Below are 288,358 nucleotides of genomic sequence, written 5' to 3'. Positions count from 1 at the left end.
TGTACACACCTAACCTCGTGCAGCACGTGGCCAATACCAAAAAAACTGACAATTAATTTAACAATTGGCCTATAAACAAGCGGGTGCATAAATAAAGGTAACATACGCTAAAAAATCTTAAATAATTTAAACAGAATAAACGCGTAATTTCAATCATCTGTTATCTGTGAATATCTCAATTTATAATAACTATCAGTGTTTAAAACATCTGCCTTCGGTTCATGTTTCTTCAGTCAAGTTAGTTACGAGCAAAGCATAAATCAAACAACCCATGTAACCATCGATTATATCAAAAGCAAGAGTTATATCGTTTATTGAGAACAATCCATCGCATGACAAAAAGAAGTGTGTTTCAAGTTCTCAAAATTGATCCTTACATTGATTTATTTTGAACTTTACAGAAAAAAATGGTTATTAGATGTGGTTCGAACTATCTAATGCGGAAAGCAAGAACTCAACAAAAAACGTTTGTTTGTGTTTGTGGGATAGGGGCAGCTTCTATTTAAAATTATCTACAGCAATAGAATTCGTATTCCGACGAAAATTCAAAACGGAAAGTCCCTAATCAAACGGCAAAATCAAAAGCTGAATTACATTAAACGAATGGACAGCAACCGAAAATATTAAGTGCCTGATGAAAAATAAGAATAATCAATTTCGTGAACCAATGCATGTATACATCATATGTCATTACTAAATCTTCTATGCACGATTTTATCATTATTTACGCATCTATAATATCGTATATTCGTCAATTTTGTTTTCGGTCTGTTTAGATATGAAAATAGTGTTTGAAGCCGAAGTTTACCGATTATCCCCACTCAGTAAACAATCAACAAAGAAGCATAGATATAAAGCTAAACACGTTTAAAAAAATGTACAATAAGGTTAAGTTTATTTCGATGACGATGATGGAGCGATGGGTATTGCGATCTCTAGATTTTTGCGAGAAAGGTCGTGCTGAGGTCACTGCATACGGAAAATAGGTCGGCTAATTATTGTCTGGTAAGCCAATAATTCAAAAAAGTAAATTTCTTCTAAATTCGGACAAATTAAACCAGAAACATATACTGCATAAGTTACTACATTCTCTGGTTCATATGTATCTTCAGTTTGTCATATGGCCTATTTAACATATAGGTATGGTCAAGTTTTATGAAAAAAATGTCCCTTGGCAATAAGCTCTGATAAGATTCACATTTAATAGGACTTTCGTGACATTAACAGGCTGCCGTTTCAATTAGAAACCTATATACATTTTATATTCATACAAAAAGGATTATATTGATCAGCAATTTGGTGTCAACAGGCCAGAACAATAAAGTTAATATTTAAAGGACTAGCAATCCATAAAAGCAATGAATTGACATTAACTGCGTGCATGACAAAAATTGGGATGTCACATAAAAGCACAATTTCTATTATATCAGAAAGCCATTTATCCAACACGTGCATGATCGTTCACTACACGTGCCAAAAGCAGCGACCAAAGCTAAGCACACGTCGTAGTTATATATTTATAGCTGAAAGCGAAATTGCAAGTCGTTGATGATTTATAACGCAGCCCTTATTCATTTGTTTTCCTTTTGCGACAGATGATAAGAATTTCTCCTTCTTTGTTCCATGTTTTGAAAGTCTTATTACTGATAAATAATTTGTAATACAAATGTTACCATCACGCTGCGTGTTCTAAAAATGTCCACAGTTAATCCTAGTAAATGTAACGAATTTTTCATTATTGTATTTTCTTTCTCTCTGCACTTGACATTTTCCGGTACATACTATGCAAGCGTAGGCCAAAGTCATAAGTAATATTGGTCAAGCTAGGAGCCAGTTCTGCGGTTAAACCGGTACTAATCAACATTATCTGACTATGAGGTGAAACACACTCATGTCTTATATAAACCGTTGTATGATTGATAAAATTGAGAAAAAAATCAAAATTTAAATCAAACGATTTTGAAATCTGTTGGTATAAATCAACTTCATATGATAAAAAGAAGAGAAATAATAACATGGACCAATGATCACACTGAGTACGTCTATCAGGTGACGTTATTTCTTCATCTCGACATAATTGTCACTTATCAGCTGACAGGAAACGATGCGAAAATAATAGTAAATTGATTTTCTTTTAGCGATAAAATGAATACGCGGCTGACTCTACATGTATTTATTTCTGCATTAACGGTACAAACAATAATTATGTTTTATGCACTTGAATAAACAATTGCTTGCTGGTAAAGATAATTGTAGATGCCGAGGTGAATTTATTTGGCAGAAAATCATCTTGTGTTTTCTTCTGTCTTTATAAATGACAGATGTCCAGGTATCTTCCATCAATCAACACATTTGTTTGTTTAAAATGAAGGAGCAGGAAATAGATGCAAATGCTAGTATTTATGGCAATCGATGTTTTTATTTAAAAACACATTATGTTTGAGTTTATGCACAATGGAGCTTCCAATGAATTCGAAATCATGAATACAAAATCACTCAGTTGATAAAGTTGATGCATCAGAGGCGCTTTTCTGGATCTACCTTCATCTGGAGCAAGATGAGAACACTGGTAACCCTGATAGGCAACAGTAAAAGTTTCTTCAGGACGACAAAAACTTAACGAGGGAATTAAATAGTACCAATGATCAAACATATTGGCTTGTGGTTTCACCCTTTCCCCTTTACCATTACATTGAGTTAATGTTCACTTTTAAGTTTCAAACGAAGTTTATACATATAAAATTCATAGCCAATAAACAATATTCACGAAGGGATCAATGTTTCAACAACAAAGTATATTGTTTGATATTAAACATTCAATAACTAACAATATAATAACTTCCTCAAATAAAATGTAAAAATAATGGTCCGGCATCCGAATCCCTGTCAGATGAACAATGACCGTCACATACGCATAGCCGCTTGGTGCTGGCAGTTTGGTGCAGGCCTGCATTGCAATGATAAAGTAGTGGTTTGAACTAGGTCTTACGACGTGTTAAACCGCCCACTAGTATAACAGTAAATGCGTTCAAATTTATTCATGTCCGTTCGAAAAAGTCGGACTGAGTTTATTAAGTCAATATCAATTCCCTGGTCTCAAAAGTGACAAACGGTGTTGAATTTGACATCCATATAAAGAGAGAATAAGAACACGGTAACGCAAAAATTAAATTGAATAGATTGTAATTCCAGTGAAATGAAAAATAATTTAGCTTCTATAGATAAATTGGTGGGAGATTGCCTCCACTGACAATACTTTAATATCAGATTATTCCCTTAACACAAATATTTGACTAAATTGTCAATTGTTATATGATTTGTATGTACAATATTGTCTCAATCGATACTTTTATTGATATAATAGGGCAAAGGTAATCAACCTATCATAAATTAATAGTTTTAATCAATAGAATCAGTTATACAATGTTTACTTTTTGTACCTTCAATCTGAAGAACGACCGTTATTGTTTACAAAATGATCCGATTTCCGGTATATGATATTACAGAAGCTGTATTTTATATGATAAGGGTAAATTGATTATTTTGACAGTTTTCTGATTAATTACAAACAGACAACATATAGATTAGTTGTCATAGCAGATACTTGACACAATGATCACGTTTCTGGATCAGGTGGAAATCAGGTGCTCCAAATTACTTAGTAGTTAATTACTGTATTGACCCATCAGAATTACTTTTACTTTGATCTTTTTATTTTTTTTCCAAGAAATTTAGGCGTAAAACCAGAAAACTCAAAGTCTCTGTTTACATTGTTTATTTATCTTTTTTTCTCATTGTATATAACTCCACGTATAATATAAATGTATATTGTTTTAAAACAACTGTATTGTATATAGATATTTATAAATATATGCATATTTCAAGTTGTAAATATTTTAAAATCTTCTCTGTACCTATATAGGGTCATATAAACTCATTAAAGATACCTGGCTTAAAATTTTGTACGCAAGTTTCGTCTACAAAAGACTCCTCAGTGTCTCTTAATCAAAACCAAATTACATATGCAGTTGAAGAGCATCGAGGATCCAAAATTCCGAGATGTTATGCCAAAACCAGCTTTATTTGAAAGAAAAAATTCTTTATATTATCCACATCTTCAGAGATGTGATGTTATCTTATTAATGTCTTCATATGAATTCTCCTGTTAGATATTCGGCAACCTCACAGCAAAAATTCTTTTTTTAAATGTTATGACAAAGTTGTTTTCCATTCGTTTAACAAATGTCTGACGAGTTTGAGCTTTTGATTTGCCATTTAATAAAAATTAAACTCATCATAGAAATAGATACCAGGATTAAATTTTGTATTTACGCCAGACGCGCGTTTCGTCTACAAAAAGACTAAATAAAGTACGAAGTTGAAGAGCATTGGGGCCAAAATTCTTAAAAGATTTGCCAAATTCAGCTAAGTCTAAAGAAAATATATTCCTGAGGTAAAAAAGCCTTAGTATTTTAAAGAATTAAAAAGTTTTGTAAACAGTAAATTTATAAATATGACCATATCAATGATGAAGGACTTCCATATTTTTATTTTTTTATTTTCCATGGAGTTCAGTATTTTTGTCATTTTACTTTTTTAAATTTTATATCTCCGTTCTACTACAGAAATGACCTACTGGTTATGCTCCTTCTTGTCTAAAAAAAGTATGACGATAATCACACTTGATGTTCATTGACATTAAAAGATCAATGTTCAACAGCTGCAGTTCAATTATAGGTATACATTTATTGAGATAATAATTAACTTATCTGGCATCAAGAATTTTAATGAATGCAATTAAACTGTATCAGTCACTAAAGATGTATTTATTGTTCGCTAGTTGGCAGTCCGTTGTTGATTGTAAGTTATAACTGATATTTAACATTTTCCTATAGTCAGATAGTCAGAAGTTTAATTTGAAAACTAAAAAAATAATCAAGGCAAAAGGCAAGACAAGTTTGCTTTATGTTGTTTTTTCTTTTTCTGGAAAAACATTGGATTCTTCTTTTTGTAGGATATTTAAATGTTCTTTTGAAGAAGTAGAATACATGGAGTATTTGTATATAGTTGCCTTTCTTTTTTTTTATTTAGCTTAAATAAGTTCATTGCAAGATTTTACTCTGTTCCTCTAAAGGCTGTCCATCACGGTTTATTCTTTATATACTTGGTTTTTTTCTTTTTGATATTTGAAGATGAATAGTTTTTCCCAAGACAAGATGAAAATGTAGAATATTCGGTCCTTTAAATAAACTCATCATAGATACCATGCAGGATTAATTTTTGTCTTTACGACAAACGCGCGTTTCGTCTACCAAATAAACTCACCATAGATACCAGGACTAAATATTTTATATACGCCAGACGCGCGTTTCGACTACTAAAGACTCATCAGTGACGCTCGAATCCAAAAAAGTTAAAAAGGCCAAATAAAGTACGATTTGAAGAGCATTGAGGACCAAAATTCCTAAAAGTGTTGCCAAATACAGCTAAGGTAATCTATTTCTGAGGTAGAAAAGCCTTTGTATTTCAAAAATTCAAAAGTTGTGTAAACAGATAAAATGACAGTACAAAAAAATTAAATACTATGTCCGTGAAAAAAAATCAACATGCCCCAATGTGCTCAAACCCAAATCCTTCAAAATCAAATTGCAGTTCTCATATACGTTTAAAAAGTTTGATCTTTGATTATAAACACGGGTATGAATGCCACCTTTGTCGTTTTCATGATTCAGACGACAGAGACTATTACAGTAAGTTTATTAGTTTTATCGTATTGAAAAAAATATACACTCAGTTACATTTTAAATATCTTAATGATTAACACCATCTTCATTTGCAGGAACTATCTATGCACAAAGCATTCAATTTATTGACAGTCATACCTTATGAAGACTATATTTCCAGACTTTCTACAAACTAATGATTATAATTAAATATAAAGATATGAATCATCAAAATTTCTCAAATTTCCTTGTTACTTTGATGTGCATGAACTATTACATTTTTTTCATCTTATCTTTGCTTTTTCTCCCTGCAGTTATAATCTTCTTATGTTTCTTGATGCATATGACTTGTTAATTTCTTGATAAGAAATTAATGATCTCTAGAAGAAACCTTATCAAATAATCTGTACCATTAAATCTTCTAAAATCGATTTGAAGAAATTACAATAATTATAATTGCACCGCAATAAATCCGATATTTCCATGTCTTATCATTTTACCAACTTAGAAATTGAATCCAGATTCCTTTCAGAAAACAGAAACATCAAACTTCTAATAACAGCTCCATAAAAGTATAAAGAAAATGTCATTTGATTGTATAGCATATGCAATATGATTAGCCTGGATCAGTCTTGGTACATTTAGCATAGCAAATTCCCTAAGGCATGGCAGGAATACCTATTATTTTGATTCATACGCCATTGAACAGTCTTTTATGAAGACACAATTTGTGTCGGGCGAACTAAATATAAAAACTCATCAAATATACCACATTTATAACTTGACATACAAATAAACTCGTCATAGATAACAGGACTAAACTTAGTATATACGCCAGACGCAACACGCGCGTTTCTTCTACAAGACTAATCAGTGGCGCTCAAATCAAAACAGCTATAGATGTCCATATCAAATACAAGTATGATGTTGAAGTGCATTACAAAGAAACTCCGAAAAGTTGTCCCAAATACGGCTTAGGCAATCTTTCACTTGGGTAGAAAAACCTTGTAGTTTTTCGAATAATCTAACTATCTATTAAAAGAACATTTGCAGAAAATGAAAATGTCAATGATATTTCATATCAACATGCACAAGGGTGCTGACCTGTGTTAGTCAGTTGACATACATGGATCAGCCCCAAAGCTCATCAAAGTTACCAGTCTCATATTTTCTTTTGCTTTTGGAATACATGAAACTAACTAGAGAGGCGAAAGATACCAAAGGGACATTCAAATTTTTAAGTCGAAAATAAACCGACAACGACATGACTAAAACAGACGTACAGACAAACAATAGCACACAAAACACAACAACTCAAAAACTAAAGACTTAGCAACTGGAATCTTTACAAAAAACTGATCTCAGGTGCTCTTGGTTTTGTAGCTTCCTAGTGAGCAAAAATCCTTATAAAAAAAAGCATGATAGAAAATACAAGCCTTGGAATGTTGTTTCAACTAGGACATATATACTCCGTATGCAGGCACTGTTTGAATGTTGCTACATAGAAATAGAAAGTTCATAATTGGGAATTTGAAATCATCTCTTTTGTTGTTACGTTTTGTTTTCAATCGACCCTCATTGTCAATTTCTAGATGTAAGTCAAGTTATAAGGGAGACTAAACTGTATCTGGAGTATCCTTTATCTAAGTTCGATAGGAAAGACGCGTTCAGCATAGTCACCAAATTTAGAATTATTTAGTGACAGAACATCATCTATATAGCGGAAAGTAAAGTTAAAGGATATTGCTAACTTCTTTTCTTTCTTTCTTTCACAAAAGTTCCTTTATGAATTCAGTCTCATATGAATAAAGGAGAAAGTCGGCTAGAAGAAGAACACAGTTGGTTCCATGAAAATGCTGATTATTTGGTAAAAACAGGTCCTCCAAACGTAAAAAATAAGTGGTCAATTAAAGGTCAGTTTCAGAAAAAAAATTATTTGAATCAATTATTTAAAAAAAAATGGAGTAATTTCCCCTAAGACAAGATACTTGTATCTATTCTTTGGCTATTTTTTATGACACAAAGAAGGAACAACTCTCTCAATTGTTTTTTTTAGTTTGGAATGGGGGAAACCTTTGTACAGTGCAGACTACTTGTAGTAAAATATTTTAATATTATTGCAAGATGACATAGACTTAGACTGTATGTTCTCTTTAAGATCTTTGAATTTTTTTAGTATCCGAATCTGGTTAACGTCACCTCTAGAATAGGTAGTTTCACAATAACTTTGAAGCTCGGCATTGATTGCTGATTAAACTTATGTAAATAATTTAGAAAGAGGTTTCGTGGAGCTCTTGGAATCCAGCAATTTGCAAGGATACTTGTGTAGTTTAGGTACTAATATCTAATGCAGTGATGGAAGATACATTTCTTCATCTTTGTTTGAAATCAGAGGAACATATATCATTGCGATTATCCATAATTCCTCTATGGTAAGTGTGTGGGGTTATATGCAGATTTCCAAGTGTGTTGTCAATTTCTAATTCATTTATCAAGCAGTTTATGTAACGTAATTTACATACACAATAACGATATTGTTTGGGGCTTATCTGCGGGGACAACAACACATTTTTCACGGAGGTAGGACAACTGTTTTGCAACATTTGGGTCTTTAAAGATTGACGTAGCTGGGTATTCTGATTTGTATCAACGACCTGACAGCATTATACCATAGGAAATTACGTCTTCTCTCTCGCGTTTAACCATTTGCAATGCATAATTATTGACTTAATTCATCAGTAATTTGCGTTTCATATCGATGGATTTACGATAACGATATTTCGGGCCTTTGGATAACACATATCGCAAAGAAATGTTAATGTCATTTTTTTTTTTACCAAGTCAGGAATATGACTGTTGTTATCTAATAGTTCGTATCTATGTATGTTGCATTGTCGTTTGGGTTTTGTTGCACTTCAGTGTTCTGTTGTTTCGTAGTTTTCCTCTTATAGTTGATGTGTAACCCTCATTTTAGTTTGTTACCCGGATTTGTTGTTTCTCTTAATCGATTTATGACTTTTGAACAGCGGTATTCTACTGTTGCCTTTATTTAGGTCACCAGTAATAATTTGACCAAACGGATCATATGTGAATGGGGAACAAGCGCAAGTGTAGTCTTGAGGTTTTAGACTTGAAGTCGACAATATTGAGATCCTGCAGCACGTGTGGTAATTGAATATTTTAGTTGTAAATGGTTTGATAAAGGTATGAGAAGTACGGACTGATCTTTAAAATATGTTGGCATTTTCGAGTGAACTGGTTTATGATGAAGGATATTGCACAAAGTGATAGCACGAAGACCTTTATTGGCAAAGACAAAGACAAGTTTAAGTTAAGATCTTTTCTCTTTTTCACCTTTTCCAATGCGAGCTGATTTGAAAACTCTGTGACTTGCAATATCAGAAAACATATAGATGTAAGTTTATATTGGTTTGAATGAGGGTGTGTAACATCGGTTTTCTAACAAAAGTTGTACAGAGAACGAGGTTTTAAAAGGTGTAATGAATAGAGCTTTACAGGAATGTGATGACTAGCGGCTTTTGTATAAATGGCAGCAGGTCATGAATAGAGCATAATGGGGGAAAAGGTGATGTATGATAACGATGACCATGTCGACGCCAAAGAGAAGAGTAGAGTTGAAAATGTTCTTGATATTAACAAAGCTATAAGAACTATATGCAATATACCAATACCATTCATTTTGTCATTGGAACCATATGGTGTCGCAGTTCCAGTAGTCTTCGTTGTATCTATGGAGAATTGTGGCTAGATGAAGATTATTAGTCATGTGGTATATATTTCATTCGACGATGCGAACTTGCATAGACATGATTGAATTATCAAGCTGGTTAAAATGCAAGTATAAACAAAGTCGCTAGCATTGTTGTTGATATTCTAATCTATAGCCTCAAACATTTATTTAGAGTCTTTTCGTTTCACCGACATGTACCAATAAGCAATCCGTAGAACACATTTGTGGATTTACAATTCAGATTAACCTAGCTTCTAGTTAAAGTAGACTTTATAGTTAAATTGCTAGTGAATTGAGCATTTATTAATAATATGTAACAGGTTTTGCAGGTTTCACCATACATTTCGAAATCAGACAATGTTGTTTAGAGTCATTAACAACCAAAATACCTTGTAGAAGAACTGAACACGGCTGCGTAAGTAGAGTATTGCTGTTGTCATAAGTACGATGATCTGAATGTGTCATTTTAGTCTGGTGATGACACCTGCCAAAACAGACAACATCGTGTCCATATTGACGTCTGTTTCGGACTCTTTTACATTGGGCGACGTTCCTGACAGTATTCTGTTCTCGGTTGTATTCATGCATATTATGCTACAGTGCAGATACCGGGATGAAAATGTCCAGTTTTCTGCTGTTTTTGATACAAGACTTTAAGTATTGCCGCTTTTCTTTATCTTCAAGTGTATTCGTTGTGTACCCTCACGAGTAGTCAAGGTCGTTAAACACCCCATATCCCAAATGCATGCTGTCCTAGTACCGATGTATCTGTAATGAAAGCAGTCTCTATAAGTTTTGAAGTAATTCTTTTTTTAATGGACATGCTTTTGGCAATTGCTATACTTTGCTTTAGTCGAATGAGATTGCTGTTTCCTCGTGTGCATACGGATAACAGACTGCATCTCGGACCACATTGTTGTACTGTGTTGCTGCTTCTTATCCTTCCAAAACGTGATTATTGTTTCGTCGTGTGTCAGATGTTAACGTGGATAAAATTGCGTTAGCTTAGATCTGCTGAGTATCGTAACTCTGATCAAGTTGGCGCAAACTTGTGACACAAAAATATGAGGGTTAAATCTGCAGTTTCGGGCATATCATTATTTTCAACAATGTATATGCTTATCTCAGTATCTTAATCTTTGTCGCCAGTAATAATATCAGTTTAGAAGTTTACATTTATTTCATCTTCGCCTATCAGGCGGTTTTGGAATACTAGTATCTTTTGAATACTTTTTTTTCCTCGTTAGCCTCTGCTTTTGAACATACCTTAAGGTGGTATATGAGTCTAAATTGAAAATGATAGAATTTGTTCCTACTTTGCCAATACGTAGTATCTATTGATATATGTTTAAAAATATCATAAAAATGATAGGTCACAGCGCATTTTCTCAAGCTACAGGTCGTAATAAAATGACACATTTTGTATGGATTATACAGGAAAAGGTACCATTATGTGATTAAAAGCTAAACTAAATGATAGAATTGTAAAATAAAATACGAGAAGATAGCTTTTAGAAAATGAATTGAGAATATCAAAAAAAAAAGATAGGGTCACCATGCGTTTTTTCCGGCTAAAATACAAAGTAACAAAATTCCATGTAGATTCCTTCAGAAAATGCACTAAATTTGAGTTAAAATGCCAATTTAAAAATATAAAAAATCAAGCAGAAATAATCAACATAAAATATATTAATAGTTATAAGTTGTTATCTTATAAATTTGTTCTTTTAAATGCATATTCACATTAGTTATCTGCATTCCTTCATCAAATTTTGCTCACTTAATTGAAAATCTGAACCTTAGATTATCTGTTTTTTACAATCCAAAATGGCGAAGACACCCATACCACCTTAAACCTTCAATTAGGCAGTGTCCATCATTCCTGACCATGACCCGAACGGGTTGTCATTCCTGCATATATTTTAAAAATAAGATTCTTCGTGTTGGTTAATCCTTTGTTTCTATAGATATCAAAGTTTTCATGTGATTCTTATCCGTCACGTTGCACACCTGTTTGATCATCATTTGACTCTTTTCCATTATTAACACTGTTCTACCCATTAAACAGAGTTTCGTCGTTTGGTTCTTCTCCTTGTGGTCTTGTTCCCCTGTTGGTTTCATGTCCCGTTAGTGTTGTATCAATCTGCCCCTTCATGATGTTGGTCACGTGGAGATCACACGTGAATAAACCGCGGAAGAAACTAGTTGTACTGGGATTGCATTTGATAGCACACATGAGGCCCATTGTTTAATCTTCATTCGTATATCTTGATTATTCCAATGGTAATGATATAAACAGGATAGAAATATTTCGAGCATCGTTAATTAAAGCATGCAATCTTCCGAAACCGTCAGGCAAATGCCAAGTACACCTTTGCAAATATGACGTCATTTCCCTTATTAAGGGGCTTTCCTTTCGCTGGTTCATTCAACCATAGTCTCGATCATCCAGCCGCTTTATTTTTCAAAATTATATTGGGGATAACGGAAGTGCTATTTATAGATATGTTCTATATTTAATTATTTGTTACGCCCCCTATAAATTTTTGACCAGTCCGGTTAATCACCCCAGACGCTATATCATGTATTTAAATATGCGTCTGGGTAATCGAGACTAATTCAACCAGTGCAAATTTTTCGGTCCCTTATGTTCTTGGATATCAAAAAGTATTATCAATCTACCAAAGAACGCCATTCAGATGTTTACAGACAGTATTTATCTTTTAAATGTTGTCTTACATTTTTGCAGGAACACGTGACAACTCGGATCACACACAAGTATAGTAGGACAAAGATAACCAGGCCAACGTTTAATAACAACTCGGACCGATTTGAAAGATAATTGTTGTTGGTCATGATTGTCCTTATTTGCAATTGAACCTCAAACTTCTACAATTTTGTACAAAACTCCTAACTAAAAAAACAAGAATGTGTCCGTGGAAGCGGGACACAGACACCAAAAACGCACTATTATTTTTCTATGTTCAGTGGTCTGTAAAATTGGAGGTCAAAAGCCTTATTTGAAATTAAATTCAGTAAGATCATATCAAAGAGAACACATGTGTACTTAGTTTAAAGTTGATTAAACATCGACTTCTTCAAAAACTACTTTGCCCAAAATCTTTAATCTGAAGCAAAACAAACGGACGAACGAACAGACACACATACCGAAAAACACAATATACCTCTAAGTGGGGCCTGAAAATAATATCATTTGGATCAAAATTTTGATTTACATTCAGTCACTTATTAGAGATAAGTCAAGACTTTTTCTGAAAAGATATTTTGCTACAAAATGTATATTTGTGTTTAATTATAGTCAATTGTGTAAAGATGTTAATATCAGTGAAAATACACCTACTTCATGTAATTGCAGTAATTCCGAATATATTTATGGCCCCATTTCCCATGTTATAACAGGAGATCTTAACATCGTTCAAGACCGAGAGTTAAAATCATTCCTCAGTAAAGGACCTAAATATCGTCCCCCGTCAATTATTAATTGGAATGAGTGTCGTAATATCATCCACGACTCACTCCATACTTACTGTATGAAATGGATAAAACGGGAAAAAGCTGACAAAAAATCTTTGGACTCTTTTTTTAATTCAGTAATGAAGATAGTTGATATACGTATTCAACATTTTAAAGAACATTTTACTATAAACCCTTACAACAATAAACCTATTTCTCGTATCAAACATAAACTAAAAGAACTAGCCAAGGAATTTGTTTTTGTCCCGGCAGATAAAGCTGCTAATAATATTATTATTGTTTGACGTAAATTTTACATTGAGGTTCTGAAAAAGGAAATCACCAATTCACCAACATTCCAACTGACTCCATTTTCAGAAAACGAAATCTGTAACAAACATAAACTTTTAGGCACCGCTTTACAAGCAGAGCCAAATACAATGAAAGTCCCAACTATGTATTGGCTTCCGAAGCTACACAAAACCCCTTACAAATATAGATTTATTTCGTCTTCAAGCCATTGTTCAACTACTAAATTGTCTATTCTTCTTACCAGCACACTTGGTACAATTAAAAACCTGATAATAAATTGTTCAAATAAGGCCTTCGAAAATAGTGGAATAAATTACTTTTGGAGTGTCAAGAACTCGTTGGAAGTACTTGATAAATTGCATGCTTATATTGGTGATTTTGAATCTGTTCAAAGTTTTGATTTTTCTACCCTGTATACCACATTGCCTCACATTCTCATTAAGAAAAAATTCACACACCTAATTAAATGGGCATTAAAAAAATCAGAATGTGAATATATATGTTCAAACTCTTTTAGGTCATTTTTTAGTAGCAATAAACAAAAAAACTATGTTAATTGGACATGCTTTGATACTATATATGCCCTTGAATTTTTACTAGATAACATTTTTGTTCGCTTTGGGGATTCCGTATATCGTCAGATTATCGGAATTCCAATGGGGACTAACTGTGCACCACTTATTGCGGACCTGTTTTTGTATTGTTATGAGTTACAATTTATGACAAAAATAAGCAAAGACCCATCGAAACAACATCTGATAAACAAATTTAATAATACTTTTAGATATTTGGATGATATTTTGGCTCTCAATAATGACGACTTCAGTATGTATATTAATGAAATTTATCCTGTTGAACTTACTTTAAATAAAGCTAATGCTAACAATGACCACTGCCCTTTTCTCGATCTTGATATCTATATCACTAATGGAAAGCTGAATACTAAAATTTATGATAAAAGGGATGATTTTTCATTTCCTATCGTTAATTATCCGTTTTTAGATGGTGACGTTCCCTTGTCACCATCTTACGGTGTTTATATATCTCAACTTGTACGATTCGCTCGTGTATGTAACAATGTTTTAGATTTTAACGAGAGAAATTTATGTATTACTGAAAAATTATTACACCAGGGTTTTCGATATCACAAACTAGTCAAAACATTTACTAAAGGAGTAGGTCCGGTAAGGACCGATTTTGGCCTCAAATTTCAGTTTCATCTGACGAAAGATTTTGTCCACTTTTTAAACACTTAAGTGTCTATTTCATATGATGCAATTAATTTATGTGAAAGATTTTAACTTATTTAGTCATTAAAAACGATCCGATTCTGGCTCAAATATGAGAAATCTACCAAATATGCGAAAAAATGTCACTTTTCAGATGGTTTTTGTCAAAAACGAAAGTGGCCGCATCCGTGTTCATCCTCAATCTTTAGGTGGCAGGTACCAGTTTTGGTGTACCAGAACATGTGTCCCACGCAGAAATTTTGTTATAGTTAAGTATTGAGGTATATAATTGCATCATGTGGACTGAAAAAATAAATGAATGTAAATTCTAGGCTATTGTACTACACAAGTAAGTAGTTGCATACACAGGTTGGGGATTTCCTTCACATATAGGTCCAATCAGATGTCAAAATTGTGGTCTCCTCACTTGACGGCATCCAATCAAAGTGGGGAAAAAATTCAGTTTTATGTAAACAAAAATATCTTGAGATTTTGATGGTAAGGATAGGTTCGGACAAGGCTCTATTTCACTGAATATCCTTTCTCTCTTGAATTTTGGCTAAAATTCTTGTTGGCTTTTAGCAGGATTTTGCAGGTGAGGATTAGATTGGTATCATAGCATCACATTTTTTGCCTTATTTGCAATGCATTTATAAATTTTAAAATCTCCATGCTGGACAGACACCCAAATTTAAAGGTATTCTATATATTTACATAAGCACGCACACATCTTAGTTCCTTGAAACCATACATTTTATTTGTATATAAGCTTGAATGAATTTTCAAGAAAATGAAATCATAAATCCATGAAATTCTAAAGATTTATTGTAAAATAACTGGTTTCTGCCACCTTATATATGTTATGTATTATCATTAAATACAACTTCCATTTCAATATTTTGGATGAACACGAATGCGGCCACTTTCGTTTTACACGGAAACCGTCTAAATTTTAACTAAAATGCTGGAATTGTGTAGATTTCAGTAATTTAGCATGAATTAATGGTGCCAGTTCTCAATATATGTGCATTGTATTGGCAAAAAGAGCCCATACTTATGTAGCAGAATCTTTCTACTATCCAATAAATGACTAAAAGTTTACATTTTAACAATTTTGTAAAACTGCTATATTTTGGGGCCAAAAAGGGGTCTTACTGGACCTACTCCTTTTATCATCGGTATAAAGACATTATTCGTAAATATAGCTCAACATGCAGACTTTTAATACGTTCAGGTATTTCACATCCAATTTTTTATGGTAATATTCTTTATAAAGCACAAAGGTGTCAGTATTCACCTCAGAAACTTACAAAACCTTTGAATAGACTTATTAAGAAGGGATATAATTACGATACTGTTGTCAAGTCATTAAAGATTGCATATTTTGGCGTTAATATTGAGTCATTGATAAGGTCTTTGCATCGGAACTAAACACATTTATTCTAAAAACAGTTGTTGGCATGACACGGGTTATGTTCTTCTCATATATGTTATGATGGTATGATACTAAACCCCTAACGGGAAGGATTGTGCCTGATGTTCATATGATGAAATCATAATCTTTCAGTCAGTTTAGTTGAAGTCTGGAGCTGGCATGTCAGTTAACTGCTAGTAGTCTGTTGTTATTTATGTATTATTGTCATTTTGTTTATTTTCTTTGGTTACATCTTCTGACATCAGACTCGGATTTCTCTTGAACTGAATTTTAATTTGCGTATTGTTATGCGTTTACTTTACTACATTGGTTAGAGGTATAGGGGGAGGGTTGAGATCTCACAAACATGTTTAACCCCGCCGCATTTTTGCGCCTGTCCAAAGTCAGGAGCCTCTGGCCTTTGTTAGTCTTGTGTTATTTTAATTTTAGTTTCTTGTGTACAATTTGGAAATTAGTATGGCGTTCATTATCACTGGACTAGTACATATTTGTTTAGGAGCCAGCTGAAGGACGCCTCCGGGTGCGGGAATTTCTCGCTACATTGAAGACCTGTTGGTGACCCTCTGCTGTTGTTTTTTATTTGGGCGGGTTGTTGTCTCTTTGACACATTCCCCATTTCCATTCTCAATTTTATTTGGCTAAAATATCTTTTTGAGTATCAAACCTTTAAGTTCGGTAAAATGTTTTGTCCAAAAAGTACGTGCAAATGGCAGGTTTTTTTTTTAAATGTAGATATAAGAAAATGTGATTTCAGTGCCAATGAGACAACTCTCCATCTTAGCCATAATTTGAACCATTACAGGTCAAAGTATACGGCCTTCAACACGGAGCCTTCGTTCACATCGAACATCAATCTATAAATGGCCCCAAAATTGATGAGCGTAAACCATTCAAACAGGAAAACCAACGATCTGCTTTGGCTTGTATCATATTTGCCTTCGGGTTTATATGATCTTTTCACCCTTTTTCGATTTTGAAATTCAAGAGTCTAACCTAAATGATGTAAATTATGTGGCCATCCAAATACTCAGTCTGTTTCGATTTTTAACATCACTGCATGAAGAGACATTAATTGTCGGGATCCGGATATGTGTACTCATGTTTGCACCTTTTGTTTGCGGTATACCATCTTTTCCGCAAAGTTATTGTTTTCTGTTTAGTAAATCGCTGAAGTGTTCGCTTTGTTTCTTTGTGGTATCTGGTTACTATCGCATTGATGAATATTACATAATTCAATTGGAACATATCATTAGTATTTGCTGCTTTCCTCTGTATATTGTTTCTATTATTGTTTTGTGTTTTTTTGTGTGTATATTGTACTATTAATGGTCTGTTTTAGTACCTCATGAAAGATATACATGTATGCCATTTCGTACCTCATAAAAGATTTATATTTTTGTTTTCATTTCTTTGTATAAACTGTCTAATTGATAATCGATACATAGTTAATGTATTATCGTTAAGTGCAGTTGAACCCATATGTATATAGCATATGCATGGTGTTTTTTTTTTGCAATACACACGAAAAAAGAAGATATTTCCCAAACGTTTTTGAAATTAAGATGCTAACTGAGATATAAGGGTAAAAATAAATGATAACTTGTAATATCTCAAATTGGTAAAGTCAAGTTAGTATAATTACTTTGAAAGTGTAAATATGTATGCAAACATTTTTCTTTTCCTTCTTGTGTGAATATCAGCTAGTATCCGTTTTCACTGTATTTCCAAGAAACAACTAATAATTGTTCTTTGGTCAGCCATTCCCTTTAAATAAGGATGGATTACATTGAGATAAGTTTGCTTTAATATGCATAACAAACATCCGAATGAATGATGGCACTGATTGCCAAACGAAGGAGGACCAATTCCTGTACACGTCCCTAGTGAATCAATAGTACAGAAAATTACAAGAGCATAGACTAAAATTCATGGCTTATCGAATACATACGATAAAATGAATTTAACACCGAAAAGATTTAAATTAAAGTGATAAATATAGTTTCAGTATTTCAAGCTTTTGATTTCCCTGCAGAGTTTTGTGTTTTCGTCATAAATTAAGTATTCTCGAATGGCTGTTATTATGAAGACGCGACGCGATAGTCAGTTACAATAGGTCTCTCTAGAGATATTACGAAATGCTGTAGATCTGGAATAGCGATGGGATAGATACACGCAAATCTATTGATTACTCCGTACCATCAAGCCAACAGTTTTTTGGTTAAGATTGTAAAGTAGTCATTTGTATATTTGTATGTTTGTTGCTTCATGTTATATAGAGTACACAGGACACGGAAACGGTTTCTTGCATTGCAGTCACCTTTAGCAGTGATGGATCCAGGGGAAAGGGGGGCGATGGTTAAATACCTTTTTTTTGGACGTTCAATGCATTTGATTTGGGACATAAGGTTGTAACCACCCCTTCCCCTTATCCTGGGTTTGGACTCCCTTAAATGGCTGGATACGGCCCTGTTCATGATTTATTATCCAAAGTGAGACATAGCCGGATCGAGGGAGGGGGGGGGGGTCTTTCGTGGGAATTTTTTTAATTGATTTTACATTTGGAATTACTGATGCATGAGAAGAGCGCCCCCTCCCCCTTTTGAAAAGTGCTGGATCCGTGACTGTGAGAGAGAAAACATGAATAATGGTTTAAAAAATCAAGTATTCGCGTTTAGAACGAGGCATCGTATTCCAAAACGACCTGTCTCTTTCAAAATGAATGCACATATAGCGCAGGTGTTTGCGACGGTTTTATAGGTCTGATATCATTAACCTTTTTAAAATGATACGGTATTAAGATATCGTGCATAAATTTTCATCTTTTTATTTCCGAGGGTATCTGTAAAAAATGTCATTAATGATTGTTCGTGTGTCTGTACCACCGCATTAAAACATAAATTAATTATAGAATTATTATTAAAATATGAAAATTAATTCTCATATCGTTAAAAGATTTTAAATAATACGACAATAATGTGTATGACAACCATGAAATATCTGTTTATTCTCATTTACATACTTTAGTATATTTGAAGTCCATAAAATATCTAGTTTCGTGTTAAAGTTATAACACTTATTCTACTCTCAAGTCAGTGTTTAACACCAGTAAAGTTGTCAAAGGAAATGTTTACACATTGTTATATCTGTATTATTACCATTATCTTCTTTTTTTTTCTTTTTTTTTAATAAAATAAATCTTTTATTGTACATTTAATAGTATAATAGTCCCAGTGGAAATGCATATGCAAATAATCAATACATATAGTACTTGTCAAATAAACAAAAGGTGCTAGGAATGCCCAATATAGACTTTTTTTTATATTACCAACTTATTTTACATAACACTGCATAGCTCACTTATAAATGACCAACGCGAAACCCAACTAAAGCCGGATGTGACCTAAGGTGCTACGGAAGGGAAAACAAACCCTGCTTAAACAATTGACAAAACTGTAATCAAATAGAAGTTCTTTCATAATATGAGTTCCAAGTGAAAACAATATTTTGTTATACCACTGGAACAAATATGACAGTATTTGTTCGTTATGGAAAAAGGAATGTAGAATAATCAACAGTATATTATCTATGGCATTGTTTTCAGGGGAACTTCTTTAAGATGAAACAATTATACGGAAATGTTTAAATCGAGGAAAATATTTTGCCCTCGAGTATCACTCAAGAGACATTGATTGTCGAAACGCGCATCTGGTACAATAAATTTAGTACCGTTTATGTTATTAATACCACTGGGTCGATGCCTCTGCTGTTGGACTGGGAGTCCCCGAGGGTATCACCATTATAGTAGCCAGTACTTACGTAATTTGTGTACCGTTTTTGTAAATATAGCCCTTGAAGAAAAACGCTCAGCTGCACCTGTTTGTGGCTTTTGTTTGCGGCGTGTGTGATAAACATACGCACAAACACACAAGCACACCGATATTAGATGACAAACATTCAATATCTAATAAGGGTTAGAAGGGCAGCGGGACTTCTTTTCGGATCACTTCAGTTTCATCTATTTCTAAGCATGCTTATTTTTCGATTGGCAGCTCAAAATTTTATTTGCAGTTTTGTTCTTGATTGATTCCTGCATGTCGTGTTGCAAACTACTAGTATTCTTGTTTATCTGTCTTGTGCATGGCAATTCCTTTTCAGCTTTTCAGTTTTTAAAAGGCCAGGATATTTATTTTACACCCCAACCAACCCCACCCCCTTATCCCCCAAAAATGAAATGGTCATATTTTTAAGTGCTATGATTAGGATAAAAAAAAAAAAAGACCTGAGATACTAAGTGAACCTTAAAACTCATAAGTTTAAGAGATATTGACAAGGCCATAACAAATAATAAAATTCAAAAAGTAAAAAATAATCCACACACCTCTCTATAAAACTAAAGACTGAGTAACACGAACCTAACCAAACCCGGGTGATGAACGTATGAATAAAACACTTAGTTTTATATTTTTCGTAAATTCATCACTTTCGACGTATTTAAGTGAAATTTAATGGAGCACTAAAAGATTGAAAATCCAGCGGTTTATCAATATTATTTTTGAGCTCCCATTGCAGCCTTTGTGTAGTAAAATCCGGATGTTATAAGATTAATTAAATCTTTTCTAAGAAGGTTTGGATTTATTGAAAAGTTTTGAAATATTGCCTTGTCATGAAGTAGATAAAATTTATCCAGCTTATAATAATCCATTTCGTTTATTACATGATTAAATCGGATGAAATAGTAAGCTTTATATATACTGTTGACCAAGATATATTATATACTGCTAAGAAGGATTACCCCATATTATCATTGAGTGTGTGGCTGACTCCCGGGATTGACACTATTCAAGGCAACTGATGTACCCACGTGGATCATTTGTTATGGTTGATCAAGTGTGTACCGCAGCCAATCATAATTCAAATATTCATTGATAAGCACATAAGAAATATCGCTGTGCATAATTTTCTCAGTCAGTCACTAAGAGCTGTAAAAGAAACGCCCATAATCGTTCGTAGCTTCGTATATTTAACACAAGGAACCACGCCGCCTTATCTGTCAATCATTATAATTGACAGTCGTGTTTGACAGATGTTTTATACCTAAGAGAATCATTTTATCGCTTGAGTTGGCCTGTTGTTAAGATAGGTATGTGTGTGTATCTGATATTGGCTAGATAAATAGTTGTGGTATCTTTGTGGAATTTCAGCTTATGCTGATCAGATAACCCAACATAGGCGTAAATAACATGAAAATGATGGCGTTTCTCCATATCCCATCCTATCTAATTCGATTTGTTAGATACATCAGCCTCCACAAACATTGTTGCAAATGTACGGGCACACATTTCGGTTGAAGATCTTAGAAGATAAATGTAAGAAACTACTTTGACTGCCATGTAGGTTGTTACGAGGCATACGTGAATGTATAAGCACTTGAAATGATCTGGAGATGACAGACCTTTAACACACCAAAAGATATTATACCGAAAAAGATAACACTTTAAATGTATTTTTATAGATGTCTAATTCACCCTGAACTTCAACAAGATCAGTCAAACGGCAATATTTTCCCCGGGGATCTGTTTTCTTGTGTCGGCTGAATGCGTACGTCAAATGAAAGAGACAATTTTGAAAATGTATTACTGAGATAGGGGCTCTGTAATGAAGCGTTAGCAATCTTGCTGAATATCTAATAGCAATTTTCTATAATAGCTATTGATTTGTGGTCAGACTAGCCTACGGCTGGATCGATTTTCCTGCACATTTCTAATTAACAAGGACCTATAGATCTTCAAGTACATGGAAAATGTAGTTAAAGGCAAAACTATCAATTATGACATTCTTTTTACGTTTGTGTTGTGGATGAATAATTTTAGAAACGCACTCAGTCGTTAAAAAGCTTTCGGGCCAAATCGGTGAGAGTTCTTATCAGTTTGTAGTATGATTGGAGAACATTAAGCCAGAAAATTATGGCAAAGAACGAAATATGCCCCGCCTTTTGTGCATAATTGCCTGTCATGATATTGACTGACAGTATCAGCCACATGACGATATTCTGGATTTGTAATTGAACATTACGAAAATATATCCAATATTTAAATCGGTATGTTCGCATTTTAAAGAAGTGAAACTTCATGCAAAGAATATGCGTATTGAACAGACTTTTGAAGGTCAAATCTTTTATTTATTATTCATTGAAATCAAAGTCACGACCAGAGCTTGGCATAGCAATACAATTATTGATTGGAAACCAATCAAATTACCCAAATATTGATTGCAGGACTGGCGTCTTCCGTGCGGAATTATGAAATTTAAGTGGTGTGGAAGCAGACTTTAGTTAGTAATTACTCCCCAGCACGTTACATCTTTTAAATAAACAAGAAATGAAATACAGTTTTTGTTAGAATTGTAATTTAAGTATTGCATGTTGTATGGTAGAAATTCATACTTCATGAAGATCAAAATATATGAAGGAAGCACTTTTCTTAGGCTGTCTTGTGATAGGAAGTTGGAAAATAAAAAAACTTTTACGAACGCATTTGTGCTGACAATTTTAAAATTCAAATTGACAGAAACATAGTTAATTGGGTTTTACATAAGATTGATCACAAAGACACAAGTTCATTATTTCAGGGGTATAACTTGTTCGAAGTAAGACGAACAAATATCCATTCATAATTTTACATGGCTTCATCAATTTACATTTCATATCACCACCAGTGACTTATTTCAGGGGTATAACTTGTTCGAAGTAAAACGAACAAATATCCATTCATAATTTTACATGGATTCATCAATTTACATTTCATATCACCACCAGTGACTTATTTCAGGGGTATAACTTGTTCGAAGTAAAACGAACAAATATCCATTCATAATTTTACATGGCTTCATCAATTTACATTTCATATCACCACCAGTGACTTATTTCACAAAATATCGACGAGAACAAATAATCGTAAGTCACGAGCATTTAATATATATGCGTAATACTTTTTTGAAAAAAAACCCCTGTATATGTATTGTATGATTATAGTCATCATAACTTTTGAAAGGCAAACATATGGATATTCAGTAAGTAGTACATTTCAGTGCTATGACTTTCTTAAACGGCCACGCTGAAGTTTATCTTCGAATATATACACACAGATGCAATATGTAAAAGACAGAAAATATATATATGTCATAACATGTTGATATCATTTAGTATTGTGTGTTTATTGTGTACCATTAATGGAGAAAAAAATGCAATTATACGTATTAGACATACAATGAAAAGTACCGAATACCCCAGCTTAGCGATTTATATTATACATAAAACTTATAATATAAAGAATCAAGGTTACAAAAGGAGCTTTATACAATACTGTCGATAATATCAGTAAAAGGCCTATAAAGAAATGCATGTCAAATGTGGCGTGCACCGAACATGTAAGGTGATCTGAAACATAACACTTTAGGCGTCAATTCTTTCTATTTGATTTGCTGCATTAGGTACCATTGATCGCGTTAACGTGCTTTATTGGTAATTTAGTAATCACGTGACAGGAAAATAAATGTCCATCTGGCAAAGAAGTAACGTGCTTATTACTAGACTTTTCTTTCTAATGTATACATCGAAAATTATTAACCGAGATAGGATTTTTGACAATTTGATTATCAGGGAAAAGGTATTTCTTACATAAATTACACATGTATATCTACTGATCAAATTGCCTACTCCTGCACATAAACCTAATGAGCACAATAACATTATTATACCAGGAATATGAAAATTTGCATTGTGTTGAGTTGCTTCTTAAATGCATGTAAAGTAGAACAGTTTCTCATAGTTTCGTAGAGTAATTTGCAATTTATTTATTTTTTAATATGCACAAAGTATATGAATGTCGTACATTTACACGTAAAAATGTACTAAAATTTGATTGATGCTTTTGCAACTGAAAAGTATAATCCATTGGTATTTTAGCATCGTAAGCATATTCTAACATCTCGTGCTTCAATATATTCTGTCTTATAAATGCAATCCTGCAAGTGAGGGTTAGAGAATGTTCCGGAAGAATTTAAATCAAACTATAGTTTTGCCTGTCTGAATACTATAAAGACTATATAAGCTTGGTTGTGCCAATATACTTAATGCAATAAATCTAAGAGTTTTACTTTATATCTGTCAATGAGCCATCATCATTGATTTTTTTATGGAAGCGAAAATACGTTACTGTGTCCGTAAATGACTCTGTTTATTACAGTCTTTATTGTAATGGCGGATGGCTGCAATGCTTCCCGCAAGTTTCAACCAGGAGAGGAAGTTGTTCGCACGCCATGGAATCACCCATTAATTCGTTGAATATCAATAATGAATGACCAGCAGATTCACATAAAGTAAAAGTATCAAGTTATGCTTTTTCAAGGAAATCAAACACAAAACGCCGCCATAACACGTGCAAAAATGAAGGCCTGTCAATGTTATTTCAAAATAAATAATACTGAGTGCTACCGAACATCGAAACAAACCTTTTTCATAATATCGAACACAATTAGCAAATGTATGCGACAGTAGTTTCCGGATGTTAAAATTAAGAAGACAAATCGAGATAATAAACAAAATCCGGCTGATTCGCATATACTCCAAAAGAAACAAAGCCAGTTTTTTTTGTTTTTTTTATATGAAAAAGAAGCCTATCACAAACAAAGCAATACATGTTTTCGTATACGCAATGAATGAAAATACAAAATTAAAGAAACAAAGATCCAGATGTTACGGTAAACTGAGAGCAAAAACGTACAAATGCATGCACAACTAATATAATGCGATAGAAATTATTAGAAACTATTCTGCAACAAAAAATATACATAACAAGAAACATCATAATTTAAAAGTATTTAACTTTTTTTTGCGATTTCAAGGACAAAAATATAATTTGTGTAAAGCCAAAGTGATAAGAAAAGTGGCCTTGATAATTACATCACTGACGAAAAGAATATGTTTTAGTTCATATAAGATACAGTTTCATATAAAGAGATAGATTCACTGCTATCTTATCTACAATTAAGAGCCTTAAAACAACTGAAAATTCCTAGATTACCATATAAAGTATCCAACAATCACCTGCTAACAGCTACTGATAATTTAAAGCGGATAGATATATTGCCTTATAATGTTCATCGAGTCAGACATATCAATAAACCCATGACTATTGTGTACGTTACTTATAAGTGTACACAGTCATCTGGTGCAGCATTTGCTTGAAATTTAGCCAAGACAAATCAGTCTAGAGGATTTACAAATGTCAATGGATTGCTTTGCTTTCCAAAAATAACCACAAAAACGTTTCTCATGATCGAATTATGTCTTAGAACCTTAGCTTAAGTTGAGACCAGAGATGGGTTATATTTTCTCTCTCTGAATTCTTGGCAGTAAAACGTACCACTATATTGTTGTTAAGTCCTGTGGGACTTCTTCAGCCGAAGTAAAATTGATTTGTTATATCATAAAAACATTATTATAATTTTATCACAAAATGTTCGAAGTAATGGGCAATCGGTTGGCATCCCATCCATTAATCCCTCACATGATAGCAATTCAATGGTGGATTAATAACGCCAAAGTGCGCAACTTTATTAATTTTTCTACCAAAATGTAATTATTCCATAAAGCGAAACGGAATGTGTATATATAAAATAGATTTTATTAGGTCGTTTCACGTCATAAAATTTGTACAGATCAATAGGACGAAAGATCAAAAATGCATACCTGCGATTTTATGCAGCATATGCATAACTACACAACAGAGATCATTCCGAAATAAAGAAAAGCGACATTTTAATTGCCTTCGGGTCTTCCTAATTTTTGTTGTCATGGCGGAAATGATCTGACGGAGGCAGATGGGAAACAAGAAAAGTTACTCTGATTAGAAGAAGCCATCGATTTGTATCAGAAAATATACTGTGATTAACATGTTCAGGCGTCTTGTTATTGGAAAAATTCTATGTCGGTTTTTGATAACATTATTCAAGCTTGACAAGCTTCTAAAGAATAATTATGCAAAAATAATGGATCGAATAATCCGAGAAAATCCTCTTAGAATTTCAATAGTAAATGGCTTGCAAACTAAGTACATGAACAAGATTATTGGAGGAACACGGGGAAACTAAAGCACACCCACTTCCTTTCGAAGAGCTTCGATTCGTTAGTTCTGAAGAAAATTGATTCCCGCCTACCTATTGAAGATAACGAAATCCATTGATCATCTTGGCGTGAAATTGATATTAGCCTGTTTAAAATGTATCTATTCATTAACATGGTTCGTCAAGTAGCGAGACCTGAGTTTATCAGTCAATATTCACAAGGGAACAATAACTTATCAGATAGTCGGAAAGGCGTGACGAAACATAAATGTCAGCCATTTTTATTTTGTGTTTGTATTCTTAGCGGTCACCTGATACGTGTCCCCGGCTCTTGTTATGTTATGAATCTTTTTAGAGGTGAATAAGTTGACGTCTTATGCTTTGAAGGGTTTGATAATTGTTTCTGGTCCGTGAACATGGCTTTAAGCACATAAGCGTTGAAATGTAAATAAAGACTATCTACGGATGTCGTTCAGGTCTGAAAATTTGTGCCATGAAAATAAATTAACATTCCTGAGGCCTTAACTGTAGTTTAAATTAGCTTTATCATACTCTAGTGTTTACGTTAGTCATCAATAAAGCTTTAGGTTTTTTAATCATTTTTATTCCATTTGGCAAGGCAATTAAACCGTACTAAATACAAAATTGGTGTAAAAGAACCAACATGTGCAAAGGCCATGTCACTGAAAGCGTAACTTTAAAAGGGATAATTTAAAAACACATTTATGTATCGTACTTGGTACATATTTAAACGATTTGCGGTTTATTGAAAAGGATTAATTTCCCGTAAATCCTTCACATATTGATTAGATATTACACATGCTGGAAACTCGAGAATATATATTTAACAGAAACATGACTTAATACTGAGGTTCAAATTCATTTTTACCCATCACTGTCTTAGATCAGTGGCAACTTATGTGATCTTATGTTATGCCGTCTTTCTATTTGATGACCTTGGTTGAGGGGTGTCCAGAGGAATACAATTTCTTAAACTGGCTTTTTGAGATCATGCGAGGAGACATCTGGTATAATACATTGTCAATTGATAAAGTAAATATTCGGTCATGGAAAAAACCTCAAATGATGATTAGAATTTCTTCGATCCCTGTTCGATTTGTACGGGTATTATAGTCATCTGACAATGAATTTTTGAGACGACAATTGTAATTAGGGTATACTTGTTGTAGTTGTCAGATAGTATAATAATGTTTTGTTGCCCCTTTTATAGGCCTGGAAGGCGGGGGTTTCTGCAATGCATTAGCAAAGGAACATACATTGTAATGATGTTCTTTGTGTCAAAGTCACAACGTTTTTTTTCTCCCCAGCAAATCGAGAAATAAATCTGACCTCACTGCAATTTATTTTTGATAACCAGTTTAAGCTCGATAATTAAAAAAAAAACCAAAACGATCAGAGGAAAAAAGTAAAATATCAAAAATACAGAATTCCAAGGAAAATTAAAATGGAAAGTACCTTATCAATTGGCAAAAGGAAAAGTGGGAACGCATCAAACGATGACTTGGCAAAGGCATTCACTTATGTAGAAAATGGTGGGTGAAATGATATAGCTCCTAACTCCTAAAGATACAAAGAATAAAATAAATAAATGAAAAAAAATACTCATACATCTGAATATCTATATGGTTGTCTGACAGGATATCGCTGACACCAAGCAAAGAACAATAACTCGTCGTCGACTACAGTATGAATGTCTTCTCATTTGTCTTTCTTTCGATACATCAAACAAGCTTCAAATTTGGTCAAAATGAAAAGCACAAACACATCAAACGAATAGAAACCAGCATTCATATTCCTGACTTTGCACGGGAATTTCTTCATGTGGAAAATGGTCGATGAAATGATATACCTTACTCTTTATTCATAAAAAAAACCAAACAAAACAACGAAAAAAAAAAGAAATACTCAGACATTTGAATATCTATAACCGCTCCACTTTCTACAAACTCGGGTGATTGATTGACTGGATAACGCAGACATCAAGCAAAGAAAGATAACTCATCATAGACTTCATTGTGAATGTCTTCTCAGTTGTCTTTCTTTTGATATATTTTAAATCAAACCAGACTTTTGTTCATATAGGATTCACATTGATTTTTTTTTCAAACAACACCATTTTTTCCATCAAATAGTTTCATCCAAGTCTTTGGGAAAATTACATTTGTTTCCTGATTCAGTTCCCGGTTTTCTTAGTAATCCAATTTTTCCATTTAAAATGAAAAGTAGTTTAATATTTTGCTTATACTTCAACAATGCAGTTAATATAGTATTACATTTGAATGATTAGTGAAAAGTTCATCTTTTTATATTCTTGTACATGTAATGCATTTTATGTGTATTAGTTAACCCTTATGGGTGCAATTTTGCAATAAAGATATCACTATATGTATCTTTATTTTTTTTATTGCTCTAATTCAACGTAGCTTGTTTCTGTGTTTCGAACTGTCCAATAGTTAGGTACCATTTTCATCACCTTTTACGTATTTACAATAAGTTATTTAGCTAAATTGATGCCAGCTTGAAGGAAACGGTGTTAAAGGAAAGAAGATGTAAAGCTCGAAACCTCGAAAGAACTTTGAAACACGGAAAAAAATAGTCAGTGGTATGGAGATAGATCGATTTGGATTGCACCAAAGTTCGCTCTTATGAAGAATACGAACGCTCAACCGTGTTCATTAAAAACAACTCCAAAACGTGTCAAAATGAGAACGGAATGTCTACCTTATCTAAACACTCAATCGTGTCCATATTTTGTAATGTAAAATATCGAATTTCAAGGATAAATGTCAAGCAACCCCCCCCCCTCCCAACAAAATAGGTAAACATGTAAAATATTGGGGTACAGCAAGGTAGGATGTATAAATAACGATCAACGCAAAAAATATATATAAATAATTGACTAAAAAGTAAAGGTTAAAAATATACAAAAACAAATAAAAACAACACTATAACACGTCATTAACATGGCAACGAACGAAAATACCAAGAATAATCATGCTTTATTTTTGAAGTTGATACGTAATGTTTTTCAGCAAGGTCTTTGTACCATCCGATGAAGTTTTTCAGCAAAAGGATAAGCCGTTCTTTGACATAACCCTGGTCATGAACTTTATGCCCAGACACTGATAAAGTCTGAGTAGCAGGCTAGCAGCTGCAAGCTCTTGAATAAAGAGTGAGTTGAGAAATGTTTATCCCATATGCAGGTATATAAACCTGGTGAGTTTGGTATTTTCCTGCTAAGGTTGATATTTATAATTCAAAATTAAGATCGTCTCGTTTGTTATAGATTCTGGTACTAAGATTACCAATTATGTCAAATCCGAGGTTCAAGTATAAAAATGAGGCAGAGGAAGCCGTGTCTTTTGTTTCTTTAATTTGTAGTTTTGGAGGATATATTTATGTAACCCAATCAGAACAGTTTGAATTGTTAATGGAATGAACATCATCACAAAATCTAAATGTGAAATTCTTTTTGTTTTATAAAGTGTCTAAAGGATTTCCGGCTTATATGAAAATAAGAAAAGGTCGACAATGAGTTGTACACAGTTCGTTCCCATGGGAATGCCGACGATTTGTTGCAACAAGTCTACCTTCAAATTCAATAAATATGTTGAGCATAAGAAACGCCAACGAGTGAATTCGATACTGCATAAGAGTATGTCTCAACTCAGTATTGCTGTCTTAGATATTTAGAATCCAGAATAGTCGTCTGATTTGTAGTTTTACCGATTCTGTCCTATTCCTGATTGAGACTTTTTGAATGAGTGTGGAGTCACATGTCGTATGATGCATACACAACAGATGACGATAACCATGTTGGCAAATCCCCTCTCACTCCTTGTGATGTTCATGCAATTCATGTAGTTAATGTTTTTTACCTTCAATTTTTCTTTGTAACCGATTTATAAGATTTAAACATCGGTATACTTCTGTTTCCTAAAAAGTAAAATTATCAAACATACCGAACACTAAGTAAATTCAAAACGGAAAGTTCCTAATCAAATGGCAAAATCAAAAGTGCAAACACATCAAACGAATGGATAATATACTGCTGTTGGAAATAATCATTACTGAACAAATTCCGAGCCATGTGAATTAAATGATAAATATATTTTTTATTGAACCTTAAATTTTCGATTTGACGGAAACGCCTTAAATATATTCTATCATAATAGATTCATTTTAAAACATTTTTTTTTGGAAGTATATATGTTATACTCAGATCGACGTCCGGTCTCTAATATGCGTCTGTTCCCAAAATCGACGTTCATTCTGACGTCACAATGAAATGACTTTCCAAATCGACGGCTTATTTCTTGTCGCTCTAATCCACGTCTGTTTGAAATGTGTTTCTCAAATCGGCGTTCATTTTTTTGCTTCTCTAATCGACGTCCATTTTATAGACTTGCGGCAGTGAGATTTCATCCTAATTGGTGGTTGGTTTAACATAAAACTCAAAAAAGGTGTTGAAAAATATAAGTCGAAAAAACAAAACTTTTTAACATTTTGCCAATGAACAAAAAAGGAAAACTACAACGAAAAGGTCGAAAATATGAACGTCTTTCACCAAAATATTAATACGCAAGTAGATGTTATAGTAATATGATGTCGGTTATCGTCATTGTTTTTTTTTTTAATGTTATGACATTGATTTGAGAATGATACGTCAGATTTGGACGTCGATTTGAGGAACGGACGTCGATTAGAGACCGAACACCGATCTGAGTCTAACATATATAAAAATAAGGAGATATGGTATGATTGCCAATGTATATATGTATATGAATAAACTCATCATAGATACCAGGATTAACATCTTATATTAATGCCCGACGCGTGTTTCGTCTACAAAAGAATAGCACACATTGTTTGCAACGTTTAGAGGGGGGATTTACACTGTAATTTGATTTTCAAACATTGAAATGTCAGAAACTTATTTGAATAGACTATAAGCACTATAATGCTTTTTTAATCATGTGTTTAGGGGCCAGCCGAAGTACGCCTCCGGGGTGCGGGATTTTCTCGCTGTATTAAAGACCCATTCGTGGACTTTTATAGCTGTTTTCTGCTCTTTGGTCGTGTTGTTGTATCTTTGACAGATTCTCCATTTTCATTTTCAATTTTAGTATCTCGTTTCACTCGCAAGTTTACCCTCGTTGTGAATATCCTTTGTCGACTAGTCGTGTGTTCCTCAGGCACTTCTAATTGCAAGCTGGACTATGAGGGTCTTCTGAAGTCCAAACGTAAATGACGCGAAAACGTCGGTCTTCGAGGGTATTAGTGTGTAAACATATACAATGTTTAAAACTAAATTTGATGTAATATCTAGTATATCATGATTATTGAAAGAGATTCTAGTTGTCTTTTTTATTTGCTTCTGACCTAACATTGCCATAAAAACACGTCTCACTAGTATACTAAGTCAGGAAAATAGCAGTTGTTATCTTATAGTTCGTGTCTGTGTGTGGTACATTGTCGTTTGGTTTTGAGTTGGTCTTAAATTTTTCTGTTGTTTCGTTGTTTTTCTCTTATAGTTGGTGTATTTCCCTCGGTTTTAGTTTGTAACCCGAATTTGTTTTCTCTCAATCGATTTATGACTTTCGAACAGCGGTATACTACTGTTGCCTTTATTTGACATAAAATTCAGCGAAAAAAATTGAAATATGGAAAAAAACTTTTTGTATTGCTATTTTTTGTAGTGATTGTAATTTGTTTTCCATGTCATGGTTGCTGTTTTATCATGTTCGTGGATTTTGTGCAAACTGTATTATCAGGAACATAAATAAGTACAAGTAATTATTTTAATTTTAGTTTCTTGTGTACAATTTGGAAATAAGTATGGCGTTCATTATCACTGAACTAGTATATATTTGTTTAGGGGCCAGTTGAAGGACGCCTCCGGGTGCGGGAATTTCTCGCTACATTGAAGACCTGTTGGTGACCTTCTGCTGTTGTTTGTTTTTCTATGGTCGGGTTGTTGTCTCTTTGGCACATTCCCCATTTCCATTCTCAATTTTATAAGTAAATATTATTTTTGATTAAAATTCTAGAGCGTGAGAGAAAAAGGTGCAATATATGCATTAGCTGCAGTTAAAGAAAAATATACACATGAAAATAAACTTTCCATTTCAAGATGAAAATTATTTTTGTATTGGCATATTTTTCAAATAATGACTTTCTTCTTAATAGACTATTTGTATTAAATATATGCATGGTAATATTTGCTGATTATCCATAGTTTCAGAGAATGTGTATCCATGACATAATTGGTTTGGGACAATGGTATTCAGTTTATGAAATTAAATATATAATTGTCATATAATCAATTTTCACTCATTAAAATTCACATTAAAGCTCAAACAAATTCAATGAACAGAATCAATACACCACTTTGTTTTATGTTTGTACACGTTCAGTCGGCAACTAAACAAAGTATCTGTAACACTGTAACATTGTGAGCAATACATTGGGTTGTTGTCTCTTTGACACATTCCCCATTTCCATTCTAAATTTTATTATCAAATAAGACGAAACATGTGTGTTGAAAAAGTAATTGACCTGAAGAATTTTTTATCTCATTTTCTCCTATGAATACTAGCAAATATTATCAGAAGAATTGGAATTAATAATATATTTTTTTCAAAAGAAACACTGAAGTTCGTAAAATTGGTTTGAAACTTAACTTTAAGCATTATATGTGATACCTTAATGAAAGAACAAGACTGCAGTTCTGAAGGACATCCCCGGATTTGCAGATATTCTATCATGCATAATCTTGATCGCTTTTCCTATTCTGATATTTACGTTTATAATAAAAAAAAAGTTGGTTCAGTATCTAAACATTGTGAATATTTCTGTCGTATTTAGTAGCTTAATTTACTTTTATATTTCTTGATACTACAATGGTTTTAGGTTAGAATCAGAAGATGACAGGAGTCACAGGGTGCCATTATTAACCTATTCGTTGTTAATATAATTTTATACTTCGATTGATTGCTTTATATTATTTTTGCACATGATAATGACAGTGTTATATTGATATTATAAATGAATTTCATTGTTCAACTCGTTGAGTTGTACAGAGACGAGAAACGGTTTCACACAAAATCTGGACACTAAAATGATGATTAAAATACGTAGAAACTTTATGTTCAAGCAAACTTATGAAACAATAAAAATAAATCAAAAGGTTTTATATCATATTATTACAAATATTACGCTTACTACACACTAGAGTATGGAATGACGACTATTACTCGTAGAAAGCATGGTCCGGCTGTTTGAAATAATGAACACTAATTTTGCCGTCTTTGCTACCTATCCATAAAAGACCATCCCGACTTATTGCAATCGACCATGGTTTATAAATGCCATCATTGGTTGTCAGTACCTCATGTAACTCGCTGTCGTTGTCCCGAATCTTTAGAATTCTACTGTTCATATAATCTGCTAAATACAAACTTCCATTTTGATCAGTGCAAATACCACGAGGACATATTTTATCCTTCTTGTTATCAATTCCAGCAAAGAAATACTGCTTTTCAACATAGCCTACTTTGTTTAAAATTGTCAAACAGTTTCGTTTCCAGTCAGAGACTGCTACCAATCCATCATTTTTAATCACAACTCTGGCAGGATATTCAACTGTTGGATTACCAGCATATATTTGAATATCAGGAATTTCATACCTTGCTCCTGTCGGCATGATACGAACAATTTTATTACTGTGTGTGGAATCATGATCAAAGAAAGCGTTTTTCTCCGTCAAGCATACGTATATTGAGTCATCATTCTGATCAATAGCAACACCACGACAGCAAAGCTCTGTGTTAATGGAAGCAACTTCTTTTATATCTCTGTCAAACACTTTAACCATCTTTGACGCGTTTCCACTTATGATGATGTGTTGTTCTGTTGAGATGATATCGTCGGCTTGAATTCCCACACTGACCTGCTTATGAACTCGACCAGAAGAGTCATACAGTTTCATATCCCCTTCTCCGTCTATCACCCATAACCTCTCATCTTCCAATGGAATCATTGATAAAATAGTAGTGCTTTTCTCTGTATAAAAGTCATATATTGTTAGGTTTGTTTCATCGTCGAGCCCATCACCCACATGAACATCTCCGAAAAAAGGTAGAAGTTGATCGGCCGTTGCTTTTCCTGGTTTGAATACTGGATATTCATAAATATGAGATAATTTAAACTGAGCGTCATCTTTTTGATGTTTTAAACTCTCGAGAGATCTAGTGAGGAGATCACATGTATTTACGATTTCAATATCATCTGCTTTCTCATAAAGATTGCGCGAATGAAGTAAGAGCTCGGCGAATGATAGGATGTACTTTTCAAAAACCTCCATCTTCTGCTTTAATGGTTGGATCTGTTTTTTTGTTATGTCACGTGTTCTCTTAAGAAGTATATTTTTTATTTCCTCGACTATTGCTATAACTTGGTCTGCCATTTCTGTTACTTTCTTTACGGTGCGCTTTTCGCATTTTCTATTCTTTTCTATTTCATTGTTGAACATTTCCCTCCTCTCTGCTAGCCATACGAGATAGTTCTTATGTTCTCCGTGTTCTGATTTCCTTTTAAGTTTGTTTCTTAATTTAGATGCTACTTCCGATGCGTGTTTAGATGCATGATTTTTATGAGCTGTTAAATTACAGTGTTTGCAAATAAGTTGATTACATTCAACACAGTAATATACCATTTTCTCCTCAGGGTGAACTTTACAAAATAGATCCCTTGATACTCTTCCTGGTTTGCGTTGCTTATCGAAATCAACCAGATGGTGCTCCCTAGTGGTTGTGATTCCACCATGTGATCTTATACAACTTCTACAGAAATCTTGGTCACATTCAATACAGTGAGATTTGGCAAATTCCCTCTCACCACAAATTGAGCAGTGAGTGCCAAATTTAACAGCAGAAAAGTCAATATAAATATTCTTTTTTAGATCTTTCACTTTTTTTGGTCTTTCTGTTTTTTTATCACATAATGGACATTCAATGTGTGTTTCCTCGAATGTTTCAGTATATGCTTCCAAACAATCCAAGCAAAATGAATGACAACAGTCTAACAGTCTTGGATCTTTAAACGGTTCTAGACAGAGAAAACATTTCACATTCTTCAATAACAACTCCGTTACACGATCTCTAGCAGACATGGTGCCTTCATACACAAGTTAACACAAATGACAAAATTTTCTTATTATTCATTTTCATTTTCATTTTGGTTGCTATCATCTGTAATCAATGACCATCCTCTTTCCATTTTAAAGTAGGATGGTTAAATATTTAATATTTGATCTTCAAAGTATGTAAATATGAACTCGAATTTGTTCTATTTGATGAAGGGATTGTATTTCAATTGTCCACATGAATTCTCTACGAGGAAAAAGTAAACATGGTCCGAATTTATTCATCTGCCACTGTTCCATTTTTTAAATCCATAAATTCACATATATCGTGCTACTATTTTTCGTAAACTTCCAAAAACTTCCGCTTAATTAGTCTGTAAATCATATTGACTGAAATTTTTTATCATTTATTAAACAGATTTTTCTATTTTAAATGAAATAGGCACGTTTAAATTGTTTACAATCGATGTTACCATGGACAAACAATATATCTGGAAAATAAATGCACTTTTTTATATGATATTGCAATACAATTTCGTTGAACAAATATGTCAATTATTCATTTCAATGGATTTTTCGCCGTTTTTAATTAATTGATGTTTTATTTTTCATATAAAACCCTTTCCCTTTGTTATACCTTTTCAACATCAGCGTTTGTTTCATAAAATTTGACCCAACAAATGTTTTATTGATGTTTTGATCTAATTTGAAACACATTTTAGATCGTTGTTGTGGTTAATTAATTCATTGTGATATAATTTGATTTTCATCAGGAACTATAATCAATAATCAGACCAACAGACTTTAATATACTTCCTCGTATACTTTCATTTGATAATGAGGTAGTATGTATGTTAGTTGTATTCCCTGTTCTAAGAATCTTCTGAAGGAAACGAAAGTTTTTTAAACAGTTAATTTATAAATATGACCATATCAGTGATAATAGTTATCAAAGGTACCAGGATTATAACTTAATACGCCAGACACGCGCGTTTCGTCTACATAAGACTCATCAGTGACGCTCATATCAAAATAGTTGTAAAGCCAAACAAGTAAAAAGTTGACATACGCAAGAATGAAGGACATTTAATTTTTTACATTAATCAGATCACGTGATATCTCATTGATAAATCGTGGGGCGTATGTCATTTGCGCCGATTTTATATTTATATAAATAGTTATCATTGATTTAAATGAGAAACACTTATACCCTGTTATAATTTGTAATATATCTTTTTTACCTTAAATGTGATAAAAAAAAAAAATGTCCATAGCAAATGAACATTAAGAAGGACTCCAAATATTATTCTTCAAAACAAATAATTTTAAGTCAGCGTTTACTGTTGTCAATGGCCATTTGAAAATAGCATATATATGTGTTTCTTTTTCCCCTATGTTTCCTTGTGGTTATTGTACTTTTGACTTTAAAAAAAATTATTAAAATTTCATTTTTCGTCGCAGTTAATTTTTCCATAGCAGATAAGATTGAAAAATGATGAGACAATCTGATTATCAAGACATTTCTTTTTTAAATCAATGTTTCTGTTGTCAACTGCATTTTGAAATGTATATTCCAAACCTCCGTTCGACAGATGTCGTATGTACAGTATACAAATGGATCGACATAATAGAAAGGTTGACTTTAAAAAGGTTATTTCATTGCCCACTTTCATTATTTAGAAATAAAAAGTTGTAATTGTTATTGAAAGTTCCATCGAATTTAAGAGATTTAATACAGAAAAGTGTATCAAAATGACGTATTTTGTTGATGAATTTTATATACTGTGCCGGCCATGATATATTTCGATAAATAAAATGAACAATTATTATAGAATAACACAGATCACTGAAAACCGAGGTTATGTCAATTTACCAAAATTATGCAGACTTAATTAAAATACACATACGAGATTTCATGTGTCATAATAAATTATGTCTCGGTTAGCAATTTAAAACTATCAGAGTCAACAAATCTTAAAAAACTTGGGTTATCTCGCTTGGAAATGTCCAATATTCTTGAACATGAAAGCATTGAAGACACAAAAATCCTAAAAGTTGTGCCAAATACGGCTAAGGTAATCTATTCCTGGGATAAGAAAATCCCTAGTTTTTGAAAAATTCAAAGTTTTGCAACAGGAAATTTATAAAAATGACCATATAATTGATATTCATGTCAACACCGAAGTGTTGACTATTGGGTTATTCATGTCAGCACAGAAGTATTCATCCAAGTGCACTTTCTCCTCTCGCTGTAACTTAACATTTTTTTTTTTAATTCTATAGTATTCCGTGCACAGAAAACCATAAAGAACTTTCTTTCATTATCATTGTCTATTTTCACTATACATTTGCTCAACGATTATTTTTTTTGTTAATATATCTTTCGATAAAGTAAAGCCATTTCAATTGATATATATTTCTACATGTGTTTTAGCTTTTGATTTTGCCATTAGATTAAGGACTTTCCGTTTTGAATTTTTCTCGGAGTTCGGTATTTTTGGTAATTTACTGTTTTCTATGTTGTTATATTCCATTCGTGTTTAAATTGGGTGAAGGTTGGTGCCTGTTAATAAAACTTGCTGCATTTGTTTGCACCTGTTCTACGTCAAGAACACTTGTTCAGTGGTTGTATTTTTTGTTGGTGTGGTTCATATGTGTTTCTTGTTTTTTACATAGATGTCACCTTTGGTTTTCAAATTTGAACAGTTTCTATTTCCCAAAAGTTCATCCCACCGATTTTTTTAGCAAATGACCAATAGTTCTGAGAGTATGAATCATTATTATATGACTGTAGAATCTTTTCTCTTGCATTTTTCAAATTTTGACGTGTAATATGTTTAACAAAAATCAAAATTTGGATTGACACTAATCAGACTAATCCCGAGTTTTTGAAAATCGGTGTCACATAAAACTGAAAGAGTAAAATAAAGCTACATGTTTGAGGAATGCATTTTTAAATGTTTTATTCAAACATTACGAAATGGAATTTGGAATACGGCGCGTTCCTACAATTGAAAAAATAGAATTATATAAATTTTGTTCTTTTTTTAAATGACAAAAGTGTGGAATTCCTCATCCTGTCATATTATTAAATCAAAAACTGTATCGACATTTAATTATTCTTAAGACTATCAGATTCGTATAAAGTAAAATCACAAAAATACTAAACTCAGAGGAAAATCTTATCGGAAAGTCCGTAATCACATGGCAAAATCAAATGACAAAACACATCAAAAACGAATGGACAAGAACTGTCATATTCCTGACTTGGTACAGGCAATTTCAAATGTAGAAAATGACGGATTAAACCTGGCTTTAAATCGCTAAACCTCTCACTTTGATGACAGTCTCATCAAATTCCGTTATATTTACTATGATGCGTGAACTAAACAGACATAACAAATAAAATAGTCAAAATATGGGTACAGCAGTCATCATCGTGTAACAATTTTAAAAGGAACAATTTAACAGAACACAAAAACATCTATCTTCATACACACTCATTTATTCGCGTGTCTGACGTCAGAAAGTTGTATACGTCTATTGGTGTCTGTTACCACTACACATATGTATATTTTTGAATTGCATGCACAGGAATATGTCATTAAAGTGAGAGGGTTAGCGCTATAGAACCAGGTTTAATCCACCATTTTCTACATTTGAAAATGCCTGTACCAAGTCAGGAATATGACAGTTTTTGTCCATTCGTTTTTGATGCGTTTTGTTATTTGATTTTGCCATGTGATTATGGACTTTCCCAATTGATCTTCCTCTAAGTTCAGTATTTTTGTGATTTTACTTTTTGTTTCATATTGTGCATTGAATATTTTACGTTAAATATTTAAGCCTTATCAACTATTGTAGAAGACGTACCTGAATGATTAACTCACTTTAGATTAATATATTGTTATTAGAATTAGTAAAATCATATAATAGTTATTATCCTTTTTCACTCAGAACTCATGTAAAAACCGTTAGTTATGACAATAATAATATGTTTGTTTGCTATTGAAAAATTCTAACTCGAAAACAATGAAAACAAAAATATTTTTTACCAAGTAAGGTTTGGCTAGCCACATAACCAGGTTAAACCCACCATTTTTTCTTAAAATGTCCTGTACCAAGTCTGGAAAATGGCCATTGTTATGTTATAGTTCGTTTCTGTGTGTGTTACATTTTAGTGTTGTGTTTCTGTTGTGTCGTAGTTCTCCTCTTAAATTTGATGTGTTTCCCTCAGTTTCAGTTTGTAACCCGAATTTGTTTTTTTTCTCAATCGATTAATGAATTTCGAACAGCGGTATACAACTGATGCCTTTATATATGGCAGTTGATTTGATCGATAGCATTGGTCATTGTGGACTGATTTGATCGATAGCGTTGGTCATTGTGGACTGATTTGATCGATAGCGTTGGTCATTGTGGACTGATTTGATCGATAGCATTGGTCATTGTGGACTGATTTGATCGATAACATTGGTCATTGTGGACTGATTTGATCGATAGCATTTGTCATTGTGGACTGATTTGATCGATAGCACTGGTCATTGTGGACTGATTTGATCGATAGCACTGGTCATTGTGGACTGATTTGATCGATAGCACTGGTCATTGTGGACTGATTTGATCGATAGCACTGGTCATTGTGGACTGATTTGATCGATAGCATTGGTCATTGTGGACTGATTTGATCGATAGCATTGGTCATTGTGGACTGATTTGATCGATAGCACTGGTCATTGTGGACTGATTTGATCGATAGCATTGGTCATTGTGGACTGATCACTGTGGACTGATTTGATCGATAGCATCGGTCATTGTGGACTGATTTGATCGATAGCATTGGTCATTGTGGACTGATTTGATCGATAGCGTCGGTCATTGTGGACTGATTTGATCGATAGCGTCGGTCATTGTGGACTGATTTGATCGATAGCGTTGGTCATTGTGGACTGATTTGATCGATAGCATTGGTCATTGTGGACTGATTTGATCGATAGCATTGGTCATTGTGGACTGATTTGATCGATAGCACTGGTCATTGTGGACTGATTTGATCGATAGCATTGGTCATTGTGGACTGATTTGATCGATAGCATTGGTCATTGTGGATTTCGATAGCATTGGTCATTGTGGACTGATTTGATCGATAACATTGGTCATTGTGGACTGATTTGATCGATAGCATTTGTCATTGTGGACTGATTTGATCGATAGCATTGGTCATTGTGGACTGATTTGATCGATAGCATTGGTCATTGTGGACTGATTTGATCGATAGCACTGGTCATTGTGGACTGATTTGATCGATAGCATTGGTCATTGTGGACTGGCTTTTGAGTTCAGTATTATTGTTATATTTCTAAATAGTACTCATCAAGTATAATACTAGCAAATGAATTGTTTACAAAAAATGACTTTAGTTTATACGTTTAGAAAGCTTTAATAATATAACGAACGGATATTCTATCTATAGATAAATATGTTCTATACCAAAAAAGGAAAGGAGCAGTTTTAAACATTTGTCAAAATACAAAAAATATCAGAAAAGAACTTTATTTTAACGTTTGAACCGAACATCTTAGATAGGTATCCCAAAGCTCAGGTATATATAAATGGGTTTTCAGTAGAAAGAAGCACAGACGTCTATACAACTTACATAACGCTTGCTTTCAAGTTTATCTTTTGTAAAAGTAAGGAGTAAATTTAAAGGAAACAAAAATAAAAACCTGAGAAAATCGTATGATGTTAAAAAGAAGCAAAACCATATGCGTCTACCGTTTAATTATCTCATGCTATGCATGCATTACCCTCCGACGTGAAACAACATTATGTCAAAGATATTAAAACATCAAATGTATGCAGTGTTGATTACAGTAATTCTTCATCACAACCCTGTAGGGTCAGTTTGTTTTATAGTCAGTATCTTTCTTGTTTAATATATAAAAAAAAGAAGATGTAATATAACTGCCAATGAGTCAACTCTCCACAAGAAACCATAATGACACAGACATTAACAACTATAGGTCACCGTACGGCCGTCAACAATGAGCAAAGTCCATACCGCATAGTCAGCAATAAAATCCTCGAAATGACAATGTAAAACAATTCAAACGATAAAACTAACGGCCTTATTTATGTACAAAAAATGTAAGTCTCTTTTGTAGAAATATCTATGGTATCACTGTTGGAACAAAACAACAACCAACGTGGCTCCTAACCACCATCATTAACCTTACTGAAAGAAAATTAAAATAGATGATATTACCTTAGCCGTATTAGGCACAACTTTTTTGGAATTTTGAGTCCTCAATGCTCTTCAACTTTACACTTGTTTGGCTTTTTAACTATTTTCATCTCAGCGTCACTGATGAGTCTTATGAAGACGAAACGCACGTCTGAAGTATCAAATTATAAGCTTTGTACCTTTGATTACTATGTACTCCAACACATGAAAACGTTAAAAATTTCAAGGATAAGCTTTCTTCAATACTTGCTATTATGACGAAGAGGAAAGAGAAACTTTGTGACCATGAAAATAGGAATTAACACTACACAACCTGTAAGCACAAATTACCGTATATTCATGCAAAGACACAATGCATTACTCATACTTACACTATCAATAGTAAATATTGAAATATATGGCAAGTTTACACCAATGCCACACAACTGTTCTTTCTTATAGGTTACACAACCAATGGTCGAATGCTTGTCTTTAGTAAACAACAAAACCTCACAATTTCGCTAGCTGCAGTAGACATTATCTATTGTAAAGGTCGTTCCATGTATGTCCAATACTATTTTACCAGGCGTTCACATTCATGATATTGTTGCATGTTGATGTCCTTTATTTTTCTTAGAAAAGGTTTATAAAGTGTTCAAACATTTGAATCATAGAAAGCCTTAGCCGTATCAGGCATATCTCATAGAAAATGTTGGCTATGCAAACCCCTCGCGTATATGGCAATGTTAGAATACCGCTTAAATGACAACATTACGTGACAGGAAAACAGTAAAAATAAACGAAAGAACACTCAGAAGGTAAAATTGAATAAATAAATAATATAAAAGTACATTACAACATGTAAACAACAAAATAACAACGGATACCTTCGATTAGTTTACAATAGTTATCAAAAGTACCAGGATTATAATTTTATACGCCAGACAACAGTATTCCAGTACACCAAAATAGAATTATGAACTAAATAATAAGACTGAAACTTTACAATTTATGGGATATTGAGTCCATAAAATCAAAAAAGACGCAAGAAAACAAACTGACATACCTACGTTGTTTTATATTTCTAATATTTCCAAAATTGAATAAATCTTTGATTATAGATATTCTTAGTTATGGAATAATTCCTCAGTTAGACACACGAATATCATATTACTCATGTATATATTAGATTGACATTGAAGCTTCATCTCCAGATGAAGTTAGTTTTTCAAATACTGGTCAACTAATTCGTGATGACGAATAATCGTAATGGTTTGCCTTTCTCTTCAGTTTAAAATCATTTTGAATAGTTATAAGGTGCAAAACAACATTTATATTTACTACATAGTCGACATTGTTTATACAATAAATTGAATATATCTTCCAATAACAGGATAATAAATGCTCGTAAAAATTATATACATTAAAATGTAAATAACTAACCAATACTTCTGAAATAATATTTTTAATCGTTGACGATAAATTCGGGGAGACAACTACGTTCTAATCTAAATTGGATTTCATAGTCAAAATTATAGTGTAAAAATGAGATTATGATTGATATTGTTGTAACATAATTTTTACCATTTAACTAAGGTAAATCTAGGCAAAAAACATTAAAACAATACTGCGTTCAATTTAGCAGTGCATGGTAAGCCTGTATGACTGACAGTAATTGAATATTATACTAATATGTATTTGATATATACGTACAGGAAAACGTAAAATTAAAAAAATACCGAACTCTCAGTGATATATTGCATGAAAACAAGTATACCACTGTTCAAAAGTCATAAATCGATTGAGAGAAAATGAATTCGGGATACAAACTTTCATTCATTCATTAATTAAATTTAGTTAACACTTGTTCCATAGTATGATTTCTGTTCTAAATGTTCTTCACATAATTTGCAACATACTTATATGAAAAACACATTCAAAACTTTCTATCTTTTGATATACCTTGTATACAAATCTGGGGTGATCAGATTTTTTTATTCCAATTTGCTTTAATAAGGCGGAGCTCGACAAATCTGTAAAATTTTGTAAACAATCATATGCAAAATAATGTTCATGCATATCAAAGACAGCAACTACAAAATTTGCAGAGATAAATCCAAATGAAATAGTACTGTGGAATTCAATCTGTTTGTCCAGACAACATATTCTGCTATTAAATCAAAAAATCCATATTGTATATAAACATTTAGTTCAAAATATTATCAACGGTACTGAAAAGGTTTTATGATTTCAGTCACCAATGTATTATATTGCAAATGTATGAATTATTCGAAATAATAAGGATTTTCTTATCCATGGCATAGATTACCTTAGCCGTATTTGGCACATCTTTTGGCAATTATGTGTCCTCAATGATCTTCAACTTGGTAAGTGTATTAGCTTTCTAAAAAGTAAAATCACAAAAATACTGAACTCAGAGGAAAATCTAATTGGAAAGTCCATGATCACATGGCAAAATCAAATGACAAAACACATCAAAAACGATTGGAAAAGAACTGTCATATTCCTGACTTGGTACAGGCATTTTCAAATGTAGAAAATGGTGGATTAAACCTGGTTTTATAACGCTAAACCTATCACTGTGATGACAGTCTCATCAAATTCCGTTAAATTGACAATTTAACTTATTCGATCTGAACGTCACTGATGAGTCTTATGAAGACGGAACACGCGTCTAGCGTATCAAATTATAAGCCTGGTACCTTTGACAACTATTTACACCACTAGGTCGATGCCACTGCTAATGGACGTTTCGTCCCATAGGGATCACCAACCCAGTTGTCAGCACTTCGGTGATTTTCTTATCGCAGACATACATTACCATAATCGTATTTGGCACAACGTTTTGGAATTTTGGGTCCTCAATGCTCTTCAACTTTGTACGTGTTTTAGCTTTCTAACTATTTCGATCTGAACGTCGCTGATGATGAGTGTTACGTAGATAAAACGTGCGTCTGTCGTATCAAATTATGAGCATTGTACCTTTGATAACTATTTACACCATTGGGTCGATGCCACTGCTGGTGCACGTTTCGTCCCCAATGATATCACCAGCCAAGTAGTCCGCACTTCGGTGTTGACATGAATATCAATTATATGGTCATATATGTTTTTTTTTAAATTTATAGTTTGGAAATGTATGAATTATTCGAAATGATAACGATTTTCTTATCCATGGCATAGATTACTTTAGCCGTATATGGCACATCTTTTTGCAATTTTGGGTCTTCAATGCTCTTCAACTTTAATTTGTAAGAGTATTGGCTTTCTAACTATTTCGATCTGATCGTCTCATATTCCTCTTTCCTGCAGCATTCTCCAGAATAATCTATAAGTTTTCTATTACCACTATTCCTTGTGTGTGGTCTTAGTCCAACCAATAACCAATGTCTATTTTGCTTAACACATGGACAACAAAAACATTCCTGTATCTTTGAAAGAATCAAAATGTGTATTTATTGTGTTTTCAATTATAAGAGCATATTGAGAATTTAAGTAGAAAAGAATAAGCACCTAAGTTACAAGGATAACAGAAGATTCACAACCATTCGTCCAACGAAACTGGAACAATCCTTCATCATTTGTAAATTTTTGATTAAAAATGATTAATTAATGAAGAATCAGAAAAACAATTTAGTGAACTGGTAAATGGACAATTGGTCTCACTTCATTTAACAGTGAGCACATAGCTGGTCAAGGTTTAGTTGCTCTGCTTTCTAAATTAAATTAAACACGTTTTTTATTGGTCAAGCAGTACAGTAATTTATATTGGATAAAAATTTCAATTTAAAAGTAGAACTCACTATTGATTTTCACTTTTCAGAAACACCAGAAAACAGGTAGTCAACATTTTTAATAATTTAGAATTTTTATGTTTAAATATGTCTTAGTTTGTCGTTGAAACTTCTATCAGCGTAGCCAATTTGTTAAAGAACATTGTGTTTCGTCGTTTGTTCTTTTTTCAAAGTTGTATTAAGTTTTGGAGACAAGAATTATTTGATTATAACGATCAAAAAATCTGTGATATGTTAGAATTTGGTTAGCCTTTAGGTTTTGATAGAAAATTTGAAGAATTTGGAAACAGTAAAATTGTCAAAAATCATACTGGGGCAAGACATTTTGCCAAAGAGATTGATAAATATATTAAAAAGGAGGTAGGCTATGGTGCTGTACTAGGTCCGTTTGCATCAAACCCATTTAATGATCTTTTGGTAATATCTCCTTTGAATTCTGTGCCAAAAGCAAACTCGGAAGAAAGGAGAGTTATCATGGATTTGAGTTTTCCGAAGGGTAAATCTGTCAATGATGGAATTGATAAAAATGTTTATTTAGGTAAACATATAGAACTACATTATCCTAATGTGGATAATTTTATTGAAATTATTAAAGAAAAAGGGAAATTCTGTAAATTTTTTAAAAGGGACTTGCGCAGAGCGTGTAGAAGTACAGTCCTTAATAGGAAAACTGAATTTTATTGCTAGTTGTGTTCGACCAGGTCGTATTTTTATATCAAGAATTTTAAATTTTCTTAGGGAGTTTATAAAAAATGAGGATTGTATTTTAGAGGTTTCCGTGGAATTGAAGCATGATCTTCTCTGGTGGTCAGAATTCTTGGAGATATATAATGGTGTTTCACTGTTAAATCTTCAAGAGTGGACAGAACCAGACGAGTATATGGCTTCAGATGCATGTTTGGTTGGTTGTGGAGGAGTTTCGAATGGACAGTTCTTTCACTGTGTGTTTCCAGATTTCATTGTACAGCAAAGCTTACATATAAATGCTTTGGAATTATTGTCAGTTATTGTGTGTTTGAAATTGTGGGGACAGAGAGGCAGAAAGATATGTTTTCAGTGTGACAATATGGTTTCAGTCCAAGTTATCAATCAAGGGGAATCAAGGAGTCGTTTTTTACAAGCTTGTCTTAGAGAAATATGTTTTATTTGTGCAATTAAAGAATGTGAATTAAGAGCTATTCATATAGACGGTATTGAGAATAGGTTACCAGATATGTTGTCCAGATGGAGTTTGTCAGATAGTTACTCTGTGCAGTTTTATGAAGCAATTGAAGGTAGAAATTTTCAACATGTTAATGTAGATTCAAATTTTTTCAGATTCTGTCACAATTGGTGAACTTAGTTTATCTGTAGATCTTCACTTGCTTAAAACACAAGCACAAGAATCTTTGAAATCTGCACACGCTTCAGGAACTAGAAAAAATTTAAAGATACAGTGGAAAGCCTTTTTCCTGTTTTGTCATTTTTATAATTTAAAGACATTGCCTTGCGAGTTAAATACACTTTGCTTGTTTGCACAATTTTTAAGTAGATCATTCAAAAGTGTAGACTCAATCAGAAATTATCTGAATGGAGTTAAGGTGTTACATTTACTTTTTGATCTACCTTTTATTCATTTTGAGTCATTCTATTTTAGATTGTTTATGAAGGGATTAAAACGATGCAATCCTCACACAGTTCGGGCAGCTCTTCCAATCAAACCTAGTATTTTATTAAAAATAAGGGAGGAATTAAATTTTGATGATATCAATAGTAACACTTATTGGTGCATTTTTCTTTTTGCTTTCTATTTGATTTGTAGAAAATCCAATTTGGTTGGGACAGTAGATGATAGCTCTAAATGTTTGCATAGAGAAAATATTTCAGTTTTTGAAGATTATTTACTAGTTCAGTTTCGTTGGTCTAAGACTATACAATTTGGGGAGAGAGTTTTAGAAATACCAATTGTTAAAAATTTATCCTCTCCGTTGTGTGCTTTTAGTGCATTTAAGGCCATGTGCGCAAAATTTCCTGCTTTAGCATCTTCCCCAGCTTTTCTTGTTTTATCTGGTAGAAAAACTAAGCCAGTGTCCTACAATATGTTACAGAATTTTTTGAAAAACATTGTGGAGAAAATTGGGTTAGATCCAACACAATATTCTTCTCATAGCTTCAGAAGAGGAGGTGCAACTTGGGCATTCCAATGTGGTGTATCTTCTGAACTCATTCAATTACAAGGGGATTGGAAGAGTGACGCCTATAAATTGTATCTTAGATATGGTTTAAATGATAAGATGCAAGTCTTGTCAAAAATGATGTGTCGACTGTGATATATGTTTTTTATTTGGTGTTATAATTTTATTAGTTAATAATTTAAATTATATTGTAGGTTTGAAGGCATGGGGTAAACCCAGTTTAGTTATTTCAGATTCAATTTTAAAGTATCTTCCAGAGATGAGGAATACGCAACTTCATGCCTTTGGGGGCCTGAGTTGTGAAATGCTTTTAAGGAAATTAAAAAACAGGGTATTCACCTGGTACCATTTTAATAATATAATTGTACATGTTGGTACAAATGATGTATTTAATATAAATGCTAATTTATTTGAAAAATACATTCGTGATATTATACATGAATTGAGAATTTGTAATCCAGATTGTGTTATTATTTTATCTTCTGTATTACCCAGACCATGTGATTTTAATCAGTCTGAATTGTTCGTCATTAATTTTAACAATGTACTAAAACAGTTGGCTTCCTCTCTAACTGATGTCAAATACATGCAATGTGAGAAGACTTTTTATAGTAGAGTGAGAAAGCCAATTAACACTTTGTTTACAGTTGACAAATTACATTTGTCCACCACTGGTCTTAATAAGGTTTTTAGCTTTATAGCTAATACTCTTGCACATGTTTAAATCCTTTAAGGTAGAATGAATTTTATTTGTGTTTGAAACTTGATTAAGAATTTAAAATTCAAATTTACTGGTAAATTGCAGCTTAATTTTAGGAGAAGGTTTACTCTTAATCTCCGCACGAGAGAGAGTAGACTTTTGATCCTGTTTTTTCTATTATTCTAGAAGGTTTACACTGTTGACTCTATCATGCATCCTTGTTAGTACAATGGTTAGTACACCTGTCCTTGTGATGGGGGATCGAGGTTCGAGTCCTCGACTTGGATTATAGAAGATGGTGTAGACTCACTCTCTTATTATTTTAGAATTATTATAAAAGTTGCAATTTGCAGTTTCTGTGATTTGGTTATTTTTTTGGCGGACCTTCGGTTTGGCGGGTATGAAATTTATATTTCATTTGTATTTCATAGAATTTTTAATTTGTTATGCTTCACTCTTTAAATTTATGAAGATACTACTTAGTAGTTCTTTAATTCAGTTTATTTGTCAGTTATAATCTATGATCACTTTGTATTTCATTTGTATTATATTCTTGACATATGTATATATATGATTATGACTACCTGCTAAGCCTAAATAAAAGTTTTTATTTAAACGGTATTTTCTTCTGAATTAATTTGTAAATTTTTGATTAAAAATGATTAATTAATGAAGAATCAGAAAAACAATTTAGTGAACTGGTAAATGGACAATTGGTCTCACTTCATTTAACAGTGAGCACATAGCTGGTCAAGGTTTAGTTGCTCTGCTTTCTAAATTAAATTAAACACGTTTTTTATTGGTCAAGCAGTACAGTAATTTATATTGGATAACAATTTCAATTTAAAAGTAGAACTCACTATTGATTTTCACTTTTCAGAAACACCAGAAAACAGGTAGTCAACATTTTTAATAATTTAGAATTTTTATGTTTAAATATGTCTTAGTTTGTCGTTGAAACTTCTATCAGCGTAGCCAATTTGTTAAAGAACATTGTGTTTCGTCGTTTGTTCTTTTTTCAAAACCCTCCCTCCCATTCCCTTAAGGTGGAATATGTTTGTACGAGGCGGGTATGAAATTTATATTTCATTTGTATTTCATAGAATTTTTAATTTGTTATGCTTCATTCTTTAAATTTATGAAGATACTACTTAGTAGTTCTTTAATTCAGTTTATTTGTCAGTTATAATCTATGATCACTTTGTATTTCATTTGTATTATATTCTTGACATATGTATATATATGATTATGACTACCTGCTAAGCCTAAATAAAAGTTTTTATTTAAACGGTATTTTCTTCTGAATTAATTTTAACTATTTGCTGTTTCCTTTGACATCAGTTTAGGTCCTGGCCCACCACCTGTTTGCTTTGAATATGTTTTCTTCATCACCATAATGCTTTTTGGCCAGTGTTTGTAAATTCTGCCATTAGTTTTAACCTCTTTGTCTGTTCGACAGTGTAAACTTAGAGCATTGGTTTGACATGGTATGCTCTTCCAGACCCCGTTCGTCTTTGAATTTGTCACAGAATTTGTAAACTTGTTTCTTAAGATGGATAGGTTTTCTTGAACAAGTTGCTGCAGTAAAGAAAATTCTGATGAATCCCAGTTTAATGGTATTTTTTTCTTCCGGCATCTACTTGGTTATCCATTTTGAATCTGTACAAAATTCGCCAAAATGCACGTGAATGAGAGAACGGTATAAGAATAAGTTGATTCTGGATTCAATAATACTTAAAATTGTTAAATGACACTTAATCAAAAGTGGGCGTAATCAAGCTTTGAGCAACGGATTTTAAACTTTTGTTTAACTAATTAATATTTAAGAAGTTAAGTATCATTTATCTTTTAAATAACGTTTAACTTTAATGACGTTTGTGCAACCCAGTCTTGGTGCATATCTTTATCATTGCATTAATTTCCAATACTGTGTTGGTCTGTCCCGATTTGACCATGGAGCTCAATTTTGTCGGTTGGGTTTAGGTTGGTTTTTGCATTATCATCTAAATTAAGTTTACAATAAGTATAGCAGGTACTTGGTGACGATATTTCATTAAATTCCAGATCAAAGTATATGAATATTGTATTTATTCATTAAATAATATATAAAATACTGTTTTATGCTTTAATGACCTAGTTGACTGGATTGGCGAAAGTTCTACATTCTGTAATCTTTTTTAACATTGTTGCAACTCTTTGGCCAACATTACCACCAGTTGTATATCATGTATTGAAGAATGTATAGAGTTAATGCATCAAAAACGCTTTTGTAAATTGACAAAAAAGAAATGTTTAAAACAGGCTTATAATTTTGTGCGCTCATTGAGGATCAAAAATTCAAAAGGGGTTTTAAAAACAAAATTTCCCTAAATTAGTTTAGGTATTCGTTGTTATTATGTGATTATCATGTCGGAATGTATTATTATATTATTTATTTATTATTAATTCAAATTTAATTTATTGATTTCCATATCAATGATTAAACACGTCAATACATAAGTGATGTCTGCTAAATAAAGGCAACAGTAGTATACCGCTGTTCGAATGTCATAAATCGATTGAGGGAAAACAAAATAGGGTTACAAACTAAAATCGAAGGAAACACATCAACTATAAGAGGAAAACAACGAAACAACAGAAACATTGAAGTGGAACAAAAAACGACAATGTAACATACACAAAAACGAACTTTAAGATAACACCTGCCATTTTCCTGACTTGGTACAGGACATTTTAAGAAAAAATGATGGGTTGAACTTGGTTGTGATACCCTTGGGTAGAACCTCGACAAGCAGTGGAAAGGACCCAGTGTGTATCAACAAATTAAAAGAAAATTGTAATGTTCTTTAACAAATACGTGTGTAAATACCAACTGCGAAATCAAAAATTCAAAAACTGATGGTTCTCAAATGTTCTGACACGTCATTATATAACAAAAGTATGCTTTATGCATGATAACTTTTACCAATACCATTACCATACGGAATTGTGTTAATGTATGTATACAAATATTGTTTAATATAGTGTATGGGATTGGTAATGTTTAAATGTACTTGTTTGTAATGTATGAAGAAAGCCATCAGAAGGAGACTGTCTGAAAATGTTTGTAATGGAAATAAACTCATCATAGATACCATTCAGGATTGGAATTATGCATTTGCGCCAGGCGCGCGCTTCATCTACAAAAGACTCATTATTGACGCTCGAAATGTGTTCTCTCAAAAGATATTATTATCAGTATACAGGGACAACTCGAGACACCACTTTTCTCAGAAGTTAAAACAAATGACAAAATTTTCTTATTATTCATTTTCATTTTGGTTGCTATCACTTGTAATCAATGTAGGATGGTTAAATATTTAATATTTAATCTTCAAAGTATGTAAATATGAACTCGAATTTGTTCTATTTGATGAAGGGATTGTTTTTCAATTGTCCACATGACTTCTCTACGAGGAAAAAGTAAACATGGTCTGAATTTATTCATCTGTCACTGTTCCTTTTTTCAAATCCATAAATTCACATACATCGTGCTACTACTTTTTCTAAACTTCCAAAAACCTCCGCTCAATTTGTCTGTAAATCATATTGACTGAAAATTGTTATTATTTATTAAACAGATTTCTCTATTTTAAATGAAATATGCACGTTTAAAGCCATTACAATTGTTCACAATCGATGTTACCATGGACAAACAATATATCTGGAAACTAAATTAACTTTTTTATATGATATTGCAATAAATTTTGTTGAACAAATATTTCAATTGTTCATTTCAATGGATTTTTCGCCGTTTTTAATTAATTGATGTTTTATTCTTTATATAAAACCCTTTCCCTTTGTTATACCTTTTCAACATCAGCGTTTGTTTCATAAAATTTGACCCAACCATTGTTTTATTGATGTTTTGTTCTAATTTCAAATACATTTTAGATCGTTTTGTGGTTAATTAATTCATTGTGATATAATTTGATTTTCATCAGGAACTATAATCAATGATCAGACCAATAGACTTTAATATACTTCCTCGTATACTTTCATTTGGATAATGAGGTAGTATGTATGTTAGTTGTATTCCCTGTTTTAAGAATCTTCTTAAGGAAACAAAAGTTTTGTAAACAGTTAATTTATAAATATGACCATATCAGTGATAATAGTTATCAAAGGTACCAGGATTATAATTTAATACGTCAGACGCGCGTTTCGTCTACATAAGACTCATCAGTGACGTTATAAAGCCAAACAAGTACAAAGTTGAAGAGCATTGAGGACCCAAAATTCCAAAAAGTTGTGCCAAATACGGCTAAGGTAATCTATTCCTCGGATAAGAAAATCCTTAGTTTTTCGAAAATTCAAAGTTTTGTAACAGGAAATTAATGAAAATGACCATAGGTATACCAGGCTTATAATTTGATAGTTCTACAAATAATATGTATGTGTTTTTACGATGTATAAAATTTATTTAAACCAACATCTTTAAATCTTTGATTTTGCTATTGGCTGTTTTTCATGTTTTCAAATCATATGAAAAACATATGTTAAACATATGAAAAACATATGTTAAACATATGAAAATATATGTTGCAATTTTTCCTTTTGGGTTCACTTTGGGTCTTCTTTAGAATTCAGTTATCGTCGCCACCATGTGTTGTTATACTGGTAACATTCCCCTGTTATTTATCTATGAGCTGAAACATAGAGATCATATTTGGGAACTAGTACGTTAACAAAACAAAATATCTATGACTATTATATATATATATATATCTCCCCAAAAGAGACGTGGCTTGTGAAACAGCTGTAACAAAGTGTAACCTTACAAAGTCCAAATCCTGAACTTCAAAAGCAGTATCAGGATACAAATAAACCAATAGAACGAACATTTCACTGGCTCTTTCTTGCTAAACCAAGAATGAAAACATAAACATCTTAAACATCTACAATAGTATCAGAATTCAATAATTGTCAACAACCGGTAAATAACGGATGAAACAACAACTACTCATCTGTGTACTAAATAAAAAGTATGCCATCAACTAGGAGACAATCAATCACATTACCAACGACATCAAATGTGAAACAACATCTCACTATACTTGTACCTATACTAGCAGGCTTTATTAACTAAACCCTAGACCTAAACGGAAACAACAATGAAAGCGTATACCCATGCAAATAATGCTATTGCTATTTAACATGAGAGTGCGATGGTATGATATATAGAGCATCATAGATCATGTATTAAACTATGTACAATTGATAACAAATTCATTCAGAGATCAAACATACAATGACTCTGCTGAAAATCCGAGTGCATAAATGTGTCAACATCGAAATATGAAATGCCTTGATGAAATACATTTTTTACACATGACAGCAGGTAAAACAAATATAGTAAGCTAATTGCATACATTAACAGCTCAGATATACACTGGGAATCAATGTCAGTATCAAACAACACAAGCGACAAGGAAATCCAAACTAAAATCGTGAATAAAATGCATTCTTCGAACTCACTATACTCACTGAATTACCAATAAGAGGAGACTACCTCTTTGAAATGGTGTTGGCAACAAACCCATCACTGGTCAAAATATCGAAAATACACACCGGAATATCACAGTATGAAATGTTAGTCACCAACTACGACACTAAACCAAACTGCCAACATAGCACACACCGGAAGAGTTAATTGAACAGCGGTATACTACTGTTGCCTTTATTTACTCAAAGGCAAACTGGAACATCATAACAAAAGAGATTAAAATAACGAAAATCAGTAAGATGCAGGACAAAGAAATAAATGTACAAGAAATAGTGAAACCTTCACGAAAACACGTTTTCAAAGCATGGACAAACATATACAATCTAAAGAAAACGCTCTAAGAACAATGTATTTTGGATAAGCCATAAAAAAATATGGAAGCTGATAAACAAAGACACCAATAAGGTTTAACTAACAAGCTAAATATACGTCAAAGTATAAAAGTTATATGAAGTTCCAAGAAAAAAAATCAAAATCGAGTCTGGAAGGCAGAATACAAATACATCATTGGTACTATTTGCAAAGGCCTCAGAACAAACACATAACCTAGCCAATCTGGAAGAACATCAAATCCAGGAAAACAAACAATTTGGAGTATCACTGACAAAGATTAAAGGTGTGCTGACCAGTAACACAAAGCGAACAATCAACGTCAATATCCAAAACAACAAAATACACCAAAGAATCCAGACCTGATCTAAGCATAAAACACAAGGACTGGAAAAAACTTAAGAAGTTAATTCATCCAAAGAATAGAACCAGAAGGTATACTTAACAGAAAACGGGAAAACATTTATTACAGAAACAACATCTGATGTAACTACAATCTTTCAAACAGCCACAGACATTAGAATATTACAAGCAAACATGCTCAGTGCAAAAATCTTGTGAATATTAAAAAAGTGTGACAATGGGTTAAATTCTGGCTTTTCTTGAGACACACAAAATTTGCTTGTCACCTTACATGACTTCATGAAAGCATTAGACGTCTGTTTACAAACTGACATTCCAATCTTTGAATTTTTCAAATTTTTTGACATTGTATCGCTTAATAAACTACTATAAAAATGGCAGAATAGTGTATGAACTTCAAGGTCGAATAAACAACTGGGTAATAAAAGTTCCGTACACTGAGTAAAATGAATGAAGGTTGAAGTAGGGAAAATAGTACTATTACATTTTCCCAGCATTAGGTTGGCCTTTTGTGTCCCAAGGCAGGTGAAGGAAGTCAACATAGGAGCGCTTTGATTGGATCTAGAGAGTGTAACTTGTTGCAAAAAATGCTACATCCTGATCACAAATAACAAGAGCCAGAGCTTGTATAATACGAGCAATGGTGATATACTCATCTAAATTATATGGTTCAGATAAAATATCATGATCCTACTTGGCTTCAATTTATGAAACAGAATAATAAATGTTAATAACACACATAACTGTTTTGTCCAGGTTTTTATCATAAATAGTGGTAAACTTATAAAATTGTTAGTATTGTCGCCTATGGCAGAATAAATAGTACCGTTTTTTCCTGGTAAGAGAACAACACTCTGAAGAAGTTTAAATGGACTTAGGAGTCCAACAATGAAGAGTACTGGGACCGTAACTTTTTAATGACCTCCCATACATCGTCAAATTATAACTATTGCTATCCTGCTCACTGATGACTGTTTACTATTTACTCTACGGAACAATTGAAAAGAAAAAGCCCCCAAAACACTGCAAGGAGATTTTGTAACTTAGAAGTTTAGGCAAACAACTAGAGTGCAACTTGATGCAAAAAATGCTACATCCTGATCATAAATAACAAGAGCCAGAGCTTGTATAATACGAGCAATGATGGTATGCTCATCTAAATTATATGGTTCAGAACAACCCATACCTAAGAGTGCAAATATTCGAAAATCTGGTGTGGACCACACATCGTATAAAAATGTAGCACTTAATTTAACCCTAGATTTTCTCGAAAGGAAAATTAAGCTACTACCAAATGTAAGAAAACGGCATATGTAGTAGGAACAACGATAGAATATACAGCTACAGTATGTGACATGACCGAATAATCATTTAGGTACAGCCCGACTCGGGCTCATGGTACCTGTATGTCTTTTCTTCGTAAATTCCTCCGCAACGGAGCACCCGTGTCACACGGTAGTAAAATATAGACCTTATATTTACATTAAACATTAATTAAGGTGAGAGGTACGTAAATGAACGCCTCTAGCGGAAAACGGGAAAATCGGCGTTTGTTACTATGGGAGTTATCTCCCGTACACCAGAACAAATATTTTCAAGATGTCGGAATATATTCCGCTTCGTCTGAATAATGGTCAATTTGTTTGAAGAGTATTAAATGTATCTCATCAAAATATAGCTAAATTGAAAAATGTAAAATGAAATATCTTATAACATTTAAACAGTGCTTTCCTCCCATGAAAATGAAAGAAACTTGGCATGTCGTGATGGCCGAAGAGCGACTAAATTGGGTTTACTGTCCTTTACTAATACTAGCTGATCAACTTAAAGCTTGCATAAAAATTATGTTTCTACAAAACTGTATAAAATACAAAGAATGGATCTCGGAACTAATTTGTTATAAATACCTTAGGGTAACTGTCCTTACATGCACTTACTACTGTAACGGCAACCCTATGTTTTAGAACAGTATTATGTCCCTTTAAAATGGACTGTTGTAAAATTAACATTTAATTACTATTGGTAATATGAATTATTGATAAAAATTGTTGTTTAACATGTTTATATATTTAGTTACATTATGGTGCTATAATTCATTGAATTTATTCTCATATTTTGTTGAATTTGCAACTTATAAATTAGTTATAGAGTGTTTATATTTGAATAGTATTTGTTAAATAACTGATGATTTAAATAATTGTACTAGGCTTGTTTTCATAAGCCATTTGGTTGATTAAACGACCGCTTATTTTAGCTTTTTAGTAAGAGCTTACTGGTGTTGCACACCTCGCTGTCTAACTGGTCTTGCACAGACCTCAGTCACTGTCTACACGTAAGGTCCAGCACAGACTTTGCTGACTAACTGGTCTTGCACAGACCTTGCTCACTGTGTACACGAAAGGTGTAATGCATTTCACAGCATCTAGACACAATGTCGCTATTGTGTCTAGAATTATAATGCATCTAGACAAAGGTTAAAATGACAGATTAAGCTATGTCACTTTTATGTGAATTTTAACTTGCTTTTTATATTCATGTTTCATGTTTTTATCTTTACAAATTGTTGATATTTGTTGAATTATGTAGTTTGCTAATAAACTATGAAAACTTGCTAGTGTTAAGTTTTGCAAAGCCAAATATGAAGGATCAGAGACTCAGGATTCCTATACCTACTCTTTACACGGTCTGGGGTAAAATATGTTAAAGTTGACACAGAAAATACACAACGTAAAAAACCCTCCGGTTACATTTTGGTGGCAGCGGTGGGATCCTGAGGTGAAACATCTGATCTTCTCATTAGGCGGCAATGCTATTGATACAGTTAAATATGTTAAGAAAAATTGTCAAATTTTAATATTGTGAAATAAATGCCATTATGCTTGCTTGATGTTAATTTTGATTTTAAAAGATATTGCCATGTATATGTATGTAATAATGATGAGTAATCATTTCAGTTTAGCTTTACAAAGACTGATTTTAGATTGGCACAGAGATAAAGTATGTATTGATAGTTATAGAATGTATAAGCAATTGCAATTAATTGCATAGATGAAAAAAATTCAAATGGTTTAAAAAAAAAGCTTAACTTAGATTGTTTAGATAGAATGGTATATTTTGATCATATTTGTCTTACTTAACACATTCAGTAATTACACATAGCTCAAGATGAATGTGTATGAATCGACAGGAACAGCATTGTAAAGTACCTCATTGTTGTATCCTTTAGACCCATGAAAAGGGCTGTCGCTTACATCATTTTATTTTATGCTAACTTGCTTCAAAATTATCATGTTTATGTGGATATAAGCTTGGATGCCAACATAATTGTTTCTTCCCGATTGACGTGTTTTAATCGCTAATGTGAGCCTCTGATTCACGTAATCGCTTTTGGCCTTTTATAATAAAGTGCTAGTTGTTGCATGATTGTTTTATTCTATAGTAAATATCTCTTAAACACATACAGAATATCTAGTACATTTTAGACAGTTACATTATTTCCATAGCATTTGACACAACAGTTTACTGGGTGACGATTCAGTTTAACTATTTGTTTAATTTTGTTATTAAATTTTTCAGCACTTGTTTTCAGTGATGGTGATGATATGAGATAATATATACGAGTGTTATAACTGATATTGGAGATGATATGGCCAGCATTTCTAGTGTTCAATTGATAAAGGAATTGGAATGTGTTCCGTGTGCAATATATATGGATGAATATACTGTTTGTATATAATGGAGATTCATACCAGCCTTGTTTTTAAACTTCATGGCTTCAGTTTTTTTTTTTAAGGAGGGAGGAATGTAACGGCAACCCTGTTTTAGAACAGTATTATGTCCCTTTAAAATGGACTGTTGTAAAATTAACATTTAATTACTATTGGTAATATGAATTATTGATAAAAATTGTTGTTTAACATGTTTATATATTTAGTTACATTATGGTGCTATAATTCATTGAATTTATTCTCATATTTTGTTGAATTTGCAACTTATAAATTAGTTATAGAGTGTTTATATTTGAATAGTATTTGTTAAATAAGTGATGATTTAAATAATTGTATTGGGCTTGTTTTCATAAGCCATTTGGTTGATTAAACGACCGCTTATTTTAGCTTTTTAGTAAGAGCTTACTGGTGTTGCACACCTCGCTGTCTAACTGGTCTTGCACAGACCTCAGTCACTGTCTACACGTAAGGTCCAGCACAGACTTTGCTGACTAACTGGTCTTGCACAGACCTTGCTCACTGTGTACACGAAAGGTGCTGTCTACACGAAAGGTGTAATGCATTTCACAGCATCTAGACACAATGTCGCTATTGTGTCTAGAATTATAATGCATCTAGACAAAGGTTAAAATGACAGATTAAGCTATGTCACTTTTATGTGAATTTTAACTTGCTTTTTATATTCATGTTTCATGTTTTTATCTTTACAAATTGTTGATATTTGTTGAATTATGTAGTTTGCTAATAAACTATGAAAACTTGCTAGTGTTAAGTTTTGCAAAGCCAAATATGAAGGATCAGAGACTCAGGATTCCTATACCTACTCTTTACACGGTCTGGGGTAAAATATGTTAAAGTTGACACAGAAAATACACAACGTAAAAACCCCTCCGGTTACACTACAATACTCCGGTAATCCGCGACAAAGATCAGAGACTTTAAAAATCGGGAATGTTGATATGTGACGTGAAAACGAAATGTAGTATACATTGATAAGAATATCATAAACACGTACATGCATTACACACGTAAACTCCCACAATAACAAATTAAAGCTTACACTATATATTGTCATTTTATTTATTGAAATTCCATAGCAAACTTTGTCACGGACTTGCCGCATTCAGTCATTTGCATCATTCAAAGAAATAAATTTTCCCAAAACAACTGTCAACGTGAGTGAAAACGGCTAGGACGTATAATATTCAATCCTCGACACACAAAAGGAGGTTAATACTAATATTTTTTAATTTGATATTCCTGTTATAACTGTTATATAACCATTTTCTCATATAAATATAAACATAAATCTTTCTTTATAGTGCTTTCTTTCACGTCCGCGATATGGTCTATAAATAGAATTTGAAAATGAAAGTACTAATGCTATTTTAAAACAAATAATTTATAGTAAACAAAATATTAAAAAGCAAAAGAGTTTTGTTAATTTAATTGCTTTCTGTGTGACATGAAATTTGTAAAATATAATGTCGGAAATTACTTCAGACGGGTAAACAAAGAGAAAGTGACAATAAACTTGAACGAAAATCTTAATGACTACTATTGTGATGGGGCCTTCCGCATGAACAAACGGGAACTCCGAAGTAAAACTGTCTTTCACAATGAACGAAAATTTAAAAGAAAAGAATACACGTTGCTTTTCCGTCAATTTGAATTGAATGGAACATTTTGAATTACAAGCTCCCAGCATGAAAAAGCGGCAGGGAAAAATATAGATCCGCTGATTGAAAATTACGGCTTTACCATTTACTGCCACTTCAAAAATAAAATAATTAGCAAAGTATATATATATTATACTGAAGATATAGAAATGTATGCCCGCATCAATCAATTCATTTCAAAATGCGCAAAATTTCGGAATTACAGTTATTTCGATTTCAGTTGATACTGTTTATATATTTATACATGTGCAAATGCTGCTATAAAAAAATAGAATAAGAGTTTTTATTTTTGCTTTACGTATTTCTTCTCAATTTTCGCAAAACTTGCAAAAAATTCTAAAGTACTAACAGGAATATTGTTGGTATAAATTACGAGGTCCTAAAGCTGTTGGCGATTTCCAATCTCTGCAACATCTAATACATACGTTAAAATCCCTCGAAGACGGTTCTTCAAAATCACACGCAGCTTTTCTATTCAGTACATTGTAAGCTTGATCATTACAGCTCACAAAATCTAGACTGGATACATTTATCTGAACGTCATCACGGTAAAGTGTGTTCAAAGTCTATGTTGAACAATTTATAACAACACATAGCTGAGTGGGGGATAAAGCAGATTGGTATCCCGAGAAAACATTGTCAACGGCGGCGAAGCCGAATAACAAAAAAAAAAAAAACAAAAAAAAAAAAAAAAAGATAAATAAGTTGAAATTTATATACATTTGTTTTTAGATATTCACATCTATGCACTGTCCGCACTATAATAACGGAACAAAACCAACGATGGAGAAAAAAGTAGAGATAATATGCAACAAACTTTGAAATATTCTTTTTGTTGGTCTTTTGCCTACAATTTACATTTATCCCACATCTCCTTTCATGTCATATTAAACACACTACTTAAGTTTGCAAATGACCGGTACTATTTGGAGAGAAGTATGTGTTCATGTTTATGTTGTGTTCTCATGTCTTTGAACCATAATTTTATATATTTTATATGCATGACCTCCTGCAACTATCGGAGGATTAAAAGTTAAATGTGGTGATATTTTATGCACACACCGTAGCAGAGGGGGCATTACTTTTAACACTTGTGCGTCTCTCCGTCCGTCGTACCGTCGAGAATTGGTTTCCGTTCTCTAACTTTAGTTTGCCTCAGCCAAATGTTAGAAGACTTATACACAATGCTGATTACCAAAAAAAAAAAAAAATCACAGATCTAGTTTAAATTTTGGTGGCGTCACTTTTAAAGTTTTTTTAGTAATATCACTTTATAACATCATATGCAAGCGGGCGTATCTGTGTCCCATTTATTTACCATTGTTTGTCCTTTGGTCGTTTTTCGTTTTTTTCACAAGACATTGTCAGTATGTTTTCGGCTTATAAGTTTCAATTTCCCGTTGCGCGGTATATTTCGCCTCAAATATTGTGAAGCAGCAATATTGTGGTCGAATATGTGAACATTAAATGTATCTCTTCATTCGGAGAATCTATTTTAATGATAGATATTTAATTGTTTCTGTTCAATAAGTTTATAAACATATATTCTTAAACATTGTGTTTTTAATCTTTCCAGAAATATGTTATAAATACATTTTACTTAGGACCTCGTATAATCACTGAAAAAACAATAATAGGTAATCAATCCTTTTTCCAGGATAATATGCTCTACAGCGCATTTGAATAGCCAAACAAATTAAAATGAGACAGTCGTTGTCTTTACAATTTTGCTGAAATAGCCTTGACGTTGCGTAATCCTTTCGGCGACGTCATGATTTTTCTCTCTTTTCCCGTCAACAACACTCTTTCAACGGTTGATATATGAAAAAGGAGTTCGGTAACCCCATGAAAATTATATATCAAAAGAAAGGAAAATAATACCTTAAAAACATTTCATTTTTATAGAAAAATCGTAGGATTGGTTTAAACTGCAGAATAAATAAAGCTTGGAATTTCTTATTTTTGGTTCAAATTTGACGTTATGTCTATGTACTTTATGTTGTTTCATTACCATTTTCAAATGCCTGGAACTCGGAAATTAGATCGGTGACCAACTTAAATTTTTCGATTTTTCATTATCTTTCAATAAGTTCTACGTGCATACAATTTCTTTTAAAAATCACAGGACAAGCCATTTACGTACCTAGCTGTTACCTTAATATAAAAGAGAAGTGGTAAAGGGATATATTTACAGGCCATTATTTATCTTTTAAGTATACTTTTTAAAAACATTAAAAACATTAGTAATGTTAAAAAAAAGTGTTAAAAGGAATTGATAATAGTTATCAAAGGTACCAGGATTATAATTTAGTACGCCAGACGCGCGTTTCGTCTATATAAGACTCATCAGTGACGCTCATATCAAAATATTTATAAAGCCAAACAAGTACAAAGTTGAAGAGCATTGCGGATCCAAAATTCCAAAAAAATTGTGCCAAATACGGCTAAGGTAATCTATGCCTGGGATAAGAAAAATTAATCCTTAGTTTTTCGATAAATTCAAAGTTTTGTAAACAGATAATTTATAAGAATAACCACATTATTGATATTCATGCCAACGCCGAAGCATTGACTACTGTATGTACTGAGATTCCGCCAATTAAGACGCACCCCTTGATTGACTGCAAGGGTACAGCGGATCCATGTACACTCCCTAAGGATTAATGGAGATGTGTCCTTTACAATATTATCCCACCACCAGAACAATCCCCACCCAACACCGCCCAAGGGAGCGTGTAGGACACCGGGAAGTCTGCTACTGTGCTGGTGATACCCTCGGGGACGAAACGTCCACCAGCAGTGGCATCGACCCAGTGGTGTAAATAGTTATCAAAGGTACCAGGATTATAATTTAGTACGCCAGACGCGCGTTTCGTCTATATAAGACTCATCAGTGACGCTCATATCAAAATATTTATGAAGCAAAACAAGTACAAAGTTGAAGAGCATTGCGGATCCAAAATTCCAAAAAAATTGTGCCAAATACGGCCAAGGATAAAGGAGATTAAGATAAGTCAAATTGGTGCTCAAGAATTTACAGTGGAAATATTTACATCAGTTAAATTACTTGCATTAATTACATGTATATGGTAACTCATAAAATTTAAGAGTGACTTATTTCAAGTGAATAAATCCTTAAAATTGTTACGATTGGATATACAAAAATAATTAAAAGCTAACACAAGTTTATATATGATATATGTATTAATGTCCTTATATATATATATATATATATATATAAAATATGTAGTCCTTGTCAAGTCTGATCTTATTTGATATGTAATTTTGATAATTAATTTCAATAAAATTGAAAATAAAATTTATAAAATTTTTAATTTAACAGCCATTATAGTTTAGATTTGTGTCCCTTGGGTGAAGATCACTCTATAACGTCCTAATCTTCTTTTGCAACAATATTCTATGTGTATGTAGTCCATAGCATAGATCTCTGCTAAGATTTTCTATTTCAGTAATTGTCTTTGGACTAAAGTTCATTATTTGATGGCGACGGCTAGATTCTTTTCGGTTCTTTGTGATATCGAAATGACAAACGCAACTAGTGTTTCACTCCCTTTTCCTAAAAGTACCCTTTTCCAACGTAACAGGGGAAAATAGATTTATAACTTTTCCTAATGGAAGAAGAAAACTTTGTAGAATCTCTTTTTGAATTGGCAGACAACTTAGAAAAACCAAAAATAAACAAAAGAGATGTTTGTTCCAGATGCAGGTAGAAATATATTGAAAATCACATCACATTTGAAAAAGTTAATTTCTGGAACATATGTAAATACTTCAAATTCTCAGATCTGCAGTGACATCACAACATGTAACTGACCAATCAATGATTAGCATTTTTGCTATGTAAACAATGTTGAGAGGTGATGCGGATAAGATTCCTCTAGATTTTCCATAGACTTATTGCAAATTAATTTAATTGATATATATCGTAACCAGTTGAATATAGTAATGTTACTCTTTTAATACTGTTAAAGACACTATATAATATCTTTATTTTGATTTTTAACATACTATAACCTCTCGTTAAAAAATTATCGGCAATATAAATAATCAGTAATCCCCTTCAAATAGATGAAAAATCTAGAGGATTCCGGATGGCATCACCTCCTGACAAATGTAAATGCCAGGATGTCCGGATCTGAGAATACTAACTTGTCACTTGACGTTGAGCTAACAACTAGCTGCGGAACCGTAGGCGTAGCTTTTAGGCCTTAAAATTGTCTGCAAATAGTAAAAAAATAACATGAGGACCTAAGAGCTACGGTTCCGCAGCTAGCTAACAACAATCAATCAATTCTTTTTCTCTCTCTAAATTGATCACACTTTCAGTAGATTTTAATATGAGGCAGGCATAACCTGTGAATGGGGACGAAGTCTGTATGTATTATTTTCTTACCTAGCTCAAACATGTTAATAAAGGAAACGGAAATACCGTAACGTTCCCGATTTCGGTTCTGTGGTTAGGGATTTAGCTGTGACGTTGTTTAAATTATGACGTCATATTCAATGTAAACAAAAGAAACGCTTCCATCAGGTAACGTTTTTTTCAAATCAAACAATTATTAAAAATGAAATTGTATTGAGTTCCAATCTTATATTTTACTAGACTGATACATATAATTTTCTTTTCAAAGTCTCATGCAAACAAGACAGATTTCTGCGCAAATGCGGGGAAAACCGGAACAGGAACTGGATCTGAAAAAAAAAGTTAACGATTTTGAGTTCATTAGTAGAATGAAAAATTCGGGAAATTTTCCCGATTTTTTTTTTTTTTTTTTTTATTGATTTTTCTACCGTAATTTGGTTTCTTCTCAACTCTTGAGTACAGGAATATAATATCTAGCATTTACATTTAATTTGTCCAAATAATTATTAAGCTGTCTTGAAACATGTGAAAGGCAATTTTTTGTTGTTGCTTTGACACCTTTAATACTGCAACTGTGTATACGTAAAAGCATTGATTGTGAATTTGCATGTAAACTGGTGTTTTTGTAACAATCTTAAATTTAATTGGTTATGTAACTATGGTTAAGGATATTTAATCGGTCTCAATTATTTTAGAAATTGTTTTATTGATCAACTTATAACTGCAAATATGTTATGATGTCATATTGGCCCATAGAACCTACCCATGTTTTATATTAAAAAAAAAAACCAGTTGAGATTTCAAAAGACTACAAAAGCCTCCCATTGATATGTGTAAACCCTTCCTTGAAGGGTTCACACAATAGATGCAAAATTGTTTAAAGGTTACTGGTTTTATTTTGAAGTTATTAAATATCAATATGATTTATAAGGCATCTTTGGATCATAACCCTTGGCTAGCATAAATGTTTATGAAGTTGCTAAAGATACATGTAGTTTTAGTAAATGACAGAAAGATTCATATTAAAATGTAAAACTAAACATGCTAAAAAAAAGCTGATTATGCACAAAAGGATATAAATAGTGCTGACATAGACAAATAGATATTGGGCATGATTTACAAGTACACAAAACTTGAAAATGCAAAAAGAAAAATATATTGAATCAGATTAGGTGGATTCCTATATAATACTTGTCTAAATTGTTTGATCAAATATTCTTATCTTGAGATCTGATATAAAAATAAGAAGATGTTCTGTTGTAAGATTGCTAATGAGACAGCTCTACACACAAGACTAAATGACACAGAAACAACTGGTCGCTGTACAGCCTTTCAAAATTAATAAAACCAATACTGCATAGTCAGCTGCTACATGTACATGTATAAAAGCCCCAGAAATGACAAATGTATAACAACTAACGGCATGAATGTACAATATAATGGTTTCAAATGAAGAACAAATATGTTACACAGCAACAACAACCACTGAATTACAGGCTCCGTATACAAATAGTCCAGATTATTGTAATATCTGCAGAGGGTATTTTATAGATCCTTAATCGACACATGTTGGTGTTAAAGCAAGCATTAATAGCTTTCCCATGTTTTGGAATAGAGATCATATAAATGCTTATTTATGAATATTGCCAGAAACAAATAAATGTGAAAAAATTTGTGGTTTTGAAAACAAAGAAAAAGAACAATAAAGAAAGGTCCAATATTTTCATGGTTTTATCAAATGTTTGAATTATAATTTCAGGAGACCAGCCACTGTTTGTTGGTGTCCATTTTTACCATCAGAACCTATACAAATATCAACAACAGTATTTATTTTACAACACCCATTTGAGGTAAATTTTAAAGATATGAATGTTTTTTAAAATTAAATATGCTTGAATGAAGATAACTATTTTAAGAGAGTGAAAACTGTACAAGACTTGACAACAGGTTTTTTTTTCTCAACACCTCATGCATTCTATACATGAGCTGTAGAAATGTAGATCTTCTGTCACCAGGTCTGCAAATTTCAAAAAAATATCATAAGGAACAATAGAGCTACGAGCCTGCAGCTATCTTTATATATACCCCCTTTAAATAAACTACATGTACTAATATATAATACACATATGGTGACTTTTTTTTAATCAGTTATAACATTTATTCCAGGAATCAAGAAATTTAAAAACTGCTCCAATGTTAAATCTCAGTCTAGCACCAGAAAAGTGTCATTTTTACAGATCCAAAAAATTTCCAGAACACAGGTAAAAATTATATTGAATAAGTTTATTCTGACTTTTATACATAAATTGTCATCCGGCCTTTTTTTGCTAAGTTGCTCATCCTGCTGTGCCTTTTTTCAAATTTCATCCAATGCCCCCCCCTTAAAATTAAATGGTATCTCCCTAAATCTAGTTTTGATGTAATTTTCTTTGCACTGATTTTTGAACTGATGCTGTTGTATAGTTAATGACACATTTGTTTCTGTGGAAACTGAGAGACTAAGAGCTGAATGTAAATATGTGCGTACTTGAGTACTTTTTATACGACCGCAAAAATTTTAATTTTTCGTCGTATATTGCTATCACGTTGGCGTCGTCGTCCTGCGTCGTCGTCGTCCGAATACTTTTAGTTTTCGCACTCTAACTTTTGTAAAAATGAATAGAAATCTATGAAATTTTAACACAAGGTTTATTACCACAAAAGGAAGGTTGGGATTGATTTTGGGAGTTTTGGTTCCAACAGTTTAGGAATTAGGGGCCAAAAAAGGGCCCAAATAAGCATTATTCTTGGTTTTCGTACAATAACTTTAGTATAAGTAAATAGAAATCAATGAAATTTAAACACAAGTTTTATGAACACAAAAGGAAGGTTGGGATTGATTTTGGGAGTTTTTGTCTCAACAGTTTAGGAACTAGGGGCCAAAAAGGGGCCCAAATAAGTATTATTTTTGGTTTTCGCACCATAACTTTAGTAAAAGTAAATAGAAATCTATGAAATTTAAACACAAGGTTTATGACCATAAAAGGAAGGTTGGGTTTCATTTTCAGAGGTTTGGTCCCAAGTTTAGGAATAAGGAAAATTAAACTTATTTTGATTTTAACAAAAATTGAATACTTGGGCTTCTTTTATATGCTGAATCTAAAAATGTACTTAGATTTTTGATTATTGGCCCAGTTTTCAAGTTGGTCCAAATCGGGGTCCAAAATTAAACTTTGTTTGATTTCATCAAAAATTGAATAATTGGGGTTCTTTGATATGCCAAATCTAACTGTGTATGTAGATTCTTAATTCTTGGTCCCGTTTTCAAATTGGTCTACATTAAAGTCCAAAGGGTCCAAAATTAAACTAAGTTTGATTTTAACAAAAATTGAATTCTTGGGCTTTTTTGATATGCTGAATCTAAACATATACTTAGATTTTTGATTATGGGCCCAGTTTTCAAGACTGAAGTTGGTTCAAATCAGGATCCAAAATTATTATATTAAGTATTGTGCAATAGCAAGAAATTTTCAATTGCACAGTATTCAGCAATAGCAAGAAATCTTCAATTGCACAGTATTGTGCAATAGCAAGCAATTTTCAATTGCACAGTATTGCGCAATAGCAAGAAATCTTCAATTGCACAGTATTGTGCAATAGCAAATATTTTCAATTGCACAGTATTGCGCAATAGCAAGAAATATCTAATTGCACAATATTGTGCAATAGCAAGAAATTTTCAATTGATTGGAGTTATCTTTCTTTGTCCAGAATAGTAGTTGAATCAACTTAAATCATTGTTTTATACAATATACAATGTATATTCACTTTTACTACCAACTGATAAATTAAAACAATCTTTACCATTCAGTGATAACAAGCACTTTATTTTACATTTTAATATTTTATGATTTATTTAAATGAGTAGTTATTGTTGCAAACTCCATTAGGAATTTGAATTGAGATCAGTTTTGGAAAAAGGGAAAGGGGGATGTGAAAAAAAAATGGGGGGGGGGGGGGTAAATTTTTCTCATTTCAGATTTCATAAATAAAAAGAAAATTTCTTCAAACATTTTTTTGAGAGGATTAATATTCAACAGCATAGTGAATTGCTCAAAGGCAAAAAAATTATTTTAAGTTCATTAGACCACATTCATTCTGTGTCAGAAACCTATGCTATGTCAACTATTTAATCACAATCCAAATTTAGAGCTGAATCCAGCTTAAATGTTGTGTCCATACTTGCCCCAACTGTTCAGGGTTCAACCTCTGCAGTCGTATATAGCTGCGCCCTGCGGAGCATCTGGTTAGTAAATAAAATTGTAAATGCCATATTTTTTTTGGTAGATTTCCAGGACTTTTAGAGCTAATGAAACAACCCAACACCTTACTACTGTTTCCAGGCCCTGGGGCTGTTGATATATCTGAGTTACCACCAGTAGGGGATGATGTGTCATATAACTTGGTACTGTTGGATGGAACCTGGGGACAAGCAAAGAATATGTTTATATCAAATCCTATATTACATTTACCAAAAAAGGTAAAATTGTGGTGCAAATGTATAAATAGTTGTAAAGGTTTTGGTTAAATTGTTGCTACTTTGTATGATAGTTCACTGTAACTAAGGTGCATCAATCAAAAGGTTGGGATTTCTAACTTGATTGTCAAAGTCATAAACTGATTTAACATAGCAGATCCTGGCTTCTTCATCACATAATTTAGTGTTGCAGACAAAACTTTGAAATTCATACTTACAAATGTCACATCATGTTCAGTTCTGATGTCAGTTATGGAAAAAAAGAACTGCATACTCTTGTTTGGGTCATTATAGACTCTTATCCAAAGAAAATCAGAATAATAATTGAAGTATTACGAACTAAAGTTATTTCAGTGACAAGATAATTGATAAATTATATATAAGCACGGTTAAAATCTTTAATTCATTGTAATAGAAATATTGTTCAAGAGATGCTATAGTCAAAAGATTAAGAAGGTATAGTTCCAATTTTGAATATTTCCACACAAAAATTACTATAATTTACTAGTGGAAAATTTTGAGCACATACATGTACATGTATCACAGAATATTTACATGAAAAGTCTGTTCATATAGACAAACATTGTGGTAAATATTTAGTTGGTACTTGCAGGTGCTCTACAGTTACAATCAATAACAAATATGGTGGAAAGTAAACAAACCTTGTGAAAACTAATGCCTCTTCTTTTTCTTGCTTATTGTACTCAGTAATCTGCGCACTTGTTGGGTAGGTTCAATTTTGTACAATAAAAACTTTACAAGCCTGAATTTGGAAATAATGTCATCAAATGCAAAACGAAATTTTTTGAACATATCCCATTGCAATAATAAAATCCCTGTAAAATTAATAGAATATGGATTTCATTAAAAAAGATAACAACTGCAACAAAACCAAAAAATTTAAATGCCACTAAATAGGTTTTAGACTGAGAAAAAATGGCATCTTCATGATTGGTCCTGGTAAAAATAAAATCAAGTTGGCCAAACCTGCATATTTATTGTTGATCCTGAATAAGATAAAAAATTGAAAAAGTGAAAAAAATCATGTTTTTTTGTAGCTTCTTAGTTTTCTTTATTTCAGGTGCAAATAAACTCTACTATAAAAAGTAAATATGTGATACGTACTCAGCCAGATGATGGTTCCCTGTCTACCCTGGAAACTGCAGCTTTTGCTTTATCTGTGTTAGAACAGATTCCAGACTTATTTGATGTAAGTACTTTGTCAAATTTATTATAGCGGAATGAGGTCTTAAATACAGATTACAGATGTATGTATAAATGCATCTTTGAAAGGCAAGATATTATATGAACTAGGCGCTGTCTTCAAATGAATTAGAAGCTGTGTGGGTTGCTCAAGCTAATTTCTCCATTGATCCACGAGAGTGGTATAAAGTTCAAGTTTAGGAAACACAATAATATAAAAAACATTAAGTGTCATAATGCTTAAAGAACAAGAAAAGAAAGTCTTCTTTAAGAAGATATTTTCCATGTACATTAAATGGCTGTTTTACCAATTCACATGCAACATGAACACATTGAAGTTGATGCATAAATAAAAGTGAAAGGTGTAATAAAAATTGCAATCAAGTTGCATGCAAATAACCCTTTACTAACTTCATTATTTATGGATTTGACATGATATTGACTTTTAATTGTGTTAACAGGTATTGACCAAACCTTTAGAAGCCTTGTGTCAGTTCCAGCTAAATCATGGAGCCTGTACTCACCATAGTAGATCATATAAAATAGAAAATGGATTGTGGAAGAAAAAACTGTCTAAGAAAGCTATAAAAAGGCTGGAAGAAAAGAAGAACCAACAAACATCAGATGGAAATCAGCAAAGTTGACAAACATTTTTTTATTTTATTTATTTTAGTGTATGCAGAGATTGATTGCTTTATTAAAGATTGTACATGAACAACTTTATTTCTTTCAAATCAAAGATATTAAAAACAAATAACTTGTCTACACGTCTGTCAGACAAGGTTCACCTGACCTTGACCTCATTTCATGGATCAGTGATGATTGTTTAAGTTATGTAATGAAGGTTAATTTCTTAAATACTATAAGCAGTAGGTCAACTATAAGTGATGTATGGAATGATTGTATAGGGTACATTGTCATCCTGCATGTTTAATCTGACATTTACCTAATTTTTATGATCATTGGTAAGTTTTATTTTTTTTTGTGTTTTCACACACATAGCCAAGGCGTGGGGTTTGAGTGGTTCGTATGAAACCACCTTTTGAAAACAAATAAGCATTGTATAAGTCGACGCTCTGTTTGAATTGTAACTGTTAAAGTTGAATAGGATTGTATCGAAACCTCCCCTTCCCCCTTGGAAAATGCTGGCTACAGGCCTGTTTTCAGTCTGTTTTTCAAGTACTGTAAATTTAGAAGTATTGAGTGCAATCAGAAATAGACAAAAAAGCAAAATTAATTATTGTGATTTAAGGAAAATCTGTATACAGATATATGTTACAGTACTAGATATAAAAATGCAATTTCTTATTATTGTGATACTCACCCAGTCAAATTATTTGCATAATTTAAAAAGAAACCTAGCAATAATTTCTGAATTTACAGTACTATCAGCAAAAGGTAAACTATACTTGGTGCATGGAATGATTGTTAGGTGAACATGTATGTCTGTTGTATCATCTGAACTTGACCTCATTTTTATGGTTCATGAATCAATATAAAGTTTGTGTATTTTGGTCTATACTAAAAGCAATAGATGAGCTATATTTGTTGTATGGAATAATTGTAAGGTGTCCATGTCCGCCTAGCAGATATAATCTGACTGTGACCTCATTTTCAGGGTTCATTGGTTAATGCTAAGTTTGTGTGTTTTGGTTGGCTTTTTATTTATCATAAGCAATAGCTCAACTATATTTGGTGTATGGAATAATTGTACAATAATTAAATGTACATGTCTCTTGATGCCTTTAAATATGTGTTTAAGAACATGAAGAGGATTAAGTAAGTTAGTAAGTATCTGACAAGATTTATCTGACGTTGACTTCATTGTCATAGATCTTTAAAAAATGTTAAGTTTGTGTGATACTTTAAATTAAACCTTTATCTTAAAGACTTTCAAAGTAAAATCAATGAACAGGTAAACAAGCAATGCACTCTTGTTCTGTTTTAATACAACCTTGAGAGGTGAAAATTGACCAAACTGTGTTTCTTTGTCATTCATTTGTTACCTTATAGGTGCAGCAACCCACCCAAGCTTACTGGTAAGATTTGATTGTCTCGCTGCGGAATTATAAACTCATAAAGTACAAGAAAATATTAAAAGTCATGTTCAATTAGTTTAAATCTCAGAAAATTTTTGGCAAGGGACACTATATATTCGAAAGAAAGTGCTATGTCAAATACAGTGGCAGATCCAGAAATGTTCATAAGTGGGGGCCCACTGATTGCCTAAGAAGGGGCCATTCCAGTCATGCTTCAGTGATTCCCTATATAACCAACCAAATTTTTCTCAGAATAGGGGGGGCCCGGGCCCCCTGAAAAACCCTCAAAATCCGCCTCTGAAATATGAATTTATTTTCAAAGTAAAATTCTTCATCTTTTTTTCATACAGCAATTAAATATGTAAGTTGAAAGATAGACAACTCCATGGCTATAGAAAGGAATTGTCAAAAAATAAAAGTTTCTAAAATTAAAGATTGGGTAACACCAGATATATAATATAATACAATGTTGTATTATATTCCACCACAGATACTTGAGGCCTTAATCATTTGTTACAAGATGTGCAGTCATTTGGGGATGAGATTTTATTGTGAGTATTGTGCAAACTTCAATTCAATAAATGTTTTCAATAAAATGATAATTTTATTTTTATTATCACATGGTTGTCTATTATTGTGTCTATACGGACGTTGGTTTTAAGCTATAACACGGATTATCTCCACTTTCTAACCGGAAAGGTTTCTGTATTCTACAATTTTCAGGGGGAAATAATCAATACAATATTTCTGCAAAATTTGCATGTTGAAATTTTTGTCATAACAAAGTTATTTATGTCATGCTTTGATTAATATACCTTGGTGTGTGCACTCACATAAACCCCATATCTGAAATATGTGGTGTTCTTTTACATGACACCTTTCATAACCTGAATTATACATTCGAGAAAAGTCAGAAAAAAATTATTTCTACTCTCCCACCATTGGCACCAATCATCTGAACATTTAGAGTAAATTGTTCAAGTAAGTTGCTTCTATTTTCCTTTTAAAATATCTTTCAAAAGGTTGAGAAAAATCTCGTAAATGAGGGGTAGCCCCTCAATGTAATGACTATCCCTTTTATGAGGGGCACATTTAAAGTGATAAAATTTTGTTTTTGTATAAACCACTTTTACATGTATACAAAAGGGCACATATGTTTATTATTTGAAGAAAATTTTCCACCGAAGAACTATACATCTATCTGGTATTAAATTGCCAGAACATTTCCAAGAATTTATTTTTAAAAATAAGTCTCCCAATTATGAACTGAATCTATCTATCTTATTCTACTTAATTGAGAGCATATAAATGTATATGATAAAGTTTTGATCCCGAATTCACATTTTGAGAAAAATTTCCGTATAGACCATTTTTTACCTGATTAAATCAAATATGATATTAAAAATATACCTTCATGTGCTACATTTTGAGTAAATGAGGTTGAAATTTTGTATATTTTCTCAAACTTTCACAAATTGTTTTTTGATAAATAATTAGTAATTTCTGTATTTTATAAGTATCCTCAAAATTTATACATTTTTTATTCAGAAATAACTCATATTTATCAAATGTTCATGAATGTAGTAAAAAACATCATTTTTTTTGCTGTATATTTATCAAATTTAAAAAAATTGCACTATACATTTATGTTTTCATGAAAATTGGCACAAATAATTTTGTTACGTAATTAAACCAAATGGCATTTTAAAAAAGAGAAGTCCATGAACTTGTTTTCAAGTTAAATAAGTTTGTATTATAAAAATCAGTCGAAAACTGAATCTTTTCTGACAGTGATATTGTTTGCCTTAAATTAGTGGAGAATAAAGGCTTTTCCCCCTAGAGAAGAATCCCAATTTGAAAAAAAAATGGCTTAAAATTATTCCCCAAAAGACAATTTTTTTCCAAAACAGTGCAGATGGGGGATAGGACCTTTATCGGGACTCCGGGATCGGGTATTTTTAAGCTCGGGAATCCAGGATTGACCCTTTCGAGATCAGGGAATTCTTTTTTCGAATTTATGGACCTCAGGATTTCGTGTTTTTAAGTTCGGGATTTCGTATTTTTAAGCAGGAATTTGGGATCAGGACCCCTCCTACCCTCCCTCAGTGCAGTCTCAGTAGTTATTGTGCATGAATTCAAACTGAAAAACACTCATTTATACATTATTCATGCCTAAAATGACTATATGTGCAGATTTGAGGGTCTATCTATGTATCATCAGTGACAAAAAGGGATCTTATTTCAAAGTTAAAGTTTTGAAGTTTTAGTCGAAATTCATGGATTATTCTAAATTTCCCAATTTGATGAAAATTACGCATATTTTCCCAATAAAAAAGGGTAAAGGTAGTTTTGAAAAAGCCAACAATATCACTGCTTTTCCCGATAAGTCATAGTTTGACGTCGCAAAAATAACAATTTACGTCAGCAGCGTCATTACATCCCCTGTAACTGTATTGTATGCCCTTAAGCTGATGCGGTGTCATCAAATGCAGGTGCTGTACAAAGTGTGACCAAAATAAAAAATAAAAAAATATTTTTTACAAGTTCAAAATGTGGTTGGTGCAGGTTAAAAGATAGATAAAACTAGAGGCTTTAAAGAGCCTTTGTCGCTCACCTGCATTTACTGATGCTTTGGAAATCATGTAAAAAAAGGTAAAAATCAAAATTTATAGTATAAGATATCATTAGATACTATAATAATATCTAAGATAATAGCAAAAAACTGCAAAATTTCCATAAAATTACTTACTCAGGGGCAGCAACCCAACAACTGGTTGGATTTGTCTGAAAATTTCAGGGTAGATAAACATAAATCTGATGAACATTTTTGCAACCAGTCAGATTTGCTCTAAATTTTTCAGTTTCAGAGATATAAACGGTTAACCCTATGTATTATTTTCAGCCATGTCTGCCATCTTGGTAAGCGGGCAGGGACATAGGACACATTTTTAGCTCACCTTTCCAAAAGGAAATGTGAGCTTATGCCATCACTTGGCGTCTGTCGTCGTAAACTATTTCAAGAATCTTCTCCTCTGAAACTACTAGGCCAAATACTTCCAAACTTTAACTGAATGTTCCTTAGGGTATCTAGTTTATAAATTGTATCCAAAGTTTTGATCTATCAACAAACATGGTCGCCATTGCTAAAAATAGAACATAGGGGTCAAATGCAGTTTTTGGCTTATAACTCAAAAACCAAAGCATTTAGAGCAAATCTGACATGGGGGGTAAAATTGATTATCAGGTGAAGATCTATTTGCCCTGAAATTTTCAAATGAATCGGACAACCCGTTTTTTGGTTGCTGCCTCTGAATTGGAAATTTTAAGGAAATTTTGCTGTTTTTGGTTATTATCATGAATATTATTATAGGTAGAGATAAACTGTAAACAGCAAAAATGTTCAGCAAAGTAAGACCTAAAAATAAGTCAAAATGACTGAAATGGTCAGTTGACCCCTTTCGGAGTTATTGCCCTTTATAGTCAATTTTTAACCATTTTTCATAAATCTTAGTTATCTTTTACAAAAATCTTCTCCTCTGAAACTGCTGGGCCAAATTGAACTAAACTTGGCCACAACCATCATTGGGGTATTTAGTTTGAAAATTGTGTCCGGTGACCTGGCCAACCAACCAAAATGGCTGCCATGGCTAAAAATAGAACATAGGGTTAAAATGCAGTTTTTGGCTTATAACTCAAAAACCAAAGCATTTAGAGCAAATCTGGCATGAGGTGAAATGGTTTATCAGGTCATGATCTATCTGCCCTGAAATTTTCAGATGAATTGGACTACCCATTGTTGGGTTGCTGCCCCTGAATTGCAGAGATGGGTCCGATTACTTTCAATGTAATTGATTAAATTACAATTACTTTGTCATTTGTACGATTAAATTAAATTAATGATTACATCATTTCTGAAAGTATCTGATTAAATTAATGATTACATTGGCAAAGAAATCATGATTACATCTGATTACAATGAATTTAAAAACAAAACATTTTGAATGATGTGGATGAATAAACGTTTAATATAACTATAGCATTTTTGAGAACGTATTTTATTTGGTTCAATTATAAAATGATAACTTCAAATTAAACGTCATCTATTTAAATAAACACCAAATTTCACTACATATATATACATTACACTTTATCACCAATGTTCTCTAAATTATTTTGAATTAAATTTAATTAAGATATATCATAATCAAGAGTTTTTTTGTTTGTCTTCTGACCTCTTTCATAATTTATATGTATTCCAAGTTGCAGTTTATGGAAGTTTAAATATGGATGAAATAAAGTTACATTTGTACCAGTTAAAACTATGTTAAATTTTAATAGAAATGTTTAATCAAATTGTAAACAATATGTATTAAAGTACTAAAAACCATTGCATTTTACACATCCAGTCCAAATACAAAAAAAAGTTTAAACAACATATTTGTCCAACTTTTAATTTAGTTTGTGCTAATTAGATAAATTTTCATGTCTGATTTATCTTTTATCATATATATTTCCCTACAGCTATACTCAATTGGTAATTGCAATAAAAACAAACCTTAATTAGTCTCCTACCTGTCAATTCAAAGTTGAAAAAAATCACAAATATTAACAAAAGATTATAATTCAGGGTTAAAGAAAAGTATTACTTGAATATATAACAGTTATAATCAAATATTAATATGAAGATCATTATTAAACGATGACTATACATGTATGTACAATATCTTTTACCAAGATAAAAGGTATATAATTGTATTATATGTCTCTGCTTAGGCTAATGATGACTTTTCAATACTGTAACAGTTTATTTTTTACTGAAGTAGACAAGCTTAAAGTAACCAAACCATTTTAGTATGTTAAAAATTTATCAAATATGAACAAAGAGGTTCATTTAATGACCAAAAACACAATTTTAGATTTTTTTCATTGTAATCAGAATGTAATCAAAAAGTAATCATGATTACAGGGTATTTTGAAAAGTAATTGATTAAATTAAATTACATGTAATCAGATTTTTGGCTGATTAATGATTACACTGATTACTTGAAAAATTGTAATCAATTACAGCTGATTAACGATTACAATTACAATTACTCCAAGTCTGCTGAATTGGTAATTTTAAGGAAATTTTGCTGTTTTGGTTATTATCTTGAATATTATTATAGATAGAGATAAACTGTTTACAGCAATAATGTTCAGCAAAGTTAGATATACAAATAAGTCACCATGACCGAAATGGTCAGTTGACCCCTTTAGGAGTTATTGCCCTTTATAGTCAATTTTTAACCATTTTTCGTAAATCTTAGTTATCTTTTACAAAAATCTTCTCCTCTGAAACTACTGGGCCAAATTAATCCAAACTTTGTCACAATCACCTTTGGGTATCTAGTTTAAAAAATGTGTCCGGTGACCCAGCCATCCAAACAAGATGGCTGCCACGGCTAAAAGTAGAACATAGGGGTAAAATGTCAAAAACCAAATCATTAAGATCAAATCTGACTGTGGTTGAATTGTTTATCAGGTCAAAATCTATCTGTCCTGAAATATTCAGATCGATCAGACAACATGTTGCTAGGTTGCTGCCCCTGAATTGGTAATTTTAAGGAAATTTTGAAGTTTTTAGCTCACCTTTCCTAAAAGGAAATGTAAGCTTTTCTCATCACTTGGTGTCCGTCGTCGTCGTCTGTCGTCGTTAACAATTTTTCAAACATCTTCTCCTCTGAAACTACTGAATGGATTTGGATGAAACTAAGCATGATTGTTCCTTAGATTATCCTGCACAAAGTTTGTGCTTCGATTTTTGATCTGTCAAAAAACATGGCCGCCGTTACTTAAAATAGAACATAGGGGTCAAATGCAGTTTTTGGCTTATATCTCAAAAACTAAAGCATTTAAAGCAAATCTGACATGGGGGTAAAAATGTTCATTAGGTCAAGATCTATCAGCCCTGAAATTTTCAGATGAATCAAACATCCCATTGTTGGGTTGCTGCCACTTAATTGGTAATTTTAAGGAAATTTTGCAGTTTTTGGTCATTATCCTGAATATTATTATAGATAAAGATAAACTGTAAACAGCAAAAATGATCAGCAAAGTAAGATCTACAAATAAGTTAATATGACCAAAATTGTCAATTGACCCCTTTTAAAGGGGTTATTGTCCTTTAATGACAATTTTTCACAATTTGTTCATCATATTTGCCAACTTTAAAAAATCTTCTCCTCTAAAACTACTCAACCAAATTCAACCAAACTTCATTTGAATGATCAGTAGGGTGTATAAAATAAAGTTTGTATTTTATTTTCTATTTCGTCAAAAAACATGGCCGAAGGCATTGTTTACCAGGTGAGCGATTCAGGCTCTTGAGAGCCTCTTGTTGGTTATTATCATGAATATTATTATAGATAGAGATAAACTGTAAACAGCAAAAATGTTCAGCAAAGTAAGATTTACAAATAAGTCAACATGACCGAAATGGTCAGTTGACCCCTTTAGGAGTTATGGCCCTTTATAGTCAATTTTTAACCATTTTCCGTAAATCTTAGTTATCTTGTACAAAAATCTTCTCCTCTGAAACTACTGGGCCAAATTGAACTAAACTTGGCAACAATCATCATTGGGGTAATAGTTTAAAAATTGTGTCCGGTGACCCGGCCAACCAACCAAGATGGCCACCATGGCTAAAAATAGAACATGGGGTAAAATCAGTTTTGGCTTATAACTCAAAAACCAAAGCATTTAGAGCAAATCTGACAGAGGTTAAATGGTTTATCAGGTCAAGATCTATCTGCCCTGAAATTTTCAGATGAATCAGACAACCGATTGTTAGGTTGCTGCCTCTGAATTGGTTATTTTATGGAAATTTTGCTGTTTTTGGTTATTATCATGAATATTATTATAGATAGAGATAAACTGTAAACAGCAAAAGTGTTCAGCAAAGTAAGATTTACAAGTAAGTCAACATGACCGAAATGGTCAGTTGACCCCTTTAGGAGTTATGGCCCTTTATAGTCAATTTTTAACCATTTTCTGTAAATCTTAGTTATCTTTTACAAAAATCTTCTCCTCTGAAACTGCTGGGCCAAATTTAACCAAACATGGCCAAAATCATTTTAAGGGTATTTAGTTTAAAAATTGTGTCTGGTGACCCGACTAACCAACCAAGATGGCCGCCATGGCTAAAATAGAACATAGGGGTAAAATGTAGTTTTTAGCTTATAACTCAAAAACCAAAACATTTAGAGCAAATCTGACATGGGGTAAAATTGTTTATCAGGTCAACATCTATCTGTCCTGAAATTTTCAGATGAATCGGACAACCCGTTGTTGGGTTGCCGCCCCTGAATTGGTAATTTTAAGGAAATTTTGCTGTTTTTGGTTATTATCTTGAATATTATTATAGATGTAGATAAACTGTAAACAGCAATAATGTAATGCTTGGGGTATACAATGTTTTTTTTTATACTTTCATCATAAATCATATTATGAACACAAGACAAAGAGACATTTCAGTGTGTCCACTCTTGTTTTTGCTTTTGAAGAAGATATGACAGAATCGAAGAACCATTTAAATAAATTGAAAACCCAAAATAATCATTGATGGAAGATTTAAGCAAAAAATTTAAGGTAAGCGATTCAGGCTCTTGAGAGCCTCTTGTTTAACTAGATACTCTTCTGATGATTGTGGAAAAGTTTGGTTACATTTTGTCTTATTAGTTTGACGAGAAGATTTTTGTAAAAGATTACAAAATTTAACTTTTAAGAAAATTTAGTAAAATTGACTTAAAACCGCAACAACTCCCGAAGGAATCAACTGACCATTTTGGTCATTTGACTTATTTGTAGATCTTTCTTTGCTGAACATTATTGCTGATTACAGTTTATCTCTATCTCTATCTATCATAATATTCAAGATAATAACCAAAAACGACAAAATTTTCTTAAAGTTACTAATTAAGGTGTAGCAACCCAACAACGGGTTGTCTGATTCATCTGAAAATTTCAGGGTAGATATATATCTTGACTTGATAAACAATTTTAACCCAAGTCAGATTTGCTCTAAATGCCTTGGTTTCAGAGTTATAAGCCAAAATCTATATTTTACCCCTATGTTCTATTTTTAGCCATGGGGGCCATCTTGGCTGACTGGGCAGATCAGCAGACACATTTTTAAACTACATACCCTAATGATGATTGTGGACAAGTTTGGTTAAATTTGCCATAGTAGTTTCAGAGGAGAAGATTTTTGTAAAAGATTACAAAAATTACGAAAAATTGTTAAAAATTGACTATAAAGGGCAATAACTCCTTAAGGGGTCAATTAACCATTTTGATCATGTTGACTTATTAGTAGATCTTACTTTGCTGAAAATCATTGCTGTTCACAGTTTACCTCTATCTATAAAACTATTCAAGAAAATAACCAAAAAGAGCAAATTTCCTTAAAATTACTAATTTAGGGGCAGCAACCCAACAACAGGTTCACTGATTCATCTGAAAATATTAGAGCAGATAGATCTTGACCCGATAAACAATTTTACCCCCTGTCAGATTTGCTCTTAATTCTTTGGTTTCAGAGATATAAGCCAAAATCTAAATCTAAATTTGCCCCAAAGTTGGTCATCAGGTGCAAAAGCGTCAATGTTGTCAATTTTTCATCCTTTCTCTTGACCCAGAAGACCCAGGGATGCTGGTAAAGGTATCCAGCTGTAGCCTGCATGTAGAATGGACCCTAGTTAATAAATTGAACCCAACACTTGTTAGGTGGGAGTGAATCTGATCTTGGTTCAGCAGTCTACAGAAGGTCATTTAGATCAAAAATACGGATAACAACGATTTTTTCCGATATATGACTTCAAATGGACTCGAAACTGGAAGTACCGGTAGTCGTTTCCTGTGTGTATTTCAATACTAAGAACGATCAGTAGTTATATGGCCGTGGGTTTGCACTATTTTTGCAAGTTTTATGCCTCTGAACTTCCTGTGTAAGACACAGATGTGAAACCCACCCCTCCAAAAACCAAGTTTCAGCAGATTTCAATTTTCCAAGTCCGTATTTGTGCTCAAAATGCAACTTATACATGAGACACATGAATATGGTTGACGAAACATGCATAACTTTTAAAATAAGTATCCTAAAGTGGACTTCTAAAAGTATGGAACGCCATTGGAGCCAAATAAGGGTGGTCTGGGTACGCCCGTCATATGATGGTCACTGCATGGTAAGGGTTCAAAGGCTTTGTACATGTTCGTACACATTAACTCATTGCCGAAAAATGATTTCAAAAACTTAATGCAATTAAAAAAAAAGTTGAAAAAAAAAAAAAAAAAAAGCAATTACCCCGGTAATAAGTGTACAGTAAAAGTTCAACCCTTGCTAGAGATAGGTTGCTACAAACTACAACTACATGTAATCTAGACATTTGATTCTATACCATTATATTTGTATTCTCTATATATATATCCAATTATCCTGAAGAGTCCCAAATGGTAGGATGAAATCGATTGAACTGGAACTGTTAACTTGTTACTTATTTTACTATTTATTTTATGAATATACTGTATTTGAGTTGTAAACAACAGCTAGAACTCTATCAACTGTATTTTGTGAACATTTTTTTTAGGTTGACAAAATGAAGGTTAATCAGAAGACAGCAAGTTCTAAAGGGAAGGGTAATGTGCAACCCACACCTGGTACTCAAACTATAACTTCCATGTTCAAGAAACAAATAGCTTCATCAATAAAAAAGGATTCAAGTAAGTTTCCAAAGTCACAAAAAAGAAGATGTGATAAGGTCACATTTTTACTTTTTAAAGTCATCCTCCAATTGGGAAAGTGCATTTAATTAAGTACAGGTTTTTTTAAGAATCAGGTTTAAGAAAAATTACAAGACATGGCAGGAACAAATCCTAAGACCTAACCATATTAATTTTTATTTTTCCTCGTTCAGAGTTAGAAATGGTAGGTTTTTTATTTTTTGTCTGTCTTGTAAAGATAACTTCAATTACTTTTGGTAAGAATGAGTAAGCTCCCCTTAATTGTAAATTTCTAGTAGAACTCAACCAAATAATGTCTTGAAATACCAGAACAAAAAAAAGGAACAAAAGTTATATTCTGCACAATTATATGTTTGGAACTTTAAATAAAGTTAACTTTAGTGGGATTTTGTTTGTCATGTACATGTATCCACCAATGTGATGTTTAGTTATACAAGGTAGATTTGCACTTTAAATTATAATGCAAGATTTGATTAAAAACCTTATTTGTTAACTGTGGAATGATGTACATTTTAATTTTATAGATGTGATAGGTCAATGATGATCTGTTTTGATGAGATTTTCTTATCTGATTATTTCAAAACAATGGAAATTTTTTATTTCTCTATAATTATACCTTTGTGTTCAGATTCTACCTTTAGCCACAAATTCATAGAACCTATCATAATGTGAATGAGTCTACTGTTTTAATTAAGATAGATATTCAGGCAGTATGTATTACATGTAATGAAAGGATATGTCATGTTTCTGCCAAGTAACACAAAACATCCAGAGGTCTACTTAGGGACATTATCAATAGACAGGTGTCCATAATGCATTACAATTCAGTGTATAATACACAAAATCACCAAAGTTTTAAAATTGTGAAAAACTTAAAATTATGAATGTTTTCAGATTGCAGTCCATCAAAGATATCAAGCAGTGATGATGATGTAATGATTGTCAAAGTAGAAACAGAATCGTCATATTTCCAGAAAGGCTCTTGTGATGGATGTGAGGGAAATAGAGTTCAGACAAGACGTAGATTAAGTCTAAAGAAATCTGTCAGTGCTGGAAGTTCAACAGCTCATGAAAAAACAGATGTTAAATGTTCAGGGAAAGTATCTGAAAATACTGGTTCAGTAGCACAACCATCTTTGACCGAACCTGATTGTTTAGATAAAATTTCAGATAAAAGTGAAACTGGAGGATACGTTCATAAATTGAACTCCAAAAAGTCAAATACTGTCAGGGTATCTGAAGATAAAGATATTATTACAGGAGAGGATGGAGATAGCTTGGGAAAAGAAAAAGATGATATTGTAAATGAATCATCACAAAAGGAAAACCAAAACTATCCTGACAGCTCTAGAAAAACAAAAAGAAAATTAAACCTCAGGAAAAGAAAATCTGATACATTGTTGGAAGAAGAATCTAGTAAAATAAGTAAAACTGAAAAGAAAGGAGAAAAATCTCAAATGGACAAATCACAGGATCAACATTCATGTTCTCATGACAAACATAATTCTGATGATGGTATTAAAATGGAAATTACTTCTGAATCTGGTGGTCAGGGGGAGTGTTCTTTAGAAAATAAAGACCCCTCAGACAGAAGAGACATCAAGACAGAAAATGGTCACATGTTGAACACAACGCCATTTCAATCGGTGAAAGAAGAACCTTGCACTTCTAAATCTCCAAATCATAAATTGATCAAATCAAATTCTACTGAATCAAGTGTTGTTGATGAAAGTTCTCAACAAAATGAAGACATAGACATTGATGAAGATAAGAGTTCAGAATTTAGGACTCCATATTATTTAGAGAATTTTAGAACAGTGTTGACTACTGTTTTTGAAGATGAAAATAATATAAAGTTATACAATAGTGAGGATATGGATGTTATTTCAACATTTAATGAATTATCTGGTAAAAAATATTTATTTTGAAGTTTCTCTAAATCTTTTGTCTGATCTCATTGTTATAAAGGTATCTCACGCTCTTTATTGGTTAACATTGGTATAAGTTAACTATGTTTAAGGTTGTACATATAGAGCAAATTTTATAATTTCAGAAAAGAACATCCAATTTTTTGTAATTTTTGCAAACATTTTTACAAATTGTTTTACAATAAAATTAGAATACAAGTATATGTAATGGCTTTGGAAACATTAACATACTGGTAAATCAATATTTATATTAGTTCCAGAAACATCAAGGAAACAGGATATGAAATTGTAGAAACTAATACAGATTGGCAATATTTTAAATGATTAATGTTTTAAAGTCTACAATTTCAAAAAATGCAAGCCATGTTTTTTTAAAAGCACTTTTAAGAATGAATAAGGTATTTTTTTTCTCATTCATATGACTTTAAAAGTTTACAGAACTGTCAAATTACTTGGTTTATGATTATCTGTATCAAAAATGATAAAACAAACATTGTTTCTTTGTGTGTATATATATCTGATATTTGTTATTTAATAATACATGTACTGCAATTCCTTGAAGAAGGTCCAGTTATAAGCATCTCAGATGTTCTAAAAATAGTACTGGCACATGTTAATTAATTTACTGTTCTTTACAGATACAGCACAGAAGTTGTACTTGAGACTGTTCTGTAGAAAGTGGGTGTGGCTACCTCTAAGTAAGATCAAATATCCAAAGATAGCAGAGGATTTACAGCCTGTTGTTGAAGAACTTGTGGAGAAAAAAATGTTAACTGAAGGTAAGCAGATATACTAATTTAATAGTTATATTTGAAAAATTTAATTTTGGATGTAATACATCTTCTGATTGGCTGAAAGTGTTTTGTCTATCAGCTCATATACACACTGTTGTTATGTGACGGCGGCATCATTTATATTTTTTATTATATTGACTCCTTTTTATACATCCCCAAAAAAATTTTTGCGTCGTATAATGCTATCATGTCATCGTCGTCGTCGTCCGAAGACACAATTAGTTTCCAGACAATAACATAAGTTTTAGTGAATGGATTTCTATAAATTTTTACCAGAAGGTTCAATACCACTAAAGGACGGTTGGGATTGATTTTGGGAGATATGGTCCCAATAGTTTAGGAATTAGAGAGCCAAAAAAGGGGCCCAAAATAAGCATTTTTGTATTTTTCAAACAATAACTTGTGTTTAAGTGTACGAATCTCTCTGAAATTATACCACAAGTTTCTATACCATGAAGGGTAAGGCTCAAAATGTTTTGGAATTAGGGGCAAAAAAGGGGAAAAACTAGTTTTTTTTTTGTGATCAATGACTCAATGGACAATTAAGACAATTTAAAAGCAGTGTAAGGGAGTTACCTCAAAAACATTTAACATACAATGTTGGGTATGTTTGGCATTTAACTCTTTACACTACTTGTATCAGGGATCTCCATGACCTGTTTAACGATGGCGCCCCGCCATCGTTCAAATGTCATGCGCCATCGTCAAATGACTCGTGCCATCGTTAAATTGTCTTGCGCCATCGTTAAATGTCTTCCGCCATCGTTCAAAACTTCATCGTTTTTTGTAGCCCGACACCATTTTTTTTAATCAATTATAATCAAATGCATGTAATTGCATAACCCTTAGGCTTTTTATGTTATAATCCAATACAGTTCTAACGCCTGAGGAATATACGGATTCAGATCACTAATCACTTGTACCTGAGCTTGTACAGGTAGATCAACAAACCAGATACGAGAATACTATCTGAGGATAGACGATTCATTTGTCGAAATAATCAACTAAGTTTTAGCAAATGATTATGATAATTTAGATTAAATAAATTAATTAATAATCCAGTTACAAAGAAAACAGTTTAACAAGTCGAACACGTGCTTTGTTTTGACTTACGCAATTTGCATCCCCCTTTTTTAAGAAGTACAAAATAAGACGCAAAACAGTAAATATTATTTCATCGCAAATAACTCGAGTACTGCTGTAACGATAATTTAGAATTACTTTAAAAGTTTAAAAGTAAAAACTTTAAATATTTCCTGTAAAGAAATATTGTATCGTAATTCCGAATTCATTTCGTATCCATATATTACAATCAAATTGATACATCCGCGTTTCCGGTTTCTATTCAGACTCGAAAGATACATGTTGCACAGCATCAATTTGCCAGATAAAGTCATTAAAAACCTTTTCATTTGTCAACGTTTGCTTTACAAATCTCTTTAACCTTTAACATAACCCGTACGAATCGTTTTGTTGTTGCTGCAAATCAGCCATACCGGTAATGGGTTCTGAATTTGACAGTGTCCATGAAAAATAAGCTCCACATCATATGATTTTGAACCCCCATAACAATTACCAAAAATACAAGAAATCTACATGGGGACCTTCATGACAGCTTTTGGTCATTCTCGACTAAGGGGGGACCATGAAGACTTGGCATTTGAATGGTTAAAAACGGCAATAAATGAAAATATTGATACTTCTAATTCTATAATGAAAATTCAAATAAATAAAATTTAAATAAGCAATGAATTAGCATGTTCACCATTCCTTGTATGAAGGGATAAAATACTTCCGATCGCGCTACACTGTACAACATAGACACGGTTTGTAATGGTGAAAGTTCCTCCATCGTTCAATTTTCATCCATGGAGATCCCTGCTTGTATATTATGTATAAAGAAATGTCAGGTCTTGGACTAATTGGCAAAAAAAGGGTGGTGGCAGTAGTTTTCAAATTTTTTTCCGAAATTTTTGAAAAGTTTAGAGAAGAAATCTTTAATTGCACAATATTGCGCAATACATTTGTAAGATCTTGACATGTGTTTTGTTCCAGAAACTCATATTATGTCAAAAATTTGATCACAATCCAAATTCAAAGCTGTATCAAGCTTGAATGTTGTGTCCATACTTGCCCCAACTGTTCAGGGTTCGACCTCTGCGGTCGTATAAAGCTGCGCCCTGCGGAGCACCTGGTTAGAATTAAATTATAAGGAATTACTTTAACTTTATTTCTGTCTTTTCGAAATAACATAAAAAATATTGTTTCTTTAAGAAATTTACTGATGAAAAACTGTTGTTACACTGATCTTTTTTTTTCACAGATAAAGAGTTAAAAGATCTGAAGATAGCTTTGAAATTATTATCAGGAGGAGATACAAAGACTTTAGCAAAAATGTACCACATGAATACTGCCAGTCAGAATAAAGTTGATATAACAGACCTTCTGATGAAAAAGACAAAACAGAATACAATCGGTTCTATGTTCAAAGTTGCAGGGAATTCTCCTGAAACTCTTATGTTGAATAGGTAATTCTTAATCTTATTTTGTTTTTATTTTCATACAAAAGAGATATTCAAATCATTTTTATGCCCCACCTACGATAGTAGAGGGGCATTATGTTTTCTGGTCTGTGGCTCCGTTCGTCTGTGCGTCCGTTCGTCCGTTCGTCCGTTCGTCCGTCTGTGCGTCTGTCCGTTCAGGTTAAAGTTTTTGGTCAAGGTAGTTTTTGATGAAGCTGAAGTCCAATCAACTTGAAACTTAGTAGACTTGTTGCTTATGATATGATCTTTCTAATTTTAATGCCAAATTAGACTTTTGACCCCAATTTCACGGTCCACTAAACATAGGAAATGAAAGTAGGAGTTTCAGGTTAAAGTTTTTGGTCAAGGTAGTTTTTGATAAAATTGAAGTCCAATCAACTTGAAACTTAGTACATATGATCCCTATAGTATAATCTTTCTAATTTTAATACCAACTTAGATTATTACCCAATTTCACGGTCCATGGAACATGGAAAAGGATAGTGCGAGTGGGGCATCCGTGTACTTTGGACACATTCTTGTTTATTGTGCATCACAAATAACCAAATTCATGATACTTAATGCTGTAATTAAACAGTAGGCTTTGACTTTCACAATACAGTTTGCCTAAAAAATAATTTGACATTTTAAACTATGAATTTTAGCCTATTGCTTGCTATGAACATTCTGACTTCATAATATGAATGGGAGATAACCTTGATTTTGATGAAATATTATCTCCCTTTGATATAATTTAGGTAGAGTAAGTATAGAGGAAAATCAATAAGTGTGCAATAGCGTTTTGTTCAGAAAACAAAGCAACAATCTGAAACAATGCTTAGAACTTGATTAGAGTTATCCCATTAAAACACACATGATACTCAGGGACAGCACTTTCAAAATAGGTTAATCACTTATAAAGGCAATTTTAGAATTTTGCTTATATTTCAAAGTACATATTAAAGTATGTGAAATAATCACATTGGTGAAAAATATCTGTAAGTAATACAGAGCAACTATTCCTAGCCAGTCATTTAATTTGATCCAAACTGGATTAGGGAGATTTTTTAAATGCATAATTATTATTATAGAAATTAGAAAGTAACACATGGTAATTTTCCCATTTCCTTTAGAGCCAAGAAGTTGTTAGGTACATGTATATGTGTAGCAGAGGAACCAAGGAAGGTGTTTGCCAGGACATTGATGCTGTTTTCTTTGACAGATACTGTACTGGATGAGGACAGCTCAGGACAGTCACTTCAATTGTATGTATTTTGTTGATACTAACCATGCCAAATTAAATTTACAAAGCATTTATATTGAACATGTGTGCCTATGAATGAACCATGGGGTTTCAAACTTTCAGCATAATGTACAATATGAAGTTCACCACAAGTTAAAGCATGTTATAGGTAAATACTAGAAATAATAAAGGTGTAAGGATATGCAGAATGACTCTTTTTAATTCCAACACATGAACCTGAAATAAAATGCAAATAAACTAGAAATTGGAACTCAGGACACCATTTCTCTTACAACTTTTAATGATATCTTTCTGCAAAAATGATATCATTCTACAAAAAGATATCATTCTACAAAAAGATATCATTCTGCAAAAGGATATCATTCTGCAAAAGGATATCATTTTGCAAAAGGATATCATTCTGCAAAAGGATATCTTTCTACAAAAGGATATCAATAGACATGATAGATATAGAAATAAGAAGATGTGGTATGATTGACATCTGTAATGTTATTATTTTGTAGTGATTGAATTAATTACAGGTTTCAGATGTTAAGAGTAAATATTGGACAAGTTACTTACCCTAAATTCACAGTCAACAAACAGACAAAGATCTTTCTTGATAGAGAGGCTCTGCTGAGGTATTTAGTTTAAGTTTACAATAATTATAGAATGTCTAATTTTGTTGAGACATTTGCAGCACACACAGTTTTAGATTAACATATCTGAAGCACATTTAAAAATTAAGGGCAATATGTGAACAATATTTTCAATCTTCACCAAATTCATCCTATTAATACTGCCAAGACAAAATTTAAAAATTCATAATAAAGATTTATACCCTCTGCCCTCAATCTAAGTAATTTGGCAGTTTGAAGCTTGTCAGTCATAGTATGCATGAGTTAATGTACATAATGCATCACAGGAAATTATAAAAATTCACATTTTTTACTGAGTATCATCATGTAAATATAAGTTTAATCCTGATAATTGGTTGTAAATATTTCACACTATTTTCCATCAGGAACACATATTCTTTGCTGTTTTTTTTTTATGCTGGTATACAATTAACAATGAAGTATTTTCACAGTTGGAAAAGAAATTCCTTTATATTTGATCCAGTGAAACATATGATATAGACAAACCATTAAAAACTAGGCATTTGCGAAAAATTAATTTGATTAAACATGTTAAAGAAATATGCAGAACGTCAGATATATATTACAATCATTTATGGTTTGGTTTTGCATTTATCTTTGTAGATTTTGTGAAGCTTCTCTTCTTGAATTTGATATCCTCACTCAGATAGAAAGGAACAAATATGCAGATGCTTTTATTATTTATGAGGAAGCTGTAAAACAGTATGAAAGCTTAACCAAAAACAAGCATATAATGAAGTGAGTAAAATCTATTTAAGATGAAATAGAACTGTCTTTTTATATCTGTTAATATTTGAAAACAATGATTTATACTTATTTGCAAAACACATATACAAATAATGCTTAGACTGATATTTTTTTTACATTCTTTGCTTATTTAAATCATGCTTTCCAACTAATTTCTGTAGAATGATTCATTTTCATCTTTTCTTGTCTCGGAATTTGATCTTTTGTGAATTTTTCATATTTGCAAAATTAGGGGAAAAACAATCAAATCTTTTTAAACTTACATTGGAAACTTTGAAGGTATTTCCCTTTTCCTTTTAGATTTGATAAAAAGCTACCAGTGTTTTTACGACCATACACTGCCTGTGGGGTCTACACAAGGGTGTTTAACCAGGGAGTAGAGATCTTACAACGGAGAAAAGATTACCCAGCAGCTGTAGATCTTCTGAAGAAACTTCTATCACAGGGATGTTATTGTCAACATTATAGAGGTCATTGGTGGGAGAGACTGGCATTGAATTATGACATACATCTTAAAAAACAAGATATGGTATATACATTTTGTCATATTCTTTTTTTTTCCCTTAAATAAAAAATATGTAGATCTTGAAATTTAGAATTAATTTATTTTCTTTTTAATAGTAATCAAACATTCTTCTACAGGCTTAAACATTAACTTTTGTAATGTGTTCTTATTAAAATAGATTTATTTGGTCAATATTTTCAGGCCCGATTGATATGAGGAATTAAAGATATTGATAGAAAGAGGAATAAATCAAGAGTGATTAAGAACTTTTCCAAGTTATAAACTTATACTTTTTTCTTGCCACCTAAAGAAGTACACTACAGCTTTAATATTCCTATATTTAATTTTACTTGTCTCAAGCAATCCTTCAACTGCTATTATTTTACTTGTCTCAAGCAATCCTTCAACTGCTATTATTTTACTTGTCTCAAGCAATCCTTCAACTGCTATTATTTTACTTGTCTCAAGCAATCCTTCAACTGTAATTTTACTTGTCTCAAGCAATCCTTCAACTGCTATTATTTTTGGTGGTTCCTTTTCATAGATTCTTGATTTTGTGGTTTTGCACCTATAGTAAATTTATATTTTGTTGAACATATAAGTATATTTCTGTATATAATTTATTTAAAGATAGATCTTTTTAATCAAAGGCACTACAAGCTGTTGAGGATGGATTAAAAGATAAGTTATGTAAGACTGGTAGAAGACTGGCATTGTACCAAAGAGCAGAAAAGATTTGTACTACTGCTAAATCTAAATTTAAATCTAGAATGAAAGATTTCCATCATGAACAATTGTTGGAACTACCAGTGGTAAGTTTTAATCTAATCAAATTAATCCAAAACCTTAGAAAACCTTAAATCTTTAAATTAAACACACATTCATAATACTAGTATCCAATATTTTCATTTTGAAAGTATACCTCAACATCCAGTCATTTATTATGTACTTAGTAGTAAATACAGATAAATTGTATGTGTAATACAATCAATGGCAATTGTGCTGTATCAGCCACCCGTGATGATATCGATATCAGCACGGTTGCAAAAGCTTTATCACACCTTTAATCTGTATGACGTCACGTCATCAATTGCAGTCACTGTATGAAGTCATGTCACATAAAAAACATCTACTTGAGATATATGTATATAATAAAGTGTATATGATATGACTTTTTCAATATCACACACTGTATCAACCCTCAACCAATATAATCCCTCAAGCAGAGCTCTTGGGATTATATTGGTGTCTCAGGTTGATACGGATGCGATATTGAAAAAGCCATATGATATTCTCTATTTATCATATGTACAGTGTTCTCCCCAGGCCCTTAAAGGACCACGGGCCCGCGATGTATAATTTTCTACCGTGGTGGTATCGTTCTTGCCGCGATGTATAATTTTTCACCGTGGTGCTAAAATTTTCGGTAAAATAAATCATAACGGTAAACTTTTCCGTCGGGTATAAAATTTTAGATGAAAATTGACCAGTTCAAACCAGTTCAATCCAGTTCTGACAACAAAGATTGTTTACGATTTACCTTTTGAGGTTAACCTTGATGATTGGATTTAATCGATGTACATGATTCTTGTGTTTTAATTAATTAAGAGATCATAACTTAATGATCACAGACTTATGAGACTTTTGAGGGACAAGCAGACATTTGTTAATAAACTCTATTACTCCAGCCTTTGGTCATAAATGATTTGCATATTTATTTTTAAAACGTGAGTTACTTCCCCTGATTTAGCTTATTACAAAAATGTGCTCCTAAAATATTATCCATCATTTAAAATAGAAATAAAGTACAAATTGAATGCAAAATTATATAAGGATGTTACCTCAAGGATAAAAACTTTCTTTAATATACCAACAAAAATATATTGCAAATTATTTTTGACAATCACACTTTTATTAAAGCACAGACATATTATATTAAATAGGTAGTATATCCGTAGATTCATACTTCTACTGACTGAGCTAGGGCTGTATATTAAAACAAGGTTGTTGAAAACATCTATTTGATATATAGTTGAGTAGTATTAAAGAAGGTTAATGATTAACTTTTACGAAATAAATTTACAATGATAGGAATTCATCTAGACATGACATCTTTTCACAGTGTCCACATAGATAATATAAGTATACTTTTCATGTCTATCATGAAATAACACAATAATGATTTTAATAATAATTTTATTGAAGTCTAAAAGAATCATGTCTCAAGCTATGGAAAATAGTATTTAATTTACTAAAGGTTCTACATTAAAATTTAATCTTGTTTAAAGTTAATTGTTATGGTGTAATCTAACAAAAATGAGGAATGTGTAGTGTAACTATAGAAGTATCAGGACAAAATTGGCTTGATCAAAGTATAAAAAGTGACTAGTTTAAAGACTAAAAGTGCTTTCTGTTATTTATTCTTAAAAGATATTAAAGTATACAAACTGTTTGATTTACTTTTTTTTACCAGTATTTTTTTTACCCAAAGTCTACATAACACAGTAAACAAAACAAAAGACAAAAAGGTAATGGCACAAAAGCTAACAAGAAGAAAAAATAAGCAATGCAAAGCGACACGACATATTGTACAAATCATTTCGACACGCGTTACCCTGGTGCTATCCCAAAATCCTGGGGAGAACACTGGTATGTATAAATATCAATTATCTTTTTTTTATTGGAACTATAATTATATCTGTAGTTAATCAGCAAATGCAAATAATACCCTTATTTGTTCAAACATGTTGTTGAAATAATCAATTGTATCAACTTTAGAAGACTGAAAGTTAAGGCATATCATTTTACATTGAAAGAAGGATACCAATTTAAGTACTTTTTGTCGAGCCTTTTCCATGGTCGGCGTTGGCGGTGGCGTCAACAAATATTCACTCTGTGGTTAAAGTTTTAAAAATTTTAATAACTTTCTTAAACTACACAAACTTAAAAATGTATCCTGGATTTGTACTAAACTTGGACAGAATAAAATTGAGAATGGAAATGGGGAATGTGCCAAAGAGACAACAACCCGACCATAGAAAAAAAAAAAACAACAACAGAAGGTCACCAACAGGTCTTCAGTGTAGCGAGAAATTCCTGCACCCGGAGGCGTCCTTCAACTGGCCCCTAAACAAATATATACTAGTTCAGTGATAATGAACGCCATACTAATTTCCAAATTGTACACAAGAAACTAAAATTAAAATTATACAAGACTAACAAAGGCCAGAGGCTCCTGACTTGGGACAGGCGCAGAAATGCGGTGGGGTTAAACAATTACAGAAGCATGTTTATGATCATAAGATAGTATCGTAAATTTTTGTAAAAATGAAATTCCATTTTTTCAATATTTTACTTATAAATTGACTTAGTTTTTCTGCCAGGAAACATAAAAATTCACTCTGTGGTTAAAGTTTTAAATTTTTTTATAACTTTCTTAAACTGTACCAAACTTGGACAGAAGCTTTTTTCTGATCATAAGATAGTATCCAGAAGTAAATTTTGAAGAAAAAAAATCCATTTTTTCTGTATTTTACTTATACATGGACTTAGTTTTTCTTCCAGTAAACATTATATACAGTCTGCAGTTAAAGTTTTTAAAACATTTATAAGATTCATAAACTATCCTGGATTTTTACCGAACTTGGACAGAAGCTTCTTTCAATCAAAAGGCAGTATCCAGAGGAATATTTTTATTGATTTTTTTCCTCATTTTTGTTGAGTGTGCACTTAACAGAAAAAGTAGGCGAGAATTTTTTTGATAAAAAATAAAACAAAGAGCTAAATCTATTTGTATATGTTTTCTATATTGTATTTTGTATGCTGATGTTTGTCTTTTGCTCTTTTTTTTTTCGTCATGAGTTTGTCAGTTTATTTTCATTTCATGAGTGAATGTCCCATTGGTATCTCTCCCCTCTCTTGTAGGTAACAATAGAAGGCCAAACATTATCGGACAATATAGAAGGACAGAAGTATAAGTTTATGATCCAGTACAATCAGGGTACCAGTCAGACAGATACTGATGATATAGCATTCTGTTGTGTAGAGGAAGTGGTACTAAATCACTACAAGCACAATGGATTTCCTGATGGTATGTATTTATATAAAAAAAAGTCATTTGTTTTGTCTTCTTGTTTTTGCCATACATGAAAAAAAACCCATAAAAATTGTATCTTAAAAACCATGCATTAAAAATTGTACTGATTGCTTTTCTCTTCCTGTACAGTTGTATGAAGAGCTTCAGATGACACCTTACATTGTAAAAATATCTGGCCTGTTTCAAGTTAAAAAATAAGTGACATAGGTGTTTGAAAGAACATATGTGAGAGAACCGTTTTTGAATAACTTTGCATTTGTATGAAGGATCGTGTGATATCTATTTTGTTTTGATATTTGTAGGTATACATGCTGAAGGTTCTGTGATATCTATTTTGTTTTGATATTTGTAGATATACATGCTGAAGGTTCTGTGATATCTATTTTGTTTTGATATTTGTAGGTATACACACTGATGGATCTGTGATATCTATTTTGTTTTGATATTTGTAGGTTTACATGCTAAAATTGAGAAAGGAAATGGTGAATATGTCAAAGCAACAACCACCCGACCATAGAGCAAACAACAGCCGAAGGCAACCAATGGGTCTTCAATGTAGCGAGAATTCCCGCACCCGTAGGTGTCCTTCAGCTGGCCCCTAAAATATGCATAATAGTACAGTGATAATGGACGTCATACTAAACTCCGAATTATACACAAGAAACTAAAATTTAAAATCATACAAGACTAACAAAGGCCAGAGGCTCCTGACTTGGGACAGGCGCAAAATTGCAGCGGGGTTAAACATGTTTATGAGATCTCAACCCTCCCCCTATACCTCTAGCCAATGTAGAAAAGTAAAAGAATAACAATACGCACATTAAAATTCAGTTCAAGAGAAGTCCGAGTCTGATGTCAAAAGATGTAACAAAAGAAAATAAATAAAATGACAATAATACATAAATAACAACAGACTACTAGCAGTTAACTGACATGCCAGCTCCAGACCTCAATTAAACTGATTGAAAGATTATGTCTTCATCATATGAATATCAGGTACAATCCCTCCCGTTAGGGGTTTAGTATCATACTATCATAAAATATATGAGAAGAACATAACCCGTGTCATGCCAACAACTGTTTTTTTAGAAATAAATGTGTTTAGTTCCGATGCAAAGACCTTATCAGTGAATCAATGTTAAAGCCAAAATATGCAATCTTTAATGACCTGACAACAGTATCGTAACTATATCCCCTTTTAATAAGTCTATTTAAAGGTTTTGTTAGTTTCTGAGGAGAATACTGACATTTTTGTGCTTTATAAAGAATATTTCCATAAAATTTTGGATGTGAAATACCTGAACGTATAAGATGTCTGCATGTTGAGTTATATTTACGAATTATTTCCTTATACCGGTGATAAAATTTAGTAAATGTTTTGACCAGTTTGTGATATCGAAAACCCTGTTGTAATAATTTTTCAGTAATACATAAATTTCTCTCGCTAAAATCTAATACATTGTTACATACACGAGCGAATCGTACAAGTTGAGATATATAAACACCATAAGATGGTGACAAGGGAACGTCACCATCTAAAAATGGATAATTAACAATAGGAAATGAAAAATCATCTCTTTTATCATAAATTTTTGTATTAAGGTTCTGTGACATCTATTTTGTTTTGATATTTGTAGGTATACATGCTGAAGGTTCTGTGATATCTATTTTGTTGTGATATTTGTAGGTAAACATGCTGATGGATCTGTGATATCTATTTTGTTGTGATATTTGTAGGTAAACATGCTGAAGGTTCTGTGATATCTATTTTGTTTTGATATTTGTTGGTATACATGCTGAAGGTTCTGTGATATCTATGTTGTTTTGATATTTGTAGGTATACATGCTGAAGGTTCCGTGATATCTATTTTGTTTTGATATTTGTAGGTCCTGTGATATCTATTTTGTTTTGATATTTGTAGGTATACATGCTGAAGGTTCTGTGATATCTATTTTGTTTTGATATTTGTAGGTATACATGCTGAAGGTTCTGTGATATCTATTTTGTTTTGATATTTGTAGGTATACATGCTGATGGATCTGTGATATCTATTTTGTTGTGATATTTGTAGGTATACATGCTGATGGTTCTGTGATATCTATTTTGTTTTGATATTTGTAGGTATACATGCTGATGGATCTGTGATATCTATTTTGTTTTGATATTTGTAGGTATACATGCTGAAGGTTCTGTGATATCTATTTTGTTTTGATATTTGTAGGTATACATGCTGAAGGATCTGTGATATCTATTTTGTTTTGATATTTGTAGGTATACATGCTGAAGGTTCTGTGATACCTATTTTGTTTTGATATTTGTAGGTTTACATGCTGAAGGTTCTGTGATATCTATTTTGTTTTGATATTTGTAGGTATACATGCTGAAGGATTGTGTGATATCTATCTTGTTTTGATATTTGTAGGTATACATGCTGAAGGTTCAGTAATATCTATTTTGTTTTGTTATTTGTAGGTATACATGCTGAAGGTTCTGTGATATCTATCTTGTTTGGTCTGTTTTTCTGGGATATCATGTTTATGGATGTGCCAGATGTATTCCACAGTCCCTACCAGACACACCCTTTAGATCTTCACAGAGAAGAGTTTTACTTTAACAGAAAGAAACATATAGATGGGCGACTTGATTTAATACAAAAGAGTTCTGATGAGGTATGAAAACAATAAAATTGATTTCTGTTGAAAAGGTACAATAGTTTGGTTAAAACATATTTATTTATAGTGTATTGGGAAACAAATTATTACAACTTATATTATCCCTTTCCACTTTGTGGGTGCAATTGCTGCCTTCTAGTGGCATTAGCCTGCTCTTATTCAAAATCTACAAGGGTGTCTTTTGCATGCAAGAAATATTGCTCTCTCTTAATACGGGTCAGCCGTTTATCATACCCTTCCAATGGACAATCATTGTTTATCAAGACCATACTCGCAAATGGTGTTCAGGGAGAGTAGAAAATTCAGTCCCTGAAATTTTCTCCCTGGAACGGAGATCGAAATAGGAACCAATGTGTTTGTTGTCGGATGCGCTAACCAATACACCATGGCTTTCCTACAAAAGTTTACTGATCTCATTGTTTTCTATCTAAGAATCTTATCACTAGTTGTAAATGTCTCTTTATGATTATTGCTGTCTGTTTTGGGGGTTTGAATTGGGATTTTGTGGTATTGTCAGACCTTTTAGTCTCTCTGTTAAGATCATATATAACTTAAACAGAAATAGGATTTAGAGCGTGTCATATGGCTTGTGTATGTGTACATCATTTGAAACATTGTTATGATAACATTGTTGTGGGGGATGTTTACTTGCCGTTTTATGGATAATTGACAACATATATTATATCTAATAACTCTATATTTTTGACACAGGAGATAAATGATATTGTAGCAAAGACTTGGGAAGAACATGAAGGTACCTTATGTTCCGGTCTGAACTGGGAAAGATTTAAGAATCTACAGCATGTACAGGTAATGGTTTTAATCTAGATATGTTTATTATCATTCTACACCACGGGTATGGTGTAGAAACTAAATGGCTTATGAACTAACATCATCTGAGCATAGGGTGAAAAATTGGAAGAAATGGTTGTAAATCTGATAAATATTGTCACACAATACTGCTGAAAATTAATATTGCAAATGCAATAGGTAACAGAAATAAAAATCTACTGTACATAATTAGAATATCCATTATATTGCAGTGGCTTTAAGAACAGCAGACACAAATCTGCTGAAAATGATAACAAACAAAAAAAAGATCCTATTATATGTGGTAGTTTTTGTAGGTAATATGGTGTGTGTATGGAGGTATCTTAATAGACTGATTATATAAGCTAAGCAAGTATTTCAAATTGAATGTCATAATTTAATTATTTTTTTCATTTCATAAACATTTAGTATTTGAAAACAGAATACTGGACAATTGCACATGGCCTTAAATGAGTGTGACAATTTTATTATTGATAGGGTTTGGTTGAATGTATTGGCGGAAAGACATTGTCTGGAATTCTGGGAAGATATGCGAAGGATCCTCGTCACACAAGATCTGGTTTTCCTGATCTCACCTTGTGGAATACAGAAACAAAAGTTTTCAAGGTACAGGAACTTAATATAAAAAAGATGTGGTATGATTACAAATGAGACAACTCTCCACCAGAGACCAACATGACACAGAAATTAACAACTATAGATCACTGTATGGCCTTCAACAATGAGCAAAGCCCATACCGCATAGTTAGCTATAAAACGCCCCAAAAAGACAATGTAAAACAATTCAAATGAGAAAACTAATGGCCTATTTTATATAAAAAAATGAACAAAAAAAAAAATGTGTAACACATAAACAAACGACAACCACTGAATTACAGGCTCCTGACTTGGGGCAGGCACATACATAAATAATGTGGCAGGGTTAAACATGTTAACGGGAGCCCAAATCTCCCCTAACCTAGGACAGTGGTATAACAGTACAGCATAAGAACAAACTATAAAAATCAGTTGAAAAAGGCTTAACTCCTCAGATGAACAAAAATACAAGTGGACGTGGCCAGGTACTTGTACATCGTAACAACAAAAAGACACTAGGAACAGATCTGAGAGTACTAGCAGTTCTAACAACTAATTAAAAAATCATGCATCTAAGACTAAAATATCAATCTGTATACATCCAACATCCAATGGATTTAGTGTAAAGACGTCATAAACAGTCTGAGAAAAACATGACCTTGTGCAATGCCAAGATACAGGTATTGACAGATTGTAGATCCATGAATGTGTATATGTATATAGCATACTAGTAATATTTAGTTTGCTTTTAATTTACTGATAACAAAATCAATGTTTATACCAATAAAAACAATATTCAATGATTTTATCACAGTGTTGAATTGGTAACCTTTTCATTATTGACACCATGTATGATTGCAATTTTAATAATTAAAAATTTATATCCATACTCACTCATTGACATTTTCAGAACAGGTTTTTCTTGACATAACAAAACATAACACATCAAAAACTCAAATTAGTAAACTCATTAAACAAAAGTACACTTAAGACATTTGGTTTTCAGATATGTGAAGTAAAAGGGCCAAATGATAAGCTGTCACATAAACAGATCATGTGGTTAGACTATCTACTAAAGTTAGGGGTAGATGCTGAAGTCTGTCATGTAAAAGGTAGATCAATCTTTAGTATAGACAATTAAGCAGGCTAGGGGTTGATACTGAAAAGGTCTATCATCTGAAAGATTTTAATTTTAAAATTAAAACACTGAAGTAAAGTAATTAATACCTAATAAACTAGGGGTAGATTTGTATGAACTGGAAAGAGTTAGTCAGAATTTGCAGTTGTTTGTGGTATCTAATAATTACAACACTTGTTTGTTTCTTCAGAATCTATACTTTTGATCGGATGACAATAATTGAGAGGCTTTTGTAACATTTTCCCCAAGGGGAGGGTACATAAGTCTTACTTGCTTATATTAATTTGTCTGTTTAAAGTAAAAATAAAATAGAAATTATATCAAACTATTCAGTTAATCAGAAGTCTTTGTAATCAGTCCAAAACAACATTTTGTAATATAAAGATCATTCTTTAAAGTTTCTTTATATTTCTTTTCAGCTGTTGGAAGTAAGAAATTGAAGAAGATTCCTAGTACAAACTGATGTGTACTGGTGTGCACAGATGTGTACTGATGTGTACAGAGTGTACAGAATGTTATATGTGCCATGACAATACCTCATTTAACCAGTGCTATGTAAAAGGGCTTTCAATTATTTTGCTATATTTTAATATAGATTTGTATTAAAGATTAATCTTCTAATGACTATTTTGTTTGTTCTAAATTACAAGTGTACAGATTGAACAAATAGCATAGTGAATCCAAAAAAAACAAATTATTTTGTATAGCTGTTTTGCATAGTGTAAATGTTAAAAAGTATTCACATTTTTATTTCAAGATTACATAAGATGAGCTATATCCCTTTGTCAACAGTTTCTGATTATGAATATAAAAGAGAACGTGGAGTCTATATCATGAGACAGAAAACCAACAATCAAATCACATAATTTTGATTAATATTGAAAAATAAACTTTTCTATGCCTTCATGGTGAAAAGTCAATATAAGAATAAAAAGATGTGGTAGGATTCTCCACGAGAGACCAAATGACACAGAAATTAACAACTATAGGTCACTGTACGACCTTCAAATATGAGTTAAACCCATACTGCATAGTCTGCAATGAAAGGTCCTCAAATGACAAATATAAAACAGTCTAAATAAAAAAACTAATTAACGATATTATTATGCCCCACCTAGGGGCATTATGTTTTTTGGTCTTTGTGTCCATTTATCCTTTGGTTCCATTCTTCTATTTTTACTTTACATGTTTTGTTCGTTGCCAACCTGTAGATATTTACATCCTTGTCGTTTGCTCTCTGGTAGATAGTTGTCTAATTGGCAAATATAACATATTATTATCATATAGAGGCTCCAAGAAGCATTAATCGCTCAACTGGGTTATTTTGATTGAAAAGGATATTTAAGACAGCCAGACAGCTAGATACAAAAATTCAAAATCTTAACTTTGACCACTGAACCATGAAAATGAGGTCAAGGTCAGATGAAACCTGTCAGCTAGACATGTACACCTTACAATCATCCCATACACCAAATATAGTAGACCTATTGCATACAGTGTAAGAAAAACAGACCAAAACACAAAAACTTAATTATAACCACTGAACCATGAAAATGAGGACAAGGTCAGATGACACCTGCCAGTTGGACATGTGCACCTTACAGTCTTTCCATACACCGAATATACTAGACCTATTGCTTATAGTATCTGAGATATGGACTTGACCACCAAAACTTAACCTTGTTCACTGATCCGTGTAATAAAGTCGAGGTCAAGTGGAAACTGTTTGACGGGCATGAGGTACGCACAAACCAAATATAGTTATCTTATTACTTATCATAAGAGAGAATTTAACATTACAAAAATCTTAACTTTTTTTTCAAGTAGTCACTGAACCATGAAAATGAGGTCAAGGACATTGGACATGTGACTGACAGCAACTTCGTAACATAAGGCATCCATATACAAAGTATGAAGCATCAAGGTCTTCCACCTTCTAAAATATGAAGCTTTTTTTTAAAGAAGTTAGCTAACGCCGCCACCGTAGCCGCCCTGTCGCCGAAGGATCACTATCCCTATGTTGAGCTTTCTGCGACAAAAGTCGCAGGCTCAACAAAAACTATAAAAGTAAGGTATAAAAACATTTATTTACTTAAACATTTAACTATATAACATGATGTGATTGCACAGATTTTGATTGCATGGATGAGTTAAAAAAATATATCACTAACATTGAGATAAAACAATGACAAAATAAAATAAATATCACAGAAAACATGACTAGATTTCATAAAATATATAAACCAATAAATAAAAATATAAATGAAGTATTGCTTAGATCTTCTGTATTACGAACATAATGGCACAAATGAATTATACAAAAAAGTTTTCATGTAAAGTTCACAAAGCATCTTGGAATGCAATATTTTTGGTAAGAAAAGTTTCCAAAACTTGCAAAACCTATGTATTACATGTACTGGTACTGATTATAGCAAATTCTAAATTTATTAAATTTTGATTTAAAATTGATAGAAACCCAATTAAGAGTTAAAATATATCTCAGGAAAAATGTTGATCATTACAACACCTAGTGAGAATTATTTGTAAAATAATATATTGATAACTGTAAACTATAAATGTGTATCAGCTATAGAAATTCTCCTCAATTCATATTTGTCAACTTTGCTTGAAATGTCTGATGTTTTCCCTGAAGCTATGCTTGATGTTTCACTAGGAATAAAACTATCATTTTTCAGTGCAAATAAAAGTTCGTCTAAATCTTCATCCTGGTTATCATCTGTTATTGATGGAATAAGAACTGGTGGTGTGACATATATGTTACGGTTGAATGGAAGAGTACGCTTGACCTTCATAGTGCTCTTTGTGTTTATGGAATCTTTTTCCCAGCTCTGAAAAATATATCAGTCAAAACGTATGTTACTTTTTATAAACTCATTTTTTATTTAATGCCTATATATATATTGGAAGAAACAAAATACCCTCATTTTTTTTAATTTACCAGGTAACTATAAAGGATATTGATTAATGACGAAATAAATATTACTGATAAAATGTACACGGATTACTGTAAATTCAGAAATTTTATATAGCAATAATTAATCTCAAATTTGTCTCCATTGTTAAGAAAGGCAAAATATAAATGCATTAAACAATATCTGAATTTTCAGCATTAAGGTTGAAAAGATGATTATAAATGCAACAGATCTGAAAGACAATAATAACTACTGTGGATTCAGTTATTTTCGTTGGTACCAATTTTCGTGGATTAAGGAAGACATACATGTTCGTGGATATTTTATTTCATGGTTTTGTCAAAATTTGCTCACAAGCCAATAAAATATTTAGTATTTGTTAAACACTTTATTTCATGGTTAACCTGTTCCCACGAAAATTGGTATCCAAAGAATAATAATGAATCCATAGTAAATACTCATATAGATTACACAACTGCAACAAGTGTATAACGATATTTCTCCCCTTAAGACAGTTAAATTTTAATAATTAAAGGGTGAGGCTTGCCGAGCTTTTAAAACAATTAAAATTTAACTGTTGAGAGTGGAGAAATATCGTAATACAAGAGTTACAGTGGTGGAATCTGTTTCTCTTATGATTTTTATCCTTCCTTTTCAAAGATTTGATGAAAGTGGTGTACTTTTCATGTGACGTCATCAGGCATGGTCGTCTTTTTTCATGACGTCACAATAAGAAAATTCAGAAAAAAACAAGAAAATTTAACGTCACAATTGAATTTCAACCAATCATTTGCCGAGAACAGATTTTTCACTAGTGAGGAGAAATATTTTTCTCTCACTGGTCAGGAAATGTAATAATAGCACAAAAATTAGAGAAAAGTAGATCAGCAATTGATTAATTTTGCTCTCATACAGTTTGATATAGTTAATGGTATATACTTACCTCATTAAGTACAGAAGCTCTTGATCCCTTTAGACTGCCAATGTCTAGAATGTTGTTTGTATGATGTGATGGTATAGGCAAGCCATCTCCACCAGAAGTCACTGGATAGGCAGATTTCTGTGGTCCAAAACATTTCTGTATCCAGGGGTTACGGAGAATGGTGTACAAAACTAAAGCCATTACACCCTAAAATAATTTTTAAAGTTGAAATATTTATACTATATATATTAAAATTTAAATAGAAATGAAAATTATATATTTATTTTTTTTATTCTAATAGAGTCCAATACAAGTGCTGGCACTCAAAAAAGAAATCACCTGGGCTTTGATATACAATATAAATGATACCTGTGGATGGTGCAATACGACTGATAATTGAACATTACACTGACAAAAAAAAAAAAAAAACGGTTGTCCAAAGAACTTATAAATTATTTTACACATTTAAGTTTAAGTTTTATAAAAATCACGTTTGTCACTAGGAAAAGGTCACACTCAAATCATAAAGTCCTTCAAAAGTAAAGAAATCCTTGTGATAAAAGTTAGAATTATGTAAAACCAACCTGTATGATGTTGAATATACAGAAGAGAATAAGCATCCATAACTGTCCATAGGCCAGATGTAATCCTCCCCAGAACCATGTCAATGTTATCACTCCCCAGAATGACATCAGAGTACGAATCTCTGAAATGCACAACAATTATATTTATACATTTTATTAATGTAAATAACTTCTCAAATTTCAAATTTAAATGTCATATCTTCCAAAAGTCTTGTACATTTTGAGTTTAAAATTGTGTATCTAAAAATGACCTAACCCATAATGCTTTGGTAACTATCAGCTAGTATCTGTGAAGCACCTCAGGATTTTGTTTGGGTTCGTGTCACTCATTCTTTAGTTTTCTATGTTGCAATTTGTATGCTGTTGATTTTCTTTTTTACCATGGCATTATATATATGTCAGTTTGTTTTTTAATTACGATTTGGAATAATTTCCTTCTGGTATCTTTTCCCTCTCTTTTGTAACTGAATTAAATACTACATTCTGTATAATAATTCATAAATTGAATGTCATTTTTCCTTAGTAATGCACTCTCAAGATTTTAATTTCTTTAAAGCTATGATTTGAACTTTTGTACTATATTTCAAATTCGATCTTAAATACTACAAAATAATTTTAGTTTTCTCATGTGAATTGTTTCACATTTGTCTTTACATGGCCTTTTATAGCTGACAATGTGGCATGGGTTTTGCTCATCGTTGAAGGCTGTAGAGTGACCTCTACTTGATAACATCTATGTCTTTTATTCTCTGCTGGAGAGTTGTCTCATTGGCATTCATACCACATCTTCTTATTTTCATACTGTCTTTTATAGGTACATGCCTGTATTCCTCAATAAATACTACTACTTACCATTAATATTATATCTGCCTCTATAAATGTCATCATAAGCCTGCCATTGTGGTGTCACCTGGAATGCCTTCATGAATATTATACCAACCATGATCAACATCAATAGAACAGGTACTATTATACCTCCTAAACCAGCATAGGCATTCACAATAAAACATCTACAAGGTAAATCATCAGATACATGTACATATTTATTGCTAAGAAAATATAACTTTTCCCAAGAATCACTTGTTGTTTATCAAGGTATTTAATTTTTTAAAACTTCAATAAGATTAAAAAACAAGTCAATTATGGTCCAGAAAATTAAAATGGCAATTATCACTCATTGTAAACTAAAATCAAATATACATATATCAAAGTCATTTATTCATCTTTGTGATTATTCTAGGTATTTTTTTGTCCCAAGTTAAATTTGCAAAAAACAAATTCTAAAACTGCTGAGTTTTCAGTGATAATTTTCAACTTTATATGACATCCCTAATTAATGAGTTGAAGCACTTACATTTGTCCATTATTGTTGACGTCACCATAGATATGGTCCACAGGAAGGTCATATACATATTTATATAGGTTATATGTGATTGTATAAAATATGGCTAGAATTACAGCAGGACTTCCTGAAAAATAGAAGTAATATATTAAGGAGATCATTCATGAAAGTAACAACAAATTTATTTCAAAAGTACCACAATGTTTTAAACTATTTTTAGGTTTTTCTATATTTTCTGCATTCAAGCCTAAATAAAATTTACTTCAGTGAATGTTTAAAATCAGTGGTAAACTTTCCCATGAAATCAAAGAAAATTGATATTGACCGAAAAGAAATGATTCCAAATTACATAGGTTAGCTATTAAGAGCAAGAGATATACTAACCCCAGCCTATGAGAAAGAAGAAAACATATTTTCTGTCTGTATGTTCATCATTCATTACCAAGATCTTCCAGTAATTGATTGCCTGGAAAATAGTTTGATAGTATTGATACATCTGTACGAGATTGTGAACCATAAAGATGCATTAATGGAAAGACATTTTGTTTTGACCAGGATTTAAAATATATTGTTTTGTCACAGCCAAAAAAAAATAGAATAAGAGTGTTCTTTTACTTTTTTTTCGCTTCAAATTATGACACAAATTAGTATTATTTTAATGCCATACATTTCTGGTGAATGGCTGCTTTTGATTATTTGTACAGAAATTGACAAAATTTATCTGGCTGAGAGGTATGAGAGTGTTTTATAAGAATCAGGATTTAATCAATGAGCTATTATTCTTTTGACTTGGGAGGAAGAGCAAAAGTATATAAATATGATCTAAGTACTCCATTTAGTTACCTGAGCTAATATCCATGTAAACTGTGTCAGAAAGAAATAATGTAGAAACAGTCCCATGACAATACATCTATAGTTACTCTCTATCTTGTTGTATATCAATATCTCAGTGGGACTACCATAGGCTGACACTATGTAACACAGCTAAAATAGAAATAGAAAAACTAAATTTTACGGACGCCATCACGAGTTGGTTGACCATTATGAAATAACCGTTTCACAAATGATATCGGACATGTTCCTTACGTCGTAACTACAATCCCCTTCCGTTTCATGAATGTGACCTACCGAATTAGACTATTTACCGGATTTGTTATCACATAGCAAACACGACTGGTGCCACATGTGCCGCAGGATCTGCTTACCCTTCCGGAGCACCTGAGATCACCCCTAGTTTTTTGGTGGGGTTCGTGTTGTTTATTCTTTGGTTTTCTATGTTGTGTCGTGTGTGCTGTTGTTTGTTTGTCTTTTTTGTTTTTAGCCATGGCGTTGTCAGTTGTTTTGGATTTCTGAGTTTGACTGTCCCTTTGGTATCTTTCGTCCCTCTTTTACAATAAAAAAAAGTTTGATTCTGAACTAAAGGCATTTACTGTATCAGAATTTTTTTAAGATTTTTTTTATTACTTTAAAAATGCAAATTTTGCAAGAATATAAAACTTATAATTTAAGATAGCATTATATTATTTTTTTTCTCTTAAATGGCCTAATGTCAATGCAGTAAAAAAAAACTAAATTATAGTATGCATGTAGTTACTTACCTGTGTTGCAAAACAAGCAAAACACATGTGCATGAGTAAATTGGCTGAGAACATTGCATGTAACATAGAACATATGTGGTGAACTAATATAGCCAATGCCATGCTCACCTGCAATGAAAGAGAATATACTTTATTACACATTTGTTATCTATACATCTTTTTCTAAATTTTGTGCAAATTCATGGTACATCATTATTTAATACAACTCATATGAATATTGATATTATAAGTGTTTTATTATTATTGACCTTTGCATTGCTTAATTTTTTTGAATTTTCCCTAAAAAATATAGATGATTTTTCAGTCCTTGAAATTGCAATAGTCCTTCAATCATTTAACACACAAGTCTTTGTCATACATTTTCTATAGTTTTCTAGTTTTTGCTTACCATACAAAAGAAGCAGGCAACAAAGAACCAGGATGAATATCCCACAATTCCAGCATCTAAGGCTGTTGCCTTGACAGCATAGTGTGTCAGATGTTTGCATGAACAATCAACAAAATCATCCTGTCCTGTTGAAAGGTCATTGGTCACTTGACACCATCCAGATGGATTGACCCAATCTTTACTTCCATAGTCATAAAATACACATCTGAAAATTTGACAAATTACAATAAATATTTATGATAATAACTCTAAAACTGGATAAACCAGATGCTCCGCAGGGCACAGCTTTATACGACCGCAGAGGTTGAACCCTGAACGGTTGGGGCAAGTATGGACACAACTTTCAAGCTGGATTCAGCTCTAAATTTGGACTGTGATTAAATAGTTGACACAGCATAGGTTTCTGACACAGAATGAATGTGGTCTAATGAACTTAAAATGTTTATTTTGCCTTTGAGCAATTCACTATGCTGTTGAATATTAATCCTCTCAAAAAAATTGAAGAAATAGCAATAACTACTCATTTAAATACATCATAAAATATTAAAATGTAAAAAAAGTGCTTGTTATCACTGAATGGTAAAGATTGTTTTAATTTATCAGTTGGTAGTAAAAGTAAAAATATACATTGTATATTGTATAAAACAATGATTTAAGTTGATTCAACTACTATTCTGGACAAAGAAAGATAACTCCAATCAATTGAAAATTTCTTGCTATTGCACAATATTGTGCAATTAGATATTTCTTGCTATTGCGCAATACTGTGCAATTGAAAATATTGGCTATTGCACAATACTGTGCAATTGAAGATTTCTTGCTATTGCTCAATACTGTGTAATTGAAAATTTCTTGCTATTTCACAATACTGTGCAATTGAAGATTTCTTGCTATTGCTGAATACTCTGCAATTGAAAATTTCTTGCTATTGCACAATACTTAATATAATAATTTTGGATCCTGATTTGGACCAACTTGAAAACTGGGCCCATAATAAAAAATCTAAGTACATGTTTAGATTCAGCATATCAAAGAAGCCCAAGAATTCAATTTTTGTTAAAATCAAGCTAAGTTTAATTTTGGACCCTTTGGACCTTTATGTTGACCAATTTGAAAACGAGACCAAAACTTAAGAATCTACATACACAGTTAGAATCGGCATATCAAAGAACCCCAATTATTCAATTTTTGATGAAATCAAACAAAGTTTAATTTTGGACCCCGATTTGGACCAACTTGAAAACTGGGCCAATAATCAAAAATCTAAGTACATTTTTAGATTCAGCATATCAAAGAACACCAAGGATTCAATTTTTGTCAAAATCAAACAAAGTTTAATTTTGGACCCTTTGGACCTTAATGTAGACAAATTTGTAAATGGGACCAAAAATAAAGAATCTACATACACAGTTAGATTCGGCATATCAAAGAACCCCAATTATTCAATTTTTGATGAAATCAAACAAAATTTAATTTTGGACCCTTTGGGGCCCTTATTCCTAAACTGTTGGGACCAAAACTCCCAAAATCAATCCCAACCTTCTTTTTATGGTCATAGACCTTGTGTTTAACTTTCATAGATTTCTATTTACTAATACTAAAGTTATGGTGCAAAAAAAAAAAAAAAAAGGCTTATTGGGGCCCCTTTTTGGCCCCTAATTCCTAAACTGTTCGGACCTCAACTCCCAAAATCAACCCCAACCTTCCTTTTGTGGTCATAAACCTTGTGTTTAAATTTCATTGATTTCTATTTACGAATACTAAAGTTATTGTGCGAAAACCAAGAATAATGCTTATTTGGGCCCCTAATTCCTAAACTGTTTGAACTAAAACTCACAAAATCAATCCCAACCTTCCTTTTGTGGTCATAAACCTTGTGTCAAAATTTCATAAATTTCCATTTACTTAAACTAAAGTTATAGTGTGAAAACCAAGAAAATGCTTATTTGGGCCCTTTTTGGCACCTAATTCCTAAAATGTTGGGATCAAAACTCCCAAAACCAATCCCAACCTTCCTTTTGTGGTCATAAACCTTGTGTTTAAATTTCATAGATTTCTATTTACTTTTACTAAAGTTAGAGTGCGAAAACTAAAAGTATTCGGACGACGACGCAGGACAACGCCAACGTGATAGCAATATACGACGAAAAATTAAAATTTTTGCGGTCGTATAAAAAGAAAAAGAGGAGTTCTACATTGAATGAGAAGAAGCAATTTCTTAAATGACAGCATATCAATAAAGAGTATTCCTGGATCTTTAATGGACTTTTAGCTTTATGACTTCAACACAACAATCAAGGACAAGTAAACTAAAATATTGAAGATGTATGTATTTGTGAATATTGATTGTCTTTTAGTGTTCAATGTTTATTTGACATTTATAACATGTACATATGTAGGTAAAAATTATATATTTTGACATAAGTACCATGTACGTATATAGATTAGCTATAAGTCTGTAAGCTGTAAGTCATTTGACACTTACTCTGCCTGGTTTGTGGCAATCCTACTGTCTGGTGTATGTATCTGATATACTGCTGGCTTGTTAGTATATGCTGATGGTCTGCCTTTTATACCAAAATTAATTATCTGAAAAAATAAAAGTTTTTTTCCTTTAAATACAGCCTTTTTTAAAAGATTTTTAGTGGACTTGATATTTGTTGTAGATTGTTCAAATTGGTATTTTTTAGAGATCAATTAAAATAATAAGATGCTTGATAAAACATGTAGTACAAATGCAAACTACAGTAATACAAAGATTACCTCCAAAGAAAATAAAATACAAATTTACTTTTTTCTAGAATTGCAGTGATGTTGTATTTTTTTTTATGTTGATAAATTTTAATGTTAAATGGGACAAATGTTTCTCTCTTAATCATTTATAGTAACTCACCTTATTACTCAGTAACTGTGGCTGATCACTCGTCATAAACCATAGCTCACTACTGTACTCTATCATATGGAAATCTACACACTGAAAATACATTTCATATTATACAATGGAATATATATGTACATTGATAATTGTGTATAGTTTTAGATTCCAGAACCAATAATCAATGGATAATACCAATCTGACATAAAAAATCAAGAAAATAAGAATACACAGTTTGTTTATCTGAAGTTTACTCAAAACAAGACCCAAGTATTTATCTAAATCATGGTCCATACGGACTACTGTAAATTCAGAAATTATTGCATGCATTCATTATTGCAATTTTGTCATTTTAGACTAAAATCCTGTTTAAGGTGGTACCTAACACTACAGGGAGATAACTCTGTAAAATCAGCTAAATGTTTTAATTACGTTGTGCGGGACTATTAAGCTTCTCAATGATCAAAATAAGTGTCTGTCAAACTGCTATATAACCAGTGTAATTTTTCTGATAAAATGGTTGGTTCAAATGTTTTGAATTTTTTTATATTTTTGTCAAAGGGTCAAAGTAAATAATTTGTCAAAATTTTATGAAAATTAAACCAGCCAAATTAATTTTAGTGAAAGTGTTGGGTACCACCTTAATTCATACAAAAATTTCAAAATGCAAGTTTAAATTATTGCAATTATAACCGTCACATTTTTCGCAATAATAAAAACAATGCAATAATTTCTGAATTTACAGTACTTATTGTGTAATCGTTCTGTACAATGTATTGTAAGAGGGATATAGATCAAATGATCAATGACGTAAAGTATTTCTACCATGAATCTCTATCAACAAATGTATACTTACAGTGTCTACTTGATTGGCTGGAGGATCATCTATTTCGTCTGGTATCGTAAAGTAATCGTCTCGTCTGAAAATAACAACAATAAATATAGGTTTTATTTTTCTTAAATCTTAAAATCAATACATTGATTTATGTGAGGTTTGTAAAGTCTGCAATATGCAGAATACTGTGAAATCCATTCATACAAGGAAAAAGAAAATTGCTTGATACACATTATGGGGCTCCAGTCAGGTAACATCCTTAGGAAAAGAGGTCCCTTTTTCAATCGCCTCAGATCATCTGGTCTTGCAGTTATAAACATTTTGAGCAGCAAATTAAAGTAAATCTTTACAATAAGGTTTTGAACAATTTATAGGTCACAGGTCAAAACTTGACCATATTATTATAAAACTTTTCAAGGAAAGAAACTTATTTTAATGATTATATTTGTGTTTGTTGCTATTGTAAGAAATCATGATACTTTGAAAACATGCTGACTATTTTTACACCTACTTACTGTGCTTGGTACTTAAAGTTCAGTATTTTCTGCATTGGCCATCTTGCTGCCGAGATTTTTGCATACAAACAATACTGTAGTGTTGACCTAAAAAACATTTTATATAAAGGGATATTGGTTTTTGTTATTCTTAAATTAATGAAAAAAAACATAGCGAAAAACCATATAACAAAATAACACACTGGACTTGTCAAGTTTTGTATAAAAATATACAATGAAATACAATAACAATAATAGTCGATGTGACTTCATGATACCCATATGAAATTTACTGACCCTCTATGGATCCATAGGGAGTTATGATGAGATGGCGTTAACCACTTTGTCACTAATTCACCCAAGGTGTGAAAATGACCCATCTGTTGACATCTAGATGTCTTCAATTGTACTTTCTTGTCATTGGGGTACTGTCTAATTCATGTATAGCATACCTCTCCTTATCAAAAAGCTTGCAGTTTTCTTTATTTTTCATAATGAAAACGATTCAGAATCTATATTCCCTTTTTTCAAACTACTTCACCTTAAAATAACTTATTGGTCACCTGACTTACATAGTAGGATATTCTGGAGTAGAACAAGGTTTTCCAGTAAGTTTACTATATGCCAACTTTTCCATTAACAATCCAAGTGATGATCTCCCTTTAGTAGCATCTCGTCTGCTAGGCTTTAACATTCCACATAAAATATTTAGTAATCCATTTAAAATCTCTTCAGGCAATCTGGAAAAATATGAACATAGAATATTAAGAGGTCTCTTCTTATTGAACTCCTAAAAATACACTACAATTATATAATTTAATACATATAACTCATCTCAAGAAGTGATAAATTTCTTAAGCTTCAATCTTCTATTTGGAACTGAACAGCACATTCTCTAACTTCCAATACTAATACATGTAACACTAAAAATTATCAAATCTTAAAATCTACTCACTCTCTTATTTGTCCCTCATCTAAAATATTTTCCAGAATTTTTTCAACCAATGTCAGTTCTGTATTATCAAGATCATCCTTTACTATTAGATCTAGTTTCACTAGAGTTCTGAAATATATTAAAAATAAAATGAATCTGTTAATTAACTCATTTCAATCTTTCTTCAGAATTATTTTCATTGTTTTTTATTTGGTACAATGTGTTCAGTTTTAAGCATTGATTTATGTTACCCGATATGCTAAATTTTATAATGCTCATTCTATATAATGTAAACATTGCCCTCTGAAAACCTTCTTTCTGATTCTGTATATAAAATTGTATGTTTATTATTATTGATGTTGCTCTGCCGTTTGTATTCATTTTTTCAAGGTAGTTGTGTGACTCTTTCACAGGGGCCTTCCAAAGCATTGCAGTGTAGGCAATTGTAAATATTCTATTCTGCTTTTTCAATTATTGCATGCTCTACATACAAATATATTACGGATTACAAATGTGTCGAGGTTTGTGATTGGATAACAACACACAGATGTCAGTATATATTCAGGAAACTGCCAGGGTATATACGATGTTTTTATCCCCAATTGGAACCTCAAAAACGTCATCATAACACGGTTACTATGTGACGTAGTCAAAAGCAATCAGACTGTCAGAGGCTCACAGAGGGCAAATAATGACCTGTTTCAGTCAATAATGCATTTTTGATACAAAATCATGCAATTTACACTTTTAATACTTAAATTTAATGTTAAAAAAAGTGTTATTATAAATTATTACATACACGAAAAAATTATGTTCACAGCAAATTAGAAAATCCTTCACGTATGCCAAACATATCAGGTTGGGTTTTTCAACTTATATAATTTTTATATATTATATAAGTTGAAAAACCCAACCTGATATATGTTCTCAGGGGATATAAACTCTAAGCCGGGAATGTCACAGTATATACCCTGTCTGAGACCTGAATAACACATAATTTTATATAAGTATAAAATAGAGAATGGAAGTGGGGATTGATGTGTCAAAGAGACAACAATCTGACCAAAGAGCAGAAAACAGCCTAAAGTCACCAATGTATGCTTTTTGTATTATTTCACTTTTATATGTTTATAATTCAGCTCTCAATAGCTTTCATTTACTATTACAAATTATATTGAACTGCACTAAAATAGTCTATCATTTATGCAAACATTGACAAAGTAATACCTACCTGAGTATATCAGTATTATTCTTTATTGATCCTTGGTTGATCACAGATTTCCAGATCTCTATATTAGATTCCTCAACAATTAGAATGCTAGCTTTAGAGAATGATGTATCTGGATGAACACTAGTAATGTAAAATAAATTTCTAAAATCAAAACTTTAAGTAAATTAAATCAAACTAATTAATGACAAACAAGACTAGGAAAAATGGTACATGAACATTTATTTTCATGTTAAAAGTTAATGTTATTCTTCCCTGAAACTCTGCTTAATACCTTGAGAATTATAATATAAAAGTCTTTATGATTAAAATGTTCATGCTTTATTTAATAACACCTGTCCAAATTACTATTTGTTACTTCCATTAACCCTAATTGCATGTTTAACTTTATGTTAACAGTCATCTCCCATGATATTGCATTGTCTCCCCTTAATACCATGAGGATGATAATACCAGCTAGGTTCTATTGTTTTGAATTTTTTCTCATTTTTTTGTGCAAGTGCCCTTTACACCTTTGACTTATTTGTTATAGATTTTCCAATTTTTGAATGCTGTAACGTGTCTAATACCAGTAGTAGTTGTTTACAATTGTCCTATGGTTTCTGGTGGATAGTTGTCTCATTGGCAGTCATATAACATATTCTTATTATATCTTCATAGTTAACATGTCCTTACCTCGCACCATTGTTTGGATTTTTCAATAAAACTTTGAAGAGTTTAGGATATGGATTACCCTCACTGGCTTTCTGTGGCGTTAATATCACATCTAAATGTTTGATTTCCTGTGAATAAATAAAAACAAAATTTCATAAAACATTGTTTTGAAATACACAGTAAATTACATGATGTGTCTTTAAGAAATGAATGATTGTCTTAGCATAATAGAAAAAAAACATCGGCAAAAGTTCATAATTTATCATTTTACCTAATAATTCAAAAAATTAGAGGATAAAACAGTTTGTAATTTTAACTTATTAAATGGCTTAAAAAAAGCAATTGCATCCCTAATTTTTATCAATATGCATTCATTTTGATTCAAGCATTACCTGTGTGTTTTTCAGAAATGTTAAGACTCCAGTCTTTAAGTTGAAGGCATAATTCTCCAATGCTGGGTATACGTCTATCTCTTGTATTGTTATCTGACTGGTTACTTGTTCTGTTTGAAAACTGACATCTACGTCATAGTTACGACCTTTAACCCTTTCAACATTTAATGTCACTGTTGCTTCATTTTTATGTATTACTTTAAATCTGAAAAAAAGTATCATCTTATGACTTTGTGATTTAAAGATCAAAATATAAAATAACAAGAATGTGTCCATAGTACATGGATGCCCCACTCACACTATCATTTTCTATGTTCAGTGGATAGTGAAATTGAGGTCAAAACTACAATTTGGCATTTAAATTAGAAAAATCTTATCATAGGGAAAATGTGTACATAGTTTTGAGTTGATTGGACATCAACTTCATCAAAAACTTCATTGACCAAAATTGAATGTGAAACAGGAGAGACTGAGGAACAGACGGATGGATGGATGGACAGACTAACCAATGAACATAAAAATGAAATGCCTCTAGGCGGGGCATAAAAATGCAAAGGGTTCAATAGAAGTCTGTCCACCATCTATAATTGCCTCTGTCTTTGTAAAATGGTAATATTGATTGTAAAAAGTAACTCCATTCATCACTTAAATTTACAGAATTTTTAGTTACATATAAACCTTTAATATGAGGGCCAACTTCTGTGCAAGTTTCATTACAATCAAAAAAGGTTTACAAATTTATCATGTAAACTTTCATCATTTTGTCTGGGAATATAGCTTGTTTCCATTTATAGCTTTTAGCAGAAGGCATTGAATGCCATTGGGACTAAGGTCTGTTTTTATCAGCAGTTATACTTGTATTGCCCAGCACTAGAACCTTATGTTTCTATAGGACTTACCTAGAGTCCTCAGTAAACTGTAGTAAACCTCGAACATAGTCACTACTTAGGACTGTTATGTTAGCTGTAATACTTTTATAATCCAGTTCAGCATCCTTTCCAGCACTGGTAAGTTGTATGATAAACTTCAATTCCTCTTCTGGTTCCTGTAACAAACACAAATTATTTATAACTCATATAAAAATCCACAATACTGTCTGTCATTTGAGATCAAACTTAAATGGTTCTAAAAAGACAGTTAATATTACAGAACTATAATTCAGCTTAAGTATGACAAGACCAACTAATTTAACAGACAATGATCCTTGTATGTCAACTCTAGATCTGTTATGCCCGGTGACAGATCACATTTAAATCATTATGGTAATAATTGTAATCATGGAACAAAACAATTTTAGGAATTTTGGGTTGCCAATGCTATTTAACTTTGAACTTGGTTTGGCCTTTTAACATTTATGATTTGAGTGTCACTGACTTGTCTTTGGAAGATGAAACATGTATCTTGCATACATATTTATAAGGGCTGATTCAGGCAGGGGTGTTGCGGGCATACACCCCTATATTTGCAAAGCATGGGTTGTCCTCAGCTTAATAAAGAATATTTCAATAATTTTGCCTCCCTACGCTGTGCCAAAATTTCAGTTTGCACCACCACCCAACCTTAATTCCTGGTTCTGCCCCTGATTATAGCCTGGTATACTGATGAGTTTTATAACTTAATGTGGCCTTACCTGGTCATCCTTCAATGATACTTCAAATGTACATGATGATTCCTGTGCTGGACATACAGCTGTCCCTGCTGTCTGCATCAACTGGTTCCGCCCCTGATTATATAGCCTGGTATACTGATGAGTTTTATAACTTAATGTGGCCTTACCTGGTCATCCTTCAATGATACTTCAAATGTACATGATGATTCCTGTGCTGGACATACAGCTGTCCCTGCTGTCTGCATCAACTGGTTCCGCCCCTGATTATAGCCTGGTATACTGATGAGTTTTATAACTTAATGTGGCCTTACCTGGTCATCCTTCAATGATACTTCAAATGTACATGATGATTCCTGTGCTGGACATACAGCTGTCCCTGCTGTCTGCATCAACTGGTTCCGCCCCTGATTATATAGCCTGGTATACTGATGAGTTTTATAACTTAATGTGGCCTTACCTGGTCATCCTTCAATGATACTTCAAATGTACAGGATGATTCCTGTGCTGGACATACAGCAGTCCCTGCTGTCTGCATCAACTGGTTCCCTAACACGGCATCGTCAGTCTCTGTACTGGTAAGAGATGCCTTGGCTTTCCATGATACCTGGTAAATTACACAATCAATGTGATAATTTGTCTAAGATTTACAGTACATTTTGTAGAAATAATATTCTTTTTTTTAATATTTTTTTATGATTTAAAGGGCCATTCCTTCTGTTCTATTTATGGGATTGATGCTTTTTATTTAGAATTAATATTACAGATATACCATAAATGTGAGAAACAAATAGAACTGTAAACGGAGATTTGAAATTCTGATCAGGAGAATTAACTTGATATCATAAGCTTCTCATATTGTGATACTTTGTGTAGAATAAATAGTTTTTTAATTTCCAAAGGATAATCATAGTTTCCATTGAGAGTGACTTTTGATACCAAGAACTTCCAAACCAAAATAGTGTATTATTTGTGTAAAAGGAGCAAATTATTCTGTTTCTGAATCCTTTATATATATTGTATTATATTGTTGATTTATCTGAATAAATATTGTTTAAACTAAAAATAGACTACATTTTACTACAGTTAAATATGGATAGAAATAAATATTCCTTCAAATCTTTTGGTTAAATATTGTGATATCTTACCTCAACTTCTCCAAAGTAGGCATTTATTCGAGATAGTTGGAGACTAAATGTTGGTGATGTATCCTCATTCACTGTTACAGATTTAGAACTTTCAGAAAATCCAATGATTCCATTGGACAAGTCATTCTGAAGAATAGTTATTATGGCAAAACCCTGAAATTTAAAATCAATAACAAAATTAAACAAGATTGATTTTTTTAACAGGTCAGGGGTTCTTCCAGATATCATGCAATTACAATTTTTGAGAAAAGAAAGGGACATTACTCTTTTAAAGTAAAAATCAAACTCCAACATAATAATGAAAAATGGTCTTTGGTGTTGATATTCATGCACACGGCAATTTTGAGCTTAATACTTGACTTGTCTATTGTTGAAGAATGTATGTTGACCTAAAGATATCTTCAGATATTTTACTTTGTCAGTATGCAATCTCATTAACATTTGTAAAGTAATTGATATAAAATATTTATAAAACACATCCCTTGTAACGCATAATTAACAATGCTTTTGTTTTATAACTGCATAATGTTAATTAGAAGCATCTGATCATGTCTAATCCTCCACACAAACCTGTGATATTACCTTCTTGCCACCATCAGGTGATCCTAAGGCTATTCTAGCACCCCCTGTTGGCTGTGTAAGGTAGATAATCATGGTTTCATCAGGCTCTGCAGTGTTGTCTGCTAGTATTGTCACTGACACAGATTTACTGACTTCTCCCTGCTGGAAGGTGACCTTGGTATCAAGGACTTCATAATCCTGACCCCCTGTTGCTATGTTGTTAATGTTCCTGTTGCCAAGGGCTTGTGTTATGGTATCGTTTATGTCAGATGATTGAGCCACTATCTGTGAAGTCCATGCCTCACCTCCACCAACAGATCTGACCACAACACTTATTGTTCCAAATACACCACCTAGGCAAATATCATTGAAATATTAAAAATATGATCTTTAATAGAATTATTTTGAATAAAAGCCATTTAAATGTCCAAAGCAAATTTTTGAAAGCCATTTTACAGTTGTCATCATTTATAAACAAGAGGCTGTCACAACGACAGCAAACCGGATTTATTAATATTTATTTATGTCCTGGCAATATCACAAGAACCATTACTGATGAATGGTGAAAGTGAAAATCGTCAATATCAAATTTGACCTCCATTTTGTCATCAGTATCATTAACATATTAAAATTTGAAAAGCTTAGATTGAATGGTTCATGAGTAAATGCAACAACTTGAATGGAAACGCCATTTTACAATCTTTCAAGAACCATAACTCCTGAACGGTAAAAGTCAAAATCGTCATTATTGAACTTGACCTCTATTTTGCCATCAGTAACAACATATAAAAATTTCAAAAGCTTTGGTTGAATGGTTCATGAGAAAATGCACAGACACGACTGGAAACACCATTTTTCAATCTTTCAAGAACCATAACTCCTGAACGGTAAAAGTCAAAATCGTCTTTATTGAACTTGACCTCTATTTTGTCATCAGTAACAACATATTAAAATTTGGAAAGCTTTGGTAGAACAGTTCATGCGTAAATGCACGGGCACGACTGGAAACTCCATTTTTCAATCTTTCAAGAACCATAACTCCTGAACGGTAAAAGTCAAAATCGTCTTTATTGAACTTGACCTCTATTTTGTCATCAGTAACAACATATTAAAATTTGGGAAGCTTTGGTAGAACAGTTCATGCGTAAATGCACGGGCACGACTGGAAACACCATTTTTCAATCTTTCAAGAACCATAACGCCTGAACGGTAAAAGTCAAAATCGTCATTATTAAACTTGACCTCCATTTTGTCATCAGTAACAACATATTAAAATTTGGGAAGCTTTGGTAGAACAGTTCATGCGTAAATGCACGGGCATGACTGGAAACACCATTTTTCAATCTTTCAAGAACCATAACTCCTGAACAGTAAAAGTCAAAATCGTCTTTATTGAACTTGACCTCTATTTTGTCATCAGTAACAACATATTAAAATTTGGGAAGCTTTGGTAGAATAGTTCATGCGTAAATGCACGGGCACGACTGGAAACTCCATTTTTCAATCTTTCAAGAACCATAACTCCTGAACGGTAAAATTCAAAATCGTCATTATGAAACTTGACCTCCATTTTGTCATCAGTAACAACATATTAAAATTTGGGAAGCTTTGGTAGAACAGTTCATGCGTAAATGCACGGACACGACTGGAAACTTCATTTTTCAATCTTTCAAGAACCATAACTCCTGAACGGTAAAAGTCAAAATCGCCATTATTGAACTTGACCTTCATTTAGTTGTCAGTAACAACATATTAAAATTTTAAAAGCTTTGGTTGAACGGTTCATGAGTTAATGCACGGACAACATTTGATTGCCGCCCAAACCCGCCCGCCCGCCCGCCCGCCCGACTGCCCGACCGCCTGCCTGCCCGCCCGCCCGCCGTACATCCCCAAATTAATAACCGACATTTTTGTCACAAAAATCCGGTTAAAAACATATTGTATAATATCTAAGGAATGACTGCATTAAACATCATTTGTCATAAAGATATGTAGGAGATTTTTATTAAACAATCACTTCTCCTCATCCAAATTTAAAACAATTGTGTCTCATAGCAAACAGTTGCACTCATGGCACAAAATGCTACAACAATATCTTCAAGGTTTTTTTTTTAAATTTGAAGAAAAGCACTTAAATAATTATCCAGAATTGATAATTCTATTTCTTATTTTGCGGAGTAAAAACCAAGTTATGAAAATCTGACATACCTGTCCTCTGAATAGTGAGGGGAATCTGTGTATACTTCTCCTCTACAGAAATTGTTAGTGGTTCTATACTCAGTATACCGTACGGATCATTACTTTCTTCTATCCTGACTAGTGATGTGGCATGTAATATGCTCAGTCGAGGAGATATTTCTAAAAAAAAGGTGATGTATCATTATTATAACTAAATACTATAGACAATAGGCATGTAGAGGAAACATGTATGAGACAGCAATTCAACACCACAATAAGACTAAGCAAATTTAAAAAATCACCATATGTAAATCAGTTCAGAAAGACATATGACTCATAATAGTTTGAAACAAATATTCTTTTCTGACATTTAACCCAATGATAAGAAAGAATTATCCAATTCTGTAATTAAGACCAAATCAAAGATTTAAAAAACATTTGTTTCTTGAAATTTGGCAAGGAAACAGTAATCTGTTTCTGAAATATCTTTAATATTTCTTTATTCAATGCTAGTTCATTGCTTAACTTGTTGAAATATGTAAGTCAAGTTAAGCATATTACATTAAAAACTAATTTACTTGGAACTAATTCTGTAGGATATTTTTCCACATAGGTCAGGTTAATATGGAAACTTTCTTCCTCCTCTGGATGGTTGTCTTGTAAAACCTAAATAAACAAACATTCCATATTCATGTGAAAATCATTTACAAGTTTAACAATACTTAGTTATTCACTATTTACAGTAATATATTACTCTAATTACAGGGGAAGATTCATTAAGATTAAAAAAAAAAAGGTAATAAGATGAAAAAAAGATTGTAATCTTTAGCAGTGTTGCAAGTTTGATGTACAAAAGAACTTAAATTATCAAGGGAGACAACTCATGTCTATCATTATCAATGATATCATTTGTTATATTTCATAATTTTTTAAATATTCTTTACTGTGATGCAATTCCTAACACAACTGAACTGGATTATCTAGGGTTTAAAACTGATACCCACCTGTATAATTATGAGAGCTGATATTTCTCCTGGTTCCATGATGATAGCATTGGTCTCTGTTGTAATGTAATCTAGGCCTTTGTCAGCAGTAACACCTTGAGATCTGTAAGTTACCTCAATTTTACCTTGGGAACCATAAACTCTTTGTACCAATAAATATGCCTTCAAAATATTAAATAAAAACACTGATATTTATAATTTTTTAATACATCTACAAAGTTTTAAGTGCCAAGATCAATAAAATTTACTGCTATACAGTAATTAATGTAACACAATTATTTGATCCAAAACTATTGGTATTTTTTCTCACTGGCAAAGTACATTCTTAAACTTTTATAAATACCTTTTCTGTGAGTTCAGAAACTAAAGGATTGGTAGAATTATCAGCAAATCTGACTACACCATATGGTTCTATCTCTACAGTGGTTTTGGTAGGGTCCAGTTTAGTTCCTCCTGATACTGTTGTAGATGGGATGTGAGGTAAATGTATCACAAAATACTCCACTCGACCTGGTAAAGCTGTCACCTTAAAACATTTAATGGAAGAGAATCAGAATATTTGACAGAAAAGCTTATATATTTTTTGTAATCCAAAATACATTTCCTCCTTAATTTCCATCACAGTGAAAGTCTATATTTTTTTCAGCTTGAAATTCTATAGATAGCTTATTGGTCAACATAAAGTGGAAAATTTGTCATGCCTATTCTAAACAGTACATCAATAAGAAAGATTCTGCAAAATCATTTTAGTAATAAAATTGGAGTTAAAATGGAACAAGAGGCTCTCAAGAGCCTGAATCGCTCACCTGAATTTTTTTGGTTTAATCTCTCATCAATGATTATTTTGGCTTTTCAATTTATTTAAATGTTCTTTGAATCGTCCTATTTTCTTCAAAAGCAAAAAAAAATCATTTTCTCCGATGTTCTATTTTAGCCATAGGAGCTATGTTTCTTGACATACAAGGAAATGAAATATAAAATTTATACTAGATACTCTGAAACTCTGAAACTCATTTAGCCTAAGTTTGGCTGAAATTGATACAGCAGTTTCATAAGAGAAGATTTTTTAAAGTAAGTCAACATGATGAACAAATTGTGAAAAAAGTCTTTAAAGGGCAATAACTCCTAAAGAGGTCAATTGACGATTTTGGTCAAATTGACTTATTTGTAGATCTTACTTTGCTGATCATATTTGCTGTTTACAGTTTATCTTTATCTATAATAATATTCAAGATAATGACCAAAAACTGCAAAATTTCCTTAAAATTACCAATTAAGTGGCAGCAACCCAACAATTGGATGTTTGATTCATCTGAAAATTTCAGGGCTGATAGATATTGACCTAATGAACATTTTTACTCCATGTCAGATTTGCTCTTAATGCTTTCGTTTTTGAGATATAAGCCAAAAACTGCATTTGACCCCTATGTTCTATTTTAAGTAACGGCGGCCATGTTTTTTGACGGATCAAAAATCAAAGCACACACTTTGTGCAGGATAATCTAAGGAACAACCATGCTAAGTTTTAACCAAATCCATTCAGTAGTTTCAGAGGAGAAGATTTTTTAAAGTTAGCAAATATGATGAACAAATTGTGAAAAATTGTCATTAAAGGACAATAACCCCTTAAGGGGTCAATTGACAATTTTGGTCATATTAACTTATTTGTAGATCTTACTTTGCTGATCTTTTTTGCTGTTTACAGTTTATCTTTATCTATAATAATATTCAAGATAATGACCAAAAACTGCAAAATTTCCTTAAAATTACCAATTAAGTGGCAGCAACCCAACAATTGGATGTTTGATTCATCTGAAAATTTCAGGGCTGATAGATATTGACCTAATGAACATTTTTACTCCATGTCAGATGTGCTCTTAATGCTTTCGTTTTTGAGATATAAGCCAAAAACTGCATTTGACCCCTATGTTCTATTTTAAGTAACGGCGGCCATGTTTTTTGACGGATCAAAAATCAAAGCTCACACTTTGTGCAGGATAATCTAAGGAACAACCATGCTAAGTTTTAACCAAATCCATTTAGTAGTTTCAGAGGAGAAGATTTTTTAAAGTTAGCAAATATGATGAACAAATTGTGAAAAATTGTCATTAAAGGACAATAACCCCTTAAGGGGTCAATTGACAATTTTGGTCATATTAACTTATTTGTAGATCTTACTTTGCTGATCTTTTTTGCTGTTTACAGTTTATCTTTATCTATAATAATATTCAAGATAATGACCAAAAAACTGCAAAATTTCCTTAAAATTACCAATTAAGTGGCAGCAACTCAACAACTGGATGTTTGATTCATCTGAAAATTTCAGGGCTGATAGATATTGACCTAATGAACATTTTTACTCATGTCAGATTTGCTCTTAATGCTTTCGTTTTTGAGATATAAGCCAAAAACTGCATTTGACCCCTATGTTCTATTTCAAGTAAAGGCGGCCATGTTTTTTGACGGATCAAAAATCAAAGCACACACTTTGTGCAGGATAATCTAAGGAACAACCATGCTAAGTTTTAACCAAATCCATTCAGTAGTTTCAGAGGAGAAGATTTTTTAAAGTTAGCAAATATGATGAACAAATTGTGAAAAATTGTCATTAAAGGACAATAACCCCTTAAGGGGTCAATTGACAATTTTGGTCATATTAACTTATTTGTAGATCTTACTTTGCTGATCTTTTTTGCTGTTTACAGTTTATCTTTATCTATAATAATATTCAAGATAATGACCAAAAACTGCAAAATTTCCTTAAAATTACCAATTAAGTGGCAGCAACCCAACAATGGTTTGTTTGATTCATCTGAAAATTTCAGGGCTGATAGATATTGACCTAATGAACATTTTTACTCCATGTCAGATTTGCTCTTAATGCTTTCGTTTTTGAGATATAAGCCAAAAACTGCATTTGACCCCTATGTTCTATTTTAAGTAACGGCGGCCATGTTTTTTGACGGATCAAAAATCAAAGCACACACTTTGTGCAGGATAATCTAAGGAACAACCATGCTAAGTTTTAACCAAATCCATTCAGTAGTTTCAGAGGAGAAGATTTTTTAAAGTTAGCAAATATGATGAACAAATTGTGAAAAATTGTCATTAAAGGACAATAACCCCTTAAGGGGTCAATTGACAATTTTGGTCATATTAACTTATTTGTAGATCTTACTTTGCTGATCTTTTTTGCTGTTTACAGTTTATCTTTATCTATAATAATATTCAAGATAATGACCAAAAACTGCAAAATTTCCTTAAAATTACCAATTAAGTGGCAGCAACCCAACAATTGGATGTTTGATTCATCTGAAAATTTCAGGGCTGATAGATCTTGACCTAATGAACATTTTTACCCCATGTCAGATTTGCTCTAAATGCTTTCGTTTTTGAGATATAAGCCAAAAACTGCATTTGACCCCTATGTTCTATTTTAAGTAACGGCGGCCATGTTTTTTGACGGATCAAAAATCGAAGCGCACATTTTGTGCAGGATATACTAAGGAACAATCATGTTAAGTTTCATTCAAATCCATTCAGTAGTTTCAGAGGAGAAGATGTTTGAAAAATTGTTAACGACGACAGACGACGACGACGACGACGACGGACGCCAAGTGATGAGAAAAGCTCACATGGCCTTTTAGGCCAGGTGAGCTAATAAATGGGTGTATGTTGATTAGAGGGGAAAATGTAGAGCTTAACTTACAGTAACACTGAAATCTTTAGTGTCCACACCATGAGGTATAGTGACAGTCCCTGTCTGAGGAGTTATGCTTCCTAAAACATCATTCCCTGGATCCTGACCAGAACGATACCCTATCTGCCAAGGAATGCTAACAGGTCCATAGGTACCAGTTCTGTGAAGGGTCATTGTGGCCGTGTTTGTCTCTGAAAAAGAAAATGTGCAAATGACAGTGTAATGATTAGTGATTTAGAATTATCATAATGAGAGCATAATAAACCAAAATCTGTTTTGCAAAAAGCAATTTGATATAACAGCAAAACATGTTTAAATCCCTATCAAACTGACGATTTTATTCAAATGAAGTAGATTTCCAGTTTACATAGGTCAAATTGATGCAGTAAATTTATTATTTTGTTTTTAAACAAGATGTTAGCTTGGATATTTTTTACAAGTGTACACAGGATTTAGTTCACTTTACCAGAAATATAAAAAAAAGATTACATTGAAAAAGCATCTAATTATGCTTAACCTAACAACAATTAGTCAATTACAATCTGTTCCCTTTTCATGAATGTGACCTACCGAATAATAAAATTGAGAAAGGAAATGGTGAATATGTCAAAGCGACAACCACCCGACCATAGAGCAAACAACAGCCGAAGGCAACCAATGGGTCTTCAATGTAGCGAGAATTCCCGCACCCGTAGGTGTCCTTCAGCTGGCCCCTAAAATATGCATAATAGTACAGTGATAATGGACGTCATACTAAACTCCGAATTATACACAAGAAACTAAAATTTAAAATCATACAAGACTAACAAAGGCCAGAGGCTCCTGACTTGGGACAGGCGCAAAATTGCGGCGGGGTTAAACATGTTTATGAGATCTCAACCCTCCCCCTATACCTCTAGCCAATGTAGAAAAGTAAAAGAATAACAATACGCACATTAAAATTCAGTTCAAGAGAAGTCCGAGTCGAATAAGACTATTTACCGTATTTGTAATAACACAAGCAACACGAAGGGTGCCACATGTCTAACAGGATCAGCTTACTCTTCTGGAGCACCTGAGATCACCCCCAATTTTTGGTGGGGTTCTTGTTGCTTAGTATTCAGTTTTTATGTTGTGTCTTGTGTACTATTATTTGTCCATTTGTCTTTACTTTTTTAGCCATGTTGTTGTCAGTTTATTGTCAATCTATGAGTTTGAATGTCCTTCTTTTAGCTATATCAAAATCATCATTGACAAAAAGGTAAAGTATTGACTACCTTCATTAATACCAGCCAATAAATCTCTGAACCCTATCACACTATTGGCTGCTTCTGATGGAACTGTTATCTTGGCTTCTGTTTCTAGTGGCTTTAATGCTGGTGGCTCTGTCACTAGAAGTGGCAATGACAAGTTGGATAATCATAAAAATAACATTCTTCAGCCTAATAAATGCAGTTGTCAAGTATATTCAGGTAATAACCATGTGTTCTCTTCAAAATAACTATAGAGTTTAGTTGCATTTTTTTTGCAAAATATCACAAAATACAATTATTTCAAAGAATGAAGTATATTTGTGTTGTTTCAATGAAATGTACCCTAAATCTCCTGTCATTTATAACTTTTGCTTTTGTAATTAGTAAGTATTTTTTTAATTTATGACTGCAGTTCTTGCTTTTAATAGAAAAATCATTCTTTTTTACTTGATTCTTCAATCTGGGTTTAAAGGGAAACTTCGCAAAAAAATCAAAATTGATATTATGTTCATTCAGTATAAAAATGCTCAAATTCATAGTTATTAAAGTTTTATTCCGCTAGATAAGCGATCACCATCGATTTTAAATTTAGAGTATCAATTCTCTGCGTTCGGCCATTTTGTCTTCTTTCCCGATCAATAACAACGATATGTCTATAAACCACAAAGGAACAAAACTACAGTAACCGATGTAGTCGTAATTGCGTGTCGATATCTTGTCAATCGTACGGTTGTTTTATCCGACTAATTAACTGACTTGATATGGAAAATATTCTTATTTTTTTAAATTACCATGGTCTGTTGTTTTTAAACTGTTGATATTGGAATTAGGTAAAAAGTCAAAGTTGAAATCATAAATAAGTGTTCCGTGAAAATTGTTTTTCGAAAATCTAATTTGTTCATAATTCTTTAAAGTAATAATCTTTTTTCAAATAAATTCTGATCTTCCCTCATCTGATCACCAGCATGGCTAAAGGTATTACATCCAAAGGTATTGTGAGGGGTGTGAGGTGACACGTCCAGGTATTCAAGCGATTTCCTGTCGGGCTTGCAAGTTCATGCATCGTTTTACCTCTGCAGGTATTGATCAGTGTACACGGCGGATAACTTATAACTTTCCATTTTGAACTATCAGATGTATAATATACAACTCCGTCTTACTTGTCAGTACTAAACTCATACGAGGCTTGTTTATAAATAACATTTCTGGTGTAAAGAATATTATCCATAAAAATATAAATAATACCCAAAAAATAAGATTAGATGAAATTAAAATACTGTATATTTAAATATTTTTTCCAAGGGTGAATTTGGGAAAATGTAATATATACTCATTGTCAATAGTGAAGGACAGATTGGAACATACCAGAAATATTGATTTAAAAAAATGTACGCACTTGTCGACGATTTGTTTATACGACTGGGTAGAAAGTTACGGAACTATAGCGCAATTTAAAGTATATACATGTATACATTGAACATAAGAAAAAAAAACATATATTTTGAATAAATTGGGGTAAAAGTTTTGTAAATAGACTAGTCCACGTATGCCAACAGTATGTAATCATCGAATGTCGAAAGACTATTGTATACAAGAAGAAGAAGAAGAGAACCAATTTGATTTAAATACAGGTCGATGTATAATTTGCTTTGGTTCATCGAAGTTGTGGACATAGTAAAATCACAGATTTATATTTCAATAAGATTGTTCTCGAACAAAGGAAGGAATTCGTCATCACAATTGTTATATATGCCACTGGACGAACACTAATTATCCCCAAGGGTTGTGAATATTTTTGCTGGGAAACTATTGAGTATCAAAGTTTCAAATTAATTTCGGGATTTATTTTCTTTCTTGGTATTCAAGGGAAATATGACCTTAAATTGGCTCTGTCTTTTTTTTAAACATCGTTAAAAAGATGTGTGTCTAAGGTGGACGCCACAAGAACCCTGTAATACTAGTACGAGAGTATAGCATGTAAACATTCCTTCTCAATAATATGGTTGTATTGGAAATCTTTTCATACAGATTGACAACTCATGGTCCGATATGCATGTAATATTTGCCACATGACGCCCATAGTTCTTTCTACCATCATCATCTTATTCTTTGATATTGCTGTAAACATCGATGGTTCACACCCAAACAAAATTGGAGTAATGTACCTTCAGAGCTTCTCCGTGGTATACACTTGTGAAACTTAATATATAGACGAAATTTCTGTATTGAAATGAATCTACATCTTCAAATAACGATTTAGAGTAATCACCTTACAAATCAATATAAACGTATGGCAAGATATAACCATGAAGGAATTTAGTTACTACTGTATTACTTATTTGGATTAATGACGGCTATCATAGTCAACATTGCACAAATATTATCATAGAATTAAAAAAAAAAATGTACAAAAATCCTCAAAAAAAATAATGCCTTAGCTTAGATCATTGGTATTCTTTTCACAAAAAGTTCGTGTAAATGATTGTCAAATGAATTTAATTATGTAAGAATGAATGTTAAAAAGAAACTAAAAAAAAATCCTGCATGTTGTATGTTGTATTTTTTTTCAATTAAAAACTTTAAAATTGCGATAGTTTTATGAGCATTAAACAGCCAGATTTGAATACAAGTTAAGAAATTCCGGTAAAGTCAATGATATCAAACAGATGTGCAATGGTATATCAAATTGGGAAATATTGCATTTAGTTTTTATTAAAGATTAAAACTACTATTTTTTACTTCATATTTGAATCTTTATGCCAATTGCCGCTAAGAAAGTAATCCAAAATTGTTTCCTTTTATTTTTATACACTTTCGGAATTATGAATCTGAATTTTATTTTCAATTAATTTACACAATTTAATTATTGTATCTTTATTCTCATCATGTATTAAATCTTAGTGTATTAAATACAGCAAACTCTTTCTAATCCTTTCTGTTTATCCTTTCCAAATAACAACATTCATACCTGTGTACGCTTGAACTCACACCTGCGGCTAAATAGCTACAAGGTAAACGAATTGACCTCAAGCCGAGAAATATACAGTGACCTTTACAAAATAATATACACACTGTGCTCACACATTAGTTGCATTGAAATGATTATCAAAACAATAACGGTAAATAGAAGCTATAAGAGTTAAACAGATTTTATTTTTTCCCAGAATTCAACAAATCGGGCTAAAACGTCACGACCCACTCGAGAATTCAACCAAAAAAGTTACAAATACTTGGTTTTCTCCGTTATTAGAAGGAATATAAATTTAAAACTTTGCAAATGTGTTTTTTATGTTAAGATGAACATAACTAGATGATAAGTAAAAAATCGCAGAATTTCCCTTTAAAGCTTAAGTCAGATATATTAAGATTTTTTTTTTTTTTTATCTTCTTGGACAACACCTTTGATGGGTTAATGTATTGCTGTTGTAATAAAATTGTTTTAGACATCTATACCCATAATTTGTTTTAAAAAAAGAGAAATTGAATAATTATAATATTTTTTTCAGAACAAAAAATTAGACCACAAAATGACAAATTCTCTGAGGTCATCAGAATTCTTAATAGGTTTGTTTTAAGGTGGCTCCTGGGTACAAAAATTTCAGAAAAAAATTAAACCTTTATTTTTTCATTACAAATTTTATTTATTACACTATTAGTTGTTACTTTATGATATGGTACAAAAAACAACCCAAATAATTGATTTGGTTTGGCCCCAGATGACTTTAAAAATTGAAAAAGATCCAAATTATCTCCCTTTGGTGCAAAAGTGCCATTTTTTGGCATTAAATTTGAAATATCTTTTTTAACTCATCGGTGACCTATATTTTTATTATTGTTTTCAAATAAGCTTTACATAAACTAAATAATTGTAAAATTTAAGCAATTTCTGTAATTAGGTTATTTTTTTATTTTTTTATTTCTTCTTTTTCTCCTATTAGTTCAACAGAAAAAAGGACATTAACAAAAATGTATGCTTCTTCCAGAGGCAGATTTTTAGCTTAAATGAACGGTGACCCCATTTTTTTATTTCATTTTTCTTTTAAGTATACGATAAAGTTCATTTATAAAAAAATATAGCGAAATCCTATATTAGAAAAAAAATTTGATTTATACCCAGGAGCCCCCTTAATATTGTTCTGTTTGAAATCTCAAGAATCAAAGAAAACTTAAGAATATTTATTGTCTTGTTATACCTCCTGCTTCAAGATAATCTACTGCTTTCAGGGTAGCTGTAAATGTTGTTCCAACAGCCAAAAATCCACTTCCTTCTATTGCTATGGTAACCCTTACACTTGTCTGACCTTCATTAAACTTCACTGTACCAGTAGTTTTTGAAAGTACAATACCAGACTGTGGCTGAAATATGTAAAAATATGTAAACTATTCATAAAAAATTGTTTCAGTTTCTTAAATGACCACACATGAACAAAAGATAATGGAATAAATATAAATGAATACAAATAATTTCAATGTACATTTTGATTTTTGACAGCACAATTTTATGCAGCATTTCCTGAAATCACAATAGTTAATCAAGTATTTGCATTGATTGTTCAACAATCAAAATAATTAATGTACACAAAAAATATGATAATAATTGTTTTTAAGAATTGAAAAAAATATATCAAGTAACAAATAATAAATAATGAATAATGTTTGGACTCTTAAAAGAAATGGAAACTTAGAAAACACAAAATCAATATACCATAACATTATCAGTCCTACTTACGATATCATATTTTAAGGTAAATGTCAGCATAACTTGACCAAATGTTCCTTCATGTCTAGTGAAATTCAGTAGTACAGATCTTACTAAATCTGATGGGTCCACATTTATCACTTGTTGTGACTGGATTAGTCCAAATAATCCATGGGGGTGGTCATTGTATCTAAAACAGAATGTTTTGAATTCTCATAATTTGTGTGAAGTAAAGTGTGAAATTTTTTTATACAGTTGGGTAAAAATAATAACTGGGTGTCCAAGAATTTGCTCGAGTTTGGATTCTTTTCAAAATTACGATGTGGCATACAAGTTAATGGATTAAACATTGAAGACCTAGTACCTTTGTTAGTAATAAATCCTTGTCGAAGACTTAGTAATTTTGCTTGTAAATGAGAAAGCCAGTAGTGTACTTCTAAGGGAGATTATCAGAAAAGGGTCCAATATTTAATCCTGTTTGCTACTGTTGCAAGAAGTTCCAGAGAAACTAATTTGAGTTGGTTGGTATGACAATGGTGCTGACTCTTCGTTAGAACCTGAATTCACCCCTGTTTTTTTTTTGGATTGTGTTGTTCAACCTTTCTATTTTTATTGTAGGCTTGTAGATTTAGTCTTTCCACATTCAAGATTGATACAAGCCCATACAATTTTTTTCATGTATGCAATATAATTTGTGTAAATATTATAGCAAATACAAACCTAATGTGAAATACAGCTTCATTATTACTGGTATCTATCTCAGCTCCACCTTCAACAGAGGTTAGGATGACCTTGAAAGTTTCTGTCAGTTCAGGAAGGGTATCAGGTAATATCTGAATGTTAAAGCTGGCATCTCTCTGTAAATTAGCTATATATACAGACCCATTCCTTGGTTGAAAATCTGTAGTGCTATCAAATGGTCCTGTTATCTCCCAAAATACCTGTGATGGAATACAAAGAACCTTACCTTGTATTTTATAATAATTTTTTTAAGGACCATCTCCAAGTCAATCTTTATAAAGTGAGGTATAACCTTAGATTTCAAATTTGACAATTTATACTTTCTATCAAAAGGTTCTGTTATCTCCCAAAAGACCAGTTACATAATATCAAAGAACTTATGCTGTAATTGCCAAATAAATTGTTTTTAAGAACTATAACTAAGTGATTATTTTTTCATACAGCCTTTTTTAGTATAGGAAGCTATAACACTGCTTAGATTTGAAATAAGTTAATTCATACTATTGAGTGAAAATACTAGACAAAGTAATGATAAATTCCTTCTTTTCTTTGCTCAGATATAATAAGTATAGTTATAAATGCTTTTAATTTGAAATTGTGCCAATAAGTTGAAATTAAAAGTTTGGAATTTTTTTATTGACATTTATTCTGGCACTGGTAAAAACTTGGATTTCCATATAAAGTATAAAAAAACAATGAAAACCTTTCATAACATATGTTTTATGTCAATTAATAAAATACCTGTATGGTTCCAACTACTCCTGTGGATTCTTCACGTTTGATAGGAAACTGTAACTGGAAAGGATTTACTCCTGTTGGTTCATCTACTGTCCTCTCTGCCAAAGCTACACCAGAAAACTGTATTACACCACTAGGGTCTCCATTCTTCTCAATCTATAATTATATTGTGACCTTCATCATAACCTTTAACATAATATAGGGGAGTTTTCTTTCAATTTGCTTTTAGTTTAATTAAATAAATCCGCTCAACAGGAGTAAGGGACCATCTTAAATTGCATTGAGGTGAGGTTGTTTTTTTTGCTCTGTGTTGAAGATCTAACTGTGATTTAGAGATGATAAACAGCAATAAAAGGGGGTCTCATCGGGGGGGGGTTCGGATCCCGGATCCCGCTTACTGTTTTGTCAAATTCCTGTATCCCGCTTACACTATGTACGTAAGCAATTCTCATTTTTTTGTCATTTCCCGTGTCCCGCTAGACTTCATTTCCCGTTTTCACGGCACAATAATTTGACTTTCACGTGTCACGCTTACAAAAAATTGACAATCCTGCGTCACGCTTAGACCCCAATGAGACCCACATAAAAGTATTATTCCTTTGCTTTTTGTGTATTTTTTGCTGTGCATGTTCTAATTTTGTGTCATGGATGGATACCCCATACTTTTTGTTTTTCTATTATTGAGATAAGTGTTACTGAAGTTCAAACAAAAATAAAACACAGTTTAATATTAATTCAAACACTTGGAAAAAATCACCCAGTCTGGAAAATGATTAAACTTACAGTGACTGAAGCCTTGCCAGTATTTGGTCCTATCTCTCCATCACCACTTGATTTAGGGTAACCAGTAATTGTGACAATCTCTATAATAAATATCTCTTGTATTTCCCAGCTAGAGTAAGGTTTGATATTGAGAGTAACAGTCTTAGCTCCTGATTCCCCATCAGACCATACTAGATTACCACTAGTACTTTCTTGGTTGTTGCTGATGTAAAAGATATCATTGGTTTCTAGCAGTACTCTCTGTGGGTTATTTGGTCCCATCAGTCTCCAATTTACCTTAAAAATAAATGCAGTATGAATATTGAGGCTAAGAAGCTAGTCCAAGGACCTCATTTCACTTACTAAGAAGCTATGCTTTATATCGAGGATGACCAATATAACGTTGTTTCAGACAAATTGTTCGAGAGTTTATCTTCTGAGTTTTAGTTCACAAATCTTTTATTCAATGCTATAATGACCATGCTGGTTCATCAGCAAAGATGTATGATGAAAAAATTCCAGATATGAATGTATTTAGTATGTGCCTTTAGCTAAGTTGGACTAAACTGAGATTTTAACAAATGTTTTGAACCTCAATCCATAAAATTGATATCCAGTATATCATTAACCATTCAATCTTAAAACAGCTCTCTGGTTTGACAACAAGAATAAACACTTTTAAAAAACTATTTTTATCATGCATAATCTGTCACAAGCAGCTACATTTCCTAACTTTAAAATCTTACAACAATTAAACTGTCACATGGATATAACTTACTGTTTGTTGACCTGTGACACCTCCTGACCTTTCAATGGTCAAGGTCGTTTGTACTTGTCTGGCTGGATTCACCATGACAGTTTTCAGAGGACCTTTGAATCCAAACATTCCATTAGGATAATCAGATTTGGCTATGGTTACAGTTGTTGTAGAAATAGCACCAAGCTTGGCACCACCTGTAATCATAAAACCATGATGTAAGTCTTGAATAAACAAAAAACACATTTAAAATGATCAGACAGCATTCATTCATAAAACTGCCTGGTTGCAAATTTACAGTGAAAAAGCCAACATAATAAGTTAATTAGTAATTAAATAAATCAGTAATAAACCTCTTTCTACTATCTTATTTAAAGAAAAATGGACAGACCCACAACCAGGAAAACATAATGCTCCTCTACTATCCTAGGCTGGACATAAACGTAAATTTGTGTTATTAAAAATGACTAAAAAACATATGGTCTTGTATTCTATTTTTTCACCAAGCTAAACTTTCCCAAGGACTAAGTTAACATGTTAAAACTTACCTATAATACTGTCAATGGTAATCGTAAACTGTTCAGCATACTCCATTATAGAATCATCTTGTAGAACAATATCTATCGTGGCCTCACTTTCACCATCCTGAATCATGACCTCCGTGTCAGCTATCACATAGTCCACACCAGCTGTAGCATTTATATCAGTAACAGTAAATCTCACTGTCAATCCACCATAATTACCTCCCTTTCTTACAACAGGTATCTTAGCAACACCTGACTCTTCCAGTACTGAAAATAGAAAATCCAAAAATAAACTTACAGCAAAAATAAAGTAAGTGTAACCTGCCTAATTTGACACCTGAGTAATCCAACATCCTGCATTAAATGGACACATTTTCATGGACTCAAAATATGCCTATCCTTGCAGAAAAAACCTGAGTATTCCGACACCTGCTTAATTCAACATTTTTGTCTGCTCCCCAGTGTGTCGGATAACACAGGTTACACTGTATATGTATTATATGGTTTTAAGCTGTTCTTTTTAACTATCAAAACCCATTTCTTGTGTTGTGCAAAGTATACCTTTGATAATTTGTCACTTCTTCTATGATTAAATTATCATATAACAAATTTTCATGCGTGAACCAAAATCATTTCTTAATTCAGAAGTTGAATAATGTGATACAAAGATTGAATAAACATATAGTTGGTAAGGTCAAAACAGTACATCAACCATATAAGGGTCCAATGAACAAACTGTCCTTAGCTTTGTCAATCTTTTGTCATCTTCACATAAAATGTATCAAAATGTATGAATTGAACGTGGAAAATTACAAATAAAAAACATTGACTACCTGTAAACTTGTCTTCTTCAAACTCCACAGTTCCTTCAGCATTATCATTCTTCTCTATAAGTATGGTCTTGACATTGAGGGAGCCAATAGCTGGGGCCATGTCTAATTGTAGTCCATTTATAATGGTATAGTTATTGTTACTGCAATATTAGAAATTTTCTATAAGCATACTATTGATTTTAATTTTTTTTAACAAACATTTCTGTTATATAATTGCAATCTTTCAGCAGTACTTGATTTATATCCAAATCACTGAAAAAAGAAAAACATTTTTTAGTTGTTTCAATCATGCAAAACCTAATGTTTGCATTTCAAAATTTTCAGCCATGCTACTTTTACCTACAATCAGATCATGCTAGATTAAATGAAGAAATTCAAACAAGTAGATTACATAAAGGAACAATTAAAGTTATAGAGGATACAGGAATAGTTTTGGATATTTTTTCTTCCAATTATTGCTAACCCTATGATAGTTTTCCATAGATTCACCTGCAAATTACCTGTCGATTTAAACTTTTGTAAGTTCTATTGTCCCATCTAACAAATACAACAGGTATTATTCTCTGTATAGTTCATTCACCAGGACCTTTAAATTTCTTCTAGGAGAAATATATCACTCATTGATTAATTTACCTGACCAAAAAATTATCTTTTTTTATTGAAATACTTCTATAAACTCACATAAACTGTATGCAATATTGTATTTATTCAATCTATCATTAATATATTTTCAATCTGTTTAATATAAAATCTGATTTAAAAAGTTTATTTTAGACACATATTTTAGTATTTTCCAATGAATATGCATGTTTTTGTTGTTGTTAATTTATAGACTATGTTTATGAAGACCTTAATTTAAAAATAATAATATTCAAATTTTTATTTATCAAACACACAAAAATATTGAATATTTGATCAGAAATCAACTTTTAATTTTTAAATCAGTATTAATATTGAACACATTAAAAACGAGTTTTTGGTATTGAATAAATACACCACATGAACACCACATGCAGTTTTGTGAGTCCTTTTAGTATTGGTATAAGTATTTTTCCATCATTGACAGTTCAATTTTTTGTTCAGGTAAATTAATCAATGAGTGATATATTTCTCTTGGAAGAAATTTAAAGGTCCGAGTGAATAAACTACACAGAGAACAATACCTGTTGTATTTGTTAGATGGGAAAATAGAACTGCCAAAAGATTAAATCGACAGGTAACTTGCAGGTGAATCTATGGAAAACTATCATAGGATTCGCTATAAATGTTTCTTATTTTATCTGTATCTGTTTGTTCTATTCTATTTGGTATGACTCCTACACACCTTGGTATACTAAGTCTAGCAGACGTCAGATTAAGATAGAACATCTCTGGACCTTCTGGTAAATCATCCTGTTGTATGGTGATTTCCACATTCCTTTGTTTCTGTTCATGTTCAAAGGTCAATGTCCCTGATGTTCCGTAGAAATCTTTATTGACCTCAGCTGTCCCAGGTGTGGTTGTGTACATCACCATTACTCTGTTGATCCTACCATATTGACGTAGTATAGGGATACTGACCTGTACAATTAAAAATAACAATCAATACTTTTTTATAACTTAACCAGATTGTACTTCTTTAGTAACTAAAAATAACTTAACAGTGATTGATCGAAGATTTTCAGATAGGGTCCAGATGGTTTATTTAAAAAAAAGTCAAAAATCAAAACAAAATTGCACAAAACCACCAGGACATTTTACAATTCAATATTTATGCAGTCATTTTTTCACTGTTAACTTCACACAGAACAAGAATGTGTACATAGCACACAGATGACCAACTCGCACAATCATTTTCTATGTTCAGTGGACCTTGAAATTGTGAATAAAACTCTTATTTGGCATTTAAAAACTTGAACCTGAAGCGGGACAGATGGACAGATGAACAGAAAAACAGACAGATGGACGAATAGAGAAACAGAAGCACTGACGGAAAAACATAATGGTGGGAGATAAAAAAATAATTTGTGCATTCAGGATTGTTCATTTCAAAAGTTTATGTAAAACAAACAGGAACTTTAAACATTGCAAAATAATGTAAATAATTATGAAGTCCTACTTTAGCAGTATCCTCTGTAACACTGGTAATTTCAGGTAATGTGAATTCAAATAGTCCATGTGGGTAGTCACTAGCAACATATATAATATTAGATTTAAATGTTCCTGGCTGACTAGATATAGTGGCGCCACCTGTAGCAGAATTAATCTGTAATGTATAGATCCTCCTTATTTCTGCAACTGTGTCATCTTTTGTCTGAAAAAATAAAAATACTTGACTAAATATATAGGTATTTGGATATATATATAAAAATAAATGATGTTGAATAACAACAATAATATCAATATGAAATGTAACTGTAAAACTAGTACATTGATTGCAGATTCTTCCTGTAATAGTTTATTGAATTATAACTAATAATGGCTTGTTGTAATTTCTTCCATACAACCTCTACCTTCATTATTTTTCGTCACTGTCTGACATTTACTTATGATGTGAATCTGCTTTGTGGCATACACATTTTGTAATTAAGAGGATAATATTTTAAAGCAATCATGACTTCTACAGAATTATACAAAATATAAAATTTTATAAATCCATAATCAATACACAAATAAAGATAAAAAGGCTGAGGAATGGAGGGAGACCATGTGTGTTTCTGGACATGCAAAAACATTTAAGCAATTCCCCTGCCTTTTGAAATCAGAAAATAATGTTTTCCACACAATAGTGTGGTTGAATTTTTGTGCTATAGATATATCATTATGACCATAAAACAGTTAATATATAAAATCATAATAGAATACCTGTAAAGTTATCTTAGCAGTTTGTTGAAGGTCCACAAACTGAACAGTTCCCTCTACTTGCATGAAAGCCTCTAAATCTCTTGGAGTTAACACCCATGTCACAGCTATATTGCCATAGATACCAGCTCCTCTAGTCAGAACAATCTCTACTTGGCCATTATATGTAGAACTGGACTCCCCTGGTTCCCCAATATAGACAGTGTTATAGTCTGGTAATATTCTGACTGTACCAGCTGATCCAAGGTCAGGAAGTAGGACAACTGAAGCATCCCCTCTGATGTGGGAGATATCAGCACTATTATCAGCTGATATCAGGGAGACTCTGAATTTCTCCTCACCTTCTAGTATATTGTCCATCTTAGTCTTAAGAGTGATGCTTTCAATAACATCTCCCTGCATAAAATTACATACATTGTTTTATACAATAGTTTAACACTGTAAGGCAAGAGACGTACACCTTTCAAACTCATCTATGCAGTAGCTCAAAGTGAAACGTTCATATATTATTGTATTGTGAACTTTTTATTTATGGAATTTGATGTTGATGGCCGATCTCTCATTTCACATTTTTCTACATTTGAAAAACATATTCTGGTATATAGATAACTTTTGAATCATCCACTTTATTTTAACTTTGTTAGATAGTTGTCTCATTGGCAATCATACCTCATCTCCTTGTGTTTATATAAAGACAGTGGATTTAAGCTAATGAAAATGAACCTGTGCAAAGACAACAATTCCAGCTATAGGTTCCATGAAATCATTAACAGCTTCAGCATTGAGTCTCCATTGTACATTAACTACACCTTCCATCCCTTGTATTCTCTCTATATCTAACGTTACTTCTCCATTGGGGTCATCTACACTGGTAGACTCCTTTACAGATACCTTAAATAAAACATTATATCTAATTCATAAAAATAAACATTGCATTGTGCAGTAGAAACTGTTTGAGAGACAATTACATTTTTGACTACTTAAAATTGACTTACAGATAATGTTTGTTGTTCCTTGTCAGGGTCAACTGTATCATTTTTTTAAAAAGTATTTTACTACCCTTTCCTCCATAATGACACCTTTTGACGCCACCCCCTTTACTCCATAATGACGTTGCTGGTCACGGCACCAATGTTGGGTTTTGTGTGTTAGTACTTCACGTTGTGTTCGATTAGGACTCTCAATAAAATACAAGCAAGTGTATGGTTCAATATTCATTCAAAAGCATAGAATCATAAGTACAATATACATTGTAACGCAACGTCACATCGTTAGCGGCGATGGCACACATACGAACGCATAACGTTCCCACAATCCTCGACATCTGTCTTTAGACGCCTGTGTAGTACCTTAATTGAAACGCTTCGACTACAAAATGTCTGCATAAGACTTAATAAAATTTGCATCTAATATAAAAAGGAAATTCATGAGATTATCATTATTGGAATTTTATTGATGAAATATTCGTTTTCACAATGCATAAAACGGATGATTTTTTTTTATTGAAAAATCCTATGCTAATCAAGTATTAAAAAAAAAAGTTCCATGGAGGAAAGGGTTAAGGGCATACGATACAGTTTTGATCCCATATTGAAATTTTGCTAACAATTTGCATGTAGGCTAATTTTTGCCTGATTAAATCAAATATGTTATAAAAAAATATACCTTCATGTGCTACTTTTTGAGTAAAATGAGGTTCAAATTTTATATACTTGCTCAAAATTTGGATTTGTGGAGGTATTTTTCCTTTCGACAGAAATACATAACTTTTTTGTTTTAAAAGATAAACAAACACATGCTGTTTTTTGTTAAATTATTTGAAAATTCTTTTTATATAAATGTCCTTTAAATTTGTACAATTTGTTTTTCAAATAACTCGTATTTATCAAATGTACATGAATGTAGTAATAACATAATTTTTTTGCTGCATATTTATCAAATTAAAAAAAAATGGCACTTTTTACGTTTTAATGAATATTGGCATACATAATCTTCTTATAAAAACAAACCAAATGGCATTTCTAAAACAGGGTTTAATGAACTTGTTTTCAAGTTAAATAAGTTTGAATGATAAAAATCAGTCTAAAACTGAATCGTTTCCCGATAAGTCATAGTTTGACGTCACAAAAATAACAATTTACGTTAGCAACATCATTACCTCCCCTGTAACTGTATTGTATGGGAAGATGAAAGGCTAATATCTTAAAGAGAACATTGACTGTACACATTCAATATAAAAAAATGTTTAAAATCAAACAATTAATCTTACAATTTACTAGAATGCCTTACTTAAAAATTTTAGCCTTAGAAGGTGGTCAGCTGTTTTGGGTTATAACATTTTTCTAAATTAGAAATCTTGAGTCGGTTTCACCAAAAAACTTAGGATTTAGATTGATTGTAAGTCATAAACAATTCAGTATACATTGTAGTTACAATAAATTTTAGTTGTAAGTTTTTTTGTGAAACCGACTGCATGTATTAATTCTTGAATTTGCTAGCTAATATGAACACTGTGCTTTTCATGAGTGTGTATAGCACACATTTTCTTCTACCACTTAAGATTGTTTAACATTCATATAACTTCAATATAGTAATATGACCTCACCTGATTCTGAACAAATCTAAACAATCCATTAGGAGAATCATTTTTCAGAATGGCTATCCTCACTCTGGTATTTGGTCCTAGGGCAGATCCTCCTGTCACTGTTAAGAGTTTGATATCAAAGGTCTAGAAAAAAAAATTATACATATATATATATATAGTCAATTTCTAAAATTGGTTTTCATAACAAAAAAAAGTCTCAAGAGATAAAAATTTTGAATTCTAGGTATAATAAGAGATCCTTAAAAGACCAATTGATTAACCTTGATTCAATACCTTATAAATAAATATGTTTAAACTACCTTAAATTTAAGAAAAAGATGAATTTGCAGATAATTGAGAATAAGGAAATGTGGTATGTTTGCCAATGGGTCAACTATTTATCAGAGTTCAAATGACACAAACTTAAGCAATTATAGGTTAATGCATAGCCTTTATGATGAAAACCCATACTGTATACCAGTAGCCATATATAAAAGGCCCTGACAGGCTGACATAAAAAATTTAAGTATATAAGAAGAATTGGAATATAATGTTCAGTACCTCCATCTCTTCTGCTATGGTGTCATCAAGTATAGTTATAGTTATCTGCCCTGATTCTTCTCCATCCATTAGAGTAACACTACCACTAGGTGGCTGAAAGTCAGAGAATGAGGCCTCTTTTGTTTCAGCTTCCCATGACACAGTAACAGTTCCCAGCAGACCAATAGTCCTCTTGACTTTCAGTGATATAGAACTGTTTTTACCATATTCTTCATAAGTGTCCATTCTTCCTTCAATATTCTGTAAATAATACCAGATATTGTGAAAATGAGTGTTTGTTTTATCATACCCAATTATGATGAACAGATATACTGCACTATAAATATCTCCATTTATTACCAGCAGCAGAGAGATATAGCACTGGCATAAACAATAATGACTGACAATGAACAAAAGGCAATTAACATTTTTTGCTTTGAATCACTAAGTTGATTTAATTTGCAAATAGTACAACTTGTGTTTTACTTTAATAGGTCATGCTTCAGATACGATTTAGTTATTTCCAAAATCTTTAAAAGCTGAGGATTAAAAGATCTATGGAGATTACCAGTTAATTCTTGAAAATACCCTATTACCTTATCAATATCAATCCTACATCTGGCATTAGGACTGATGACAACGGTATCTTGAGATTTTTTTACAAACTTACAGTAGTAACATCAAATTCCACAGATCCTCTAGCATTGTCATTCTCTGTTATAGTAATGGTTATGATATTCCCAGGGACCTTGACACTAGGTTCAGCACCAGGTGGAGGGGTCATCCCCATTACTGCAACACTGGTAATGTTCACAATAAATGATTCATCTGCTTCAGGAATGTCATCCTAAAAATAGAAGTTATGTATGTAAATACCCTTGATATCTAAAGAATAGGTCTATAGGGTCTAGGTCCAACTGATAGGGCCGCTTATGCTTACAGAAAGAAAGTCTATTGTTACTTTTTAACACTAAAACCCTTTTTACATATTGGAACAAGAACATGTTCATAGTACACAGATGCCCCACTCAAACTATCATTTTCTATGTTCAGTGGACTGTGAAATTGGGGTAATTTGGCATTAAAATTAGACAGATCATATCATTGGAAACATGTGTTTCAAGTTTCAAGAGATCAAAAACTACCGTTACCAAAATATCTAACCAAAAACTATAACCTGAAGCAGGACAGATAGACAAATGAATGAACAAATAAATGGACGCACAGACAGAAAAAACATCGAGCTCCTAAATCAGCATGAAAACTTAGAGCAAATTATAACATCTATAGATTCATTACTTCCATTCCAAATAAAACACCTACCTGTTTAATAACTAGCTGTACTGGTACCCTGGTTACATTCTCTTGCATAATTACAGTATTTATACTGGCTACATAGTCTTCACCTGATACTGCTCGTCTGTCAACAGGGTAACCAGTTGCTATTCCTGTCCTACAATGGAATTATCTCCCTTTTCAAAATACTCATACTTAAATCAATTCTATCATACATCAGTATTGTTGAAGCTCTGGTTTTTACAATGTTTTGTCTCTGACAAATTATAAATAAAAGTTTTCAGTAAAATGAGAATTCAAATACTTTGTGAGACAGCAACCCTACAAAACGTTTTTCAGAGATCTGTTTTTCTATTCAAACTTAAGTTTCTCAAAACACTAAAAAATTTAACTACATCCACAGTCAAAGAAATAACATATTTTTTCTAGTCTGTCAGGTTTATACAAAGGTCTTTTTATTGTAATTTAAAAACATTTCTTTTATAAATATGACCTAAAAAGTCAATGATTCTCTCAACATTATTTCTTCAGGTGGACAGTTACTATATAAACATACTGGAATGAAACTTGAAGTTGACCCATCATGCCTTGCTGCCTAGTGATGTATACTTCCTGTGTCAGGTCAGTACCATCAGGTTCTGGTAAGGTAACTGACTCTCTTTCCCAAAGAACTACACCATAAGGGGAATCATTAGCTTGTACAATTAACTTGGCTACATTGTTCTTTCCTGAAATGAAAAAAAATATTTTAGATGATATCATTATATCAGTTTAGTTTAAACATATTTTATTTGCTGAATTAAAGCAAAATGGATTAGACACAAGTAAATCATACTTATGAAGTCTTCTCCATAATACAATATAAGGTTACAATTATAGTATAATATAATGGACATGCATATAAAGCAAACAGTTTTTACAATATAATACTAGCTTTCATAGGTGAAAAAAGAGGAGAAAGTAAAAAGAGAAAAAGAAAGTTTGAAAAGTCGTATAATTCTGTGACGATGACGACGATGACGTTCTGTGCCAGTAATAATAATGCTCTATCAAGGCATAAGAAATCAGTTTGACCTTTAATTTCTATATAACACAAGAGCCAAGAAGGCTGAAAGTGCTGTTAAACTCAATCAATTAATCAATCAACCAATCAATCAATCAACTAATCAATCAACCAATCAATCAATCAACCAATCAATCAATCAACTAATCAATCAACCAATCAATCAATCAAACAACCAATCAATCAATCAATCAATCAAACAACCAATCAATCAATCATGTATTTTAACATTATTGTTAATATAATTGTAAACTATATATTTAATTTAGTATTGTACATTGATTTGAAATTTACATTACGAATTAGCATTTGAATCTTTTTCAAAAATGTACAAGTCAGAAACACTCCTTTGGGTCAATTCAACCAAAATATAAAATGAAACAAAAATGTTGTAAAACAAATTTTTGTGGATGTAATTTCAAAATTACCTTAGTTGGTAACTCATATTTTTAACAGAAGTCAAATTCCTCATGGACAACAATAGGATGATATAACACTTATTCATTTAAAATTTGATTTGATAAAAAAATGGCTTGTTCATACCCTTCTCCATACAGAACCTCTGTTAACAATTTCATGTTACTTAACTTGCCCCTATTACATAAGAACTTGTTGTTTATCCTTATCAAATAATTTAAAAGAAGGTTTACAGAAAAGAGACATGGATAATAAAAGTATCTGGTCACCAAGCTTACCAATAACAGCTCCACTTGTAGGATCTGTGGAACCTGATTCAATGATCTCAGTCAGACGTATATAACTTATCTCTGGTAATTCTGCTAGGTTGTCATTCAGAATAGTTATTCTTATATTGGCAACAGAATGTCCATTGGGAAACTCAATCTGTAATTTACGAAGTATGTATCAAATGAAAAATCAAAATTAAAGATGAGCAATAAAGTGTTCAATTATAAGCATTTACATTTATTATATTCATAATTACTGAAAACAACAAGCCTGTCCCCTTATTCATGATTATGACACCTATATCTGAAGATGCACTTACCATGAGCAATATAATGGGTGCTACTATTTAAGCAGGATCTTCTAACCCTTCTGGAACACCTGAAATCACCCTCAGTTTTTAGTGGAGTGTTGTGCTGCTTGGTCTTCAGTTTTCTATATATTGTTTTATGGATGACTTAATTTTCTTTTTTTGTCATGGCGTTGTCAGTTTCCCATAAACTTATGAGTTTTAAATGTCCCCTTGGCTTGTCAAGGTACTACAGTTCAAATAATGTATCTAAAACACTTCAATGTAAGAATATTTCACTGAAATACTACATTTCCTAAAATTTGTCGCATAAACACTTACTGTTCCCTGTAGAGGAGTTAGATCTGACAGTCCATTCTGGTCCCCTGTTATAGACCACCTGACCACCACTCTACCAAAGAAGCCATGTTTTCTCATGACCTTGACTTTTACTGTATTATCTTTGTCATCCTCCTCTATAACTAATTTCTCCAGTGATTCCTAAAACAAGACAAAATATGTCTATTCTCACACACTTCAGCTCATCATGTCAAACTGCTGGCCAAATATGAAGCTATTCTGTTCAAAAATTTCTGATAACAGTTATTCATTAACAATGGTTAATATTCAAACTTGATCCTTTCAGAGAGAATAAATATCATGGTTACTAAGGTTAAGTGGTATAGAAGTTTTTCAAATAATTTATTCTCTTGCCCCAAATAAGAAATGATATATTTTTCATACTATAACAATAACATAACAAGTGAAACTACAGAAAAGTTACAATCATAAATAGATTTTTTATGACTAAAAATCTCTGTCAGCATATGACAGAAAATAAAATAACTTGCTCTATTAACATTAAAATAAATAGGGCTTCCAAAAACAAGTACATTTTCGTAGCATATGTGTTTTATTAAGAAACTTACATACCTGAGGAAATTCTATAATTCCATTAGCATTGTCATTGGACAAGATATTGACTGTAATCATATTGTGTGGACCTATCTCAGCGCCACCTGTAGGGTCGCTAAGGGTTACATAGAAAGTCTCTGTTTCCTCCGGCTGGTCATCTTGTATGATGGCAACAGAGGTATGCAAGGTCTTCTGACCAGGTTCAAAGGTCATTGTGATAGTTCTGAAATAAAAAAATATGGATGACTTTAATTTCTCAGTGTTCAAAAGCGAATTTTCAAAGTATGGTAATCATGATAAGACAAAAAATTCAAAATAAGCAAATATAATTCTGCAATAAAATATAGGGTAAAATCTAAAATTGGAATATAAATAAGTTCTCCCTTTTAATTACAAAATATCTGATCTGCCATTTTGAAAGTAAGTTCTCCAAAACTCTGGCATTACTATGTCTCTATAAACCATTAAGACACAAAATTCAAAATTTGATAGAAAATTTAAAAAAAGTGTAACAATAACTGTATCTTACCTAGGGGAGAAGTCACTGTCTTTTATTTTCACAAATTGATATACAGTGGTGTTTTCTGTGGATCCTATGCCACCTACAGTCATAACAGCTAAGGCACCAGTTGTCTGTGGTATCAGTATAGGAAACATGGTATTCGCAGGGGGACCAGTCCATACTGATTTAAATTCTTTATCATGAATGTCCCAGGAAAATATCTCTGAATTTCCTATGCTGTTTGAAACTACCAAATAGGCTGAAATTGAGAAGTCAAATAAACAATTTGGTCTGAGTTAAACATACAATAACAGCCATTAAAAAATCTAAGGTACATAATATTGTAACTAGAGGCTCTAAAGAGCCTGTGTCGCTCACCTTGGTCTATGTGCATATTAAACAAAGGACACAAATGGATTCATGACAAAATTGTATTTTGGTGATGGTGATGTGTTTGAAGTTCTTACTTTACTGAACGATTTTGCTTCTTACAATTATATCTATAATGAACTTTGCCCATTAGTAACAGAGAACTATATTTGGTAAAAATTTACATAAATTTACCAAATTAATGAAAATTGTTAAAAATTGACTATAAAGGGCAATAACTCCTTAAGGGGTCAATTGACCATTTAGGTCATGTTGACTTATTTGTAGATCTTACTTTGCTGAACATTATTGCTGTTTACAGTTTATCGCTATCTATAATAGTATTCAAGATAACCAAAAACGGTAAAATTTCTTTAAAAATTACCAATTGGAGGGCAGCAACCCAACAACCAGTTGTCCAATTCATCTGAAAAATTCAGGGCAGATAGATATTGACTTGATTAACAATTTAACTTCTTGTCAGATTTGCTCTAGATGCTTTGGTTTCATAGTTATAAGCCAAAAACTGCATTTTACCCCTATGTTCTATTTTTAGCCGTGGCGGCCATCTTGGTTGAATGGCCAGGTCATCGGACACATTTTTCAAACTAGATACCCCAAAGATGATTGTGGCCTAGTAGTTTCAGTGGAGATTTTGTAAAAGATTACTTAGATTTATGAAAAATGGTTAAAGATTGACTATAAAGGGAAATAACTCCTAAAGGGGTCAACTGACCATTTTGGTCATGTTGACTTATTTGTAGATCTTACTTTGCTGAACATTATTGCTGTTTACAGTTTATCTCTATCTATAATAATATTCAAGATAATAACCAAAAACAGCAAAATTTCCATAAAATTACCAATTCAGGGGCAGCAACCCAACAACCGATTGACCGATTCATCTGAAAATTTCAGGGCAGATAGATCTTGACCTGATAAACATTTTTATCCCATGTCAGATTTCCTCAAAATGCTTTGGTTTTTGAGTTATAAGCCAAAAACTGCATTTTCCCCCTTTGTTCTATTTTTAGCCGTGGCGGCCATCTTGGTTGGTTGACCAGGTCACGCCACACATTTTTTAAACTAGATACCCCAAAGATGATTGTGGCCAAGTTTGGATTAATTTGGCCTAGTAGTTTCAGAGGAGAAGATTTTTGTAAAAGATTACTTTAAATAACGAAAAATGGTTAAAAATTGACTATAAAGGGCAATAACTCCTGAACGGGTCAACTGACCATTTTGGTCATGTTGACTTATTTGTAGATCTTACTTTGCTGAACATTATTGCTGTTTACAGTTTATCGCTATCTATAATAGTATCCAAGATAACCAAAAACGGCAAAATTTCTTTAAAAATTACCAATTGGAGGGCAGCAACCCAACAACCAGTTGTCCAATTCATCTGAAAATTTCAGGGCAGATAGATCTTGACCTGATAAACATTTTTATCCCGTCAGATTTCCTCAAAATGCTTTGGTTTTTGAGTTATAAGCCAAAAACGGCATTTTACCCCTATGTTCTATTTTTAGCGGTGGCGGCCATCTTGGTTGATTGACCAGGTCACGCCACACATTTTTTAAACTAGATACCCCAAAGATGATTGTGGCCAAGTTTGAATTAATTTGGCCCAGTAGTTTCAGAGGAGAAGATTTTTGTAAAAGATTACTTTAATTTACGAAAAATGGTTAAAAATTTACTATAAAGGGCAATAACTCCTAAACGGGTCAACTGACCATTTTGGTCATGTTGACTTATTTGTAGATCTTACTTTGCTAAACATTATTGCTGTTTACAGTTTATCTCTATCTATAATAATATTCAAGATAATAACCAAAAACAGCAAAATTTCCTCAAAATTACCAATTCAGGGGCAGCAACCCAACAACCAATTGACCGATTCATCTGAAAATTTCAGGGCAGATAGATCTTGACCTGATAAACATTTTTACCCCATGTCAGATTTGCTCTAAATGCTTTGGTTTTTGAGTTATAAGCCAAAAACTGCATTTTACCCCTATGTTCTATTTTTAGCCGTGGCGGCCATCTTGGTTGGTTGACCGGGTCACGCCACACATTTTTTAAACTAGATACCCCAATGATGATTGTGGCCAAGTTTGGTTTGATTTGGCCCAGTAGTTTCAGAGGAGAAGATTTTTGTAAAAGCTAACGCCGGACGACGACGGACGACGGACGACGGACACCGGACGCAAAGTGATGAGAAAAGCTCACTTGGCCCTTTGGGCCAGGTGAGCTAAAAAACATTTTTGAGGGGAAAAGACCAGAAACAGTAGGATAAACAGATTATATTTTGTTCTGTGTATGTATGTTACGGGTGCTAGAATTTCTCGCTACATTGAAGACCTGTTGGTGACCTTCTGCTGTTGTTTTATTTCTATGGTCGGGTTGTTGTCTCTTTGGCACATTCCCTATTTCCATTCTCAATTTTATTAAACAAGAATGTATTCACAATACACAGATGTCCGACTTGCACTGTAATTTTCTATGTTCAGTGGAGCATTAAATTGGGGTCGAAACTCTAATTTAAAATTAGACAGATTATACCAAAGACATCAATATGTAGAAACCCTAATAATCTATACAAATATCTTACCTGTATTATCTGAGCCAATAAAAGCTGATGTTGTTTCTACGCGATATGTGTTTAAATCACTATGCTTGAAAAACATCTGTGTTGTTGAGTCCCATCTATAGACCCAGGATTTCTGGGGACTGTTGACAGAGTCTCCTCTATTGTTAGCAAATACCAATATATTAAGAGACTGTATGAGTAGGTGTGTGACGTCTACAGCTCCCTCAGTTCTGATTCTCTGATGCTCAGAAAATTTTGTATCTGCATTTAATTTATATATGACTGAGCTGAAACATAGAAAATAGTGTATAAACAGTGTTGACTGGTCAAAATCTTTTGAAGTATATCTAAAAAAAAATAAAATAACTATGACTTTAATTTTATCAGAAAGCTTTTGATAATATAAAATCAGTATGATTAAATTTGCATTTTAAAAAGTGTAACTCATTGAACAAATTTAGGTTAATTCCAAGGTCTCAAACTTACAAAACCTCAAGTTTCCTACCTTAAAATAGTTCCATTTTGAATTTCCTTCTTTTCATTCCAAGCAACATAAATATTGATTTAAGACTTACTCAACGATATAAGTAGTTTGAACAGAATTATAATTATTAGCCACTGCCATATAAACAACTCCCTCCATCTCAAATACAGCTACTGCTTCTGCACCCTGATTGTCTAGAGATTGCCATGCTGCAAAAGTGAACATTCCTATAGAATGGTCCCATTTGTAAATGTCAACAGGAACCAGTGTGTTACCATTGTTATCCTTGGAGTTAGCAAATACCAGAAAGTTATCTGTTCCCGATGTGAACGATTTCACATCTCTTGCTCCTGATGTTGGTAAATCTTGGATCTGTATGGTAGAAAATGCATATATTCTACACAACAACTACAGCAATCGTCAATATGAATAACAATTACAAACACTTTAATGGTGAGATCAGTTGGTTAATTGTGTTTTGTTTTATGTCTGTCCAGTGGATAATATTTCATGCATATTGAGGATGAAAACAATAAATACAATAAGTGGTATTTTTTTACAATAAAGGTTGAAACAATTTGACTGTCACTGTAAAACAATGGTAAGCATTAGAAAAGAATAATACCAAACATTTTATTTCTCTAAAGAAACAAATAATAATTGAACTGAAATTATAGAAAAATAATGAATATATGTTGCAATGTTCACTTATGTGTGAAACTTTCATATCCAATTCATTTGTTATTCTTGCAATTTCATTGTGTAAAATGATAATCTAAATAAATTAGTAATATAGATATTTACTACTAGTAAGGTTCCATCTGTATTAACTTTGTAAATCCTTGACTTGCTCTGGTACCTTCGTACATTTCCTGTGTTACTGATGACCAAATAAGTGATGCCACCTATACTTAATGAGACAGCTGCAGAGGCAATATCTGTTTCTATTGTCTGAAATTAAACAATGTTATTTAAAGACAAGAGTGCACACACTGAAATGTCTCGCCTTCTTTACTAATCATTGATATTATGTTGATAGTCCTAAGTATAATGCTTTATTACAACTGTCACATAAACTTAACATTAACCAAGATAGCTAAACAAAGACCAATGAACCATGAAAATGAGGTCAAGGTCAGACGAACCATGCCAGGCAGACATGTACAGCTAACAAAGCTGCCATACAACAAATATACTGTAGTTGACCTATTACTTAAAGTTCAAGAAAATAGACCAAAACATAAAAACTTAACACTGTGCAATGAACCGTGCAATTGAGGACATGGTCAAATAAAACCTGCGGGACTGACATATAGATCATAATATATTTCCATACACCAAATATAGTTGACCTTTGGCATATAATATTAGATAAAAAGACCAAAACTTAAAAACTTAACTTTGACCACTGAACCATGAAAATGAGGTCAAGGTCAGATGACATCTGTCCGCTAGACATGTCCACCTTACAATCATTCCATACAACAAATATAGTAGACCTATTGCATAAAGTATGAGAAAAACAGACCAAAACACAAAATTTAACTATAACCACTGAACCATGAAAATGAGGTCAAGGTCAGATGACACCTGCCAGTTGGACATGTACACCTTCCAGTCCTTCCATACACCAAATATACTAGCCTTATTGCTTATAGTATCTGAGATATGGACTTGACCACCAAAACTTAACCTTGTTCACTGATCCATGAAATGAGGTCAAGGTCAAGTGAAAACTGTCTGACAGGCATGAGGACCTTGCATATTACTTATAATAATAGAAAATTCAACATTACAAAAATTCTGAACTTTTTTTTCAAGTGGTCACTGAACCATGAAAATGAGGTCAAGGACATTGGACATGTGACTGACAGAAACTTCGTAACATGAGGCATCTATATACAAAGTATGAAGCATCCAGGTCTTTCACTTTCTAAAATATGAACCTTTTAAGAAGTTAGCTAATGCCGCCGCCGGATCACTATCCCTATGTCGAGCTATCTGCAACAAAAGTCGCAGGCTCGACAAAAAACTGCTAATAAAATGTTTAGATTTTAGGGGTTTTATCATTTTCAAACAAACAAAAAAAAAGATTTGATTGTGAATTTGTACATAGAATATAAGTATTAATGATATATTTGCCACTGGACATTAAGTAAACATCAAGCATGTCAATTAATCATGAAGTTTGGACATAGAATGTTAGTATTAACCATATATGAGTGTAGTTTGTATCAACTATATGAGTACCTACTTGTTTGTTTGGTGTATCTATGATGAAATTCTTTAAAACATATCCAATAATCTCAAATATTTAAATTGATTATACCTGTAACGGTATCATCTCTCCCTGCCATTTAAACAGAGTAGAATGATACAATCTGTCAACATTTATAGTTCCAGCAGATCCATCACTACCAATGGCAGACGTCAATTCTCCCACTCGGAAATTTGTGAGCATGACAATATACACCATACCACTGTATGTGTAACTGTACCATGTAACCACCTGTATAGAGGGTATTGACTGTAAGCTTGTCAAGGTCACCAAGGAAAGGTCAGTGTCAGTAACGGCTGTTCCAGGCTGTGTTGCCATGTCAACAGATATCCTACCATCTGTTCCCTGGGATCTCTGTATGTCAAAGAATATCAAACCAACATTTTCATCTACAGTTATGGTCTTGTTGCTGAAAAACAAACAATTTAAACCTCCAATTTTTGTTTATAAATAATATGATTTGACTTCAAATCAATACACTAAAAAAAACTTTGGATTCTGAATCTAAAATATTCAATTTATTAAACTGCAGATTAAGATAAACATTTTCCTTGTACATTGAGTGTTGTAAAATTTCAAAATATTGGCTGCATGGAGACGTAGAATTTACTTTAATTGCTGTTTCCATTATTGATACAGGTAATTACGTGGTGAGAAATCACAAAATACAACTTATTTTCGAGAGGGGTTTATCAAAAATTTGTCTAATTGGTCAAAACCAGTTTGAATGCATGCAAAAATGTTATGAAACTATATCACTCATGCTTAAACTAGTTTTACTAAACAAGAAAATAATGCATTGCATAAAATTCACTAAAAGATATACTTACGTTGTTCCCCTGGCGTATATTTGCATAAGTCCATTAGGTGAATCGTTAGGGTTTATAATGACAACTTTATCTGTATGCTGTCCCAGTAATCCCCCATTACTTGGTTGTAATAGTCTGACAGTAAATCTTTCTATCTGTTCTGGCTGACTGTCATCCACTGCCTCTAATTCTAATATAGCTGAATCCTACAAAACAATCAAACAACAAGAATTTTATTTTTCATGAAGAATTAATAAACAGCTGCGCCATGAGCGCATGATACACCTGTCGTCTTGTGTGAAAGTTTTATGCAATAATCATAAATAGTTTCTGAGAAAGTTTTAAGCAATAACCATATATTGTTTTTTGAGATACGGAGGGACATATGAACCCCCCCCTTCCTCCTAAATATCACTAAAATAAAATTTTGATTCAAAACCAAAAAGTATACAGATCTTTAGATTAATATAACAAAGAAGTGTGTAAAGTTTTAAGCAAAATCATAAATTGTTTTTGAGATACGGCGCGACATGTAAAAAAAACCTCCCCCTTTTTTACAAAATACTAAATAACTGAAAAATAAAATTTTGAATCATCACCAAAAAATATACAGATGTTTAGATTAATATAACAAAGAAGTGTGTGAAGTTTTAAGCAATAATTATAAATCATTTTTAAGATACGACAGGACATGTAAAAAAAACCTCCCCCTTTTTTACAAAATACTCAATAACTCAAAAATGAAATTTTGAATCATCACCAAAAAGTATACATATCTTAAGATTAATATAACTAAGAATTGTGTAAAGTTTTAAGCAATAATCACAAATTGTTTTTTGATATAAGGTGCGACATGTGAAAAAAAACAAACCCTGTTTTAGTTACAAAGTGCTGTAACTCAAAAAGTTTTAATCTTATTATCACCAAAAAGTATACAGATCATTTGAACATCATAAGAAACAAATATAATAAGTTTCATGAAATTTGGATAAGTCGTTCTCAAGTTACGGTGCAACATGTTTACGCCGGACAGACGGATAGACGGTACGATGGACAAAATTTTGACGGGCGTATAAAAATCAGATGAATGTGAGGAATTGAAATATGAAAAGAGACTCCAAAAACTAATTAAATTAAGCTTTAAACAGGATATCTCCTTCAATCATCAATGGTTTAAAAGCTCAATTTCTCAAAACAGAACTCAATTCTGTATCAAATTCAAATTATTCAAATACATCAAAGAAATGGTAAATAAGACAAATCATTGTTTGCAAACTTACATATGTAAAATTGAGAATGGAAATGGGGAATGTGTCAAAGAGACAACAACCCGTGCCTATTTATTTTAACTTCATTACTTCTAAAATGGTAAAGAAGGAAAATTAAAAAAATCACAACATAAGATAAATATCAATTAGCTTTAAAATTTCATGAGATTTGGTTAGACTAAATAGATTTGTCCCTTTGAGTTGTAATACCACCAAATCATGGTACGTCACATCCGGTTGTATACTAAAATAGGTAGGAAAAAAATATTCCCTTGAATTTGACAGTTGTAGGTAATTAATCCTACATTTTGTTGCAGTAAAACATTTCTGTGACATATGTTTATGACAAAGCATAATTATTATTTTATTTGGGGTTTATATAGAATATTTTGTAAACTTGAGCCAATGAGGTTACGTGGTGACTAAATCTTGTGCACAAGTTAAATAAGGGGAGAAATTTTTATTGATTAACTTCCAGTGATGGCTATTTTCTTATATGCAATGAAATGTTATGTGATTTTTTTTCTATGGTAGTGGACAGGATAAAACTTTACTCATGCCAAGTATTTCTTTATTTGAAACAAAATAATAAATTCTGAACATTTTTTTGAAAAGTGCAAATTTAACACAGATTAATAGGGGGAAATCAATGGTGGTATTACACACCTTTACAATCCTTACAAACCAATACTTTAGATGAATTACCTGTTTATCTTGGAATACGATAATACTCTGCATAGGTGACAGATCATTAACATTAGATACTTGTTCTGGTATAACCTGGTAGGGAACATTGACCACACCATAAATCCCTGGTCCTCTGACTACCTTCAACATGGCCACACCCTTCACGTCACCACTTGTCTCCTCAACAGTGACTGCTGTGTCAGTCTCAAAACTAAATGATCCACTAGCATCATCATTGGCTAAGATTGTCACATTGGCTGAAAATATTTAAACATGTAATTACTTATTTTCTAATTTACAGGTATCTTGTTCAATATTTTGTTTGTTCAGGACAGTTATTCAAAAGAGCTGTGTAATTTTACTTGTTGACCTTCATTAGAAACACCAGAATCTGAAAGTCTTTCAGAAAAAAAAAAGAAAAAAAAAATAACATCACATTGTGTATTAAACAGGGCTACCACGAAACATGTGATTCCTTTTAATTGCAAGAATACTTTAAAGTTGGGTTTTTTTTTTTGCTTTTTGAAACAGATAGGATATAATTATGTACGTGTGAGTTTCTAGTATAGCACCATTTAGCATACCTCTACTAGGTGTCCCCAGTATAGCACCATTTAGCATACCTCTATTAGGTGTCCCCAGTATAGCACCATTTCTAGGATTAGCCAAAATGACTTCAAACATTTCATCTGGTTCTGGTGTATCATCATTGTTTATCTCTATCATAATGTACTTCCTATTCTCTCCTTTCTTGAAAGTCACTTCCTGTTAAAATTAAAAAACAAAATGGCTAATAGTAGTACATATGATTTTATGATAAATCACTTTTAAAAAGTAAAAGCACAAAAATACCGAATGCTGAGAAAAATTCAATACGGAAAATCCCTAATCAAATAGCAAAATCAAAAGCTCAAACACATCAAACGAATGGATAACAACTGTCATATTCCTGACTTAGTTCAAGCATTTTCTTATGTAGAAGAGCAGACTTATTCAAGGAATTATGACTATTGAACAGCGATATACTACTGTTGCCTTTATTTAGAATAAATTCTATCCATCAGTAACAAAGTTTTAATGACTTTCAAAAGAAGGTTTAACATCTGTCCCCTTTTATGAATTAATGTTTGGAAAATAATTCATTTTTTCTTTGTAACATACAATTCTTCTTGGATGGATGGATGTCAAATATTACATGTATCTTAGGACAAGAAAATGTGGTAAATGGTGATCTGATATCAATATGAAATTTATGTTATACTTATAGATTATCGTTTATCATCTCAAAGAGATTGATTTTCTCGCTTGAGCCAGTACAGCGAAAGGGAGAAAAGCAATTGAGTTGAGATGACCAATGACAATCTGTTTATCGCTATTTTACCTATGACGATGTTCTCAATTTCATGTCAATTTCATTAGCAACCCAACGTGCTGCCTTAGTTTCTAGCGATAATTTTCCATCTCAAGCGAGTATCATGATATGAAAATTATCAGAAAAAAAGATCAAAGGAAAATGCACAAAATAGCAATAATAATCTATCTCCATCAGCTGGAATTTTCAATACTCTATTCGCATAAATTATAATTTAGGAACCTTTTAAGCTGAAAATGACTTTGATAAGCAGTAAAAATTGACACAGTTGCTCAAATCAACATTTTTTTGTTATTGCTGTGAATGAACAATTTTCATTTCAACAGACCTAATTAAACTATATATTTTTTTGAACAGGTTTAAAAAAAATGCATACACAATCTATTAGTTCAATAATGCTAGATAGAGGTTCACTATTATGTAGATACACATCAAAGTTTATGATATAAGAAATTATAAGAATAAATAATATAAGCCAGGTTCATACACATATTCTTACACAAAGCAATAAATTTTTCATATCTTTTGAAATTTGTTTGCTTTATCACTCAGGTTCCCTTTCTCAAATATAAAATGCAAAACACTTGTTAACTGATCACAAATGTAAGTGCATTGGTTATACATTTATTTAATTGTGAGAAATTCCCAACATCTCAAAGTTGTAGCCCTCATTATTCAGAAAATTTTGGGAGCTTGAAAGGATTTTTTCAAAATACAAATGTAAGGATGCGTATGAAAACCTGCAGAGTAAATAAACTTTAGGAATAACTCAAAGCACATAAAAAATGGCATATATACAGCAATGGTGACAGCTTTACCTGCATGCTGGAGATCCCTCCACCTTTATTCCTAAATAAAAAGTGACATGTGAATCAAAGAAATTAAAAAATGTGAATGAAAAATGTGAATACACTACATGCAACTTGTATGTATGTGAATTAATTTTTCTTGTAATAAAACATATGTAAAGGTGAAAAAGTAAAACAATCTTAAAGCCTAAGTTGTTTATACAAATGTTTGTTTCCAATCAAAACAATTGATAATATTTATTTGAACCTTTCAACATTAAAATACTCATCTTCAAATTGAAAATTTCATTTCAGAAAGATACTGCGATGAATCAAAGATAACTTTTATTTTCAAACTTACACCAAGATGTAGTTAAATGAAATTGGACACCCTATATTTATCATGCTTTTTAACTACATATGATCAAATGGTTGAAAGTCACCCACCTCCTAAATTATTGATCATTATCATTCTATAGTGACAATAATATCTTGATGTAAATAATTGATATATCCATATTATCAAGCACCTTCACACCTAAATTATTTTAAATATTTGTTCACCAAATAAATTGTGAAACAATTAAAAAATGATAATTTTAAAAATACTGTTGTTTCCAATAAAAGTTGATCAGACAGATTGATACAACAGTACAAACATAGTACCTTTGGATCAAACCGAAAGTCTTGTCCTTGTGTAGTCCCATCAGTAATACCCTGGGCATAACAAAACACTGTCACTTCCCCAAATGTTCCTTCATCTCTCATTATAGTTAGTGTTATATTCTTTGTGATTTCATCTACTGCAACACTGTTAAGAAATATGAAATTAAAACCAAATTTTCAAAGTATTTCTAGTTTTCAAACTATTTGTTTTCTCTCTGATGAAAATTGCAATATTTTTACAGGACAAAAATTTGTAAAGAAACAATGGCAGTACAATAATAACATGATAAATCACATATATTTCTAAGATAATTATTTAAATACATTAATTTCATTTTTTACCTTGCCTCTTTTGGCACAACAGAGTCTTTCATTCAATAAATTATGAATTTACAAACAGTTGTCTGTACGCATAGTTTTTTGAGGTTCTTTCTTACACAAATAACATATGAAGTTCACTTATACTGTTGTATAAAATTTCTTAGATAAAATCTAAGCTTTTTCAGGTCCGTTCATATTAATTTAGAAATTTCATTTTTTTATGTATCCTTATTTGTAATTGCCTGTCAAAATTAAAATAATAGCTATACCAACAAGTCCCTAGATAAAGCAACATACAGTAATCATTACATCGAGTACATACCTGTGGGAGTCTGATCCAAACATTGAGTTCATACCTGTGGGAATCTGATCCAAACATTGAGTACATACCTGTGGGAATCTGATCCAAACATTGAGTACATACCTGTGGGAATCTGATCCAAACATTGAGTACATACCTGTGGGAATCTGATACAAACATTGAGTACATACCTGTGGGAATCTGATCCAAACATTGAGTACATACCTGTGGGAATCTGATACAAACATTGAGTACATACCTGTGGGAATCTGATCCAAACATTGAGTACCTGTGGGAATCTGATCCAAACATTGAGTACATAGCAGTGGGAATCTGATCCAAACATTGAGTACATACCTGTGGGAATCTGATCCAAACATTGAGTACATACCTGTGGGAATCTGATCCAAACATTGAGTACATACCTGTGGGAATCTGATCCAAACATTATGATTCCTTTAGTTCCATCATTAGCTGATATAACTATCTCAGAGGTTGTGTCCTTTGTACCTGAAAATGAAGTTTAATAATTTTTATTTAAACACTTTGATTAATAAGGGGAGATAATTGCACAATTTTTTTTTTTAATATAAAATGTGCATTGCAATTTTTTTTTTAAATGAATGTAAAAATACTGAAAATGAATGAATCCTTAGAAAGGTGAACAACCATGATTTTTACAAATAAGTACAAACTTCAGATGGCATAGTTCTCAGTATGCATTCTTAAAAAAAAAAAACCAGCTACACTACGAGTGCCAATAAAGCCTTATTGTGCATATTGAATTTTTTTAAGAATAAAAAGGGATATTTCATATATAATCCTGGAACAACAATCCTAAAAATTCCAAACAATGAAACTTCTTTGTTTTGACACCACAATCCACAATTATTTTTTTTATTCAGATATACTGTTTTATTTGTGAGTAAGATTATATATATATTACAATACAAATACTTACCTAACTGAGGTGGCATGTTGGACACTTGTGAGTTATTCAGTAGAATAACACCAGTCAGCACTACTATAAAGACTTCATCCAGCTCTGGTTCACTATCTTCTTTAACTCTAACTCTTATTGTAGCATAGGAGATTCCATTACCAATGTCAACATATCCCTGTAAGGCCTCAAAATCATCCCCAGCAGTAGCCTTAAGGAGGTCCTCTGACAGGGGAGTCACAGAACCCTCTTTTATTTCATATGATACTCTTATATTACCTGATGATAAAGTAGCAATAAATCATATCTCTTATTATGCAAATTACTAACTCTAGGAGGTCATGCATGAACAGTTTTGTGTATAATGTCTAGTCAGTGAATAACATATAGACTTTTCTTAGAAGTCATTTGTGTACTTTTTGGTGAATACTAGTAATTGTGTTCAAAGCATTTGTAAAGATAAAATGCTAAAAATAACTTTGCCAATCTTACTGTTTTATTTATAAATAAGTAATTTCGGGTTAAAACTCCAATTTTAGTAAAATGAAAGACTTTTTGTCTGATTTTTTAAATAGAACGTCTTGTTACAATATTTGAAATACCTCTCACCATGATATAACCTTTTTGTACTGACGCAGCATCAATCAACCAATTTAACTACTTGCAGATATACAAAATGACTTAGAAATTAAAAGAAGAAGGTATGATAAAAAAAAATATCTCACCAAAAGTAAAATGAATATAATTTCAACAAACCTATATTTCCAAATTTTCTTTCTATCTGTAGATTGATCATGACATCTTGTTCCTCTTTTACAATCTCTAAAGATGTCTGACTAAACTGTAATAATCCATGGGGATAGTTACTACTGTTGATAGTTATGGTGGCCATCTTTAATTGTGGATCTATGATGGCTGCTCCTGTGGCTCCAATACCTAATATATAAAACATTGTTAGTCACTACTGTGATTGACGTGACATTTGTAGATGAATGTTACATTTTGCAAGTTTCTGTAAAAATTGTAATCTTTCAATTTTCTAATGAATGATAAAAAAAACACCACTGGAAGTAGTAAAAGTTTCACTTTAACCCATTGACTTATATATCAAACAGAAATGTTTAATATTTTTTTTGTAGTTAAGGTTTAATGCCCTGGCCTAGTCACTTTCTTATTTGGAATGATATACTTACCGACAGTTCTAATATTAGACAGAAGAACTTGATATTCTTCATTCACTTCTGGTGTGTTATCATCCAAAATACTTAGTATCACATCTTTTGATGTATCTCCCTTCAAAAATGAACAAAACTACAATGCTCAAAATATACTGCTTAATAGCATTATAACTAACTCGATATAAGGAGACAATGTGTATACATTTTACATTGAACAAATTGTTTTTTTTTCTTTTTATAATGTCTACCTGCAAAACAGCTTGTAACTATAGAGAGACATATAGATTCCACAACTGCAACAAGTGTGTTACCATATTTCTCCACTCGAGACAGTTAAATTTTAATATTTAAAGCGTGAAACTTGCGGTGCTTTTTAAAAAATTAAAATCTAACTGTTGAGAGTGGTTAAATATCATAATACATGAGTTATAGTGGTGGAATCTGTTTCTCTAATGTTTTTTATCCTTTTTTTTCAAAGATTTAAAGAAAGTTGTGTACTTTTTATGTGATTTCAGGCATGGTCGCCTTTTTCAATGAAGTAACAATACAAAAATTTAAAAAAAAAACAAGAAAATTAAACATCACAATTAAATTCCTACCAATTATTTGCCCAGAACAGATTTTTCACTAGTGAGGAGAAATATTTTTCTCACACCTATTTAGAAATGTGAAAATAGCGCAAAAATTAGAGAAAAACAGATTCAAAATGATTATTAGGAATATTATACACCATACAATTAAAGGCTTGGAATTGAAAATAGTTCGTAAGATTTCGAGAATATTTAGCAAATATAATTTAGTGGCACATAGAACTAACTGTGACCACAAACAATTTCCAGAACAAAAACCTGCAATATATTTAGCAGCATTATAATGAAAAAGCAAGCTAGAACTAATTTAAACATTCATCAAACATTTTGACTGAAGACATAAAATAGTTGCACTTATATTGAAATATTTTTACTGGTATGGTATTCTTTATTGTGGCCTGATAAAAAAAGATACATAGTTTTACAGGGTATTTTTGTCATTCATAAGACCTTACAGGTAAGAATACAAGTGTTCCATTGATGTGTGAGAACCCTGTAACTGGGTCTACTCCATTCAGTCCATGTATCCTCCACTCAACCATGACTGTACCAAATGATGATCTGGCTCTTGTAATAGTCAATGTTATATCACTACCTGAAAATACAATATATCAAAATTATCTATATATCCAACAATAAAAAAGTATCTACCGACGTACATTCATAATATTCCTAGGGTTATGAAATATGAAAAAAATATTAAAATAGATATTATTATTAAAATAAAAACATCACCAAACAGCTTCATTAAAAGTAATAGTCGAATTACAAATACCAAATTTAAGAATTTATTTTTCAAAAGGTTTCAGGCAATTTGCAGTTGAAAGCTTTTATTGATAAAAAGCAAAAGAAAATATTCAAGGGAAATAACCTACAAACCTGTCAAACTAAAATAGTGGAACTTTGGTGAGCTAATTAGGCATTTATAGTTTCTTGTTTGTATTGTTTAACATTTGTCATTTCAGGGCTTTTTATAGCTGACTATGCATTATCAACTTTGCCCATTGTTGAAGTTCATACAGTGACCTTCAGTTGTTGAGTTCTGTGTCGCTTGGTCTCTTGTGGAGAGTGTTTATATGTCAGCAAAATGATTAATGAAACATCAAAGAATGATCCTCTGTCATCTGATTCAGTAGTTTGACACAGTAACGTAATTTTTAGGGGGTAGTCATGCCTGTAAATATAATTTAGTCTTTACCTTCTTTTCCAACCAAAGCAGTTGTTCCAAATCCTATAATACCAGCAATATTGTCATTTTCTAATATCACTATGGTTACCATTGCATCTTGGGAAAGTTCTGCACCACCTTGAGGGTTTCTCAGTTTAACTATAACAGTTTTATTATGTTCTGGTACAGTATCATCTAAGATGGTTACTGTGATCACTAAAATGAAAAAAATATGATTTGCATTTATGTTTGGCTTTACATTTATTTCACTTCTGTTATACAGCTTTTGTGATAAATTTGGATTTTATAAGTTGATAAACAATAATTTAATCTAGAAATAAGAGGGTTTTGATTGGAATATTGACATTTTTTTCTATCAAATTATATCAGATACTTCTCTGTAACACACAACCTTTTTTAAACATCAGGTTTTCTTCTTCAAAAACGAAACAAACTTTATCTTACACAAAATTCTTGAAATATCAATCTTTTTGTTTTACAAATGTATATTTTTCTTCAAAACTGTGACTTTTCAAATTCAATAGTTATAATTAGGTAAGTAATACTTACATTTACTTGCCACACCAGAGGTGAACTGTAGTGTAGCCCCATCCCCTGTGTAATCCACACCATATGTAGCAGTACTCGCTCCTATATCTATATACCAGTCTATACTAACATCATCTAAATTACCTCCTAAAATAGTTCATATTCTAATGAAACATGTGGACTCTGTTTAAATGTATTTTTATGAAAAATTATTACTCTGTCTCTAGAAGAATATTTTTTTTTGCAATCCCCCCTTTATCAACTTTCTGTTATGATGACATCTATATTTGGTTTAGAGGTCAAACTCACTTTTAATTAAATAGTGTATGTTAAAAAAAATTCATAGTATGCACTAAGCATGGTCCAAAAGGGTAGTAAGTTGCCCTTCTTCCTATACGCTTGTTAAAAACCTTGAAACTGTAAAAATTTTGTTTTTCGATAATTTGTTCATGAAAGGTAATAACAAAAATATTGCATCCCACCTAAAATCTTATCTTTTCAATAGACGTTTAAAATTTATCTGCGTACTCGAGTACTTTCGAGTATCAAGACCGAGTATTCGACTATTAAATTACAGATCTCTTGACATCCCTAGTAAAAATACAATTATAACCACTTGAAACCAAGTTTAAAAAAGAAAATCCTAATAGAACTGTTTTTACTGGCTTACCAATCTTCCTTTCTTGTGATGTGATTGAGTATTACTTGTGATTCTTCTTCATAGTTTGAGCTATCATAAATTTTACTTATATTTACCTTTCCTCTCTACAACTAGATCCACGGCAAACTTATGTCTCTCTTCCACTGCAATCTGATGTCCTCCTTCTATGGCCGTAGGATAATCACTAATCAGATTAAATTGACCATAAGCATTGTCATTCTGCTCTATGACAACGGTTGCTGTGGTAATATTACCCAATGTAGGTGGATGTTTTGTGGATGTAACACCAGATACTAACTCAACAGAATTAAGCTGGATAAGAAATTTCTCATTTATTTCGGGAAGATTATCTCCCTTGATGGTAACAGCAACATTTCCTGTGTTCATGCCTTCAGGAATGAAAGCAAAACCATTATTTATTATTGCATAATCAATTCCTTCAGTAGCCCTTCTTGAATATAAGTTGTTCACCTGCAGAAAAAAAAAATGATAGAAATAAATTATTTTCACCTACCTGTAATTAACTTTATGTCTATGCTACAATATTATGGTGTCATCCTGGTTTGCCCACTTTTAATTACATGTATATGTAAACATAGAGGGAATTGTTGTTTTAACAATTATAGTTTATTTCTGAATTATAGTCACATTTTTTACCTTTTCTTTTACCTGTAAAATTAAAAAAGAATATTATTTATTAACCAACTAAGTGCATTATTGCCAAAAGTGACTGTTTATTAAAAATTACATATTTTCTGTAATGGCCCTGTTTTTCTGTAATGGCCCTGTTTTTTTCTGTAATGGCCCTGTTTTTCTGTAATGGCCCTGTTTTTCTGTAATGGCCCTGTTTTTTCTGTAATGGCCCTGTATTAATGCCCAGTTTGTCTGTATTAAGGCTTGTTAGGGTTTTTAATAAAGTTAATAAAACTAAGTTGTAAAGAGTATAATACCTTTTTGTATTTTATTTGATTTAGTAACCAGCCACCAACATTAAATAACCATATAAAGGGATCACTGTTCATCCTGTTTTTTAACACATATCTCTTTCAACTTAATATCTTGGATATTTGGTATATATATTTAAAGCTTTATAATGGTGCAAATTATTTTGTTCAAACTAAACTGTCATTAAAAGAGTAAGACAGTACATCAAGTTGGCAGCAACACATACACTTTTGTTCAGTTGGTTAATAAATGTATTAAGAAATGGGTGTTTTTATAACGGCCCTGTTATATGTTCTCGGTCAGTAATAATGGCTTTGGATGTCTGTAATAGCCCTCGGCGTTGCCTCGGGCCATTACAGACTTCCTCGACCATTATTACAGACCTTGGACATATAACAGGGCCATTATAAAAACACCCATTCATTAATACTATAATTCTGCTATTAAATCAAGGAAAATGTGCAAAAATTTTCTATATTTTATATATATTTGGCAGGATAATGTATTTTATTAAAAAAAAAAAGGAAAAAATGTGTACTAAAATGAATAAATATTTCAAGTTATCAACAAATATTTTTAATTATTGGTACATTCTGAAAAAAAGGTGAAAAGTAAAATAATGAAACTAAATATCTAATAGAATAAATCTCATTTGAATATCTTTTGATTTATTCAACTTAATTTTTTTTTTAATTTCAATACAGTACACTGTTTCAAAATTTAGTAAAATATAAAATTATCTAATTAAATTTAACAACTAGAATATAAATGAAACTGTTCAGTAGCCATTGATCAACAACATCAGTTACAACTTCAACCAGAAACACTATCTATTGATTACGAGACAGCAACCAACAACGCAACACAGACAGTATGTCCAGGGGTAACCGTGAAAGGCTGCTTCTTCCACTTCGCCCAGTGTATATAGCGAAAGGCACAGAAATATGGACTACAGTCCTATTATAAAAAAAAATGAAGATATTACCTCACTGATACGACGAGCCGCAGTACTATTGGTACCTCTTGTTCCATTTATAGATTACGTGACAGAGTTTTTGGTTGAAAACTACCGCTTTCTATGGAACCACTATTACACAGAAGGACCCCGCACTATGCACAAATCACCTGGAAGGATGGCACAACATACATAAGAAGCGACTCAAACACGCCCACATAAACATCTACGAGATCATTGAGCTACTGAAGAAGACGAAGGCACTAACAAAATGCAACATTATCCAGTATGCAGCAGGAGGAACCCGCCCACCTTAAAGACGACCATTCAGAGTAATAGACACCAGACTCATATACAGATACCAACAAGGACCCATCAACGTGGTAGATTACTCTGACGCAACATCCCATCTTCCCCATTTGAACTGAACAATGAAGTGAATTATTGCTAATTGTGACTTTGTAAATATATTAAATGTTTTGTTACTTTTGATGTAAATATAAAAGATTGTATTTCTCATCATTTTACATGTAGTGCCCTTATTACTTTTTTTGTGCTTTGACTTCGGTATGCAATGCATTTATAAAATTAATTAATGTATTAAATAAAGTTTGCAATAAAAGAGAACTCAGTGTATAAATATATTTCTATCATTAAAATCATTCAGAAACTAATGAACACTTTTATAACTGAATATCATTTTTTAGTTATTTGCTGTATATGTATGTTGAATTAATTGATTGAATTGATAATAAATTACTGAGAAAAAATATTTGATTTTTTTAATTGTTTTCCGATACAAAAAACAACCTGAATATCTGGAAAACACTTACAAACTATATACCTAAGTTGGAACAGACTATACAATTGTCTGCTCATTAAACCTTTTGTCTTTTATGTTTTCTTAACTAATAGATAATTGGTAGAATTAAAAGTGGGCAAACCAGGAGTAAACCAATATTATAAACTTCTATTTATTGAAAAATTGTATGGGTAGATGTAAATAATAGTTTTAGTAAAAGTAGGATATGTACAACAAGATGAATACATCTTCTCCCCCACAACACCTGAATTGCATTAGTTATTTATGTTATATTCTGTGAACTAAGGTTGTGTGTTGCCAAATTCCTTCTAAATTGGTCCAATGCATCTGTTATTGAAGGTATTTAAAATCTCTGTTCCATATATAAGTGTATTCTTACCTTTGAGGTAAGCTTAATATAATATTGGTAATCTGCTGTGTTAGACAAGGATGTAGACAGACTTGTAGAATACCAGGCACATGTCTTCAAAGAGACAGACACTTCAAAAGCTACACAAGCCAACTCCCTCAAACACACTTTTCCACATGCCTAGTAAAAATATAAGTTTCATTGATAAGACAGAAATTATTTTTTTGAACTAAACTGAACCTGATCTCATTGAATTCATTAAATAATTCCCTTGATTTTACAGTAATAGTAAACAAATTTGAACTAATTAAATAATCAGAGTTAAACTTTTATTTTGTACTGTTGTCATGAAACATTTTTCATCTTGCTACCTCGATTCCCTCTGGGTCAAATAGTTTAATGCTGATAGAACTACAAATATAACAGTATTGGGGTAAAACAGAAAACATATAACCCAGAGATTTTATAACAGAAAACATATAACCCAGAGATTTTATAACAGAAAACATATAACCCAGAGATTTTATAACAGAAAACATATAAACCAGAGATTTTATATGTTTTCACTCTTCTTTAAAATGATTTTTTCACTATTATTTACGGTGCAGCAAATGATGTATGACAAGAAAAATAAATTCTATAACAATTAATCAAAATCTGCTGTTTACTTTTTTAATACTTGAAATATAAACCTACATCTGGTTGATTGATTTCTGATGAGATGTCAACCACTATTCCAGTTAACCCTCTGCTGCCCCCTAGTGGTGGATTGTAATAACTAAGAACACTACTGCCATCTTTTGTAGCTTCAGTAATAATGTCAGTCTGTTTGGTGCTGAAGGAAACTCTAAGCTGTCCAAATAATCCTCCTCTGAAAATGATAATATAAGTGTTATGGCAAACTAACAGACAGAGTAAATGTGGAGTAAATACTACCATTCTTCTCCATGATAGAATGAACATAGAAATAAAATTGAGAAAGGAAATGTGGACTGTGTCAAAATCTTGTTACATTTGACCTTAAGCGAGACCAAAAGTTAGTTCTCGTCCCTTGACCAGCAAAGCTAAGTGAAAGAGCATCAAACTTATTCAGTTCCCTTGTTTTTTCTTGTCATAATGTTATATCTAATGACAATGTTGCTATCTGATGTCGTATTATCAGTCAATTAAGTTTCATTATGATGTGGCAGGATTTTTCAATTTATCTCTGTTTGTAAAGCTAAGAATATGCAGTGGCGGTTCCAACCCAAGTCCCCCACCCTTTTTTTTAAGGATCAATGCTTTTGAATGGGGACATATGGATGAAACTTGGAACACCCCTTTATGATGGCTAAAGCAGCGGCTGAATATGTCAAATGAATATTAAAATCTGATCATTCTATACAATTAAGAGAAAGAGTACAACTTGAAGCATTCAGAATATTGGTATTTAAAAAAAAAAAGAACAATACCAAACTTACGATCTACTAAGTGATACCAGCTGTATACTATCTCCTTGAGCTTCTTGTAGAGTGAACATATTCTGTGAAAACTGTACAGTACCATGTGGGTTGTCATTGGGAAGAATGGATAGGGTGAATTCCTTACGTAGACCTATGGTGCCACTATTAGAGGCTGTTAGCAAGGTAAATATTATATCCTGAAAACCAGAGTTACAATATATAAAAAGATGCAACAGTACTAAATTAAAAATCACAAAAATGGCCATTGAAAAAGAAAAGTTAAAGTAAATCAATACTTTAGGTAATATTTTAAGAACATACCTACGAAATGATGTGAGAATAAATTTTTATCAGATTTACAGTAAATGTAGGCTTATAAGATGTCTATCTGATTTAAGAAAATAAGTGATACAATGAACCTGGATTCTACCTAATATATAATTGACTGAGGTGTGTTCATAAATATGAACTATGACATTAAATCCTAAACTTAGAAGATGGATGTCCTACCTCCTGACCTTCAGGGATGTTGTCTGGTAGTATCTGTATTGATATTGAACGTCTTAGTTCATTACTAACAAAATAAACTGATCCAGATACTGGACTGATATCACTTGCTGCACTGCCACCTACATGTACAAAATTCAACAATAAAGGTATTAGTTAACAAACTATAATCTAATATTAAATCTACAGCTAAATTTCTGGTACTGATAAAGGAAATTCTGATTATTTTTCACATCTTGTTTAGATATGAGGAAATTTTGAAATATTGTATTCCAGACTTGTGAGTATCTGAACCCATGCAATCCACAAAAAAATGTAATAAAGTTTTTAAAATCAATATTAGAAATGACTCCTTTGAATTTTGTTCTAAATCACAACTATATTTACCATTCAATAATGCAGTCCAGGTGATAGTGACTACCCCTAAAGAGCCTCCAGTCCTAATAATAGTAATATTTGTTGTCACTAGTAGTCCATTCTCTGGTTCTTCTATTGACAGTCCCTCAATCTCAAATTCTAAAAAAACCAACATTTGAATGTGAATGCTGGAATTTCTCCCCAAAAATCTAATTAAAGATACTAAGCAGTAATCATTGTCATTTGAAGAGCGTCTGATAAATTGTTATAACTACATTAGAACTACATTTGATTAATGATTTATTGATATCGAATTCAAAATACATAATCATTTGAAAAATTCTATGCTATTGATTAAAGCCAAAACAAAAAGAAATAGTCTTCAGCAACAAATGGTTTCAGTTCTATATATGTGTGAACATATCCTATCACAAGAATCCAGGAGTAAGTTTTTTTAATTTTACAACTTTGAATGAAACCTTTCTAAAGCTATACTAACCAAATGCTCCCTCAGGGTCATCTGATGCCAGAATGTGTATAACAGCCACTCTGTATTGTTCAGCACCTAACACTCCTCCCCCAGTTATTTGATTCAGTAATTCAACATAGAATATTTCCTCAAGTTCCGGAAGATTGTCGTCAATAATTCTGATTGGCAGATCAATGCTACTGGCGCCATCTGGTATAACAGCTGTGTCAGAAATGGTTTCAAAATCGGAATGTTCAATGGCTGTTCCATTCACTACTCGAAACTTTACACTGACCTGCAATTGATATATAGTTCAAACATCATTTACTAATTTCAAATATTCATAATAAATGTAAGTAATCTTCCAAACTGACTTAATCAGACAACAGAAAAGCAACACATTAATTCATAAAACTTAAAATAATGATGCACAATATTCATATTTATTTAACATTCAAGAAAGTCTTGTTATGATATCTTCTATTTTCTATAAGATATGATCTGAAATAAAATTTCTGAAAGAAATCACAGTTTTTTAAATATCTTCCATATGACATCAGATATTTTTTTCTTTGAATTTAAAAATATCAAGTTTTACCTGCCCAAACGTGCCTCCTCTTCTTAATAATTTGACTCCAACATTTGGTGCACTTTCCAATATTTTGACAGAAGTGGGAGACAACTCTAGGGCACCATTAGCAATATCATTACTAGTTATCATAATCTGAGCTAAGGATTCAGATAGAAGTCCTAGTCGAGGAGAGTTAGACACTGAAAAAATAATGAAAATTATTACACAGGCTATAGCTTCACACTGATGCACATTAATTCAGTTAAAAAGACAACGAGAACTTTTAATAATTACATAACTTCTTATTAGAACAGCCAAATTTAGAAATTCAAATCTTTTTCTCTTAAATGACATATTGTGTCATCTGAAAATCCATGTAAATCCATCAAATCAGTTACAACTTCTTTTCAATACGGTATCACAAGTTCTAACTTTGTATTTTAAACTTTAAACTTAATGTTTATTTTAGCTATTTTTTAGATAAGATTATTTTTGAAATATTTTTGTTGAATCTTGTTACTTTCTTGTCATTTTTATAAGGAATCAGAATTAAAAATATTTGTAAGTAACATCTTTTTTATAAATTTGATACCTGTTCTTGTTTGAGCAGGAGTGTGTAGTGTGGCATTTATCAGGATAACATAAAAGGACTCATCATTTTCTGGGTCGCTATCATCCATAACTGTAACAATTATTGTCTTCTGTGGCTCTGTAGGTCCAAATCTGACCATGCCTTCTGTTGCTCTGTAATCATTGACTCCTGCCCTGTTTACTGTGACTGGAACCTGTGGATGTAACTCTGCTGGGCCTAAAGTTCTGTAATAAATATCCACTGTACCAAAAGTGCCTTTTAGTCTGTTTATGCTCAGAGTTATATCTAAAATAAACAGAAAACAAAAAATATGTCTTACATTGAATTTTAAAGTTGCTTTTGAATTCCTTTTATCCACTTTAAATGAAAGTTTATAAAACAATTAAACTCATTGAAAAAAACTATGAAAAAAATGTAAAATATCAGTAAACAGATTATTTACAGTGATAATTGACAAATATCAGTAAACAGATTATTTACAGTGATAATTGAACAATATCAGTAAACAGATTATTTACAGTGATAATTGACAAATATCAGTAAACAGATTATCTACAGTGATAATTGACAAATATCAGTAAACAGATTATCTACAGTGATAATTGACAAATATCAGTAAACAGATTAAGTACAGTGATAATTGACAAATATCAGTAAACAGATTATCTACAGTGATAATTGACAAATATCAGTAAACAGATTATCTACAGTGATAATTGACAAATATCAGTAAACAGATTAAGTACAGTGATAATTGACAAATATCAGTAAACAGATTAAGTACAGTGATAATTGACAAATATCAGTAAACAGATTATCTACAGTGGTAATTGACAAATATCAGTAAACAGATTATTTACAGTGGTAATTGACAAATATCAGTAAACAGATTATCTACAGTGATAATTGACAAATATCAGTAAACAGATTATTTACAGTGATAATTGACAAATATCAGTAAACAGATTATTTACAGTGATAATTGACAAATATCAGTAAACAGATTATTTACAGTGATAATTGACAAATATCAGTAAACAGATTATCTACAGTGATAATTGAGAAATATCAGTAAACAGATTATGTACAGTGATAATTGACAAATATCAGTAAACAGATTATGTACAGTGATAATTGAGAAATATCAGTAAACAGATTATGTACAGTGATAATTGACAAATATCAGTAAACAGATTATGTACAGTGATAATTGACAAATATCAGTAAACAGATTAAGTACAGTGATAATTGACAAATATCAGTAAACAGATTATTTACAGTGATAATTGACAAATATCAGTAAACAGATTATCTACAGTGATAATTGACAAATATCAGTAAACAGATTATCTACAGTGATAATTGACAAATATCAGTAAACAGATTATTTACAGTGATAATTGACAAATATCAGCAAACAGATTAAGTACAGTGATAATTGACAAATATCAGTAAACAGATTATCTACAGTGATAATTGACAAATATCAGTAAACAGATTAAGTACAGTGATAATTGACAAATATCAGTAAACAGATTATTTACAGTGGTAATTGACAAATATCAGTAAACAGATTATCTACAGTGGTAATTGACAAATATCAGTAAACAGATTATTTACAGTGATAATTGACAAATATCAGTAACAGATTATCTACAGTGATAATTGACAAATATCAGTAAACAGATTAAGTACAGTGATAATTGACAAATATCAGTAAACAGATTATCTACAGTGATAATTGACAAATATCAGTAAACAGATTAAGTACAGTGATAATTGACAAATATCAGTAAACAGATTAAGTACAGTGATAATTGACAAATATCAGTAACAGATTATTTACAGTGATAATTGACAAATATCAGTAAACAGATTATTTACAGTGATAATTGACAAATATCAGTAAACAGATTAAGTACAGTGATAATTGACAAATATCAGTAAACAGATTATTTACAGTGATAATTGACAAATATCAGTAAACAGATTATCTACAGTGATAATTGACAAATATCAGTAAACTGATTATCTACAGTGGTAATTGACAAATATCAGTAACAGATTATTTACAGTGATAATTGACAAATATCAGTAAACAGATTAAGTACAGTGAAAATTGACAAATATCAGTAAACAGATTATTTACAGTGATAATTGACAAATATCAGTAAACAGATTATCTACAGTGATAATTGACAAATATCAGTAAACAGATTATTTACAGTGATAATTGACAAATATCAGTAAACAGATTATCTACAGTGATAATTGACAAATATCAGTAAACAGATTATTTACAGTGATAATTGACAAATATCAGTAAACAGATTAAGTACAGTGATAATTGACAAATATCAGTAAACAGATTAAGTACAGTGATAATTGACAAATATCAGTAAACAGATTATCTACAGTGATAATTGACAAATATCAGTAAACAGATTATTTACAGTGATAATTGACAAATATCAGTAAACAGATTATCTACAGTGATAATTGACAAATATCAGTAAACGGATTATTTACAGTGATAATTGACAAATATCAGTAAACAGATTATCTACAGTGATAATTGACAAATGTCAGTAAACAGATTATTTACAGTGATAATTGACAAAAATCCAGATACTGTTGATTCCTAATTATTCGTTGGATACCAATTTTGTGGCTTTCATGGGTACAGTTGACCCAGGAAATGAAATGTTCAACGAATAACAAATTTTTTATAGGCTTGTATGTAGACTTGGTCAAAACAATGAAATGAAATATTCACTAACATACAAGTAACGAAAATTGGTACCCACAAAAATAAATGAATCCACAGTAGAAAGAAACCTTTATATTTACTTTTATAATTTTCTTCAACCTGTAATGGTCTTAATTGACTAGGAAATACAAACTCTCCATATGGATCATCATTGGCCAAAATGGTCACACTGGATACTAATCTATCTCCAGCACCAAGTTCTCCCTAAAAAATACATAATGTTAATTTTTTTCACTTTTAGTAAATGTATCTATCCAACTACTTAGTGGTTATAAAATTCTATGAATATCAAAGTTATTTTTATATTTGGTAAATTCATTGGAATAATGGATACATAAAATCAAATATACCCATGAATACATGTCAACAGTCATTTTACTATGTCGAAACATCCTTAGCTTTCAAACATCGGCTTTAAGTGTCCCTGATAAAGGTAAATAAAATAAACAGCTGCGCCCATGGCGCATGATATGCCCTTCATCTTGTGTGAGAAGTTTTATGCAATTATAATAAATAGTTTCAAAGATACAGCGCGACATGTGAAAAAACTCTGAAATAAAATTTCGAATCATCACCTAAAAATATACAGATCTAAAGATTAATATAACTAAGAAGTGTGTAAAGTTTTAAGCAAAATGTGAATAAAAACATTATTTTACAAAAAACTCAATAACTCTAAAATAAAATTTTGAATCATCACCAAAAAATATATAGATCTAAAGATTAATATAACTAAGAAGTGTGTTAAGTTTTAAGCAAAAGTCATAAATTGTTTATGAGATATGGCGCGACATGTGAATCCCCCCCCTTTTTTACCAAAAACTCAACAACTCTAAAATAAAATTTTGAATCATCACCAAAAGGTATACAGATCTTTGGATTAATATAATTAAAAAGTGTTTGAAGTTTAAAGCAATAATCAGAAATCGTTTTTTAGATACAGCGCGACATGTAATAAAATAAACACCCCTGTTTTAGTTATAAAGTCCCGTAACTCAAAAAGTTTTAATCCTATTGTCACCAAAAAGTATACAGATCATTTGACCATCATAAGAAACAACAATGTTAAGTTTCATGAAATTTGGATAAGCGGTTCTCAAGGTACAGTGCCACATGTGGACGCCGGACAGACAGACAGACAGACAGACAGACGGTACGACAGACGAACAGAAGGACAGACGGAGCCGGACACTTGTATACCATAGTATAAAAAAACATTTTGGATGCATGAAATCTATATCCTGTTGTTTTCATTTCTTTAAGAGTTCTTGAAATTTAAGCCAACACAGTGTATCTTCCATTTGTATCAGATAAAATCATTTGCATTATTTCAAATATTCATCTGATTCTGGAACAATATATTTCTGTTATGATCTTCACTTACCGGTTCAACTGTTGTTAATTTAACTTGGTAAGTTTCATCTAATTCTGGAACAGTATCTGCTCTGACCTTGACCTCTAAGTTCTGACTTGTGTCTCCATGGTTGAATACTATTATGCCATTCAGATCTACAATGTCATTGTCTTGGTTTCCGAGAACTTCCCAGGTGACTGTTGATGTTCCTATAATGCCCTGCAGTCTATCAACCTAATAAATTAAATATATAACAGCAATGAATTAGAGAGCCATGGTGTAGTGGTTAGTGCATTGCACCACTATCACAAAGGTTCCTGGTTCGATTCCTGGTCTAGGATGAAAATTTTAGGAACTGAATTTTCAGCTCTCTCTTGACACTATTTGCTATTATGGTCTTGAGGAAACGATGATAGTCCTTTGAAAGGGGACGATAAATGGCCGACCCGTGTTAAGAGAGAGCCATATCTCTTGCACGTAAAAGACACCCCTGTAGATTTAAAAAAATGGCAGCCTAATGCTGCTACAAGGCAGCACTCGCACCAGTAAAGTGGAAAGGGATTGATATAAGTTGCAGAACTTGTTTCCCAATCCACTATGAATAAATATTTTAGAACTAATGAATTAGAATTTACTGACTAAGTGCATATGTAAGACATGTATATAAAGGGTTGGATCCATGATATTTTAAAATCTTGCAAAATCATCAGTAAATTTTATCCACCAATAAGTCAATCAGCAAATATTGAGATTGTTGGTGGTAGAACAATAGAACTCAAAAGTAATGTATTGTTTTAAGGTATTAGCTTAGTTTTTAAAATGCACCAGTAATTTACTTTCATGTCTTTCTATGAATCAGATAGGGATATGTAATATAAATACATGATTTATATTTTTCCATTGAAAGAAATTAACTAAGTTTCATAGTAAATACCAGTTCCCCGAGAAGTTAACCTATAAAATTTTTTGAACGCTAGCAGATATTTGTCTCATTGGCAATTCTATTATGTCTCCTTATTTCTATGTATAAAAGAACCAATTAACAATATAATAATAATTACCCTTAAGAAGACTGATGTATAGCCAGATTCTCCAAGTTCATTTGTTTCTACATTGAGGGATGAATCACTGAACTGAAATTTCCCAAAAGCCCCATCTGATGCCCTTATCACCACAGTAACAGTGGATGCTACATCTAGAGTGGCTCCCCCTGTTGGATTAAGTAACTGGACATAAAATGTTTTATCATCCTCAGGGTCAGCATTGTCCATAATGTTTATATTTATGAAGTGATACATCTGACCATCATTAAATTCAAGCTTTCCAACACCAGCCTGAAAATAAAAAACAATGCATTACATATCATATAGATTGGATATAATACTATACAGAAAAGATCTACAGATATTTTTCCTCAAGAATATGCACTTTCCAAATACGAAAAAGAAAATATACAATCGTTACTTACTTTTTAAGATACTTTAGTGCGAAATTTGCTTGCTCACGTAAAAACACAAACTGTCAGTTTTCAATATTTTTCTGGAAAAATTACACAACTTTCAAAGAAATAATTTCACTGTTGTTAATTTTTTTTTTAAAGTGTCCTTTAATTTAAAGACCATAAGTAGTTCATTTACATGCACTCACCAGGCTGACTTTGAATAAAGTTTTTGTAAAATCATAAAATTATTGGTAAAAGGAAAATGTAGATGATTTTCTTATCAATACAATTGGATATTAAAAAAAAAACAGTTATGTACCCAACAATAATTGTTTATTTTCCTTTGAAAAATTCTTTAAAATTCACTAAATGCGGCTTGATGATGGTAGTCATTTTCACAAAGTTTTGGATGCTTATCATAAATTTAACAACTTCACAAAACCCCATTTACTTTTGGATATATTTTTATATGTAATTCAACTGCCCACAAGTTGATTGGAAAAAAATCAGAATTTCTTCTGACTGATTTATATTCATTTGGATTTTACAAGTTATAACAGTCAAAACTTGTATCCAATCATGGGAGTCTTGATTATCCTCTTTATATGAATAATGACAGAATTGGATTTATATCAGAAGTTCTTTCATTTTTATAAAAATTCAATTAAAGCAAACAAATCTCAAATCTAAATCTAAACATGAAACTTCAAATAATTTAAACTGACTTCATTTGAATAAAACTTGAACAATTATTGAGTTTCCCAGTGTCATAACTTAATCAGAAATTCAAGGACGATCTATTATCATGAAAAATCAACATGAGAAATCTTTTAATTTTGAAAACGATGGCAATGCAGACATCAATTAAAAGATAAAATTAATCAAACTGAAACAAACAAAAAATTAATCTTTAAAGTACATCATTACATAAAATATTTGTTTCTGATTTTTTTCTCTCTGGTTTTTGATCCAACCAATTTATACTCTCTTCTACATCTCCTACATAAATCAAGGGTCACATAAATCATTATTGCAAAATAAATTTCAAATATTATAGCCCACATGTTGAATGATTTTAGAATTTTACACATCAGCCCATCATACAATATCTATCAAAGGTTGTCCTGAGATTAGCCACGCTTTTCTGAAGAGTTATGTAAAATAGCAACTTCTGGGGATTAAATCTTCCCTTTGAAATCTGTAAACAACTTACTAACAATCCAATAAAATTCATAACTTTAGCCATAAATCAAAGTGATTAAATTTTTGTTACAATTATTATTCTGTAGTCAATATTGTATTAAACCTGCCATTCAATAAAAGGTTGTGAAAAATTGTAAAAGAACATCATTTGGTTGCGGTATTGATGAAAGCTTGTTGATCGTAAGGCGGTATTGTGTCTAAATGAGAGGAAAATTATATCGTTTACATTTTTGAAGCTGATCAGTGACATTCTGTATGCATATTTATAAGTATTATTAAAATTGTGCATTTAATCCATTTGAAGTTAAAACAGCAGTATGAAAACATGTTAAATTACATGACTGAATTATAAAATAAAGTGATCATACTGCTAGAAGATGTCTGATAAATTCTGGACCACTTATTTCATTACTTTCATTCTGTTTGTCTTTATAAGTAAAATTGATGGATTAAAAAGTGATTCAGCAAAATGTTTTGTCAAAATGAACAATTTCACTTATGAAATAAGTATCTTGAAGAAGCATGGGTTAACCCCAAAACAAAAAGAAAATTTTGAGGAATGGAGTAACAATAAAAATGAAGAAAAGACTTTGAACTCAAAAAGTTATCATTCGAGATATAAAAGATCAACAACTGCTGGGGAATCTCAGGTTTCAGATCTTGAAGTCAGCAGACTTAAGAGGAAAATAGGCAGACTAGAGAAAAAACTGTCAGAATCAATGGACGACCTTTCAAAAGAAGTAACAAAAGGTTTCAGAAGAATGGAAGAAAAAATAAGAGACATTAGTACACCAGGTCATTCTAAACGTGAAATCAGATATTTACCGTCTCAAACCCCATGTCCACAAGACTTTCACCTTATTGATGTAGGGAAGCTTCAAACCTGTTATTTATTGTCTAATTTCAATACAACTTGGTATGAAGCTAATGAGTATTGTACGGCTCTTGGTAGTGATCTGGTTGCCTTGGAATCAATCCAGGAACATTACGTGCTGACATACATGATCAAAAATCATCACGGTAAGTAAGATTGTAGCAACAAACTTTCAGTCATGTCACTTATTTTATAGAAAGTTTTTTTTTTCCCTGATAGATATTGATTCAGTTTACATATATTTTAGAAACATTTGATTTTCTTATATCATTTAGAAAAGGGGCGAAACATACAAGAGGGACAATTAAATTCATAAATTAAAAATAAACTGATAACACCATAGCTAAAAAAGAAAGACTAATAGACACAAATATACACAAAAAAGCAACATAGGAAATTAACGACTTAGCAAAACAAACCCCAACCAAAATCTGGGGGTGATCTGAGGTTACGGCAGGGAAAGCAGATACTGTTTCACTTGTGGCACTCGTGAAATTAGAAGGATGCGTTGATCAGGGAACAGCCTTTATTTTCTTAATAGTGGATTCAGTATAATTCAGGGGATATAAATCTTCTAAGATTTTTTCGGGTTAACAGATGAACAAAGAATTTCAATGTTAGAATAAGTACAAATTTTATATAGGCTTGTATGCAGATCGACTTTAATTAGCAGAGCCACAATTTCCTATACGTTTTCCTCAATCCTTGAAAATTGGTATCCACGCGAAAATTAATTCATGAATTTCATTGGTATAGGTAAACTATTTATGTGTAGTTCTCTGGTATAGGAATACAATGACTTTAAATTTCCAAAATAGTACAATTTTGTATAGGCTTTTTATGTAGGCAAAACCACAAGAAATAAGTTATCCACAAAAATTTAAAAGATCTTTAATCTACAAAGACTGATAACCATGATAACTATGAAATTAGTTCACAGTAAATCAAATATGATATATCAATGTACAGGTCCTACTAAAAAGCACCCGGGGAAGAAAATAAAGCGCTGGGAGGAGAAAATAATAATATTTTATAACATTAAATGTTTTCATGGATAAAAACATCAAAAAAATCATTGCTTGTTCTGTCTACAGTGTATAGATAGTGGTGTTGCACTTTTACATTTTAGATTTCAAAATTGTATATATGTAAGTAAGCCGTAAATATAAACAAGAGTATATAGAAGAATCATGAACGATATTGTCCTCAATCAAAATGTATATTTCGTTATTAAAAAAAATAAGTGTCTGAGGTCTTAAATTCGCAACTGCACAGGTGAACACTCTTCAAAGTTTTGTGTTTTATTAAACACATCGATGCACTTGAATTGACATTGGACGATCGTGGAAGGGTTTCAACATGCCTGTCAGTACTCACTAAGAAAAGTTAACCCCACTGCTAAAGCAAATATGATATTCAGGCCTTGTGGAATATACCGTAAAAATTGTAAAAAATTTTATATTTTTTTTTTGTAAAACCAAAACTGTTTAAACCGCGGCTGCTTATCGGTGATTCAATGTTATTTGTTTTATACCAAACACCTGCTTTTAACATGCATAGTATAATTGTTTTATTTGCTGATGCTGATATACATGTGCGTGTCACTTTTATCGTTCTTAAATAATGTGTTACTCTTTTAATTTTATAAAACTAATATGTATCTGTGAATTTAAGTTGTTTTGGCATTTTTCATTTTGATGTCATTTTTGAAAAACATGTCTTTTGATGTCTAACATTTTATAAATCTTCAGCATAAGCTGTGATCCATTATGATCTGTCTTTCGAAATAGTATTCATATATTATTGTTTAAATTGAAACATTCATACTTGTTTTTGTGCTTCATTACAAATGTTTATTATCTGAATTTGCAAAATACTTGTCTAAAATTTATAAAAAAAATAGTGTGCATAATAACTTATTTCATCGACACAAAGTTGTCTCATGCCAATACAATTTCTATATATTTTCCCCGAGCGCTTTTTTTCTTCCCCCGGGCGCTTTTTAGAAGGACCCCAATGTACACTTATTCCTTAACATATGGTTATATCCTTGCATTAAACTCACATTTATTTAAATCATAATGAGAAATAACTGTGGTGCTTTTTTTAGGCAATCAGATGTAATAAAATTCTGAAATCATTTATGATTTCTTTGACTGAGTTTTAAGAGACTATGAAATGAAATCCAAATTTTTCTTTTGAGTTTATTAGGAAAAAAAGAGTATAGTTTATATGTTTTTATAACATAGAACATCTGTAAAAATTAGGTATTGGTCTTATATGTGTTTTGTGCTGATAAAAAACATTCAGGTTAACTTCAGAGTACTAGTATATCAGACTTTGCCACAGAAAAGTCCCATTTATTCTATTTCAAAATAATCCCTAGAGTAAATCATATTTTGCATCTAGAACTAAACAATGACTACTAACTTTCCTTAAAAGGCCTTGGTAAAAAAAATCAGACAAATTCTAGTCAGAACTTGTAAAATTGCGGAGAAAACACATTAATCTAACAAGGATATCTAACCTTACAGTAATTTTTTACATTTAATCATCATTTAAAAGACGTTTTAGAGATTATTGAATTAAAGAGGAATCATTCAAATTTTGTTAAAGTGATAATTTGATGTTAAAATACAATGAATAAAATGAGACTCCATTCAATTGATGTTACCAAGATAATTTAATCGAAAATACAATTGACAATAGAATTGAATTTATTTCTTAAGGTAGACCATTTCATCCTTCTGTACATTGATAAACTGAAAGTGACATTTACCACTCATATTTTAACACGCAAAAATTCCACTTGACAACTTATTCATATAAAATTTGAAGAAATAACACATTTAAAAATATGTCTTTTCAAATAATCAAATGCTTCAATTCTAATCCTCAAAGAGAAAAGTTTATAAATAAAGACTTGAAACCCCACAGTTCTGACAGTGTCTTCTGACAGTGTCTGAAAACAAATTCTGTGGTCTTTTTCTCACAGCTAATCCAAATAATTTATGTTTAAACGTGCTTCATGCAAACATTAACCATGTAATTATGATTAATTAATTCTACTGGGAAGTTCATACAGTTCAAATAAGTGCAATCTACTTTTGATACCAATATTTTTTCCTTCAAATGACGATTTTTAAATATTAATTTTTCTTGGCACAGAATTAAAACCTCAACCGAAAATGCTTCATCGTTCAATTAAATGCAGATTTATTCATATATATGTAAAGACTTAACCTGCAATGAATTTGAAAAGAAATACACAACTAGCAGTGTGTGCAAAAATCAAACAAGAGGCCCCTGGATTGCTCAACTGGTATAGATATGCAATTAGGACTATTGTTTTAATTTACAACAGTTTTAAATTTAAAATCAGATATAAACAAAAATGTGTCCATAGTACAGGAATGCCCCATCCGCACTATCATTTTCTATGTTCAGTGGCATTGGCGGATCCAGGAGGGGGGGGTTGGAACCCCCCTTTTTTTTGGTCGATCAATGCATTTGAATGGGAACATATAGTTGGACCCCCCCCTTTGTCCTGGGTTGGGAACCCTCCCCCTTTTTTAAATGGCTGGATCCGCCACTGAGTGGACCGTGAAATTAGGGTAAAAACTCTAATTTGGCATTAAAATTAGAAGGATCATATTATACGGAACATGTGTACTAAGTTTCAAGTTGATTGGACTTCAACTTCATCAAAAACTACTTCGACCAAATTTTTTAACCTGAAGCGGGACAGACGGACGAACAAACGGACGAACAGACAAACAGATGGATGAATGGACGCACAGAACAGAAAACATAATGTCCATAAATTGGGCATTAAAACTATAAAAATAAAATTCTTAGCTCAGAAATGGTGATATTGTATACACATAATGATATGTTTATGCCTTACCCTGAAAAGAGCTGCTAGAAATCTGAGAATCAGGGTTTATGACTAATTTGTGTCATCTTCAGTAATATAATTGAAACAATTTATAGTTCATTAATTTTTTTTATATTTGTATCATATATATTATTTTACATACATATATATATATATATATATCTGAATATACGTTTAACAATGTGACAGCAGATCTTATTTTTTAATACCACCCAATCAGGGAATCCTTTTCAGGTTCATGTGATTTACTCATTTGAACATTGGTAAACAACTGTTGCCTTAAGTAATAGTATACTAAGGGGTAATGAAAAGAGGGTGCGTATTATACATAAGTGCATACTATATATGACCAAATACGGTACCTAGAATGTTTACCTACTGAGGGTACTGAAAGGGTAATATATCATTGAACCTACATCTTTTACAGACCACAGTAAGGTAGAAGGATGGTTGGGGTACTATAAGGGTATTATATTATTGAACCTATATCTTTTACAGACCACAGTAAGGTAGAAGGATGGTGGACCAGTGGTATGTTTATATCTAAGACTAAACAGTGGATGTGGGCCACAGATATCACAGTCAACAAACCCTTCACATTCATCAGATGGGCTTCAAACCAACCGGATGATGATTCTTCTAACTGTGTGTATCTCAGACGAGATGACGACCAATTGTGGAATGACGAACTCTGTACCTCAAAGTTTAACTTTGTCTGTGAAACATGCTTTGGCTGTCACAGACATAATGGCTATTGAAGAATATTTTGTTGTTTCTATTGCTGCTTTACAATCTTATATCAAACTATGTTATAGACAGCAATTATTTTGAAAGACTTGGTTAAAGCCAAGTGAACTGTGGACACACAGACAGAAAGTGATTTAGAAAAAGAATTAATTTACTGTTGATAACTTATTTTTTAAATTCTATATATTTAGTCTTTGCTTTGAATATGTATTGTCTTGTGCTTGGCAGAATAAAAAATATTCCATGCATAAAAAATTTCATTTGAAAGTTATACTTAGAATTAGACTATTATAACAGTTGATCTTTTTGATTGAAGCTAAATGTAGTAACAATATGTTGACAAAAGAAATAAAAATATCTTGCATACAAAACATGTTTTATTGCTAATCGGGACCGGCTTATGTATATACTTTTCTCTTATGAATCAAGAAAACATACTATAAACCAACTTATTTTCGTGGATATTTTGTTTTGCGTTTAGCTCTTTCTAGCCCACTTTGCAGCAATTTAATTTACTTGATTTAGTTTTAAAGAAAGATTCAGGTTTCTAAACTTTCGTGACGATTTACATTCACATTAATTTTTTTTACTCTTGAAAATTGAGAAAATAAATAGCTAGTGAAAATTAGTTGGTTTACAGTAAATACAATAATGAATTTTTATTTTAAAATATTCACTTTATAAGCAAGAATATCAGCAAGCCTGGAAAGCAATGATTCCAGAAATATGATTGCCCTGATATAATAAGGCTAAAGTAGACACATTAGCAGATCATATGAATGGCAAGACCAAAAACTATAGTCTCTAAAGAGCCTGTGTCGCTCACCTTGGTCTATGTGAATATTAAACAATGGACACAGATGGATTCATGACAAAATTGTGTTTTTGTGATGGTGATGTGTTTGTAGATCTTACTTTACTAAACATTCTTGCTGCTTACAATTATCTCTATCTATAACAGTACTTTCTGTGGAAAATGTTATTGAAAATCTTCAAATTTTAAGAAAATTTTTAAATATTGACTATGAAGGGCAATAACTCCTTAGGGGGTCAATTGACTATTTTTGTCATACTGACTTATTTTTAGTTCTTACTTTGCTGTACATTATTGCTGTTTACAGTTTATCTCTATCTATAATAATATTCAAGATAATAACAAAAAAACAGCAAAATTTCCTCAAAATTACCAATTCAGGGGCAGCAACCTAACAACCGATTATCCGATTCATCTGAAAATTCCAGGGCAGATAGATCGTGACCTGATCAACAATTTTACTTCCTGTCAGATTTGCTCTTAATGCTTTGGTTTTTGAGTTATAAGCCAAAAACTGCATTTTACCCCCATGTTCTATTTTTTTTAGCCATGGTGGCCATCTTGGTTTGTTGGCCGAGTTACCAGATACATTTTTTTAACTAGATACCCCAATGATGATTATGGCTAAGTTTGGTTAAATTTGGCCCAGTAGTTTCAGAGGAGAAGATTTTTCTAAAAGATAACTAAGATTTACGAAAAATGGTAAAAAATTGACTATAAAGGGCAATAACTCCTAAAGTGGTCAACTGACCATTTTGGTCATGTTGACTTATTTGTAGATCTTACTTTGCTGAACATTATTGCTGTTTACAGTTTATCTCTATCTATAATAATATTCAAGATAATAACCAAAAACAGCAAAATTTCCTTAAAATTACCATTTCAGGGGTAGCAACCAAACAATGGGTTGTTCGATTCATCTGAAAATTTCAGGGCAGATAGATCTTGACCTGATAAACAATTTTACTTCCTGTCAGATTTGCTCTAAATGCTTTGGTTTTTGAGTTATAAGCCAAAAACTGTGTTTTACCCCTATGTTCTATTTTTAGCCATGGCGGCCATCTTGGTTGGTTGGGCAGGTCAACGGACACATTTTATAAACTAGATACTCCAATGATGATTATGGCTAAGTTTGGTTAAATTTGGCCCAGTAGTTTCAGAGGAGAAGATTTTTCTAAAAGATTACTAAGATTTACGAAAAATGGTTAAAAATTGACTATAAAGGGCAATAACTCCTAAAGTGGTCAACTGACCATTTTGGTCATGTTGACTTATTTGTAGATCTTACTTTGCTGAACATTATTGCTGTTTACAGTTTATCTCTATCTATAATAATATTCAAGATAATAACCAAAAACAGCAAAATTTCCTTAAAATTACCATTTCAGGGGCAGCAACCCAACAACGAAATGTCCGATTCATCTGAAAATTTCAGGGCAGATAGATCTTGACCTGATGAACAATAATACCCATGTCAGATTTGCTCTAAATGCTTTGGTTTTTGAGTTATAAGCCAAAAACTGCATTTTACCCCATGTCAGATTTGCTCTAAATGCTTTGGTTTTTGAGTTATAAGCCAAAAACTGCATTTTATCCCATGTCAGATTTGCTCTAAATGCTTTGGTTTTTGAGTTATAAGCCAAAAACTGTGTTTTACCCCTATGTTCTATTTTTAGCCATGGTGGCCATCTTGGTTGGTTGGGCGGGTCACCGGACACATTTTTTAAACTAGATACCCCAATGATGATTGTGGCCAAGTTTGGTTAAATTTGGCCCAGTAGTTTCAGAGGAGAAGATTTTTGTAAAAGTTAACGCAGGACGACAACGGACGCCAAGTGATGAGAAAAGCTCACTTGGCCTTTCGGCAAGGTGAGCTAATAAGTTGAATGATATTAAAACAAGAATGTGTCTATATTACATGGATGCCCCACTCACACAATAATTTTCGGTAAATGGACAGAAAGTCACAGGACATAAAGTCACAAATTTGGTAGGACAAAAAGTCACAGGACAAAAAGTCACAAATAATTTGTTGACAATTGTTTGAATATATATTAAGAGAAATATCTTGAAATATTTACTTTTTAATACATATATTCATATTAAAGTTTAGGAAATGTGTCATTATACTTGAAAAATCAAGATTTATTTAATTTTAATCATGCAAAAGATATATTTCTTGGCACCATGAAGCCATTTAAGTGCCAAGCCATTTTGACATTTTGTTTTTTTTAACAATTATTTGATCATCTTTGATATTTTTGGATAAATTTTGTTAACAAAGTTGGTTTATATACAATAGTTCAAGAAAAATACAAAAATATTTTTCTAGAAATAAGCAGTTTTTATTCAAAGAAAATAATCAGAAAAAAAGAATTGTGACTTTTTGTCCTGTGACTTTCTGTCCTACCTTTTCAATGATCAGTAAACCATGAAACTGGGATAAAAACTCTAATTTGGCATAAAATTAGAAAGATCATATCATTTGCAATATGTGTTACAATAACTAGGTTTCAAGTTGATTGGACTTCAACTTCAGCAAAAACTAACTTGGCAAAAAACTTCAACCTTAAGAGAAACAGACGCACAACGGGATAAATAGATGAAAGGAAGCACAAACCCAAAAATATAATGCTCCTAGGTCAAGAATAAAATTGTTTTGAAATAGAACTTATTAAACATAATGTTTTGGATGTTATCATGACAATGGTGGAAAGCTATCAAAAAGCATTCACCATGATTATATTTTATAATTTGATACCATTTGAATACATTTAGAAACCTAGACTGACAATAGAACTATCAGAAACATACCTGATAATCTGGAGTGGAAATTCCTGAGCTTTTAGCTGTTCCATCAGTTGTCCGCCACTCCACGGTAACAAATCCAGCAGTTCCTTGTGCTCTTACAACCATTAATGCAATTGTTCCTGCCTCCTCATATACTTTTATCTATAAAAAAAATACAATATTTTCATAACATTCAATGATTTAATTTGGACGTAACATGTCTTCTAATTTGCTGAATATTTTTTGTCTATCAGCTCATATACATAATTTTCTTGTGTTACCATTTATTCCCTAAAAATAGAATTCAGAAGGAATGACTGTAATATTTTTTCTGTTGTTAATAATTTTTCAAAATAACCTCAAAAATGTGGTGCACATCTTTAAATAACTAGATTCCTATTACAGTTCTTTTAAATTACTGTATTAACTTACAGTTGGTTCTTCTGTAGCTACAGGTAGAATTCCTTCATCAGGAGAAGGAGGTCGTGTCCTGTTACTGAACTGTAATACTCCATTAGAATGGTCATTCTTTAGAATAGTAAACACAGAACTAGATTTGGACAGGTCTATACTGGCTCCACTGGTGTTAGTAGGACCCTGTGAACCATCAGTGCTGGCAACAGTCAACAGTCTGATGTGAAATATCTCATCAACTTCAGGGATATCATCATCTTTGACAGTCAAGATGAACATCTGGAGAAAAATGTATAAAATTAATATAACTATTAAGCATGTGGCACAGGAATAAATTTTTCAATGTGTTTGTCAATTATCATAAGAATAAGGGTTGTTCTAGGAAAGTTGTGTAATATACAGTATGGGTTTTTCTCATTGTTGAAGACAGTACAATTGCCTATAATGTTTTCTCAGGGAGGCCTTCTGAATTAACAAATAACCAGGTCCAATTTAAATAAAACATGAGCACCTTACCTTAAGTCTTTCTCCAGCATTAAACACCATCATTCCTTTACTTGCTACAAAATCAGCAGCAGCCTCTACTTCTCCTGCCCCTAGAGACTGGAACACACCCCATGTCACATTCACATTACCGTCATCTCCCCTTTGTCTATCCACGGTACAGGAAACAGTAGTGGTTTCCATGAGTGCCTGACTGGGACTACAAGTACGTATACTAAATACACCATTAGCATTGTCACTCTTCTCAACTGGAAATAAAATAACTTAATTCATTATTTAACATTTTAAATTCTCTAAATTCTTAAAAATCTTTCAAAATCAAAATTCAAACTGGTTGTCAATGAATATAATGAGGATAATAGATGACCTTGATTTCCTTGTCAGATAACAAGATCAAGTTACCAGTTACAGCAAGAGACACTTAAGATTAGGCACATTACAAAATTTAAAACACACTGTTCAATCTTTTAAACTATAGATGTTTTGACTTTTCAGCTATTAGGCACTACCTACTGTAAATTTAGAAATTATTGCAATGTTTTAATTATTGCAAAAATTGCGACAGGGTTATAATTACAATAATTTAAAAAAACATTTTGATTTTTTTTATATGAATTAAACAGCATTTTTCTCAATATAGCAAAAAGTAAAATTGTATTTGAGTCTAAAATGACAAAAAAGCAATTATAAATGCACGCAATAATTTCTGAATTAACAGTATATCAACTATAGTAATGAATTTTACTTGTAATCCTAGAAATGCGATCAGTCTTGGACAATGTTCCACCATTATTGGCTGTTAATAACATCACTGTGAACATTTCATTGTTTTCTTCCTCCAAATCCTGAGTTGCTGTGACAACAATCGTCTGCTCTCTGAGTGCTTCATGGTAGGAAAGGTATCCAGATACAGGGGACAAGTCTGTCTTTGATGGGAGGTTATACACCTCATTCATTTCTCTATCAATATATAATATATAAAAAGAAAGAACATAGCAGTGTGGTCGTACGAATATGAATAGTCAATATGATTATGAACAAGAGTCAGCTTTTTGGTCATGAATGTTTGTCTCTAATATTTATTTAACTGTGCATTTGTATTCAGATATCGCAGATCAAATTTATTCGTTCATTGTGTAATCATACGTTTTTTGATTGAGTTAAGTCTGCCAATTGATATTTTATCGTATGTTTTTCTATGTTGTGATGTTATGCTATTGTTTCAGAAAAAGGGAGAAGGTTTGGATCCATTAAAACGTTTAATCCCGCTGCAAATGTTTGCACCTGTCCTAAGTCAGGAATCTGATGTACAATAGTTGTCGTTTGTTTATGTAATATATACGTGTTTCTCATTTCTCGTTTTGTTTATATAGATTAGACCGTTGGTTTTCCCGTTTGAATGGTTTTATACTAGTAATTTTGGGGCCCTTTATAGCTTGTTGTTCGGTGTGAGCCAAGGCTCCGTGTTGAAGGCCGTACTTTAACCTATAATGGTTTACTTTTTTAAATTGTTATTTGGATGGAGAGTTGTCTCATTGGCACTCACACCACATCTGCCTTTATCTATCTGTCAATATTTTATTAAATAAATTATAGGCCAAAAAAGGCTTCCTACATACTGTGGATTCAATTATTTTCGTTGGTACCAATTTTCATAAAATGCAAAAACCTTGCATTTTCGTGGATATGTGATTTTCGTGGTTCTGTCAAAGTCTGTCTGCATACAACTTTATAGAAATTTTTATCTCGTTGAACACTTTAATTTGTGGTTCACTTGTACCCATGAAACCCACGAAAATTGGTATCCAACGAATAATAATGAATCCACAGTATAATGATTACAAAAAGACCTTTAATGATAATGCTAAAGCTTCTGATAATATGGATTCAACTGTAGCAGTTGATTTCTTATTGTAATACAGTTAACAAATCAAAGCATATTTCTTTATGTTCATAATAGAAAAAGCCAAATAAATCTGTTTTCAATATTTAAAATTGTAAAATTATTACATACTTTTTAAGCCGAATTGAATTCATGCTGACTAAATCTGCATCTCAGAAATAAAAATTTGGAAATCTTGTAAAATGGAAAGGCCTTATGCATTTCAAACATGTGTGGTTTCCTATAGCAAAACATAGGTTTATTAAGAAAATTATTGTTACAAATCTTACAAGGCAGTTAGTTTTCTGGTATATATTCTAACATCCTGCAAATAGCCAATAAACATCTCATTTCCAGGTGCAATGGCTCCTACATGTAACCTTCCTGTCAAATCTATCAAGGGTTGAGAATTTAAAAGTCTGCAATACAAACATTATATATGTTAAAAACACAATATATATCACTCAACACAGGGTCAGAAATTGTTATCATTATTTTTGTTATTTAGTTTTGCCATTTATATTATGATATTAGATATTTATAATCAATTGTATAAAAGTCGTTCAAGTCGTCCTTAAAACCTAGAGCTGCATCTTGGTTTTTAACATAACTAAATATAAGTTATTCATATCTTCAGGATACAAATAAAACTGTCAAATTGCATGTCATAATAAAAAATAATTTAAGATCTGAGTACACATGTATCTTAAAGTTGCAATCACATGAATTCAGCTTTTGGTTTTCCTGTTTGCATGGTTTTGAACATGTCAATTTTGGGGCCCTTTATAGCTTGCTGTTTGGTGTGAGCCTAGGCTCCGTGTTGAAGACTGTATTTTTGACCTATAATGGTTTACTTTTACAAATTGTGACTGGATGAGAGTGTTTTCTCAATAGCACTCGTCTTCTTATATCTATATCTACAGAAAACTTGCCAAGGAAATAAATTTCTCTACACGAAAACACAATGAAATTATTAATACAGTCATATCAATAAGTTTAATCAATCTGAAACAAAAATCTTTTGACTTTGAATAAAAAAATCTTTTTTTTTTTTTTATTCAACAACAGTATTGCTCGCTGTTAACAATTACTCCACTGACATGTAGATAGAAGTTGGCTTGTTTTGTTGCAATACTGTTTTAATATGAAATTCAAACAGACACACAATACAAATATACTTACTTAGTACCGAGGACTCCACCATCTAAGTAAAATGATATAGAACTACTATCTACTGTTACTTACTTAGTACCAAGGACTCCACCATCTAAGTAAAATGATATAGAACTACTATCTACTGTTACTTACTTAGTACCAAGGAATCCACCATCCAAGTAAAATGATATAGAACTACTATCTACTGTAACTAAGATATGATGCCAGCCACCATCTTTTATGTTAGTATTTGTTGTGACTGATATCTGCTGGTTGTTCTAAAATAAAAGGAAGTTAAAAGCATCTAACTATCTGTTCTCTGATAATACATTTAATACTATTTCCTTGTGATTTAATTATGCATATTTCAGAGTCTGAAGAGTATTATTTTTTATGCTGATTCTTGTTGTGTTTGGTGATATATCTGTTTTGAAACATAATGGATGTAAAAATACTTATCACTGTACCAAGAGTGAATGCTCTTATATGTCTCAACTGCTGCAATATCAAGTTATAATGACAATTGTCAGATGGACATTTAAACATGTTAAATAGAATTCACATTTAACTAAATATTGTATTTAATATTTACAATTTTTTTTTGAGACATTGTCAACAATTTATCAAAGTCCAAAGCCTGTAATTTTGGCAAAAATTAGCAGAGCAAAACTAAACTTAAACTTGATCTGTAACTCATCATAGTTAACTCACATACCAAAAATCAGCCCAATATCTGAAGGTGTTTAGAAAAAATTCTGTATAATGGTTTGTTGCGGAATGACGGAAAACAGAATTTCGGAATGATGGAATTTTGGAATGACGGATAAGGGTAAAACTATATGGCACAGACAACTTTGTTGCGGAGCCATAAAAATCATTTCAACTCTCCACTTACACTACTTCCTGAAACAGAATAACCAAACAAGAATATGGCACCACTGTTTCCTGTAGTGACCTTGAGTGTATAGAAAAACCTTGACCCATCATCTGTGGTCTTGGCAACAATGTAACTGTTAAGGTCAGCAAAAGGTTGTATCCATGCACTGATTGTGTATCCATTCTTTAGGTCTTCTGGTGGTGGCTGACGGTCACTGGATACTGTCAGATAGCTGTCTATAAAAACAGATACACAAATATTTAAAAAGAACTGCATTAACCTTCTGATTGGGTCTGTCGTATAAGCCTTAATTGTCATATTTCAAAAGCTTTGAAAATTTACAGCTGGTGCTTTTATATTCAAAAAACTTGTTTTTGGTAATATTTTTATTTTTATTTTTGTTATTTTTTTTAAGCCCTACACCTAAAATGGTCTATCTCTTTTTTGTGACAGTTATTTTCATATTAATTTTCTCTTGTTTCGGATTATCACATTTCAAAAACATTTAAAAAGGGAAATCATTCCATTTCTATTTGTTTTGTATTAAAGATAAAATTTAATGGCCAAATTTACTTGTTTAAAATATAAATAGTTTAAATATAGAAGCCATAGGCAGCAGACACCACTATGGTCACTTTTTAGGAAAATCAACATCTTTAAGAATTAATGATAATTCCTGTTGAGTATATTCCATAATATAACAGAATTTGATGACACTGTCAACAAAGTGAGAGGTTTAGCGCTATAAAACCAGGTTTAATCCACCATTTTCTACATTTGAAAATGCATGTACCAAGTCAGAAATATGACAATTCTTGTCCATTCGTTTTATATGTGTTTTATCATTTTATTTTGCCATGTGATTAGGGACTTTCCGAATTGATTTTCCACTGAGTTCAGTATTTTTGTGATTTTACTTTTCACAGTGATCAATTCTAAAGAGGTAATACGGGAGAAAAAAAACAAAGGGGAGACAATTTCATCATAATTGATTTTTATTACTGTGATTTATATAAACTTTTGTCTCTGTGAATGGTCTACAATTTCCCTGTTTGTGATTCTAAAAAATGGGGAAAGATGGAGAGAAGAATCAATCAGAACATAGTGACACCTACAAGGAAGTGTATTACTGTGATTTATTTAAACCTTGAATTCCCTGATTATAGTAAAGAAAGAAAGGTGGAGAGACAATCAATAAGAATTTAGCCACACCTTCAAGGAAGTTTATCACTTACTGACAGCCCCATCGAAGTACATAACATCTGTCCCTGTGTATGGTCTACGTTTCCCTGGAGTTTTACCCACATCGGATGATGGTTCCGCAATAAGAAGTAAATCATAGACAGATGGCATAGTCACTGCAACCTGATATGTATAGATCTCCCATACAACCTGGAAAACATCAGGAGAAGCATTGAATAACATACAAGTTTATTCTTTATATAATCACAATTAGCTACAGTAAAGTAAAAAATATTGAGAGGTTTTTATATACATGCCAAACAATGCATTCATGTGAGTAGCCCAAAAATACTAACTAACATTCAGTTACTGTGAAAGTACTTTAATTCGTGGGTGTCAATTTTCGTGGTTTGAGCGATATTTACATGTTCGTGGGTTTTTAAATTCATGGAATTTAGTTTTCTAAAAAAAAATAATTGAAAAATTAAAGCCTTCAGTAACAAAGGTTATAAATAGTCTGGATTGAAGGAAATTGCAAAGTAAACATTGACCCGTGTAAATCGTAGTGATAACACTAACTAATCCATGATAAAGTGATCAACAGATTAAAGACCATCAAAGGTGTTAATTAGGCCATAAACATGCCACCTAAAGAAAACAGTAACATAAACAAATGCTATAAACGTATCTTGAATTGTCAAACAATTCTTATCAAAATCAAGCCCAGCATAACATTATTATTTCCCATATGTACGAGAACTTTGAGGATATAAAATGAACACTTTATCCTACTAGCATGATTCAATACCGGAAATCTGACTTTCGTCGATCAAAAATATTTTAAATGAGAATTAAAAGATCAAAAGTTGTACAGTTTAGGTTATAAAGATTAAATGGGTATAATCCTGCAAGCGTTCTGTGACTGCTATTGTCTTGTCTCGTCTTGTATGAAAATCTTGCCTTTAAAAGACTTTTAAAGTATTCTCAGATTTAGCGTTATACAATATATTCTCTACTGTAGATCATATCAGTAGTCAAACCTACGGATGGGGATCTTTCCATGTCTTGATTTGGATAATAGTTGTTTTATTTCGTTGGACACTTAAATTCGTGGATAAAGTCATCCACGAAAATCACGAAAATTGGTACCCCACAAATAAAAGTACTATCACAGTATCTGATATTAACATTCCTATAATGATAATTATTAACCCAGTATTTTTGTACATTTTTTAAAAGTCACTATTGAACAAACAATAATTTATACTTTTTAATGTAGTGCTAAAACAATATTATAGTCCTAATACTTACCTGGACATTCCCAAAACCTTAAAAATATTATAGTGATAAAACTTACCTGGACATTCCCAAAACCACCCATCCTTCTCTCTACAACAAGTTTTGCCTCAGTTTTACTCTGTTCTCCAGGATAATAATCTTCTGCTATGGTCACTTCTGTAGAATTATAAGCAAAGGCAAATCTACCATAGGGATCATCACTCTCTTCAATGGTCAAGGTCATTTCTAGGTCAGTACCAGCCAATGAGGCTAGCTCTGCATCTGTTCTGCCAACAACAACTGAAATGATATAAGTTATTGACTGTCTAGTACTTGATGCTCTGTAAAGTAAATAACAATCTGAAAATACTGATTCCAAGTGCATGTTTGCTGGCAAGGATCTGACACAGGCTGTGAAGTAAGAAAAGATTGCATTTTTGTAGGAAATATGACACTATGACCTTATTGATATAACATGAAAGACAGTATGTTATTCTTCGGTAAATAAGGTTGCCTAAATGATAACAAGAATAGAACCAACCTTGCAATTATATTAGCGGTCATAAAACTTAGTACTAAGCATAAGGTAGTTTGATTTTTGTATTCAGACTCAGAATTAAGGTAAGGTTTGCATGAAACCTGGATTTTTTTCTTAGTGATATTTTACCAATATGATACATGTACATCATTTTGTTCAGGGAGGAGTACCCAATCATTTAATGAAAAAACATCGAAGATCGCCCGTCCCGTTTTTTCAGGTGATAGTACTGAGTAAAGTTTGATGACCGAGAGACAAACAGATATAAAAATATCTATACCAATAAAAACTAACTTGAATGAGTAAAATCTTTTAAAATGAACTTAAATTACCTTCAATATCATGTAGCCTCACTGTGTATACTCTTTCTTTCTCAGGTGCCAGATCAGATCTAGGGAATATTGTAAAAGTCTGTCTATGTAATCCTTCAGTAAATAACACTGTTCCATTGGATTTGTCAAACTGACTGCCATCTGGTGGCATTTTATTGGTCAGTACATCGATTATCTCCCATGATACCTCTATTTCTCCATATACACCACCATCTCTCAATATTCTATATGAAAAATGTAAATATACTGTAGAAGCAGAAATTTTCGTTGAGGATTAAATTTCGTTTATTTCGTGGAAAGAATATATTCACGATATTAAAACCCCCATGAAAATTTAACATTTATATAATATTACTTCCATTTATTTGAATCCACGAAATTAAATCCCCATGAAATCTTATAAAGACACAAAAACACGAAACTTTAACCCCACAAAAATTAGTGTTTCTACAGTAATTCAGATACTACACCAATAGCATATAATTTTTTTGGTAGAATATATCTTTTTCTTTAGTAAATCAATGTTTGATAATAATGCAATGTACTGATAATCGTATATTAATTTGTTGAGATATTTTCCACTGATCTTTACACAATCAACAATTAAGCAGTATTAAATAGTTGAAAAGATGTATTCAGTCTTAATCCATTTGCACTTTACACATCAACACCTTAAATTTTATGGAGGATACAAAAAAGTTTAGTTAAGAAAAAAGGATATAAATCTATAAGAAAACCATATAAGTGGGATGGCAAAAAATGCACATGTGTTATTCAGATATAATAGAATTAAAAAACAAAATAAAATATTTACGTAAGTTCCAGGTGACTTCCTTCTTCCACTCTGACTGAGAAAGGAGGTGACAATTTAAATATTCCATAGGCATTGTCATTGGCAAGAATAACTATACTACAGTTTGATCCTCTAGTTGTCACTAAATCTCCTAAAAAATACATAAAAGTAAATAATTAACCTGCAATTCAATAAAACTTAAATCCACTCTTTTCTACTATGACAAGTTGCTAAGAACCAAATCAAAAAATAATCAAAAAGTACTAAACAATGCCCTACCATATAAAGTATAAAATTAACAACACGAGAGATGTCAATAACATAGCAATTTTCCTGAGACATTAATAATATGATTTTACAACATGGTTATGTTTGGTATACAATGTGTTTTATTGCCATTGTTTTACTTAACTATTTTTTTTCTAATTCATGCAGTTGATTTCATTTAATAAAAAAAAAAAAATTAAACAAAATATCTTTACCCATTATTTGGAATATTTCAATAAAAAATGTCTCATTTCCTTCTGGTAAAGTATCTTCATTGATGACCACTTGAAAAGACACATCAGTCTTTCCCACAGCAAATACAGCATCCTGATTGGTCAGTTTGTTGTAGTCACCAACCAATGCTGTGCCATCTAGAGTTCTGTACTTGACTGTTTCCTGTTTACTTGCATCTCCTTCTCTATGTATTGTTACTGTCAACAAAGATCCTTCTGCTACATGATAGACTGACTCTGGCAAAAAATAAGAAAGGAACTGAGGAAAATGTCCCAAAACAGAAGAGAACAAAAAAAGTTTCAAATTGTTTGCTGGCAACTTGATTAAACATAAACCATGGTTTATTATGGTTGTTTTTTTTACTGTCTATACTTTAAAGAATTTGTTTACCTTTTTTTATAAGCTTAATTTGATCTAACATTGATATGCAGTTTAATTTTACTGATTTATTTTTATTAACATGCAAAAGAATATTCAGTGGCCAGTCCTTATATGTAATATGCTGCAACCGTTTATGAAATATCACTGAAAAGACCTGCGCTATTTTGTCAAAATACTAATGATGTACAGTTAGCAAATATCTTTCATTTATGTAAATTCTTTGTTCTCTTAACATCTTTTCATTTAAATTTAGTATCTTAGGTTCAGTCTGCATTAAAATTAAGAGGGGGACATGCTGATTCAAATGAACATTTACCTAGAGCTCGATGACACTAAATTATCTCCCCTGACTTATAGCTTTACAGTGCAATGTGTCCAGGTTTTAAATGATATTTTCTTAGCTATCTCCCATGTGTTTAGAACTCATTGCATGATAATGTTATCCTCCTCATTACTGCCTAATCTGACTCAAAGTAGCATTTACATTTTTTGTGTGAGAGTTTTATATGGGTTTATTGATCACAAGTTTATACTTTTGTGGGTATTCATTTGATTAATGATGAAAAACGTAAATGACTTTTGTTTAAAAATATTTGATAATGTGATAACATTCCTGCAGATATAATTTGTCATTAGATTACTGCTATTGTTATTTGGCGATAATGCTATTTCAGGATACCACTAGTGCAACAACTATATCATATAAGAATATGAAAAAATGTAGATACCTTGGAAGTAAACAGGGAAATCATTTTGGTTAATAATGATAGTGAATGTCTGTCTAGAACCAAGCTCAGCACCTCCAGTTGGATTATTTAACTGTATGGTGAAATTTTCTGCTGATTCTGGTATCTACAATACAGGAAGTTAGAATCAGAAACTATAAATATCAATCATGTCGGTAACAAACACTTTGGGAAAAAAATAACATACAAAGCTTTTTATTAACCATACTATTATTCCATGATATGCTTTCAATAAAAGGGAAGTCATATGTCTATTTCTAAAAAATTTCAAAGGTGAATTAGACTTAACAAGAATGTGTCCCCAGTACACGGATGTCCCACTCGCACTATCATTTTCTATGTTTAGGGGACCGTGAAATTGGGGTCAGAACTCTAATTTGGCATTAAAATCAGAAAGATCATATCATAAGGAACATCTATACTAGGTTTCAGGTTGATTGGACTTCAACTTCATCAAAAACAACCTCGAACAAAAAATTTAGCCTGAAGCCGAACAGACGAATGAATGAACGGACAGACAGACAGACGAACGAACGAATGGACGCACAGACCAGAAAACATAATGCCCCTCTACTATTGTAGTTGTGGCATAAAAATCAGCAAAGCTTTCAATAATCTGTTTTTGTCACATATACAAAAGAGGTAATAACAACAACTAAAATAGTTGTTATATAATCATTTTTAAAATATTCTTTCAAACATGAATTAAACACAATCTATTTATTGTTTGTCCTCAAGAGGGCAATCCCAAACATAATTCAGTCATATCAAATCTCTTTTGACAGCAGACAAATATGATTCCACATTAATATTTTTAAAAGTTTGATCTTTTTCTTCTGTAAAAAGCCTCATCCCATCTCTGATAAAAAGACTTAGGACTTTTGAATTGAGATTTTTATACACACTAAGCTAGAAATCTAACTCAATGAAATATATATCTTATCATTAGTCAAATTTGTTTTGAAAACACTTTAAATTTGTGATATAAAAAGCTAATTATTTAAGTTATAAATCTTCCCTTTTTGTCTCCTCTCATAAACTTCAAGATTTTATACTACCATTTGATTCATTTAGGAGCACTGAGTAGCCAATGGCAATGCCTAATACTCTTAAGATCTTCAAGGTAGAACAATCATATAATCTATATTAGATCAAAAGAAACAGACAACTGATTATCGCTATTTTAAAAATTTCCTTTGTTTTTGATCTTACTGACTGATAATAATCTTTCTCTGCATAGATATGTAAAATTGATGAAATTAATGAAATTAACAACATTGTCATAGGTAAAATAGCAATAAACAGATTGTCACTGGTCATCTCAACTTTATTGCACTTTCGCTGTAAAGGCTCAAGCAAGAAAAGAAAGACAATCTCATTGAGATGACCAAAGATAATCTATAATTATGTTCCTTATCTTGAATGTAAAACACATGTATTAATTACATCATCAGGAACTGTGGTGATCTGTATTGTCCCTTGACCTTGACTTTCACCAAATGTAATTGACCCTGACAAAGGAGTCAAATCCTGCTGGTTACTAGGTATAATATCCCATGCTACTGTAATACTGCCAAATGTTCCCTGGGTTCTCTGTACTGATATCAAATTTGTAACAGTTCCACTCAGGGTACTCTCATCTAAAAAGATATTTTTACTAATATAAAACATATATATCTATTACACCTTTACCCAGGGGGTTTGAGGGGTTCGTACCCCTTACCCCCACCCCACCCCTTGAAAACAAATAAACATTGTTAATGTCCATGTTCTCTTTGAATTGCAACTGTTTAAGTTGAGTATGATTGTATCTAACTCCCAACCCCTTGGAAATTTCTAACTACAGGCCAGTCTATTAAACAATATTCAAACATTTGAAATTATATACTTAAACGTCGTTTAAAGTAAGTGTGAGTATGAATGAACATTATTGTATTGAGTTGAAGCCATTATCCTTAATATGTAAAAAATAATCAACGAACAAGGTGATTTAATGTTCATTTAGAGACTTACATGATTAAATTGTGTTCCAAATAATGTCACAACTTCATTGAAAACTTACTTAATTAATAATTTTGGGTTTTAAGTCTAATAGTTACCCATATAGAGAACTGGAGGATCATCTTCAAATTGGATAAGCCCATAGGGGTTATCATTCTCAAGGATATCTATAGTTATCTGTGACCTTGACCCTATATCTGATGTACTGTTACCATAGCTGTTTAATGTCAAAGTAAACCTTTCTTCTTTCTAAAATAAACAAGCGAAATTGGTATTCTGTCAAATATAAATAAACTTCTTCATTCAATCATTCCCTCCCCCTCCCCTAAAATAACAAAAAGACATCTAAAGATCAACTCAAGTCATGTACAATTTATAAGGATATATAAGTCATGTCAAATTCCAAATCATCCTAATTTAGACAAGTTGTGAATAAAATGAATAAAAATTACCAAATATCTGGAGATGTTGGGGTTAACTCAATGAGATGGCAACTCAATAACACAAATTACTAAACACATATCAAGCCTTTTATTCACCAAACCTTTTTCCTTGAAATTCCCCCAAAAATTCCAGGAAACTTCTTCTATAGCTTACATTAAAAATGACATACCTCTGGAATCCCATCAGCTATAGGTAAAAGTGCAGCAGACATCTTCATGATACCAGGTTCAAACTTGAGTACATTAGTATAGCCATAGAATTCTGCTGCTCCATTAGGGACAACTGTGTACTGTACATGTCTAGTGACCAAAGAACCACCATTTCTGTCAATAACTACATCTATAGGAGAACTGCCTTCCTACAAGTATGTCAACAAATCATTCAATTGTTAAACTTTACTTACTGGAATGATATGGAATTTTAGTGTTTCTACTTGTAGCAAGAAAACAAGTTTTGTGACACCAATTTATCTTTTTATCTTATTAAGGCATGTTATAAAACCTATCTTCTCATTTTTTTATTTCAAAATTCTATCCAAATGATTTCTTTTTATGCACAAAAATGAGTTTTTTCATGAAAAATCTATACAAATTTGGCAAGTTTGCATGACTTCAGTTTGGAAAATAGCACGGTGACCACTACTTTTATCAAATTTTTGAAAAAAGCATAGTAAAATCTTCATTTTGGCGCAAAGTGTAAGAAAATTCCATCTGAGAAAATATATACTGATGATCCATAAATTTAAAGCAGATGACTTCATGCATAAACAAATAAAACTCGAGATATTAATTGGCAAGAGATAATAATAAATAAACTTACTTTAACTTGGTATGAATCTTGCATATCTGATGAAAACTGAAAAGTTCCTCCTGGGTTGTCATTTTCAAGAATTATGACCTTGACTTGTGTTGCACTATGTTTTAAACGCTGTGTATCAGATGGACTGACATAGGTCAAGGTCACTGTCAACTCTTCATTAACCTCAGGTAAATCATCTGGATTAATCAGAATGGTAAAGTCTGCCTCTGATTTGTCTGCAAAGGAAATATATTATTATATATAGTCTGCTACTATGACAACAAAACCAGATTTGAGATCATTAATTTATAATCCTGATTTTCTCAATCATCATTGGTTAACCTTCAATACTGTTGCCCAACTAAATACTAACCTGCTTCCATGACAGCAGTACCAGAAGTGGGACCAGTATCTTCCTGGGTTACTGAGGCAGCATTGGGACCAGATCCAGCTAATGACCAGCTTATGACTGCCTGACCACTTGTTCCTTCTCTGCTCAGTTTAAAATTAACCTGTAAAATTATTAGAGCTATAGTTATGTCAGTATCAATTATAATTACTTAACTCTAGTAACTAAAAAACACCAGACACTTTCTTTTGTAAAGGTAGCATAGCAGGTAATATCATAGACGAGTTAAATTAGTGCATTTTGCAGTTTTTACTGATGACAGAAACAAGACTCTAATATCTACATTATGACTGGTGATAAACTTCAATTATCTGTATAAGTAAATGCCAATCAGCTGACTAGACCAATTAATCATTAAGACCCCTTTTAGAATTCTAGGCTCAAAAGAGTGTACAAGAAACTTGCTCAGGCTTCAAATATAAAACATGTAACTTTAATTTATAATCTTACACTGGAACATCAATAAAAAGATGAAAATTGTAACCTAGTGATTACTGGATGGTAATTTAATTGAAGTATAACCATGTTTTTTAACCCTTATATTGTAATCACAGCTATAACTTACAGAGTATGGACTGGTTTCTGGTTCACTAACAGTAACAGTATAAGTGTTCTGAAACCCTATCTCCCCATTGGCTTGTTGAATAGTGACTGGTATCTCCACTGTTGTTTTACTACCTAGCTTTGGAGTGTTAAAGGCTCCTAATGGTGGATCTGAAAGAAATATAGTAGAACTGTATTGGAATAGAAGTTATTTGAAAATACACGTGCAATGTATCAGTTCCAAATGATATACCCATACATTGTAATTCAGATTTATTTTTTACCTTAATTTCATCAGACTGAGAAAGTTATCATAGTTCATTGAAAGAATACTCAAAAGAAAAAATAACATTTATACATTCTCTACTTGAGTAACATTTGTATAATTAAATAAAAAAAATAAAAAAAATATGTCATTTTATTTCACATTGAACTATTTGGATAAAAACAAAAATAAAATTGAAACAAAAATGGTTTTCATATTAACAAACCATAATTAAGACCAGCATCAGATAAGGTTGCTGTAAACTTTCCACCAACTTGTAGGAATGCAGAACCATTAATTGGAACTTTAAAAATCTGGCTACTCATTCCTGTAGTTAATATTGTCTGCCACTCTGACTTCTCTATAACATCTGAAATATCATTATTAACTGATAAAGGTATTCTTCTGATAGGCAAACTCAGCCAAAAAAAATATTTTGAACATTTTTGAAAAAAGGATTCTTTGACATTTGTATATTAAACCTTAATTTTGTTAGTATGTAAACAGTTTATGTCTCAAATTTTCTGTTTTCAAATTCAATATCTGGTACCTTTTTGTTAACACCACTGAATATTTATTTGATTATCTAATGATTACTTCCTAGCATGACCCTCAGCACATCACCATCTAACATTATATGGTGACAACTACCTGGTACAATTATGTGGATTCCTTTTGTTGTTTGCTTGCTGTTACATTGACTATTTTTACAGATATAACCAATAATATACCTTCAGTATCTCCAGGTCCTGTATAGACTACTGTTAGGTTGACTTTGATGGTTCCCTGGTTAAACCCTGTCCTAAGTATTGTTAATTGTACATGTCTTGGATTGGATACCTGTAGAATAAATAAACTAATTAACTTTTAGTTTTTTTTAACTGTGACATGTCTGTATACAAGAGACCTTAGAAATTTTTTGGGGTATATCTGAGCAACGCAACTTAAAGATAATGTTCAGTTATCATTTTGGTCCTTCTGAGTTTTCTTTAAGGAGACTGGAGTATTTATAAACAGCATAAACAGAATTAATTAGTTGTTAGTATTTAATCCTTTTTATTTTTTCTTAAATCATTTTGATAAAAAATTCCTTTCCAAGACTTTTAAGTCAACATTGTTATAACAATATTCTAATTATCATAATTTCATAACCATCAATTTTATGACACAATAAATCCTTAATGTTTTCTATCATCAATTGATGATTTGATGGACAGTGAACAGATTGCAGTTTTCCATGTCTGATTGTGACAACCAACTCTCCTTGCAACCATAGTCAACTGTTTGATTGAGGCTGGGAAAAGATAGCTAGCTATCTTCTAAATGTTATTCTATAACAAGAAGGTTACAAATTTTATCATGAAACCAGCTTTTAACCTCATATATATGTATACCAAAGATCAAATTCATTCAGAATGTTAACTTTTGTTTACAAAATAAAATCTAGTTGAAAATATTAGCTGTTGAAATTTTAGCCAAAAAAGTATGCTAAACTCTAGTGGTTTTAACTTACTGTCACAAAATATTTGGTTTGAATAGTAATAGTTAAAGATATTCTGAATAAAACTGATCGAATATAAATAGTTAAGCATACCATTTATACTTCGGATTCATTATTTTTCTTTGGATACCAATTTTTATGGATTTCATGGGAAAAGGTAAACCACAAATTCAAGTTTTCTTTGTAGTACAATTTTCTATCTGCTTGTTTACAGAATTTGACGAAATCCACAAAATCGAAAATATACATGAAAAATACAAGTTTTTCTCAATCCTCCAAAAAACAGAAATATATAGATTCCACAACAAGTGTATTACAATATTTCTCCACTCGAGACAGTTAAATTTTAATATTTAAAGCATGAGGCTTGCCAAGCTTATCAAATAATTAAAATTTAACTGTTGAGAGGGTAGAAATATCGTAATACACAAGTTATAGTGGTGGAATCTGTTTCTCTTATGGTTTTAATCCTTCCTTTTCAAATATTTGAGGAAATTTATGTACTTTTGATGTGACGTCATCGGGCATGGTCGCCTTTTTTCATGACGTCACAATAAGAAAATTTAATGTCACAATTAAATTTCAACCAATCATTTGCCGTGAACAGATTTTTCACTACTGAGGAGAAATATGTCTCTCACACCGGTCAGGAAATGTGAAAATAGCCCATAAATTAGAGAAAAATGAATCCACAGCATATAGATATATCTAACTGGCCATCATGATAATACTCCTGAATATCTTTGATTTGAATATGTTTCTACTGTAATCTATAAACCAAATCCCAACAAATATAACTTACCTCTGTTGGTATAATTTCCTGTTGTGTTTTATATAATAAATTTGTATATGTAAATGAAAAAAAATATTGCAAAAATAAAAATTACATGTATTTCATAGTGATACATAATGTGACCAAAACTCACTTTGTAAATATTAAATCTGGTTTAAAAATAAAAACATAATTCTTACAACTGAACTTGTAATAGTGAAAGATATCATTATCATCTTTGTGGATGTTTTTTTCATATTTCCAGGGTAATTTTTGTGTTTTCTACAGATTATAACTACTGTCAGCTGGTTCAGAAAATGTTGTGATTGTTGGGTTATTGTTACAAATGTGAGTTAATATATCTCAGGCAATTCTGTATACATGTATAAATAATATTGCTATCAAAATATAAAATATAGTTCATATTTTTTGCGACATATATCCCATCTGAATTTACAGTGTGTGAGCCAGTGTTCAACGGTCACAACAACTTTTTATGATGAAAAGGAAATAATTTCAGAAACCACTTACCACAATGATTTGCTGTTCAGTATCATCTCCAAACTGTACAGTTCCATGATAATTATCACTATCCTCTATAAGTATTAATCCATTGATAACTCCGTCAACTTTAGCTCCATCGTTTACACTGCCTGGTAATAACTTGATTACAAACCGTTCAGGTGGTTCGGCAACAGAATCCTGAATAGCAGTAACATTGATTTTAGCCTGAGACTGTCCTGCTTGGAATACGACACTTCCCTGTGTACTTAGTATATCCCCACTAACCCCTCCAGAAAGGGTATCATTTCTTTGTATCTCCCACTGAACTGTCACAGTACCAAATGTACCTGCAGTTCGTAAAACTGTAAAAGTTGCTGAATTTATTCCATCTTCATTTAATTGGATTAATGGCAATGAAACACCATCACTTCCTGGGCTGAAACTTATCACACCATTAGGATTATCATTCCCATTAATAAATATAGTTGTTTTGATTGGAGTTCCTGAAATGACATCTCCTACTGCATTGGACAATAAAATCTGAAAACTTTCTTCAACTTCTGGATCACTATCATCTAGTATTTGTATCTGAATAAAAGCTTGTGTACTACCAGGACTGAAGACAAGCTGCCTATTACTTGGTCCTGTAAAGTCTAATCCATCGGACGCAGTATCAGTCAATATGACAAAGTCTACGGTGGCTAAACCATTGACAGATCCTATTCTACTCTGTCCATCACTTTTTAAACCTCTTAATACTGGAATCTGTATAGTCCTAGTACCTGGCCCTTCATCAAATCGGTATTCAGCCTACAAAAAGTTGAAAATTTTTTACTGTTTGCTGATAACATGCATGCATATAAAAATTAAATAAAAAGCATCAACACAGTACATGTATTTTTGTAGCAATTAAATCTACATCGCATCCACATATTTCAGCAGGAAAAAACCAGTTGGGTATAATTTAAAAAAATAAATAATCCTTAGATGATAAAATGCCTTGTTTTGTTTTTTCTTTTAATCAAAATTTGAAACACCTGTTAAGTGTAATATTATTTGTGCATCCTGGTTTTGTATTATATTGTATGAGAACAATGTTTTAAAATGATAAAAATAATATTAAACCACATGACCTAACTGGTGGATCAAATTGAGGCACATGACTTACCTGTTGGAATCTGATTGGAGCATCATTGGCCTGTATTATCAGAACCATTTCTGTGTCCAGTACCCTTGCTCCCTGTGTAGCTCCAGTTAATGTTATTATAAACTCTTCATTGTTTTCTGGTATCTAAAGAAAAGTAGAATAGTAACCATAGGTGAGTAGTTCTTGTCTAGAAGGTACCCTGTCCAGACAATCTGTTTGGACTTTATGCAATTCCCATTGCTTTCATTCCCAATTTTGGTCTGTTTTACACATTGACTTACCAGATAATGAGTGCACATAATTGAATTTACCCAATATTTAAAAGAAAAACTGAAAAATTTGGACCACATCTCTTTTGGCAAATATAATAGCAAAAATTATATCTTGCACCAATTTAATTTTAACAAGCTACCTAGACCATAAAGGTAGCAAGACCCAAATTAATAATTGGAAACATAAAACAATGAATATGCATTTAAGGAGAAAATATATTTTAAAATGCACATCTAGATACATTTTCCCAGTTGATTTTATCATATGAAGACATTTTTCAGCTTTGTCAAATTACTGTAGAAGTTTTAAATATTTCTGAATTTCAAAAAGGTGTTTGGCTCATCCATTCTTAAATTTGGAATGTAATATATATAAATACTATATATAGTTTGATTTGGTTTCATTATTCTTTCTTCCATAAAATTTAAGTTTCATTTCAGTTAAAGATAATTCATAGATTCAAATTGGAGTATAAAAAAATAATCTTTAGATTCTACCAGATCTGAAATTTTTCACCAAATGTGTTTTAGGTCAATATTGTTTTTATAGTAAGAAATATGATTGATATTGCCCATCACTATTTAATAATCAAGTGTATGACAATGTTACCATGTATTACACATCAGATTTATCTAACTATTGGACAAGCTGTTACACATATGTGTTGTCCTAACATTTGGTTTATAACCTTTTATGTTGTGATGTACATTTAAAAAGCATTACATATGTAATCTATGGTAAAGTGAATACTATGAAACTAATTTCAGTTTCAAGGACCTGGTTCTCTCTTAAAACCTGATCATGCATGTCTGCAATAAAATATGTCACAAAAATTAAAATCTTATTTACATTCGGTTTTAGATGCAATCAATAATCAATGATATATCACTGGAGTTTATATTAAGTAAATAGAGTAAAATTTTAAAGATAAATAACTCAAGGAAATATAATCCAGCAACAGTTGCTTAGACGATTCCTTAGACACGTGTCTTTTTGGGGATAGTTGTCATATTTGGAATGGCAATGTTTATTTTTTATATTTACTACAGAAACTGCAGAATCTGAGAAGAGGAATTGAATATCAATACTCAAGGGAAAAACAAGTCTTAACACTAAATGATTGATGTAAATTCCAAGAATGTTTACACTGTTTATATCTATACATTATGTCAACCTCTAAATCATCTGATCCAACCCAAAATAATTAGAATTAAATAAAAATCATGCACACAAATATAAAAGAAGAATGTGTCCATAGTACACAAATGCTTAACACACCATCATTTTCTATGTTCAGTAGACCGTGAAATTTGGATCAAAACTCCAATTTGGCAATTAAATTAGAAAGATCATCTCATAGGAAACATATGTACTAAGTTGATACTTGAACTTCAACTTCATGTTAATCGGACTTAAAATCCATCAAAAACTACCTTGACCAAAAACTTTAACCTGAAGCAGGACAGATGGACAGATGAACAAATGGACTAATGAACAAACAGAATGAAAAACGGATGGACGCACAAACTAAAAAACATTATGCCCCAACATCATCATTAAAAAATGACATATAACAGTATATTTACATTGTCATCTTTGATTTGAACAAATAGATAAGTCTGTGCTTCACCAGCTTGGAACACAACAATTCCAGATTGAGGTGTAATGTCCACTCCTGGGATGGCATCTGCTTGGGTACTGTTAACCTGTTGTAATAATAAACAAAAATTCATGAAAAGCTATCAAAAGTAGAAAATTTTATTCTCTAACGACTGAAAATGCATTAACAGAGTTTACTGATGCACTGAACTTGTAAAAGAAAAAATCCTTTGAATAAAATATATTTTGGTAAGCAAAATTTTGTTCATATTGTATTGTAATTTAAAAGTACCATGTTTTGATTATTTTTCTTGTATGATGTCAATTCTATTTTAATTCAATACCAAAAATTTAAACCAAAAATATGAGCAGAGGAACAAAAGATCCTCTACTTTCCATTAATTGTATTTCCTTGGATATTTAGTTGGCAACTTCACACATTCATGGTTTAGGCTGAAAATAATTTGTAGTGTGTTTCCCTCTAGGACAATTAACCATACACAATTAACACAAAAACTGACCACAAAAGTGACTGTAACTTGACCATTTGTTCCTCTATCTCTGCCGACACGCAACTTGACTGGCGTTATAATGTCTGCTTCTGTCACCAATGTATGAGAACTCTGGAAAATATTAGAGTTTAAAGCAAAAAATAAAGGAAAAGCCTTTTCAAATAGGGTAAACTTAATTTGTTGTCTGCTTCCACATTTGAAGGAGGGAGGAGAATGTACATTGATGAATGATAGCAAGATTAACTTAATGCTAACAAGCAAACTATTATAAGACTCAACACTGAAATTGTGCATGTCTACCTATTTGCATAAACTATTGAGGAATATAGAAAGATTAACTTAATGCTAACAAGAAAACTATTAAAAGACTCAACACTGAAATTGTGCATGTCTACCTATTTGCATAAACTACTGAGGAATACAGATATAGGTCATTCAGCATGATTATCTGTCAAACATGATGTACCCACCTTCTTATCTTATTCAGGGGGATTGCCAGGATGTTTGAAGTAGGTGTCATTCCATAAAACCTAATATATACTGCTGAGCAAATCAATGTTCAAAAGATATTGGAAGAATTTATGCAAAAAAAGAATAGAATCAGGATAAACATGAGTTTTTTTTGTATGGTTGGTGATACAGGGGTAGTATATAAAAAGATGTGTAATTTTTAAATATTTGTCAAATCACTAAACTAAAGATGGCTTAGGAGTAACACTCCTTTACTTACATCAAGAAAGCTAAATACTCCATAAGCATCATCATTGGCTGAGATTGTTATAGCTGCAATATATGGTGTATCCACGGTAACACCACTACTAATAGCTGATAGTTCAAAGGTGAAGGTCTCTTCAACCTCAGGAAATGAGTCATCTGTGACTGTGAAGGTCACAGCCACAATATCAGGACCTCCTGGATAAAATGATCCTACCTGACTACTTCCAACAAAATCATTTCCTGTATCTAGGGGACTTTTTACCTGATAACAAAAGAAAATATGTGATTACAATTTTCATTGCTAACTCTGTATTGATTAAGGATCTTAAAAAAATATCAGTGACTGAGAGGTATAAAAGTATGGTTACTTGGCCATTTCCCATTTGATAGCAAGATAAATATTACGATTTTTTTATAATAAGGTTTTAACGGGTTATTTTTAAAGGCTATACGTTCACCATTTTTTATCATCCTATAAACAAAAGAGAAAGATTACTTTGAGAATTGTTTTCCTGATATTTTTTCCTACTTACTGACACTACAGTATTGATGACAGAGGTTATGAGTCCTGTTTTCTGTATTCGTATTTGGAACTGCTGTCCTTCATTTACTAACAGAGCTGTATCTAATAGCTTGACTGTTACTTGTCCATAACTCTGGACAACTAGTACCAGAATCCATATGTATCTTATCATTTTATGGTCTTGTCATTTATCTGAAAATATATCATGTTCAAAATGAAACAAATAGTATGTTGACCTCTAGACCTTTTCTGTGGCTTTTGGTTTATAAATTCATGATTTTTATATAAAAAAAAAAGGTTTGTGCCTTTATTGCCTTCCAAACCTTTGGTTTTGATAGTACTTAAAATATTATTCCTAACCATGTTGTGAAAACTGTTATTAGATATGAACAAAAATGGACATTGTACATGATACATATTGGTAGTAAACAACTACAAGAAAAAAATTTCATTAGGCATCAAATATTGTTTTATCTGATGGTAGACAACCAAATAAAAGCATTCTTTCATCTATTAATGTATAATATGTATTGCATGACCATAAAAGAATTGTATGTATTAAATAGACTATATCCTTGACATATGGGGGATATTACACAGATTTAATGGCTTTAGATGTTGATTAATCAATTTGTGTTTGAACAAAGAATTGATTACTATTTATTTCACTGTTATGAAAGTTTCTCATTTCATTTGTGTTAAAACATCTGTTATCCTTAGCTATATATCAATAGAAAGTTAGACTTTGCCTAAAAAATGAGCTGCCATTGTATGTATTTCAAACCCAAACATTATACAAACCCATTGGCAATGACTTAGACTTTTTGAAACGCTGTCTTGGTATAATTCAGTTTAATAAAGACATTGGTATAAAAAATCTTCAAAATAGTTTTAGCATGTATTATTGGATTTATGAATATGAACTGTTTAAGTCTTAATAATTTTAGGTAGAGTTGAAGCAGTATAATTTTGGGGCCCTTTATAGCTTGCTGTTCGATGTGACCCAGAGCTCTGTGTTGAAGACTGTATCATGACCTGTATAATGGTTTACTTTTATAAATTGTTACTTGGATGGAGAGGTGTCTCATTGGCACTCATACCACATCTTCTTATATCTATATAGGGGCCTCGGTGGCTGAGGTCTATAAGTTGTTACTACTGTGATCACTAGCCAGTCAACACTGAGGTTGTGGGTTGTGGGTTTGAACCTGCTCTTGCTGGTGCACTTGACTCCAATCTTAATTGACTAGGATTGCCAGTTTTTCTATCAAAGGTCCTAGCTGGTTTTCTCCGGGCACACCGGCTTCCTACACCAACAAAAACTGACTGCCACGAAATAGCCAAAATGCAGTGCTTAAAAGTGGTGTTAAAACCCAAAAAACAATCTATCAATCTTATATCTATATAAGCTGGAGCCTTCCATGAACTGTCAAGATGAATAAAAGCAAAGTGATGTCCTCTAAAATGATAAGAGTGATTTTTTTAAAAAGAGTTTACTGTCACGGAATAGAAGTTCCTTCATAATATAAGTATATTATTTCAACTTGAATAAATATTACAGTAAATGTTCCTAAAGGAATAAATGATATAGAATATTTGTTCCAACAGGAACAGATATTATGACTGTTAGCCTTTTCTGCCATATTGTTTCTTTATAATCAAAAATGGCAGCACAAAATTATTTTTCAAATTTTCAGCATAAATCTCATTAATTTATGTCTTCAAAGAACATTAAGTCAGAGTCATGTAGGGTATTTGAGAGATTTTATAATCTACTTCTTATTCAAGAACACATAATTATTATGTTGTGACTATCTATGACAAATGCTTAGAATGCAAAACAAAAATGTTCAGTATGTATTGGTGAAGGAAGCCTAAAAGTGTCTGGAGAGAACCATCGAACTTGAGCAGGAAAACTAGCAACCCAGTGAAAGGTGTGAAATGTAAATGATATATCACAATAGGGCATGTTTCAGAGAGATTGGTATCAAATTTAACACATTTTGATGAAATGTAGAATGAATGTTCCAGTGACTAGTTTTTACAGAAACATATTGGATATAACCAAAATAAATCATGCATAACAAGAATGTGTCCACAGTACACAGATGCCCAACCCGCACTATCATTTTCTATGTTCAGTGGACCGTGAAAGTGGGGCAAAACTCTTAAATTGGCATTAAAATTAAAAAGATAATATCATAGAAAACATATGTACTAAGTTTCAAGATCTTTCAAGTTGATTGGACTTCAACTTCATCAAAAACTTCCTTGACTAAAAACTTTAACCTGAAGCAGGACACAGACAGACACACCGACAAACAAGATCAAGACCTTATTTCAAAATCAAACCAAAACCAGTCATTTGTAAAATGAAGATCTAGTGTGGACCCTTAGTCACTAAACATGATGTTTCAAATGATAACAAATTAATCCTCCATGAGTGGTATTTGCTTAGATCTAAACCTTAAAGCAAAATCTAACCAAAGCCTTTGGTGTGAAAATTGATGGCCAAGGTGACCTTATTTCACAGTGGACTTTTATCGTTATAATTATGATTCACAAACTGCAAAAGATTATTCCTCTCTGATGTACAATTGCTTAGATCTAGTCCTTAGCATAATGCTTAACCATACGGACAAATGAAGGAACAAAGCACTGTGGAAATTAAAGCAAACTAGAATAAACAGGTATTTGCATATATAGAGTTTGAGTCACATGTATGCCTCATCAATATTCCTGGCAAAATGATGGTAGAAATAATTGGCAAATTTTGAGGTAGGTCAGATTTTGAATCTGAACCTAAAATTCAGCTGAATTAGTTTTATTTGAAGAAAATCTAGAAAAAGCTTATTGTTCTTCCTTTTATCTTTATCACTCCATTTAGTCATTAATCCCCTCTCACAGATTTTAGAGTGAGCAAAGCAACATCTCATTATGAAACATGTCTAAGAGGAAGTTATCAGCAACTTCACAAAGTGTGGCAAGTCCTTGTTGGTCTACCTTTCATCAAGCCTAAAAGTCTCTGAAGGAAAGGGCAACGAACAGAAATTGCAAGATAAAGAGATTATCAGATTTTCTGCATATCGATATCGTTAAATATCAGTGTGTTGGAAAACCTGACATATCAGTTGAAAGGTTAATATTACTTACCTAATAATGATGTAGACAAAATTCCCTCTTCAAATTTTTACATATGCTGCTTTAAATAGAAGTCTTGAAAAAGTAAAATTGTACCACACCCAATGATATAACACCTGAAGTATAAAGATATACCTTATTATTTACCTGGGCAGGTAATCAACTAATTATTGAGACAATTTACTGGCTGCTGTTCATAAATTATAAATGAAATCCACAGTCTAAATAAACTAATTTTCTGTGGTAGTTAATTATTCATGGTAAGATACAAAACATCAATCTGGTGGGGGTATTTCAAGATTACGTGGCATTTTATAAATTTTGTTGCATACAATAGTATTACCAGAGTAAATAAATCTATTTAACGGTAAAAAATATTAAAATAACCTTTATTTTTTCTTCCTTTCAATTTGTTTTAACTGTTTTTCAAATTGCTAGACCAATTATTTGGATAAATATGAAACTGCATTCTCTCCAGTCTGAATTTCATCAACCTATTTCATTTTCAATTGTTTTTGTTTAATTTTTAATCAATTCTTATATGATGAAGTCTATTAAAGGATTAGAAACCCCAACAGCCTAATAACTTACTTCAATATCTAATTGCTCAACTTCCTTGTCTTTCTTGGCTGAAATTGAAAAAAATATGATGTTAACTTTGTTCATTCCTACTTGAACTCCTTCATTAAAGAAATCTAGAAGCTTGATATAAAAGTTGATATTGTTATAAAATTTGAAGGAATATTCTGGCCTTTGTTAGTCTCGTATAGTTTTTAGTTCTAGTTCATTTACATGTTTTGGAGTTAAGTGTGATGTCGATTTTCACTGAACTTATACACAATCTTATTTAGGGACAGCTGAGGACTACCTCTGGGTGTGGGATTTTCTTGCTGTGTTGGTGGCCATCGGTTGTTGTCTTCTCTTTGGTCAGGTAGTTGTCTCTTTGACATATAATATTCCCCATTTCAATTTTCAATTTTATTAATATCTCTATTGGAAAGAGATAGTCCCCTCAAGTAGTTGACATTGCAAATAATAAACAATAATTTTTTTATCAAATCAAAAAATTAAAAATTAAAAAAAAAATCATAAAATTCTTATAAAAACAAGGAGACATAACTCTGTATGCTTATGATAACTCTACAAACCTGCTTCTTATTCAGCAAGCTGTATATAATCAGGTTCTATTTACTACTTTCACAAGTTCATCATCTTATGTGTGTGAAAAACTTTCCACTAAACATTTGTGAATATCGCCCTGGTTTTTTTATTCCATTCTAATAAATTTTCACTTTTTGTTAATTTTTTAACACTTCCAATTGTAGGCTCATAATCCAATTAATAATCAAATATTTTAAAACATTTGTAATAAATTATTTTAATCCACTAAATCTTATGTAAAAAGTTGTGTAATAATAATGTGAAACGCCTTTATTGATTTCGGATGGGATATTTAGTGAAGCAGATCGAGAAGATACTATGACATACAATACTTTACTTTGTTAACAATAAGTAAATGGCTGTAACAGCTGGTCAAACATATGTTTGTACTAATGTGTGGCTAGTAATTGTTAAAAGATGTCATATAAGGAAACTATAGATTAATTGGCTCTATTAATGAACTATTGAATACTAAAATATTTAATAATTCTTATCCAATTAAATTAACTATTAATTTATTATTTTTTAAATGAAAACTGTTCAGTGTGAGCCAGGGCCGTACTTAGACCTATAATGGTTTACTTTTATAAATTGTGACTTTTATATCATGGATAGGACCTTTTACTTGAAAATATGAGGCAATGAATGACATTGATTTCAGTGACACGGATACTTGATGTCATTCATTGCCTCATATTTTCAAGTAAAAGGTCCTATCCATGATATAAAAAAATATTAGGCAGAAAGATGAAGGGGAAAATGAAGAAATTGCCAACAAACCTCAACTACGTCACGAAATGAAAGATACATTGTTTTAACTCATTAGATCAATGCTGTGTGTGTTGTTATTATGTGGTTTACATGTTGTAATGTACTTTTATATTATTTACTTCAGTATTTTTCTGTCCCGAGTGTTCTTGTGTTTATTTGTACTGTATTCCTGCCAGGTATTGTTGATATTTTGATATAAACAGGAGGTTTAGCTAGCGAAAAAAAACCGAGGTAAAACCCACCCTTTTTTCTTAGAACGTCCTTTATCAAGTCCGGAATATAGCAGTTGTTATCACATATTCCATTTCTATGTATGTTGGCGTTTGTGTTAGTAGCAATATAGTATTTCTGTGTTTCCATTGTTTTCCTCTTATAGTTGATGTTTCCTTCGGTTTTTGTTTGTGACTAAGATTTGTTAAAGTTAAATTGATAAGAGATCATTGAATAGCGGTATACTACTGCTGCCTTTATTTTGCATTTCAATCATTTCTCATAATTATCAAGTGGTAATTTAACAGCTTTGATTTCAGTCCGCTTAAAACATTTAAAGTGAAAAAACTTGAATGAGTTGCTTTATTATAATTTGTGACAATGTAGCATTATAATTACTCGAGAAATGAGTTCTTGACTTATGAACATTGATAAATATTTTGATCTTCAATTTTTGGCAGTAGTTGACAATTCTAATAGTATTCAGCAATGAAATGGTCAAAAATGACTTAATTCATTCATAATAAAAGTTGTATTTATAATTGAGAACTTAAAAACATTACCTTATGCTACAAATTAACTCTTAAATTGTCTATTTGTAGCCTTCCTCCACTATATGATGATGCAAAAATTCAATATGGATTGCCACGTACTATTCTGAAATTGCCTGTCCTAAAGGGTTCTGTCACTTCTATTGGAACATGGTGATTATTTCCTTCATGCGGAGTTATGTTTTTAGAGTTTATGTAACAATTGCAAATGATTAAGGTTTGTTTTTTAAAAAACCACAGCAGCACAACCAGATATCAGACATTACTGGCATGACTCATTATGTCATAACCTGTACTATATCATCATGATAAACTAAACATATGGTCTAGATAGTGGTTGGGGGTGCTTGTAAAACTGGTTTAACCTTCCACATCGTGAGCCATTACAAACTCAGACTTTCTGGACCATGTTTTGCTTTCTGCTTTATAATTGTGTGTCTATGATTAAACTTAGAGTAGGAGCTTAGTGTTTGATGTGGTCTGTTATACAATGTGGATGAGGTATGTTTGATGTGGTCTGTTATACAATGAGGATGAGGTATGTTTGGCATACAGTGTTATAACAATGAAAAGAAAGAGATCACCAACAAGTAAATGTAGTATACTTGTATACAGAACTAAATAATTCACCTCAACCAATATTTAAGTCAGTTTACTCAAATTATTTTGCAGTTCAAAGCACCAGAAACTATTTTAGCAAGAGCACCGACATACACTAGGTGGCAATTCCTTACAAGAAGCAATATTCCCAGCTTATTTCATAAATGTCTATTGACTACTTAGATATTAAGTGATCACAGAGACTGAGAGGAGATAAAAGAGTTGTGGATAAGGAATTTAGATATGGTGTCACTTGACACAGAGAGGAGATAAAAGAGTTGTGGATAAGGAATTCAGATATGGTGTCACTTGACACAGAGAGGAGATAAAAGAGTTGTGGATAAGGAATTCAGATATGGTGTCACTTGACACAGAGAGGAGATAAAAGAGTTGTGGATAAGGAATTCAGATATGGTGTCACTTGACACAGAGAGGAGATAAAAGAGTTGTGGATAAGGAATTCAGATATGATTTATTGATTGATTGTTGGTGTATACACCACTTTCAGCACAAGTGGCGATAATGTGGCATCCTTTTTAGATTTGTAGAGGAAGCCACAGTGACAATAAAGAACCAAGGACTATCAGCAGGAAAACTGTCAGTACTAGTCAATTAAGATTGGAGTCGAACACACCTGCTATGTGCAGGGTTTTGAGCTCACAACCTCAGTGTTGACAGGATAGAGATACCAAAAAAGATATTCTAAGACAACTTGACACACTGTGGTATCAAGAAATAAATGTTTTAATGATTGATTTGATAACTTGAAAGTAAGAAAGATGAACTTTCAAATGGAGTAAGACTTTCAAGAAAGCAGAAACGGTGGTGTTGACCAAATCTGTATATGTTTTTTCTTCTTATTGAAATCATTTTGATGTAAAACATTTTAGATATATAGCCTATTAATGCTGAACAAGTTAGTTGCTTTTTATTAATATATGTCTATGTAGTGCATGGTCTTATTTTGCCTACTAAGAACTTGTTTTTCCTTTTTTTATTTACATGTTGATCTGTATATCTTTAAATCAATTTACAATTTCAATTTTTTATGTCTCGATTGTTTTGTAGTTGTTTTGTTTTCTGTTTTTTAATTTTATAGAGAAGCCTATTTTGTGTACTTTTTTTTCTCAATTTTCACTGAAAATTAGTATACCTAAAGGATACTTGATTGTTTTATGTCCTGATAGCAAGTGTTTGTTTTTTTAGAAGAAGAGTTTTGTTTTACTGTATATTTCTGATGTTCATAATTTACTTTTGATGATTGCTAAACCAGAATGGCACAGGTTTTATGTTCCTAATTAACAATGCAAAATCTTCAGCTCAATGTTTGCACAACAACATTATTCAAATTTGCATTACTGACATAGTAAGTAACTTATCACAATGTGTAGACTATTGAAAATATTTCCCATACTGCTCTGCATTTGGAAATCATCAAATCAGTGTACAAACTGATTGGTCAACGGTTTCCCCATTTACACAGTCTTCCATTTTAAGCATGTCAACACAAATATGAATTCTGATTTTATTAAATAAACCAGACCATTATGTATACACATACAAGTAATAGGTTCTCATGAAGTTACAAATATTGCAAATAATTCAATGTATATACAACCTTGTTTTGTAAATTAAATATAAAATGTCTGTAAAATTTTGTCCCAGTGTCATGTTATCACTTTCAAGAATCTAAGGTTATTCTTTTTCTATACTATCTTTAAAAATATTTACACAGTAAAAATGTATCTAGATTTGAACAATCCGAAATATTCTAAATTGAAATCCTGATCAATTCTTATATAATTTTTCTCCAGTACATAAATTCTATTTGTTATATAAGTTCTAAATACAAAGTACTGATATTATGAATAAATTAACAGACATTTTCTTCAAGTAATCAGAAAAACAAAATATCTGCTAAACAACCATATAATTGTAATGCCGAAAAATTGAATTAAAAATTTTTCAACACAAAACAATAATAAAATAAGCACTTCTGATTCTTTTATGGTAAATTATTAACAAAGCCGTTATCTATCACATAACATTTAATATTTCAGTGTTTCACAGAAATGTTGCATAACAAATTAAATGATACCGATAAGCTAAGCTCATTCTCCAAACAGCTTTGTTCAACTACAAGAAATAATGCCCTACATTTGTGTCATCATATTTTCAGTGACCTAATTTGTTACAGTTAACTAACACATTTCTGATAAACTACCCTGACTAGACCAGATAATGAGATGTAGGTTCTTAATTCTAGCAGCAAATCTAAAAACTTAATCTCATGTTTAACGAAAATAAATGTCTTGATTCCATAGAAATAAAAAATGAGGAAAAGTATTATTCAAATATGAGTTTGAAAATGTTAAATTAGTCTGTTTGGTTTATCATTGCCAAAGCCTTGAAGGTTTTCTTAATTTTTTTGTTTGCTATTTTTAAAATTACAAGAAATTTAGTATTGCGGACAGATAACTATTTCACAAAAGCATGTATACAGACATTTTTTTTTATAAAAAAAAGTTGCCCATTTTAGCAGCCTTATAATTAAGGCATCAATAAATACAAATTAAACAAAGCAGCTGCTATAAGATGTCAACATTTCATCAATTGTTACCTCACAAAAACCTACAATATTCACTTCTGAAGTGATTTGTCAAAATATAAATTACAATAAGAGAAAAGAAAGTAAAGACAAACAAATTACATTTATAACATACATGTATCTTAATTCTCATTACAGTATTTTCAAAATTAATTAAGAAATTTAATATCCATTGTCCTAAATTATGTTGTGCAGTTTCAGTGCTCTTCCTCATAAGGACATTTAATAAAAAGTGTCCAACACAATGAGGTTCCCACAATGCAATACCATTTCAGAATGATGCCATTTATAATATACCTGGGTTGTAGCAGATTAGTAGACTATAAATAAAATATGTCTTAAAAAAATATTCATAGAAAAATACTCTCCTTGTTTAACCAAATTGTGTTTAAAAATAAAACAGCAGTAAACTATGGCAATATTTGTAATGATGTACGAAACATGTAGAATGATTTGGTGATTTATTGTATTGAAATTAGACGGCTATTGTTTAAATAAATCACATTTACTGATCAACAGCAAAATTGTTAAACAGATATAAAAGTTGAAGTACAATGTAGTGAATGTACATGGTTTTAGTCATGGTGCTGATTTTATGAAATTAATAATCATTTGAAATCAAAATTTTACAGTTGTGTAAGTGCACATGTAAAAATAATAGCTAAAAACTAAAAACTGACCAGGTCAGAAAGCAGGCAAGGTCGTGCAAAGGACTAACAGATATTTAAATGTTAAAATCTATAAAGATTCTTCACTAAGCAGCAATTTGTAAAGTTTATCTTCACACCCAAAAGCAGGTATATAACCACGAAAAATTTAACATTCCTTTGCAAAGCTTTCTCACATGTTAATGAGTGAATAAAATCCATCATTTTTTTTTCATAATTATTTTTTTAAATGTTGTTTTTTTTTCCACACAGGAACATTTTTCTTTCAGAGGGCATTTTATTTAACATTTTTAACAATTTCATATAAATCTGTAGCTTCCGTTTCAATTTTTTTCAGACAAAATGTTCTGCAAAACAGGTCCATCAAGCTATTTTGGTAAAATGCCTGCCAAAGTGAGATCTACTGATATATTGAATATTGACATTCTACTTTTATATTGTTTACATTTTATCCTCATTTCTACTTTCTGTTTATTCAGATCCTTTTGTTAGAAGCTATTTTTGGAATCAAACAAATGGAATTGTGGAAATTTTTATTCCTCATCTCAAATCTCAAAATCAAAAACTGAATATGAACTCAATGTATAAGAAAATGAGTAGCAATAAGGAAAATTTAAAACAGTTGAAACAGGATAAATCCACACTGCAACAAAATGAAGATAAAATATATTGTACGAAAATAATATTCAAATTTTCTACCGCAAATCATCCCTGTTTTTTTTTAAGCGAAACAATGATGACTTGTTACAGAAACAGTAGACCTATCACACAAGGTGCTCAGAAAATGTAAGTTATCTATATAACGTACAGGCAGAAAAGTAACAAATAAATTGATGTGTAAACAAACGTCTTCTGTCAAGAATAATCTTTTGTTGTGAATAATTCTACACCAATTAGGGCTTTCCTATTTTTTTGTTGACAAATAGTAAGCAACTCGAGTCAGACATTTCTTTTATAAAAAAAGTTATGCAACACTTGGAGATATTTACTTTAAACAAAAGACCAAATAATAATTTCACTTACATGTAAAGAAGTAAATGAATTTCACAAATCCTTAACTCCATCAAAGCTGACAACTCCGTAAAATCCTTAACTCTATCACAACTGACAACTCATCAAGTAGACACCAACTGACTTAGGCCATCTGACCACAACCAACCACATTATAGGTTACTAGGATGTACATATAAAAGCTGACTGAGGTAAACTTCTATCAGACAACCTAAAGATAAAGTACCCAATATATAAATTGCAGTACATGTATAATGCCAACATCTGATCAATATTGTGTTGATACCCAATGTTTAGGACTCTCTCAAAGTCTTAGTAAAGACTGACTTCAGATCCAAATTGTAGCGGTATCCAATATTAAAGTCTTGAGCTAAGCCAAATCTTACGTATGACTGCCAACTGCTTCATCCTTTCATCACCTCTCAATGTATTACATAGACCACATGTGGGGCCCAGTAGGGAAAACTTATCTTTCAGGTACATGTGATGTACATATCAAAATTTAAATTATTTAGGGGGTTCCAATCTCATTACTATAAGATCTCCAACCTTGTAGATTTGAATAAATCATCCATAATGTCAGAAAACTAATGGCAACTTTAATCACGAAGACATTAATTTTCTTTCATCAATACCAATTCAAGATCTAAATTCCAAACCTAAGTTACAAGTTTACTGCCTCATACTTTATATAGATAAGTTATTAAACCAAAGGTTTTCTGCATATGACAAATTCTAACTTAAAAGATAAATAGGCATGCATGCAACTAAATAAAATAAAAAAAAACATTCTGCATTTTATATTAATTTCAAAGGCATCTAATGCATATATTTTCTTGGAATAACATCATCTTTACATTATCCGCAAAAGAATAAATGCTAAATTTGAATTTAACAAAAATAACTCACACTTTATAATTTAGTGCAATGAAGCATACAAGTCAACAATGTAAAAATAAACAAATTGACAGAGTTGTCTCCCCTAACCACTGAAAGCATAAATATTGGTTGTTTACTCAGCACCATAAAATATTATGTTAATTTTACCCTTAGCCTATCTCTCTTATTTAAAGTATTGATGTTTGAGGAAGTACCCAAACACACAAGGTTGAAAGAAAATGTAAAAGATTAGTCAAAAGATACCAACATATAGAATATACAATTAAATGAACAATTTTATCATTTCTCCAGGTACAAATATTTGGCCTCAGTAAAGAAGATATATATGTATACATAGGATAACAACTCTATAGACGTAATTCTATAAATACATTATTGCAACCATAACAAAAGTAAAGCAACAACAAATATAAAATAATTAAAAATACACTATTTTATATAAAAAAATACCAAGCTCATTAGATGTACAGCAAGTAAAACATTATACTATAAAATGATATGTATATTCACATTGCACATGGTTAACAACTATTTCATAGATCTGTGCTTTGAACATTTTTGTTCATAGAACTTTTTTTTAAATTTAATTTGAGACATTTTTCTGGATCTAATTATCTAAACCTTTGATTCCCAAGAGACATAAAAATCCAAAGATCAAATATATTATGAATCTGTAGACAAAGCATCAATGTGCAATATCTCAATTGAATTCCCACTAAATAGTGGTTTAATAGACAAATAGTTACCATTTAAAATGCCATTAGTAAGGTTTTGGTTGATACAGTAATGTCATATGATTTGAAAGCCTACCTTGCCATTTGTTTGAGGTAATCAATGGTTAAATTTCTCTCCAAAACTAGCCATGCAAATGCATTTAGTACAGTTATACAACAATAAATGCCTTTTTTCCCTTTAGATACTAAAATCTCAGAAAAATACAACCCTTTTTTAGTACAAACAAAAACTTTGCTTCTTTTGTGTTTGTTTTGTATATAGGTTAAAATTACCTACAATATTCAAGTTGGAAGCATATTAAAATAAAATCATCAAGCCATTTAAATTAGCATAGTACTCTAATAGTATTTTAATTTTTTTGTTTAATACACATATAATCTATAGTAACCTTCTAAAACATATGAATAAAGCAATATCAATTTTTTTAACATGAAAATGTTTGAGTACATATTTATGCGTGTGACAAAATGCTTAAAAATATACAGATCTTTTCTCCTATTTTCTTCAATGAAGCAAAATGACAATATTTGTTCTTGCATGTTTACACATTTGTATAAAAAATCTTAAGCAATGATGTTTAGGCACCTTCTTCCTGGACAAATTAATGTATAAAAATCTCCCGCAACCATCATATGTGAGGTCTGCATCATTTAAGACTTTTTTAAAATGGCATGAACTTTGTGAGTGATATAGTCTCTAACGGGATCAATAAATTTAAATTGTTTACGAAGTTCGCTCACCATTGGGTGTTTTATGTTTGAGTTCAAGATAACAATTAAAGTAACTGCCAGTGTCACTAAAATAAAGAATAATGTGAAAAATAAGATTTTACAACAACCAACGCCTCCGTTTTTTGGCTTTTCTTCTACAACCTGACTGGCTGGTTGAGCTGTGACAGGTGAGACGTCATTCTCTTTCTGTGCAGGCGGTGCTGACTGGTTACGGTTGGACTTAACTGGTGCTACTGTTTCCTCCAAGACTGGTTCCTGCTTGGTGACATGGTTAGACTGTTGGGGCTCGCTATCTTTCTTAATGATGTAATCCTCTAGATCCTTGATCTGGTCTTCTAAACTAGACTTCGTCACATCTTCTTCAGTATCATACGACTCGTCATATCCTGCCAAATTATTAATAGAATCTTCTAGAATTGTTTGTTCAGGTTCATAATTAGGCATTGAATCAAATGTTGTTTCTAGTACATGAGTTGGAACAGACCCATTCATTTTCTTAGGGGGTTCAGATTCCACCTGAACAACTTTGTTGTGTTCAATGACTTCGTCCAACGAGCTATCTTCTGAGGCAGCCATGGGTGCAACAACAATAGGACTGGGAGCCAGGTTAGTGACAGGGCTACTCTTTTCCTTGGTTTCTTTATGAGTTACATCTATTGGGGTTTCTGTAAAAGATGATTAATATCTTAATTATAATCTGTACACTAATGCAAGTCTATTTTTTATTAACTTACTTTTTATTTCCCAATTCTATTTGAAATTTGAATGACTAAATTCTTTCCTATGACTTTGTATCTTATATGCCATGAGTGAAACCCTATTTAATTCTTAGATAAACACCTTGAAAGGGAACCCTAAAGGACCCTTGAAACAAATGAATAGTGTTTTGGATATCCCAATTTAAGATAATGGAACAGAACTGGCACCAGTGGCATGTTGATAGCCACAATGTGTGTGGGGAAAAAACTGTACATGACACTGCTATTGGAGTTGTCAGTGTAAAAGTAAATCTATTTATCAGTAATATACAGAAAAAAGAAGAAAACAATATAAAATTTGTTTGTTGCTGTCCAAGTTGCATAATGTTCCATAAAGGTTTTACAAAGTAATTGACATATTAAACCACAGACTTCATCTTAAGTAGGACCTCTATGTCTTAGTGCCCAGACAATAGGTCACAGGCTCAACAAAAAGAATGAATCAAAATAATTTATGTGTTTACAACTTTTTCTTAAGCTTTCCAAACATTTTTGCTGCTACCTATTTTTGATATTTTAGTGACTATGTTTAGCTATACACAGCTATACCCTGTAAATCAAGTAAATACATTAGTAATAAGTACTCTGGTGTTATGCTAGAGCTACCAATACAATGTGCAAATGGTATTAGTAGAACATAGGATACCATTAAGGGAAACCTTTTAACAATGAAATACAAATTAAAACATCAATATCTATTTCTTCTAATGTTTGCAATTTGAATATATGTATATATAAAATATGCAACTTTAAAAATTTGAATCGACTTTTCAAAATTTTAGAAAATATAATTTACCCATGAAGTTCCTATGTACCTGGATATAATTATAATACTGTTATTTTGTAGTTTGTGAAAGTAGCAAATACTGTCTTAAAAAGAGAACCTTAATTCATGCAAAATAAATCAACAGAAATGCATTCCAATAACATGGAAACAAGAGACGTTTACACATTTAGCTAGTTCCTATTATTGCAAAAGTGTAGAAAGAACGCCTACTATAATCAGACATAAACAAAAGGACATGTGAAGGAAACATCAAATGGATAGCAACCAAATAACACTAATAATCCTTTTATATCTCTTAATAGATGATACTATAACTTTAACAGTTACCAGGCTTTTTTCAATCCAATTTAACATGAAAATGTTAGTGTCAGCCTGACTGAAGACTACCACATCCTATCTATAAACTATAACCAATGACAAGCTAATTTTATCACTTTCAAGATATGTACAAATTCTCCTTTTTGCCCATTCATAGAGCAAGATATATTTGTGAAAGGTTGAAGGGATATATTCTATACAGCTTTAATAGTTACTTCACCAAAACATTATCGCATAATAAAAATAAGAAAGGGCTAGGCCTTATTATTTCACTTATTTGTGACATGATGCTGTAAATGAAACAGTTAATTAACTTGACCATAGAGGCCAGAAATAATAAAACTAACCAAGACTTAATCTTAAGACTACTACTTCATATGATTTTTTTAGATTTTAGGTATGAACACCCCTAAGTAACTTGACCATAAAAACCAGCTCTGATGATCTTAGTTGACAAACACTGATAAAATGTATTTTTGAGATATCATGTATGTATACCGCTAAGAAACTTGACCATAAAGACAATGATCTAATTGACCAAGACTTGACCATACATATCCATGTTGATCAAATTAAGGTTCTCTATATAAGTGAATCAACCTCACAGTGGCATACCTGTCTATAAATAGTCACAAAACATACAAAGCTAAGTTGGTATTGAAAACAGTTAAGCAGGAATTCAAATTTATTTTTCAAATAAACGATCTTTACATTTTCTCTTTAAAAGTTGAATGGTGAAACTGACACCTAAAAAAGGTTTGATACTTTAACAAAATGTTCTTTTCATTGAAAATCTTTCTTTAAGTTGTATGAATTACAATTATTATTCAATTATAGATCAAGTTATCAATCCTTTTAAAGCTAAATGTACTGTTCAGAGATCTTGCTTCTTTTTAAATTAATTGAATGCAAGTTTTTAGCAGAAAGTGAGAGCAAAACTAAATTAAATCGCCATTCAAAACTTTCATGTCATTACTATGAACTGAATACTGTAATTGTACAAAAGCCAGATAAAAAACAAATTTTAGGTAGCTTATATTATACAAAACATTGTCAGCCAATCAAACTGTCATACAATAGCTAAAACTGTAAAAAATGTCAAATTTACATCACAAGATCAAAGGTCAAAGCAGCCAGGTATGCACTGTACAGGTGAAAATAAACACTACAGCATTTAATTGTACCTCTACACGCCTGGAATATGCTCAAGTAAAATGTATTTTTGTAGAAGGTTGCTGAAAAACTGAAGAAGTATCAAACAATAGCTTGTCACTTAGTCACTCTTAAATCATATCAGGTCTGATTGGATCTGTAGACTTATAAAATGGATTCACTCTTGCATAAAAAGTAGGTCATGACTTTGTATGACCTTTCTTAATAAAAAAAATAAGTGCTTTAAAAAATATCTTGACTTTGTGATTTTAAATTATTGGGTATGGATCTAATCTCAATTGATACCAGTAATTTATTTGTTGTCACTTTTTCATGGGATGTAGATCAAGGTTGCCTTATTTTTGTATATCATTTATACTTCAATTATATGTTTAACTCCGACTAATCAAACTAAAGTATAATAGTCTCAGATTCAAATGATCAATAACTTTTAAGTGTTTGATGTAAAGGTATTCATAATAGGTTTTCAAGAAATTTAATTTTCATATCAATGTTTCTCCAAATAATCATTTGTTATGAGCATATTCTGTTTGTGAAAGATACATTTTCTTTCTCACTCATTCTAAACTCACCTTGATATCTTTTCTTAGTTTTATCTACAATAGTGTATAAAATATAACATGCAAAAAGAGATACTAAGCTAGGATTATAAACAAATGATAAAAACATGCAAAAAAGTCATGAATGAAATGTATTTGGACTAATCTAACTATTTTGTTAAGGTTCCCATGCAAACCCAGTGGGTATAAACTGATTATCTTCTAACTGATCAAAACATTCAAATAGCTGCAGGAATTTTCTAAGAAACTGATACATTGAATTAAATTGCTGAGTTAGAACTGACTTTATGAAATATTTAGAATATAGCAAAGTGTTCTCCATCAATGCTCTAGCTTAATCCTGAAGAAAGAGATAATATTTTCTTACATTTACAAAGAAAAGGATTTTCAACTGAGTGATTCTTCTCATAGACATTTATTAAATAGCTCCTGTAAAAATTTATCTTGATTTGGTCAGATATAAGATTACTGGGTTTGCATAATAACTGTTGATTAATTGTTCGCCTAACTAAACATGACAAATTATTTTTAAACAAACATCATAGCCGTTATTGACAATATTAATGCAAAGTTCTTGTTAACAGAAAACAACAAACAATCTGGGTTGTTAAAAATTTATCTTTAAAAATAATTTAACATTGAATTTACCAAATTTCCTTCATAAGGAATACGAAACTTTGTAGTGCTTAAATATTTCTAGGGTATACTCCTTTGATGTAATTAAAAATTTTGCAATGAATAACAAAGAGGATTTACTGTACAGGCAAAGTTGTTTAATGATATATTATAATTTTGTATTTCATAAATGACAAAATTATATGATATGAAGAAAACATACTACTTTCATTCATGATAAAATAATAAAAGATGACAAATGAAAATGTGTACATGAATAGAAATGAAAATGAACCTTTCCATATTGAAATTGATGTGGTTTTTATTATTTAGTGTATCATGGGAGAGGTTACAAACCAAACAATTGTCATATTTATATTTCTAAATTGAAAAAAACTGATAAAACTGACATTAAATATTATAAAACAAAACATGTTAAAGATAGAAATGTAAGGCTTTTTCTCTTGCATGACATTTTCTTTTAAAGTTGAAACAAATATGATTCTTGTAAGTTAAAAACAGACTGTTCATCATAAAGAAAGCTCCTGAATGAATCAAAGCAGCAATGCTGCAACGAACAATGGGCCATAATTAGAGATACAGCATTGCATTTGAAGATTTGTGAGCATCAAATGATGAGATTGTGTTTACTGGCAACGAGTCAGCAAAGCTTCAAGTAAAGTTTGGTTAGATGTGTCAGCATAGAAATAGTTTTGGAAGCAACTTTACCAAATATTCTAAATCTTCTTTTTCTAATTTTATTTAAGCAAAGGATAAGGGCAAGAAAAAGCCTCAGTGGAAGGACAAATAAAGCACAAATATGTATACATGGTTAAATATGAACAACATTGTAAAATATACAAACCTTCTTTGATGGCATTACCATATCCAATCGTATTAAACTTATTAATATTTGGTCGAGAATCCACTTTTCTTGCGTAATTAGGTAATGATGATGTCCTACAAATGAAACACATTCTAATGTAATTATTTATTATTTGATTTTGATTGGACAATATCATATATTTCAAGAAAGTAGATTCCATGGTCTACAAGTCTGTTATAAAGGGGAGCTGCTATTTTGATTCTAAAATATATAAGTGATTTGCACTCCAAAATATTGTTTTAAATTGAATATTTATTAGTACAAAATATATTGATATTAAAATTATGAGGTAACTGTATTGTATATTAAGGTGACCTAAGTATAACTCATATACAATACATTTTCTCCTAAGTTAAAACTATTTTATGATTAAGGCATATTCAATGTCCAGGAAAGTTGTTTATAAATATTGAGGTAGTCATTGAAAGACTTCTGATATCATGTGAAGCAGGCATAATCCTATTATGTAATTTTTATGACATGAATTCACTCATGGTTTAAATGGTTATTCTTGCTCTCAATATTTATTCTGTGAAATGTTTTGCAAAATGTATCTTTTTCCTTTCATCTCTGTTCTTCTGTCATTGTTTTGTTTGTCCATCAGTTTTTGGATTTTACTTTGTCCTGTAGCAATTTTCTAATTTTTTTCTTGCTGAACATTACAATTATATTCATATAGCAGCTGACAAAATATGAAGTCATTATGGTCAGTGGTCTTTGAAAAAGATAATAAGAAAATATTCAATGGAATAAAGAACAGAAAAACAGGCCTGATGGACAAGGTGATAACAATACAATATATATCAAAATTGTACCTCACTAAATCCGGTTCACTTCTGTCAATTTTTTCACTGGCTGTGTAAGCTTCTTGTTGACATCGACCACTAAAATACATGTTTTATATTATTACAAAGGTAAGTTAAAAATGCAGAAAATAATTCATATATAATACAAATAGAATGTAAGAATAACCATTCCATCATTCTAACACATGGTCATATTTTTACTCATCTTAAATCATTTGAAAATATACTATAAACATTATTAGAATTTTACAGGAAATAAACTGATACTGATTCAGTAATTAAGAAGTAAACATTTTTCTATGCTTTTAGACTCTTGAAGCTTTTTGTCATATAGCATGGAAATTTGTACTCTTATAAACAAAAAATTCAATGGTATCCTCTAGATTGTTTTTTTTGGTTAACTTGTGCCGCTTGGTTTCCGATTTGTTAACCATATTTTCAATTACTCATATTTCTGAATATAGAAATATAAAAATACTTTTCTATATACAAATAGTACAATGCTTCATCAAAAAGAAAGGGGACTGACTGACAGATCATTTACAGCAAAAAGAAGTCTTACTAATATCAAAATATATCTATCTTAACACAAAAACACAAAAACTCTAGTATGAATGTCAATATGACAGCTATCAATTAAAGGACAAAGGTGTTAACAACTAGAGGTCACTGTATAGCTGTCAAGAATGAGCAATACCTATACCATCCATGGAACAGCATAGTATCAATCTAGCAATTCACAATTTCAAAAGGATTACGTTAACGTATTATTATTATTTGAATGACATAAGACTCTCTAAAATGCAAATACATGTAATTTAAATATGCATGAACCAGATATTATTTTCTTTTACCTGAACCTGAACTTTGACCCTCTGGAGAAGATATTTCCACCTGACTTCACTTTTGGAGGAGATACAGAATTAGCTAACCTGTAAAATAGATTTTACAGCTATATACAAAATTTTTGAATTATATTAATTTGTGATTTGCTTGCTTCTTATATCTGTTTAATATGCAGGTCCTATTTCTGCTACTTTTTAAGTTATTATCTTTAGTTTGATCTTAAGTTCATTTATTTTATGTTCTTCTGAACACGCATACAATATTTCCACTGAAATATATGATGTTGTCCAATCAAAATTGAGATTACTAAATAATATATGATGTTGTCCAATAAAAATTGAGATTGCAAATTATTCTGTTCTTAAGTCACACAAATATTTTTCTCAGAAACTATTCAATCAATTTTAATTAAAATTAAAATGTATTTGAAAAAATATTTGTTTATCTCCTAAAAAATCTGGTATTAATGGCAGAACTTGAATAGTCTCTGATAATTATAATTCACAATTTGTCAAGATTCTGGGTGATTTCTAGCTTGACATAATCATGATACAGACACTAAGTCTTGTCCATTATTATAAACTGTATGTTGTGTTGAGATATCCTTTTCTGTTTCTTTCTTCGTCAGGTTACCGACTCATTACCATGTAAACATATATCCCTTCATTCATATGCTAGTGTATCCCCTATAAATTTCTCCAAGCACTTAACAAACCTATCTAGCCCTATATTTATGAAGGAAAATATTTCTTACTTTTTTCGGATAGTGGTTTTTTAACATGGTATAGTGACTGAGGTGTCTAATATTTTTTCTATTTTTTATTCTGTTATTCTAACTCACGTAAAGAAGAGTTGTTGTTCTACGGCACATCTCCACAGATATTTACATGCAGCTGCTGTGGTACACTTGTATCCGACTGGAGCCTGTTTCTGAAAAGATTCATATATTTATTTAGTATAACAAATCTTACTTAACAATGTATTCAAAATATAAATATTTGAAATTGCATTAACTGTGCCCATCATTTCTAAAACAATAAATTGAAACAGACATCATAAAAAAAAATAACAAAAGATTAAAAGATGTGCTATTGAAATAATTAAACATAGCCACATTCAATCTCACAAAATCTTGGAATAAAAAACAAAATAAAACAAACAAAAAACCTGCAGTGTAGTTTTACTCTATATTTATGAATAAAATATTCAATTTGTCCACAATTTGTCTAATTGAGAAAAAATATTGTAATAAGAAATAATAAACGCTAACAAATCATCTATACACTGAATAATTTAACCCTGCTGACTTCAACAAATCAGTAATGTATTCCCAATGAGTTATATACTCCATATAATACAAATACATTTGACTTTTAATAAGTATTCAATGTTTAGGTGAATGAGCCATCATGTCACCCTGTTGCCTCATGCTTTGGCTAACTATAAGCTTCATGAACTTTGTAATTAGATAGCACTTATCAATTGTATTAGAAATATAAATAAGCTAACAGACCATGTGACTATACTATTGATGATTGAACTGTTCAGCAAAAAGCTCACTATAAAATTTTTGAATAGCAATGTTTCAGATTAAGACTAAAGTTTGTTCAGACTCTTTATTAACTATTTGTACATTTAGAATTTTGTACTGACATTAGATGATGGAACTCAAGTTATGTGGACTCAGGGCAATAGTTTATCATATTACAGGTATTGTTCATTGTTGAAATCTGTATGGTTATCAATATTTCATTTTTTGTGAGCTTGTGATAGTTTGTTGAAGACTGTATCTTAAGCAAGATTTTATGTGTTATTTATTTGTATGGTTTGGTTGACGAATGTATCGTTATCACAATTTCATATTCTGTGAATTTGTGTTGTCTATTTGAATACTGTATGGTAATCAAGATTTTATTTTTCATATATATATATGTGTTATTTAGTTGCTATCGCAATGACCACCATATGCAGATCTCATTTATTTCTCATCAGATTTCTTGTAATTTGAAATTTGCCTGTTTTAAAAAAGGAATTGTTCTTTGTAAATTTTCTGCTTTATTATTGTGCAGTATCTCATATACTTTGACCTTTTTTTTTAAGTGCAAATAGACCAGCTAAAAGTTTATTTCTAGTAAGATGCCAAATGAAAGCTTAGCAAAGAACTTCTAACTGTTTGCTTTTAAAGTAAAATGTCATGCAAATGTGTGCCTGAATGAATGAAATATTCCCTGCAAACTACATAAAAAAGAAAGAAAATGATAAAAGTTCATAGAAAAGAAAGTCAATTTAAGGATACAGACAGAATATTTTCAGCTTTAGAAACCTAATGTTTGCCCATAATAATGATATTAAATACCAAACTTCTGTTTAGAAATGTGTTGTTCCAAACAACAGTTATCATCAAGAGGCTCACTATTCACAATATTAAACTGATACTTGTAACATGTGCATGAATGTATACATGAAATTACAGACTATATCAAGCCATAAAGGTTATACAAAAGCTATCATGTACATTGTAGCAAAAATTACCGTCTTTCTGCCCAAACTGTATCTCTATCAACACAAACGTTATATAATTAATTACTTTTTAGAAGAAAAAAATGTAAAACTTTAAATTATCTGCAACAAAAATTGGATAAGAATAGTATTTCCAACATAAAACTACAATTTCTACAGAGTAGGAAGATTCTGCTTGTTACTGTTGGGTCCCTGATCACTGCATGCATTTTTTTCAGTCCTAAGCTCAATATAAATTTTATTGAAAATAAGCTGAGAAACATGTGTATAATTAGAATTCTTGAAAAAGTGTTAATAACTTCAGAAGAAATTATAGGGCTTTTACATGCATTTTCAATTATTATAAACAAATAAAAAATGTAATGTAAAAAAATATCTGATTCTTATCATCAAACAGAGAAAATGTTCCAAATAATAAAAAGTTTTTTGGTTTTTTTAAATGGACATATTTCTTCTTTCAATTATATATTCAGTGAGAAATATGACACATTAATGGATGGATCAAATAAAAAAAATGTTTTATGAATTTACATATTGTAGTAATATCAAAAACGTAATAAATGAATTTACATAATGTGTGGAAAAAATAATTTATGATCCAAATAATGAATGGACAAAAATGGTGAAAATAATTTATGAGCTCCATAATAAATGGAAGAACATAATTTATGAATTCCCATTATGTATGAAAAGCAGTTTTTGATTTTCCATAATGTGGATAAAAAGGCACCAGTCTACAAAAATTAAAAAAAAATGTTGATATTAAACTGATGAGTTTGTGGTTAACTAGATTGATGCAACTGTTTAGTTTTTCTTATGAAATCTGTATGAACATAATGAGATTTAACAAAATACATCAGTAACAGACTGTAACTATCACATTTTTTTAGGCAAGATAAACTAAAAATATTTTTTTTTAGAATAAAGCAATTAGACCATCACAAAAATCAGCATGATAATTAAACCCTGTTTACAAAATAAACCACAGGGTAAATCCTGTTTATAAAATAACCCATAGGAGAGGTACCAAAGGAAAACATGCAAGAAAATTGATTGGTGACAAAATTATAATTTACTTCTGTTGGCCCTGTACAGAGATAGGCATTAGTAGTTAGCTACAAATAAATACATTAAAGTGTTAGTACGAACAACAGTTACATTCTCACACAGAAGGTTTATATATTGCTATATTTTAATAATAGTTTATAAAGTAATATCTTTGTTTTACAGGACTGAGCAAGGACACAAAGTTAAATAAATATAGATTATTGGTATATTTTCTTAATCAGCACTGATATCCTTGGCTCTCATATCTGACAGGGCTTTATGCTGAGGTCCAATATCTGTTGAAGAATGAAATAAGGGCCAATATGGAAACATCATTTAATGTAAGCATTCTATTTATCAAATATACAGCCTAGTCATAGGAGATTGGGAAGGAAGAAGAAAAAGTGAACTGAATTACAATTAAAGGCGCCGTATCAGGCATAAATTTAAAAACGGTTGACACTTGGTCTGTTTTGATAGCATTATGAAAATATAGAAATTTATGTGGAAAACTGTACTACTGTCTGCAAAAGAAAAAGTAGGATATCCCCAAAACAGCAAAACATACCACATTGCTTATTTTAGTGTTTCCCTTTTAATTGGCCTTCTCACAAACTTCAATGGAGTAGGCTTATGATATCATACATTCTTTTTCTACATAACTGAGGAACACACCAATCAATCAAATAGTGTGGCATTAAATACCATCACAAAGCCCAGAAAATAGCAATAATACAATCTTTTTTGTATAAATGCCAACTTATGGAACTTATGATATGAAAGAAAATATATAAACCTTCATAGAAAATAATAGTTCTATTACATCAACAATCAAAGCAAAATAAAATAATAAAAAATCTTCTTTTTAATAAATAATAAATTAAAAAAACATATAGTTATGTTAATACTTTCAACAAGGACTTTTTTCATGCCTTTTTAAATTCAAATGCTTATCTATGCAGGGTTATATTATAAGCCTGCTACAGCTGATCAGTTAAGTGCTCCCTTCCCTCAATACAACGGTAACTAGCATTATTTGGGCCTAGTTAATTGCCCATTTCATGCATCTGAGAAAATTGTTAAAAACAAAACATTTCAAACTTGCCTCACTATGTTCCTGTGAATAGTATTTGGTCAATGAATACAAAATATCCTTTTTTATCAACAATATGCTGAAGAAAGACAGGATCTTGCAACAATCTAAAGGGTGTCCTTTGCACAAACTTTTTTAAGCATTTACTTCTGACTAACATGTTGATATTCTAAATATTCAAAGCTTCAAACTTGATTTCTTATGGCTATGAACAAGGCTTATAAACATTTAAAAAAAAAAACAGAATTTGTCTGTGCATTATGCAAATCTGATTTACAGTAAAACATTTCCAGAACAATTGCACTTCATTACTTTCAACAGATCATATATATATATGATACCTGTATCACAATAAACTCTTTTCAGGGGAGGATCCAGCTATTTTAAAAAGTGGGGGTTCTCAACCCAGGACATAGGGGGGGGTTCCAACTATAGGTCCCCATTCAAATGCATTGATCGGCTCGAGAAAAAAAAGGGGGGGTTGCAACTCCCAGAACCCCCCTCCCTGAATCCACCAATGCTTTTCAGCAGGAGTACCAAATGAAAATTTTAGTTTTGGTCTGACAATTAGTATTTCTGATTATACACTGACGATGGATAACAACATTATTTATCAATATCAATTTTAACATGCACTCAAAATTCAAAATAAGTGAATGTGATATTAAATATCAAAATGTATCTAAAATTTGGACCTAGTTTTTATATCTTTACCAGGGAAACAAAATTCATGACTGTCAAAGTTTTGTGTAAATATTTACCTCTACTATATGTGTTTTATACAAAGTTTCCTAATAAATATTATGAATAAATAATCCAGGACTATTTGAGAGTCTATAGCAGTAAATCATAGACAAAGCCATTAGTAAAAAGACATTATAACAAACATTCACCTTCTTTGATTTATCTTGATCTTCATCCTTAAAAAAATAAAATTATAACAATACAGACAAAAACAATGACATGTAAAATAAATATCTATGCTCATGCTTTTTTCTCTATTGTCAGTATGTACACAGCTAATGGAAATTTTTTTTCTAAAAGTGTCAACAATCAAATCATATCTTGCAAAACTTGCTATACTTGTGCATAACATGAAAATATTGTGAAAAAAATATGTGTGGTGTATACAGGCCAAGAGACTTGAGAACGTGATGTTATGTAATTGTTTCCCGGATTTTCACACACACAGTATATAACATAACACTATTATCACATATTTAGGTATCTTAGTATAGTAAAGCATCTCAACTAGCAAGATCTTGTTTTCTTTTACAAGTCATCAACCTACAAGAAAATATGCAATAGTTCTCTAGCTTTTAAATTTTTATGGAATCTTATATGTAGGGAATTGTATGTGTTAAATTATCAAGGGATTTAAGCTTATACTTTAGCGCGTAGCCTTCAGCTAGCTATAGCCTTCAATTTGGGGTATAAGTTTGCAAGTCTGGTTTAAAATATCTTACCTCCGTAGTGCTGACATGTAAAATAAACATCTTCCCTTCAAAAATAATTCTCTTTATCTGTGGCCTGTAAAAATGGAAAAATATTGATAAACAATATTGTTACATTAATTTATGACAGTCAGACCTTCATGATCATTTAGATTATGTCCATACAAGGACAAATTGTAGAATATATATATTAAGTTGTGTTTCAAAATATTTAAGAATGATGAACTAGTTTCATGCAATTATAAAATCATATTTGTACAAAAATCAATGCTTTTTATTTGATGTCTTCAAATGTTGCAGTTATTCACCATTTCCAAAAAAATAAACATGCAATTGAAGTACAATTTCAGCTATTGCTTTAAACAATTAATTAATTTACAATTGCTATACCAAATTTATTATTTAAGTTACAAATTACATTTTATCACGAAATATCGTCTCCAGTTAGCACATCAAATATGTGAATCAGATAACAGTGTTTTCAAGTAGATTAGCCTCCTTTTTCCTTAGCACTGCATTTATTAATCATCATTGATTTTTAAATGTTGAATCATTTAGACAACATCTGTTGGATCATCTCCATACAATACTACATATATTCTTTTAATTAAGGTGGTACCTAACACTACAGGGAGATAACTCTGTAAAATCAGCTAAACGTTTTAATTACATTGTGTTGTTAAGGGAATATTAAGCTTCTCTATGATCAAAAGTAGTGTTTGTCAAACTGCTATATAACCAGTGTAATTTTTCTGATAAAACGGTTGGTTCAAATTTTTTGAAATTCTTATATTTTTGTAAAAGGGTCTAAGTAAATACTTTGTCAAAATTTTAAGAAAATTAAACGAGCCAAATTAATTTTAGTTAAAGTGTTGGGTACCACCTTAAACGTTTCAATAAAATGTGACCAGGAAAGCAGAATACCCAGTAGTGTAATTTTGTTTTAAATGTTTTTCCTACCATTTATACAACTGTGTACGTCTACTGCCATGGAATGTCATGATACCTTGGTGTGTGACACCAAGATAGAGTGATGTCCCCTTCTGATCCTGAAAAAATGAACATGGTATGAATATAAGGGTATTTAACATTAAAATGTATAACCTAAATCTTTAAGGATTTTTCTGATGAGTACTTTTCAAGTACTATATCAGATATTAAATTCTAATTGTGATTATTTTTAATTCTGGTTTCCCCTAAATTCTATAAATATAAAATGGTACATGTATTGCAATAAAAATGCCCATATCAGAGATAAATCTTTCAGTAGTAAATTTTCATTATTATCTGTGACTGTGAAAGTAATAAAAGAATAAATGGGGAATGTTTCCATAGGACACAGATGACCCCCCCCCCCCCCCCCCCCCCCCTCCTGCTTGCATACAATATATAAAGTTATAAAGGGACAAAACTGAAGAACCGTAAAAGTGATACTACCCAAATTTGTATATGATTTGTATTTTGTTGTAATAAGTATTGTGTAGAAGTTTCATAAAATTTTGATAAGGCTAACTTATTTTAGAGAACGGAAAACCAAATAAAAGTGACACCCCCAAAATTCAAACTTGATCTGTATTTTGTGGTAATAAGTATTGTGTATCAGTTTTATAACATTTGGTAGAAGCTAACTCAAGTTAGAGAAATAAAACCAATTTGGAATGTACAGACAGACAAGAGTAAAACTTAACGCCCCCCTCCAGTATGACAGGGGCATAAAACCAATAAGCAATTTTCTTATTTTCAGATGATGTTTCAGTGTATTACAGATTTTGGCTCCAGTCAGTAAGGTACCTTGACTTGATGTGGATCTACACCGTATGTATCCAGAGTGGAAGCTTTCTTCAGGAAATTAGACTCAGCCTCTGCTGGAACTTGTCCACTGGAAAATAAAATATACTTTTGATTAGCTGAATACTCTGTAACATGGGTTTAGGTAATTCCTGATCATTTATAACATCTATATATCTTTTCAAAATATGATCGAAATAATATCAGAATGTAAACATGAAAATTCTGATGATATTCTTTCAAAAGTTCAAAGTAACTTCTCCTTCCAAGAGAGTGTAGTGACAAGTGGTCAAGTTTGAACATGTTGGAAAATGTTATTTCATGTAACCATTTTTATTGCAAAACGCTAAAGATTTGCCCTTGTAAGCTGTACGACAGGCCTCTTGTGTAATAATTGAACCTGATAGGGGTCAAGTTCTGAGATCAGGATGGAGACACAATTGTTTGTGGTTTTATACATATGACATTGAACATGTCCTATCAAAAAACTCTTTCAGACTTCACAAATGTATTTTCCTAGGACTCACTGTACATAACCTGTCTTTGATGTTTTAATTATATCAAGTATTCAAGTACTATCTTAATAATACATTCTATAAGAACTCCTTGCGTTATTCAACCACTTTCTTTAGATTTTTTATGATATTATCTCAAAGTATGAAAAAGTCTCATCATACTTTTTTATTACCTTGTTACAATCATGATATACCCAAGTGCTACAGAAAATTAGTTTACATTCTTATTTTACCAAATTCCACAATAAACCTTGCTGTAATACTGTACCTTCACCTTCAAACATGTTCCTTTAAGAACCATGCTTTATTTTACCAACATTTTCTATGAAGTTCCATAAAGAACCTTACAATAATTTTAAAGTTTTTGATAAGTTCCATAAAGAACCTTTTTTGTAACTTTCCTAGGTTATAGTTGCCTTTTTGACATTGTTTTACATATCATAAGTTCATATTGTGTCATAGATCAAATTTATTAATTCAGTGCATGTTTACTTGTTTTGTTAATATTTCTTTTAGATCTAGTTAAGCCATTTCAACTGATATGTTATAGTGTGTCTTTGTATGTTGAAATGTTATACTACTGTTTCATCTTAGGGTGAAGATTGGCACTTGTTAGAACATTTAAACCCTCTGCTTTTGTTTGAACCTGATTTCAGTGGTTGTTGTTTGTTGATGTGGTTAATAAGTGTTTCTCGTTTTTGTTTTTTATATAGATTAGACCATTTGTTACCTAAGTGTTTTATGTAGTTCCATGATCTGTTCTTCTTGTCTTGAGTTCTGTTTAGGTAACATTTTAAACTCTGTAACATATCCTTGTGGATGGTCCTGGGGATCATAATCTCCAACTTCCGCTAATAAAAGAAAATAAATATCATATTATAAGTCATCTAACCATCTCCAATCATTTAAAAAAAGATTAAAGTGACTGCATGTTATAACAGTTGTTTTAATGGTCTGCTTTGAATTTCTTGTCAATTTGGGAATTGTTAAAACATGTTTAATGTTGAAGGACAAATGCACAGACTCAAAGATCTAATGACCATTTACAATCACAGGCAGGGCTATATATGAGCTTCAGAAACTATAGTGTGTGTTTGTGGGGGAGAGGCAGTTTCTACAATTCTACCTTTAGAATTTTTATCAGCAGTTTTGAAACTCATGAGAAAACATCAATGTAAAATTGTCTCCATCTCATTGCAAATTTGTAGAAGTGGACACTACTGATTATTTCGCCCAACCCCTACAAGTTTAGGCACCCCAGTGAACTTATTCTTACTAACTAATCCTCTTTTTCAAGCCAACGAGTGAAAACTCTACCCTGGAAATAAACTTTTAGACTATCAATACTTAATTAACTTATTAAAATCAATAAATATTGTACTGAATGATCTATATACCCCCTGATTAACAAGTACAGATACTCGTTACATTTACAAATTACTTTCCACAAAGACAGTAATTTTACATTTGTTAGTAATTATTACAATTTTACGGCTATAATAAACATCTACTGTTTCAACAACACTTGTATTGAGCCATATAAAGCCAATAGAAGCCACAAACGATGCTAACCAATAAAGCAATCATTTGTATTTCTCCACAGACAGAATATCAATACAAAACTGTCTGAAATGAAATACACAATTATAATTAATCCATATATATTTATAGAACTCATGTCAAGGATATCATTCATACAATAAATGTATCATTTAATACAAAATAATGGCAATTGACTTCAAAAACAAGGCATTCATACTAATATAATTTATTTATTTTAGATTTGGGTATTATAAGCGTTTTCAGGCCATCGAGGTAATGATTTCATGGAATAAGTCGCTCCATTGCCTTGCAACTGATCTTAATCAGCCTCCAAGTCTGTTTGGTCTGTTGATAGATAATCTTATGTTCAATGAAAGAGAACAAATTAATAATGAAAACTTTATAGTAGTCTGGAATTACAATCGACCATTAAACATGTTAAAGTTCTGAATCTGGAGTATGATATCACACCAGCCAGATACAAGCAGAACTGCGCCAAGCATCAATATATTGAGGCCAAGCAATTTGAGGATTTAAAAAAAAAACAAGGCTAAAACTATATGGCACCGACAACTTCATTGCGGGGCCATAAAAATTGTCATAACTTTCAGTAATCTGTTTAATACAGCTGAAACGAGATCATGAAACAGTGTGACAGAACCTGATATTCTTAATACATCCCAAACTCTATTTTGACTTGCACAGCAATGACAGACATTCTCAGATTACAAAGAGCAATAAAACATGAACACTTGCCTATAGTCAAACATCATTCAATCAGTCAAGACAACATGAAAATGATGGGACATTCATTCAGTGGAGACAATATAGCAGCCTACCAAGGTATACATAACCAAGGTATATATTACAGCAGGGGGGACCTCAAAGACTATTTATTGCCTATTGGTGGAGGGGTACACCGCTAGTTATTGTCAATCTGAGAACCAGACAATGACTGAAACATGCTTCTGTGCCATGTTCTTCCATTTATTCAAAACGAAGAACACCGAGTGAAATAATGTTAGATATGACATGCAGCATGTGTTTATTATGACTTTCAAAGTAAATAATTGATGCAGCCATTACTGCAATTATGCCTTATTTGTCACAGACTGATATGTGACTACCGTTAATACTGTAGAATCATTCATTTTTCATGGAGTTAAAATTTTGTGGTGTTTTCTCTATGTAAGATTTCATAGGGATTTAATTTCGTGGTTGCCAGTGAATGGTAGTGATATTAAATGTAGGTTAAATTTCGTGGGTTTTTTAATTTCGAGGATATAATCTTTCCACGAAATAAACGAAATAAAATCCTCCACGAAAATTTCTGCTTTTTCGTAGCTACATGCATTGCTTAGATGTGTCAACCATGAGGACCTAATTGCAATAAACAATCAATTTTCTCCATTTATTTAACTGCTAATAGACCTAACTTAACTCATGTTTTATTAATACATGTAATTTATCCCAGCTATGCAAGGAAGAACATCTTTATTTACACATCTGTCTATACATAGCAAACTTTAATCACGATTTAAACAGGTGAACAAGCATGATCAGAACATTTTATATGACAATCAAATAAATTAGTTCTAAAAGCATGAATTTTAAAAGGGACTTTCATTTATTAAATAAATGTTTATTTTAGTAATTACTAGCATATTGATTTTAAAATCCAACAAAAATATTTATTTTAAAGTAAATATGAGAATAAATACCAATGATTTATTGAAGCATCAATTTGGTTTATTATCTTTCAATTACCACCAAATACCAAGGCTTAATGTTAAAATGTATTATAAGATATTAAATTATAAGATATTAAATCTTGTGAATACTCATTAAAATATTTATATATGTTCTTATAAAACTTTCTTGAATGCATCTCTCCAATTATGGTTAGATTTAAGGGTTAAAGAAGTCTTAATATGAAAAGTAATAACTTTTACAGAATTTTTGTTTCACATTGTTCAGATATGCAACATGAACTCAAGTCATATCTGGTTTCAATTGCAAACTCGATCAATGAACTGTCAATGATTTTTTTGGGTGAAATTATGTCCACAATCTAAAGGTAACAACAGACTGCTAAAGTTAAATGTACTAGACACAAATGGATATTCAGTAATAATAAGTTTTCTGAAAAGATTTTTTTTTCATCATCATAGAACTTATTAAGATTCTGTTAAGATCATAAACAATATTGAATAATGATATATCATTTCATGCATTTGATAAACGTTTGAATGTTTGATTTTAACCTACACCTCTACAACCTCAAGTTAAAAATGTTTCTGATATAGTTACTTTATGTTTAACTATATTTTTAAGATGAATTTTTAAAAATTAGCATTTTAGTTAAATTTTAGACGGTTTCCGTCTTAAATGAAAGTGGCTGCATTCGTGTTCATTCATAATATTGAAATGTAAGTTGTATTTGATGATAATACATAATATATATAAAGGTTGAGGATGAACACGGATGCGGCCACTTTCATTTTTGACAAAAACCATCTGAAAAGTGACAATTTTTGGCATATTTGATAGATTTTTTATATTCAAGCTTGAATCGGAGCGTTTTTAATGACTTAATAAGTTAAAATCTTTCACATAAACTAATTGAATCAATTGAAGTAGACATTTAAGCGTTTGGAAAGTGTCTAAAATCTTTTGTTAGATGAACTTGAAAATTGGGGCCGAAATCGGCCCTTACCGGACCTACTCCTTTGCATAAACATTTGGTGAATTGTTAATATCTATTGACCTGAGCTACCTTTCCCTTTTTCTAAATTTCAGATTTTACTATTCTGAGTTATGGAGTTTTATCAAAATACTTTGATCAGTTTTAATTAAAAGCTTTGGTGACTGATTTATATCTATTAAGATAACCTCTCTTTAGATTTTTTTTATAAATTTCTAATATGGCATATGGAAGTAATTGACCTCAATTCTTTGAAATTGCTATGGGTGTATCATGCGCTCATGGTGCAGCTGTTTATTCAATTTTTGAAAACACATACAAATTTAAGAAGTGATCAAACAATCCTTTTCCTGATCAATTTTTTTTTTTTGCATCAGTCTTCTAAGTTTATTGGACCCTTTCCCTCAAGTTATTCATGCTCAGACTGGAATATAGTGGATTCAGTGTGGTACATAGTGTAACTTCCCCAAATGCCACCATCTTCTAATATCATTATTGTATCCATAATGTCTATAAAATGTTATTTATTGATTAAATTGATCAAATATGTAAGCACATAAAATAAAACTTCTGTTACATGCTGATCCCTATACAAAATATGATTGGATTGTGTTTTATTTTATATCTTACGTAATTGTACATACAACAAATATTTACTTATAAAACTTGGCTTAAAATAAGATCATAATACCATATTACCTATATTTTTGCATCATATGTACTTTTAAAGGTATGCCAAATATTTGATTTTTGAACATTTTTGATGAAGGTAAATCCATAAAAGGGCCTGAGACTCGTGAACTTTATAAAGATTGTTAACATTTATACATTTGTACTTAGAACTACAATGTATACATAGATCTCTTTTTATAACATAGGAGGTTCAAAGGAAAAATACTTTACACCTGCGAGACAGCAAAAGTCCCATCTCTGTACAAAGTAGGATACCAGTGCAAAAAGGTGTACCTAAGTTCATTAAACTTAGTATAAATCAGTAGATATTTAAAAATCTGTAGACCATGACCTTAAAATGACTCTCATAAGCTGGTACAACATTTATATCAAAGCTGCCCTAAGAAATCATTTAGACAAACAAACAAACACAATACTGTGATAACAGTCTGTCAGGAGGATGACCTTCACCTAACTAAGTAATTAGAAAATGAAGGACGCAAGAGCATTTGACAATTAAAGCAGCAACTAGTAAAAACTGGTACTGGTCTGAGTTTAAGGTCATGTGGTAAACATCATTGAGACAGCAACATAAGGCAAATGCCCAAAGAACCTACAATATGAGACTTACACTGAACAATATATGTAGCCAACAGATTGGCGTCTGCTGGTGAACACAACAGTCTACCATGGTGAAGATCTCTTCTGAGCTGTAGAAACAGATGGTATCTGTAAAATAAAAGCAACATATATATATATATATAACATTTTAATAACTCTGTATTTTTGGATATCAAGTTGAGATGCCTGATTTAGACAGTGAATATACCTTTTTTTAAAGAATAATCAATATAGCACTTCCAGGTTTGTGATACATGTATCAACTATGATGACTCAGCAATTAGGGAAGAAATAAGATTCATAAAATTAAAATGTGACTCTTCATTTTTTTATTGTCTTCTTCTTTTTCAAGTAGCTTTTGTTATTAGTAGAATTATATGTTGATGGCTGTTCTTCGCACTTCTTAAACAGACTCGAAACAATTTTGAGTTTTTCATATTGTACATGTACATGGTGCCTCAATGACTTATACGTATATATACTGCACATTTACATTTATATATAAAAAAAACATGTTTACCCTAAGGACAGTTTTCAAATTAGCCTTGTACACATAAAAATGAAAGAAATTAGCATATTTATTAAAAATAACTTCCCCCTCTTTACATAATCATTCATAATAAATTTTGCCTATTAGTTATCACTTCAGCCTACACAAGTCTAGTCAAAGTAAATATGACCTTAGGTCAAGTACCAACCTTCTATTGTCAAACCTGACTAATTTAAATTACAAAGTATTTTTTAATATAAGTATACACCCTGCAACATTTTTTACCTATATAATAATGTGAATTTAAACTTTGATTAGATAGGTATGAAAACCTATGTTTACTTTCAGGACTAACATTCCTGTTCTGAATACTTAAGATAGTATTTGTAAAATTATTCATAAATTTGTCCTTGGCAGTTGACTTGTAGTAGTAAATAGAGTTAACATTGATAAACATTTGATAGTACACCTTAAAGCATTTTACAACCTGTAATGCTCAAAATATACTAGAACAAGAGGCTGTCACAACGACAGCAAACCGGATTTATTAATATTTATTTGTGTCCTGGCAATATCACAAGAACCAGTACTGATGAATGGTGAAAGTGAAAATCGTCAATATCAAATTTGACCTCCATTTTGTCATCAGTATCAACATATTAAAATTTGAAAAGCTTAGATTGAATGGTTCATGAGTAAATGCAACAACGTGAATGGAAACACCATTTTTCAATCTTTCAAGAACCATAACTCCTGAACGGTAAAAGTCAAAATCGTCTTTATTAAACTTGACCTCTATTTTGTCATCAGTAACAACATAATAAAATTTGGGAAGCTTTGGTGGAACAGTTCATGCGTAAATGCACAGACACGACTGGAAACTCCATTTTTCAATCTTTCAAGAACCATAACTCCTGAACGGTAAAAGTCAAAATCGTCATTATTGAACTGGACCTCCATTTTGTCATCAGTAACAACATATAAAAATTTGGGAAGTTTTGGTAGAACAGTTCATGCGTAAATGCACGGACATGACTGGAAACTCCATTTTTCAATCTTTCAAGAACCATAACTCCTGAACGGTAAAAGTCAAAATCGTCATTATTGACCTTGACCTCCATTTTGTCATCAGTAACAACATATAAAAATTTGGGAAGTTTTGGTAGAACAGTTCATGCGTAAATGCATGGACATGACTGGAAACTTCATTTTTCAATCTTTCAAGAACCATAACTCCTGAACGGTAAAAGTCAAAATCGCCATTATTGAACTTGACCTTCATTTAGTTGTCAATAACAACATATAAAAATTTGGGAAGTTTTGGTAGAACAGTTCATGCGTAAATGCACGGACATGACTGGAAACTCCATTTTTCAATCTTTCAAGAACCATAACTCCTGAACGGTAAAAGTCAAAATCGTCATTATTAAACTTGACGTCCATTTTGTCATCAGTAACAACATATTAAAATTTGGGAAGCTTAGGTAGAACAGTTCATGTGTAAATGCACGGACACGACTGGAAACTCCATTTTTCAATCTTTCAAGAACCATAACTCCTGAACGGTAAAAGTCAAAATCGCCATTATTGAACTTGACCTTCATTTAGTTGTCAGTAACAACATATTAAAATTTTAAAAGCTTTGGTTGAACGGTTCATGAGTTAATGCACGGACAACATTTGATTGTCGCCCGCCCGCCCGCCCGACTGCCCGACCGCCCACCCGACTGCCCGACCGCCCGCCCGACTGCCCGACCGCCTGCCCGCCGTACATCCCCAAATCAATAACCGACATTTTTGTCACAAAAATCCGGTTAAAAACTGCTACTGTAGATTTTATCTTAGGCATTATTTAGTAGTCAAATGTAGGGGCAAGCTATTTTCATACATGCATTAATTTCTACAGTTTTTATTGATACATGGATAATGATTTTTTTGACTTAACTGAATCACACAGCCTTGAAAATTACTTTTAAATTTTGTAGACCCCAGAATGGCACAGCGTAAGTTTTTTATGTTCTAGTAAACAAATTAGAAAACTATTTTCAGTATTTTAATCTAGAAATGTCTGTACAGTGTATTAATTGAGCTGCTAATTTTGTCCTAGCTTGACAGATTAGCATTGGTTCTGCTTTAGATCTAATATTGGAAATTCTTCATATAAAGTGGCATGTGGTAATAATGTATGTATTGCTTTGTAGCAATTTGAACTTCCAGAGGTAGTTTAACTACTTATACTACTTGCTATTTCAAACACATTATTTTTTTTCTATTTTTTAATAACTCAAATGAGTTCGGCGCTGTACTCCTTTTAATCCAACTAAGTCAATTATCTAGTGAAACCTTGTTGTAGATCAAACTGTGTAATCTTGGTTTGGGTCTTAAACAGTCAAACTTAAGGACCTGATGCTTCTCAGTCAGGCATACAGCTAAAGAAGTAAGGATTATAAAGACTCAAATTATTGTTTTTATTAACGAGTAGGGTAGATAGAGATCTGACTCAGTGTGACAGACTGGTACAATGTATCATGCATGCTATTGTCCACAATGAGACTGAAATATTTGCTGTTGGAAGTTTAAATATCATCCACCCATCAATCAAACAATAATTACTACTACAGGGGTATTTGATGACCTTGACTAACCACAAGGGTCTCGCTTGGTTGGTTTAATCAATTAAAACAGTTTTATTTAAATCCATATTTGATTTTTACGTAAATTTAACCTTGGAAACAAAAGAAGTAGAAACTGAATATTATAGATACATAAATATGCATCAGAGGGAAGAAGTTATCTAAGGTTTTATAGAATTTTACCAGACATGTTATATAACTTGAAACCAACTTAAAATCACTAAAGTGAAACCGAAAACTGAATGAACAGAGAAGTTAGTTTGAAAATCAGTCATATGATTTAAGCATAAATGCAGTCTGGAGATATATCCTATTCATGACTGTTCACATACATCTCTAAACACTCCAAATCTTATATACCTCCAGTTATTTCAAACTTGATGTAAAATTATAGTTTGATTTTCAAACAAACAACTAAGCTACCATAGGAATGGTAATAACAACTCATAGCATTATCATTTCATTGCAGTGTCAGATGTTATACATTAAAGGAATAAAATATTTGATGTGATGGCTTGCTTCAATTAATAATTAAAGATTCTTACTTTGAAGTTAACACTTTGACATTTTCTACAAAAACAAAAACTGCAATTGATCAAATTAATCAATTCCCTTCCATGTCCATGATGTCATGCTATTTTGTTGATGAGGAGTGGATATAACATGTAAAGAAATGTTGAAGATGCATTTTCCTCTTTTCCTCAATGAACTGAACTTTTTTCTTCTTTCACAATAAAATGTTTTAAGTATTTGATGCACATGTAAATGTCTCAATAAGAAAAGTGTCACAACTACTAACCCCTAGGGAAGGTAAGTTCCAAGATGACCTACATGTTGATTTCCTACTGCATGGTGTCAAAATACTTTTAAAAAAAAATTCATGAAGGAACTGACACCATGTTGTCAATAGATCACAAACTAAACAAATGCCAAATATGTGCTTTTACAATCATAAACTCAACCAATGCAAAATATGTGCTTTTACAATCACAAACTAAACCAATGCCAAATATGTGCTTTCACAATCACAAACTAAACCAATGCCAAATATGTGCTTTCACAATCATAAACTAAACCAATGCCAAATATGTGCTTTCACAATCACAATCTAAACCAATGCCAAATATGTGCTTTCACAATCATAAACTAAACCAATGCAAAATATGTGCTTTCACAATCACAAACTAAACCAATGCCAAATATGTGCTTTGACAATCATAAACTAAACCAATGCCAAATATGATGTGCTCTTACAATCATAAACTAAACCAATGCCAAATATGTGCTTTTACAATCACAATCTAAACCAATGCCAAATATGTGCTTTTACAATCACAAACTAAACCAATGCAAAATATGTGCTTTTACAATCACAAACTAAACCAATGCCAAATATGTGCTTTGACAATCATAAACTAAACCAATGCCAAATATGTGCTTTGACAATCATAAACTAAACCAATGCAAAATATGTGCTTTCACAATCATAAACTAAACCAATGCCAAATATGTGCTTTTAAAATCATAAACTAAACCAATGCCAAATATGTGCTTTTACAATCATAAACTAAACCAATGCCAAATATGTGCTTTTACAATCATAAACTAAACCGATGCCAAATATGTGCTTTTACAATCATAAACTAAACCGATGCCAAATATGTGCTTTCACAATCACAATCTAAACCGATGCCAAATATGTGCTTTGACAATCATAAACTAAACCAATGCCAAATATGTGCTTTCACAATCATAAACTAAACCAATGCCAAATATGTGCTTTCACAATCACAATCTAAACCGATGCCAAATATGTTCTCTTACAATCACAAACTAAACAAATGCCAAATATGTGCTTTCACAATCATAAACTAAACCAATACCAAATATGTGCTCTTACAATCACAAACTAAACCAATGCCAAATATGTGCTTTCACAATCACAATCTAAACCGATGCCAAATATGTGCTTTTACAATCATAAACTAAACCAATGCCAAATATGTGCTTTCACAATCACAATCTAAACCGATGCCAAATATGTGCTTTGACAATCATAAACTAAACCAATGCCAAATATGTGCTTTCACAATCACAAACTAAACCAATGCCAAATATGTGCTCTTACAATCACAAACTAAACCAATGCCAAATATGTGCTTTCACAATCACAATCTAAACGGATGCCAAATATGTGCTTTTACAATCATAAACTAAACCAATGCCAAATATGTGCTTTCACAATCACAATCTAAACCGATGCCAAATATGTGCTTTGACAATCATAAACTAAACCAATGCCAAATATGTGCTTTCACAATCATAAACTAAACCAATGCCAAATATGTGCTTTTACAAATTCTTTTTAGTGAATATTTTTTCAATAAAAAAAACATTACTGAAAGTGAGCCTATTTCCATAATTTGCTGTTAGACGTTTCTGACACATATTTGTTTGTTTGAAAACATGAGTTTCACCATCTTTAGTTTATAAGTTACACTTTCTATATGTACCTTGTGATTTCCTCATGTAGCTTCATGGGATCTGCGGGATAGAACTTCACACGAAAACATAGCACTGTTGGATTTACACCTGGAAATATATATACATTTAGAACAAAGCAAAAGTAGTATTTTATTTATATCTGTCATTTTCTTACTTTATAAAAGACATAATATATAGAAAATATTTTACTAATAATTGAGGGAATTAAGTACATGTATATATAAATCATAGTTACAATACCATTCTAAAGTACATGATATCATTCTTCTAGAAAGAAAACCACTTTTTCAAGGCTGCTATTCATCTGCTAAGTCATTCAAGTTCGTCATTGATGAGTACATGCTTATGCACAAGAGCTGGTTTAAGAGTTTCTTAGATGTTGAATTGTTTTATTAAGAAAGTGTTACACAGAAAAATACCATGCTTTTATTGTCCGAAAACTGGCGAAGATCATGCCAATAATTTCATGCCTATATATATATACAGAATAGAATATCGTTAACTGAATAGAGTTTGGCATTTCTTTTTAATATATTAATAAGCAAAATTGAATAATCTTGACAGAATCGGGAGAGACAGGGTGTGCAGCTCATACAAATTGTGAACTGAACTATAGTCATACCTATGATGTCCAAATCGGCCCTTTTTTAGGCTGAAGTCTAGACTGCACTTAACACTGAATATTGCTATCATTCAGTGGGGGTAAAATACCTATATATAAAGGAGGGATTCTTATCGTATATTTCTCATTGATGATAATATAATCATCTATAATTCACACATATAAACTAACATTAGATAACATAGATATACCCAAGGGTTAACATTTATTTGTCTTAGATAGCAAATACAAACATTTCGCATTCTAACAAATTACATCCTGAAAAATCTACCAACTTACAAAAGTCTTTCAATATACAAAGTATAGAATCTTTCACTCTTGTTTTCCCCATACATTCATAGACAGTTACTAAGAAATTTACTCTGAACAAGAATTTGGTCGTTAAAATGTAGCTAACATTATGATAATGGAATCTGAGGGAAAAAGTGACAAAATAGCCATATACATTATTACTAGTGTAGTTTCTTGGTGAAGGAAGTACATTTTTTCCAGTTGACATTAAAAATTTTGCATTTCTTATATAAAAGATGTTTATAATATTCAATTTTTATATATAAATTTTATTTAGTTTACACTCATGTCAAATAATATTTCCTCTGACTGGTCTCTGAATCAAATCCCCTTATACATTAGGAACACAGCAGTCTACATCTTAGCAATATTCCAAAGCTTTGATTTCTGGCAGAGATTGCATGACTAATTTGTATTGAAAAGTTAAACACGAAATGCACTGGTTGACTTAGTCCACAATTTACTGGAAAATAATACCAATCAAATGATATAGACATTTTGACTCAATAACAGAGGTTACAGAGGCTAAGTATCCAGTTACTGTTGTTAAAACTGATTTGTCAATATAGACAAGCTATTTGTTGTTCTTTTCTGATCCCATTAATTTACAAGACGAATATTAATATACCATTCAAACACAGATACATTTATTTCTTGGTTTCATACTGGGAAAATAAGCTGTTTAAATTCATGCTGGTTTAAGTAGAAAGCTCAATCTGATTTCAATTGACTTGGAGGAAAATTGTATGTCACCTTTTGACAGATGCATCCGTCTTTACATGCTTAATATACTAGGAATTATTGAGAGAAAAAACACTGGGCGTAGCCTGTTTGTGAAGATTTTTCACCTTGGTAGCCATAGCAACCATAATACAATCATGTAAAATAACCACAGAAAACTTACAATATGTTATGTTTTAAGGAAATTATCAATAAAATGTGCTGTCTGATATAAAATCTATAGTAAAAAAAATTATCATCAAATCGACAAGTTCAATTCACATGTACAATTATGTGTTATGGTGTATTGTACATTCTTACATACCACATCAAATGAATGAATAATTCATAATTTCCATGATGGAATTGTGAATTTTTTACAATTATTTATGGGATAACACAAACATAAAACTATGTTAAAAATCCTTGACATAATTTTCCCTTGCAGTATAAATATGGAAGATTTATTCAAATTTAATTCACTTTAGTTTAGTTGATGGCTGCTTGATGTCTAATAAACAAAAGGTATTCAGATTTTGACAGATTTTCAGTAACTAGTAATTTCATAAAAAAAGTAAGGCAACAGAGTTCAGATGAAAGCATTTATGAAGTTCTTAAAACTAAACAAGAATGTGTGCATAGTACATGTATGCCCCATCCGCACTATCATTTTCTATGTTCAGTGGACAGTAAAAATGGGGTTAAATCTCTAATTTGGCATTAAAATTAGACAGATAATATCATAGGGAACATGTGTACTAAGTTTCAAGTTGATTGGACTTCAACTTCATCAAAAACTACCTTGACCAAAAACTTTAACCTGAAGGGGGACAGACGGAAGAATGGACAGACGAACAAAACGGACAGACAAATGGACACACAGACCAGAAAACATAATGTCCATAAATGGGGTATAAAAAGAAGCTGAGATCAGTAGCCTCTATTTGTTGGGCTAAGCTAAGGTTAGCTTCCATGATTTATTCAAAAAGTATAGAGTAGCATTAACACTGGCATATTTGTAGAAAAAAATGATAATTTTGTACTAGACCTTGAGGTAGTAGCCATTTCTTCCTAAAATGAAAGAATAATTATTTGTATACTTAACTTCACTTTAATTACACTCTCTTACTCTTCCCATGTAAACAGTCCTCAAGTCTTATTATGTATTTTTTAATGGTATCCTTGTTGTTGCATTCATTCATAATTAGTCTAGACTAAGCTTAAGGCTGATCTAGATCTTGACAAATATTGTTGACCCTTTTTTTTTATCATTTAACAATGGTGTATGTTGACCTTTGGAGGTCTTTTTGTCTTTGATGTGTTGTTGGGTTGGTAATTCTTATCTTACAACTATTTTCATTCATACTTGATTAAATGTTGATGTCCAAAGATAAAATGAAATCTATTCAGTAGTTGTAGGAGGGGGCAATGGGCTGAAATTAGGCTGAAAATATTAGTGCCAGTTGTAAAACAAATAAAACAGCCTACTGACACTGTAAACACATCAGTGATCAGTTGCAGTAAACTCAAATGATCCATGCATGAACAGACAAGCCAAAAAATCTACTTACACACTTCCACTAAAAAACAAGAGTGGGCTCATTGAAATGTCTTGCCTACATAACTGCATAATAAATGTCAAACTACATGAATAAAACCCACAAGGGGGCATCACCATCATTTGACATGTATTAGTTTTATATATATATATAGTGACATGTACAAATGTACACCAGGTGATCTTACCACAAACAGTTGGCAAATTTCTTACAGTAAATGAAAAACAAGCAAGACGACCATGATCAATGAACCATGCAAATAAGGTCAAAATCATGTGAACCTTGGTCAAAACATACATGTAGGTTATTGAATCTCAGAAATGATTTGAAGGATAAGTGACTTGCTTGTATTGTATGGTTTGGTTTGTTTACAGTGTACCGTGAGAATTATTAAGCATATTGCAAATACCTTACATTTCCAACTACAATACTTATTTTTGTATACATGTTTTGCCTTTTTCAATATGGATGACAGGCAAGACAAAAAGAGTTAAATAATAATATATAATAATAGTGCTTTGAGAGATAGGACTCAGCCATCTCAACACACTCCTGGTTTGTGTAGCTGAGACAATGGCACAATTTATATTTACACAAAGAACTGAAAAAAGAATATATTTATATAATGGTTTAAAAAAAAAAGACAAAAACCACAGTTAAAGAGTGTGGTTATAAAGATTTAAGAGTAAATGTTTTAAAGCTTTTAACATATTTATTTTAATCTAAATGGGTGCCTAATTTAAAGTTGAGATAAGGTTAATTTGAATAAACATGAGTTAATGAGAAGAATCCATGCAATAGTAAAGTAAAGATAACTTTAAAATGTCAAAGTAATCTAGCTCTTTTAAATCCATATGTAGATACACTAGTTGATCGTGAAATTGAGCTTAAATCACATAAAGTTTAATGGTACAATGTTAGGTTTTTTTTTCCATTTAACATTGTGCATCTCTGTCTATAACATGCTTCAATATGGGGATTAAAGAATTAAAATATATAATAATAAATCTATTAAGTTTAATTTGACAGTTCAGTGGTTTTGGTTACAAGTTGTGAAACGTCATGATTATTAAGAGTTATGAATTAGCAAAGAGTGAGAGAAAATGCATCTTTGTTTTGTTTTTTGTATCATTTACAAGTACATTGTAAAATAAACATTGTCATGTTAATTAAAGAGAGATATATAAATTCACTAAAAACTAGAAAAAGTTTATATTGAAATTCAGAGACAGATTTATTAATGCCTTACCCCAAGATTCAGTGCTTTGTCTAAGAATATCTGAAATGTATTACACATTGACACAAGCATTTTTGAATTTTGCAACCACTGTAATTTTAATTCGATGTATCAATTTTATCAATCAAGATATTGGATATTAATTAAAGTCTACTTTTAATACAGGCACCAAAAATTTATAAGAAATCCTCCATCAGAACTTTTAGATATACACTCATTACATGTATATAAGTATATTATAAATATGATATACATGTACATAGGGTGTTGAGACTATATATATTTAGGTAAAATAAAAGCTAAGAAACAAACAAAAGCAAACAAGAAGGGGGGTTTACCTGTTTTACTTGTTTTAATTTGATTATAACTTTTTTTTTTTAAATCCCTAGATATAGACGCCAATTTTTTTTTTTTTAATTCTGTATGCAAGACTGGCCACTGACTAAAAATATTTTTTTTAATTTTTATTCTGTATGCAAGACTAGCCACTGACTAAAAATAAAGATGGTCACACTAATTAAGGACAATTGGCTTTTTATACACATCTTTGCAAAAATGTTAAAAATGAAATGCTGCTTGAAAAATACAGCAATATTTTCTATATATTTGAGGTAGAACAAATGTACAAACCAGTTCATCTAACATAGAAATGCTTGAAGCTTGGTGCTTTTTTCTGATACATATGGCACTAGAAAGTTGTATTCCCCATACCAAAGATAGTAGCTAAAAAAAATCTCTACAAACCAGCATATTATCATAGCAATGAGTTACCTACCTTTCAGCTGTTTGTAAACGGCCTTCAAAGGATCTAACCAATGCTGAAAAGAGAAAAAATAACATCAAATTAATTACAAAAGGTATCAAAAATGAACTAACATTACTTTGACACACAATCTCCATAACTATTTCTGCATTTATCTCACAGAATCAATAGTTGAGCCATAAAAATAGCAACACTGATACCACCATCATATTTTATGTAAAAGTTTGGTGAGATGAGAGAGTGAATAAAATGTAACATTGCATTAGGTCTAACAAGTAAATGTCAAGTGACCTTTATATCACAGAGAACTATTTTTAGTTGACAGCTAAAACTTTCTGGTTGATAATTCTGTAGTTTGTGTCTTTTTTATCATTCTTTTTTAAAAAGATGGTGCTTATGGACATGAAATGGAGGACGTATAGGACCTTCCTTATTGTATCCTTTATCTTAAGCATTTTTTTTTGGCAATTTTTTCTTTTCTTCATATTTTAAAATCACATTTTTTTTGTTTTTCACTACTTTTTTAAGTTTTAGTCTATTTTTCTCTATTTAAGTAAGACAGAAAAATTATTTTCTCCTTAAAATAAATGAACTTAGTCAAGCTACTTTGCTGTCACCTTGACTATAAAAACATTGTATCTTGTCAAGTTGTCTTGCCTTGATGTTGAGAAAATAACACTTGATAGCATTATTATAGTACATTAATTACCTTAGTAGCTACAAATAACCAACAGCCTTTACTAACAGATAGATCCAAAGTACTTTTCTGTACTTAAGCCTGACAGACAAGAATTCAATAAGTAGTAAATTAAATTGATTTTGTCTGCATGTTTATGTCTGCTAATACTATCTACAATCTTATTCCAGAAGCAGGATGCATGTATACCTGATAAAACTTAATGTTCACTGGACTTGAGTTTTATTTTAGCAAAAGAAATGAAAATGAAATCACAAACAACAAGAATGAAAGTGTTGTCTTTCTAAGCAGATCCCACTCGTAAATCAAAGTATTGGAAAACAGGAAGAAGATGTCTGACAGATCTGAAAAGCTCTCAGAAGATGCTGACTGAATATAAAGTTGTAATGTTCTGTACAAAAAAACGTTATACTTAAGAAAAGGGTGATGAAAAATTTAAAGTACATTCAGTATGTTGATAAATTCATATCATGCAAACAGGAAGTAGGTGTCTGACAGAAATGAGGGGCAGTCAAACGTTACAATTAAACAAGTTGCTGACCAAGTATAAAGACTCTCTATTTAGTAGTACACGCAACAGTGTCACAGAACTATTGGTGAGATGAATGGATAAACAAACAGACAAGGTTATGAAATTTAGCACAAAGACCCCACTCCTACAGTGGGGTACATGTATATTAACATATTACAGAGATGTGTTCATAAAATGCATGTTGTAAATGTTATAGAAAATAATTAATCTTCCTCACAATTTTACAAAAATTATTTCAATGAAACAGCCTATGAAAAAGTCATTGGGATCAAAAAGTAGAAAGTCTTGAAAGATGGCCTTATCGATGTACCCTTTAAGCTTGCTGTTGCCGTAACCTGAAAAAAAGTTGGAGGCAAACACAGAGACGTACTGCTTTAATGACAAAACTTTCATCAAGCTGTTCACATGGTTAAAGTTAAATATATCATAAGAGGATGGCTTTGGACTGTAGTTGGCCTTAAATTGGTATTGGGTCAACCATCAAACTATATGTGGACAACAAAAAAACTTCCAAGGAGAGGCATATGTCACTTTTTATTGCTTTTTATTAGTTGACATATTCTTATGCGTTGGTAAAACTTATTCAAATTCAGTATAATTAGACATGTTAGATCATACATGTACATTTATTTTTTGTACAAATTTGTAAAATTATGTAAAGCTAAAATAAAAGGTTTTATTCAGTGATTGAAAATGAGTTTCAGCATCAATATCTACATACTTTAGCATCTTTTTCAAAGTAAAATTCTCAAGATCTAAGTGAATTTTTAATGGAGAAATGACATTAAGTTGTTGGATAACTGCCTAAGATCTGTTCTCAGGTACAGGTGGTTATTGAAGTATGACCGATGACAAATTTCAATGTTTTTGATGGATGTTTTTAAGTTTTATTTTACAACCAAGTACAATGAGCCTCCCCTAGGAGTTGGACAAACTGTCAAATAATCTAATGAATAATGTCTATTGAAAAATACCTTGGTATACCATACACCATGCATGACATCTATATTTCAAATTCATTGATGTTTTCAAGTTATAACTTCAGGATGGAGCGTGGGTGTTGACAAGAGCACTTGAAACATTCATACATATTATTGAAGTTGTATTTATGAATGGTGTTTCAAAACACAAATAAAAAAAGTTTTGCCCATTTTTTAATTCCCAAAGTTAAATTCCCATGGCCATGGCCCGTATTCAAAATCCTCAACTATATTATACATGTACATGATAGAAACCCTTGTAGAGAGTACATAACAAGTTAGAGCACTAGAAAGAACAAGTTGCAACTAAATTACCAGAAAAAAAGCTTCATATACATGCAACAGCAGCACATAACAAGATTGTTTTTGGCATATAAATCAGTATTCAGTGAAAATTTCAATAGAGAGTAAGAACAAACACTGCTGTCTAATAGGACAATTAGAAAATGAATATGTCACTTTTTAGTGAGCCAGTGGAACATTATGAAAGATATCATTGCCTTGACATAAAAGATAAAAATGTGGGCACAAGTGAAAATCACAAGCATGACAACACATTGTAAGTCTAAGAGGACTTCAACTCATGTCAATTTTATGTAGACACATGCAAATATAAACATATGCATAAGTAATCACCACATTTCAACTGTGTTCCACATGAAAAACAACGTGTAAATCAATATATGTGTATGACGAATTATAATACTATCCATATTTTTGCATTCTTAATCTTGCTTTTGTCATGAGTATCCATATGGATGGTTTCTAAAACTTGATAAAAGAAACATAACAATCTTACATATTTGGAAACCTTAAGATTACAAAAACTATTCTTGGAGATTTAGGAGTAAAATTAAAACAGAGCTAGTCATACAAGACCTGTACAGAAAAAAAGAACAGACATTCTGGTATTCCATTATAAAGAATTCATTCTCAAACCAGACCCATATGGAAAATATTCACAGATTCTCTAAAAATTCATCCTCATTCATACAACATAACCTCAATTAGGAACTATAAGAATGAATGAAGATAAACCTTGTTATTCAGCAATCTGCCAACAGTTTACATATATTCAGTGTATAATGATTGAAAACATTAAAAATATTGCAAGGTCATATTAAAAAGGTGCTGCAAGGCTTTCTGTTAAAATCAACAAAATACTACAAGTCTTTTGAAGAAAACAACAATACTACGATGGAACACTTACATGTGTAGACCAACAGAGTTTGACAGTTGAGAACTTAACTCTTCAGAAAAAAAGATGATTTTGCAAGGTTCCATTCAAGCAGCACTTGAATATGAAGTTTTTACATTATTTGATTACAATATCCATGGCTAGATTTTCCATCAAGATTTCCTTGATAGAACCTGTTGGATACAGCTTATACATTCAAGCTACTTAAGTTTCAATGGTAATGATGAAGTCATCATATTGAGAGCTTTACTCACACCATTATGACTAGGTCAAGAATGACTGTTGTGAAACATCAGCTGTAAAACACAGATGACTACAGATTCGAGTATGTTTCACTTGGTGAATGTGTCACTATCATCTGTATATATAAACTAATCACCAAAAATATGACTTTTTCTTGGAATTTTTAAATCACAAACAAAATCACTTATTGTTGGAATTTTTATTGTCAACAGCAACAATATCACTGGTGCCATTGGCTCAAACGGACCTGGTGACTATTCTGTTCATCACTAGTACTCTGTCAATCTTATTTTACTCATAATCAATATTAATGATTCTTAGACTTCTGACTGTGCAGTGTTTTGTCCTTTCATCTTTTTCTTTTGATCATGGTGTGTGCATTATTCTTCAAATTAGTTTTTATAATATATAGCCAATTGATATCTTTTTATTTCATTTTCAAACATAATTTTAAACTGATAAAGAAACAGAATATTAAGAGTCTTAAGCTCAATATTTTGCTACAGGAATACTGCATGAAATATACTATTCACCTTTATTTAACAGATTCATTTCATTATTTAACGCCTTTTTTATTAATTATAATAATCAATGGACAACCCACATTCTTAAATTTACTGTGACACAATTACCATATTTTCTTTTCATAAATATACAACTAAGAGAGGATGATCATGAAACATCAAAGACTACAATCTATAATTAATGAGATGAAATTAACACATAAATTACAGGTAAAATCATCAGGTATAATTCAAAGGTAAACATCAAGGCAAAAGGGTATTTCAGGTGAGAAAATGACAAGCTGAGTCATCTAGATTCAAACAAGATGTTTCCAACAATCACTGATCGATACTTATAATATTCAATCTGTTATAGAAATTTACTATTTTTACGACAAAGAATGTATGTAACCTTTCATATAGGTATTGAACGGCAGAATACTTACATAAATGTATATATATATATACATGTATGTACAAGTATCAATGGGCACATTCTGTTCAACAGTATATTTGTTCCTACATTCTTGGAACATAAAAATGACCAATATAAAAAATGCTTCAAAAATACCTGTTAATTTTGTTCAGTCTGTTTAATGTTCTACAAGACACATGCATGATATAGTGTGTCTTTCCATGTTGTGATGTTATAATATTGTTTCAGAAAAGGGAGAAGGTTTGGTACCATTAAAACGTTTAATCCAGTTGCAAATGTTTGCACCTGTCCTAAGTCAGGAATCTGATGTACAGTGGTTGTCATCTGCTTATATAGTTCATACGTGATTCTCGTTTCTGGTTTTAAATAGATTAGACCGTTGGGTTTCCCGATTGTATGGTTTTACATTTAGTAATTTTTGGTGCCCTTTATACATGTAGCTTGCTGTTCGTTGTGAGCCAAGGCTCTGTGTTGAAGGCCGTATGTTGACCTATATAATGGTTCACTTTTATAAATTGTAACTTGGATGGAGAGTTGTCTCATTGGCACTCATACTCAAATATTTATCATCAGCACAAAACCGTAACTTCAATTCCTGCTATCACTGATTTCTTTAATTTTCAAGGGTACCATGGCCAATTTACTATATATATTCTCCAGCCAGGGGTTACAATTAGATTTACATATACTCCTCTGCACGTATATCTGGATGTTATCCTTGGTAAAAATTTAGATCATATGTTCTTTAATTGGTAGTCCTTTAAATTTATTTTCTTTAATAAATCCATTTACATAAGCTTAAGGATACATTAAGGACTAATAAAGATAATTTATTTTGTGTTCCCTTATTTTTGGTAGCATGTGTACTCCAATCATACTGCTCCAATGCATACTGACAGCTTATATCAATTACATGTACTTTTATCATGTACATGTTTAACCATTTAAATACAAATTTATACAACATTTTACTTAAAATATTAAAATCTTGTTAAAATGTAAAAAGTAAACATAGATGTCCTGAAGTCATATGTAACTTTTAATTACAATATTAAAGGTTGCTTTAAGATAACATATAATTCAATATTATTTATGTTATAAACATTCTTTAAATTTCATTCTATCAAGGAAATCTATGTTTTCATTTAAAAAATATTTCAGGTTATATAATTAAATGATCCAGTTCTCTGTAATTATATTCATGACATTTATCCCACCTTTTTTTATTTTTTTATTTGACTGTATTTTATTTTATTTGCTAGGAGCTACTAATTTTGTCGTTTCCCTCATATAACTAACATTGCAATTAATAATTCAAGATTTTCAATGAAGAAAAAACAAATATATGTTAATAAGCCTCTTTCTATTTATGGTAACCTGTCTTATGCTTTCCATTATTTCCTGGTTGACCTATAGCTAACTAGGGATATTTGATATAATGACATACAATGTATAAAGTAATAAATCTGTTTTAAGAGGGGCTAACTGTGAACAGTATGCCATAAAGCAGCTTTGAATAGTAATTGGACTCTAAAAAAACATGATAATGTAACTCAACTCTAAGCAATTTTATTTTAAAGAATATCTACAGTACAAAGAACCATAGACAATACATCTGTCATGTCTGTCAGGGAGAGACTTCAAACAATTACCATATATAAGTATGATATTTTTACGGTCATCATTTCATTTTGGAGACTCCCCTGTACAAATGTTCCTTTTACAATTCTATTGAATAAGAATTTAGGAAGATAAACAATCATGGGTACTAACAGAACTCATATGCTTATAATCTATCAACCTTATGTCAAGAAGAGCTATGAATACATGTACAGTCTGCACCATTAGCCACTAGTCCAGTGCCAAGTACTAGTGAAATTTGATTCGGAGTAGTAAATTTTTGCAAAACTAGTTTAGACACATATTGGTCTTCAGACTAGTAGTTGTAAATATTTTGATGCAAACTGCATGAAGGTTGCTTTGAAGAGTTTATAACTAGAAATAGATACATTTGAACATGTATATTTCAGCGATTAGATACTGGAATCAACATCTGAGTTGAAAAACTTTCAACTGTTCAAGACTTTGACTAACTTAATGTTTGGTAATATACAATATATTGTAGTATGGACACTTATATACCATGTCAGTCTGTTTGTAGACTTAGACCTACTGTCCTATTGGTCTTAATAGTGCTGTTGGGTAACTGTTTTCCTGACATTTACTCAACATAATTCATTCATGGTGACCTCCAACTTTAATAACTATACTCACTCTCTGTTTATCAGCATCCACATATCTAAGTCCAAAGTAATCCTTTTCAACAAGATTTAACTTAGCACACACTTGGTCAAACAGAGAATGTCCCAGTGTATCCTTCTGTAAACAAAACAACAAATAATTACAAATATATGAAGGGATATATAAACTTATAATATCATAACAGTCTTCCTTTCTTTTACTATACAATGATAGAATTCAAAATGTGTGTGTACATGTATCTTGCACGATGCTGGTGATTTATACAAGTGACAATTTAATACCTTCTACCTTGGCTTACAAAATTTTAATGTCATTATATGCCAACTGACAATGACAACAAGTAAAAGTAACATTTAACTGAAACCAATGGTGATTTGTATGACTACTGCTTACAAATTACTACTACAAAATTTGCCATTTTTCCCTTTTTCAGAGTATTGTAGGTGTATACATATTTAATATATTATAATTTATCTGTGTTTTCAAATCTGGATATAAAATTGGGAATATGTCAAAGAGACAACAACATACATTCTCCCCCTTTATTTCTTTAATTTACAATTCAACTAAACAGCTCCAAATTATATACATACATTTAATTTGTAATGTTTTAATCAAAAAGAGATTTTCATTATCAGATCATGTACATCATGTACAGTATATAACTGAATCAGAAAGTTATATAAATTGAATTGTTGAACCATTGTATAAAATACACCTTACACTTACTTTTGAATAACATCAGGTAAGCAAGTGAAATAGATATCACATATTAAATTCATAAAAGGCTTAATGGAATGTCGATAAACTCTACCATTGACCCCTATACAAAAATCTAACACCCAACCATTTTATAATTGTTAATATAATACACTCTAGTAAACTTAAACTCCTCAATGTGTACATCTCTATATAAACAGATTGTATTTTGAGTTCTATGAATATTCTGAGGGGTGATACATGTACATTGTATCTGTGAACATGCATAATATTGTAAATGGAACCATTACACATACATTGTACTACATATACTATTGAATAATCACAAATCACATTTTTACATATCATACTGAGGGCAGATGCTGAAATTGTGGCTGATTTACATGCTACAAAGATGATGGATATGTAGATTTATGCATTATCTATTTATTCAGAGTACCAGAACCGAAAATGTAAGATAAGCTACATGTATGAATTCCATATACATGATATAGATAAATTATAGTTAATGTTTGTGTTTAACTTTCAATGACATTGAATAAAAAGTGTAATTTTAGTGAGGGATTTAATTTCACCAATTTTGCTACCCCTCCTTCCCCTCACAAAATGTTGATTGTAAAAGTAAATGGAACTGAGACCAGTAATGGCAGTATTACACATAAAAATCACCTCACCAACAATCTAGAAATAGTGTAGTTCATATGTACATGTGTTCATGCAGCTGCATGAATTTCTCAAAACAACTTATACCAGACCTGTGAGGGTAACAAGCACAAAAAAATGCTTCATATTTAATTTACATTTTTTTGTATATTTACATGTATGTTTGTTACATCAACGTAAGTCTTCTTGTGTAATTATAAAAAATGTAGGAAGTTGGCCAACTAGTGACTAAGTTTTTGACATTATGCACCTAGACAATTTCAAGGTTTTACACAGATTCAATTAGAACCATAGAGCTGTAATATAGCTAAAATACTTAACATTCATTTTCTTATTATGATTACAGAAAAAATGACTCACACAAAAATATGTTACTAGTCAACAGCTTGATGGAGAAAAAATTGATAAGTATAACAGAGTGATTCAATATATATTGTAGTATATCTGACTGGGTTATACATTCTTTGTACATGTTGTAAAAGGTCACAATCTTAAAATCTTGGCCTCACCCAAAGTGTCTGAGTACTCCTAGCATTCAACCCAACAATATCCTTATTTAATACCCATCATGTTTGATTAACAAGTATCATAGATTAACATGTAAATGGACTAATTACAATCACATAATGTAGTGACCAGATGTACATAAATCACCTATTGGTGAGTGGGAGATTGATCAGTGACAAGTCTATAAGTACTGATTACACCTCAAGTGATGACCATCGTGTAATCTTATAACCATCAAATATCATTCTCCAATATATTATCTCATTTCTTTGTCAACTTTAATGAACTATTACAATGTTGGTGGGACATAAATTAATGTTTATGTAAGTTTTTTTAGCTTACATTGTACATTATATTTGACAAATCAGAGTTACATCATAACATGTACCATCTACAATATCCATTAAGAGAAAAAAAGGCTTTTAGTTGTTAACTGAACCTTTTTACTGCTTCTATATGCATGATATGTACAAGTTCATTTATAGGAGAAACAAAACCTGTATAGGTATGATATTAAAATTAAAGGACAATTTTTTTGAATTAACAGAATTCATCCTACAAAATAGTGAATTCATGGTCATTGAAGGGCTTTTTCATAGGATGAAGAACAAACAGTAATAATATTTAATAACTTTTTTAAAGTAAAACATAAATGCATGTATGTGGTACTATGTAGTCTATATATGTTGATGACCTCATTGAGATGAAAAATTGTATTAAAAGTGCTTATTGTTTTTATGCATTTACTGATTTTGTGTTTGGATGCATGGATACCCTACATCTTTATTCTTTCTATTATATTTTGTATGTTCACAAGCTACTGTTGTTCACTTAGTTTTAAAGTCAATGCAAACTTGCTATTGTGTGAATCATTGTACAACATGTACATGTACACATGTTTCTTTCTTTCTGAGATGAGATTCTGATTACTGTAAATTTGTACAAACCAAAATACAAATGTATTTGATATTATGTTACCATACAGTATGCATTTCAAACCATTGTGACATCAGTGGATTGTGCAAAATTAGGCCCCAAAAAAGAAAAAAAGAAAACATAGAAACTTACTCTACCTACAGTCCTACATTGTACATGATGTATTAAATAATCAATTCTGTATTGATTATTGCCAAATAATTGAATACACTAAAATCTTTCCTAAACTGTATGAGGACGGGTTTCAAAACAAATACTTAAAATAACCTGATAGATTTAACACATTATTATACCATAATTATGCCTTATATAGCCAGTAATCAATCACATACAATTCAATTAATTCTACTAAAATATCTGTCAGCTAGCAATCAATCAGTCTTAATTTAAAATAATGTCCCCAACTTGTTAAAGAGAATGACCACTATACTACAAATGTATTGTAAACAAAAAATAACTGGTTGATATTTGTACATGTAGTTCCCTGTACAAGTGAACACATCTTAAACCTGCTTTTAATGGAAACGTACATGTATATACATAAATGTATGATAATGTGTGGTCTTTAATTGGTCATCCAATATGGTCATGTTGGTACATATTAACCTAAACTGTGTAGATTTTTTATTTTTGTTTTTTTATCCAGACTGACAAAATCCAAATTGTCAAATAAAAGCTCTGGGTCGGTCAGATTGATCAACTGCTATTTACCAACTTAAAAGGTTGTTAGAAACTGTACATCTACAATTCTACATGTATATTCTACGTTGAACTGTCAATCTCAACGCTTCCAGTGAACAAGAAAAAGAGTAATTTTGTAGTACCAAAAATATACAAGTGAGTATAAAGTACAAAATGTACATGTATGGCAGAAAAAAATTAAATTAAATTAAAAAATAAAATGATAAAGCAATGTATAATAAAAGGGGGGCCCATTTGCTTCTCGTTCATCTGGCCTAAACCAATCAGGCTTCAGGGGCAGTACCAGGGAAATAATCCCTGCTGGCAAGGCTCAGAAGGGTCCTGAACCCAAAATCCCGGACTTAAAAACATGAAATCCTGAGGTCTTAAATTTATAGAAATTTAAATCGTGACATCCTGAAATTTGAATAAAGAATTCCTGGATCCCAAAAGGATCAATCCCAAAATCCTGAGTTTAAAAACACCCTATCCAGACGTCCCGAAAAAGGTCCTGTCCCCTCTCTTCTTGGGACTATTATGATTATACTAAAGAGGGGATTCGGTGATTAATAATAACTGTCAAAGATCGAGATATCTTTTATCTTCATAGCCATTATGTATTCATTAGGGATTATCATTACGAATAACTATAAAAAGTAATTACAAAAAGTTAAGATCAAGACTCACTGTCACAATATGAGAGGGGGTAGGAGGGGTCCTGATACCGAAATCCTGGGCTTAAAAACACCAGATCCCAAAATCCCGGGCTTAAAACCACGAAATCCCGAGGTCCCGAATTCCCGGATCCCGAAAGGGTCAATCCCCAAATCCCGAGCTTAAAATCACCCCATCCCAGAGTCCCGATAAAGGTCCTACATGTATCCCCCCTCCAATATAGTGTACCGATAAATTGCTCTAGTAAAGTCTCTTTCAAATGACCATGATGTTGATTATTTTTTCACTGATTGGTATAACAGTTTCCAGTCCCGTTAGTATAATAGTCCCAGGCTACATGTACATGTACAAAAAATATGTACATGTACATGATGACTACATCTCTTTTCTATTTTAAAAAGTCTCATTGAAGTACATGTATAAATATATGCAAAGAAATGTATGTTTTCATGGAAAATAGTCTTAATTGAAGCATGATCATTTGAACAGAATTCGAGGAGATACAAATTATTTGTCACTTGCTGAGTTTTATCTGCAACTTGTTTTGCATGCTTGAATAGTTGTGTTGAACAAACCTTGAAAAATAATTGAATCGGTTCTGAATCATCCAGGAATCTGATGGTGCACTGATATTCCACTTGTGGGTCACCTTTTTTACTGTTCTTTCGAAACATCTCAAAAATGCAAATAAAATCCAACCGAAAAACCTTAAATGTTTATATTTGCACTTTTGATATCCACATCAATGCAAAATGGAGAAACAAACCGGCTTGGTCACATGACTTGAGTTCAAGGTTATAAACCGGAAGTTGTCATCTGCTTCGAGCACCTGTTCAACTTGTCTCTCTATCATATTTTGGCATGATTTTTATTTTAATGGGAGTGTGTGGTTCTGGAAAGTTAGTTGACCTTTCTTATTATGCTCAGCTGCATGTTTAAACTTTCTCTTTCTATGTTTCCCTCCAAATGTTTCATGGGAGGCAACTGTTTAGTTGTAGAGAAGATATTTAAAAAAAATATTAGAGTTAATTCCCCTTACAATATCCAGTTGCAAATATTTCATGCATTACAAAAACTTGGTAAGAGTTCTTTATGGCACCCTGTAATACTAAATAGGTATTCCATACATGAAACTCTCTCAAAATTTAATTTATTTAAAGAATTTTTTGGATATAGAATTAGTTAAATATTGGATGGTATTAAAAAGTATTATAAAACCAGAGACATATAATACAATTATATGTATTATATGTCTCTGGTAAAACCTTTAAAAAGGCAAGAATTGAAGTAAAGTATAGTTTGAGACTAATATAACTGTGTTATAGTTATAGTAGTCTCAGGTATAGTTAAGGATTATTTAATGTTGAAATGATGAATAAATAGAGCACTGAGTTAACAATACAATAAAATTATTGTATTTATACTCATAATATTTTTCTTTTGAAAGCTCATGATACATGTACATCTGATAATTAATCACTGATCAATCATCTTTTAATATAATTTACAAAACAATTCTATTAAGTAAGGAAGAAGAAACTAACACCTCTTTAATTTTGTGTTGTTAGAGTCCCATTAGTTATGAAGGATAAACAGTATACAAGTATCTAAATAATGTTATTGTTGAATGCTACAAGAAAAAAATGTGTCCAGTGTTGTTTTTATTGTTGCAAGATTAGAAAAATTTTACTTTTTGCTGTTTCAGATCAAAAACACAAAATACTTTCAAATGCAATGCAGAATTCAACATTTTTAAAATATATATTACAGGTTATTCTTTTACCTTTTTCATGATTATTTTGTAGGACTGTAGTTGGAGAAGCATTAGCAAAAGAGGTAAGTTAAAGGAATACATTATAGACCTGTGTATAAATCTTGTACTTGGTATGTCTTTAATAATGTTTATGCATTTTTTATGCTTCTTTAGAAGTTGAAATAAAAAAAAATATGCCACACTCAATGTGGCAATTTTCTTTAAAATGTCTACTGATATTCTTAAAATGAAAACAGAATAAAATCCTTTAGATGGGTAGAAACTAAAACTATATTATATCTCGATTCGATTTAGCTGGTAACAAATCTATTCCGGATCATTCATTGTTAGAATGCATGATATCATACCCATTAGAATACCGTTTCATTTCAATTATATCCATACCATGCAAAATATATGCAGATATATTAAATAAATGACTGAATTTTTGGCTCAAACAAAATGACATTTTAGCGGAAGAACAAAAACGGTTTCCTAAAAACAGAAGTTGTTTAGATCATCTCTATGTGTTACAATCTATTATAAAGAACAGAAAACATAAAAAGAAAGACACATTTGTATGTTTCATAGATGCAAAGAGGGCATTTGACAATGTGAACTGTGATATGTTGTGGCATAAATTAATGAGTATAGGCATAAATGGGTTATTTCTAAAGGCTATACAATCCTTATATGATGCTACATGTACTAAAAGCGCAATGAAGCTAGGACATTATTTGACTGATTTTTTTCCTATTAATTTTGGTCTGAAACAAGGCTGTAAAATGTCGCCTTCATTATTTTCCATTTATGTGAATGACCTAGCTGAAGACATACATGCTCTAAATATTGGTGTTGACATTGATGATTTGATTGTATCAATTTTGCTATACGCTGATGATATTGCACTTATTGCGCTAGACGAAAAGAGTCTTCAAAATATGTTAAACTGTATTCATTCTTGGTGTATGAAATGGAGAATGACTTTAAATGAGACCAAGACCAAAACTATACATTTTCGTAATAGAAAGGCTCCAAGATCAGACTTCAATTTTAAATGCTGTGATATGTCTTTTTAGCTGTGACAATGCGTACAGATATTTAGGATTACATATAAACAAATTTATGGAATACAAATATACGATCCGAGAGATAACAAAATCTGCAAGCCAGGTGCTTTCTGCAGTATACACTAAATTTTTATCATGTGGAGGGATGTCATTTGATGTTTATACAAAACTTTATAAAACTGTAATTGAACCTGTGCTATTACATGGAGCTGGATTATGGGGCACAGATTTCCAAAAACATCAATAGAACAAATTTTATACCAAACTAAATGTAGTGATCTCTTGTGAATTGATGTTGCAAACTTCATTGAAGATTTATCAGAGAATGAAATACAATAGGAAAAATCTGAGACACAGTTTTGGAGGTCAAGCTGTGTTGTATAAGATTCTATAAAATTTTTGGGATGCTATGAATAACAAAGAAGCTAAATTAATTCAAGTGTGGACATCACAATATAGCAACTAATTACATAACAATTAATTATGTAATAATTATGTCATAATCAAATTATCAAAATATGAATGATTAATCCTTCTTCTTTCTTTTGGTACCGCATTTATTAAATTTAAAGAAGGATGAGAGGAATTACATCAGTTTAAAGGTTTCTGAATGGGGATGAAAAATTTTTGTATTCTGCTACCTTAAGAACAAAATGTTTCTGCTTTCTCTTTCAGTTGAATATTGTGTTTCGTGATGCTGATGAATTTCACTCTGTAGAAAATAAAAACAAGATGGCACAGAGTATCCCATTAACAGATGAGGTAGGTTCTAGATTTTAAACATGTTATTAATACATGTATCATGTTCCATCAGGGGGCCTCAGTTGCTGAGTGGTCTAGGTTGTTTATACTGTAATCACTAGCCAGTCAACACAGAAGTTGTAAGTTTGAACCTTGCTAGTGTTGGTGGACTCAAGTCCAATCTTAATTGACAAGGATTGTCAGTTTTCTTATCAAAGGGTGTAGGTTTTCTCCTGCACTCAGGATTCCTCTTCCAATAAAAACTTGCTGCCACAAAAATAGCCCAAAAGCACTTGCTTAGGAGTGAAGTTAAAAGGAAGAAAGAAGATGTTCCATTAGTACATGTACATGTACAATAAACCTTCGAGGCACAAGAAATATTGCATATTATTTGAAAAACGCATAATATTTTTGAGTCCTAAACTGACAACAAATTTGTTGATTTCCCTAATTATGAAAAAAATATCCTATGCTAACAATTGTGTCTGAATGACAAAGAAATAGACATTTCACATATTTTGATGTTTGTCAAAATATTTATTATGGAAGACCTTTCAGATATTAAATACTTTTGAGTTTATACCAGTGTGGTACAATGTAGTTTGATTAAAGTCCAATTTTTTCTCAAATATTAGTTAGCAGTTTTCTTTCTGTAAAATAATTTATGACCACAGCTGCTATTATTGCCAAGTTGTCCAAAACTACAAAACTTTTACAGTTAAACTACTTCATATATCTGAGGCTTTAAAGGTGTAGAACAGTAAATAATAGAATTGCAAAAAAAAAAATGAAATATACATGAAAAGATAATGTTTAACAGTTTAAAGTAAGTTAAGATTTGGTTGGAAATTTGGGTCTTTCATTGTAAATTTTTTTAGTATCAGTACACATTTAAATGAATTGTAATTGGATAGCTTCCTTTGCAAAGTAGATACATAACCAGTTTTGAGTACCAGAAGAAATCATGTGATTTTCTATTAGAAAGAATCACTTTCTCTATTCACATTTTGTGTCCAACTAAAAAAAAACTATAGTTAGAGAAGATGGTATGATGATTCTTGAGGTGGAAGCAGTATGACAGGATTGCTTTCCTTGCAGAGAAGATACTTTGCCAGGTGTAAGCAGTTGAGTTAGTGCAGAAATTAAAGGTTTTTGGTAAGAGTCTCAGAGGAGATAATGCTATTTTCTAGTAAGAATCATACAGTCTCAGGTTACAGACTTAAGGAAAATGTTTAATGACTGTAAATAACCTTCTGATAAATTATGTATCCCATAACTATAGTTATTATCAGTACTCAAATTAATCATGCATTATAAATTGTTGCTATATATTTTTATTTTTATTTCAGGATAGGCTGCCATGGTTACAAGCTATAAACAAGTATATCTTAAAGTAGGTATAAGCACTATGCAAATTTAACATTTTATATACAGTGATGATCATATTTTGCTTTAAATAAAAATCCAAAGGGAGGATCTGTAAATTTAATCCACAGTGACGAAGGGTGGGAATTTTTTTTCAATAAAGTTTCTAGTTTTAACTTTAGAATTGAGTTCATGTCTGTATTAAAGCTGTAATTATGGTGAAAAACATGGTAATAGATAGGGCTGTTAGTTTTTTTCCTTAAATTTTTTTACATTGTCATTTCAGGGCCTTTTATAGCTGACAATACGGTATGAGCTTTTCTCATTGTTGAAGGCCGTACAGTGACGTAAAGTTGTTTATGGCTGTGTCATTTTGGTCTCTTGTGGAGAGTAGTCTTATTGGAAATCATACCACATCTTCTTTTTTTTATATATATTGTGTGAATTTTTTTTTTAGGATGATGGAAACAGGAAACTCTGGTGTATTAACTTGTTCAGCACTGAAGAAACAATATCGACAGATTCTCTTAGATAACTGCACCGATTCCTGTACAAATGACAGTAGCAAAGTTATGATCATCTATTTAAAGGGAAGCCAGGAATGCATCCAAAAACGGCTGGAGAAAAGAACTGGTCATTTTATGCCACCAGCTTTACTTAAGTCTCAGTTCTCCACATTGGAAGAACCAACAGCTGATGAATCATTCTGTGCTACTGTTGAAATTGATGAAAAATCTGTATCAGAGATAGTAAAAAACATTTTAGGGATACTATGATAATAAGCCGACTATGGATTAATTATTATTTTAGTGAATTTTGGGGGTTCAGGCTTACAATAAATTTAATTGCTCAATAAAAATCAGGTTTTTTTTTATATGATTCTATACAGATTATGTATAAACTATGAAATCCAGATTCCTCAATCAATAAAAATTGGTGCCAATCAAAAAAAAATAATTAATTAACAGTTATATAACACAAACTTTCTTAATAATTCATCATTCAAGTTCTATTGATATATCAAAAATTAGTATCTAAACTGGATCATAAGCACAAAAATCTGACAAAATTTCAAAAAAGTCAAATTTCTAGTCAGAGAGATGTTGCATCTGTCAGTTCTAAATTGATTATTTAGATGTTCCGTTGATGTATTTTTGCATGTTTTGCAAAAACCATAATAACAAAATTCGAAAAAAGCAAATTTGTCCAGGAAAATGAGGTCTACTAATAAATCATGATGAACTGTTACATTAACCCCTTTATATACGTTATTTTCTTTGAAAGATGGTCTAATCCTTTTGATGCATTTTTGCAGGAAACAATAATACATAGAGAGAAATTGTAAATATCAAAGATGTTCACCTCAATAAGATCGTCAAATAAGGGCAAAGCTGTTGTATACTCCTCATAGGAGTTATTTCCCCTTAATAGCCATTTTTACCCATTTTATTAATATATTGTAAAAACTATAATGCATTGAGAATAAGGATAATTATGCTGCAAAAATGTTCAGCAAAATAAGATCTTCAAATAAGATTGTCAATTGACAGATGAAAGGAGTTATAAGGATCAATATTTCACCAGCACAATTAAAAAAAATGTTCCTAAAAATCAGTCCCATTTCTTTTCATTTATGACACATTTTTTCATTTTCATAAATATTGAAATTTAGATTGATAGTCAAGCAAACACCTTCTTCTTAGAATTTCATGACCTCCTAGCTCATCTTATAAACATTTTTATGTAGATGATACAATTTATAAAGAAAAAAACTACATTTGAGCATAAAAGGAACTCCTTAAATAATCATATGTTGAACCCCTGATTTACAGGGTTAATGTATTTCAAACAATATGCATGAGGTGAATATTATTTTTTGTGCAATATCAGATGTAATTATTTTAAATGTAAAATTTTCACTTGCAGGAGCTGTAAAGGTTCAGGGTATAATCATATTCATGATTAATATAGTTTTTAAAGAGATGTGCATTTATTTTTATGTATAATTATTTTAAAATCAGATAATCCAGATTTTACTATACATTTGTTGATAATCTACTGTTAACTGTTAGTTATATACAAGTTTAAATAAACATATAAACACATTTGTTTGTAGCTTTATTATTGACTAGAACACACCCGCGAAATAACGGGCATATACAGCTTGTAAACGGTTGTAGGATGAATTTTTGTAAAAGATATTTTGACTGGAGAATTTCATATAAGGGATCAATAGCCCTCTCCCTTTTTCCAAAGTCCGTTTATATGTGTTTCCTTTCTGTTAAATTCAAGTATTTTTCGTGTTTCTGGCCTTATACCACAATTATTCTTCCCCTTTGCTACAATGCATTTTTTGGTAAAAGTCAAATTAAATTAAAAATATGCACCGCTTCAAACATGAAATAAATGAAACTGCTTATAGACCATCAGTGGCGGATCCAGCCATTTAAAAAACTTAAAGGGGAGGGGGGGCCAACTATATGTCCCCATTCAAATGCATTGGATCTGCCACTGACCATTATCATGTTAATAAAATGTGCTTCTAGGACAATCCATTAGTAGTGCTTTTCCTTTTGAGAGCCATATTAACATGTCAATGGCAGGATTTGAATCTCGTATAAATTACTAAGGCTCATTTGAGGGGTGGTCTGAGCGGCCCTGATCCCGAAACTTGGCTTAAAAACATGAAATCTTGAGGTGCGTTTTTTTACCGAAATTCATATCCCGAGATCCCGAAATTAAAAAAGAAATATTCCCGCATCCCGTAAAGATCAATTGAGATTAATAAAACTTAAGAAGAAAATGAGGTCTTCTCGTTTAATAGTATAGAAGAGAATAAAGGTCTGCAGTTATCTCTCTTTCTATATAGTAACTGGGGCAATACTAATACTGTTCATTGGTCAATTTGAAAATTTTCCAGTGCAGGTGCTCAAATGAACTCAGATGGTTGGTAATTAATCCTGGGAATTTTATCAAATTCAGCTTTAAGAGTCCATGTAATGCATTAAAGATTTTAAATGAACTATATTTTTTTAATTTTTGAGAAGGAGGCTCAGGTGTCTCAATATGTTGATGCCTTTATAATGATTTGTCTAACCTGCAAAGGATGCCACAGAATGCAAGACACATGAAGTACGGAGACAATGGGTACTTTTTGTATACAGCTTATTATTTCAGAAGTAAAATGAGCTAGGATATTCATTTTTTGTAAATACGTTGTTCATGGTCACAAGTTTCATTTTACATCAGGGTTCCTAGTTGTATTAAGTTGAAATCATCCCTTCAAAAATTTTCAGACACCATGACAAGTTGGTTGACCACTACGGAACAATATTGACGATGGAAATTGTTCATTTGTCACATCTACATTTCCATCCTCTTTTCATCTTTGGCATCGAAATTAACCCTGGATGAACTAGATCAACATCATGACAGGTGTTACATGTGGAGCAGGATCTGCTTACCCTTCTAGATCACCTGAGATAATCTATAGATTTCTAGTTGGAAATGTGTTGCTTTCGTCTCAATATGTGTCAACTTTCTATAAACAAGGATAAAATGCCTGCATTCTGTTGGAGATGAGGTAGATAGAACGACAAGATGTATTTTGGAGTAGTGATGCACTGTTTACTGTTTTGAAGACCATCTTGAGCTGATCAAGTTTGATTAAATCTCTCCGAAAGGCACCATGTTACATTGAAATCTGACAATCAAAATATATAATCCTTGGTGTAGCAGGGTAAAATCTTAGTAATGTCGTCACTGTATTAAATGTTATGGTTTCACTGTGCTTAAACGGCTGTGGGTAACTTAAGTTACCCACAGCCCAAGATGGAGCCGCCTTGCGTCGGTTAGATACTTTTCTTCTATAGAATAACAATACCACGAATGCATCAATTAAACAACTGAATTTAAAAGTTGTATTAATCGTTTAGGGAAACCCCTAAACTGGAAAGGTGATTAAATTCTACAAAATAAACGATCACAGCACGATTTTAAAAAACACTTAGGCTGTCCGTAACTTCAAAATAACTTGTCCGTAACTTTTTTCATCATACCAATAGAGATGTCCGTAACTTTCAAAGAATCGACATACGCGGATGTAATGTTTAAACTGATGATAGAGATTGCATCGAATACATATTCACAAAACGAAGTAGATGTCTAGTATGATATAATTCATTGTATCGATGGAAGACAAAATTGGAAAAAATATGAAAAAAATCCGCAAAACTCGGGTCTCATTTTGTATAACGTCGGGGTATCCGAATCGCCAAGTTCGGAGTGTAAGAAAATGTGTGTCAAAAAACTTATAACTTGTACAAAAACCCTGTACAAATTATAAATTGTACAAAGTTATATTTTGTACACATCATATATTAAACAAATTTAACATGGGTGCCAAATTGACTACATCAAGTGCCGATTTAACCAGGTGCCAATTTGACTAGGTGCCGATTTGACTATACTGGGTGCCGATTTGACCAAGTGCCGATTTAACCAGGTGCCGATTTGACTAGAATTCTTTCCGATCATAGCAGTATGATAAACTGTTGAAACATATCATTGTTCGTTTTTATTTTTGAACAAGTAGACTACACAAGTATTTTTTACACATACATGTAGCATGTATACACTTACTGATTTTCTGCCAGCACTGAACGACAAGGGTAGCGTCATCATTCCGGCTTTTAAACTATTCTTCCTGGATATAACTCAGCATCTCAACGGGTGATGTTTCTCGATAACATTAACCTAGTGACGATAGTCATCATGGATCTCTAGTTAAACACAGGCTCTTGCAGAAAAGGAAAAGCGACACCGAAGGTAAAGAAGGAATAATTCTAGTAAACTAGTTTTTTTGTGAACAGAGTCTGAGTATTGCATATAACTTCATTAGAACAATCCAAAAACGATAAGTAGACTGACAAATCAAGTACTGGTCTTCGGAAGGGGACAGTCCTGTCTGCGTATTCATTTCTCCGTTTAACTAACTTTTGACAAATAAAGTCATCGCAAGGGGGCAGTCCTGTCTGCGTATTCATTTCACGAACTTTAATCTTTCTCTTTACAGATAAATAAAATATAAATAATATGAAACATGCATGGATTAGTTTCTATCCATGTTTCTTTAACCTTAAAAGTTTCTTTAACCTTAAAAATTGAAAGAATATCCCATATTCCAATTTGATATTATTGAGGAATGGTAGAACCTTTAACACAGGATTTTGTCTTTACTTATTCGGGACTACGGAATTTAGTTTCTTTATATTCGGGGTTTCGGAATCGGACACCCCATACCCCTAACCCCTAAATTTATAGATTCTGGAACTAAAATACCACCAACTATTTCCAGAAATAATTTGAAATTATGGACCTACATGTAAACGTCAAAAACTCCATTCCAATTCCCTTGTACCCATATCATATACACTCTATAGATAGAATCATATACATTTATCTTATCTCATTCTATCCCTAGTTTGTCTACTCTTTGTCAGTATAAAAGCGAGTTTAATATTTTGTAACTGCAACTGTATGATGGTGCTTACAGGAAAGCTTAATTCCCTTTTGCAAACAAAAATGTTACTACCGATGCTGCTACCGAATTGCTGATGGAAGGAATTGGAAGAAGACATTGATCATTGTGTTGATGATAATATGCTACCTTTAGAAACACAGACTGCCCTGAAACGACCGAAAACTTGGAAAAGAGCATGTATGAGTGGCGAGAGATTGTGCGGGCTTGCCATGTTCATCGCGATAAGAATATCAGCAGAACAAGTAATGATTCTGAAACGATTTGACTGAACCGGCCATAGAAAAATTTGGCAAACTCTACTGAATCGATGTTTGTTCTATGTTCTGGCAGCAGACTCAAATCAGTGATATTTGGATGATTATCTTACATTATAAATTTAAATAAAGTTTTTAAAAATTTGGTGTTAGTAAAAGTTTTAGAATATGAAAAATTTATATAAAAAGTGTCCAAATTCAAAACATTATCAAACTCTCTAAAAATGCCTAGAATGCAGGATTTTGCACCATTCATTTCATTCCCTCCAAAAAAAAAAACAATTTTCGCCTCGCTTCGCTCGGCTCAATTATTTTGCCTCACTAAAATAAGATGCCTAGTTACGGCCTTGCCTTACAGATAAACGACTATTCCGTTGAGTCATTGATGGATGTCATCTGGATCAGGGACTTTCTATACTAGTATAGATTGTCCCTCTCTGAATTGGCTATCTATGGTCGGATTTCTCTTGATGAATTCTTGATGTATCATGCTTGTCCTTGGCTGTAATTGCCTGTGTGATAGACATATATATTCAATTTTTTTGAAAAGTGTGGAAATTTTACAAGCTAATAGATAATCAGTTAAAATATTGAAATAATGAATACTATGATTTTTTTTGTAACAAGGTTTAATCCACCATTTCCTACATAAGGCAATTCCTGTACCCAGTCAGGAATATGGCAGTTGTTTCCCTTCGTTAATATGTTTGAGTTTTTGATTCGTCATTAAGGACTTTCTGTTTTGAATTTTAAATGTGTGGGTCAAGTTTTTAAACATGTAAAATTGGTTAATGTGTCGAAGAAAATGGATGAAAATAAATAATGGTCGATTTGTTCCATGTTTAAACAATAATATCCGAGCCCTGAAGTTTTTATAGATGTCATTTTATCATTACCAAGTTTTTGAGTAGTCTTTTTATTCCCATAAGAGGATCTTTCTGTGTGCTTCTGTTTTCTTAAAACCCAAACAATCGCAATGAGAATCAGATAAGCCCCTATCCCTGCAATTGCTGCAATAATCGTTTCTTTGAAACTTTGATCTGAAATAAAATACAAACATCATTCCAAAAGTATCACGATTCTTTGTCTACAAAAAAAGGACATCTCAGTGATAAACATATAAGGACTAAGATTATTACGATCCAAGATTTATATAGAATAAAAAACAAGCAAACATGCATCAAAGTGTCACCAAAAGTACTGTAATAAAACTGTAGACTGTTATATACATATTATCTATTTGATATTATTCCCAACTTTGTACTTAGTATATATCTATTTTACCTTATACTATAAAGATCCTAATATATTGAACATATTTTGTATTATATGGTTCAATGGACCCAAATACTCCATGTAGGCTACTCACCACTGGCTATTGGACAAACTATTTTACTTAATAGTTGTTTTATCTGGTTTTATCTAGTTAAACAGTTCACCTTTTGACTATTGTACTTTTTAACTATATTGTCAATGCAGAATAAGTCACACCAGAAACAACACCAAGAGCCGTAGCCAGCATTATAAGGTATTTACATTTAAGGGTTTTTCAAATTAGTTTATGGTTAAATGTTTTTGACTTAAATATTTTATTTAGTTTCATTTACTTTGCTAATTGTATTTCAAATTTGATATTTTCTTATTTACCTGTAATTAACTTTCAATGTTGTATAGTATTTTATTTAAAAATTGAATGCTTCTTTTTGTAACTTTATTGGGGTGTAATTTAAGCGTTGACCGAAGTACATTTTGTATGAAGCGCGGAAGCGCTTCATTCTAAAAATGTGCGCACGGTCAACGCTTTCACAACCCTATAAAGTTACAAAAAGAAGCATTCAATACTTATAATTACATTTTTTTAGCTATGATCATGAAAACACAAATTTTATATATTTTTTTATTTAATTCACCTGTGCACTTTATTGTTGGACCACGTTTTATCATGAATAAAAAGTTGTATTAGGCAATGCAACTGCTTACGGAATAACACGTGATGTGCAGTTAGCCAATCAGAATAAAGTATTATAATGAAACAAACATCTAATGTTATTATATAGTAGTATGGTCAACTTACTTTAGTGAACAGTTTTCATTAGCATTGATTAACATTAACAAATTGTTTACATTCAGAGTTGTCATTTAACTGTATTTTGCATTATCGTTTTTATTATTTATTTGCAATAGTGTAATTAAACATAATATACATTATTTGCTACAAAATGATATATTTATATGTAAAGTTGTATTTATTTGTCATTATCTGTATATTTCAGATCTGTAGTTGCCTTCTATGCTATATTTAATAAAGTATATGAACATTTTGTATTAATTCATTTGAGCCTTATTCCACCTGGTCACAAAACCATGACAAATGTTATGGTTATGATCAGTTTTCAAAGATATTCAAAAATAATTTATTTCTGAAATTTCGTTTTTCAATCAATATATGATCATATATAACAAACATAATTTTCACCAAGTATTTTAGCACTTCTAATAATGGTGAACAGTTCCTTAAATGGACATCTATGAGAAAACCATGCAGATGGTGCTCCATGCAAAGTTGTTTGATTTTGATAAAACTTTGCTGACATGTTCAGGTTGACCTTATATGAAAGTCATGCAAGTTTGAAGCCCTTACACTGCTGGTAACCATGGCAACGATAGAAATTTAGGGTATTTCCCAGTTTATTTATAGATGCATATACTGAAATGCATAGATTTCATAGATTTCTCAAATAAAAATAAATACTATAAAACTTCTGAGAGTTTAAATACTTTAATAGCACAGATAGGATGTGTATGAAGTATAAATCACATAATTTTATTAAACATAATGATATATATAGAAAATAAGGGCGTGGCAAAACACATAAAGTGATAAAAAATATGGCCTTTTCATCAAATCACACTAAAACAGACACTACAGCCCAAAAGTCGCTTTAATTTACCCTAAATGTCAGACATACATTGCATTTTCTTTGGTTCAAAATATTTTGAAGGGATTTCGGTTGCAAATCAATTTTATAGATTTTATTGATCATTTAGATAGCCTCCCCCCTTTTTTTTTGGTATTTTCGCAATAAATTGAGGAAAGTCTCATATTTCAATTAAACCAAGCATTCAAAAATAAATACTTCAATTATACAGATTGTATTATGCAAAATAGGTAATTCAAATAGAAAATTCAAAGTGAAATGGATTTTTGTGTCACAAACAATAGTAAGCATCAGGCTTAAAAAAGGGGGGAGCTGCCAAAAACATTTTTTTTTTTGGTATTTTTTTTATTCCAAATTCCTTCAGTACACTTGTCCTTATTACTTTAAAGAGTAAAATCTTTCAGTTCTTCCTAGTAATCCTATTTTGGTTATTGCAGCTTGCTAATTACTAAACTTTTATTCTGGTTAATCAAAAATGATATGAAATTTAATGTCAAGTTCATCATATTGAAAAATCTTAAGTATTCAGAATTTCTACTAGAACTAGCACGACATATTAGAAAAATATGTGGTTTCAAGTAATTTATGTTATTAAAATCCCTTACTTAATAAGAGATGATCAGGGACACATCACCTTCCAAAATTGGAAAGTAAACAATAGGGAATGAAAAATCAGTCTATTTTGTCATACATTTAAGACAGGATTTCCCGTGACAGACTGAAACATCCTATTTGGAAATTAGTATGGCGTTCATTATCACTGGACTAGTATATATTTGTTTAGGGGCCAGCTGAAGGACGCCTCCGGGTGCGGGAATTTCTCGCTACATTGAAGACCTGTTGGTGACCCTCTGCTGTTGTTTTTTATTTGGTCGGGTTGTTGTCTCTTTGACACATTCCCCATTTCCATTCTCAATTTTATAATAAAGTAAAGGACCACTAAATGCTATTCATATTAGATAAATTAAAGGTAAGTTCCGTAGATTTTCCACTTTAAATTAGAAAATTCTTGATTTATCAGCCATTCATTATGCAAAATATTTTCTTATATTTGCTAAGTTGATTTATAAACTTTATACCATTTGGTAAGGTTGTATACAAGTAAGGCTCCATGTTGAAGACTGTACTTTGACCTATAATGGTTAACTTTTACAAATTTTCACTTGGGTGGCCTGATTTGTCTCATTGACACGCATACCACATCCTCTTATATCTATGTGTAAAACGTACAGTGGTAAGTTCTAACAGCTTTTATATGTAAATGGACCAATCCTTGTGGGTTATATCCATTTGGTATAGTCAGTTCTACATGTAAGAATTCCCTTTCCTCTGTACACCATTCCTTTAAATTGTCATCGAAATTTCCATTCAGTGTCTGCAAATATATAAAACACATACTACCATTCAACTTCATTTCTTATAATGACTAACTGTTGCCTGCCGTTGCTTTTAGTATAGAATAGTATTTCTGTGAAATTCTCCTAGATTGAAGACTGCTGAGATGCGTATACAATCGTAAGGGATGATATACAACGATTCACTTATTTTGAACAGATTAAAATACAATCTCTAAAAGAAACTTATATTTTTTTTAATAGAATACAGTTTGAATGATATTGACACGTTTTCGAACATAAAAAGAGAAGCAAAACAGAAAAAAACTTATGAAATAAAAGATATCTCACTTTTTATACTTTCTTGACAGAAAAATTCTGAATCATTTATATTAATAAGTGCAAAGCGTGTAAATCATCGTCAAAGCGCTAAAATGTGCAGAAAATTTTGTACGATACTAGCTGCATCTGAATTTGTACAATGAAAATGACACGTATATTTGTCCATTTCTAGGAATATAATAGACAAAGTCACAAAACAAAAAGTGTAAAGAATGATCAAACATTATTAGGACTGCCTCAGTGTGGCTAGATACCTTGAGCCCCAATTTGATTAAATTACACGAGTCCATGATTTGCTAAGTTTTAGTTCCAAATGAATCACTATAATAACACGAATAACAATTCTAAAAAGAGTATGAGAGTGTACACTGTTCGCTTCCGCTAGGTTTCAGACGAAAATGACAAGTAAGAATAACATACCTTTTTATAGTGTGCGCTTGTTCCAGTTCCAGTATAATATTTAACGGAAATACCAGCTACCAATACTATCCATTGCTTGACTTGTATGCAGATTTTGTACCTATCATGAGGGCTGGAGGAATCAGATCCAAAAAATGTAACTACATTCCTTTTAAAGTGTCTTTGATCATTCCAAGTCAATGTATATGAGTGGTCCCTGTTAACACTATAGACAAACTCAGTTTCGCTAAAATATACTAAAAATAACCGTAATAAGTATATGTGATTGTTTTTACAATATGAAACAATAATGTGTCCCCAGTATACGGATGCCCCACTCGCACTATCATTTTTTTTCTTCAGTGGACCGTGAAATAGGACTCCACTTGAAATTCATCAAAAACTACCTAGATTTTTTAACCTGAAGCGGGACAGACGCATGGACGCATATAACAGAAAACATAATACCCCTCTTCTATCGTAGGTGAGGCATAAAAAGAAGATGTGGTATGATTGCCAATGAGACAACATTACACACTCTTTACACGCTCGTTAACAGGAATTTCTTTAATCCTCTATCTGCTTATACCTACGTGTCAGAGTTTAATTCGGAGGAAGTTTTACTTGTAAAAAAAATCTTTTATCGTCAACTTCGTCAATATTATGTAAGGGTGGATGTTGCAAAAACCAAGGAGTTGATAAAGAACAGACGATCTGGTGAACCTCCTTATAATTGATATCAAGAACATGATATAGGTAATTTTCATTACATTTGACAAACCAAACCCCCTCTAGAATACCTCTTGCGTCCTCCAATGTAAAACATATTTTGGTTAATATGCGATGCTGGATAAATGTCTCGTTGTCGTTTACCCCTGTCCTTGCAACACGAGATCATCTTCAATGAGTTTCAAATAGACACATTGTTATCTAGACCTGCTTTTGAATGAAATACATGAAATTACTTACAATTCTGCTCCCACCCATTCAAAAACTTAAAGCAAAATAGCACTGCTGCATATACCAACATTCCAAACAAGGTCCAGTTATTCTGTAGATATATTAAAAAAAAAATCTTGAATATCTTTTAAAATATGGGATTTTTGAATTAGTAACTCATATTGAATAAAAATAGATGAATTCGAAGCATCCATAGATACGTCTTCACATTGAATGCGTAAAAGCTAACAATTTGACCATCCAAACACGCAGGTATCTAAGTAACAAGAATAGGCCTTCAGGGAAAGGTGGAAATCAACTTTGAATGAATAAAGTGGACCTAAAATTTTATCAAAACTAGTAATGACCAGGCCTAAAGTACATACAATTATTTAATGAAACATAACTTTATATGAATATAAAATGAGCGATTACTTGCGAAATCGACGTGTTTATAACGTTTGTTTATTGAATAAATGCACATTTATACCCCAATGGGGTTGAAGGCATATATAAATGAACACAATACATCATACAAAAATAACAACAAAAGAACAAACATTATATACATATAAGTATCTATCATGCAGTTGTTGAGTCCACTCTCCTCAGTGACCATGACTTTTTAACAAATGGAGCCGTATACTGCATAATTGACGGACACGAAAGACATAAAACCAATTTATCCACATCATCCATATTATCTATATCAGAATAGGTATTTCTAACTTTCTGCAAAAATTGAAGTCTCAAATCTTTATTTTTAATACATGTAAATAAAAAATGTTCTTCATCATCTATTTTATTTAGACAACAATGTTGACATAAACGTTCTTCCCTTTTTATATTTTTGTATCTACCCCTTTCAATTTCCAAAATATGGTCACTTACCCTTAATTTAGTAAATTTTTTCCTTATTTCAAAGTTATTCTCTTTAAGTAAATAAGGCTCAGTTTCATATTTTTTTTTGATTTTACTATAGATAAATAATTTATTATTTTCTGTAAAGAATTTAATTTTTTAAAGAACAGCTTTTTATAGTTTTCTTGCATAATATCTTTCATGTGTTTATTCATTTTATATTTTTCTTTTATGAAGTCAATATTTTGTATATCAGATATATTTAAATTATTTTCATGAGTTATATTTTTTACAAAAGTATACCAAGAATAGGTTCCTGTTTCATCCAACAGTTTAGTTGTGCAGTATGCATCATATAACAACGGATTAATTTCTGTGTTAGATACTCTTGCCATATATTTTAGTGCTTGAACCTTTACATATACATCTATTGGATATTGTCCTAACTCTGCCCTTGGTGCAATGTTAACTGCTTTTTTACTTAAACCTAGAATTAATTTGCAAAATTTTAAATTCACCTTTTCAATAAAGCTATTATCAATTGATGTAAGTATATCAAAATCTTTATCATTATTTACTGCTCTACTCTGAGACCTCAGTACTTTTTCATAGTAGTCCATATACCAAATTTCTGAGTTATACATTAAAATTGGTTTTATTAAAGATTCAAATAGTTTTTTATGTATATTTATAGGTATATTTTCTATATTATTCATATATTTAAACAAACTGAATAGAACTTTTGTGCCTTTTTTTGATAGTTCCATATGTGATGTATGGAATTTACCAGAAGCCTCTATAATATTACCTAGATATTTATATTTTAATACTTTTTCTAATTTATAACCATCCAAAGTAAACTCTGCTTTAGTGTATGGTATGTTTTTTTGTTGAAATACTATCACTTTAGTTTTATTTATGTTAATTGACAACTGCCATTTTTTACAATAGTTGCTTAATTTCTCTAATGACTTCTGTAAACCCTCTGCACTTTCAGACAATAAAAGTAAATCATCGGCAAACATAAGACAACTTAATGACATGTTATTGAGATTTACTGGTTTACAGTCACTATCAAAAATTTCAGGAAGGTCATATAAAACAAACATCAATATTTGCACTAAAAAAACATATTTGGATTTTAGAATTAATATTAATAAACATTTAACATGTTCCCTATTGAGAAATTAAGAAAGTATTAAGAAACAGATCTTCTAACTCCCTCAGGAAAAGTTGACCTCATACTCATTTGAATATAATTGTTAACCCGTTTTTATTAGGTTTCGTTTGGTTATACATTTCCTAGTGTTTCTGCATCCATGGCTTTCAATGGTTTAGGTTTTGAGCGTTCCTGATGAAATTAAATCTAGAAAAGCGTTTTTGCTTCAAACGGAATGAAATTTATAAGGTTCTATTTCCATTCAATTAAAAGGTGTTAACTAAAATACTTGAAACTTGAATTAAAACTGAATGAATGAATGGCTGAATGGTCTTTATTCTCAAAAAAACATATACAAAGTTACAGAAGATAATATTACAATGAGAACAAATATTGAATAAAGTATGTGTGAAATGCAAATGACTGTGATATAATATCATGATACATATTTTGGGTGTGGTCACGTTTCTCCAACATTTGGTAATTAGACTAAAACAACATTAGGGATTATGGGGTCCTCTTAAGGACTGGATCTTGATATCTTCCTGTAATTCACCTGTTCTTGACCAAAATATTGTTAAAAAAGGTATATTTTTTTAAAAGATATATATATTTTCTAATAGTCTCCCAAAATTGTAAAAGTCCATATAGTTTAACACAGTGATGTATTTTTTTATTTTATATAGAAAAAAGATGTGCATGGTATGATAGACAATGAGACAACTCTCTACAAGAGACCAAATGAAACAGAATTTAACAATTATACATAAAAAAGGTGATGTGGTATGATTGCCGATGAGACAACTATTCACAAGAGACCAAATAACACAGACATTAACAAATATAGATCACCGTACGTCCTTCAACAATGAGCAAAGTCATACCGCATAGTCAGCTTTAAAAGGACCCGAGAAAACAAATGTTTAACAATTCAAACGAGAAAACAAACGGCCTAATTTATGTACAATATAATGAATGAAAAACGAATATATTACACAGCAACGACAACCACCGAATTACAGGCTCCAACACTCCCGCTTATCTTGAGACATTAGTGCAACAGAACAATAAAAAACTGCACAAAAACATACATAAACCACTACACGTCCAGTATCCGTTACGGATACGGCCGGAAGCAAATTTTTTGCTTTTTTCATAATTTTGTTCTCTATTTTTCATAATAATGTATAAAAGATTACAATGTTGCGATATGGAATAAAAGTTAACATTTTATATTTTGAGAGCTATGATGAATTTATATATCTTGAGTCATTACTCTTATATAAAAGTACAAAACGCAGCTAATTATCACCTATACAGTTTATTCAAAATTCTTAGTCAACTTGCATTAATTATCCAAAGCTTAAGTAACAAATCGAAAATACTAGTACATGTAGTAGTGCACAATATTCACCAAGCCAGTTCCCACAGTTAAACACTATATAGATCACGACGCAACGTGATGTACCCAATTTGTATCAGCTCCGTTTTCGTTGAAAAAGTTGGACAGATATACGACTGACTATTTCATCTGCTAAGACAGCATACCACGTAAACTGGCTTCGGCTCTAGTGATATACAGACAGAACGACTAGGTAGATATATGATTCTTCACACTAGAAGACAATCGCTTTTGGTGACTTTTTACATAAATAAAACTTGGCTGTTTTGCATCGGTTTAGATTTAACATCTACATGTAACACATATACAAAAATATATCAAGAAATAGAATAAATTACTAAAATGAGGTACAGTCAGTGAACATTTCGATTTTTCATGTTACTTCTAATAAAAAAAAAATATTTAAAAAAAATTATTTCGAGATTATTTCTTCATGATTTGTTATGAAATTTTCAGTTTGATTAGAATTTCCCTTGTTTATTTAAGGATTTTTTTTTGTTGAAAATATTTTGACAAAAGTCAATTAATTTATAATTGTTTTTGAACAGGAGGATTGACTTTCACAGAAATAAATCTACAAAGTTTATCAAGCTCAACACAATTTCGATTTAAACATGCTTGTCTTTAATTGAATTAACTAATATATCATTATTACAATATTAAAGTAAGTATTTATTTCTTCATATCAATTTATGAACTAATTACATGACATGATATAATGGTGTTCGTCATCGATGTCAGTTGAGTCGCAACAATGACACTATCCATGAGATCTTGGTATGTTATGCAACCTTCTCGTCTCAACTGGCAAACGAATGTTATCGATCAGGTTATAAATAAATTAAATAGTAGTACTGATTTACGGGCAGAATCAATTTGCGCCAATTGCAGTTTTGAAAAGGTATTAATTGCGCCACTCTCTTTTATTTTGATAGTATTAATTGCGCCAATAAATGAAATGAAATTGCGCCACATTTACCTGTTAATATTTTTTACCTATATCATACCTGTACATGTTGGGCGCCGTACATGTTTTGCCTATCAGGACAAGACAAGACAAGACAAGACTAATACTCTCACCACCGTGACTTGTTACATGTACATATGAAATATACATCTTCAAAACTAATTAAAAATTATGCAATCTGTAATAGAGCCCTTTAGGCAAATTGTCTCTGTTGGCCATCCTTGAATAAACAGGCCTCTTTAGCTAAGATGAGCACTCAAAACGACCCCGTTTCGAAGATATATTTGATATATTCCACTGTCATAACAAAAATCTTGATAAATGACAACCATATGCTGTCATAACCATAGTATTTAAAGCGCAATAAAAGTCATGGAGGAGACGGTATTTTGAATGAATATTTTATAGAGTATAAAGATGTTTTTATGCCAATATTAGTCAAAGTTTTCAATGGTATTTTACAATCCGGTATATTCCCTACTAGCTGGGCCATTGCTATACTTGTGCCTATTTTCAAGAAAGGAAACGAAGACGATCCAAATAACTATAGAGGTATAAGTCTTGTAAGTAATTTCGCAAAATTATTTACTTCTGTATTAAATCAACGTTTGATGGACTGGTCTGATTCTTTTGATGTCATTACTGACGCCCAGTTCGGCTTTCGCCCAGGTTTTGGAACTGTAGATGCAATTTTTGCCCTAATTTCTGTAATTTTTAAGTCCCTATCAGCAAACAAACGTCTTTATTGTTGTTTTGTTGATTACACAAAAGCATTCGATACTGTTCAAAGGCTAATGCTATGGTATAAATTATCAAAAATTGGTATTCAAGGTAAACTTTTAACTGTTATTAAATCTATGTATACTAATGTGTCTACTTGTGTATGTGTTGATGGTTTTAATTCTGAATACTTTTCCAATGAATTGGGCTTGATGCAGGGAGAGGTGTTATCTCCCATACTTTTTTCATTATATGTTAACGATTGTGAAATGGCTTTCATTAATAGTAATGCCATACCATATGAGATGAAAGAATTGAATTTATTTTTACTTATGTATGCTGATGATATGGTTATTTTCTCAGAATCTGTTTTGGGGTTACAAAATATGCTTGATACATTATATGAGTATACATCAAAATGGTCATTGAGTGTTAATATTGATAAAACTAAAATTGTTGTATTTAGGAAAGGTGGAAGAGTTCATGTTGATGAGAAATGGTATTATGATAATAAGGAAATTGAAGTTGTTGATAATTTTACTTACCTTGGTGTACTTTTAAATTTTAATGGCAAATATAATATGTTACAACAGAAATTGTCAGAACAAGGTAGAAAAGCAATGTTTGCTTTAAGAAGAAATGTGAAAAGTATGTGTTTAAACTATGTCACTTTGTTATCACTGTTTGATACTTATATAAATTCTCTATTGAGTTATGCAAGCGAAATATGGGGTGCACATAAAGCCCCGGCAATAGAGAGAGTCCACATGAACTATTGTAAAAATATACTTGGTGTAATTAAAAGTTGTCTACTAACAATGTTATGATATATCAAGAACTAGGTAGATTGCCTCTTATTTTCGCAAGAAAATGTAAGATTTTCAAATATTGGTTTAAATTACTAAATACTTCAAACTGTATATTGAAAAATTGTTATAACTACTTGTATTGTGAATTAGAGAGATGTCCAAATAATAAGTGTAACTGGTTGTATTTTATAAAGAACGAACTTTTTCTTATTGGTTTAGGTGATGTATGGTATAGCCAAAACCTTATTTGTGACTTGCCTGATGTATATTTTGCTGTCATAAAGCAACGTTTATACGATTGTCTAAAACAAGAACTTGATGCTCAGTTACACATGTCTCCAAAATGTTCTAATTATAAATATATGTTAGATAATTTTTGTCTGCAATTTTATTTATGCAAACCAATTCCAAATGTTTACAAAAAATGTATAACAAAAATAAGATTAAGTAGCCACAACTTAGCTATAGAAAATGGAAGATTTTATGGTATAACAAGAAATAATAGAATATGTACTTTTTGTAAAAATGATATAGAGGATGAGTTTCATTTCATCCTCAAATGTCCACGTTTTCAAGGTTTTAGAACAATTTATATTAAGCCATTTTATTGGAAAAAACCGTCGAGGTACAAATTTATTAAACTGATGAGTACTAATAATGTAAAAGAATTGTGTAATTTAGGTAAATTTATTTTTAGATCTTTTAAGCTTAGATCCGAAATGTTAAAATAATGTTTGTTTATCATTACAACACCTTCTGCTGTCACATAGTCTGTGTTTATGTATGTATTATATGTTTTATTGATGTTGATATAATTGTATACCTATAGTTTATATAGACTTTGGTAATAAAGATATATATATTCATAGTAATTGAGATTTACATACAACAACTTATATAATAAACATGATATTTGGCCCTCTTTTCCTTCTTTTAAGCGACACCAAAAATCAAACGTAGCTAGACCATAAAATTTGGATTGGTTTTTTGCATACGTAATTCAAGCTTTCAAAATCTCAAACTAACTCTCTCAAGAATATTTAAATTTTTGAACCCCCATACTTCACACCCATGTGAGCATATGGAGAATAGTGACTTCTCAAACATATCTAGTTGGCACTCGATCGACAAATTATCTTATATATTTTTTTAAAACAGCATACATTGGTGTAATCGCATGGTAACGCAGATATTTTCTAGTGAAAAGACGACAGAAAAACTTTTACTGACAGATGAAAATTTCGTCGGAGTAAAGATTGTTACGAATTATATATATACCGCTTGTAAAACGACACACTAACCGTTTATACGAATGTTATGCAACAAAGTGGTACTGAAAGGACCGTTATTTTATCTTATACGCAAAACCCTGAAATCTTCATTTTTTTAAAAATAAGTCTAATATGAAGCAATACTATCTTACATTATTGGAATTTGCAAGAGATATGCTACTTTTTTTCGCACGAAATGTGCTCTAATCGTAAATTCGTATTTCGGATTCTGACGAAGTCCTGAGCTACCATAATTACAATTGGAAACACATTTTCAATAACAATAGAATTATCTAATGAAACAATATACGTACTGTTAATTTAGTTCTAGGTCTGGCTACCTTCATGACTTCGATTTATCGTTTACTAGTATATTAACCTTGTCATAAGCGGATAAATAACTCGATCTACTGCTATTTAAATGTACATACTATCATTCAAGCACAAACAATCAGTATACCAGTAGACAAACAACATAAGTGACATTTACTTATATAAACAAAACATAAACACAATTTAATCTTAAAACTAAATATGTTTAGCCATGAGATACGGC

The 288,358-nt window shown here is 31.5% G+C and overlaps 8 protein-coding genes across 31 annotated transcripts; 4 read left to right on the top strand and 4 right to left on the bottom strand.

Moving 5' to 3' along the window:
* Positions 1–33,244: 33,244 nt before the first annotated feature.
* LOC139518840 (E3 ubiquitin-protein ligase TRIM71-like) lies at positions 33,245–35,637 on the bottom strand. The gene has a single exon (XM_071310455.1). It carries the CDS (start codon positions 35,237–35,239, stop codon positions 33,320–33,322), a length of 1,920 nt encoding a protein of 639 aa, XP_071166556.1. The 5' UTR covers positions 35,240–35,637; the 3' UTR covers positions 33,245–33,319.
* A 27,695-nt stretch (positions 35,638–63,332) lies between these two features.
* LOC139518837 (tRNA-uridine aminocarboxypropyltransferase 2-like) lies at positions 63,333–70,590 on the top strand. Its single transcript, XM_071310454.1, has 6 exons — positions 63,333–63,496; positions 65,913–66,003; positions 66,320–66,414; positions 68,480–68,672; positions 69,751–69,879; positions 70,334–70,590. Exons 1-6 carry the CDS (start codon positions 63,402–63,404, stop codon positions 70,514–70,516), a joined length of 786 nt encoding a protein of 261 aa, XP_071166555.1. The 5' UTR covers positions 63,333–63,401; the 3' UTR covers positions 70,517–70,590.
* Positions 70,591–72,593: 2,003 nt separating this feature from the next.
* Positions 72,594–100,021, top strand: LOC139518836 (fanconi-associated nuclease 1-like). Its single transcript, XM_071310453.1, has 16 exons — positions 72,594–72,892; positions 81,535–81,667; positions 82,583–83,596; positions 84,255–84,395; positions 86,734–86,938; positions 88,066–88,197; positions 88,718–88,816; positions 89,438–89,572; positions 89,882–90,110; positions 90,737–90,898; positions 94,011–94,176; positions 96,656–96,852; positions 97,567–97,665; positions 98,164–98,292; positions 99,269–99,374; positions 99,820–100,021. Exons 2-16 carry the CDS (start codon positions 81,544–81,546, stop codon positions 99,861–99,863), a joined length of 2,982 nt encoding a protein of 993 aa, XP_071166554.1. The 5' UTR covers positions 72,594–72,892; positions 81,535–81,543; the 3' UTR covers positions 99,864–100,021.
* A 1,447-nt stretch (positions 100,022–101,468) lies between these two features.
* LOC139518834 (adhesion G-protein coupled receptor V1-like) lies at positions 101,469–211,547 on the bottom strand. Its single transcript, XM_071310451.1, has 105 exons — positions 211,444–211,547; positions 208,301–208,482; positions 207,781–208,029; positions 207,060–207,161; positions 206,526–206,645; positions 204,688–204,810; positions 203,547–204,329; positions 203,046–203,063; positions 201,474–201,582; positions 200,969–201,112; positions 200,500–200,648; positions 199,899–200,037; positions 199,547–199,761; positions 198,897–199,085; positions 198,382–198,532; positions 197,729–197,922; positions 196,265–196,388; positions 195,137–195,391; positions 194,676–194,805; positions 193,862–194,085; positions 193,071–193,291; positions 191,767–191,923; positions 190,550–190,767; positions 189,808–189,932; positions 188,790–188,918; positions 187,363–187,577; positions 186,630–186,865; positions 186,132–186,392; positions 185,724–185,861; positions 174,994–175,266; positions 173,963–174,166; positions 172,659–172,782; positions 169,809–170,093; positions 169,244–169,416; positions 168,676–168,940; positions 168,207–168,335; positions 167,823–167,941; positions 167,331–167,509; positions 166,567–166,741; positions 165,901–166,050; positions 162,894–163,269; positions 162,159–162,284; positions 161,619–161,804; positions 160,876–161,015; positions 159,846–159,945; positions 159,409–159,588; positions 158,674–158,931; positions 158,138–158,222; positions 157,091–157,235; positions 154,888–155,029; positions 154,283–154,521; positions 152,331–152,515; positions 151,552–151,909; positions 150,027–150,173; positions 149,314–149,594; positions 148,760–149,025; positions 145,804–146,035; positions 145,293–145,497; positions 144,702–144,860; positions 144,082–144,229; positions 142,880–143,051; positions 142,351–142,480; positions 141,698–141,874; positions 141,049–141,288; positions 140,509–140,631; positions 138,627–138,794; positions 137,907–138,299; positions 137,161–137,355; positions 136,387–136,622; positions 135,063–135,202; positions 134,254–134,496; positions 133,727–133,902; positions 132,970–133,245; positions 132,190–132,342; positions 131,428–131,648; positions 130,738–130,897; positions 130,202–130,364; positions 126,033–126,146; positions 124,786–124,967; positions 121,420–121,602; positions 121,077–121,238; positions 120,651–120,738; positions 120,103–120,252; positions 117,916–118,247; positions 117,334–117,486; positions 116,646–116,792; positions 115,479–115,624; positions 114,580–114,784; positions 114,209–114,315; positions 113,537–113,656; positions 112,327–112,434; positions 111,944–112,111; positions 111,393–111,479; positions 110,899–110,962; positions 110,061–110,141; positions 109,653–109,756; positions 107,168–107,372; positions 106,780–106,887; positions 106,025–106,165; positions 105,566–105,647; positions 105,194–105,308; positions 104,692–104,849; positions 103,840–103,961; positions 103,277–103,462; positions 101,469–102,249 (listed from the first exon to the last, which is right to left on the bottom strand). The coding sequence occupies exons 2-105, from the start codon at positions 208,460–208,462 to the stop codon at positions 101,971–101,973; spliced, it is 18,777 nt and encodes a 6,258-aa protein (XP_071166552.1). The 5' UTR covers positions 208,463–208,482; positions 211,444–211,547; the 3' UTR covers positions 101,469–101,970.
* LOC139518835 (C-type lectin domain family 4 member A-like) lies at positions 176,668–182,466 on the top strand. Its single transcript, XM_071310452.1, has 2 exons — positions 176,668–177,596; positions 181,847–182,466. The coding sequence occupies exons 1-2, from the start codon at positions 176,954–176,956 to the stop codon at positions 182,104–182,106; spliced, it is 903 nt and encodes a 300-aa protein (XP_071166553.1). The 5' UTR covers positions 176,668–176,953; the 3' UTR covers positions 182,107–182,466.
* A 4,688-nt stretch (positions 211,548–216,235) lies between the features above and the next one.
* LOC139518831 (FERM domain-containing protein 5-like) lies at positions 216,236–264,749 on the bottom strand. 24 transcript variants are annotated; one of them, XM_071310430.1, is made up of 18 exons: positions 264,511–264,733; positions 259,766–259,870; positions 252,915–252,957; positions 252,152–252,181; positions 247,719–247,797; positions 242,093–242,190; positions 237,274–237,394; positions 236,032–236,119; positions 235,201–235,289; positions 234,253–234,316; positions 233,680–233,706; positions 231,723–231,761; positions 228,968–229,056; positions 228,135–228,212; positions 227,290–227,358; positions 226,454–226,548; positions 224,986–225,009; positions 216,236–222,042 (listed from the first exon to the last, which is right to left on the bottom strand). In XM_071310430.1, the coding sequence occupies exons 1-18, from the start codon at positions 264,607–264,609 to the stop codon at positions 221,297–221,299; spliced, it is 1,983 nt and encodes a 660-aa protein (XP_071166531.1). In that variant the 5' UTR covers positions 264,610–264,733; the 3' UTR covers positions 216,236–221,296. The 24 variants fall into 24 exon arrangements, 18 of the variants coding, with proteins under 18 accessions (XP_071166531.1, XP_071166532.1, XP_071166533.1 ...); XM_071310431.1 differs by lacking the exon at positions 231,723–231,761 and adding an exon at positions 230,659–230,682; XR_011663464.1 differs by lacking the exons at positions 224,986–225,009; positions 252,152–252,181 and having other exon boundaries at positions 216,236–219,456; positions 219,538–222,042; positions 264,511–264,749.
* On the top strand, positions 264,715–270,969 carry LOC139518833 (probable gluconokinase). Its single transcript, XM_071310450.1, has 5 exons — positions 264,715–264,834; positions 265,741–265,771; positions 267,434–267,520; positions 268,849–268,892; positions 269,322–270,969. Exons 1-5 carry the CDS (start codon positions 264,797–264,799, stop codon positions 269,638–269,640), a joined length of 519 nt encoding a protein of 172 aa, XP_071166551.1. The 5' UTR covers positions 264,715–264,796; the 3' UTR covers positions 269,641–270,969.
* Positions 270,970–275,016: 4,047 nt separating this feature from the next.
* Positions 275,017–280,725, bottom strand: LOC139518829 (uncharacterized). Its single transcript, XM_071310429.1, has 5 exons — positions 280,644–280,725; positions 279,696–279,931; positions 278,830–278,974; positions 275,557–275,700; positions 275,017–275,172 (listed from the first exon to the last, which is right to left on the bottom strand). Exons 1-5 carry the CDS (start codon positions 280,702–280,704, stop codon positions 275,147–275,149), a joined length of 612 nt encoding a protein of 203 aa, XP_071166530.1. The 5' UTR covers positions 280,705–280,725; the 3' UTR covers positions 275,017–275,146.
* Positions 280,726–288,358: the final 7,633 nt, after the last annotated feature.

The sequence above is a fragment of the Mytilus edulis genome, chromosome 4 (genome assembly GCF_963676685.1).
Source record: "Mytilus edulis chromosome 4, xbMytEdul2.2, whole genome shotgun sequence".
NCBI lineage: Eukaryota > Metazoa > Mollusca > Bivalvia > Mytilida > Mytilidae > Mytilus > Mytilus edulis.
The sequence above is the reverse complement of the archived record's forward strand: the minus strand, read 5'-3'. Positions and strand labels throughout refer to the sequence as shown.

Coding starts and splice junctions, on each gene's coding strand:
- LOC139518829 (XM_071310429.1), bottom strand. CDS start 280,704: ATGTTGGTATATGCAGCAGTGCTATTTTGCTTTAAGTTTTTGAATGGG. Junction 278,975..279,695: donor CAAGCGCACACTATAAAAAG/GTATGTTATTCT, acceptor ATATATTTGCAG/ACACTGAATGGAAATTTCGA. Junction 275,173..275,556: donor AAAGACTACTCAAAAACTTG/GTAATGATAAAA, acceptor TCTATCACACAG/GCAATTACAGCCAAGGACAA.
- LOC139518837 (XM_071310454.1), top strand. CDS start 63,402: ATGGAAGAAGAAAACTTTGTAGAATCTCTTTTTGAATTGGCAGACAAC. Junction 63,497..65,912: donor GATGTTTGTTCCAGATGCAG/GTAGAAATATAT, acceptor TTATAATTTCAG/GAGACCAGCCACTGTTTGTT. Junction 69,880..70,333: donor AGATTCCAGACTTATTTGAT/GTAAGTACTTTG, acceptor TTGTGTTAACAG/GTATTGACCAAACCTTTAGA.
- LOC139518831 (XM_071310430.1), bottom strand. CDS start 264,609: ATGTTTCGAAAGAACAGTAAAAAAGGTGACCCACAAGTGGAATATCAG. Junction 252,958..259,765: donor TGGATGCTGATAAACAGAGA/GTGAGTATAGTT, acceptor TTCTCTTTTCAG/CATTGGTTAGATCCTTTGAA. Junction 247,798..252,151: donor ACAAAGCACTGAATCTTGGG/GTAAGGCATTAA, acceptor ATATATTTCCAG/GTGTAAATCCAACAGTGCTA.
- LOC139518833 (XM_071310450.1), top strand. CDS start 264,797: ATGATTTTTATTTTAATGGGAGTGTGTGGTTCTGGAAA. Junction 265,772..267,433: donor GAGAAGCATTAGCAAAAGAG/GTAAGTTAAAGG, acceptor TTTCTCTTTCAG/TTGAATATTGTGTTTCGTGA. Junction 268,893..269,321: donor ATAAACAAGTATATCTTAAA/GTAGGTATAAGC, acceptor TTTTTTTTTTAG/GATGATGGAAACAGGAAACT.
- LOC139518840 (XM_071310455.1), bottom strand. CDS start 35,239: ATGTCTGCTAGAGATCGTGTAACGGAGTTGTTATTGAAGAATGTGAAA.
- LOC139518834 (XM_071310451.1), bottom strand. CDS start 208,462: ATGATAAGATACATATGGATTCTGGTACTAGTTGTCCAGAGTTATGGA. Junction 110,142..110,898: donor CAGCCAATCAAGTAGACACT/GTAAGTATACAT, acceptor ATGTATTTTCAG/TGTGTAGATTTCCATATGAT. Junction 105,309..105,565: donor CTTCTTTCTCATAGGCTGGG/GTTAGTATATCT, acceptor TCTATTTTTCAG/GAAGTCCTGCTGTAATTCTA.
- LOC139518835 (XM_071310452.1), top strand. CDS start 176,954: ATGTCTGATAAATTCTGGACCACTTATTTCATTACTTTCATTCTGTTT. Junction 177,597..181,846: donor CATGATCAAAAATCATCACG/GTAAGTAAGATT, acceptor TATCTTTTACAG/ACCACAGTAAGGTAGAAGGA.
- LOC139518836 (XM_071310453.1), top strand. CDS start 81,544: ATGAAGGTTAATCAGAAGACAGCAAGTTCTAAAGGGAAGGGTAATGTG. Junction 88,198..88,717: donor TCAGGACAGTCACTTCAATT/GTATGTATTTTG, acceptor AATTAATTACAG/GTTTCAGATGTTAAGAGTAA. Junction 90,111..90,736: donor ATCTTAAAAAACAAGATATG/GTATATACATTT, acceptor TTTTAATCAAAG/GCACTACAAGCTGTTGAGGA.